This window comes from Ambystoma mexicanum, chromosome 8, assembly GCF_040938575.1.
Source record: "Ambystoma mexicanum isolate Mex_15411 chromosome 8, UKY_AmexF1_1, whole genome shotgun sequence".
Taxonomy (NCBI): Eukaryota; Metazoa; Chordata; class Amphibia; order Caudata; family Ambystomatidae; genus Ambystoma; species Ambystoma mexicanum.
Window position 1 is genome coordinate 783840697 of NC_090929.1, and position 288358 is coordinate 784129054.

A 288358-nucleotide genomic window follows, 5' to 3' on the forward strand; every position below is an offset into this window, starting at 1 on the left:
TTTTGTCAAGCTCTCAGTTCATTTAAAAGGCTAGCTTCGTCTTAAAACAAAACTGACATTCATACCTACTCCAGTGCTGCGCACATCTTTGCTTATCTCATTTTCACTGCGTAGGTCGGTAAACAGATTCATTCCTTAGCAGTCCGATGTCTTAGAATTTTGCCAAGTTATGCACTTCATAATCTAAACTCTTTCCCTGATCAAGAATCATTCTAAATCAAATACAATTTGATTCTCTGCCGTACGATGCCTAGCAGCTTCCTGTAGGGTCTGACCTCATTAAAATAAGTAATTTAATCATCTTTCTGCTTGCAATATTCTACTGCAGGGCTTTTTAGGCGACTACACATTTGTCAACAGTAAATCTCCTTTTGCTTTTACACAGGAGCTGTTTCGCATACTTGCAGCTCCCCATTTCATGGCTAAATAATCTTATCTCTAAATTTAAAAGAATATTCAATGCGGTTTTACACTGTTGGACACATTTCAAGCCCTGGAAGATGTTGACATCATAAGTATGAAGGATTTTAACCTTCTGTCCGCTGGTATTTCTCTATCGCAGAGCTTCAAAAGTGCCCATGCATTTGTCAACAGTACTTCAGAAAAGAGGGAGTTTTGTTTCCTACTTTTTCATATCAAGATGGCTGAAGTTTGTTACCGTATGTGGTCCGTAACATAAATCAATTCGCCTAGTTTCAACAAATGTAATAATTAACCTTTTATTTACTGGACTTTACTTTTTTACAGAGGCTCAAAGAGAAGCAGTTTCTTCCTTGTTTTTTCCATGTATTTCACTAAGTTTTGTTTTAATCAATATAAAACAACATGAATCTGTTTACTTTGACCTATAGTATCTATTTATCTCAGAATGTTTTATAAATTGATCACTTTTAATTCTTGGCTAAATGCCATTTTTTTTTAAATCAACTTAAAAATAAATGTTTCTTTCTCTTTAGTCATAAACAAATATACAGTGCACACATTTGGGACATAAAACACAACACATAAACAACACAGACAATAATCACACTCGGCCGGCCACATATATTTTCCTCTAACAGTCTTCTTCTAAGACCTATTTTTGCCTTTCTAAAAATTGCTCCGATTGGAACGTAAGTAAACCCCTTTGGACCCACCTTTAAGTGGGACTGTCTCATAGTATCCCGCTATGGGTTCAAACTTCTGCTAACACTCTCTAAAGCTTAGCAACAAGGTGTATTCTCTCTTTGTGGCCTCTCGCACAATGTCGCATACTTGCTCGGCAACACTCAAGTCAAGTTCTCAATAACTCCTTAACGCTCAATGTCTTGAGTTAATTCCCATTCTCTGTTACTTTTTCTAAACTATTTATATTACACTTAAAAAACATTACTCTTCAAAAACAAAATTCTTACGGAAGTTCCCTACAATTGGTTAATCTTGTGTCTGAAAAGACTATCAACAAATAATCTCAAAACATTTTTCTTAGAGGGGTTCCCCATGAGTGATTAAAGTTGTTTCTAAAAGCTGTTAAAACATTACCTAAAAAAATGTATTCTAAGAGATGTCGCTCAAGAGTGATTTTTTAATTATTTCTTGAAAAAAATTTTAAAAAATATTTTTCTATTTTGCTTCTCCCAACATGGATTTTTAAAATAATGAATTAAAACATTTTTGAAGACCCTCGGATTTTCACTCATTTTGAAATTTCTTGGAACTTTTCCAAAATGGACACTGAAATAATATTTCTTGGAAATTTACCAAAAAGAAATAGTCCCCCTTTCTGGCCTAGTGCCAAGGCCTTCTGCCATGCTATCATGCCTGCATGTCCCTTCTCTTCTTCCGGCTGGGGCAACTGCAGTCTGCCCTTCCCCCCAACTGTCCCCCTAATTCATTCTCACTCCCCCATCCAGGCGTGATAGCATGGCTTACCTTCATAGTTCAGTTAGTACTGGAGAGAATAGCTCAGGACAAGTGGCTGGCTCGCCAAATGTAAATGAGGGTCCCAACACCCCCATCTGCTGGGGCTTGGCATCTCTTAGGATCAGGAAGAGACACTGGAACAAGCAGGACACTCAGGCTTGGTTCATGAAGACATCAGGCTTTATTTCTTCAGCAGGCAATTACACATCATACATCTTGGACACCTCAGGAACTCTGCTCTAAAACACTGGGTTCACTCACCCTTATATACAGTCCTAGGGAGGTGAGCTAATGGTTTAGTCATAAAGACAACCCCTTCCTATCTCTGATTCGTTAACTCATATGGCATGATCAGTGAGCTGTTCCTCTTTTTACTTTGTGATTGGCTGACCTATCTGCCACTCGACTGACTCATCTGCTACTCAAGCCTAGTCTAAACTGGTTCTGGCCACTCCTAGCCACCTCCTTTGTCCTTTTCCTGAACTCTTATATAAAAAGGTCCCCACTGGTGTCATCAATACTCACAGCAATCCACCATTTTAGGGATCACCTGACTCTGCCTGACTTATCACAAAATGGCGGATTACCCTATTTCTGGTCATATCTTGACACCTGGTCCGTTTCAAGCCTAGTTTTCAAGTACAATATACTTATCATGTACTACTTAACAAGCCTTCCATTATTTAAAACATTTTGACCTTATAAACATAACTCGGTTTTTAAAGCGCTTTTGCTGTGAAGCACTATAATTCTATTTTTCTGCACATTTGAAGGTATAGATCATCCCACCAATGTATCTACCCTTGGTTTAAGGGTGAGGGGGTCTTTCAGTGTTAGGGCGAATTCTCAAGAATGTGCTAATTTCCCTTACATTTTGAGACCCCCAGCAACTTTGCTAGATTTCTAGGATTTTATTTTTTATCTGGGAAGAGTGCGAGCCTTTTTTCCCACTCTTCCATGTATTTTGATATGTGTTTTACTTTTGTGTTCTTTGGTTGTGGAGTTTTAAAACAACTCCATAGGCATCATCTTTTTCTGTGTGTCACACAGCACCTTCAGTGCAGTGGCACAGGGTTGTCTTTCAGACTTCCCAAGGTTTAAATACCTTCTCTGGGACTGACTACTGTCTCCCAGACCATGTAAAGTTAAATTGACTTTACTAGTCTCTTTAAATTTACAGACCCAGCACACACTATCTTCCCATAGAGTGCTGGAGGGATTGCCTAGCATCCCCTGAGTAAAAACACTCATGTAACAGTCAAATGTTACCCTTTCTTACTTGAAATGGCTGGTGGCAGTGGTTTAGATCAAACTACCATGATTTTTCCCGACCACGAACAACGGTAGCTAAAAATCGGGTCAGCCATGTTTTTCAATATGGCGCCCAAGACATATATGTAAAAACAGACACCGGTCAACTTTTTTCGCCATTTGTTTTTGGAAAGGTCCTTCTTGTATTTGTCTCTGCGCGCCAAACCAGGTTTGGTCCCTTTGTTCGTTGGCCTTTGGCGTCAGTGCTGAAGCCCTCCTCTGGCGCCTCAGTGTCTGGGGTGGACAGGATGTGAGGGAGGTGCCCAAAACTCCCTGTGCTTAATCTCATAGGAGACCTGAATGCACTCTGGCATAATTGGCCGGCTGGCTGTCCGGCAAGGACAGCCACCCTGCTGTCTGAGTGACAGCCAGGCTGGAATGAATGGGGGAAAACTGTTTAAAAGCAGGTCTCTGGGACTTGGAAAGCAGAGTTGACCACTGTAACGAAAGAACCGAAGACGAGCTGAAGGAAGAGGACTGCTGCAACTCCTGGACGACTGGTGAAGCCCTGCTGCAGGTCCGAATTGCCTGAAACTCCATCGACAGAGAAGCCCTTCAAGGTTAACTTCTTCCCTTGAGTTTTGTGGGAACAACCAGCTCGTAAGCCGCCTGGACACCATCCCCTCCTGGTTGAATTTTCTACCGAGTGCTGTGGAAAACCGGATAGCCAGTGGGAAGGATACCAGTTTGTGGTCTTTAAAGGCACTCACACCTTAAACAGACGTTTTGCCAAGCTTGTGGCCTCTTCCCTGGGCAGTGCAGGAACCTCCCGACGTCCTCCTTGTCGCCATGACTGAAGCTCAGGAGCAGTGAGATCTGCTTGAACTGCAAGGAACAACTGCCTCAGCTACAGCTCTTCTTCACTTCAAAGGTACTGTGCAAACGCGGTCCGGAAATCTTTTCGGCCACGGTGAAAGTTTGTGAAACTGTTCCAACTTCGAAGACTTGTCCTTCCGTAAACCAACATCTAACTTTTCGTCTGACCAAATTCTTCTAAGATCCATGGCAAAGACTTAACCATTTACTACCAGAACTGTGCTATCCTACCAAAGACTCTGAACCATTGACTTTGGCCCAGGCCTATGAACTGAATCGCTGGTTGTAGTTAACTGAAACCCTTTGCCCTGCCTACGAAAGTATGTGTGCTTAATTTCTTATAACCTTGTCTTCTTTTTACCCCTTTTTAAAGTAACTGAAGTGCCATTTTGCTCCCACTTCAGGGGAGCTGAACTTGTTCAGTAACTTATTGGTTGTGTATTTGTAGTATATTAGTATATGATATTGAGCTGCTCTTGCTAGTGTAATGTTTTCCAAATGACTGTGTAAATAAATGTATATTCTTTTACCAAGAAACCTTGCAAAAGTGTTTGTTTGAATCACTGTATTTGTTGGTCCTTTGTGTAACTTGTTCTACTGCTCACTTTACTCTTGAGAAGTCTGGCTGCTCAGCCACTCCTACCACATTACTGTGTAGTACAGGCTTGTAGCAAAGGTGAAATTGTACTGACACTTGTAGTCTTAATTGCAAGTTGTGTTGGCCAAGGGTACTGCATGCGATTCTGCCTAACAATCTCCACTGCGTTCAGTTTAAGGGGTAGGGGATAGTCATTCTTTTACAGTACAATTCAAACTTCATAAATATTTATGCTCAATTAGGTTAGACTTGTTCCATGTCGAACATTCAAGGTGTACTCCCTGAAAACAAAAATACTTTTTAAAAAAACAATAGAGGAAATTATGTGCAAGACATTTGTTTTATTTTCTCCAAAAAGCTGTATTCTTGAAAAATTAGAATAGTCCTTTTGCAACTGATTTAAAGGGGTAATGTTCACTTTAACTTTGGAAACTCCCTTACAAAGTGATCCATATTATTGGCAAATGAGAATAGTCCTTTGACAACTGCTTTAAAGGGGAACTTTTCTCTTTATCTTTGTAAACTCCCTTAAAAAGTCATCCATGCAAAGATTTTCCTCCAGTTTTTTCTCGTGTGCTAATATAGTCAGATTTGCTTTGCGATCATGATTCATTGAGCACAGAAAGGCTGTGACTATATGGGACATAGTAGAAAATGAGTTCTCACAGGACCAGTTGAAATGCCTATGACCAGTGTGGAGAAAAGTGTCTGCATAATTATATACCACTCCACAAATTGTGTCAATATTTGAACCTGCTGAAATTTTCTTTTGCAGCAATGGTTTTGCCACTGCCAGTTCTTCCTCCAAAGCAGATTTGCTGAACTGTTATAGCTCCAAAAGAGGTGAACAATATTTGCCGTTCTGAAGTTGAAGAATCATTGTCATTTCCAGATTGTCCAACTGTGGTACATATTACAGAATCTGCAAATCAGCAATTTAGGGTTCTTTGTCTTTTTTGGTCCATTGTCTAAAAGCGTGACATCACCTGAAATATTTTCAGCGGTAGAAGGAGAGAAATATTTTACATAAAACATTGGATCAGCGTGCATGCATTTTAGAGCCTCGAGTGTAGATTGCACAATCTCTACAGCAAATGAAAGATTTATTTGCGCCGTTTGGAATGCAGAGTTGGCTGGTTTCAGGATTAACAGCAAGTGTAATTAAAATGTACGAATAATATATACATTTTTTCTTCGTATGTGAGACAATATGCCACGTGACTCAGCACGCAATCCAGATGAAGCACTGTCATCATTATGGGCCCGATTCATGGAATAAATCTGGGCCAAAAACGGGGGGACATGCGTGCAAAATGCGGCAAGCGCCCGTTTAATGATTCATGGAACACATTGCGCATGGCTTACCTGAAACCTGCGTTGAATCCGTGCTGGTCCAACACGTCACTGCGACACCAGAAACACCTTGCGCGAGATGCCCAGTGAAGGCGCACACCGTCCAGCGCACACACCCAAAAAGGGGGCGGAACACGTGGAATGGGGAGCAATAAGCATAAATGTGGGAGTTACAGGGGGAGTACTACAGTAAAATACTCGCAACAACCACACGTGCGCCAACAACACGTATTCATAGAATCGAACAGGGCTCACTGGCGCGCGGCAAAAGACGCACAAACCGGGAAACACGCCGCCACGCGAAAGCTGGCGAAAGCTGGCGTAAGCGTCCCTAAGCACCTACACCAATGCATAAAAGTGTGCACGAAAAATAAACACGCATATACAGCTACGATGAATGTATCATTCCTTGCAGCAGTGATCGTGGGACACTGCAGGAAGAGGAGGAGGAGGATGATAGCCAGGCCCCACATTCTTTTAACAAGGACCAGCTTATTTGGGATGCCTGATGACCAGGTCTATGGCAGGTATATATTTCCACCTCATATAATGCTAGACCTGGTCACTGAGTGGGAGGATGACCTCACATCACCCACCCTGTGCTCCCAAGGACTGAGCACCTTGGCAAATGTGCTCAATGTTCTGCATTTTTTGGCCACTGGATCATTTCAGCGGACAACTGCCATAGTTGGGGGTGTTTCACAGCCCACGCAGTCACGCTGCCTACACCAGGTGTTGGCAATCATGACTGCACACCCCTCAGTCCGCAGGCACATATCCATGCCCAGAACACCTGCAGAAAGGCAGGCCATGGGCTAGGACTTTTATGGGGTTGCACACTTCCGAAAGGTGCTTGTTGCCAATGATCGCACCCATGTGGCCCTACGTCCACCTAGGGCCACAGAGTGCATCTATCGGAATCGCAAGCACTGGCATTCCATCAACGTGCACGTTTTATGTGATGCCAAGGGAATAATTACCTCTGTATATGCCAACTATCCAGGGTCCACCCATGATAGTTTCATATTCAGAATGTCACCCCTACACCGGGACCTGGAAGCTGGAAGGCATGGCAACACATGGCTCATTGGTGAGTATAAATGCCTGTGCACATGCATGCATGTTAGACACAGACAAATAGACAAAGCCAACTAATGACAACCATTCTCACCTCCGCAGGGGACAGTGCCTACCCTCTGAGCACCTATATGATAACGCCAATACGGAACCCCACCCCACCACCCCAGGTAAGATACAACGCAGACCATATTGCAACTAGGGCCATAGTGAAGCGCACATTCAGAGTGCTTGTGTCACGCTTCTGCTCCCTTTACCACTCCGGTGGACAGCTACCATATGCACCACCAGTAGTGTGCAGGATCATTGTGGCAGCATGTGTCCTGCACAACGTTGCAACACTGCGTGGTGTACTGGTGGATATGGTGGTGCCCCCACATCCCCAACCACATGCATGGCCGCTGTGCATGGGAGGGGAAAGGGCACGTGGCAAGGCATCCCGTACCCAGCTTGTGGCGCAATTTTCACCTAAAATCCCACCCCTGCGGAGTGCACACAGGCCTGGCACATTGCAGGTGACAATTGATGATGACAAAGGGACAATCAACTGTCCCAACCTTACCACCCTGAGAATGTGTCCTTGGAAGTGCTACATTGTGTGCATCCCTAGCTACTTAAACTAACCCAATCCCATGTGAACAAAAGGCACACATTTAAAATGCAGTATGCCACTAACCCCATGGAAAACAGCACATCTAAATCCTGGTATCTCACCCAAACTTCATGCCACCCGGTTGCCACACCATGCCATGGCATCCAATGTCAAAAGTGACAAATAAATGGCCAACACATAACACTACTGTCACAAAGTGCACTTCAACAAATTGAACTAGGTCAGAAATAACTCACTCTGACATATCAAAATGAAATCGTACACAAGAACATCCATCTTCCAGCATAACATATCATAAACACAGGTCCCAACAGTGACAATGTCAGACAGTGACCAATCACAATAGCACAAGTGCCTCAAAGTGACAAAGCTACCACATGGACCCCTTCTACCTTGAGTGTGTCTCTGCTAGCTAAAGGGGGACAGGGTAATGCATACAGCAGGAAGGGCCTCAATAATGGAGAAAGTCAAGTTAATACATGAAGATGTCACATGAAAAAATGCACATTTACCAATGTCCAAACAAAAAGGTATGCTAACCATGTACTGGACAAACAATCATGAATCCCCACTAGGGGTGTATACACAGGTTGGACTTCAGACTGACCACAGAAATTATGGAAGCCCAATGCCTCTGTGTAAGTTACTTTCACACACTGCCCTCCTTGCAAGCCCATGGAAAGGGGAAGCAGAAGTGGCATATGTGCCTGGACCCTAGGGCACAAACAAGGAGTGTACCAACACGAGAAAAGCCTGTATGGGCCCGGCCGGAATACATGATGGATGCCTTCGGATGCCACACAAAGCAACACATTGCCATATGAATGCACAATAGACAAAAACTAAAGTAAAAAAAAAAAAAAAATGGCCATGGTAGACCGGGGAGGGGGCCACCCAGGAGGGTGGAGGTTCAGGGTTCACCTCAACACCCACATGTATGGATGTTGAGAATAAACAAAGAAAAAACACCCCTCCATGGGTCCATGGCCTGCACAGCTAGCATAGAGTGGGAGAGCTGTCGATGCTGTTGTCACCCTCTGGTATAGCATTAGAAGGTGTGCATGGTAAGGGAGGCTGACTACGTATAGCCCTGGTGTGTTCCTCAATGGCAGCGATCATGCAGGCCTGAAAGGTTTCATTTGGCATCATGATGGTCCGGAGGTCCGCATGCAGCACCTCACGTGATGCAGAGTTCAGCCTGCAAGACTTCACGGGATGCACAGAGTTCGACAGAGAGGTTGTGCGTCACCTGCTCCATCTGCTGTTCTGCCTGTCTACTGCGGGCCAACTCGAGTGCAGCCAGAGTAGATCTGAGGGAGGTATTCTCTTCCCTCAGGGCATCCCTGTGGGCCTCAGCAGCTCTGGCTGTGCGCAGAGCCCCCAGTTCAGCCCGTCGGTCCCTGTAGCTGGCCGACATGTCCAGCCTGTGCGAGCGGCATGTGGACTGCAATGCCTGCTGCTGGAGTTCCATCTTTCTTTCAGGGGGGAGCATGGAATTGGCCACTCTATCCATTCCCTGTGCCAACATCTCGCATGATGCCCCCTGTTGCTGTGCAATAGCATACATGGATTGCTCCCACACAGTATTTCCGGGTGGCACACGGCCACCGCGTTGCCAGACCCCACACCTGCCAGACTCAAGGATACCTGGTCCTTGCTGCGCTGGCGCTGCCTGTGGCTGCTGGACTGCATTCCTCCCTTGATCAGCTGCCCCAGGAACAGGAGCCAATACTGTGGAGCGTGACCCTGCAGCAGTAACCACCACAGACAGACATACCAACACTGACTGGCCCCGTGAGGGGTCTACCCCCCTGCAGGTGTTTGGGACAGAACAGCATCCACAGTAGAATCACTCACCTGCGACAGCAATGAGGGTTCCATGTCCGATTCAGCACCAGAGGCATAGGCCTCCTCAGAGGTGTACTCAGAGACACCCCTGGCCAGGATGGTCTATAGCACCAATGGATTCTCATGGGCTACCACACCACGTCCTCCACTGGGGCTCAGAATACATTTCCTACTCAACCATCTGCTCCTCCTCCACTTCCTCCTCCACTGCATCCAGTGCCTCATCACCTGCACAATGAATACACATGTTAATAGCATAGGCCACACACATAGGCATTACAATATTGTAAGCCAGCACATGAACCTGCCATGTCACACATGACACAAACTCAGGCACGCACACAGTGTCAATGAAATGGAAGGGGAGCCTGAAAGCAGACATGGATGCGTGTCAAAGGGCAAAATAACACATGTACTGCATGGTGCATAGCACCTGGATCACACACAAGCATGTGACTGGCATAGTCCTTCCACAAACATGACTGATCCCAATACACAGATGGCACATAGCATAGCCATGCCAGAACTGTCAACCGGCCTCAGATGGAAGTTGAATATTACTGTCCATGAGCCATGTACAATGCATGTCAGATGACATTTCATGGAATTCACTATTATAAAACACACATGTATCAGAGGGTGCAACAACGTAGGGTGTTGTAATACAGTGAAGGCAGGCACACAGAATCAATAATGCTAGGTCACATTGACATCACACAAGTGAATAGGCATGCTGAAGGGAATAACAGGGTTTAGAAGTGTGTGGGTGCAGTGCAGTACATGTGTACGGCCTCAACTATAAATAAAAACACAGATCCAGTAATGTCAATGACGTGGCTTGATGGCAGTGTAAGGGTAAGTGCTGTCATCATTTGTAAAGTGTTGGAAGTGGGTTGCAGGGATACAGTAAACCCCACCTCCAAAGGCGGGGGGTAGCTGGGAGGCAGTGCATGGGTTAAAATGGTTGCTCAGAGGACTGTGTTGTAGCAGACAGTGTGGGCAGGTGGCAAGTGCATTCTCTCAGTCATCTGGGACTACAGCAGGGGAGAGGAAGACAGAAAGCACAACACATGAGGAAGCATCAGAAGTGCCTCCAAACCAGGAGAAGCCACACCTCCAGTTACATAGAGGCAGGGAGGCTGTACCAGAGAGAGGCCCCAGCTCAACACAGACGGGAACCACAAACAAATTTGCATGAGGCGCAACTGACCCTGAGGGAGCATGAAAGGGATGATCAAAGACCATGATAAGGAAGTAAATACTGGAGATGGAGTGGAAGGTATTGCTGGTCCAGGACCCATAGGGACTTGCTGAGAATGCACAGGGTTCTGGAATGAACACTCATAGCCACTGTGAGCCTGTGCCATCATCACAGTCCTAGGCAGATACCTTGCATCAAGCCTAAAGGACTTTCCACACAGTCCAGGTCTGGCAGAGTTGGTGAGAGAAGAGTGTAGAATCACAGAAATCCTGGTAAAGCCTGTTGCAGTAGTCCACCATAGGAATTACCAGTCCTCTGGAGACAGTGAGCTGCTGAGGGATGGAGAGGAAAGGAAGAATGCCTCTGAGGAGGAGCAGCTTGCAGGATGACCTCACAGAGACGTCAGTCATGTGACGATAGAAGGCAAGTGTTGAGTGGAAGATCATCACAGGCTATCCACGACCACAGGTTGGAGCAAGAATTGGGCCAAGAGAGGCTGGACAGAGAGTGTTGTGGAAGGAGGGAGCAGCTGTGGTGATGAGGATTGCCTCTGTGTGCAGCACATGTTTGCATGCAGTCTGCATGACAACAAGCACATATCAGTCCAACTTCACATGGGTCACACATGGCAGTCATGTCAATGTAGCCTGAACTGGCAGACAATCATAACACATCTCCAAGCAACATACACATGGCCTGGACACACATGCATCACCACTCACCGGACATTGGCTCATACATTGGCAGGTCTCCCACGCCTTGGACCTGCTCCACTGCAATGAAATCACTAGCAATCTCCTCATGTCCAGTGAGTTCATCGTCCTCTGGTGGTGACCCACCGCCAGTCACCAGAGTGGAGGCGAACTTGGCAGCCAGCTTGACTTTTGCTCAGTGTCAGAGCTCATTCCAACACTTCACGACATCACCAGCTGTGTGCATCTCATGGCCCAAGGTGCTAATACGGTCCGCAAGGCACTGCCAGTGGGCCATATGCTGAGCAGGCGTATGTGTGCTCCCTGCCTGCACCAGCATGTCATGGCCGTGTTCCAACAGGTAGTCCACGAGCGTGTCCAGTTCCTCATCACAGAAACTCCTCTTTCTCGACGTGTGGGAGTGCTGTGCCGTGCCTGGGGTCTCAGCCTGTACTGCTGGAGCACGCTTCTGCCTCTTGCAAGGTGGCGCAGAACCTGAGTGGCTTGTATCGCTCTGGTCAGTAGGGGTTGGAGTACAGGTGGACTGGCCTATGGAATCAGCCACTAATGTAACTACAGAAGGTCAGCTTGCAAGTATCCGTAGCTGGGTCCTGTTGCCAGGACCCTGCGCCGCACGTGTCTTGTCCTTCGGGAAATGGAAATAGGCCATTGATTCACCGTGTGCCTGGGCCAGGACCACTGCAGTCTGGGCTGGCTGACCCTCAGCCTGGGTGGTGGTAGCCACAGCTGCCCCTGCAGCTTCCACACCCTGGCTGCTGAGGACAGCAGATGGTACTGCTTGTCCAGGACCACAGGTGCTTGGGATGTCAGTGGCAGCTGCATCTCCCAGCCCCGGTTGGGTGGGGTGCATAGCTCTCCCTGCATGGGCCTGGACACCTTGCCCACGTGGACCACTTTAGCCACCCTGGCCACGTCACCCAGTTTGGCCACCCTGGCCACGTCGCCCTCCTTGGCCAGCATGGCAACCCTGGCTACGTCACTCACCTTGTCTATATTGGCCACCCTGGCCACGTCGCCCACGTTGGCCACGTCACCCACCCTGGCCACCTCTGGCAGGTCGGCCACCTTTGCCTCCCTTCCCACCTGTTGCCCTCCCAGTCATGATACTGATGGACCAGCGCGATGGGAGGTGCAGCCAACAAATGTCCTGGGCAATTGGAGTGAGGGGGCAGGGTACATGATGGAAAAAGTACCACTGTGCTCCAGCAAGGCTCTATGTGACCCCTCGTCACGCAACGCACCTCAAAAACAAAAAGCAACGTGTACACAACCCGTCGGTAGCCCTCGTGTGAGTAAAAAACATCCTGCAGTACGCTGTGGCCCACAGCAACACAAAAAATGCATACGCGAGGCACACGTAGGCTACTAGGACCTCGAAAATGGGGTACGCGACACACAGGGGCAACCACAGTGGGACAAATGCATGCACGACTCACCGTCTGCCTCGTACAATGAAAAAAATCACACGCACGTGTGCGCGTAGGAAACTCCCCTGCCAAAACAAGAAGTATGCACTGCCACAGTAGTGAACTATTCGCATGTGAACCCACAAAAATATGAAGTTCACATGTCCATCCCCACGAAAAGCACATACATTGCACTGTTGTCCTATGTACACCTTTAACCCATACTGAACGGCAATGCCCAACCTCCAGCGCGCATCACGCAACTTACGCGCCACGGGCCTCTCCTCTGATTGCACGCAAGCGTGCTGTTTCCGCATGTGCAGAGTCACTCTGTTTCCGGGTGGCCATGCGAAAGAACACGGAAGACCCACGCTCCTGCCTACAGGGCCATTTACCTGCCTCCAACTGTCCCGAGCTGCCTCCTATGAGCCATCTGCTGCTGCCAGCCCACTCTGTGTCTGCTGCCCATGTGCCCTGCATTTTGGTGCCTGCTCTGATGCCATTGCCAGTGATCCTGTCGTTGTGACCACCTCCGCTGATCCTGACGACTCCCGACTGCCATACCACCGCTCCACAGCCCAGCCCCAGGACCACCTTGCCCACCCACACCTGCCTCGGGGGTTGACATGTCTGACACCACACCATCTGAGGCAAGTGGCAACCCCCCAGCAGAGAGGCAAAAGGCTGTCAGCTTCTTTTCCACAGAAGTTGGCATCCTGGTGGAGCAAGTCCTGGGACATTATGATGCCCAATTCCCTGGACCATCGCAAGTCAGCAAAGAAGGACGGAGGAAGATCTGAATGAACATCGTGGGTGCAATCAATGCGGAGGGGTTGGCACCCCGCGACTACCGACATGTCCATAAGCGCTGGGAGGACTTGAGGTCCAGGACCCTCAACAAGGCCCAGCGCCTCCTCAAGCCTGGGGCTGGTTGACCACCGACGAAAAGAGGGTCCTGGAGCAGCTCTGTCCGGAGTCGACTGGTAAGTGTCCATGTGTTCTTGCTCACCATAGTGCATGTGCATGTAGATGTGTGGTTGGTGTGTGCAGCCTGCTCTTATGTTTGGCATGTCTACTGTACATTTGTCCGCGTGCATGTCCCAGGCACTGCTGCATGCAAGTTCATTGATGCATGTGCGACATCAATGGTGTCTGTGTGGAAATGCGTGATGCGTGCATGTATGTCACAACGTGTACATGTTTGCATCCCTGTGTGTGGATTGTGTCATACCAGAGGTGTGACATGTGTGCATTCGGCAACATCATGGACATGCATGGTGTACATGTGCATGTGTATGAGAAGTGAACGTGTGAGTAGCGAACACTCCAGGATGTCTGTGACTCTTCGCTTTTGCATGTGTGATTGCCTCATGCTGCCAATTTGACCTCAAGTGCTCTCTGATGTGATGGATCCATGGCGTGCTTCATGACTGTCAGGTGATGTGTGTGAGTGAGATGTGTATGTGCCATGATGGTGTGAGGTGCATGCACAATGTGGATGTGCTAGCAGTGCCTTGTCCAAGGATGTGAAATTCTGGTGTGAATGACGGACATGATTTTGCATGTGTGTGAATGGCACTTCCCTGTGTGTAGTGGATGGTGATGATGGTTGTGACCTTTGACAGTGGCAATTATGTACTTTTGCATTGTGACAAACACACATATGTCCAGTACCCTGATGTATGTGTTCTATGTTTCCCTATCCAGAGCGACGATGGAAGAAGAGGGCGGAGAAGGGGCTGTGGAGCCCAGCAGCAGGGATGCCTCCACCGGGCGTAGACGCAAGGCCCAGTCATCCTCCCAGGCACTGTCATCTTCTGGGAGCGAGGATACTGGTGCTGCATCTGAGTCAACGGCCACAGCTGCTGAGGGTAGTCCCAAGAGGGTGAAGTTGGCCGTGGGCTCCTCAGCAGTGGGAGGGACAGATGAGGCCACACAGGGGCAATCCGATGCAGAAGACAGTGTGGGAGTCATCCGGGTTGGTGGTGGTGAAGGAGGAGGCCACATCAGCCCAGCCCATGGGGCACAGCGGGGGTGATGATGTAGGTGTGACTGCTGCAGTCCAGGGTCAGGTTCTGGAAGCAGTGCAGGTTGCCGTGGAGGGGCCTGTGCCTAATCCTGTCCCTGGTACTGCGACTGCAGTAGTATGCACCTGCGGGCATGCCCCATGCTGTACCCGTCCACAGGTGGCGGATGTATCCACGGAAACGGATCTTCCACTACTTGCGGATGAAGCAATTCGTGACAGGGTGGAACCGGTGCTAGCCGGTATTGCAAGGCATACAGGCAGCATTTGTGATGATGTGCAGGCTTCCAATCGGGGGCTTACACATCATCACGATGAGGTCTGTCGCCTCATTAACTGGCTAGCTCAGTTCCTGGTCACAAATTTGCCACATGTGCTGGCCACTGCTGCGACCCCCTCCTCCTCTTCCTCCTCTGTGTGCCAGTCGCCTTCCCTGCCGTCTTCCGGCCCAGTTACCACCAGGGCCCGCTGTGCACCTGTCCTAACCCCGGTGGAGACCACATCCCTGCCAGGATCAGGGGTTGATGGAGGATCAGCAGAGGTGGTCACCACGAAGATCCATCCGGCAACAGGACATGTGGCAATGGTGGAGGAGCAGGCAACATGCAGCAGGGCACATGCATACAGGTTGTCATCATCTCACAGGCTGTCCCGGAGGCTCAGGCACCGGGCTTTTCGGCAGCGGAGGTGACAGGATTCGTGGCACTCACCATCAGAGGGGCAGGTATCGGCCATCATGCAGGAGGGAAATGGTGAGTTGAAGGACTAGCCTGCTGCCTTTGTATATAGTTATTTAGGAGTAGGTTTCATTTGTTTTTTTTCTATTTGGAGTTCATGGACTTTGCTCCACATCTTGTACATAGTTCTTTCTTCATGGAGTTCTTGAGGATGTTCATTAATGTTTGGCATCATGGACCCTGGATCTAGTCGGTTATTTTTTTTCTTAAACCTTTTTGTTCACCATGGAGGAATGGTTTTGTTATGATTTGTGTTTACAATTTGAGATGGATCAATTAATATGGACCACATTTTTGAGTTTTTCATCTTTTACATCCCATTGGTTTTTGCATGTTCATTAGTATATGTTTATACCTTGAAATCCAAGTGGTGTCGGCTCTCAATGGTTTGGTGTAAGTCTCACTCTTCCTTGGCTTTGTTACGTGTCCCTGCTGTTGAGTAATGTTGTTCATGTGTGTGCAAACATGCATGTGTGATTCCCATGCCATTGGGCATGTACTGGGAGCAGGACCAATGGATGGGTGTTGAGGTGCACCGTGGGGGTGCAGCGTGTGTTGGCATTTTAGTGTACATATGGTACATGATTGCATTTTGGGCCAATGTGTTGGGGGTGGAGGGACATGAGTTGGGGCCTGCCTGCAGGTTGCCGTCACTGCTAGGGGTGGGGGACATGAGTCGGGCCTGCCTGCAGGTTGCCGTCACTGGTGAGGGTGGGGGACATGAGTCGGAGCCTGCCTGCAGGTTGCTGTCACTGGTGAGGGACATGAGTTGGCACCTGCCTGCAGGTTGCTGTCAGAGGTGGGGATGGGGGACATGAGTTGGGGCCTGCCTGCGGGGTATGTTCACAGGTGATGGGGGGGCCATGTGATGTGGGCTGCCTGCGGGGTATGGTCACGGGTGATGGGGGGCTATGTGGTGTGGGCTGACTATGGGGTATGGTCAAGGGTGATGGGAGTGCCATGTGGTGTGGGCTGCCTGCGGGGTATGGTCACGGGTGATGGGGGGAGCCATATGGTGTGGGCTGCCTGCGGGGTATGTTCACGGGTGATGATGGGGATCCCATGTTGTGTGGGCTGCCTCCGGGGTATGGTCACGGAGCGATGGTGCGGCCATGTGGTGTGGGCTGCCTGCGGGGTATGGTCACAGGTGATGGTGGGGGTCCCATGTGGTGTGGGCTGCCTATAGAGTATGGTCACGGGTGATGGGGGCCATGTGCTGTGGGCTGCCTACGGGGAATGGTCACGAGTGATGGGGGCCATGTGGTGTGGGCGGCCTGCAGGGTATGTACACAGGTGATGGGGGGCCATGTGGTGTGGGCTGCCTGCGGGATATGGTCACGGGTGATGGGGGGCCATGTGGTGTGGGCTGCCTGAGGGGCATGTTCATGGGTGAAGGTGGGTGTCCCATGTGATGAGGGCTGCCTGCGGGGTATGGTCAAGGGTGATTGGGTGGCCATGTGGTGTGGGCTGCCTGCGGGGTATGGTCACGGGTGATGCAAGGGGCCATGTGGTGTGGTCTGCCGGCAGGGTATGGTCACAGGTAATGGGGGGGCCATATGGTGTGGGCTGCCTCTGGGGTATGGTCACGGGTGATGGGGAGACCATGTGGTGTGGGCTGCCTCTGGGGTATGGTCACGGGTGATGGTGTGGCCATGCAGTGTGGGCTACCTGTGGGGTATGGTCACGGGTGATGGGGGGGCCATGTGGTGTGGGCTGGCTGTGGGGTATGTTCACAGGTGATGGTGGGGGTCCCATGTGGTGTGGGCTGCCTGCGGGGTATGGTACACTGCTGGGGTCTGGCTGTCCCGTGAGGAGGCGTCTACTTCCAGGGGAGTTGTGTGTGTATTACGGGGTACGCGCAGGCCTTCCTACGCGATTTGGCTGGTGCGAGCAGGGTACGTGTGGGCCTTACCACGCGATTTCGCTGGTTCAGCCAGGGTACGCGATTTTGCTGGGGTGCAGACAGGGTACACATGGGCCTTCCCACATGATTTGGCTGTTGTGAGAAGGGTACGCGATTTCGCTCGGGTGCGAATGGGGTATGCACGGGCCTTCCCACACGATTTGGCTGATGCGAGCGGGGTATGCGATTTCGCTGGGGTGCGGACGGGGTCCCATGTGGTGTGGGCTGCTTGCGGGGTATGGTCTACTGCTGGGGTCTGGCTGTCCCGCGTGAGGAGGCCTCTACCTCCAAGGGAATTGTCCCTGTATCGCGGGGTATGCGCACGCCTTCCCACGCGATTTGGCTGGTGTGAGCGGGGTACGCGATTTCGCTGGGGTGTGGACAGGGTACGCGTGGGCCTTCCCACGCGATTTGGCTGGTGCGAGCGGGGTATGCGATTTCGCTAGGGTGCGGACGGGGTACGAGCGGGCCTTTGGATGCGGTTTGGCTGGTGCGAGCGGGGCACGCTCTGATTTTTCACGCAATTACGATGGGGGGGCTGTGTATTGGGCCACGGATGGTGCGGGGCATTGCGCCGTATGGGGCATTTCACTGGCTTTTTCCTGCCCACAGGGTGTGTTGGGGCGTTACTGGCGCTGCTTGGTGTTCATTGTGCCACGGTTACTGATGCCTCGGGAAATCCATGAATACGCGTGCCACGCAATTGCTGGTTTTGCGCCACGGCTGGCGCACGCGTGGCAAATGCTCCTTCTCGGCGCACGGCGCTTGCGCTGCTTCTGAGCTGGATTCTATTAATTGGGCCCTATATATTTCTGAAAAAAGATCAGAAATATTATCTGTGTTTTCATCTACACATTTGGTTACCTCACAATGACTAGTCCATCTGATTTCAAGCAATCTCTTGAGAGCTGGCCCATTATATCGTTGGTTTACGTAGTGGCGATGAAAGAAAGTATGCAAAAGATTACATAAATCAAATAAATGTTTTGAACTTGGTTCACTCTGAATTGCGTGTGTAACAACAAGATGGAGCTGATGATTATAGCAGTGAATATAGGGCATACTTCGATTTAACTGCCTTTGTATGAGAGCCTGAACTCCCCAGTTACAGTCACTCATCACTGACGCTCCATCACAGCACTGAGCTGTAATGTGCCCTGGTCTAAAATTACATTTTATCAGGTGGCTTAATATCTGTTCAGCAATGTGTTCTGCATCCAACTGTTCTAACTGTAAAAGGCTGATCAAATGCTCTTCTGGCTTGGCTTTACTTACAAACGTACTGTAAGTGAACAATTTTCAATGCTGCATTTGTCACGAGTACCAACACCTTTGATACAAAAACTCTTTGAATCAAAATTGTCATACCTTTGCTTCATTTCAGAGAGAAACATGCTATTACTTCAGTATAAGTATCTATTACTTCATTTTGGATATCCTTTGAGGTGTATCTGGCGTTTTTGCGAACAGATTGTGCAATATCAGCCAGCTTTTAATCTTTTTTCAAAGTGTATTGAAACAGCTTTAAAAACAAGCCACCCAAGAAATCCAGCAAATCTTCTGTGTCACCACGATGAGGAAGTTCATTAACAACAAGAACCTCAATCACTTCTCCAATGCTCTTTAAGCAATACCTATTGTTTTCAAGTACTTTTGTATCTAATAAAAAGGAAATTGTGTCTCCTTTTTCCATTCTTTTTACAATCTCTGCCAAAGCAAGAGCAGCATAGTGTGTGTTTGGCTTAAAACATGTTTTCGAAAAACCTTTCCCAGATTTCAAGGCATGTTTCCAATTGCGGAAACCAGTTACGGTAAAGACAATGGCCCTCATTACAAGTTTGGCAGTAGCCTTACTGGTAAAACCGGCAGGCTGCTCAAACTTTCACATTTTTCCGGCCCCTGGCAATGGGGAAATACAGGGCCATTACAACCCTGGCGGACCCTGTATTTCCCCATTGCCAGGGGCCGGAAACTTTTACTCCCTATTCCCTGGGGAGGCCGGTAGCACTGGCACCATTCAGAATGCTGCTGGTGCTACCGGCAGTGTCTGCTCGCGGGTGCCGGTACGCCCGCCAGGTCAGACCTGGCAGGCGGGTAGGCACCGTGAGCAGATCTCATAGTTTGCCGGTCCGGTAACAACAGTACCGGCAAGCTTACTGGTACCTTTGTTACCAGACCGGCAAACTTGTAATGAGGGCCAATGTCCTTGTCATTCTGCCCAGTGGTAAACACACAGCAAGAGAAACAAAAGTATCCTGGCTTACAGAATACTCCTGCCATTTTCGGGTTTTCAACCATTCTGAACTGAATGCTCTTTCACGGGTACCAAATTGACTTTTTGTATAGGACTGCAGTAAAGGCTTGGATGGTTTTTCCCTATTCAAATCATTAATATTGTCTGTGTTAGCACACACTAGATGCTGTGCTTGGTCAATGGTGCTTAGCTGATCAGGTCGTTTCATCTCTTTTGCATAGAAAGAGGGTGGTACGGACAGAGGACTTGATGAAAACTGATGCACTGTGGGTGGCTTCTACAGAACCTCTTCTAATGACATTTTTGTCCATGACACTCGGCTCAAGCTAGGGTAAAAAACTACAATACAAAACAAAGCAATAAATATGATTAGTTGTGAAATGAGCACAGTAAAATGAACTCCAGAGTGACCTGATTAGAAATTCTCTGCAGGCCACATTGCCTACCCTTTTATGGCAAGCACTGCATAAAGTATTGTTTTGTTCCTCAAAAGTAAACAACGCTTTGCCCGCTTGAGATCCTGAAAAGATCATTGAAAACGTTATGCAAAGAAAAGGTGCAACTAAAATAGAGCCATGCCTTACATGAACACCTTCCTCCTGCTTACCCAACTAAGAGGCTTGTGTTTTTTAAACTGATCCCCTCGTTGCATGAATGAAGCTTTGCATTGAATGATTAGACAATGGGGTCTGCAACCTGCAGCTCTCCAGATGTTTAGGAATACAACTCCCATGATTAGACTGAATCCAGGGCCTTACATGGACTGTGCCCCCAGCGGCAGCTTTGTGCATTGATATTGGGCCATGCTCTATGACCTGTTCACAGGCACCAGAAGATTTCCATCCTCCTCTCTGGCTCTTTGGAGTTTCTGCTGCCTTTGCTGCAGCAAGTATGTACCTTTAATACCTGGGACTTATTGAAACAATAAAAAAAAAACAATTGGGTGTGAACAGGCATTGGTAAAGCAGCAGTTTTAGCATTTGTGCAGGCAGGACATAGGCATTTTGCAGGCACTGTCATAATTGTACTGCCTGTTCGTAAGATGGCAACATCTAGGAGGTAAATTGTCTTAGTACATGAGCATAGTATGACATTGCCTGGAAAATGATTATCTAATGCCTATGCCAGGGCCAAAGTTGTTGGCTTTGCAAATGCTTGTTTTAACAGGAATCTAATGAAAGTAACAGATGCAAGGAAACTGTGACCACAGTGTATGGCAATATGTTAACTGGCAATTTGCGCCCAATGGTCAAAGTGTCCGAAAAGAAGTAGTGGAGCTATGTTCCGTGCTTACCTGCCCCGCCCCCTACAAACCCCATTACCACACCCCCTCCCCGTGCAATCCAAACCCCCAAACAAGCACTCCTGCTATTTAAGGGAACGTGCAGTTCAGTGCACTGAAGCGCAAGTTTCAACTTCTCCCCACACTTTTATTTTAAAACTAAACCGTTTCTTTTCAAAATAAAAGTAAAACGTAGGGATAAAAGTAGAAGAGCATCGCTCCCAAATACTACCGCCCACTTCGACCACTGATAACAGGTACCAATATGGCATAACAACATATGGCAAGTCTTAATGCGGTATTCAAGCACAACTGTGCATAGCATGGCACAGTTTGATAGAGTAATGCATGAAACAGGCTGACAATGAATACAAAGCATAAAAAAGCATGTAAAGTCATAGTAAGACATGAAACTGAAAATCAAAGCACAAAGCCTCCTTCCTAGACTCCTCACACAGGCCTCTGAGTGAATCAATGACAAACATGCAAACAGGATGTGATAACATTTCCCGTTTCTTTACTACAGTAAACTCTACCATACTATGGGCCTCATCACGAGTTGGGCGGTATCCCAACTGGGATACTGCCCAACTGTATTTGCGTTACCACCCACCCATCCAGTGGTATTACCGCTGGACCATGGGTTGAGCGGTAAATGTAATTCCCCATTGGGTCCATCAGACCCAATGGGGAATTTTCAGTGCAATTACTGCCAGCGATATTACCGCGCGGTAATTGCGCCGAAAATCATACTTTTTCTGGCGTGTTAACCCCCAGCTCTCTGCTGGGGATACACATGCCATACTCATGTTTGGACAGACCCTTAAATGTGGCGGTAATAGCATTACTGCTGCATATAAGGGCTACCGCCCAACGTGTGATGAGACCCTTTAAGTTCTCTGCCGATTGACTCTAACGCCCATGTCATGAACGAACCCAGGGACCCATAGGATGCGATGCTCATTCTTGCTCTGATCTCCTCTGACTCTGCAAAGATCGTACGGTTCAGGAAACAGAGACCCTATCTTTCCCTTCTACTACTAAGTTATGTTGGTTGCTTCTGTAGCACTCACACGACAGTAGAGTCGTCTCAGAGCATTCAAGAGGCAGCACAGAGATGGAGCAGAGAAACTTCAAGTGTAGCAAGGGGAGCAGCACAGTGTACCCAAATGTGTGCACTAATGGGCCCCAGCCTTTTCGGGCGCCTTCACCCTGAACCCCCTGTAAATCCAACTCTATGTGGGGGTATAAGGAGGACCCTGAAGACAATCTCTCGGCTAGGGGTTTGCGTAAGTAGTTTACATGCATGACATTGTGGAATGGTGTGAATACAAAAAAACAACACAGACTTTAAATATAATTTAAAGAAGCAACCCTCTTGCCGTTTTATTGTGTTTTGAAACAGTAGTCCCATTTGTTTGTCTGAGACTGCTTTATGTATCGACCGAAGCTGTGCGTGCCCAATGACAGAGGAGTTATCTTTAAACCGGCCTGCCTGCATGCAGATGCTATGATATGATGTGGCATTTATAAAGCGCCTGTACATAAGTGTTTCTATGCGTGACCAGACAAAGAGTGGGAAACAAAGGGAGAACAAAATAACAATCTTATTAGGCCTTACTAGGCAGTTGCACCGTTTAAATTACGTCTCACAAGCACAGAGGCACGTGCCCGGGGAAAGGAAGATGGACAGTGACAGCGGTTCATGTCCATCCCTGCTTTGCATTACTATTCAGTCGGAAAAAAAATGTTCCGTAAACACTGCCACTCATACATTTGTGATATTTAAGAGTGCAGCCTGTGCTTTCCTATCAAACATCTCAATCTTGTTACCAAACGTACACATATGCGATAACACACGCATAACAAGGTAATAATAGTTGGACAATTTGTTTTCTGTAAATGACCACCTCTCCCACCTTCGGGGACATAAAAAATATGTTTCTTTTTGAGACAGATGCAATTTTCCAGACGACGAAAATCGCCTATTGTGCCACTGATGAAAGGACCCGCATCCAACTGACAGTATTGAAGTCCACTGAACCGTTCCTCTCAGAAAGTACAGCACTTGCAACCTCAGGGAACGAGTCCAGCTGCACGTAGATGAACGCCTTGGTATATGGGATCTCTGAGTGCATGGGGAATTTTATTACATAGCAGTAGCACCTGGCCTCATGGGTAGGAAGCGTGGGGATGTGGAACCAAATATGGCTGCACATCAGAACTGTGAATAAATAGTACCTTTGAGTACATGAGACCGCTGAATAAAAAGGAGTTTGGTGCGTATGCCATCTCTGAGCACAAGGGGTGCGTGGGTGAATGCTTTGTGCATCCATGGCGTATTGTATGTAGTACACTAATCTGGTTATCTCCCAGTTTTCTGCCTCTCTCTTCTGCTTTCTTCCTGCCCCCTTCTTCCTGCTTTTCATGCACCATCTGCCACTTCCTAATTGTCCCATCCCTCTGTCCCTGTCTTCCTACCTGTTCCTTCTGATTTTCGACTGCCCATTTCCTCACATCCTTCTCTTCCTTCATATTCATTTCACTCTGCTCTAATCCTCACTTCCTGCCTATCCCTTCTGTTTCTCTGTCTGCCCTGTGCCTCCCCTTCCATCCTTCGCATCCTCATGTCTATTCATATGCTCTACCCCACCCCTCTGTTGCTGCTTGTTACTTCTGTTATCTTCCTGCCCCATTCATCCTTCTTTTCCTGGCTGTCGCTTTCTCGTTCTGCACCCTCATCCTTGTACTCACCATTGCCTTGCTCATCCTTGTACTTGCGCATCTCTCCCCCTCATGCCTCCCGCCTCCTTCCTGCTTATTCTCTTGGCCTCTTTGAAGATAGACTGTGACAGCCCCAATGCCCCACAATGCAGGAGCGCATGGGCCTAAGGGTGAGGGGAGGGCAGGAGTGGGCTTGGGGAACACTGAAGTGTGTTCCGATAATAGAAGGGATGCCCCTCAGCGCCCCTTGCATCTTAAGACCTCATGCCTCTTCTCCAACATTGTGCATCACATCTGCTGCCAACGTGACCCAGGGACCCCTGCCCCACCCCTGGTTATGCATGTACCCCGTTCCACCGACATGAATAAGGGGTGAAAGTGGCACAGGCCACAGCTATGTGGACATTAGCCACAGCACCGCTGACAAGTTACTTAAAGGTGTCCAAGTTCCAAAGTAAGTAAAACATCAAACTCCCATCTGACCACCCCGGGGGGCTAGGACCGACTGGCCTCCGCCTCCTCCACCTACCTGCAGCTCCTACTCTGACCTCCACCAACGTAAAAAAAAGTGTAGGCACTGCAGCTGGCAGCTCCGCGACTGCATCCAGTGCAATATTATGCCAGCAAGGGTGTTTAGGCTTGGCCGCTGCTGCTTGGCTCACGCCTTCGCATAGTGAGGGCACGTGCAGAAATTACAGAACTTCACTGCTCAATCAATGTGCAGGCGTGGACCAAGGCTGTGCGATCCAGCAGCCTTGCTGTATCTCAGTCAGAGCCTCAAAGAGCGCAGTACTGCTGATTCACTTCTCGTCCTCCTAATTAACTCTATACTTAAACTGGTGACCACTGTGCACCCTGTGTGCAGTGTGTGTACTGTTTTCTTTTCGTTCATTAACGGAACAAAAAGAAAACGGTAAACAAGCAACTCTTCGCCAGAGGCCTCCTTCCTAGGGGGGGCCAGAACAGTTTCATAGGGGGGCCTGGCCCTCCTGCTGGACCCGGACTGGCTAGAACCCCCCTTTGCTCCTCCAACCACTACCCTTCCCTGCCAAAATCATTCCCCACCTACCCTCCAGACACAAAAACAAAAACACGTACCTGCTCCCCATGCCTTTGGTACCACTCCCTTCGAAACCACAGACACCCCCTCCAATCCCCTCCCTTCCATGCTACATTCACACAAACTCACATACACACTTACCTGATATGCCAGGGTTTTCTGTCTTCCGGCCCCAGAATGCATGTGTGGTGAGGGACATGACTGGTCGATTTAGAGCCACCTCAGAACAGTCTTTCTTAAATCGACCTTTTTTAAAAAAGTATTAAAATATTTTCTCTCTGCATACCTAGGTATCTCCAGGGCAGGAGAATTTGCATGATGGATATCAACCTCTTTTCACTCCTCCAGTCAATTTGGGCTTCTTAGAAGTAGACCTTTTCGCATTTTGCATCACTGTAATATACCCAATTCCTGACAGCAAGCATCCCTAAATCTCCTGGGTCCCTTGTGACCATCAACGTTCTGATTCATGGCTATTCTGGAATGAGCAGCATACTTCCCCAGGCTCCCCTCTCCCTTTCACATATGCTCATAGAACAGGGAGCTATCCCCACAACCTAGTCCTCCAAAGACATCTCGTCTTCATGGCTTGGACGTTGTCAGCTCTTCCTAGAGCCTTCCCGGTGACACTTAAAGTCATCGGGGACTCTTGGGTCAATTCTATTTAATCAGGATATTCCTTTACAGGGGCTTGATGGGTACGCTGCTATGTGGAAAAACTCATTAAACCCTTCTCAGCTACTTTACTAGAAATGGTAAATTGTTTTATTGATCAACAAAGGAAAAGCTTAAAGGGTAATAAGTGGCTTCCGGTCAGCGATTGTCACATACCAGAGCGTATTTTCTACTTGTTTCAATAATGGTCATTGGGTTGCTTACACTTAAGTAGCTCTTTGCCAAGTTGACAATGTTAATAGGCCTAATTTCAATTATCTACACATGTTACTTCAGTTTTCATTTAAAAAAAAGGATTCCAATTGTATGACCTCGAATAGGTATAGTATACCATGAACATCCAACATGGTTAACCTGCTGAAGCTCAAGCTTGTTGGCTTTCAGGAGTGTTAGGGAGAATTCTCTGTTTAGGCTGAATTTCCCTACCTAGTGAGTCCCCCAGCAGCTTTGCTGGATTCCTGGGGTTTCTTTTTTTCTCCTGCCAAGAGTGGGACTCTTTTACCCCCACTCTTGGACATGTTGAAGTGTGTTTTCTTGGTTAAACCTTGTGTTGAATGGGCTATGGGGTCTTTTACTCCATAGGGCCTCATGTATTTTTGTGATGTGGGTTACACAGCACCCTCTGTGCCGTGACCCAGGGGTGTCCTAGGGACTCCCCAACATAGACTCCATACCCTGGGACTGACTACTGTCTCCCAGGGCATGTAAAGTCACCAAAGACTTTGCTAGTCTTGAATCCTGAACAGAACCAGTACAAACCATCATATTGTGGACGTACTGGCTGGGGCAATTCGATTGCCCCAGGGTCTGTTAGTCGAGGGGGCACGTCTCCGTCCCCCCTGATCGAGTTTTGGCTGGTGGCAGTGGAAACTACGTTTTATATTCAACCGCGAATATTTTCCTATGGGATTTCCCATTGTTTTAGGCTAACACATTTAATTATTTATTTACGGTAGCCTTAAACATACCGCCGGTTTATATATTTATTATTATGACTCCGGTTGGGACTTTTTGCCAAAACTTGATTCTAAAATGGCGTTGGCGTTCGCCTCTGTAACTCTGACCCAAAGTGGAGCCCTTTGTCCCACTTTTGGCGGGCTTCTCCACAGAAACCCTCCAAAGTGGTGCCACTCTGTCTGGGGTACTTAGGAGGGGTGGAGGGGGATTTAGGCACCCTGGACTGAGTTACCTTGGTAACTCAAGTCGCACTCCGTCCTGATTGGCCCAAGTGGTGAGCCGGCCGGCTCACCACTTAGCATGTTTGAGTGACAGCTAGGCTGGGTGAATGGGGGTTTGCTGCATAAAAGCAGGGCTTTGGGGACTGGAACTTTAGAAGTCGCCACAGGACCAAGAATCCGACGAGGGAAGAGCTGAGCCGACCTGCTTCGACGACACCACCCGGTGGAGCCCTGCTGAACCGTCTCACCACTTTTCCCGACGACCGAGGAGAACTCTTAACGGAGTGGCTCCTTCCCTTGACTGGTGGGGACAACCAGTTTTCGCCTTCTTTTCGTTTCTCGAGGTATCTCGTGGCCGCCTTGCCAGTGCCAAGCACCCCGGCAACCGGAACCCCACCACTTTTTACCCCAACCACGAAAGTCGGTACAACCCTTTGACCGGAGGACTCCGCGGCTGGTTTCTTCCCGGGCAGTGCAACGACCTCCTTCTTCTGCTCTTCTGCGAGAACTTCTTCTCCCCTGACCGACGTCGAGCCTTGCTGCCACTGCCTGGAACAACTGCCACCGCTGGAGGATCCTTTCCGCTTAAGGTACCGTGTTCCGCCTGGCCTCCCTTGCCACCGACTGTACGGGGTAGATTTAGCCCCCGGCTTTCGAACCTGGGAGTGCCTGGAATACCCTGGCTAAACTTCTAAGCCACTCTAAACTCTTTCTAACTCTTTGCAAGACTTTGAATCCCTAATAACAGTGTGATCTTGGGCACATTTTCGCTCCGGCTACTCTAAGAGTGGGCCCTGCCTAGTGACTTTTGCTCACCTGTGACTTTGTGCTTCTTTGAGCCTATTGCAAGTGTTCTGAACCTTAGAGTGGTGTGTTTAACCCATTTCTGTTTCTTTTTACCCCTTCCTTAAACCTACTAGAGTGTCATCTAACGTTAAGCGCTCACCTCTGTTTTAATTATGTGGAGTTAACTTAGAGTTGTCTAGATAGGAGTAAGGGTTGAAACTGCTTTCATTATAACTGTGTTTTAAGTGTTTTTACTATACTTTGCTAGAGTGTTTTCAACTTATGTGTTCTTAAAAAAATAAATAACTATATACTTTTGAAACCAAGCTCTGGTCAGTGTTTGCTTGTGCTATTGTGTCTGAGTACATACTGTGTATACTTTGCATACTGCCTAACTCTTCTTGAGGGAAGTCTGACTGCTCAGCCACAGCTACCAGGTAAATCTGGGTGGTACAGACTGCTACCAAGTGGGTTTACTGCTATACCTGTAGTCTTAAATCTTTTGCAGTGTTCCCCAAGGGAACTGCACAGGTTTCTGCCTAACAAGGAGGTACACATTTCAATTGTGTTCATATTTTGTTTGTTTGTATTGGGTTTTTGGTTATCAAGTAACCATAAACATAATTATTTCAAGAATACATAAAATACTTCATATCCATAATAATAAAGATAATATGAGCCCTGGATCTGGTGAAGCCAGAGACCACTTTCTGTGCTCAAAGACCTAGCGGAATGAACGAATAACAGGGCTCTGGCAATACGGCCTTAACTGGTCCAAAACCCGGAGTTCCTTTTGGCGGTTTGCCAATGCCAGTGCAGGACGAGGGGCTATTATGGAACCCATGTCTGGACAAGTTCCGCGCTCAGGGCTGTAATGCATGACGGATTGCAGACAGCTCACTGATCCCGGTTGGTGCCCCCTGTGACTGATGGATTGACGAGACAACGCACCTCTGCAGGTCACCGCTGTCGCTGCTGCCTGCAGGCTGGCATCGTGTACATGGATGACGAGGGCCTGGGAGACCGTGCATCACGGGTGCATGAACGCTGGCTTGGTCTGAAGAGATGAGGCCAAAAAATCCAAAGCCTGCAACAACATGCAATGTAGAATGGTGTGACTAACCCGGTGACGCTCCAAGCCGCTCAGAGGCGGGAAGACCAGGTGTGTGGCATCAGTGGCTATGACTCGCACATACACCGAGCCTACATCATGAAGGTGAGGGACTCTGTGCAGGAAACAAGGGACCCCCAGCTTTGGGACATACAGCATTGCTACAGGCGTTGTACTAGGCCCTTAGGAGAGCTGCAAACTGTCAGTGCACTAACTTCACAATGCAGAGCTGAAGACGTACCCTGTGCTGTTCCCTCGTCTCTCCGCTACACCTCTGGGCTCAAACCATACCACCTGAAGTGAGCCCACTGCTTGGGAGATCAGACCTCCATGTGCAAATACTAAGAGCGGGTCTTGCGGATGGATTGCACTGTGCCAACGTGACCCAGGGGTGACAGATGACCTGCGCCACCTGTGGGAGTTGTGTGGTTGTGGGCCAGCACTGTTCCATGAAGATGTGGGAGGTACTCATCTACAAAACGAGTGAGGCCCACAGGATCATGCAATCTGATCTGATGGGGGCAGCCAGACCTGATTGCACCTGAACGATGGTAGTCGCTCGTAGAGTTGCATACTCCAGATGTTGCTAGGGCCAACTATTAACACCTACATGGTGGCTTGAAAGCTGCACCAGGCTCAAGACCCATTTGGAATAGGAAAGGTGGTGACGTCCAACAGAAAGGAAACTCTTGGAGACAAAGCGATGCAACCCCCCCCTCCGCTCCCGATGAGCCATTACGCCGCTCCTCTCGGCAACAACCTAAAATGGAGATCCAGAATCAACTTCAGACCATACGTGCAGAGATAAATGTCATCAAACAAAGGACCCAAGAGACAAATAGCACAATCTAAACATCAAGCGAGATCTGCAAGATGTACATACCTGGCTAAATGCCCAAGCAGACTGCACCACATACAATGAACAATGCATTAGCTCAGTTGAAGACAATTACAAGGTGGCCCCTACAGATTTGGATGGGCTTATTAGGGAGGTACATTGCTTGGGTGCAAAGATGGAGGATCAAGAGAATAAGCCCTGCCACAATAACCTCTGTCTTGTGGGCCTACCCGAACAAGTGGAGGGATCAGACCTAGAGTCCTACATCTATAGCTTTCTTCAAGAGTAGCTGCACATCCAAGACCCAAGGACCTACGTGATCGAAAGATTGTACCGAGCCCCTGTCCCAGAACCCATGGCAGGCAAATGTCTGCGGGCCATCACCATGCACCTCCTCAATTTTCAGCATATGATGTCAATTTTAGGAGCATTTTGTGCAGCTGGGACTGTTCGAGCCGAGGGTGCAGATATCCGGTTATTCAACGGCTGCTCTGCTGAAGTATCCCGATGAAGAAAGAGGTTCAATCCCCTGTTTGACGCATTAAAGGGCACAAATCACATATTTTATCTAAAATTCCCAGCCATTTGGTGCATTCATCTGGACAAGCAGTGGCACTCTTTTGACGACCCAGAAGAAGCCTGGCGCTTTATAAGACAACATGAGATTTTCTCTGCCGACTTTCCCGCAGATACCGGTGAGGAGGCACAAGCTAGCCACGTAGTACCCCAGCATTGGGGCCAGCAACGGCCGAAAGATAGAAGGAAACAGGTGAATAGACGACCATCGGGCCGGGGCACAACAATGTGAGGCCTCCGACCTGATGAACATATGAAACGCAGGGCCAAAGCCCACCGGACCACCAATACATCTGCCCCACTAGGCGATTGACTTTCCCCGCTTTCACAATGCTCGCCGATGCTGCAGCTGATATGTTGCTGTAGCTATGTGGCGGGGAGCTCCTGCTCCATCCCTAACAACTTGATGACAACATCGGGTGGGCTAACCCGCGTCACAGCTCTCGCCACCCTGGGCCCTTCTAGGCCTCCCTTGATTTTGTTTGATTTGGTTTCATAATGTTTTTACAGAGTGAGACTGCCAACATCTCCCAGTGGAAACACTGGTATGTGTAGAATGTGGGGGATCCCCCCCCACCTTCGCTCATGCCTGGGTTTACTCAGCATGGTATTGGGATGCTGTTTATTTGTCCAAATATTCTTTACTGTTTCTAAAGTTGGGTTTACTGTTTATATTGTTGAGGTTTTGCTTTTTGCATATGTCTGCCGTTATTGCTGAACATGTGGGGTATCCGGTCAGGTACAGCATGCGACACTGCCATACACTTATTGAATCCCCTTTTGAAATATGATGTTTGATTTCAGACTGATGACCCTTAATGTTCAGGGGATAGGCCACCCTATAAAGAGAAGACGACTACTCAATTATATGCGAGGCATGCAGGGCGATATTGTGTTTTTGCAAGAGACCCTCCTCAATACTACGAATTGGGGAAACTGTGCCGTGGCTGGGTAGGAATGGCTGCACATTCTCTGTGTCAGGTTAAAAGAAGGGATTCAATCCTGATTCACAGGCATATTCCATTCCGCACTCTCCTCTTGGTAGCGGACAAAGAGGGGAGATGTGTCATGCTACATGGCCACATATAACATTAACCCATAACCCTTATCAACATATATGCACCTATGGCGGACACGCCATCTTTTTTCACACGCACATTTGTAGACTGCGCACATATCATGGGGACACTCACCCTGATTGGGTGTGATTGGAACACAGTCTTAGATCCCATACAAGACCAATAAGGGGCGCTGCTGGTGCAGGAATCCACCCCATGCAAGCAAGCTTCCCTTCAAGCCCTTATGAAAGATCTTAAACTAATAGGCACATGGGGACACAAACACAGGCTTAAACGGAACTACACCTTTTATTCTTGCCGGCACGGCTCCTACTCAAGATTAGACTTCTGGCTGATCCCTTCCACTGCTCTATCGCTGATCCACCAGTGTGAAATAATGGCTACAACAGTGTTAGATCATGTGCTGGTGCTCTTGCACATCGAACTACCCAGGATCTCAAGTAGCAAACCTTCGTGGCGCCTCAGTTTAAGGGCTCTGGGATACCCAGATTTCCCCAAGCACCTAGAAGTGGATATAGATCTATTTTGGCAAACTAATTTGGCCCTGGGCTACTCTACAGTTGACTGGTGGGAACCCTTGAAAGCCTTTCTCCAGGGGCAATGCATTTCCAGTTGGTCCTACAAACTTAAAACCTAGGGAGAACAGGAGACACAATTAAGGGCTGACATATTATCCAGTGAGAGGCAACAAAATTGCACTCATGACCCTCAAACACACAGGCAACATGTTCGGCTTTGCCGGAACTTAAACGCGTACCCACCCTGTATGTCCAAAAGTAATTTACCAGTTGGTCGCAAACTTATTATCGCAAGGGGGATAGACCCCTGCATCGGATGACGCTCGCCCTCCGTACTAGACAGGCGTCACAAAGCATAGACAATATCCGGGATCACGCTGGTGTTTCCCTCTACAGGGATGAAGATATAAATATACACAAAACCTGAACTGATACAAGCTCTCCGATCGATGATTTTCTTGCAAGCATTCACTTGCATAGGCTCAGAACAACCCAGATAGATGCTTTGAACACCCCAATTACTACCACTGAGGTGGCCCGAACTCTAGGCTCCCTTTCGGCGGGCAAAGCGTCCGGTCCAGACAGGTCGTGTAAGGAACTCATGGTGCCAACAGTAAAGACAGACGAGTGATCACAGTTCAAGGGTGTTTTTAAAACTGTATGCAGGTTGGAAAATCACCTAATCTAAACCTAAATCTAAGATGGGAGCAAGCGTCGACCATCAAATGAAAGTAAGGCAGTCCTAGTGGCAACTTCTCACATGAAAAGGGCCTATACTAAGAAACCGATTGCCAAACCTTACAACTAATACAAAAAGGGCGTGGGATAGTTTCAAGAAAAGAAATAAGTGTTCACAAATAATATGTCAGGATGTGGTAGCCTGGGTCTCCCTTCCCCATGTTTTGAGCATGGGGTAAGGTAGGATCCTGGTGCACAGTACACTCTCGAGCTTCCCCAGCATGAGACGACAGTTCCGCTTGTATCTGTCAGGGTTGTCGATGGCCAAGTCTCGTTTCTCTTGAAAGTTTCTTGCCTTCGAGGGCCTGACGTAGTCAACTAACAAAACAAAAGTTCCTTTGATAAACAAATGAAGTTCAGTTTCTAATATTTGCTGGGTGCTGGGTTCACCCCTGGTTCCCCCTCTTCCGGGCAGAGACCAGTTTTCCTTGTGTTGTTGGGCGATAGTTTTTTCACCCCCTGGATCTCACTCCACTGGGCTTAGATCCTCAAAACAGTTCCTCTCGATATCAGGGCCTTCAGTGGTTGTGTCTCTGGGTTCCGATGGCCTGATAGGTTTCCAAAACAACAACAAACACAAAGTTCTGTTCTACGTATTTCTCGGGTGATGGCCTCACCCCTGGGTCCCCCTCTTCCGGGCGCAGACCCCTCTTTGCTTTCAGCCTCCCCCCACCGGGTTCACAATGGCTTTTCGGGTGATAGCTTCACTCCAGGGTCCCCCTCTTCTGGGCGCAGATCCCTCTTTGCTTTCAGCCTACCTCCACCGGTTTCACTATGGCTTTCTTTTTACTTTAGCGGGATTAGCTTCCCTCTGGGTTTCAATGTCTTTTCAAACAGTTCCAGTGGACATCCCTTGGCCGGGTTCACCTTTGTCAACACAATGTTTATTGGGACTTTAGACTTTGCCCCTTCTTCGTTAGCATCCCTCTTCCAAGTTCACGCTTGCCAACTTCACATTCACTTTGCTTTCAATGATTGCAGGATTAATTTCCCTTGTTTTTTCAAGAGGCGGGATTCACTTCCCTTACTTTCTCTACAGTTCTTAGGTCAAAGGCATTTGACTGTACAGGGATTTAGTTTGACCTCCTGTATGAGTACTTTGACCTAACTTGATGGCTGTCCTACAGCTTTCTGGTATCTGTAGTTTCACTCAGACGGAGATCGGCCAGAGTCTCTCGGGTTAGCACCCACGTGGTGCCGGGATCCCTCTGCAGCTGGTCTCCCCTTAACACTTTTACAGTTCTTTGAACTTGGTTCAATTTGCCACTTTGCGACTTTCATTCACCACAGCCAGGCTCTTATCGGCTCTCCCCTTGACTCACCAGCTATGATGAACTGCTTGGCTTTCCTCATAACTGGAGTCAAGGTCAGTACCACGGTAGCAGGAGTTCCCCTTGCTCCTGCTTATCAGCGTCAACCTGCTCTGTGTACCATTGACATCTGTCGCAGCACACTTGGGCTATTATCCTCAGTCTTAGGATTCCCTCTGCAAAGGTTTTGTGGACCTGCATCGAAAAGGGCAAGGTCGTGTCGCTCCTTGTCAGCCTCTTGATATTCGCTGCCTTTCTCCTCCTCTTGAACTGCCGGGCCTGAATAGCTGTCTTGTTCTGCGGTCTGCCTTGCTTGTACTGTGCTCTCTGCTCTCTTGCTCCACCTTTTATCCCTATGAGGAAGGGAAAGGGCCATGAGGTGTGTGTGATTCTGGTCAATTGCCTGACTTTGCCTGACCCTTGTATTGGGACATGTCAGGTAAACGGCTTTGATGTTAGTCCGTTCTCTTGCATGTTGTGCAAAAGTGTTTCTGTCGGAAAAGGGGGCAGTGTTTTTTAATGTCCTATGTGGTAGGATGGGGAAAAGGTGTTAAAGAAAGGGAGATACTGCATCTCACCGGTCGGTGTCCCACTCCCACTCCCCGAGGACCCCCCATCCGGTTGATCCTTCCTCACTGGTCCACCCCCAGGAACTGGATCCAATCATGATGGCTGTGTCCTGGTCACCTGGATGACAGAACCCCGGGGAGGAGCTAGGGAGACACCTTCAGGTTTCTCACATGCCCTTCCTCCATGCGATGTAGCCACATTTGCTTCACAGGGGAAGCGGGAAAGAAAATCCACGTTGTATTGTATTGTTTATTTATAAAGTACCTACACACAGGCAAGTGTTTCAAAGTGCTGAAGGACAGTCAGCACATGGGGAAAAAACAACAGTCGCTCAGAGCCCTTGAAATGCTGAGACGATAATAGTCTGCACAGGCAGAGTAAGTGCGTAGAATACATTTAACAATTTGAGGTACAGAAAATAGGCCTGACGGCGATCCTGTAGTTTTACCAGTGCTATTAAGGGGTGAAGACAAGGGATAACCGACACACGATCTTCAGGCACGGTGTGTACGGATCGTGCAAGTGCACAGTAAGAGGGGGGGGGTCCAAGTGCACCCGGTCAGTGGATACTGGGGTAAGTGCAGAGAGAGCCACTCTCATGGGTTGTTTCTCAAGTGCAGTGAGTGTGGGTGGGGTGTAGGGACCTGAGGCAAGAGCGAAGGAGGACTGGCTGGGGTGCCAGGGACCTGTGAGATTCTGAGGTACACGAGGCAGCCAGTCAGCAAGCTGTAAGGAAAGAGGAGGGAGAGAGGGAAAGAGCAGAGAACTAGGTTAGCAGGGTAGATGGAGAGATAAGGAAAAGGAGAAGAGGAAGGTGTTAGGAGTTTCTGGAACTTAAGAAGATCAGGCTCAAGATGGAGGGAGGCACCTGCTGAGGATAAGGATCTCCCTCCAAATCTCTGCTTGGTGAACCGTCTCACTCGCAGAAGGTTGGAGGTTGATGAGCGGAGGGCTCATGAGGGACAGTATTTAGGTATGCAGCGTTGCAGGTATGTAGGTCCCAGGCCCCAGAAAGCCTTGTGAATGATGCAGAGGGTCTTGAACTTGATCCTTGCAGCCACGGGGAGTCAGTGAAGGGATTTCAGCTCCAGAGAGATGCGGTCCATGGCCTTGAGGCCAAGGATAAGTTTTGCAGTTATGTTCTGGATGAGTTGCAGAGGGAGAAGGGCAGAAGATGGGAGGTTGAGGAAGAGGCTGTTGCAATAGTCCAGCCTAGAAAGAACCAGGGCTCTGTAGACAGTGAGCTACTGTGGGAAAGTGAGAAAGGGTAGAGTACCTTTGAGGAGGTGTAGCTGGTAGACTTTTCAGAGATGTCTGGAATGTGAGAGGGGAAGGAGACAGTGGAGTCAGAAATTACCCCAATGTTTGTTGGCCAGCAGGTGGGTGCGAGTGCAGGGCCAAGGGAGGCCAACCAGAGTGAAAGTGGGAAAGCGGGAGCAGGGGTCCCAATGCGATTGATGTCAGTCTTACTGGCATTGAGGCAGAGGTCGTTTGCAGCACACCATGACTGAATAGCAGACAGTCAGATATGAGCCAGGAGAAGGGTGCGGTTGAGGGTAGCCTGAAAGATAGCTGTGTGCCATCCGCATAACACTGGAAGTTAGAGGTGAAAGTGGAACTCACATGTGCCAGGCCGGCCATATTGATGCTGAAGAACCAGGGGGATAGGTTAGATCCCTGGGGAACGCCACAGGTTGAGAGAGCTATAGTTCCACCTGGGATGAGCAGTCGGAGAGAAAGTAGGTTATTCACACCAGAGCCTGACCTGTGGTTCCCAGGGTGTCACGAACACGTGCAATCAGCATGTTGTAGTTAACCGTGTCAAAGGCAGAGGAGAGGTCAAGGAGAATGAGGACAGAGGGAGTGTTAGTGTCAAGATTTGAGAGCAGGTCTTCACAGGTGTTCAGAAGAGCAGAGGGTGCACAAGGGAGTGTTTAAGGGCAGTTGGGAAAACTCCATTGGAAAAGAAGAGATTGCAGAGATCAGTGAAGGCTGGGGTGAGGGAGTCAATGTTGTCCCTAATGGTTTTGGAGGGGCAGGGGTCCACCTGTTTGGATGAAGCCTTCATAGATCAGACTTGTCTGGTGACCTCATCAGGTGTGACAGGTGAGAGAGAAGAGAGGGTAAGTGGAGGGGGGGCTAAGGGAGGCTCTGATGTTGATGTATGCTGTGGTGTGGAAGAGAGGGTGGAAAGGATGTCTTGGGTTTTTGTGGTAAAGTGTGCAGCCAGGGCTGAGCAAAGGTCCTGGGTGGGTGTGACAGAAGAAGAGGCTACTGCAGGATTGGCCAGTCCTTGCAGACTTTGAAAAGTTTGGCTGTGTTGTTTTAAGCCGCAAAGATGCAGGCTTGAATAAAGACTCTTTTCTTGGAGTGGATGCAGAGTCGATATTGCCTTTGAAGGAGGCGGCAGGCCCCTTTTCCCTTACGGTGTTCTACTGTGAAACAATAGGGTTGTAGGTCTAGAAACCATGGCTTGACCCGAGGGTTGAACTCTTTGCGTTGGCTAATCCAAACTAAGGGTGAGTGGTCTGAAACCAGTGTGAACTTTCATCCCAATAGGTAGTACCTAAAATGGATAATGGCCCACTTGATGGCTTAGGGTCTCTAGTTCCACCACAGAGTAATATTTTTCACGTGGGAACAATTTGTGACTGGTGTATAGTATGGGGTGTTCTAGTCTGTCGCAAATTTGGGACAGAACGGCTCCTAGCCCGGTAACAGAGGCGTCCGATTGTAACAAAAACTCTTTTGAGAAGTCGACTACCTTTAGGATTGGGTTTTGGCATAACGTCTGCTTTAAGATGTTATAGCATATCTCATCGTCATCGTTCCAATGAAGTTTCTGGGGTTCGGCATTTTGAAGTTTATCTGTCAGTCGGGCTGTTTTGTCTGAAATGTTAGGGATAAACCTACGGTAATATCTTATTAGTCCAAGGAAAGCTCTAAGATCTCTTTTGGTCTTGGGAGTTGAAGTATCCAAGACAGGCTTTTACCTTTTTCATGTTGGGGTTCTACATTCCCTTTCCCTAACAAAAAAGCCAAGGTATTTTACGCCTTATTGGGCCAATCTGCATTTGGCTGGATTAGCACTTAGGCCAGCATTCCTGAGGACTTTCATGATGGTATAAAAATGGAAGAGATGGTCCTCTCAGGTTTTACTATAAATGATGATATCATCAATATAAGCTCCACAGAAATCAGAATAGGGTTGTAGGATGTTATCCATGAGGTGTTGGAACGTAGCGGGTTCACTGTGTAGGCCGAAAGGGAGGACTTTAAACTGGAATAATCCTAGGGGCATTGAACGCAGTTTTTTTCTTATCTGGCCCATATACAGGGACTTGCCAGTACCCCTTGGTTAAATCTAGGGTAGATAGAAAAGTGGCTGTTCTGAGTTTATTAATTAGGACATCGATGGTGGCATAAGATAGGCATTGAAGTCTGATATGGCATTAACTTGATGGAAGTCTGTGCAGAATCTCCATGAATGGTCAGGTTTAGTGACCAACACGGTAGGAGAGTACCAGGGACTTGTGGAGGGCTCAATAATATTCGCCTTCAACATTTTATTGACTTCCTCGATCACTATCTGTTTATGTGCCTCTGGTAGACGATAGGGTTTTAGATGAACTACCTTGCCGTTAGGTGTTCGAATATAATGGTATGTACCTTTTACTCTTCCTGGCTTTTCTGAGAATACATCAGGAAATGAGACCACTAAATATTTTAGATTTTCTCATTGTTGGATAGATAACTCAGAAGGAATTAAATCAAAGTTATCTATATCTTCGGAACCAGGCAGGCTAGCATTTTGGCATGGGTGGCCGAAGGTTCTCTTTTCACTCTTTTAAGTGGACTTTCTGTGGTCTGATTGGGCTATTTTATACATGCACGTTCCCGCTCGTTCTACCCTATAACTTTGCCCCCCCTGGACCAAACATCTCCAAACTTTGCAAAAAATTATAAGTTATAAGTTACAAGCCGCCCAAAAAGTGCTCTTCCTATGGAAACAGCAACTTAACCATAACTACACAGCCACTGCCGTGGCTGTGTAATTCCTCATTTTATATTCAGCCTTCTTTATTATTATTTTCTGTATTTTCCTTATTGTATATTAATGCACAGCAATGTAACCAAGCTGAGAATATTCTTTTTGCCTTTCTGCGCCCTGATACCCTTGGGTCTGGTGCGCCCTACAAATATTAAAGCAAACAAACAAAAGCAACAAACGATCCATACATGGAAGAAAAAAGAAATAACTGGCAAGGATACATGGCCTTGGCAATCCGGTCGTGTAGGGGCAACATGACATGGGCACCTTGATAGGTTCCTGTATGGGTGTGCCTGTCTGTGCATTGCTAGGGTCAGAAAAGATGGGGTTTGACATACTTACGATCAAATGCAAATATAAGGAGGTTGGCTGTGGGATACATGGCGGTTTGTCGTCTGATGAATGGAACATGGTGTGCATCATTACGAACCTATGAGGATATCCCCACTGAATCTTTTACCAGGCAGTAAAAGTTTCAGTGGGGACATCCTCATGGGTTCGTAATGATGCAGCACACGCTCTTGTTTCCACCTCACACCCGGTGTTAAAGTTGTGAAGCAATAGTTTAAATTGAGGGGCATTTGGGGACTTCCAGGATATGGCAATATGCATCTTATTGGGTATGCATGCCAGATTCACGAATTGAATAACGTGTTTGTGTTTGCTCTGTCTAGGATATGCAACTAGCAAACATTCCATCGGGGTCCATTTGTATCTAGTAATCTCAGCCCCCCTGCAAGCCTGCTCAACACGGTACCAAAACAACTGCAACTTTGCGTAGCGCCAAAACATGTGAATGCAATTCACATTCTCTCGGTGGCACCATGGACAGTCGGACAGTGTGTTTCTATTAAATGTGCCCTCTCTATCCGGGATCATGTACGTATGGTGGAGGACGTTTATCTGCAGCAGTCTGAACCAGGCATTTCGTGATACGTTCCTGGTGAAACCAAGCACACGTTCCCATTCCGCCTCGGTGATTACGATGCCTATGTCAGTTTCAAACCTAGATTTCAGGTCAGGATTCCTAACACTAGTGCCGCTCAGTAAGCAGCTGTATAGCCTAGCCACAGGCCTCCAACCATCCTCTAGCATATAAATCAGGGCGAACAACGTAGATTCCTCTCGCTCCTCAGGCCACTCGTTCCATTTGCGGCGTGCAGTTCCCCTCACTTTCATATACTTCAAAAAATGACCTTTGGATAGGCCTGAATGTTGGGTCAAGCTTTCCAGATCTCTAAATCTACCACCATCATACAGGTCCCCCCATGTATATATACCATACTCCTCCCAGTGTCTAAGGGCGCCCAGGTCATCACTGATTGCGCACGTATCCGCTACTATTGGCACATTAGGGGAGTAGGAGTGGCGCACTTTGAGCACCTTCAGAGTCCTATCCCAGATTTGTCTGCCAAGCCCCACCAGTAGTGGTAGGGAGTCCATGCAACATTTCATTAGCCACACTATTTCTTTAAGCCTAACCGGTGCTACTAGGTGTTGGAGCAGCATTGATTCCGATGTGGTACCATCAGATAGCCATTTTGAGACGTAACTCAATTGAATGGCTAAGTAATAGAGCTCGAGCCTAGGTATTTGCGCCCCACCATCTTTATAGGGTAAGCACAGCTAGGAACAGTTGTGGCGGCCCGAACCCCAAAGAAAATCCCTGATCCGGGAGTCAATATGTCGAACAAAACTGCCCCTATGTAATAGTGAACATTAGTAATATTTTAGAGGAACCTGGGGAAGATTATCATTTTGACAATGGCAATTCTGCCCATGGGTGATAGTGGTAATTGAGACCAAAAGGCCATAGACCTCTTAAGACCTCCCATCACTTGAAGCGTGTTGTATAATTTCTGGTGTGTGTGCCACCCAGATTCCCAAGTATCGAAAGGATGGTGTCTCCCAATGGAGGCCTAGTTCCGGTAAGTCAGCAGTTCCTTCACCACGGAGACCACTGAGGGGGAAGAGACAGGATTTACGCCTGCTGAAGAAGATCCCAGAAAACTCGGCAAATCTATCCAGTACCTCTAGGATCATGGGAAGATTGTGGTGAGGTTCACACAAATAAAGCAGAACATCGTCTGCATAAAGTGTAATCAGATGCCTGTACCTGTCGACTCTGATGCCCGCATCCAAATATTCCAGGGGTTCCATGACCAGTATATATAGCATGGATGAAAGTTGGCAGCCCGGCCAGGTCCTGCAACTTGTATTCCATGTTTCAGAAATCTGGCTACCAGACTTCACTCGGGCAGCTGCTGAGGTGTACAGTAATACTACCCAGCGGACAAAGCGTTCTCCCAGCCCAAAGCTACACAGCGAGGCGATCAACCATTCCCAGTACACTGAATTGAAAGCCTTAACTGCATCCAGTGACGCCACCACAAAGTGCTCACTCCGAGGGTTTGTTTGATCAATAATGTGTTGGAGTCTCTTTAAGTTTAGGGCTGTGTAGCGACCTGGTATGAAACCTGTTTGGTCTGAGTGTATCGTTGAGGATATAGCCCTGCGAAGTTGTGCTGCCAGAACAGTTGTAAGTATCTTCATGTCGTAATTTAGCATGGTAAGAGAGCAGTAGGAGTCACAAATATCCATTGGTTAACCGGGTTTGGAGATGGGTATCACCAAGGTCTCCCTAATGCAAGTTGGTAGTATACCTTTTTCATAAGCTTCCTCAAAAACCTTTAAAAGTATTGGGGCTAGAGTGGGGCTGTATGCCTTGTAGAACTCCGGAGGAAGCCCGTCGCTGCTCGGTGTCTTACAGGTAGCGAGGGAGGCGATTGCCTCACATATCTCTTCCAGAATAAGAGGCTGATCTAGGGAGGTTTGCTCAGCGTCAGTGAGGTTCGGGAGATGAATCAGCGATAGGGCTTCTGTTATGTCTGTTTGGGGACCAGGTTGTCATGGCTGTATAGCAGTGTGTAGGATCTAATAAAGGTGTCATTAATCACCTGTTGAGATCTGCAGGGGGCCCCACATTCATCAAGCAGTATTGTGGTTGGAGGTCTAGGATGTTTGCGTGTGCAAAGCCATGCCAGTATCCTCCCAGGTTTATCTCCCTCAGTATGTGGCCAAGCCTTCTGTGTGGTATCGTGAAATTTAGTCAGACGTCCCCATGCGTCATTGCATCAGGAGTGGATTTCAGTTAATTTGCTCTCATTCGCCTGACTATGTGGGCACAGGGCCTCAATCACTCTAATATCTTCTTCAGTGGCCTCCAGTCCTGCACGCAGTGTCCGGCGAATGCCGCAGGCCCTAGCTATGACTTCACCCCAGGTTACCACTTTCATTGTCTCCCAAATGGTGGCCCATCTGTCCATACTTCACACGTTATGTTCAAATAAGCGGGTCAGGGCATCTACGAGCTATCCAAAATACTTCATCAGTCAGCGCAATGGTGGGCATACGCCATATCGGAATGGGAGGTCTGGGAGTAGCGAGTTTCCATGCAACCATTAGGGGAGACTGGTACGACATTGTGCGGCCCATATATTCTGCGCTGCAGAGTTCAGCGAGGTGCCCAGACCCTACAAAGAGTGATCGATCCTGGTGTGTAGCTTGTGGGGAGAAGAGTAGTAAGAATATCCTCTCTCGGTTGGGTGCAGCTCCCTCAAAATGTCAACCAAGTCCAGGTCGATTAGGGTGGAATTCAGGGTCCTAGTGGCTGGGGTTGGGCCGTCACGCGATGGAAGGATCTGTCAAGCATTACATCTCTGACGCAGTTAATGTTGCCTTCCCATAGAGTGAAGCCCTCCCTCCTGGAAGCAATAAGGGTGCTGACCTTGTGTACGTGGGGCGGAATCGTGTGGTTCGGGAAGTAAGAATTGACTATGCAGATCTCTCTGTGATTGAGGTACCCTCATATGATTATATACCTCCCCATCTCTTTCCATCTCAAGTAATTGGAAGAGCAGAGATTTGCTAATCCAAGTCAGCACCCCTCTGGAAAATCTGGAGTATGTGGCTCCTTAGCCGGTTCCCCACCAATTTAGTAGCGCCTCCTGTTCTTCAGCTGTCAGGTGGGTCTCTTGGAGTAGGGCAATTGACATTTTTTTACGCTGCAAATAAGATTTCACCCGGTTCCTGCAGAGATAGAAACCCAGACCCTGCACATTCCAGTTCAATATTCTGACTGTAGCTATAGCACTGACATATACAGATTAGGTTCAATGGGCCAGGAGGATCCCAGCATTGTTCAAGGCACATTTCTTGCTCATTCGCAACCCACCACTCTAAAAGAGGATTTACATGTTGGTGTATGGTGCATAAAGCAGTGACCATAGACATTTCGGTACAGTGTCCATATCGACCCCCAGCTATACTCAAAGTACAACCTTGCAGGCCATGATGTATGGAGTGAACAAAAACATAATATTAACAACACAACCGTATAACATTTCCCAACAAATCCTCGCTATTTGGGGATTCGGGGATCATCTAGGCCTGGGTTGGCCATTGTATACCGGCTAGTGGGACCAGCAACAGGCCAGTACCAGTGTCAAGTTACGGGTGGGCGGAGAGGACTAGCAGTGGGTGATTAGGCCTAGCCCCCACTGAACAGAGAAAGGATATTGGTAGCAGCGACTGTGTGAAGAGCCAATGTCACTAGGTGGGGGCTTCCCACCCATCAAACCCGAGATTACAAGCTTGTTCTGTCACCTGATCAGGAGCAGCATGCAGATTCAGCTTCTGTGTCATTGTTAATGCATAGTGACTCACATCAAACCGGAAGGCGTAGCCGTCTTGGGGTAAGAAAGATCTATGAGGAAGCATTGTAGGCCTGGATTTCTTTCAGGCATCTGCGCCTTCCCCGCCGGTCAAATAGTTGTGCTCAATCCAAATGTGTGCAGCTTCGGGATTATTCAGGATATGTGACTTGCCAATATGGAGGATCTTCAGCCTGGCAGGGTACATTAGCATATATTTAAGCCCAAGTTGTCTGAGCCTTGCCTTAATAGGCACAAATGTATTTCTGTCTCTCTGCAATGCCAGAGTATAATCCGGGTAGATGGTGATTCTGTAATTGTCGTGTAATATCTCGCCCTCCTCGCTGAAGTATCGCAAAATCACCTCCCTCTCGCGAAAGTTAAGGATCCGGGCAATCATTGGTCTAGGGTGGGATCCTGGGGGTGGCCGCTTCTGAAGGGATTGATGGGCTCTTTCTACTGCAAACCCCTGTGACAATCCACCTGGGCCACTCTCTTGTGCCCTCCGGTACACCAAGCATGCGTACGTTGTTTCTGCGTGACCTGATTTGATATGTTAGTTTATTTATATAGCGCCTATACACAATGTGTTTCAAAGCGCTTCAAGGCAAGGGAGGGAACAAGGGAATATACAATGACATTCTTACAGGCCATGAACAGTAAGAATGTGAAATTAACTATTGTACTCGGCCTGACGACATTTCAGATAGTGCAAGAGCTAAGACATAGATAAGGAAGGGAGGGGGAGAGTGGGAAGGAAATGGAAACAGACAGGTGTCTACCGTACTAGGCCTGACAACATTTCTGGTAGAGCCGGAGAAAACCAAAAGTGAGGGAGATGGGTGCCGAAAGGAAGGGGAGAAACAAAACAAGCGACTATCGTACCAAATTGATGGGGATACATGGCAGAATCCTGGTTGGAGGTTAGGGGGTCGCATTAGTAGGCATCTGGAGGGCAGCCACATGGGACTCTCATTCGAACTTTGTGCACTGTTGTAAAGGTCGATTCCACATAATCATAAAGGAGTATGGATGCTTTTGTCCTAAATACTGTCAATTTAGGCAGGAGAGGCTTGTCCATATTGGGTGAGCAGGCTCCTGCCCCCAGAATCCTTGCACATCATGGAGGAGCTGCGCCAACCCAGTGAAAACACTGAGTGCTCCCTCAGCTTCTTCTTGTAGCTGAGGGAGCACTCCTGTACTGGCTAGAACTGTCAAAGGGAAACGTTGAACTGTCAAAGGGAAACGTTTCCCTTTGATTGTTTAGTTTCCCAGCATGTATGTCTAATAGACCATGCAAGGCGTCGGGTGTTTTGCTTCACCAGTCTTGCATGGCTCATTGGGGATGCAGGCTGCGGATCTGCGCATTTGAATGTGGGAGAGGGCGATACTGCACCTCCTTGCACATACAAACAGATTGGGTCAATGCATCAGAAGCACTCCTGCATTTGAGATACTTCCTTTTAATCTAGTTTTGCTGTAACCAGAAAACACCTATCTAGTTAAAAAGTAAACAAGGCAGGTTTTCCATGAGAGGGGTTTTCATAAAATGAATAGAAACGCAATGTACTAGATCATTAGGAAGCGCTCTTTGCGTCAGGGTTCCTGTTTGTGTTTGAGTCCAGACCGGGGGTGCATGCAGTTAAGAATTACTTTTTAAAAATGAATTATGATTATGTAATGTGTGTGTGAATGAGTGAGTGTATGATAAATGGGTGTGCATTTGAATGAGCATGTGAATGAGCCAATGAATGTTGTGTGAATGTGTGTGCATGTGTGTTTTTGCTGGACTGGGAGGTGATCTTGGCAGGTGGGCTCCAGCGCACATGCAGCAACAGCATAGTTCTTGAGTACAAAATGCCATTGATTGAAAGAGAAAAATGACATGTCTTTTTATAACTGAGCATCCATATATTATGTGGCTAAACTGGCATTTTGGGGGGGCAGCCAGTCTAGCCATATCGTACCGAGGCATAACATTTTCTGTTGGGCATCTACGATAAAGCAAGTATGTTAAATGTTATTACGTTACTAGACTGGCCCCTAGGTGCAGCCAGTCTAGCTACTTCTTGCTGTGGCATGGCATGTTTTTTACTGGGCATCAAGGGTAAAGCAAACATGGTGTTATTACATGTCTAGAGTGGCTTGCATTGTGCAGCCAGCTTGGACATATTTTCTTGTTGTGGCATAGCAAAACCAGCGTGAGTATGTCATTATGTGGGGATAGTGCCATATATTGGCAGAGCCAGGCTGGACATGTTTTCTTATAGTATCATTACTGGCACTATGTGCAAAGCAAACCTGCTTATGTTCTTCTATAGCAGGCTCTGCAGCCTGTGGCTCTCGATATTTTGGACTACAACTCCCATGATCCCATTGACTATGCTCTGGAAGCCTGATGGGAATTGGAGTACAAAATATCTGGTGAGCCAAAGATTGCAGACCCCTGTTCTATAGGAGTACTGGAATATATTTGTGTAGCCAGCATGGAAATGTATCTGCACAACGAGCATGACATTTTTTTTTTATACTGGCATACATTGTGGGCAAAGGCTTCATGAAAATGCATTGCGAAATGCTCCTGTGCACTGTTGGTGATTTGCATCTATTGCATTTCTTTATTTGAGTTACCCTACAAAACCAATTGCAAATTTTCTGGCTTCAAAAAAATCTGGCAGACCACCCCCCAACACCTTTTGGTTGGTTTGGGCTACCTAGCTACGCTCGGTCGCTCTGCCAAATTTGTGGGAAATATTTACAACCCTCTAATAAAAACACGCATTGGCTATGCCAACAGTTTTGGCCTTTGTTTAGGCATGGGAAATGCTTTTGTCAGGCAGTACCGTGGTGGTTTTAACTGTTAACTGCCTATCAATGGTAGCAGCTGTAAAATGGTGTAAGTACCTAAGCATACGACAAGTGCCTGGCAAATGCATAATACTTATACACAAGCCAAACTGTTAGCTTTGCCAGTGTTTGTTGTAAGACAGGAAGGACACAGTAATGCTTATGAATCGAGTAGCTGAAGGTAGACCTGGTTAAGACATTTGTTTTTATCACATCAGTAGTGCGTTTACAGCAGAAATTAAGTCTAACTCTCAGAAGACTTCTTTGAAAAAACACATTGTAGGTGCTTGGAGCACAACGTTTGATGGGGAGGCTTAATAAGGGTAGCTCAAAGAGATTCCAGGAGGATGTGTTTTGGTCGGGTAGGGGAAGGAAGTGGGTGGGAATGACCATAGGGATTAGCATTGCAGTGGCCGTCAATGGGTGGGTAAATAACCAAACAACACCTATAACCTTTGTGTGTCCCCTCATATGCCATTTCTCCCTAGCTGTACTGCAATGCAATAGTTTCGGCATTTATTTGGGGCTTTACCAGAGCCTAATAGTCAAAACTAAAAATCACCAGCCACCACTGAATTTGGGTAAACCTAGGGCACTATTTCACTGAATATAAAGGTAGCATGGTACTTCCCCGAGTTAAAGTATGTTTTTGCCTCGACTTGCTGGGCTGTTTTTCTGAGTCTTGTGCATTTCGTCGTGCTTTGCGGAAGATGATGAGCAAGGGCAGTTGCTTATGAGGATTACATATGTAATATGTGCATTACAGTTTTATAAATGAGATAATTCTCATGTCATTGGCAATTATTGTATCTCAAACTTTTCTTTGCACACAAACTTAGTGCAATAATGTACTTGTTCTAGCTTGCTAGTAATCACTAGGAGGTACCAAGTAGAAGATTACGGTGTTTATAATGCAGCATGGTGTCATGAACACAATTATGTTTTGGCGCACTGCATATTACTATTATTACGTTGAGTCGTGTTTCACTCCGGGCACAACCCTTCTTTCTTCAGGAAATAGTGACGCAGTTTGTGGGTTGGGCCGGAGCGATGTGGAAATACTTGTGAAGGAGGCCGACGGTGCAGGGTTATATTTTTTCTAATTGTACGACAGTTCCCAAGACTACTGGTGGAAGACGAATGCGGGTGAAAGCAGAAACCGTGTTCAGAATGAATAAGGGAATATTCATATTATCTGTGAGCCTCTTCATTGGAAATTTAGCACAAGGTAAAATCGATACTTATTTTTCACTTTTGCCATCCGACGTTTTCCATTTGACAAGTCTACATTTTGTAACATTGACATTTATTTAAAAGCAACCGAACTGGTATTGCTTTTACATAAAATGATAAATATACTTTATTTACAGTTTTACTACAAATCAGGATAACTCGCTGGTTTAATTACTCCCATTCAAAAAATGTGCGCGGATCTTGTGATTTTGATTTTACAGAGATAAACATGTACAAAGTTTGATCAAGTCTGATACGGTTTTATTTAAATGGAGATTTTCAGAAATTTTCAGAATAAGGATATTGTGCCGATGAGTTTCATTCACTAGTGTTCTAAATTAGCAGCGGGAGGAAGGGGCACTGCTGCACGCGCTTTTGAGACACTTCGTTTTTATCTAGTTTTGCTGTAACGAGAAATCACCCGTGCTGTTAAAAAGTAAACGAGCCAGTTTTTCCATGAGAGGTTTAGATAAAAAGAATGGAAACTTAATCCACTAGTCTAGATCATTACAAGTGTCCAACAGATAATTATACAGCCTAGAGTTAATATATATGTATATGCCGTGCATAAACAGTTGCAATAATTAACAATGGAATTAACTAAACTTGGAATCTAGCCTGCATGATATTTATGCCCGTTACCTCTTAAACCCCACGGATGCTGAATCTACAGTTTTATAAAGACCAAAGTCTGTACATTTTTTGTAAAAACATTCTGGCCATAAATTGAAAATTAAATGTTATCGTCCGTACTTCCTGTGAAATGACAACGCAGCAGTTTGTCGCAGTTGAAAGGGAAGCGTTGAATCATGATGACACATATCCACTTCCTGAATATCTACTTCTGAGGGGTGACTGCGAAAATGGTAGACTAATGATATGTTTTTCGTTATTCGAAACAGGGCCAACATAAAGTAGCGATAGATTAACTTGCATGTATCTTTGGACAGGTGCTCCACTGGAGAAGGCAAGATATAAATGGGTGAGATGCAGCCCAGATGCTGCTTCTGCTAACTGCATAGAAGAACAAGGACAAGAGTTTGCAATTACGCAATCAGAGGCCAAGGGGTTCCTGCCTCCTAGCGGTGGCCCAGTGATGTAAGTCAAATAACGTTCATTTTAAAATGAAACTTTCTGCAAGGCCAAGAGGCTGCCGCTCTATAATTATTTTCCATTTCGATTACATTTTGGATGCCTTCTGCTGTCGAACACAGAGTCACTGTGAGGTGAAGGATGCCAACACCAACTTAAATCCGGGTTCACAGTTGTTATCATGCTTGTGCTAGCCCTGGTCAAACTCACACCAATCCATTACGCTTTGAAACATATGGAAGTAATTATGAAGAACTATTTGTAGAACATTGCACAATCGCTGACACGTGTTTTGTACTTAATTCATGCCTTGTTAAGGCCGTGCAATGTGTGTTTGTTTTCATTGCAATGCCCTCTGTTTTTGGCCGTCGAAAGTGAGCTACCAGAATTCTTGACATACATGTTGACCGGCACCTAGCTACTGATAGATGCCGATCAGCTGCTCCATGATGCTGGGTAAGTGCATCTGTTGAAAGCTCTGTTATACCAGCAGCCATTTTGGAAGAAGCAGTGGTACTATATATGTTGGGGAGAGTGCTGTTGAATGATGTTTTCCAGTACATGTTTGTTTCACTTCTGCTTAGTCTGGTGATGGACTTTTAAGTTTGGATATTAGGTGGTGTTTACACTACCTATAATGCGAAACTATTGCATTAGAGTACAGCTAGAAATGGCATGTGAAGAGGGACACACAACTTGTAGATGTTGTTTGGTTATTTTCCCACCCATTGACTGCCCATGGCATGCTAATCCCTATGGCTATTCCCACCCAGTTCCTGACAACCCCCGCACCCCTACCCAAAACACCAATTTGTCATGTTCCTCCCTGCTGGTGCTGCCGCCGGAGAGAAGAAGCAGTGGGGCCTGCATCAGTGGCCAAGCTGGGGGAGTATGAGAGCAAACAAAGGACATGGGACTCCAGTGTTCGCTCATGCCCGGAACTGCCTGACTTGTGGCAGGGCGGGCCCTTTATTTACAGTGCGCATCATGTCCCTGCGCATGTGGGACGTGAGGCGGATCTAACACTACTCATGGGAACTCTTTCAGCTTGCTTTAATCAAGTCTTACCATCAAACGTTGCACTCAAAGTGCCTGCCAATGTTTCTTCAAAGCACTCTTCTGAGAGTTAATGACTTAATTGGAGCTGTAAACGCAATGCTGGTGGAATAAAAATGTGTTAACCAGGTCTGCCTACAGCCACTCGATTTATATCCACTATGGGCCAGATTCATGGAATCGGGTGCAGAAATGACAAAAGGGCTGCGCGCCGAGAAGGACCCTGTGCGAGCCGCGGTGCAGAAAAAATATATATTTTTTTTTTTTGTTTTTATAATCTAAAAGATTTTTTAACAAAGCTTTGAGGGTGATTGCGCTTAAAAAAAAGTTCCAGAGCGTCAAGGGCGTCTCGAGACAGAAAAGGGAGGTGTCCTGCGTGTTTGATGGTCTTGTTGATGGGACTTATCGTGAAGCCTGAAGCGGAAGGAGCACGTTGAAAATGTAAGACATGATATTTATTGTTGCAAGCTGCCATGACTGTTTGTCACCATCTATCAGTTTGTTCCAGCACGATTCTTCGTCTTGCAAGGTGAAGTTTGTGAAGATTTCTTTCAGGTAAGTACGGCGGATGACCGTCGTTATAGGGCAAGTCAGAAGAAGGTGTCGTATGGTTTCCTTTGCCGTGGTGGATTTACAAAGCCGGCAGCTGCTGGTAGAGGATAGGTGTCTGATCGCTAAAATTTCATTTGTTTCCAAAAGGTTGAGTCGGATTCTTAAATAGAAGTTTCTCGCAAGCCTATTTGGAAATAATTTCAGGTATGGTTGGAAGGAGTCAAGTTTCTTGCAAAAGGCTGGAAGATGGTTAGTGAGTTTGTATCGAGCTGCTGCATCGATGGTGGTAATCCAGTCCAGTTCCTTGATTTTTTTAGTTACTCTGACTGGATTGTAAATGAGGTCCTCCGTGCTGCAGGCAACTGCGTCCAAGATGGATAGGATTTTGGTTTCCCAGCGGGTGAGCATTTGGCAAGTTCCGAGGCGGAGTTCTTTACTTATCAGCTTATGGGCGTATAAGGCGTCTTTCTGGATGCACTTCTGATAGAGCAAGACACTGTTGCAGTCGATAATTGATTTTAATGATGAGAGGGTAAGTTCGCGTCTAATCAGTGTTATTGGCGTGGATTTAGGGAGACCTAAGACTGTTCTCCAAAAAGTTGCTTCCAGGTTTTGCCACAGATCTTGGGGGAGGCTCGGCATAGCATCTGCGCCGTATGTCAAGGATGGTATGACTTTCTTTTTGTAGAAATCTTGTGCTGGTATGATTGAGAATCTGCCAAATTTGATGTCAATGGCTTTCCCTTGTGTAGCTAGTTTTGTCGTTTTTCCGTATAGTGCCTCTTTCATCGCGTTGTCTCTTTGTGAACTATCTAGGATGACCCCTAGGTATTTGAAGCTCAAGACTTTCTCAATCGTTGTTGAGCCTAGTTTTAGAGGTAGAAAGGATTTCTTTTTTGCAGATTTCTCTATAACCATCATTTTGGTTTTTGCTTGGTTAATTTCCAGGTTGTTTATCCTCATATATTGTTGTAAGTTTGTGAGTTGGCGTTGTAGGCCTATTGGAGTGTTGTCCAAGAGAATTTAATCGTCAGCGTATAGGAGACGACTGATCTGGTCGCCTCCGAGTTTAGGAGGGAAAGCTCGGATCTCTTTTTCTGTATCTTGAAAGTCACCTAGGTAGGACCAGAACAGAGCTGGGGCCAGGGGGCAGCCCTGTTTAACCCCTCTGGCTGTTGTTATCTCGTCTGTTAACAGTCCTTGTTGGTTCAGGCGAACCCGCATTGAGGTGTTAGCGTACAGGTCTTTGATGGGGTTGAGTATATCTGGGGGGCATTTCCATTGAGCCAGTTTCTTCCATAGTCTTTCCCGATCAACCTTGTCGAAAGCCTGTGTTAGGTCGACAAAGGCAATGTATAGGCGTGGGCGTCCCTCCATGATTTTACTTTTCAAGGTACTCAGTATTAATATGTTGGCATTTGTACCCAGGTGCTTTTTAAAGCCGGTTTGTAAGTTGTCTAGACAGGGGGCTTCGTTCGCCCATGCTATGAAGTGGTTTAGCAGTAGGGACCCAAACAGCTTTCCTATTGGGTCGAGAAGAGCGATCGGCCGGTAGCTGGTAGGGTCTAACCTGTTGCCCTTCTTAAAGATAGGTACCACGTTGGCACGTTTCCACGTTGGGGGAATAGATTTTGTAATAGAACATTGTCTGAAGATTTGGCTCAACAAGGGCGCCCAGGTTTCCGGATGTACTTTCAAGTCAAAGTTCGTGATGCCGTCTGGGCCAGGAGCGCGCGATGGTTTTAATTTTTTGATTGACGTTATGATGTCTTCCATATTGTCTAGACAAATCCAAGGAATGTCGTTGTTTACCCTCTTAGAAGCTGTGGTCGAGGTGCTCTTGAAGAGGGTGCCAAAGTGCACTTCCCAGGCCGATTGGCCAATTCCGTTTAGCTGACATGGTCGCGCGCCTGGTGTTGTTGAGTGCAGGAGGGACCAAAAGTCTCTAGCGTGGTTTCCTGTTATGGCTTTCAGGATGTCTTCTGCGTCTTGCTGGTAGAGCTTGTGCCGGTGACCCTTTAGCCAGGATTTATATTTTGAAACAGCTTCTTTAATGGCGGACATAGCCAATGGAGAGGCAAGTTTTCGTGCAAGTCTTTTTGTTTTCCTTAACTCTCTTTTTTTTTCGGCGACCAGTTTGTCGTATTTGTGTTTTTGACCAGCTGCAGTTGACTTTTTGTTTCTCTGCGGAACTCTGCAAACGGACAGCAAAAGTGTGTAATCCACCACCATCGAGTGTGGGTGTTTAGTGCGGTCGTTGTAAAACTGTGTGATGGTTGTTATGTCCTTTTCCGTGATCCTAAGTCTTGTACCTTGAGCGTTGAGGTCGAGTTCTGCGCTCATTGTGTGATTTTTCGGCGGGTTAGTAGACCAAGTGGTCTCGAGGAGGTTGTGGTCACTTTCTCTAGTTTTGATCACTTTAAAAGAGGTGATGTGTAGTAATAGAGGACGTGATACCAGGATGTAGTCAATTGTAGAATTAGATTTCGCTCCTTCCCATGTAGGTAGTCTATTTGGGTCTGCAAAAACTTGGTCCAAGTTGTCAAAGGATCTAGATTTCATGAGGTTATGCCATTTAGTAGATCTCTGATCTGTTGGACGCTTTTTCGATTTTGGATCTTTTGTCTTTTCGCGATGCTGGCTAGGGATGTTTAGGTCACCAGATAGGACAACATAGTCTGGGTGGTGAGTTACTTGCACCCAGTCCAAGGCTTGTTCTATTGTTTTGATGAACTTTGCACAGTCGACAGTTGCAGGGTTCCAATAGATGGTGACAATTATTATTTTCTCTGTAGATGGTTTGTTTGCTTTTTCGTCCGTTGTAGTCCAGTTTAGTTTGACCATCATCATAAAGTGGTTTTCTTTTCTTTTTTGTGAATCTGTAAGGCCTCGTCCACTTCGGATTGCGATAAGCAAACCCGCTGTTGGACGACCTAATAGGCCCTTCTTGGCCTCCACTGTGTGGATCTCATAGCCGTCGAGGACAGGGGGTTGGAGCAGCCATGTCTCCTGGAGACAGATGATATCGTAGTCTGTTATATTAGTGGATCCTGGGGATGTGAGGTGGAGAAAACCTCGGGTGTTCCACAAGCACATGTTTATTTTGTCTTGGGCTTTTGAGTTCGGGTGGTTGTGGAAGTTGCTGCATGTCCTTCTCTTGGGTGGCTATTTTTGTAGGTTTTGTTTGAGAGCTTTCGGCAGCCAGGACCAAAAGGAATGAGAAGGCGAGGATTGTGGTGTAATTGCAGCTGTCTGATGTGACTCGTTTTGTACTGTCCTTTGGAGCTTTTGATGTTCCATCGAATGATGTGTTCTTCTGGGTGTCTTAGGGTTTTCGGTTTTCTTGGGCAATGGAGTTGAATTTTCCGAGGCTTTAGCGGGTCTAGTATGGTCGTGTTTTTGATTCACTTTTCTCATGGTTGGTTTTTGGGCCCGCCAGATGGTGTTAGGTGATTTGTTCCTAGATAGAGGGCAGGTTTGTCGTGGCGATCGATGGTGTTCAGTTTTTCTTTTGGGCTCTTGGGGATACTTGCTTTCTTGATAGTCACGTGAGTTTGTTTCTCTTGATGATTTAGTGAGGTCATAGCCCATGATTAGAAGATCTTCAAGGGCTGACTTGAAAGCGTTGTTTGTTGTTTGTGACGCTATGTATAGATGTGCAATAGCTTTATAGCCCTTGTGGCTTGGGTCTACAATCTGGAGATCGGCTGATTTTACTTGGCTCAGTGTCGGAATATAGCTGAACAGGTCCATAACTGCTCTTCTATTTAGAATGACTTCGTCAGTGTTGCCCGGGATCTGCTCTAATTTCCATATCCATCGTGTTTGAGGTTTTGAATGGTATTTAGCCGTTTTCGATTTGTAGGTTCTCCTCGTGGGTTCCTTAGCATGGGGTCTGGTTTGTGGTCTCTGTGTCTCGATTTTAAATCTGCAAGAGGAGGGACTGTTGGCCGATCTTCGGGTTGATCTTGGTGATTGTCGGTAAGGTTGTACTTCGTGCTTGTCCATTTCTGAATTGTGGCGATCGGAGTTTGGTTCAGTTACCAACTTTCTCAGTGTGCGGTCTTTTAGATTATGGTTGGGCACGGTCGACCGCTGTTTTCGTTCTTTGTGGGTGAAAGAAGGTAGTTCCACTAACTCATATTCTTTGTCAAGGATTTCCTGTGTGATTGGACGTATTGTAGGAGGGTCTGTTGTTCCTTGCTCCTCTTGAATTGAGGTTGAGGATTGATCTGAAAAGTGTTGGGTGATGTTCATCAAATCCTCTTCGATTGGGGGTGTTTCAACTGCTCTTGAACAAAGATTTTCCGTTTCAGGTTTGTCCTTATTTGCTTTCCGGGGCATGTTGGCTGTTCCTTTTTCTTTTAACTGGATTATTGAGCCTTTTTGAGTAAGTAAGGCATCTGAGTTAACTGAACCCCTTTTTTGGAAGATTGGTTCAAATGTCACAGTTCCGGTTTTTTTAGGGTTTACTTCTTTCCCTCCTTTTGGTAACTTGGTATTCGCTATCGTGATAGTAGGGGGTTCCGTTAGATCGATAAATGGTTGAGTTTGCGTACCTTTGGAAGTTTTTGGTGACGTCTCTTGTAAGGTGGGGCACATAGGTTGAGTCTGTTGTTGAGGTGAAACTATGGGGGTTTCTTGAGTTTGTTTTTTCTCTGTTGGCTGGATCTTTGCTTCTAGGGCCAAGATGTAACCTTCCAGGAAAGTTAGTTTGTGGAGCATTGACGATTGTATCGCCGTATGATCTTTCATCGTTGTTAGGGAGAATTCTCTGTTTAGGCTGAATTTCCCTACCTAGTGAGTCCCCCAGCAGCTTTGCTGGATTTCTGGGGTTTAATTTTTTTCTCCTGCCAAGAGTGAGACTCTTTTACCCTCACTCTTGGACATGTTGAAGTGTGTTTTCTTGGTTAAACCTTGTGTTGAATGGGCTATGGGGTCTTTTACTCCATAGGGCCTCATGTATTTTTGTGATGTGGGTCACACAGCACCCTCTGTGCCGTGACCCAGGGGTGTCCTAGGGACTCCCCAACATAGACTCCATACCCTGGGACTGACTACTGTCTCCCAGGGCATGTAAAGTCACCAAAGACTTTGCTAGTCTTGAATCCTGAACAGAACCAGTACAAACCATCATATTGTGGACGTACTGGCTGGGGCAATTCGATTGCCCCAGGGTCTGTTAGTCGAGGGGGCACGTCTCCGTCCCCCCTGATCGAGTTTTGGCTGGTGGCAGTGGAAACTACTTTTTATATTCGACCGCGAATATTTCCCTATGGGATTTCCCATTGTTTTAGGCTAACACATTTAATTATTTATTTACGGTAGCCTTAAACATACCGCCGGTTTATATATTTATTTTTATAACTCCGGTTGGGACTTTTTGCCAAAACTTGATTCTAAAATGGCGTTGGTGTTCGCCTCTGTAACTCTGACCCAAAGTGGAGCCCTTTGTTCCACTTTTGGCGGGCTTCTCCACAGAAGCCCTCCAAAGTGGTGCCACTCTGTCTGGGGTACTTAGGAGGGGTGGAGGGGGATTTAGGCACCCTGGACTGAGTTACCTTGGTAACTCAAGTCGCACTCCGTCCTGATTGGCCCAAGTGGTGAGCCGCCCGGCTCACCACTTAGCATGTTTGAGTGACAGCTAGGCTGGGTGAATGGGGGTTTGCTGCATAAAAGCAGGGCTTTGGGGACTGGGACTTCAGAAGTCGCCACAGGACCAAGAATCCGACGAGGGAAGAGCTGAGCCGACCTGCTTCGACGACACCACCCGGTGGAGCCCTGCTGAACCGTCTCACCACTTTTTCCCGACGACCGAGGAGAACTCTTAACGGAGTGGCTCCTTCCCTTGACTGGTGGGGACAACCAGTTTTCGCCTTCTTTCCGTCCTTTTGAGGTATCTCGTGGCCGCCTTGCCTGTGCCAAGCACCCCGGCATCCGGAATACCACACTTTACCCCCATACCGCGAAAGTCGGTACCAACCCTTTAACCGGAGGACTCCGCGGCTGGTTTCTTCCCGGGCAGTGCTACGACCTTTCTCTTCTGCTCTTCAGCGAGATATTCTTCTCCCCTGACCGACGTCGAGCCTTGCTGTCGCTGCCTGGAACAACTGCCCCCGCTGGAGGATCCTTTCCGCTTAAGGTACTGTGTTCCGCCTGGCTTCCCTTGCTACCGACTGTACGGGGTAGATTTAGTCCCCGGCTTTCGAACCTGGGAGTGCCTGGGACACTTTGGCTAAACCTTCTGAGCCACTCTAAACTCTTTTTGACTCTTTGCAAGACTTTGAATCTCTAACTAACAGTGTGATCTTGGGCACATTTTCGCTCCGGCTACTCTAAGAGTGGGCCCTGCCTAGTGACTTTTGCTCACCTGTGACTTTATTCTTCTTTAAGCCTATTGCAAGTGTTCTGGACCTTAGAGTGGTGTGTCTAACCTATTTCTGCTTTTTCTCTCCCTTTCTTGGAAACTACTAGAGTGTCATCTAACGTTAAGCACTCACCTCTGTTTTAATTAAGTGGTGTTAACCTAGAGTTGTCTAGATAGGAGAAAGGATTGAATTTACTTTCAGTATAACTGTGTTGAAGTGCTTTTACTATATTTTTGCTAGAGTGTTTTTAACTTATGTGTATTTTAAATAAATAACTATATACTTTTGAAACCAAGCTCTGGTCAGTGTTTGCTTGTGCTATTGTGTTTTGGTACATATTGTGTATACTTTACATACTGCCTAACTCTTCTTGAGAGAAGTCTGACTGCTCAGCCACAGCTACCAGGTAAATCTGGGTGGTACAGACTGCTACCAAAGGGGTTTACTGCTCTACCTGTAGTCTTAAATCTTTTGCAGTGTTCCCCAAGGGAACTGCACAGGTTTCTGCCTAACACTGGTGTACAGCGGTGGGATTTGTATTAAGTATACATTTTATTGTGCTTTAGATACCTTAGTGCAACTAACCACAAAGCTTAGCACTGTAAAAGTAAAACCTCTAACATGTCAGTTATAGAAAGCTATAGTCAAGAGTCCCTTGCAGCCAAAACTGCTGATTGTTTAAGAGTGCTCTGTAAACATAAGGATCTCCTGACTAAGGGCAAGAAAATGGAGCTGATTGAAAGATTGTTAGCTAACCAAAGTCTGGGTGATGGTTCAGAGGAACCTACCACTCCAGCGACTGTAGATGACAGTGTTGAAGTTAACATGGAGCAAAATGTTGATGTTTCTGAGGAAGAGTCAGAAGAGGAGGGTGAGGCTGTTGTAACTGTCCCCCCTAGGCCTCTGCCTGCTCTACCTGCTGTGCCTACTGGACCTTTACCAGGTCCCACATTTAGTCCTCAGTACTTTGAACTGGAGAAAATGAAGCTAGAATTGGAGTATAAGAAACTTAATGCTCAAACTGACAAAGAACTAAGGCTAAGGGAAATGGAGCTCAAGTATGACTTAGAAATGAAGAAATTATCTGTTGAGAATGTTTCTCTCTCTGGCTCCTCTAGAAGTTCCAGTCCTAAAAGACCCCGGATGCCTAAAGAATTGGTTGGTATGTATGAGCCTAAGTTGGATGTGTTGGATTGGTTGTCTCTGTTTGAATATAATCATGGGCTCCAGAACATCACAGGAAATGACTTACTCACCTGGTTGTTCTCTAGGCTTCCCCCTGTTGCAACTGATGTGGTAATGGAGATGGGGGAGGAGGATAGGAAGGACTATGAATGTGTGAAACTAGCTTTGATAGCTAGGTTTGGGAAGACCCCTTCCCAGTATCTTAAGAGGTTTAGGAACCTCAAAAAGCATGATGGTACCCCTTGGGCTACCTGGGTGAGTGAATGTTTGAAAAACTTAGAGGGATGGATTAAGGGTTACAAGGTGAACACTTATGAGGGGATGAGAAATCTCTTTATGTTGGAGTCAATTTATGATGCCTGCTCTCCTGAGCTCAGACAGCACTTGGCTGATTCACAGGAATTGGATCCTAGGAAGCTGGCTAGGGCTGCTGACTTGTGGGTTGCCAACAGGGCCACTCCCAAGGATTCTGGGGTAACTCAGAAGAAGGATGGGGAGAAACAGCCTAAAAAAGACTCCAAAGAGAATTCTAATAATTCCTATCCCAAAGAGGGCCCCAAACCACAAAATAACCAGGGTAAGCCACATGGGAAACCTAGTCAGGCTACTGTACCTTCTGGCCACAAGCCAGAAGGAGGTCAGAACAAGCCACCCTTCCAGAGAGCATTTGGACAATGCTATGTCTGTCAGGGTACTGACCATATCAAAGGAGATCCCAAGTGCAAGGGTAAACCTGCAGGGATCAGCACAGTCTCCTTAGCCTTCACTCCTGAGGATGAAGTACAGATGGCTAGTGCCCACTTTGAACTCCTTGCTGAAGAACCCTTGGGTCTTCAAGCAACTGTAAACTTAGAGCCTATGGGTCTGGTTAGTCCCCAGAATAGGGTTGTGTATAACTCCCTACCTGTTAACTCTAAGGTGTATTATGTGGACAGTGTTCTTGTCAATGGCCAGGATACTCCTGCCAGGAGAGACACTGGGGCCAGCAGAACAGTAGTGGATGAAAGCTTCTTTCAACCTGAGGATGTGGCCAAAGCACCCAAAGGTCCCACTAAGATGTCTGGAGGCCCTGTCCAAATGGTTCCTATCCTACCAGCCCTCATTCAGTGTAACAACATGACAGTGAGGATCCCTGTCAGTGTTCAGACTGAGGTACCTGGGAAGGTCCTGTTAGGGAATGACCTAAGAACTCTAGGAGTAGTGTCACATACCCCCAGGCCTCCCAGTATGGAGAAGCAGAACTTAACCAAATTGGCTAGACAGGCTACCTTGAAGGACCCTTCTAAGCCTGTGGGACCCTCTACTGAGAACCCCACTACAAGCCCTGGTGTTAGTAAGTTGACCTCTAACCCAGGCACATTTCAGGATAGTATGCTAGGAACATGGGCGCCCCAACCAAGCTCCATCATTGTTCCCCTAGTCTCAGAGTCTCTGACTCCCCCTGCTTCTGAGGAAGAGGTGGATAGACCAACTAGGCCCCTATCTGGACCTGAGAGAACTGGTAATTCTCAGTGCTGGTGGAAAACCAGAAAAGAAAAGTCTAAGGCCAAAAACCTTCAGACTGTTGGACCTTCTACTGAAGACCCCAACTCAAATCCTAATATTAGGGGGGAAACTCCTAAAATAGGTAAGGGTAGATCTAAGAGGAAGGGGAAGCAGGTACATTGCCTAACCCCAACCCCTCCAACCAAGAGGCCTAAGACCCAACCTGCTCCCACAAGAGAGGTGGTGAGGAACCTTGGAGGCCCCTCTAGATCTAAGGGAATCCTTTATAAGGACCCCTTGAAAAAGCCTAACATAGGTTCAGAAGTTGTACCAACTTCTGAGGGACTGGTCAACCAGATCCCCTATAACAAAAAGACTGATGTTCCTCAAAGGGTCTGTAGGTCCGTTAGCTTGCAAAAGAAAACCTTTGAGTTCTCCATTGAACATAGGTCAAGGTGTCACCATCAAAATGCTGATGGACTCTCTAGGATGTATATCATCGACTAGAGGTATGAGGTTCATCCAGGAGTGGATTAAATCCTCCTGTCCCTTAGTCTGGGGGGGGCGAGTGTTAGGGAGAATTCTCTGTTTAGGCTGAATTTCCCTACCTAGTGAGTCCCCCAGCAGCTTTGCTGGATTTCTGGGGTTTAATTTTTTTCTCCTGCCAAGAGTGAGACTCTTTTACCCTCACTCTTGGACATGTTGAAGTGTGTTTTCTTGGTTAAACCTTGTGTTGAATGGGCTATGGGGTCTTTTACTCCATAGGGCCTCATGTATTTTTGTGATGTGGGTCACACAGCACCCTCTGTGCCGTGACCCAGGGGTGTCCTAGGGACTCCCCAACATAGACTCCATACCCTGGGACTGACTACTGTCTCCCAGGGCATGTAAAGTCACCAAAGACTTTGCTAGTCTTGAATCCTGAACAGAACCAGTACAAACCATCATATTGTGGACGTACTGGCTGGGGCAATTCGATTGCCCCAGGGTCTGTTAGTCGAGGGGGCACGTCTCCGTCCCCCCTGATCGAGTTTTGGCTGGTGGCAGTGGAAACTACTTTTTATATTCGACCGCGAATATTTCCCTATGGGATTTCCCATTGTTTTAGGCTAACACATTTAATTATTTATTTACGGTAGCCTTAAACATACCGCCGGTTTATATATTTATTTTTATAACTCCGGTTGGGACTTTTTGCCAAAACTTGATTCTAAAATGGCGTTGGTGTTCGCCTCTGTAACTCTGACCCAAAGTGGAGCCCTTTGTTCCACTTTTGGCGGGCTTCTCCACAGAAGCCCTCCAAAGTGGTGCCACTCTGTCTGGGGTACTTAGGAGGGGTGGAGGGGGATTTAGGCACCCTGGACTGAGTTACCTTGGTAACTCAAGTCGCACTCCGTCCTGATTGGCCCAAGTGGTGAGCCGCCCGGCTCACCACTTAGCATGTTTGAGTGACAGCTAGGCTGGGTGAATGGGGGTTTGCTGCATAAAAGCAGGGCTTTGGGGACTGGGACTTCAGAAGTCGCCACAGGACCAAGAATCCGACGAGGGAAGAGCTGAGCCGACCTGCTTCGACGACACCACCCGGTGGAGCCCTGCTGAACCGTCTCACCACTTTTTCCCGACGACCGAGGAGAACTCTTAACGGAGTGGCTCCTTCCCTTGACTGGTGGGGACAACCAGTTTTCGCCTTCTTTCCGTCCTTTTGAGGTATCTCGTGGCCGCCTTGCCTGTGCCAAGCACCCCGGCATCCGGAATACCACACTTTACCCCCATACCGCGAAAGTCGGTACCAACCCTTTAACCGGAGGACTCCGCGGCTGGTTTCTTCCCGGGCAGTGCTACGACCTTTCTCTTCTGCTCTTCAGCGAGATATTCTTCTCCCCTGACCGACGTCGAGCCTTGCTGTCGCTGCCTGGAACAACTGCCCCCGCTGGAGGATCCTTTCCGCTTAAGGTACTGTGTTCCGCCTGGCTTCCCTTGCTACCGACTGTACGGGGTAGATTTAGTCCCCGGCTTTCGAACCTGGGAGTGCCTGGGACACTTTGGCTAAACCTTCTGAGCCACTCTAAACTCTTTTTGACTCTTTGCAAGACTTTGAATCTCTAACTAACAGTGTGATCTTGGGCACATTTTCGCTCCGGCTACTCTAAGAGTGGGCCCTGCCTAGTGACTTTTGCTCACCTGTGACTTTATTCTTCTTTAAGCCTATTGCAAGTGTTCTGGACCTTAGAGTGGTGTGTCTAACCTATTTCTGCTTTTTCTCTCCCTTTCTTGGAAACTACTAGAGTGTCATCTAACGTTAAGCACTCACCTCTGTTTTAATTAAGTGGTGTTAACCTAGAGTTGTCTAGATAGGAGAAAGGATTGAATTTACTTTCAGTATAACTGTGTTGAAGTGCTTTTACTATATTTTTGCTAGAGTGTTTTTAACTTATGTGTATTTTAAATAAATAACTATATACTTTTGAAACCAAGCTCTGGTCAGTGTTTGCTTGTGCTATTGTGTTTTGGTACATATTGTGTATACTTTACATACTGCCTAACTCTTCTTGAGAGAAGTCTGACTGCTCAGCCACAGCTACCAGGTAAATCTGGGTGGTACAGACTGCTACCAAAGGGGTTTACTGCTCTACCTGTAGTCTTAAATCTTTTGCAGTGTTCCCCAAGGGAACTGCACAGGTTTCTGCCTAACAATCGTCTCTCCGATTGTTTCGTACAATTTGATGAATGGGTTTAGAGCTATCGATAGGGCTGACATCAGGGTACAGGTGTCAAGTTTCTTGGACTGAGAGTCATTTGACGGTGTGTGCCTATTTGGAGACGGTCTACTTCTGAGGGGTGATGGTGGTCGTATGACTGGCGTTGTGGCAGCTGAAGTCCTTCTGGAGGGAAGGTCGAGAGAGTGTCTTCTTTGGTTGTTGTAGCTGTCCAGGTTTGTGTAGAAAGAGTCTAAAGTTTTCTCAAACTGAAGCCTGTTTTTTGCTCTGACGGGGTAGGTGCTTTCAGGGTCCCTTTCCTGGATCTGTTGCGTAGGTTTGAATGCCTCGCCTGAAGACGGTGGCAGAGTCTCTGGCAGTTGTTCTTTATTGATGTTGTTGTCGCTTTGTCTGGGTCTTAGAGCCTTGCCGAGAGCCGAATCTTGTGGAGTTGATACGGTGGTGCTCGTCGTGGGGGGGTCTGTTGGTTTAAAGAACGTCCGACTGTGAACCGGGAGTATAATCCCGTTCTCTTGATTTAGAGATTGGGGTTGGGTCAGGGTTTCTTGATTGGTGTTGCTTTGACTATGCAAAAGAGGTTGAATAAGAACTGAGATTGAGGCCGTTGTGTTGCTGGCTGTAGGCGCGACTGGTTTGTCGATGGATGCAGTTGGTGCAATTGCGATTTTAGCTTTTGTCCCCCCCTCGTTTTCAGACGTTATTTGTGGGATTGTTGGGGTGACTTGGCCTGAAAAGTGCATTTTTGTCGGTGTCCGGGCAGGTACTGCTCTGTTGTCTTCTTTTGCAAGGGGATGGGGTGTTTTTCTATTAGCTTGTATCAGCCTGCGGTGTTTACAGGGGGGAGTAATTGCATCAGCAGCCTCGAGGATTTCTGCGTCGGTCAGTTCTTTACATTTCTCTTGGATGGCTTTAGAATGTTTGTGGAAAAAGTCTGATAGTAGCTTCAAGGGGCGTTGGGGTTTTTTGAGGCCCTTTCTTGGGGCTTTTAATGGCACCCATGATGTTTTGGAGGCGGTCGCCTGTTTTGAAGCAGATTTGGCCGGATTCGAGGGTTTTCCTTGTTTTATAGATGGATCATGATTAGTGTTTTTTTTGTTGGAGACGTCCAGAAGCCGAGGTCTCTTTTTTTTGTTGTTTGAGGGTGAGGCCCTTGTTTCACTTGATGGAGGTGGGTCTAAGAGGATCCCCTCGTTTTTATCGGCGTTAGAATGGGCTGGTGCGGGGTTGAGATTGTCTGCATTGCGAATTGGTGGGGCTGTCAGGGCTTCAGCTGCAGGGGGTGCTGTTGTGGACTCGCCTCCACTCGTCAGTGCTATGAGTGCACCCTCCGCTCCCGGGCCGCTCGGGCGCTGTGGCTTATGGGCCTCGAGCCGGCACCCCCCAGGGAGGTCGAGAGCCAGAGCCCCCGACACCCCCCGTGGGTGGGAGGAGACGCCGCCTTCCGCGGCGGCGCCAACTGTTCTCGCCTGGCTCTGCAGGCTCTCCGGCGCCAACGCACCCGACGCCGTCTCCCCTTCGGGAGACCGTGGAACCGCCTCCGCGGCCGAAGTCCGCCCCTCCGACGGCTCCCGGCGCCCCACCGGTGTGGGATCGTCCACCGGAGCGGGCCCCTCTTCCGGGGGCTGCCGGCCGCCGACGATGGCCTGTCGAGCCGACACGGCCTCCCGCGGCAGGCCGGGCAACGCGGCCGGGGGACTCAACGCGGCCGCCCCTCCGGGCCGTCGCGGAGCTCCCGGCAGTGTCCCGCCAGTCAGCGAAGATGGAATGGAGGCCATGGGCGGCGTGGGCGATGGAGGTTCCGCGTCATAGGAGTCCAGGTTCGTGGCGTGTTCCACAGGTGAGTCCGCTTCGTTGAGGACTTGAAGTTGTTTGGAGTCATGAACACCTAGGGGCGAAACAGTTGCTTTTTTGCCAGGATTTTTTCCCAAGGTCGTGTGACCTTTGCCCAGGAGCGCTGGTGATTTAAGTTCGCGGCTCTGGGGTGGTGAATGGTCATCTAATGTTTCTCCCTGAGTTGCAGGGGAATGGTAAGAGTTGGCTAGGTGGGTTGCGAGTGTGTTCTTGAGCAACAATTTTGCGTTACTTCTTAGGAATCGATTTGTCGAATCATCTGTGTCCTGTGATTGTAGCGTGGATGGTTGGGTGGTGTTCTGGCCCGTCCTGCCTGACATGACTGCAGGACTGCCACTCTCCGCCACTCCGCGCCGCTCCGCGGTGTTTTATGCTGCAGGGTGTAGCAGGAAACACACCCTCAGTAGTAGAGCTGAAAGAAAGACTGGGTGCTCGAGAGAATACTGCAGGACTGCCACTCTCCGCCACTCCGCGCCGCTCTGCGGTGTATTAGGTGTTTTATGCTGCAGGGTGTAGCAGGAAACACACCCTCAGTAGTAGAGCTGAAAGAAAGACTGGGTGCTCGAGAGAATACTGCAGGACTGCCACTCTCCGCCACTCCGCGCCGCTCCGCGGTGTATTAGGTGTTTTATGCTGCAGGGTGTAGCAGGAAACACACCCTCAGTAGTAGAGCTGAAAGAAAGACTGGGTGCTCGAGAGAGTACTGCAGGATTGCACGCCCCGCGTATTCAAGGATTCAAAGGCGCATTACTAGCCATTGTGCAAGTAAAAACAAGCTGCGTGAGGAACGCCCACAACACGCCACCACGCACCACAAAAAGCAAGCTAAAGGACAAACCAGGCGCAAGCCTCCGCGTCCACCCCTGACCCACCACCCAGTACCCCACTGAGAAGGCGCGTCCTCCCAGGCTGCACCCCAGCTAAATCGTGCGCCTCACCTCGCAAGCCCAGGCGGCACCCCAGTAAAATTACGCGCATCACCTCGCAAGCCCAGGCTGCACCCCTGTGAAAACCCAGCCCCTCCCTCGCAAGGCCAGGCTGCACCCCTGCAAAAACGCACACCTCACCTCGCAAGCCCAGGCTGCACCCCTGCAAAAACGTGGGCCCTCCCTCGCAAGGCCACACTGCACCCCATCAAAATCATGTGTCACACCTCGCAAGCCCAAGCTGCACCCCTGTCAAAACACAGGCCCTCCCTCGCAAGGCCAGACTGCACCCCAGCAAAATTGCGCACCTCGCCTCACAAGCCCAGGCTGCACCATTGCAAAAATGCGGGCCCTCGCTCGCAAGGCCAGGCAGCACCCCTGCAAAAATGCATGCCTCACCACTCAAGCCTAGGCTGCACCCCCTGCGAAAATGCGGGCCCTCCCTCGCAAGGCCAGACTGCACCCCAGCAAAATCACATGCCTCAACTTGCAAGCCCAGGCAGCACCCCTGCGAAAACGCGGGCCCTCCCTCACAAGGCCAGACTGCACCTAGCCAAATTGTGCACCTCTCCTCTCAAGCCCAGTGTGAATCCCTGCAAAAACGCAGGCCCTCCCTCGCAAGCTCAGGCTGCACCCCTGCAAAAACGTGAGTCCACCTCCTACACCCTCGGCACCCATTCTGGCTGCATACCCCCCTACTGCACAACAACCATTATAGCCCAGACACCACCCACCAACCCCCTCTAGACTGGACACCACCCACCAGCCCCCCTCACCTCAGACAACCCCCAGGCAGCCCCCACCAGTCTGGACCACACCCACCAGCCCCCTCACCTGTGACACGCCTCCAGGCAGCCCCCTCCAGTCTGGACACCACCTACCAGCCCCCTCACCTGTGACACCCCCCAGAGGCAGCCCCCTCCAGTCTGGACACCACCCTCCAGCCCCCTCACCTGTGACACCCCCTCCAGGCAGCCCCCTCCAGACTGACACCACCCACCAGCTCCCCTCACCCGTGACACCACCCCCAGGCAGCCCCCTCCAGTCTGGACACCATCCACCAGCCCCCCCTCACCTGTGACTCCTCTTACCCCCCAGGTAGCCCCTTCCAGTCTGCACACCACCCACCAGCCCCCCTCACCTGCGTCCCCCACCCAGGCAGCCCCTCCAGTCTGGCTACCACCCACCAGCCTCCTCACCTGTGACACCCCCCACCCCCCAACCCCAGGCAGTCCCCTCCATTCTGGATACCACCCACCAGCCCCCCTCACCTGCGACCCCCACCCAGGCAGCCCCCCTCACCTGTGACACCCCCCCAGGCAGCCCCCTGACAGTCTCCCACAATACCAGTGCAATGCATGTCTGCAGCTCACCTGAACCTCTGTGGTCTGCCAGCACCATGAAGTGGAACACCAACATGTCCACAGCAAACACGATCAACAGGAAGCAACAGAGATCCATCCAGGGCTGGAACATCTGCTGACACACCCTTCCAGACCTTAATTATCTCACCCCCTACACATGTGACAAGTGAATGCAATGCCAAGTGGCATGTGCATGCTGGCCATGGCACATTGCCAAGGCATCAAAGCACACTAACTGAATGTGTGCCCACGACAGAAGTAAACCTACAAAAAATGTGCAATATTCACAAACAATGGCCAGGCACGTCACAGCGTGTGGCCTGGGTGGAATGGGTAGCAAAATACCTGTCAGTGAACAATAACATGACAGGTCCATGCATGGGTGATGGGAGGACAGTCAGAGAGTGCATGAGTCACAGAGACCGGAGACTTGTGCTGCTACTTCGAAAGAGCAAACATGGCTCACTACTGCATTTCAGTGTCCGAGGTGGAGCAGCACATGATAGAAGGCAATATGTGACTGCACATGCTAGTGGGCGTGTTTGCATGACATGGGTTTAACACAACAATGACAAACAAATGTGCCATTAATGTGACAAAGGAACACCTACACAGTCAGCACACCTCCCTCCACCCCAACCACACTGATGCCAAACACACAGTGATGCTGCACAGGTAAATGCAAATGAAAACATACAGTGCAGACGCAGTCATCTGATGGACCCACCTCCACATGTCAGGCACATGTGCATCCTTTCAGCCGCAACCATCACAGCAACAACAACACACATGCATGCACGCCACAAGACACATGACTTGCAATGAAGAGATGCACTGGCTGAAAAGTAAACTATAAAAGTTGCTGACACACAAATGAACTGCATGAAGCATGGAATATAACAAAATGAAAGATGTATTGAATATAAATATGTACAATTAAAATGGGAAATAAAGGTCAAAGCATTCCAGAGGAAAATAAAATATAATAAAAACCATACACCTAAATAACTATATGCTTGCAAAACTGGGAAGGAAAGTCTGCAATGTGTGGGGGAAATAGTAAATAAAAAAATGAAATCTACACCTAAATAACTACGTACAAAGGCAGCAGGCTAGTTCTCCTCTCCAATCTCACTCAGCCTTTCAACCAGGGCTGAGACCAACACCCCCCCACCCCACTCCCGCAGGCAGGTCTCCATTGTTGACTGGAGGGCTTGCAGGTTGTCCAGCATCTGTTTCTCTATCACTCATGCTTCCCTGCAAGTGGCCTCCAGGATGGCAGCCCGCCTCCTTGCTCGACGCAGCGCAATCTCAGCCCTGGCCATCAGTACTCTTGCTTCCCGTGCCCGCTGCCTCTCTGCCATGATCTGCCCTTCATATTGCTGGAACACAGAAGACATTCAGTGCCTCAAGTCCACGTGTAACTACTGCCTCACACTTTCCACTTGCCTCCTTTGGGTGGTGTGCCCTGCAACCAAACACCTCCTTGTTGCCACCTGCTGCCTCTGTGCACAGTGCCTGCTACATTGGTACACCCTCTGAGCTGATGACGATCCCCAGTGGTGTATAGCACCTGCACTGCTCATAGGTGCCTGCTGTCCCTCCATTGCCTGTGACCCTGTCGGTGCCTGGGTAGGCACAGTGACCACCTCAGCTGCTGTGCCTCAGACTCCCACCTAGGCAGGGATGTGAGCTCCACCAGACGGTGCGTTGTGGGTGGGACTGGTGCACAGGGGGCCCTGCTGGTATGTCGACTGGAAGGCACCCTGGAGGATGACTGGTGCATAGAGGAGGAAGACAAGGGGGTGGTTGCAGCAGTGAACAGCCCATAGAGTCCACCACGGAACAAGCATGCAGCAAGCTAGGACACAAGGTGGTATAGCTGACTGTGATGATGGGCAAACGGACTACGAGTAGCCTGCCCATCATCACGAATAACACCTGTTTGCCTCGTCAACCCGGCCAGCACATAATCCCGGATGGACACACCAAATGGCAAGGGGGTGTCAGTCTGGGTGGACACACCAGCCGACAAGGGGGTATGGGTCTGGGTGGAGGCATCTTGGCAGGCGCACACTGCTGCATTCAATGCCCCAAGGACTGGATTTTGCACAGGCACCTCCACGGTGGTCTGCACAGCATTATGTCCCTGGGGCAGGACTGCAGTAAGCACGCCCACCTTAACACCCCCACCTGACCCCATGGGCTGGCTTACAATGGCCACCTCCTCCACCTCTTCCTCCGTCAACGTGGATGACTCCTGGGCGTCTTCCGCCATGGATGGCCCCTGTGTGGCATCACCTGGACCGACCGCTGCTGAGGAGTCCCCTCCCACCTTCACCTTCTGGGGCTCACCCCCAGCAGCTATGCCCAATATCACTGGTGCTGCCACAGACACATCGCTCCCCGAAGATGAGCTGTAATGAATATGTCTTAGTTGCGTATTTATAACACGCTTAATACCCAGAGGTTTCTCAGCGCGGACCCGGGGATCGAACCTGTGTTGCTTCGTGTCATCTTGTTTCCAAGGCGAGCACGTTGCCACTGAGCTATATTCCCGGATTGCATCTCTGCATACATGCTCCACAGCACTGGTTCCGCTTTCTTCATCAGATGCAACTGGGGAAAAGGAGACACAGAACAGCAACATAAGTGTACTGCACCAAACCCAGCATGGTATCACCAACATTCACAGGAAGATGACTTGTCAAAGGATCAACCATCAACCTCCACACCCACATATGGACATGCAATCCACATCCATGCAGATACCTGCCTGGCCATCACTCCACACAATCACATCAAACTACATGCCACTGTTACAACCAATCAATTGCGTATGCTATACACATATGCACCAATTACACATGCACATGTGAGCATGCCATGGCACCAATCACATACACATGTCTTGCACACACATCAACTCAGAGGGCCCAAGCAGCACCATGACCAATCACATCAGAGTCCCGGGAGCTGCAAGGCCTCAACGTGACTAAGTCAGACATCTGAATGCACATGTTGCATCCAGGTGTTAGTGATGCCCAGTCACACATTCCCATTTTGGGCACATTCACATGAGCATAATGCATGCACTTGACATCAGCAACACTACCTCAACTGGCACACTTGCCATCCTGGCATGTCTTAGACAGAAGTAACATTGCATGTGCATGGTCTGCAAGCCAGCACTACAACACACAATGCAAGTATGAACACATTTAAAATCCAAAGATGTCTGAATGCACACATTTAGAGCAATGTATGGGGCATGCATGCAGACATCCATCTCAGAACCATACTTGCTGCAAGCCTAAGGGAGTCACTGCCAACATGCGGGTACATGCACAACACACATGCACCGTTGAGCAGTGGGCCACATGGCTACTCACCATTTGACTCTAGACGTTGGTGTAACACGCAGACCTGAGAATGCAGCACCGGGTAGACCCTCTCCAGGACCTGCCTGTTGTTACCCAACATCCTGCACCTGCGTGCATGGTGCCCCTCTGTGATAGCACCAGCCTGGATGTATCGCAGGGCCTTGCCTTGGGTCCTGGATTTCACATCCTCCCAGCGCTTGTGTACGGTCTTGAAGGTTCAGACTGCCACCCCCTCCGCGTTGATGGCATCCATGATCCCATCTCAAATCTGCTGATGTCCTTCCTTGCCGCGTTGCATCACAGGGTTGAAGAGGGCATAATAATGCTCCAGGACCTTCTCCACCAGGATTTCAACTTCCCTGGTGCTGAAGTTGACAGCCCTCTGCTTCGCTGCCATGGGGTTGCCACTCTGGTCCGAGGATGATGGTGCTGACATGCCAACCCCCGAGGCAGGTGTGGGTGGGCAAGGTGGTCCTGTAGCTGGGCTGTGGAGCGGTGGTGGTGGTATGGCACGTCGGAGTCCAATGAAGCAGCTGAGGTGGTCACAGGGCTGGAGACAGGAACATAGGCAATGGCTGGCCAGCAAGCACTCCAAACATAGTGCAGGTGGGCAGCAGGGACACACACTGTACAGGCAGCAGCAGATGGCAAAGTTGGTGGCAGCACAGGGCAGGAGGAGGCAGGTAAAATGGCACAGAGGCAGGAGCATGGGTCTTCCGTGTCTCGCAATAAAGTCAGCCAGAAACAGAGTGAAGGGAATTTGAATGTAAAAACAGAGAAAACCTCCCCATAATGTCATACTTAGTTCACCTGGATCAAAGCGGTTTTGTCCCCGGGTGATCCCCAGCCCTTAATATTCATTGGCTCTTCAATGTCATGTCCAGAATTGACCCCGCAGCCAATGCGGTTGCGGTCACCTTGGATGCTCAAAAGGCATTTAACATAGGGGGTGATTCTGACTTGGGCGGTAAGGGATACCGGGCACCGGTAAGGAGTCCGGTGGCGGTAATACCTTACCGCCCAATTCCGAGGTACCTTAGCGGCAGCCTCAAAGAACGTGTGATCTGACCACACGTACTTTACTTGTCCTGCTAATGGACCAGGGCGGTAATAACGGGCCTGCTATTCGCGGGCCCGTTATTAGCGCCTTCCCCATTCCCATTCAGCCCTATGGGGGCTCAAATGGGAATGGGGAATGGTTGGTTGAATGGGGACTTACCGGGTCCTCCAGGGTCGGAATGACCCCGTAAATCCCCATTGAACCAGACCGGACCTGGACCCGGTTAGGGAGGCAGCCATGGTGCTAGTAGCACCATGGCTACCGCCCCAACTCGGAATGACCCCCATGGTGTACTGGCAATATATGCGGGCTGTTTTGAGGAAGATGGAAATTGGCCCATGCATGATATCCAACATTAAGCTGCTATGCACAAACCCTACGGCTAAAGTTCTGGTCAACTCCGTAATGTCAGCCCCTTCTCGCTCCATAGGGGCACGCGCCATGGTTGTCCGTTTTCTTCGATTCTGTTCGTGCTAGCAATTGAGCCCATGGCTGATGGTGTCCGCGATAAACACACCCGCAAGGGTATTCGTTTGCGCGGAACACCGGAAATAATATCGCTATATGCGGATGCCGTTCTCCTCTATATTAGAGATACCTCTGTACACTTAGACCCAATCATTCGCGATATAACTAAGATCGGCACATTCTCGGGATTTACTATAAATTAGTCTAAATTTGAGATATTCCCCTCACCGGCGCAACCCACCAACCATCATGTGAATTTCCGCTACGATGGTCCCCGGAGGGCATCAGATACCTCGGGGTTCAGGTATCCCTGTCTCATTCCTCACTACTCGCTGACAATTATACTTCCACTGCGCAAATAGTGGAGACCAAAATGGCAAGGTGGCGCAATCTCCCGCTCTCTATGTCGGGCTGGCTGGCCCTCATTAAAATAATAATAGTCCCGAAGCTTCTCTATATCTTTGCGAATGTCCCGGTTTGGCCGGGGAAACAATACTTCATCAAGTTGCATGTTACATGCGCCCAGTTCATATGGCATTCCGGAGCGGTCCATAAGAAGTGGCTACACATGACCCTGCCTCATGAGAGGGGGGGGCTTTGGTGCTCCTGACCTCTCTCGCTACTGGACTGCTGCACAGGCCCAACATTCCACACACTGGTATAAACATTCTGATCCTCCCCCCACGTGAAACTTGAGAAACTTGCATGTGAGGAAGTAAATATCATGTCTCTAATCCTTTATCGGACATACCACACTGATGCCCCAGCGGATCCCGTGGCTACTACGGTTATGGCATGGAGGTGATTACTGCAATCTCAGCCTGAACGTCACCCATACTATAAGTGGTTACCCATCTGGTACTTTCCGGGCCTTGCTCCCACACACGACAGGCTCCTCGTGTGACACTGGGGCGCTCTTGGATACCTGGCATTGTCCGACTTATACCCTGATGGGAAATTCATCACCCCGCAGTCATGGCGTCCTGGCCACACCGGCTCAGCGCGGGAGCTATTACAATACTTTAGACTCAGAGCGGCGGTTCGAGCCATGTGGCCCTCGTACCCGGACGAACCTCCCGAATCACCTGAAATCCGTTACATATCTAACTGTTGATAGCAGGGGTATAACGTCCTCCCTATACGAAATGTTGCTCGCAAAGTCGACACTTGCACCTCAGAAGTCGCGCGACATATGGGGCTCCGAGCTGGGATTGGAAATCAAGGATGCCACATGGGGCAAAATGTGTTCACACACACGCAGGGTCTCCCTTAACTCTCGATTCACATGCATGCAATACAAGCTCCTTAACCGTCTCTACTACACACCTCACAGAGTGGGGAGGTTCGCACGGGCCCGAACCCACTCATGCCCAAGATGCCGTGACACTGAGGCGGATCACACCCACATGTTCTGGTCCTGCAGAGAGCTGGCCCCGTTCTGGGGAGCAGTGACTCAAGCTCTCTCAGAAATAGTGGGGCTACATATTGACCCTAACCCTCTTGCAATACTGTATGGGAGGGGGCGGGGACAAGAAAGGTCTCTAAGTTTCTGAATGTTGGAGCCATGGTGGCCAAAAAATGTATCCCACAGCATTGGAAGTGCCGCTCCTCCCCCTCCTTCGAGATGTGGTTAAAGGCCCTCACCTGGACTCAAAGATGTGAGGAAGATTACATCAACTCTCTTCTCATTAACTCGCGCCCGGAAAATGTTTGGTCAGACTTTTGTAGCTACCTTAACAATAAGAAAGACTTGGAATTGCTCTCCTCTCCGATACAGGATGTATAGACTGTTGTATGATCTTGACTGTGTTGGAACTGTATGCTACTACATTGTCCACCAGTGTTAAACTCCTGAATGCACTATTTAATCCGTTTCTGTAATGCCAGCTGCTGCCACGCTATATTGTCTGCCTGCTGCTATCTCTTGGCAATAAAGAAAGTTTAAAAAAAAAACAGAGAAAAGCGTGGGCATGTGAAAACAGAGGACCGGCCCTCTGGCGTGTAATTTACATGACAGGTGCTGCACACAGGCGTTGAGCACGCCATATTTGGAAATACATAAGTACATGTAAAAGCAACTCCAGACGTGCATCCGAAGGGAAGAAGACGGACGAGTGGAGTACACACGTATTTTTGGGTGCCACGCATTCCGTTCACTTCAGGGACCTTACGTATTTCTTATTTTGGTGGGGGCTTTGCCTCCGCGCATACGTGCATTTACTTTTGATTTTTACAAGGCTAACGGTGAGTCGGGTACGCCTTTGTTTCAACTCTGGGTGTCCCTGTGTATCGCGTACCACTATTCTTACTTATCTGGTAGCTTACTGGGGTTCGCATATGCATGGGTTGTGTTGCTGAGTGCCACTGTGTATCACGTACTGCTTTTTTGTTATTACAGAAGTTATCCTGGTATCACGTATGCATTTTTTGTTGTTTTTGGGTTGCCTGTGCATTACACGTACCATACTATCCACACCTGGGGTACATTTAAGCCTTGCTGGACTACAAAATTAAGTCTCTCATCATGTAGCCTGCCCCCTCGCTCATATTGCCCAGGACAAGAGCTTAGTGTGCCTTCCATATTTCCGTTACACCTGGGACATGAGTGGAAAGGGCTCAAGAGAGAATGTGGGCAGACAGGGCTGGGGTCAGGGGCGTGCTGTGGAAGCAGCTTCCCCAGCCCCAAGGGGTCATGTCATGCCTGAGGCCACTTGTTTTCCAGCATCTGGATCCCAAAGTGGTCCCAGCCACTCAGGGGTGACACCAACACCTTGTGGCACCCGTGGCAAGACGACAAAGCCTGCACAGCAGGAACACGTTCAACCCCATGACATGGCACAGGCCACTGGCACGTTGAGGAGGAAGAATTTCCATGATGAACTCCAGATCCTTATGGACTATGTGGCCAGTCGCCACCGTGACATGTGCCAGGATCCGGGGAGCACCAATACAACTGCTCAGCGTATAGTGAATTGGCAGTATGGAACAGACGAGGTCAACAATTTAGGGTTTGAGAAGTGCACTGCTGCACAGGAAGTGAAGCGCTGGAATGATCTCACCCATCGCACCAAGTGCAAGCTTGGTGCCAACCCGGCCTCTGCTCTGACAACTTGAGGGGGATCGGTCCCCTGCACACCATTCAAGCTGAATAAATCAGTCAAAGCAATGTAGATACATTCAACAGTATATATTTATATCTCTGCACCCAAAGATAAATACACAAACAGAATTAAGCAAAACATAATGTACATCATGTTGAAAAAAGGACACAAAATATCTTAAACAATGGCCGTCCTGAAAATAGCAAATTGAAGTATGATGGAGCAAAATTCCAAGCTCAACGCATTTCAGGGTCCCAACCCCTTCTTCAGGAGCAAAATGATCTGCAGAAACATATGTACAAGAAAGCCTATCAGCCTAAAGCCTTTTTTTTAAAGAAAGAAAAATTACACTGTGAAGATATAATTCTCAGATTTCTCAAGAAAAACATACAGATTCAATATATCGTAAATTGATCCATAAACAAGACCTGAACAGTTGACTCAAAGATCACGGTGGGTAATGCCCCTAATGTACAATCCGCATTGTCACAAAGAGCAAGAAAACGTAGACATTATACAAAAAACCCCATCCCTCTATATTGGCATCATATCCACAGTGTCAATGTTCTGTAATATGGAGATTCTCAAAGTGAGGCTCAAAAAATTGAACTGAGAGCGTACACATCAAAAGAGAATGTTCGAAATGTAACATACAAAATGTACCTGTACTTCAATGTAGTGAATAAACGGTAGATGTCTACTGGAAATGGCCAGGATCCACACTAATGTGGAGAACAGCAATCCTTGCAGGGAAACGTGTGTCGAACACCAACAAGTAGTGGTTCCAAATGATGTCTTAGGCATTGAACTGAGTCCATGTAAATTCTACAGATAAATATGACTATGTTAAATTAGCTGACTGTTTCATAAAAACTCTCGCTAGATATAGGTAAGATTAGTTGATTGTGCTTACCTCATGTCTCACATGGCAAATAAGTAGTCAAAACGACTTGTACTTTGCCTATAAAGTAAAGTAGTGCAAAGATTCCACATCCAAATAAGGACAGAAACTTAGCTGGGGACACATGTGTGGACTCTGTGGAAAATAAATAAAAATAAGGGACAAGCCCCGAAAGAGAATAGCAAAAACCTCTATCATTGTTCACGGTATGGATTTAGCCTAACCGACCATAAGGTGAAAACTCTAAATAATATCAAAATGACAGAGTAAAGGGAAATGAGGTAAACTAATAGGTAGCCGATTGTAAAGAGAAAGCTTACCTAGCTTGATAAAGATGCGGCTCGGTACAGATGCCAGGCAACTCAGGTATGGAGGGTAGAGACCCAAGAGTGTGTGTGTACCCCTCTTATATGCAAAGTACTCTCAATACTCAGCACAGGCCAGGAAGTGCTGAAAAATGAAAGGAAATTAGAGTCAATCCTGGTCTAGATCTCTAAAGGTTGCCGCTGTGAAACATATGCGACATAGATAATGTGGCGGGAGGAAATATGTACTCATGAATATAAGAATCTTACCTAGTCTCAGCGCAAGAGTCACAGTGAAATACCGGCTTCTGATAGAAGAGAAGATAATCAAGCTCTGCGTAAGTTAAAAAAAAAAACAAAGGCCAGCGTAGTGAGGAACTGATCTGTCGCAACTCTCTTGGTCTGGTCACATGAAAAAGTAATGTGATCGCCACGCTAAGTATGGCGTGTCTAGTGCGCAGAATGCGCCCCTAGTCCGTTACTCTATACTACTGAGGAAATGTAGGAAGTATTCACGGAAGCAACCCGTTAGACTAATAATCTCAAATGCTATTCAATGAACACAGGCTTTACTGCTCAGTTTATCAATTACTTATTTGGTGTGCACCTGTTAATGTTCATTTAACTTGAGGGGGATCACCAGAGGAGGAGGAGCTGACCCAACATGAATATGCTATGAGCCAATTCATACTACTGGAGCAGGTGCAAGGCGTGGGAGGCCTGGAAAGTTACAAGGACACGTCTGGTGAGTGACCACCAATGTGCATCATGAGTATGTGAAGTAATGCATCACCAAGATATACAATTGTGGTGCACATTTGGCTGCTTTGGAATGACTGCCCTGGGTGAACCATGTCATGTGGTGGACTGACTCCTGTTCAGTGGACACAATAGTGGATACAAACCATGTGGTGTACATCAGTGGAGCATTTCCATGTGACACTACTCATCCCCCACAAGCATCCCCCCAACATGACACCACTAGGTGCACAGTTGTTTAGTGCATCCTTCATGTGGGTGATCCTGCTCTGCTAGACATGTGCATGTGTCCCAAACCTAGTTGCACTTCATGCCATACAGGATATTGAATCTTTTTTCACACATGTACGTATGTGCTGCCATGCCACATAGACCATCCAAGCTGACACACAACATGCCTTATGACGTCCCCTGAGTGAGTGTGCATATAACTGTACACATCCCACTGCCCCAATGCAATGACTCCAGAGGTAAATCATTGTGACGCCTGCTCCCTGTTACCCTCCCACACTCAGCCCACACTCCATGTGCCCACACCCCTCTCCCTCTTGTGGGTCACTTTACATTGGTCCTATCTACAACTCCATTAACTTACTCTGTCCACTTCACAGACCTTGCCTAGGTGGTCCTCTTACAGCCATACATCACCTGGGACTATTTGCTGTTTCCCTAATTTACAGCATGCTCTCTTTGTCAACCGTCCATGTACCAAGACAACACTGGTGTAGCATGTGATGGATGCAGCCTTGTATGTGCATAATTGTGGCTAACTGTTGCCATCTAATGTAATTGCACATCACAGAGCCACATGTCCATGCCCTTTTCACTGGTATTAATCAACAGTGTGCAGTAACATGGACCCTAACATGCTTCTTAATTACCCTGTTGGTTGCAATGGGTCCACTGGCAGCATGGCCCTGGGCAGGGAATTTGTTGGCCAGTCTGCATATGCCATGCCCACATTGCTTGTTGGCCATAGTTTGTGGATTCTGTATTTCTTCAACATGCCCCGCATGTTGTTGCATGACAGATATGTGATAAACATGTTACTGTCTTTTTCTGTCCAGGTGCAGGTGAGGATGCAACAGATGCAGAGGAGGAGGAGGAGGAAGAAGAAGAGTCTGTGGTGCTTCAAACCACCAGTGCAGGACGTGGCATGGCAGGCTGTGAGAACCCACTTGTGCTCCAGACCATCCTCAGCCATGCTCCAGACTCTTTTCACTCTTTGGACTCAGCTGGCTCTGATGCTGAACCGGATGTGCAGTCCTCAGTGCTGGCGGAGGTGAGTGCACCAATGGGTGGAGCAGTTGTGGTCAGTGAGTCTGCAGGGGCTCAGGTACCTTCACAAGGCCAGCCAGTCAGTGGTGCCACACCCCAGTCTGTGAGGTTACGGCTGCAAGACCACCCTCCCATCTAGTGTCCCAGATGTCCAAGGGGGGGTTGCAGACCTGCAGCCATGGATAGGGGCATCACAGCAAGGGCTGTGCTCCCTTGCATCAGGCAGGTGCAGGCCCCACACACTTGGGGGATGTGTGTAGCCTGGGTTGACAGAGTGGGAGCAGCAGATGTTGCGTTTCACGCACTGATAGGGTGCTGCCTTTGAGAGTTTGGCTGAGGGCATGGATAGGGTGGCCACTTCCATGACCCCCCGGCAATACAGGTGGTGCAGCATCTGCAGGTCATGCGGTCCACATGCAGCTCCCACAGACTGCACATGGAGGCCAACATCAGCCGGGCAGATCTGCAGTGTCTGCAGGCATCCCTGCTTGCAGAGGGTCGTGCACACAGGGATGCCCTGGGGCGTGAGATGTTGGCCCACAGGACTGCAATTCATGAGGGGCATTCAGCCACCAGAATACCGTTCCACCAGGAGGTGTTAGCATTGAGGCAGACAATCACAGAGGATCTCCATGCAACTCGCGAGGTTGTGCATAGTGATCTCAGAGCCCTCAGTCTGCTGGTGCATTCATTATTGTCACGCATGGCGGCTGCCACTGAGAACCAGGCCAGGGCACTGCGTGGCCTGCCTCCAGCACCACTTCCACCTGCAGATTCAACACAGGAAGGGGGTGCCAGCACAGGCATGCCTCCTGGTCCATCATAGCCATGGGGTCCATGATCCCATGGAGGGGGTATTTTTTGTAAAACTTTTTTTTTAAACATTTATTTTTATTGGACGTTCACCCTGTGTGGACTTTGACATGCACCCTACCCCTCCCGCACCATCCCCTGTCCATGATGGACATTTTTTGTAGACCCCAGGCATGTTGGCATGCTATTTTTGAGTTGCCCTTTCCAGGTTTCTTTTTCTTTTGGTTTTTATTTTTTACTTGATTTGTGCAGTCGCCCTCTCACAGCCATTACGTATCCCATGGTGGACATTCAGGCATGCAGAGTGAGGTCAACTTGCATGTTTGCATGGTGGTGATCCAGATGGCATGTGCAGGTAACAATGGGTTCAGTGTATTCTGACACATGTGTGCTGTGTGAATGGTACTTAACTATGTCTGCTGTAATGTCTTGTCCCATGTTGTTTCAGTAATCCGTAATGGGGCGGTGACTGCTGTCCTGGGGGAGACACCGTGCACCCTTTGTCGTCCATACTCCCCATGACCTCCGCCAGGCACTAGCCCTCCTGTCACCATATGGAGGCACAGTTCCCGGTGAAGGTGATGCGGGATTCACATCATGCCAGCTCAGTCAACAGGTAAGCATGTGCACTGTCTTGTATGTTCAGCATGCGTCATTGTTCCCTGTGTTTGCTGCATGTGAAAGTTTCCTTATATGTGCTTTGCATGCTACCATGCCAGGTTTGTTTTTCGCGTGGTACTCATGTCACTTTCTTCCGCCCTCGGTCAACTCAGCTATGCCTGCACCTACTGTGGTGTAGTGCATGTCCATTGCCATCGCAAATCCAGACAGTGTACTCCTTGATGTCCTTTTCACTTGGCCTTCCATCTCACTATCACTCTCTCTCTATGTTGTGCTATGCTACACTCATGGACAGATCACAATCTATGTCCTGTCACCCTCTTGCAACCCGTAGTCCTTCTGCAGTGGGGGTTGTCAGCATATTTTCATCCTCCATTCATGTGTTGTCATGGATGTGTAGTTTCTTTCTGTTGTTACTATGCATGTCTTTGCATTTAGGGGATGTGTCTCCCGGTGGGTTTCATCGTATGCAAGGCAGGTGGGTACCCTGTGCAGGTAATTGAAGAGCATTTGCAGACACTTGTGTGGTGTTTAGCTGGGAGTCTTGCACTGTGTGTGATCACTTTGGATTGACTTGTCTTGTGGGGCACGGTACTACTTCATGGGTGCATGTGTCACATTGTGTGGTTCTGGTCATAGGTCTGGCCATGGTATGTTTTCTTTGGATTAATAGGGCCACAGGTTGCAGATTCCAAATTGTGGGAGTTCCAGCTGTGTGGGCCTTTCTTGGGTGGTTGGGAGTGGGTGGCAGGGGCAGCTGTTTTGGTCTGTGACAGGTATTGATGGTTGTGCTGGTGTGTGTTTCATTGCACTTTGCAAATGTAAACTAAGTGACACTTAGCATCCCATGCTATGTTTGTGGGGTGATGGTTAAACAGCACATTTGGCCTCTCTTGCTCAGGGTTCCGCATTAATGGTGTGCAGCCCCAGTTATGATCCAGAAACATGGAACCATTGATGCACATTTTTGGGATGCTATGTTGTGAAAAGGCATACTACGTTGTGCAGTATTGGTGTTTTCACATGCATGTCCCATGCATGCTGCACCATGGTGTTTGCAGCTTCAAGTTGACCACAGCTAGGTGCATGGTGCTGCTGCATTCAGTTGAATTGACAATTGAACCAATTATATGCTGTCACAATGAACACTGCACTGACCTTGCACTTTTCCTTCGCATCCTACCTTTTGCATGCATTTATTTTTGTTGGCAGTTTCACATTGCTTTGTCATTTCTGCTTATGTCTTCCATGGCAGTTGCCTTGGTGGCCAGCCTTCCAGTCTGGCATCAGCCTCTATGAAATGCTGCCTCCAACATGGTCCTGCATGGAGTGCAAGAGGTGAGTATTTGTGTACTGGCCTTGTTGTCCTTTGCATCATGGGCTCCCATGACTTTGTTCACTGCACTGCCCCACTACTATGCTGGTGATGGCATGCCCTGTCATGCCATTGCTTGTCTTCCAGGGGTCCCTGCTTTTTTGGGGGGTCGATTATCTGCATTTCTGATATCTTCTCATTTTCAAGCAGCATGTTGACTGATGCATGTGTTGTATATATGCCATCGGCTTGGAAATGAGGATATGTGACATGCACATTTGCTGCATGTCATTCTGGGGGTCAGGCAGTGTGGGGGTTGTGGTTGTTTGTCAGTGTGTGTGTTTTATGTGTTTGAATTGTGTGCAGGTGTTGCTGCATGTGTGCTGGGACACATGTTGATGGTTGTCTTATGAGTTGCTTACATGTGTTGCATGTCACTAAGGGGGGCACGTGGGTTTGTGCTTTTTGGCTGCATGGATGTGTTGGCTGCACTCAGTTTTATTGTGTCCATTGTCTGCAGATCTGTCCGTCAGGGAATGATGGCTATTTAATGGGATGTTTTTTGACTGTCGACTGCATGCCCAGGGGACCGGTAAAATGTGAATTTATCTTGATCCATATGGAATGGCTACATTAGTTGCTGCATGTGTGGATGTTGCCATTCTGGTGTGTCACCCTCTTTGTCATAATTGTCAATTACCTCTTGTTCAGTGGTGTATTTTGGATGGGGAGCATTGTGGTCATGTTGCCAGAATCTGTGTCACATGTGGATCCTTACTGAACTGCTTTTCCACACACACAACATTCTCTGACATGTGTGCAGCAATATGTCATTGTGCTTCTTATATTGTAGGGGCGAGGTAATTTTGGAGGCAGCTCGGATATGATGGTTGGTGAGTTTATGGAATTGTCAGTGGTTAGACATTTGATGGGTATGTTAGTCATATGGGATGTTTTAGTGCCTAGAGGGTGACTTAATACAATGGTTGCCATGGTGGTAGTGGTTTGCCCCCTCTTCTATGCGTTTCTTTTGGAAACATTGAATGCATGTCTTTTTATTTCTGATGGATGCACACAAATTTGCATTTCCAAGGGCACTTTCTCAGGGTGGTTTTGTGGGCAGAGTGGATTGGCCAATTGTCATCATTGAATGGCACCTGGGATTTGGCAGAATTGTGTGCACTCCACAGAGGAATGATTTTAGGTGAAAAAAGATTGCACAAGCTGGGTACGTGCAACCTCTCCATGTGCCCTTTACCCAGACATACACAAGCGGTGTGCCTGTGGGTGTGGATGGTGGGCCCCCACCATGTCCACTGGACGCCACGCATTGTTGCAACATTGTGCAGGACGCATGCTGCCACAATGATCCTGCAGTCTACTGGTGCTGCATATAGCAACACACCACCAGAGTGGTCAAGGGAGCAGAAATGTGACTTGAGCACTCTGAATGTGTGCTCCACTATGCCCCGAGTCGCAATGTGGGCAGTGTTGTACCTTACCTCAGCATATGTGATGGGGTTGCACATGGGCATCATCATGTATGTGCCCAGAGGGTGGGCACTGCCCCTGTAGATGTGAGAATGGTTGTCATTGGCATTTATTGACAGTGTTTATTGGTCTGTGTGCAACATGCATGCATGGGCATGGCCATTCATACTCACCAATGAGGCATATGTTGCCATGCTTCCCAGCTTCCAGGGCCCGGTGTAGCGGGGACATCCTGAAGATGTAACTATCATGTCTACTACCAGGATAGTTAGCATACACTTCAGTAATGATGCCCTTGGCATCACACACAACCTGAACATTGATGGAGTGCCAATATTTCCAGTTGCGGTAGATGTGCTCAGTTGCTCTAGGTGGACGTAGAGCAACATGGATGCAATCAATAGCACCTAGCACTTTTGGAAATTCGTCACCCCATAAAAATCCTGGACCACCGTTTGCTTTTCTGACGGTGTTCCGGGCATATAGATATGCCGGCAGACAGAACGTTGTGCAGTTATGATTGCCAACACCTGATGTAGGCAGCGAGACTGCCTGGTCTGGAAGATGTCACCTACTATGGCAGTAACCTGCTGGAATGACCCAGTGGTCAAAAAATGCATAGCAATGAGAGCACCTTTTGCAAGGGGCTCCGTGCTTAGGAGCACATGGTGGGTGATGTAAGGTCATCTTCCCGCACCAGGTCTAGGATGATATGGGGCAGAACCTATACCTGCCATAGACCTGGTCATCAGGCATCCCAAAAAGGCTGGTCCATGGGTGGAAGATCCCGGCCTTGGCCATCCTCCTCCTCCTGAGGTGCCCCTGGATGATTGCTGCAACAAATGGTTAATTCATCGTGGCTGTATCCATGCGTTTGTTGTGCTCCTGTGCTTTTTATGCATTTGAGAGGGTGTGCGTTGATGTTTACGCCTGCTATCGTGCGGCGTAGGTGTTCCGGGTGCGTGTTTTTTCACAACCCGATGTTCCCTGTTCAATTCCATGAATACGTTTATTTTGCGCGCATATCCCTGTTATTATTATTATTATTATTATTATTATTATTATTATTATTATTATTATTATTATTATTATTATTATATGTGCGGTGCGATTGTTTGATGGTGGAACGTCCCTCGTAATGCCCACATTTTCACTTGTTCTTCCTGATTCCGCATGTTCCTCCCCCTTTTTAGGTGGCTGCGCAAGCCCAGCCCACCCTCTTCTCGGAGTCTCACGCAAGGCGTTCCTCAAGTCGCAGTGACCTGGTGGACCGGCGCGGATACCTTGCAAGTCCCAGTTAAGCCCTGCGCATTGATTTTCATGAATTGACGAACAAGTCGCCGATTTTCCCCACAGAATATTCCATGAATCAGGCCCTACGGGTGTCCATTGTGGGATGTCTCAACCCACTGGTCCAGGCCCTGCAACATTACTGTGCATTGGTTGCAGCAGAAGCATCAGAATGGCCGCCGGAAAGCATGCTGCTCGCTAAAAATCACCAGAAAGTGCGCAGTAAAAATCTGAAAAATAGGCCGCCATCCACTTTTGCCTATGTCAGTGGTAACACATTAGACCACTGCCAAAACCCACTATTGGGCTACCCACAAAGTATCCTGAAATCACTTGAAAAAGCAATGCTGATTGCCAAAAAGAAACACAGAGCTGTTTGGAAATCCGTTTTCTTGATTGTCAAAAATGTGCAAAAATCATGGCTCACAAACCACCTAAAAGATCCAACCTCCTGGTTGGGTGCTGAACATCATTCTACTTCGAGAATCCACAAAAATACAATGTCCACAGAAGTATATATTATCTGAACAAAGTCCACTTTTGAGGATGATTGAGCTGGAAGAAATCTGTCAAAAATGGGTGTAGTACCGTTACTCACCTCTGTCAGAAGCCAGCGATTTAAAACTTACCATGTGTAAAGTTGAACATTGAACTCAAACTATGCCAAAGCAGAGATTTCCATCAAAATGCCATATGAGAGTGCCACACATTGATTTTCATTTTGAAAAAGGACTGGAAGATGGGTTTGCTTATTTTAAATTTATAAATGTATTTCTTTCACAAGGAACTATGTTACAATTGACCAGAAGGTAACCTGATTCAGTTAAAACTTCCAAGAGGCCTTCTTCCCCTGAGAATCTCACACCTTGTTCATTCCCACCAAAAGGAGAGCATTTCGCATTGGCATGTTAATCAGAAGGGGAGGAGATTTCCCCTACTGCCCAGACCAAGAAACAATGGATTCCTTGGGCTGAATACGAATGCTAATTCGGGTGTGACTGACAACAAACTGCTCTGGCAGGAAGGCAGGCCATGTGACCCTCTGACTCAGCCCAGCTCTGGAGGCGGGCCAGACTGAAATTGTTGATTGAAGTTGGTGTAAATGTATGTTTTAGAAAATTGCTTATAGCAAAGTGTACTGAACTGACAAAAATATGAAACTTAGAGATTGTTAAAATTAAAAATTCGCTCACAGTTTAAGACTAAGTTGGAATCTGTGCGATCTTCTGAGACTGAACCCTGGAAATTATTCATATTGTAGCCATGGTGTTTATGTTAGCAACATGAAAAATTATAGGAATGTGCCCAGAGGGGACGTGCATGCATGTATAAAAATTGGTGCAGAACTAACATTGAGAAACCCACCAAAAGCGCGAAAAAGTTGTCATTTATGAACCATAGCTCGTAGGAAAATGAGATTTGTTCAAGAATGTACCTTAGGCTATCTGTCATGAAAGTCAAGTGTCTTGGCGCGCAACAATCAGAGCGTAAGGCGCCCTGTTCTGGTGGTTGTCCCGTTGGGTATCTTGTACTTTCATAGCCTCTTAGTATAAGTCCATATTGGTTCCGAATCTTTAAAGCGCAATCTGTCATTTTGAAATCTTGACTCTGTTTCTGAAAAACCGACCTTCACAAAAAAGTCTGTAACTTTTGAACCGCACGTCCTAGAAACAGAATTTTAATTTCATTTTGAAGCTAAGATCCTCAGCTTTTCAAACAAACCCAAAACGACGTTGCAATTCCGTATACCGTTTTCCGCAATCGCATTTCCCGCACGCGGAAAAGTTGCCGCGATTTGCAATTTGGCTAAATTTCACTTCATGTAAAACAGTATTTCTTGCTTTCAACTTCTGAATTTCGTTTTCCATCTGCTCATCATTCTATAATCATTGCTAGTGTTGACCTGTACCAATCCAAAGCAACTCTCACTAGTTCTGAATCCATTTAGTGAATTAAAATCATTTTAGCATTTTCCCATTCAATTCAAACCACATTTAAAAGCATTTTGACCTGTTTAAAATCAGCCCCGTTTCTCTCTGCTTGCTAGGGGGAAGTGGGATTGAAACTGCAATTGTTGATTATTCCTGATACCTGTGTGCCCTCATTCCATCTCTTCATATTGCATAGTGGGGGGAGTGAGTAATGACAGGGGGAATTATATAGTTTTTGATTGAAGTCATATCAAGTTTTATTTCTGTGTTGCATTTCTTCCTATCATTGCATTCCTTGAATCCACAGAAAGTTATTCTCTGCTACACTATTCCTCCTATTTCTACTCCTAATTGATTAAAGAGATTGTCGATATTGTAATATTACCCATTGCTGATCATTGTTCATATTCATAAGTGTGATATTCAGATATTATTCATAGTCATAAAAGTGTAATCTATATATTGTTTAATTCTTGTTTAATTCTTCAAACAAATCTTTTAATTTGCAAAACAAACCTATTTCTTGGTTCAGTGAGACCGGGGGAATTCAAAGAGAGGGGCGTTATATAAGGGTACATCATCCAGAATTAAACAAACTTTGACATAAAAATATATCAATAAGGGTTTCCATTGGGAATCCCATACTAGGCATTGACTTGAAGCTACTACCATCAATGGCCAGTTAAGACCACTACGGTAGTGCCTGGAAAGTGCCTTTCCCATGCCTACACGCCCAAATTGTTCGCATTGCCAATGTTTGTTTTATCTGTACTGTCTATGGCTGCCACAATTTCTATGTTTGCATACACATTATTGCTAATAGGTGTACAAGTCCTTTTGCTGGGTTTCACTACTGCTGTGCCAGCAGAAGGTGCATGCTTGCGCGTGCACCCTAAGAGATCAGTAAGTGCTTCTGAGGTTATTGATAGCTAGTTTCTGTGCATGTAATTCCTAACAGCGCACACTGAATGTATTCTGAGGTCAAATATAGCATATCATTATGTTCCCAGCACTGCTTACCGATAAAGGGCGTCAGGAAAAAACGATATTCACGTGTTTCAGTGCCTGTGATGCTGTCACTGGCAGTGCACCATTAGAGAAGCCTGCTCGTTGGGAGCTATGTGTTCTGGGCTGCCATTTTACCAAATGAATACACCTGCGAGTTGTAGTCCATTTAAAGCAAATTATATCTGTAATTTGTCAAAGAAATAAAGCTAGGGATTTAGTCTTGATAAAATTAAAACGTTTGGTACTTGTATGCCTAGATCGGTAATCACAGGAAATCAAACCGACAGGTCAACATTGAATGCACACAATTAGGCGAGGTGGCCTACTAGGGCCTAACACGCAGATGCATATATTTCAGAGGTTTTGTGTATCCATAACTGAGGATGAGCCGGTGGCTTTGTGTCACTGTATTAGTCCTGGACTTCCAATTAAGCAACAATAGACAAAGCTAATAGGCCTGGCTTTGCAAATGTAGGGGGTAAGATGTACTGTGTTTGCAGAGATGGGCCTGTCGCTTTTGCCAATGCGTGTTTTTCTTTACAGTTTATAAACTACCATGAGAACAGGGATAACATGCTTGTTTTTCTTCAAGTTTCAGCCTGATGGCCGTACGCAGAAACGCACTGTGAGGCAAACCATGATCCCAGTTAACATGCTGCTCTGTGAACTGTAAAGATACATTAAAAGAAAAGAGGTAAATGAAATAAGCCAACACCTAAATAAAAAGAGCAAAAACTTTCCATACGCAAGGACAAATTACAAACCCTCATAGGGGGCAGAATTTTTCCCAATCTGCCATTACTTCTCCCTGTACAAAATTCTCAAATTTCATCCATTCCAATTCATAATGCACAGCGTTCAACATGTCCTAATACACGTGAAGCACGTGCTGGTGATTCTGCAATGTTCTTAACAAAACAGCTGCAATTATCTTCAATTTATTGTGTAATATTGTTTACTCTTTTTCTAAGTATTATTGATCGACGTGAGGTAGCGAGGGCCCACCACGAGAGGAATACGCATTCTGAAATAAATTGTAATTTTCGTATTTCTAGTAAATTGGGACACAGCTGCTGCAGGAACTATGGGCAATTATATTTTAAGCCATTAAGCAGTATGTATGGTCATTTTGCGTTGTAGGATGATTTATAAATCGCAGATCACATCTGAAATAACATTTGGTTTTCTCATTTCGATTTTTTTTTATTCCACATTGGTTTATTTCAAACCTTATACAAACTTCAATACAACATTTAATCACAATAGTCCATTTAATAAGTATAACACAATTGCAAATAATGAATAACACACAATTCAATTGCGTCGTTATCAAATACATTGCACAATTCTGCATCATTATTATCAAATACATTAATATTCATGTTATCCATTAAAAGGTATACAAAAATGTAAATTAATCGTTTAATTTCATGTTTTTTAAAAATGTTACCACCTTAATTAGCAGAGAAGAGGGACAACCCCCTAAAATATAATACCAAAGGGAGTACAAGTTTAAAAATGATGAACCATGTACATATACGCTAAAACATTCCTCTCTTCTCTTTTGTAACAAGGGACAAACAATCAATAATGCGTGAGTTTCAGTAGACTGATGGCAAAATCGACATATTGCATTCTTTTTTTTTTTAACTTTATTTTCGAATTTTTCAAACAATTACAAACAGAAAAAACAAAATGAAAACCACCTTCTAGGTGTCACATCAACTGCGCCTTAGAGTCCCATTGTCCCCTCCTCCCGCCCGCCCTCCCACAGCCAATTTTTCGGAAAGGTTCCCTGCTACGATCCACCCACATGAGAGTTAACTGGTGGGCTGTCATAGGTTCTAGGTTATGTGTTCACGTTGGAGAGGAAGAGTCGTCGGACATGGAGATTAAATATGTGACGTATGGTCCCCATACATCGGGGGTGGGGGCGTGCAGGGGCGATTTCCTGATAAACTCTGTTTCGACATCCTGACAATATAGTACATCTTGTAACCAATTTGCCAGAGTGGGGGCCGGTCCACGTCCCCAAGATATGGCTACTCTCCTGCGTGCGAGCACCACTAGGATGGCTGCGAGTTTCCTCGACGCAGATGGTTGGTGCCTTGTTAGCCCGAGGAGGGCCACAGTAGGAATGGGTGACGGGTCCTCTCCTATTGTTGCTGCCGTCGTTTTAAGAACCTGAGTCCAGAACCGGGCCACCGCTGGGCAGCTCCACGCAAGGTGAAGGAAGTCTGCTGCCTGGACACTGCACCTCTCGCAAGAGGCTGCCGATTCCGGTTTTTGTTTACATTTCTTTGCCGGAGTGTAGTACGTTTGATGAAGAAAGTTGATGTGAATTTGTTTGAAGCGTGTGTTCAATGCTACTTTTTGCATTTGGCGAAGGATGTATACCCAGTCCTCCTCTGCTATTGTGGTTTGTAGAGATTTTTCCCACATTGTTTTAGTGGGAGGGTTTGTGGGTATGGTGTCCGTTAAAAGGGATTTATACAGCAACAAGACTAGTCTGCCTTCTCCTTTGGTTTGAATCGTGTTATGTAAGAGGTGCCATGTGGGTGGTTGTTGCGGGAATGTTGGCATGAGTGTCTGGAGATAGTAGCAGAGTCTAAAATAGACAAAAGTGTCAAGAGATGTATTGCCTCCCATTTCTCCAGCCAGCTGGGGCGATATAAATACCCCTTCAGTGAACAGGTCTCCCAGGCTCTGTATGTGTAGCTTGTCTAGCCATTGGTGAAATACTTTTTCTGTGGTTAGGGGAATTCCTGGTATAAATTTGACTGGCAACAGGGGAAAGAATCTAGTTTGGATCCCATATTTCTGTGCCATCTTTTTCCAGACAGCATACGTGGCTAAGAGTACGTTCAGCGTGGTAAGGGGCACTGGGAGGTGGCCGATAATAACCGCTCTTAGCAAGTTGGGGGATACCAGTGCTCGTTCTATTTGAACATGGGGTCTAATAAAGTGTGTGGCATACCAGTAACTCAGAAACTGCGCCTGGGCAGCCCAGTAGTACCGCTCCAGGTCCGGGAGCACGAGACCTCCCTGGGAGGTTGACAATGTAAGTGTTGCATATGCTACCCTCGCTGGTTTTCCCGCCCACAGGAGACCGAGAATGAGACGCTTCATTATTTTTAAGAAGGATTGTGGCAGTAATAAGGGTATATTGGCAAACAAATAGAGGAGTTTGGGGAGAACCACCATCTTGACTAGCGAAGCTCTACCCCACAGGTTCAGCGTGAGAGCCCTCCTGGAGTGCCCCAAGTGTTTTTTCATAGTTATCTTTGTATATGTCGTGGTAATTTAGGGATAAAAAGATACCCATATAGCAGATGTGGGAGGTTTCCTATTTGAACCCGTGGTCGTCTGAAATTTTGTGGGTGCCCTGTGTCAGGGGATATACCACTGATTTGGAATGGTTTATCTTTAAGCCAGATATAGTGCGAAACGTAGTGACTTCGTGTATAATGGGGTTTAAGTTTTCATTTGGATCATGAACAAAGAGGACCACGTCATCGGCATAGAGATATATTACCAGTTTGTGGGGCCCAAGGGTAAGGCCTCTATGGAGCTGCCGAGAACGCATCCTGGACTCCAGAGGCTCCATTATTAATGCAAAAATTAGGGCAGACAATGGGCAACCCTGTCTTGTCCCGCGTTGTAGATCTATGCCTGTGGATCTCGAATTACCCAAGATGATGTAGGGTTGGGGACCATTGTACAAGAGGGAAATCAGTCTGAGAAAGTAGTCCCCCAGACACAGTTGCTTAAGCACTGCTTGACGGAGTCGAAGGCCTTCTCTGCGTCAAGCAGAACTGCGACCGCCTGGCAGGAGGGGTCAAGCGCTTCCATGACGCCAAACAGCCTCTTGATGCCGAATGTTGTATTTTGCCCAGGGACAAAGCCCGACTGGTCGCCTAGTACCAGTCCTGGCATGAGTGGGAACAGTCTGGCCGCTAGAATCTTTGCCCGTATTTTATTATCGAGATTAATCAATGAGATTGGCCTATATGAGGCGCAATCTTTGGGGGGTTTGCCTGCTTTGTGTAAAAGTATCACATTGGCCTTGCGCAGGGTTGGTGGTAGGATTCCTGCGATTCAGTGCCTCTTCATAAACGCGCAGGAGGAGAGGGGCCACCGTGTCAGCGAATGCTTTATAGAATTCACCAATAAGGCCATCAGGGCCCGGGGCTTTGGTGTTGGGGAGAGATTTTATAGCAAGCATAATTTCTTCTATAGCGATGGGCATGTTTAGGGGCTCTCAGAGATCGCGCTCCACCTAGTAAAGTTTGGTGTCATTCAGGAAGTTCTGCAGAGTTTCAGGGTGAGTGGTGTGTTGGGCGTGATACAGTTCCTGGTATAAAGATCGGAATGTATCAATTATCTCTTCCTCCGTGTGCACCAGTATGCCCTGTGCATTGCGTATTCTTTCCACCCGAGTGGGCTTCCTGTCGGTGGCTATCAGGCGGGCTAGGAGGGCTCTGGGTTTCTGGCCTTCGCCATATTGTCGAATCTGATGACCCCGTCCCAGGAATTTCAACTCACGTTCTGCAGTGGCCCTGAACTTCAGCAACTCCTCTTTAAGTTCTGCTTGGCTATGTGTGTCATTTGAGCTGGAGCGTTCAAGCTCAAGTTTTTTCAGTCGGTTCTCACTGGTGGTCATTTAACGTCTGATTAGTTTCAAGATTTCGTTCTCCTTCGCCATGCACAACCCTCTGATGTAGCATTTGAGTGTTTCCCAGAGCGAGTCTTGATTGACCTCCAGAAATGTTGTGATTTCTTGACAAAGCTCTGTTGCGAACACCTGGTCAGAGAGTGAGCCCGGTTTGAATCTCCACTGGGGCGGCCTCGTCTTGACGTCGGGCAGGTAGCCTTCGAGTGTCACCATGGAGTGGTTGGAAAAAGTCTTGGGAATAATCTAGCAAGTTCCCCACTTAAACAGGCTCTGGGAGGATACCAGGAGGTAGTCGATGCGTGAACTGGAGTTGAGGACAGCTGAGTGGAAAGTGTATTCTCTAGCTTCCCAGTTGGTATGTTTCCAGATATCCACCAGGTCAAACGCTTGACAAATCTCTTTAAGGTGGAGGCTTGCCTTGGATGGACGGGTGCTCGAGTTCTGTGTCTTATACTTTGTGGGATCTAGTGGTGTATTCAAGTCTCCTCCCCAAATGATCGTTGCGGAACCTGCCCCTTCCAAATGAGACATGACCCAATTGAAGTTGTTTGGTCCATCGACATTGGGAACATATGAGTTTACAATGAGCACTTCTTTCCCCGCGAGAATCCCTCTCACCAGGAGCGCTCTGCCTTCTGTGTCTTTCTCAGATTGCAACAGACCGCAATTGGCTTTCTTAGCTATGAGGATGGCTACCCCTCTGGCATAAAATGAGTGTGAGGAGAAATACCTGTGGCAGCCCCATTCGCGGGCCCAGCGCTGTTCAGATTCCGGAGGGAGGTGTGTCTCCTGTATCAAGGCCACGTCAACCTTGTGCCTCTTGATATATTGGAGGATTCTGCAAGTTTTTGCCAGAAGATTACCTCCCCTGATGTTCCACGTGGCTACTGTGAATTTGCCGGTAGGTGTTATGGTGACAATGAAGATTGAGTTTGGCACCAGTAATTGCCTCCCATTTCTCCAGCCAGCTGGGGCGATATAAATACCCCCTCAGTGAACAGGTCTCCCAGGGTCTGTATGTGTAGCTTGTCTAGCCATTGGTGAAATACTTTTTCTGTGGTTAGGGGAATTCCTGGTATAAATTTGACTGGCAACAGGGGAAAGAATCTAGTTTGGATCCCATATTTCTGTGCCATCTTTTTCCAGACAGCATACGTTGCTAAGACTACGTTCAGCGTGGTAAGGGGCACTGGGAGGTGGCCGATAATAATCGCTCTTAGCAAGTTGGGGGATACCAGTGCTCGTTCTATTTGAAGATGGGGTCTAATAAAGTGTGTGGCATACCAGTAACTCAGAAACTGCGCCTGGGCAGCCCAGTAGTACCGCTCCAGGAGCACGAGACCTCCCTGGGAGGTTGGCAATGTAAGTGTTGCATATGCTACCCTCGCTGGTTTTCCCGCCCACAGGAGACCGAGAATGAGACGCTTCATTATTTTTAAGAAGGATTGTGGCAGTAATAAGGGTATATTGGCAAACAAATAGAGGAGTTTGGGGAGAACCACCATCTTGACTAGCGAAGCTCTACCCCACAGGTTCAGCGTGAGAGCCCTCCTGGAGTGCCCCAAGTGTTTTTTCATAGTTATCTTTGTATATGTCGTGGTAATTTAGGGATAAAAAGATACCCATATAGCAGATGTGGGAGGTTTCCTATTTGAACCCGTGGTCGTCTGAAATTTTGTGGGTGCCCTCTGTCAGGGGATATACCACTGATTTGGAATGGTTTATCTTTAAGCCAGATATAGTGCCAAACGTAGTGACTTCGTGTATAATGGGGTTTAAGTTTTCATTTGGATCATGAACAAAGAGGACCACGTCATCGGCATAGAGATATATTACCAGTTTGTGGGGCCCAAGGGTAAGGCCTCTATGGAGCTGCCGAGAACGCATCCTGGACTCCAGAGGCTCCATTATTAATGCAAAAATTAGGGCAGACAATGGGCAACCCTGTCTTGTCCCGCGTTGTAGATCTATGCCTGTGGATCTCGAATTACCCAAGATGATGTAGGATTGGGGACCATTGTACAAGAGGGAAATCAGTCTGAGAAAGTAGTCCCCCAGACACAGTTGCTTAAGCACTGCAAAAAGATAAGGCCATTCGACGGAGTCGAAGGCCTTCTCTGCGTCAAGCAGAACTGCGACTGCCTGGCAGGAGGGGTCAAGCGCTTCCATGACGCCAAACAGCCTCTTGATGCCGAATGTTGTATTTTGCCCAGGGACAAAGCCCGACTGGTCGCCTAGTACCAGTCCTGGCATGAGTGGGAACAGTCTGGCCACTAGAATCTTTGCCAGTATTTTATTATCGAGATTAATCAATGAGATTGGCCTATATGAGGCGCAATCTTTGGGGGGTTTGCCTGCTTTGTGTAAAAGTATCACATTGGCCTTGCGCAGGGTTGGTGGTAGGATTCCTGCGATTCAGTGCCTCTTCATAAACGCGCAGGAGGAGAGGGGCCACCGTGTCAGCGAATGCTTTATAGAATTCGCCAATAAGGCCATCAGGGCCCGGGGCTTTGGTGTTGGGGAGAGACTTTATAGCAAGCATAATTTCTTCTATAGCAATGGGCATGTTTAGGGGCTCTCAGAGATCGCGCTCCACCCAGTAAAGTTTGGTGTCATTCAGGAAGTTCTGCAGAGTTTCAGGGTGAGTGGTGTGTTGGGCGCGATACAGTTCCTGGTATAAAGATCGGAATGTATTAATTATCTCTTCCTCCGTGTGCACCAGTATGCCCTGTGCATTGCGTATTCTTTCCACCCGAGTGGGCTTCCTGTCGGTGGCTATCAGGCGGGCTAGGAGGGCTCTGGGTTTCTGGCCTTCGCCATATTGTCGAATCTGATGACCCCGTCCCAGGAATTTCAACTCACGTTCCGCAGTGGCCCTGAACTTCAGCAACTCCTCTTTAAGTTCTGCTTGGCTATGTGTGTCATTTGAGCTGGAGCGTTCAAGCTCAAGTTTTTTCAGTTGGTTCTCACTGGTGGTCATTTAACGTCTGATTAGTTTCAAGATTTCGTTCTCCTTCGCCATGCACAACCCTCTGATGTAGCATTTGAGTGTTTCCCAGAGCGAGTCTTGATTGACCTCCAGAAATGTTGTGATTTCTTGACAAAGCTCTGTTGCGAACACCTGGTCAGAGAGTGAGCCCGGTTTGAATCTCCAGTGGGGCGGCCTCGTCTTGACGTCGGGCAGGTAGCCTTTGAGTGTCACCATGGAGTGGTTGGAAAAAGTCTTGGGAATAATCTAGCAAGTTCCCCACTTAAACAGGCTCTGGGAGGATACCAGGAGGTAGTCGATGCGTGAACTGGAGTTGAGGACAGCCGAGTGGAAAGTGTATTCTCTAGCTTCCCAGTTGGTATGTCTCCAGATATCCACCAGGTCAAACGCTTGACAAATCTCTTTAAGGTGGAGGCTTGCCTTGGATGGACGGGTGCTCGAGTTCTGTGTCTTATCCTTTGTGGGATCTAGTGGTGTATTCAAGTCTCCTCCCCAAATGATAGTTGCGGAACCTGCCCCTTCCAAATGAGACATGACCCAATTGAAGTTGTTTGGTCCATCGACATTGGGAACATATGAGTTTACAATGAGCACTTCTTTCCCCGCGAGAATCCCTCTCACCAGGAGCGCTCTGCCTTCTGTGTCTTTCTCAGATTGTAACAGACCGCAATTGGCTTTCTTAGCTATGAGGATGGCTACCCCTCTGGCATAAAATGAGTGTGAGGAGAAATACCTGTGGCAGCCCCATTCGCGGGCCCAGCGCTGTTCAGATTCCGGAGGGAGGTGTGTCTCCTGTATCAAGGCCACGTCAACCTTGTGCCTCTTGATATATTGGAGGATTCTGCAAGTTTTTGCCAGAAGATTACCTCCCCTGATGTTCCACGTGGCTACTGTGAATTTGCCGGTAGGTGTTATGGTGACAATGAAGATTGAGTTTGGCACCAGTAAGGAGTGGTACTAATGACGAGGCAGTGTGCAGGAAGTGTTAGATTCTTTCCTTGAAGTCTTTTCCTGCTTGATGATGCAGGGGGTCGAAGTTCTTAAAGGATAGGGGGGTGGGGCGGAGATGGACAGGGCCTCCACAGGCGCATTCCCAAAACAAGTCCTGTGTACAGTCCCTTCCACGGGCAACCCCCAACTGGCCCGTAATAACATCCCTCCCAGTGAATAAAAACATTATCAGTGCTGCGCTTGGGGGGCCGGAGACCTTCCAAGGTAGAAGGCTCCGTTGATATTATAAGTTGTGGTTCTCTAGTGGTGGCATCAAGTATGATCCTGGTCAGCCACTGACCTTAATGCAGCTTTCACTGTGGATTCCTTCGTGCTCGTTCCCTCTGCAAGGGCTGTGAGTGGTTATTGAGGGGTCTGCATCAGATTCTGTTGAGGAAGGAACACACCTTTTCGGGTGTATTAAAGAATTGCGTTTTCCCCTAGTGCTGGATACAAAGTTTCACAGGGAAGAGCATTGAATACGGCATCTGGTTGTCCTGAAGACGGGGTTGATGCCAGCAAAGGATCTTCTTTGTGCCTGGACAGCTGGGGAGAAATCCGGGTAGAAATTAATGTTGTCTCCATCAAACTGGAATTCACCCTTTTCTCTAGCGAGTCTCAGAATTGTATCCCTGTCTTTGTAATTAAGCAGCTTGGCAATAATTGGGCCCCTGGGATTGGTCTAGTAGCTGGGATTCTGTGGGCTCTTTCCACCACAAATAATTTAGACAGTGCATCGGTTCCAAAGAGTTCCGCGCAAATCTTTTCGATATGGTCCTCCATCTTCGTCCGCAGCTGTTGTTCTCTGACTCAGACTATTCAGATATTGTTTCCCCGGGAACGTGCTTCTAGGTCCTCGTTCTTTGCGCTGACCGACTTCATTTGCCCTTCCAGAGTCGACACTCTGGCCATCAGCGATGCCGATTTATCATCTAGGTCAGAGACTCTTTGTTCCACAGCATCCAGCCTGTCTGCGTGTTTGTCAAGGCGGTGTTGTAATTGGTCCCCCTTGGATGACAATACATCGATCTTGCAGTGGAGGCTGCCTATCCCGGCCTTCAGATCAAGGAGGATTTCTCTGATGTCAAGAGCTTGGGGGAGATCTTCCTCCTGGGTTTGCATCTTGTGTGGGTGACTCCGGCCTGCTGCTGAGTTTTGGCGTTTTGGTGGAGGTTCCGGGTTCGAAGTTAAGTTTGCGTTGGGACAGATCAGTTTTTCCCATGGTGGAGCTGAAAGCGCTGGGAGCCAGATTCTGTGCAGTCCGGACGATATGATGAAGTTGCTTGCGAGAGTAGTGGAAATGAGTCTGTCAGAGCTCCTGTTCGTAGGATGACTGAGATGAATGGAAAACGCGACTCAGTGAGAGCAGGCTTGGCCCGGGCGTTGGCGAGAGTCAAGTAAAGCGGGTGCCGCGGCTGAGCGCGAGCAAGTCCTGCGGGTGCCAGAGACGTGTCCATTTATTACAGAGTCGAGTGTTTATAATGTTCAGAGGCCCATGTTACGCGGTTAACTTACTGGTAGATCGATTCAACCGTGAGTCTTGTCCCTGTGCTCTGGAACTGATACCATGACCGTGATGTTGCTGGCGGGACTGGAGGATATTTATAGATTGCAGGCTGGTGCTCCACCCAGGCATTTATGGGACCTTCGACTGCGGAGTGCAAGAGGCCGCCACCCGCAAAGTGTAGTGGATGTTGCTCTATTCAGAAACTGTCAGTAGATCAGTGGTTAGCAAAAACATTTCAATCCGTGAGGTTGAGTTCAGGATCCCTGTTGCGGCGCCTGCAGCTGTTATTAGTGGCTGTGTATGGTGGAATATCAGGCTCTCGCATGGACACAGGATGTATGTCCACTCTGTGTCTCAATGTGCAATGCAGGTATTTTCCTGCCGGAGTCCCTGCAGTATTATCAGGAGTTTAGAGCTGTATACGGAGCATTATCAGGTTATCACGGGGACACAGGATGAATGTGCACACTGTTCCTCACTGTATGTCGCAAGCCTTTACCTGCCGGATTCACTGCAGGATTACAAAGGGGTCACAGTTCTGCGAGTGGGGGATCATGACATCTTGGCCAGTTCTGACGGCCTAGTGGAGAGCCCCCGGCACGGGGATTATTGTACGAACTGATCACAAGCTCCCTCCGCTCGCAGGGTGCGACTGCCTCCCGTACTGTAGGGGAGACATTAGTGCAGTTGTTTTGTGACAGGAGCGGCTGGTCGCCGTCGACACTTTTACGATATTCCGTCCCTTTTCGTTGCCTGTCAGGACCCGGGCCTCAACATGCGGGGGGAATGCACCTCCCACCAGGGCGTCGCTGGCTGTTTTTCTTGCCTGGCCGTTGTGGCCTTGGGGGTGCACCGAGGCACAGCCGCTGCCGGCTCCTTCACGGATTAACTTTAGAAAGGCGAGCGAGAGGTCCCCACCACGCGGTGCCCCTGTGCAACCATTCTTACCGCTGAGACTGGGCCCTGGTCTTCTGCGTGGTGGACGTTGTAGGGCTAGTTCCGCATGTCTGGACACAGATGGGCCAGGGTGAAGGAGCCGAAAGGGAGTGCGCCATCCCCACAGGGAGCGCTCGCGGTCTGCACCCGACCAGAAGTCACACAGGTCCGTAGCTCGACGTGCAGCCCGGCCACGCCACCTTCCGGCCGAGGGTGCCGATCGAGTCTCCCATGCTGGTAGTTCCTGGCTGTTATGAAATGTTAAGGTGCAGTGAGCCCTTCCCCGGCAGCGCCAGTATCGTCTCTTCGGAGGACAGCGCGGTCGGCCCCTGCCTTTGTCAGCATGTGTCCCATTCTCGGGGGTGCACAGGCTGTGGTGATGTGGCCTGGGCCACGCTCCTCTCAGCCAGTGCGAGATCACGGGTGGGGAGGCTCAATCCACAGCAATATTGGGCTCGTTATGAGCGTTAGCTTGTGGTGGTGCCTGCTGTTGGCGATTTGGGTCGGATGACCACTAGAGATGCATCGATTTATCAGGATCTATTCGGAGTTTCACAGAGCTCACTAGGAAACCGCCATCTTGGTCGGCCCTCTAGCGCCCTCTTGCGACATAGTGCATTCAAGCTCTGACCCCTAATAGACAGAATCTCTCAAGTGTGTATAAGAGTGAAGCACATTCTCCTAAAAGTGTTCTGCAATCTACTATCCAGACATTGCATATAATAACTTGGTAATATTCTTCTTTTTTTGTTCTCTAATTAATTTATTGGGTATTTACAATGCTCCTATACACAATGTGTTTAGCTAAGCTAAGATCACCATACGGGACCAGCTAAACATGTCTGAATGGGCCATATCAAGTCATGTCATGAAGCTATAATCAGCAACACTATAATTGTGTCTAGGGACTATATGTGATTTTGAGCATTGCACGCTGTTTAACTGGTCGGTTCAAGCAACCAAACAATCGAAACAGTCTATTCATGTTTTAAGATAAACAAGCATTTTCAGGCCAATAGGCTAGTCATATGTGTTGTGCAGTTTCTAAGTGCATATATTGGTGGCGTGTGCTTTGATGTGTGGTTTGAAATGTGTGTGTGTGTGTGTGTGTGCACATGTGTTTTGTTTCTATATGTGTTGTGTGTATTTATCTACGGTGAGAGTGCTGTATAAAGTGGTATATCAGTATTGCAGTTTGACAGTGTCACTGTATGCTTCAGTAGTGATGTTTTTTGGCTGTATTATGCTGCTGTGCCAGGTGACATGGCATGTGTTTCAAGTACTCACATCATATGCCATGTGTTGCCAGCATAGGACCAGATATCTTTTCTGTGTACTAAGATTGGGAATTGGTGATCCTACACCAGATATTGCATCATTGCAATCAAAATGTCAAGATGCGCAGATTCATAAATGGCTTAGTAATGTGAACATGCGGAGAAATGGGGAACAATGACTTTGCAGTTGCAGGGCATTTCTGCCCTTTATAGTTTTGGCTTTATGGTGATGCTTCAGCACCATCTCTAAGCCAAAGCTGTTGCATTGTAGCACGGATAGGAGGGAGATGGCATTAGAGGAGGGACACACAGCTTGTAGGTGTTGTTTGGCTTTTTACCCACCCATTGACTGCCAGTGGCCTTGCTAATTCTTATGGCCATTTCCGCCCAGTGCCTGCCACTCCCCTCCCCTCCCAAAACACATCCCCTAGGATCTCAATGTGCATAACGCACAGGGCAATCAGTGGACAAAGAGCAGAATACCTACAAAAGAAAATAATCTACAAGCCAACAAGGCTCCTCAGGTCAAGCAACGAAATCCGCCTCAAACCAAAACCATACCTCAAGAAAAAACTTGGAGGCACCTCCTTCTACCACTTAGGCACAAAAACCTGGAACAACATCCCAAAACAAATAAGAAACACCAAAAATCACCTGAAATTTAGGAAATTACTAAAAACCTGGCTTTTCAACACCACTGACTCAAACTGAAAACCAAAACAGAAAGGAAAAGGGATGACTAAACTGGAGCGGACACGGACAACCCCCAGTACCGACTGTGGACAACTCCTTAAGTGGGGAAGCTCCCATGGCTCCTGGATGAGGGACGCTGGGTAGAGTGGAACACAGGCGACGTATACGGAGTCAACAACCCACCCTAACCCCACTCAACACCCGCAATCACCCCTTAGTTGCCACCAGGTACCACAGTGTTGTGGTACTGTCGGGATATTGGCAATCGCCACACTAGCTGAGCTGTGGACATTGGCAGGTGCACTAGCAGTATGAGCGGGAAGGGAAGAGAGGTAGGGCTGCGAGGGAGGCTGGGGGAGGAGGGGGCCAGATGTGAAAGGGACCTTGAAGGCCGGAATTACCCAGATCAGGACAGAGGCGCAGGGGGTCTCCTGAACCCCACCTGGGAAATTACAGAAGCCCAGCACCTCAATTCAGGATAAAGATGCCAACTAACCAATTGCACTAACAATTTCCCCCTCTGCATACACCTCTCAAACTCCAAACCAAACACAACCACAAACCTACAGCACAACAAACCGCACAAACTTCACTACATTGCAACAACATAACAAAAAACACACATCGACTTGCACAACAGTACACGATGACTACTGGCCACAAACACCCCTGGCCCAGCCAACGGACCCACCGGGCTGAGGCCGCCAACAGCACATCACAGCTCTCTTGCACTTTTCCAGCTTCTTCCCACTAACCCCGCCCCCCACCCTCCCTCTTTCAGAGCCGCCAGAGCGCCAGGGGACCACTCCGGTGGTGATAGTGTGCGGTACAAATGTCCTTTAACATTGACATTAACATCTCCACTTTGCTCTGCTAATATGGGTTCTAAGCTGCCTGCAGAGAGTTAATGTGATTTCATTTGACTATTATATAAGGCACATTTCTCAACTTAAAAATGTACTTAGCCAGACATGTTTTCTGGGAACAAGAACATGTTTTGATTTATGAATCCTCATGAGTAACTTTGAACTGGCAGCGCCGATTGCACACCATCATTACATTTTATTAAGTGCGTTACATTTTTATTAAGTTAATGTTTTCTTTAATCTAGCCATTTATTAAGTGTCCATCACTTACTTTCTCAATAAATAATCTGTATAAAATAACATCTCCAAATGTCTTTTTCGTGCCAGAGCTTTGTTACCTGAATATCTTTGGGAATTGTTGCTCCAAGCCTTTTGTGGATGAAGGGTTTTCGAAAAGGAATTATTCATTAGTAACCAGTGTTGTTACTGTGCTGACTAGGACATGTACACAGTGGAAGCTTTCAAAAGGTAAATAGTCCCACGTCCTTGGTTAGTTCATAGTTTAATGAATATGTGTTTTCTGGGTGTTGTGTGCCCCATTCCTAGTTTCACAAAGCCTATGCACGCATTTCTCTGTGACTACTTTGCCATATTGTTGCGTTTCCCATAACTTTACCTGAAATATTTACAGCAACCCTTTTGATTTTCAGTTTGGAGGGCGAAAGAGGAAAATGGCTAGGGGCAAATCACAACATACCACCCTAACCATTGGTTTGCAAACAGCGGCAAATGAAAATGTTGTATTGAAGTATATTTGAGCTCCCTTACATTGCAGTTGAAGCTCAAATGTTTAACTCTCCTAAAGTGGCAGGGATGCTGGAATCACAGAGATCTCAAGCGAGAAGGCCATCCAGTATTGAATTTTCTTGGAATTCTGGGACATGAGGTTTTCCAAACTTTCAAATGGCATGCCCGCTTGAAACTTGAAAGCTATAGAATCAGAAGTTGAAAATTAAGGTGCGTTTTAAGAGCTGCCTATAAGACGCAACTATTGGCCTGGGAATTGAAGCTAGGATGGAGATGGGGTACGGGGAGAAAACATGCTGTGGGTATTGTTTGAATATTTATCCCCCCCATTGACTGCTCATGTCCATGCTATTCCCTAATTTGAAACTATAAACCAGCTCCTGGTGTGATAAAAATGTCTCAACCATGTGTGCTTTCAGTCACTAGATTTATAATCAATATGTGTGTCCTTGCATCTATTCCTCACAATGAATTACTGTTACTAACATGCATCGGCAAAGCCAATAGTTTTGGCTCTTGTGTAGGCACTGACATAATCTACCCAGGGGCTAACACCATTTGACAGCTGTTGTCATCTTACAGCCAGATGGTATCATCAAGGCAGTGCCTGGAAATTGCCCCCCCAAGCCTACATACAAGCTTTGCTAGTTACTATAGGTGCAGGCCCACCTTGCTTCCTGCCTTGGTGAGCATGCAAGTCAAAGCATTTTTTGCTGTGTTTGTCTGTTTGTACTGTACTGCTTTACATGTGGCTCGGTAGAGACAGCACAGCATTTTTGTGAAGCGTTCCTTAGTCCAGTCACTCTTATCAACTCTCATGCACATAACACCAATAGCCAATTTCTGACTTTGCCCCCACACAATAAACACTAACAAGCCATGGCACAGCCAATACTTTTGTTTTTGCAGTTGTTTATTGCATTTTATAGTTATAGGCAAGGACGCAATAAATACCCTGGCCAGAGATGCCCAACATTTCCACCCATGCTTTCAAGTTTATGTTTGCAGAAACATAACATCAATGACGGATATAGTAAAAAGATGTATGTTCACTTCAGTGTATGGAAGTCTTTTTACTGGGTCTATCACTAATGTTATGTCACTGCAAACTTAATGTTGCAGACATATTTGGTACTTTTAAAGGAATTCATTTGTATTTGAGTTTTGCTTAAGTGATAATGCCGACTTTAGGGGTGATCTTGGGCGGGGGGAGTTAGGGTGTGTAGGAATAAGCTGATGAAGATACATGGTGGCAGGCAGGTTTGAGCTAGTGTGGGTGGGTGAGGCTACGATGGGCGGGCACTGCTAGGTTGGATAGGTGCTGTTAGGTTGGGTGGGCAGAGCTAGGGTGAGTGTGTTGGGCAGGTAGGTAGGGAGTGGGATAGAGTGAGAGGGATTAGCAAGTGTTGGGTCAGGTGGATGGGGGCCGGTGAACCCGAAGTAGGGTGGGTAGGGTCAGGGTAGCCTGAGGCAGACGGGAATGTGGTTTGGTGGGTGATGGCAGGAGGTCCTGGGATAGGGTGGGGGGGCAGATGGGTCTAATGTAGGAGTGCCCGATTGGGCTGGGGTTGGTTGGGTGGGTTAAAGGCTGGGGGCAGGTAAGTCTGGGGTAGACCTACCTGCCCTTTCCCTGGGTTGGTGGCAGTAGGCCCTCATGGGGTAGGATGGGTGGGGCTAGAAAAGCCTAGGGTAGAGGGGGTGTGGGGGAGGCCAGGTCTCAGTCCGGGTTTGTGGGGGTTGACAGGTATGGAGTAGGGGGTGGGCTGATCTGGGGTTGAGTTGGAGGCAGCCAAGTATGGGTGAGGTTGTATTGGTTCAGGCAGGTCTGGGGTGGCGTATGGTGGGTGGGGAAAGGCTGGCCTTGCGTTGTGTACGGTTGGTGTAATAAGGAACACATTCCTGTGGTGGGGTTTGGTGGGTGGGGGCATGTTGGCCTGGATCAGGGTGTTTTGGCTGGCGGTCCTTGGGAAGTAGGGTGTGTGTGTGTGAAGGCAGGTGGGCCTGGAGTAGGGAGAGTGAGGTGATGGCAGGCGAGCCAGGGTGTCAGGAGGGGCTCAGCAGGTGTAACAACCTAAGGGATTAGTAAGTCCTACTTCCAGATGAACCATCTGGTAGATATGTACAAACCTTATAGCTAATTGATATGGGGAAAAGTGGGAAAGATGGGAGGAATAGCAGAAGCGTTCTCCCAGGCTGCAAAAGAACATAAGTTAGTTAGTGAAAATGATACAGTAAAATAATAACACCCAACCCCTTCCCAAACCCTAACATTATTTCTAGCTTAGAGAGAACAATGAGATGATGAAGAACATAAGTAGCACTCCTCCTCCTTACAGAATCCCTAAGTCCATATGTCAGAGCAGAACGCCCCACCAAAGGTTACCAATTGTAGCCAAAAACGTATAGTTTGGTGGTGCCTAAATCACGGGGAACGAGAGTACACAGCTAATGAATATCCAGGTAAGGACACTAATCCAAACATACACATAGTGGTCATTTTTTTGTAGTAGCACAGTAACAGCCCCGATGAGCACAGAAAAAGTACTGTAGAACAGCTGAACACTGAAGTAGGGAGAGACCCACCCAGTAGCCAACACGAATCCTTAGTTATTCAGTTAATTGAGCAGTCTACAACAGATGAACATCTGAAGAGTAAGCTAGGAGACCAGCTGAGTTGGTATCCGTAGAAATAACCCAATACAAAAAAACGAGGAAAAAATAATCGTATATTTTTTACTGATTTTTTTGTTTAAATGTTGGTACTTTTTAATTACAATATAGGTGCGGGCTAAGGGTATTAGCTAAGGGAGGTGGTAAGTGGGGGGGTGGGGTGCGTGGGTATCCCACGGCATTTTTAAAAAAAAGTGCAAAAAGTAAAAAAGTAATTTTAGTTTTTAGGTAAAAAAAAGATTAGGTAATTTCTCTATTCAGTTTTTTTCCCGTTTTTTTAATGAATATCCGATTAGTTTCAGAATCTGGAGGACCAGCATTAACTTTGCCCAATGAACGCAGAATAGGATACGCCACCTCATCAGGACAAGCCTCTTGGAGAAGAAGTGAGTCAGCATCTCCAGTCTGTTTTCTGATTCTGTGTTGGTCACGCGATTGCCTACACTTAATTCCTAGAGCTCACTGTTAGGGAGAATTCTCTAAATGTGCTAATTTCCCTTACCTTTTGAGACCCCCAGCAACTTTGCTGGATTTCTAGGATTTGATTTTTTACCTGGAAAGAGTGTGAGCCTTTTTCCCCACTCTTTCATGTATTTTGGATGTGTTTTACTTTTGTGTTCTTTGGTTATGGAGTTTTAAAACAACTCTAGTGGCATCATCTTTTTCTGTGTGTCACACAGCACCTTCAGTACAGTGGCACAGAGGTGTCTTTTTCAGACTCCCCAAAGGTTTACATACCTTCCCTGTGACTGACTACTGTCTCTTAGGGCAAGTAAAGTTAAGTTGACTTTACTAGTATCTTTAAATTTACCAACCCAGCACACCCTATCTTACTATAGAGTGCTGGACGGGTTGCTTAGCTTCCCCCGAGTCTAAAACACTCATGTAACAGTAAAATGTTACCTTTTCCTACTTTAAATGGCTGGTGGCAGTGGTTTAGATCAACTACTGTGATTTTTCGCCACCGCTAACAACGGTAGCTCAAAATCAGGGGTAGCCATGTTTTTTAATATGGCGCCCCAGACCTATCTGTTTAAAAAGACTCCAGTCATCTTTTTTTGCCATTTCTTTAAGAGAAAGTCCTTCTTGTGTTTGTCTCTGTGCGCCAAACCAGATTTGGTCCCTTTGTTCGTGCCCTTTGGCGGGCTTCTGTGCTGAAGCCCTCCTCTGGTGCCAGAGTGTCTGGGGTGGACAGGATGTGAGGGAGGTGCCAGAAACTCCATGGGCTTAGTCTCCTAGGAGACCTGAATGCACTCTGGTGTGATTGGCCGGCTGGCTGTCCGGCAACGACAGCCACCCTGCTAGTAATTGACAGTCAGGCTGAATGAATGGGGGAAAACTGTTTAAAATCAGGCTTCTGGGATTTGGAAAGCAGAGTCGACCACTGGAACGAAAGAACCGAAGAGGAGAGGAAGGAAGAGGACTGCTGCAACGCCTGGACGACCGGTGAAGCCCTGCTGCAGGTCCAAATTGCATGAAAATCTTGACGACAGAGAAGCCCTTCAAGGTTAACTTCTTCCCTTAAGTTTGGTGGGAACAACCAACTCGCAAGCCACCTGGACACAGTCCTATTCTGGTCGAATTTTCTTCACAGTGCTGTTGAAAACCAGAAAGCCAGAAGGAAGGAAACCAGGGGGACTTAAAGGCACTCAAACCTTAAAACCGACATCTTACTATAGCTTTTGACCTCTTTCCCTGGGCAGTGCAGGAACCCGCTGACGTCCTCCTACTTGTCACCATGACTGAAGCACAGGAACAGCGAGATCTGCTTGAACTGCGAGGAACAACTGCCTCAGCTACAGCTTTCTTCATTTAAAAAGGTACTGTGCAAACGCGGTTCGGAAATCTTTTCGGCCATCGAGAAAGCATGTGAAACTTTCCTCAACTACGAAGGCTTGTCCTTCCCTAAATTTTCGTCAAACTTTTTGCCTAGCCAAATTCTTAAAAAATCTGTGGCAAAGACTTAACCGTTATATACCAGAACTGTGCTATCCTATACAAAAGACTCTGAACCAATGACTTTGGCCCAGGCCTGTTGAGAAGAATTACTCGTTGTATATTACTGAAACCCTTTGCCCTGCCTATGATTGTATTTGTGCTGTCTATTCTTATAACCTTGTCTTTTCCCTCCTTTTCTAAGTATCTAAAGTGCCATTTTGCTCACACTTCATTTTTGAGCTATGCTTGTTTAGTTACTTGCCGGCTGGATTTTCGTGGTGTATTAGTGTGTGATATTGAGCTGCTTATGCTAGTGTAATGTTTATGTAACTGGAGGGTCAGCTCATAAACAAGTGAGAGGACTTAAGAGTTATGATACTTGAAACAAGAGGGATGACGTCCTGCCACTTACTTTAAGTCTCTTTATCTATATATTTTAGTAAAGGCTATGTTATTCAGCATGCATAATATGGCAAAAGCTATTTCATTAAGCTAACTGTCATACGTATTCAAAAAGATGAGCAATTGAGCCCTTCAAGGGTGCACTGTAGCTTTTTATTTAGCCAGTGTTAGTAAATGCACAGAGAATTTTCTGCATTTAGGTTTAACATGAAACTTTTTCTTTTTCTGGTGTACATGTGGATCAAATCACATTCATCTTATTAAACAGATGCAACAAAGAAAGAATGGCAAATGCTTAAGAAAAATTAACAAACAAAACAAGCAGATGCACAATCATTGGTGATTTGCCTAAATGTGCAATGAATGCAAAGAAACATAGTATATTATTTAAACACAAGGCAAACACCTATATGGGATGTGTGGAGTCAAAACCATGTGTCAGAGAAAAGGCATTATTTCTTTCTGAAACTGGGTTAATTTATTGCTGGCTCCTAGAGAAAAGGGACCTAGTCGTTGGTCTTTCTTCTTCTGTCGCTACCTCCAGTTTGATTTTGGTATGTATTCTTTGAGCCCTGGTGATGGTCAGGACCATGAGGTCTCGTGAACTTTTAGTAGATATCTGACTAAATCCAAGCATATATTCTTGGTCCTCCAAGAATAATGCTGGTTCATTGTGGATAATGAGACCCAATGGGAACGACTCTTAGGTACTCCCTAAGAAAATGTCCGTGGACCTCTGTCCGGAAACATTTCTTTTTTAGTTTCAGCAAGTCGTCCCCTGATACTGCAGAGGCAATGTGTTGTTGGGCACCGTCAAGATTAAACAGAGTAGGTCCCTGAATAATATCAGAGGTTTCTTCTACCGAGAAGCTTAAAATGTGTTCCATTGTGGGTGTGAAGTGTCCAGGGTAGCAAGTGGGTGCGGAGCAAGCTATGGTCAATAGATTGATAAAAAGAGGAACTGGAAAACTAGTTCAAAATTGCTGGTTTAGAAAACCCTAGTATAGCAGGTGCTATATCTAAAATCTATGTAACTGGAGGGTCAGCTCATAAACAAGTGGGAGGACTTAAGAGCTAATGATACTTGAAACAAGAGGGATGGCGTCCTGCCACTTACTGTAAGTCTCTTTACATATATATTTTAGTAAAGGCTATGTTATTCAGCATGCATAATATGGCAAAAGCTATTTCATTAAGCTAACTGTCATACGTATTCAAAAAGATGAGCAATTGAGCCCATCAAGGGTGCACTGTAGTTTTTTATTTAGCCAGTGTTAGTAAATGCAAAGAGAATTTTCTGCATTTAGGTTTAACATAAAACTTTTTCGTTTTGTGGTGTACATGTGGATCAAATCACATTCATCTTATTAAACAGATGCAACAAAGAAAGAATGGCAAATGCTTATGAAAAATGAACAAACAAAACAAACAGATGCACAATCATTGGTGGTTTGCCTAAGTGTGCAATGAATGCAAAGAAACATAGTATATTATTTAAACACAAGGCAAACACCTATATGGGATGTGTGGAGTCAAAACCATGTGTCAGAGAAAAGGCATTATTTCTTTCTGAAACTGGGTTAATTTATTGCAGGCTCCTAGAGAAAAGGGACCTAGTCGTTGGTCTTTCTTCTTCTGTCGCTACCTCCAGTTTGATTTTGGTATGTATTCTTTGAGCCGTGGTGATGGTCAAGACCATGAGGTCTCGTAAACATTTAGTAGATATCTGACTAAATCCAAGCATATATTCTTGGTCCTCCAAGAATAATGCTGGTTCATTGTGGATAATGAGATCCAATGGGACCGACTCTTAGGTACTCCCTAAGAAAATGTCCGTGGACCTCTGTCCGGAAACATTTCTTTTTTAGTTTCAGCAAGTCGTCCCCTGATGCTGCAGAGGCAATGTGTGGTTGGGCACCGTCAAGATTAAACAGAGTAGGTCCCTGAATAATATCAGAGGTTTCTTCTTCCGAGAAGCTTAAAATTTGTTCCATTGTGGGTATGAAGTGTCCAGGGTAGCAAGTGGGTGCGAAGCAAGCTATGGTCAATAGATTGATAAAAAGAGAAAATGGATGACTAGTTCAAAATTGCTGGTTAAGAAAACCCTAGTATAGCAGGTGCTATATCTAAAATCTATGTAACTGGAGGGTCAGCTCATAAACAAGTGGGAGGACTTAAGAGCTAATGATACTTGAAACAAGAGGGATGGCGTCCTGCCACTTACTTTAAGTCTCTTTACATATATATTTTAGTAAAGGCTATGTTATTCAGCATGCATAATATGGCAAAAGCTATTTCATTAAGCTAACTGTAATACGTATTCAAAAAGATGAGCAATTGAGCCCTTCAAGGGTGCACTGTAGCTTTTTATTAAGCCAGTGTTAGTAAATGCAGAGAGAATTTTCTGCATTTGGGTTTAACATGAAACATTTTCGTTTTCTGGTGTACATGTGGATCAAATCACATTCATCTTATTAAACAGATGCAACAAAGAAAAAATGGCAAATGCTTAAGAAAAATTAACAAACAAAGCAAACAGATGCACAATCATTGGTGGTTTGCCTAAGTGTGCAATGAATGCAAAGAAACATAGTATATTATTTAAACACAAGGCAAATACCTATATGGGATGTGTGGAGTCAAAACCATGTGTCAGAGAAAAGGCATTATTTCTTTCTGAAACTGGGTTAATTTCTTGCTGGCTCCTAGAGAAAAGGGACCTAGTCGTTGGTATTTCTTCTTCTGTCGCTACCTCCAGTTTGATTTTGGTATGTATTCTTTGAGCCGTGGTGATGGTCAGGACCATGAGGTCTTGTGAACATTTAGTAGATATCTGACTAAATCCAAGCATATATTCTTGGTCCTCCAAGAATAATGCTGGTTCATTGTGGATAATGAGACCCAATGGGACCATATTGACTCTTAGGTACTCCCTAAGAAAATGTCCGTGGACCTCTGTCCGTGAACATTTCTTTTTTAGTTTCAGCAAGTCATCCCCTGATCCTGCAGAGGCAATGTGTTGTTGGGCACCGTCAAGATTAAACAGAGTAGGTCCCTGAATAATATCAGAGGTTTCTTCTTCCGAGAAGCTTAAAATTTGTTCCATTTTGGGTATGAAGTGTCCAGGGTAGCAAGTGGGTGCGAAGCAAGCTATGGTCAATAGATTGATAAAAAGAGGAACTAGAAAACTAGTTCAAAATTGCTGGTTTAGAAAACCCTAGTATAGCAGGTGCTATATCTAAAATTTATGTAACTGGAGGGTCAGCTCATAAACAAGTGGGAGGACTTAAGAGCTAATGATACTTGAAACAAGAGGGATGGCGTCCTGCCACTTACTGTAAGTCTCTTTACATATATATTTTAGTAAAGGCTATGTTATTCAGCATGCATAATATGGAAAAAGCTATTTCATGAAGCTGTCATATGTATTCAAAAAGATGAGCAATTGAGCCCTTCAAGGGTGCACTGTAGCTTTTTTATTTAGCCAGTGTTAGTAAATGCAGAGAGACTTTTCTGCATTTAGGTTTAGCATGAAACTTTTTTGTTTTCTGGTGTACATGTGGATTAAATCACATTCATCTTATTAAACAGATGCAACAAAGAAAGAATGGCAAATGCTTAAGAAAAATTGACAAACAAAACAAACAGATGCACAATCATTGGTGGTTTGCCTAAGTGTGCAATGAATGCAAATAAACATAGTATATTATTTAAACACAAGGCAAACACCTATATGGGATGTGTGGAGTCAAAACCATGTGTCAGAGAAATGGCATTATTTCTTTCATAAACTGGGTTAATTTATTGCTGGCTCCTAGAGAAAAGGGACCTAGTCGTTGGTCTTTCTTCTTCTGTCGCTACCTCCAGTTTTATTTTGGTATGTATTCTTTGAGCCGTGGTGATGGTCAGGACCATGAGGTCTTGTCAACATTTAGTAGATATCTGACTAAATCCAAGCATATATTCTTGGTCCTCCAAGAATAATGCTGGTTCATTGTGGATAATGAGACCCAATGGGACCATATTGACTCTTAGGTACTCCCTAAGAAAATGTCCGTGGACCTCTGTCCGTGAACATTTCTTTTTTAGTTTCAGCAAGTCATCCCCTGATCCTGCAGAGGCAATGTGTTGTTGGGCACCGTCAAGATTAAACAGAGTAGGTCCCTGAATAATATCAGAGGTTTGTTCTTCCGAGAAGCTTAAAATTTGTTCCATTGTTAGTATGAAGTGTCCAGGGTAGCAAGTGGGTGCGAAGCAAGCTATGGTCAATAGATTGATAAAAAGAGGAACTGGAAACCTTGTTCAAAATTGCTGGTTTAGAAAACCCTAGTATAGCAGGGGCTATATCTAAAATCTATGTAACTGGAGGGTCAGCTCATAAACAAGTGGGAGGTCTTAAGAGCTAATGATACTTGAAACAAGAGGGATGGCGTCCTGCCACTTACTTTAAGTCTCTTTATATATATATTTTAGTAAAGGCTATGTTAATCAGCATGCATAATATGGAAAAAGCTATTTCATGAAGCTAACTGTCATACGTATTCAAAAAGATGAGCAATTGAGCCCTTCAAGGGTGCACTGTAGCTTTTTTATTTAGCCAGTGTTAGTAAATGCAGAGAGACTTTTCTGCATTTAGGTTTAACATGAAACTTTTTTGTTTTCTGGTGTACATGTGGATTAAATCACATTCATCTTATTAAACAGATGCAACAAAGAAAGAATGGCAAATGCTTAAGAAAAATTAACAAACAAAACAAACAGATGCACAATCATTGGTGGTTTGCCTAAGTGTGCAATGAATTCAAATAAACATAGTATATTATTTAAACACAAGGCAAACACCTATATGGGATGTGTGGAGTCAAAACCATGTGTCAGAGAAAAGGCATTATTTCTTTCATAAACTGGGTTAATTTATTGCTGGCTCCTAGAGAAAAGGGACCTAGTCGTTGGTCTTTCTTCTTCTGTCGCTACCTCCAGTTTTTTTTTGGTATGTATTCTTTGAGCCGTGGTGATGGTCAGGAACATGAGGTCTCGTGAACATTTAGCAGATATCTGACTAAATCCAAGCATATATTCTTGGTCCTCCAAGAATAAAGCTAGTTCATTGTGGATAATGAGACCCAATGGGACCTTATTGACTCTTAGGTACTCCCTAAGAAAATGTCTGTGGACCTAAGTCCGGAAACATTTCTTTTTTAGTTTCAGCAAGTTTTCCCCTGATGCTGCAGAGGCAGTGTGTTTTTGGGCACTTTCAAGATTAAACAGATTAGGTCCCTGAATAATATTAGAGATTTCTTCTTCCGAGAAGCTTAAAATTAGTTCCATTGTGGGTATGAAGTGTCCAGGGTAGCAAGTGGCTGCGAAACAAGCTATGGTCAATAGATTGATTAAAAGAGTAACTGGAAAACAAGTTCAAAATTGCTGGTTTAGAAAACCCTAGTATAGCAGGTGCTATATCTAAAATCTATGTAACTGGAGGGTCAGCTCATAAACAAGTGGGAGGACTTAAGAGCTAATGATACTTGAAACAAGAGGGATGGCGTCCTGCCACTTACTTTAAGTCTCTTTACATATATATTTTAGTAAAGGCTATGTTATTCAGCATGCATAATATGGCAAACGCTATTTCATTAAGCTAACTGTCATACGTATTCAAAAAGATGAGCAATTGAGCCCTTCAAGGGTGCACTGTAGCTTTTTATTTAGCCAGTGTTAGTAAATGCAGAGATAATTTTCTGCATTTAGGTTTAACATGAAACTTTTTCGTTTTCTGTTGTACATGTGGATCAAATCACATTCATCTTATTAAACAGATGCAACAAAGAAAGAATGGCAAATGCTTAAGAAAAATTGACAAACAAAACAAACAGATGCACAATCATTGGTGGTTTGCCTAAGTGTGCAATGAATGCAAAGAAACATAGTATATTATTTAAACACAAGGCAAAAACCTATATGGGATGTGTGGAGTCAAAACCATGTGTCATAGAAAAGGCATTATTTCTTTCTGACACTGGGTTAATTTATTGCTGGCTCCTAGAGAAATGGGACCTAGTCGTTGGTCTTTCTTCTTCTGTCGCTACCTCCAGTTTGATTTTGGTATGTATTCTTTGAGCCGTGGTGATGGTCAGGACCATGAGGTCTTGTGAACATTTAATAGATATCTGACTAAATCCAAGCATATATTCTTGGTCCTCCAAGAATGATGCTGGTTCATTGTGGATAATGAGACCCAATGGGACCATATTGACTCTTAGGTACTCCCTAAGGAAATGTCCGTGGACCTCTGTCCGGAAACATTTCTTTTTTAGTTTCAGCAAGTTTTCCCCTGATGCTGCAGAGGCAGTGTGTTTTTGGGCACTGTCAAGATTAAACAGATTAGGTCCCTGAATAATATTAGAGATTTCTTCTTCCGAGAAGCTTAAAATTAGTTCCATTGTGGGTATGAAGTGTCCAGGGTAGCAAGTGGCTGCGAAACAAGCTATGGTCAATAGATTGATTAAAAGAGTAACTGGAAAACAAGTTCAAAATTGCTGGTTTAGAAAACCCTAGTATAGCAGGTGCTATATCTAAAATCTATGTAACTGGAGGGTCAGCTCATAAACAAGTGGGAGGACTTAAGAGCTAATGATACTTGAAACAAGAGGGATGGCGTCCTGCCACTTACTTTAAGTCTCTTTACATATATATTTTAGTAAAGGCTATGTTATTCAGCATGCATAATATGGCAAAAGCTATTTCATTAAGCTAACTGTCATACGTATTAAAAAAGATGAGCAATTGAGCCCTTCAAGGGTGCACTGTAGCTTTTTATTTAGCCAGTGTTAGTAAATGCAGAGAGAATTTTCTGAATTTGGGTTTAACATGAAACTTTTTCGTTTTCTGTTGTACATGTGGATCAAATCACATTCATCTTATTAAACAGATGCAACAAAGAAAGAATGGCAAATGCTTAAGAAAAATTGACAAACAAAACAAACAGATGCACAATCATTGGTGGTTTGCCTAAGTGTGCAATTAATGCAAAGAAACATAGTATATTATTAAACACAAGGCAAAAACCTATATGGGATGTGTGGAGTCAAAACCATGTGTCATAGAAAAGGCATTATTTCTTTCTGACACTGGGTTAATTTATTGCTGGCTCCTAGAGAAAAGGGACCTAGTCGTTGGTCTTTCTTCTTCTGTCGCTACCTCCAGTTTGATTTTGGTATGTATTCTTTGAGCCGTGGTGATGGTCAGGACCATGAGGTCTCGTGAACATTTAATAGATATCTGACTAAATCCAAGCATATATTCTTGGTCCTCCAAGAATGATGCTGGTTCATTGTGGATAATGAGACCCAATGGGACCATATTGACTCTTAGGTACTCCCTAAGAAAATGTCCGTGGACCTCTGTCCGGAAACATTTCTTTTTTAGTTTCAGCAAGTCGTCCCCTGATGCTGCAGAGGCAGTGTGTTGTTGGGCACCGTCAAGATTAAACAGATTAGGTCCCTGAATAATATTAGAGATTTCTTCTTCCGAGAAGCTTAAAATTAGTTCCATTGTGGGTATGAAGTGTCCAGGGTAGCAAGTGGCTGCGAAACAAGCTATGGTCAATAGATTGAATAAAAGAGGAACTGGAAAACAAGTTCAAAATTACTGGTTTAGAAAACCCTAGTATAGCAGGTGCTATATCTAAAATCTATGTAACTGGAGGGTCAGCTCATAAACAAGTGGGAGGTCTTAAGAGCTAATGATACTTGAAACAAGAGGGATGGCGTCCTGCCACTTACTTTAAGTCTCTTTACATATATATTTTAGTAAAGGCTATGTTATTCAGCATGCATAATATGGCAAAAGCTATTTCATTAAGCTAACTGTCATACGTATTCAAAAATATGAGCAATTGAGCCCTTCAAGGGTGCACTGTAGCTTTTTATTCAGCCAGTTTTAGTAAATGCAGAGAGAATTTTCTGCATTTAGGTTTAACATGAAACTTTTTCGTTTTCTGGTGTATATGTGGATCAAATCACATTCATCTTATTAAATAGAAGCAACAAAGAAAGAATGGCAAATGCTTAAGAAAAATGAACAAACAAAACAAACAGATGCACAATCATTGGTGGTTTGCCTAAGTGTGCAATGAATGCAAAGAAACATAGTATATTATTTAAGCACAAGGCAAACATCTATATGGGATGTGTGGAGTCAAAACCATGTGTCAGAGAAAAGGCATTATTTCTTTCTGAAACTGGGTTAATTTATTGCTGGCTCCTAGAGAAAAGGGACCTAGTCGTTGGTCTTTCTTCTTCTGTCGCTACCTCCAGTTTGATTTTGGTATGTATTCTTTGACCCCTGGTGATGGTCAGGACCATGAGGTCTTGTGAACATTTAGTAGATATCTGACTAAATCCAAGCATATATTCTTGGTCCTCCAAGAATAATGCTGGTTCATTGTGGATAATGAGACCCAATGGGACCGTATTGACTCTTAGGTACTCCCTAAGAAAATGTCTGTGGACCTCTGTCCGGAAACATTTAATTTTTAGTTTCAGCAAGTCGTCCCCTGATGCTGCAGAGGCAATGTGTTGTTGGGCACCGTCAAGATTAAACAGAGTAGGTCCATGAATAATATCAGAGGTTTGTTCTTCCGAGAAGCTGAAAATGTGTTCCATTGTGGGTATGAAGTGTCCAGGGAAGCAAGTGGGTGCGAAACAAGCTATGGTCAATAGATTGATAAAAAGAGGAACTGGAAAACTAGTTCAAAATTGCTGGTTTAGAAAACCCTAGTATAGCAGGTGCTATATCTAAAATCTATGTAACTGGAGGGTCAGCTCATAAACAAGTGGGAGGACTTAAGAGCTAATGATACTTGAAACAAGAGGGATGGCGTCCTGCCACTTACTTTAAGTCTCTTTACATATATATTTTAGTAAAGGCTATGTTATTCAGCATGTATAATATGGCAAAAACTATTTCATTAAGCTAACTGTCATACGTATTCAAAAAGATGAGCAATTGAGCCCTTCAAGGGTGCACTGTAGCTTTTTTATTTAGCCAGTGTTAGTAAATGCAGAGAGACTTTTCTGCATTTGGGTTTAACATGAAACTTTTTCGTTTTCTGTTGTACATGTGGATCAAATCACATTCATCTTATTAAACAGATGCAACAAAGAAAGAATGGCAAATGCTTAAGAAAAATTGATAAACAAAACAAACAGATGCACAATCATTGGTGGTTTGCCTAAGTGTGCAATGAATGCAAATAAACATAGTATATTATTTAAACACAAGGCAAACACCTATATGGGATGTGTGGAGTCAAAACCATGTGTCATAGAAAAGGCATTATTTCTTTCTGACACTGGGTTAATTTATTGCTGGCTCCTAGAGAAAAGGGACCTAGTCGTTGGTCTTTCTTCTTCTGTCGCTACCTCCAGTTTGATTTTGGTATGTATTCTTTGAGCCGTGGTGATGGTCAGGAACATGAGGTCTCGTGAACATTTAATAGATATCTGACTAAATCCAATCATATATTCTTGGTCCTCCAAGAATGATGCTGGTTCATTGTGGATAATGAGACCCAATGGGACCATATTGACTCTTAGGTACTCCCTAAGAAAATGTCCGTGGACCTCTGTCCGGAAACATTTAATTTTTAGTTTCAGCAAGTCGTCCCCTGATGCTGCAGAGGCAATGTGTTGTTGGGCACCGTCAAGATTAAACAGAGTAGGTCCCTGAATAATATCAGAGGTTTCTTCTACCGAGAAGCTTAAAATTTGTTCCATTGTGGGTGTGAAGTGTCCAGGATAGCAAGTGGGGGCGAAGCAAGCTATGGTCAATGGATTGATAAAAAGAGGAACTGGAAAACTAGTTCAAAATTGCTGGTTTAGAAAACCCTAGTATAGCAGGTGCTATATCTAAAATCTATGTAACTGGAGGGTCAGCTCATAAACAAGTGGGAGGAATTAAGCGCTAATGATACTTGAAACAAGAGGGATGGCGTCCTGCCACTTACTTTAAGTCTCTTTACATATATATTTTAGTAAAGGCTATGTTATTCAGCATGCATAATATGGCAAAAGCTATTTCATTAAGCTAACTGTCATACGTATTCAAAAAGATGAGCAATTGAGCCCTTCAAGGGTGCACTGTAGCTTTTTATTTAGCCAGTGTTAGTAAATGCACAGAGAATGTTCTGCATTTAGGTTTAACATGAAAATTTTTCTTTTTCTGGTGTACATGTGGATCAAATCACATTCATCTTATTAAACAGATGCAACAAAGAAAGAATGGCAAATGCTTAAGAAAAATTAACAAACAAAACAAACAGATGCACAATCATTGGTGGTTTGCCTAAGTGTGCAATGAATGCAAAGAAACATAGTATATTATTTAAACACAAGGCAAACACCTATATGGGATGTGTCGAGTCAAAACCATGTGTTAGAGAAAAGGCATTATTTCTTTCTGAAACTGGGTTAATTTATTGCTGGCTCCTAGAGAAAAGGGACCTAGTCATTGGTCTTTCTACTTCTGTCGCTACCTCCAGTTTGATTTTGGTATGTATTCTTTGAGCCGTGGTGATGGTCAGGACCATGAGGTCTCGTGAACATTTAGTAGATATCTGACTAAATCCAAGCATATATTCTTGGTCCTCCAAGAATAATGCTGGTTCATTGTGGATAATGAGATCCAATGGGACCGACTCTTAGGTACTCCCTAAGAAAATGTCCGTGGACCTCTGTCCGGAAACATTTCATTTTAGTTTCAGCAAGTCGTCCCCTGATGCTGCAGAGGCAATGTGTTGTTGGGCACCGTCAAGATTAAACAGAGTAGGTCCCTGAATAATATCAGAGGTTTCTTCTACCGAGAAGCTTAAAATTTGTTCCTTTGTGGGTGTGAAGTGTCCAGGGTAGCAAGTGGGTGCGGAGCAAGCTATGGTCAATAGATTGATAAAAAGAGGAACTGGAAAACTAGTTCAAAATTGCTGGTTTAGAAAACCCTAGTATAGCAGGTGCTATATCTAAAATCTATGTAACTGGAGGGTCAGCTCATAAACAAGTGGGAAGACTTAAGAGCTAATGATACTTGAAACAAGAGGGATGGCGTCCTGCCACTTACTTTAAGCCTCTTTACATATATATTTTAGTAAAGGCTATGTTATTCAGCATGCATAATATGGCAAAAGCTATTTCATTAAGCTAACTGTCATACGTATTCAAAAAGATGTGCAATTGAGCCCATCAAGGGTGCACTGTAGTTTTTTATTTAGCCAGTGTTAGTAAATGCAAAGAGAATTTTCTGCATTTAGGTTTAACATAAAACTTTTTCGTTTTGTGGTGTACATGTGGATCAAATCACATTCATCTTATTAAACAGATGCAACAAAGAAAGAATGGCAAATGCTTATGAAAAATGAACAAACAAAACAAACAGATGCACAATCATTGGTGGTTTGCCTAAGTGTGCAATGAATGCAAAGAAACATAGTATATTATTTAAACACAAGGCAAACACCTATATGGGATGTGTGGAGTCAAAACCATGTGTCAGAGAAAAGGCATTATTTCTTTCTGAAACTGGGTTAATTTATTGCAGGCTCATAGAGAAAAGGGACCTAGTCGTTGGTCTTTCTTCTTCTGTCGCTACCTCCAGTTTGATTTTGGTATGTATTCTTTGAGCCGTGGTGATGGTCAAGACCATGAGGTCTCGTAAACATTTAGTAGATATCTGACTAAATCCAAGCATATATTCTTGGTCCTCCAAGAATAATGCTGGTTCATTGTGGATAATGAGATCCAATGGGACCGACTCTTAGGTACTCCCTAAGAAAATGTCCGTGGACCTCTGTCCGGAAACATTTCTTTTTTAGTTTCAGCAAGTCGTCCCCTGATGCTGCAGAGGCAATGTGTGGTTGGGCAACGTCAAGATTAAACAGAGTAGGTCCCTGAATAATATCAGAGGTTTCTTCTACCGAGAAGCTTAAAATTTGTTCCATTGTGGGTGTGAAGTGTCCAGGATAGCAAGTGGGTGCGAAGCAAGCTATGGTCAATGGATTGATAAAAAGAGGAACTGGAAAACTAGTTCAAAATTGCTGGTTTAGAAAACCCTAGTATAGCAGGTGCTATATCTAAAATCTATGTAACTGGAGGGTCAGCTCATAAACAAGTGGGAAGACTTAAGAGCTAATGATACTTGAAACAAGAGGGATGGCGTCCTGCCACTTACTTTAAGTCTCTTTACATATATATTTTAGTAAAGGCTGTTATTCAGCATGCATAATATGGCAAAAGCTATTTCATTAAGCTAACTGTCATACGTATTCAAAAAGATGAGCAATTGAGCCCTTCAAGGGTGCACTGTAGCTTTTTATTTAGCCAGTGTTAGTAAATGCACAGAGAATTTTCTGCATTTAGGTTTAACATGAAACTTTTTCTTTTTCTGGTGTACATGTGGATCAAATCACATTCATCTTATTAAACAGATGCAACAAAGAAAGAATGGCAAATGCTTAAGAAAAATTAACAAACAAAACAAACAGATGCACAATCATTGGTGGTTTGCCTAAGTGTGCAATGAATGCAAAGAAACATAGTATATTATTTAAACACAAGGCAAACACCTATATGGGATGTGTCGAGTCAAAACCATGTGTCAGAGAAAAGGCATTATTTCTTTCTGAAACTGGGTTAATTTATTGCTGGCTCCTAGAGAAAAGGGACCTAGTCATTGGTCTTTCTACTTCTGTCGCTACCTCCAGTTTGATTTTGGTATGTATTCTTTGAGCCGTGGTGATGGTCAGGACCTCAGGTCTCGTGAACATTTAGTAGATATCTGACTAAATCCAAGCATATATTCTTGGTCCTCCAAGAATAATGCTGGTTCATTGTGGATAATGAGATCCAATGGGACCGACTCTTAGGTACTCCCTAAGAAAATGTCCGTGGACCTCTGTCCGGAAACATTTCTTTTTTAGTTTCAGCAAGTCGTCCCCTGATGCTGCAGAGGCAATGTGTTGTTGGGCACCGTCAAGATTAAACAGAGTAGGTCCCTGAATAATATCAGAGGTTTCTTCTACCGAGAAGCTTAAAATTCGTTCCATTGTGGGTGTGAAGTGTCCAGGGTAGCAAGTTGGTGCGGAGCAAGCTATGGTCAATAGATTGATAAAAAGAGGAACTGGAAAACTAGTTCAAAATTGCTGGTTTAGAAAACCCTAGTATAGCAGGTACTATATCTAAAATCTATGTAACTGGAGAGTCAGCTCATAAACAAGTGGGAAGACTTAAGAACTAATGATACTTGAAACAAGAGGGATGGCGTCCTGCCACTTACTTTAAGCCTCTTTACATATATATTTTAGTAAAGGCTATGTTATTCAGCATGCATAATATGGCAAAAGCTATTTCATTAAGCTAACTGTCATACGTATTCAAAAAGATGAGCAATTGAGCCCATCAAGGGTGCACTGTAGTTTTTTATTTAGCCAGTGTTAGTAAATGCAAAGAGAATTTTCTGCATTTAGGTTTAACATGAAACTTTTTCGTTTTGTGGTGTACATGTGGATCAAATCACATTCATCTTATTAAACAGATGCAACAAAGAAAGAATGGCAAATGCTTATGAAAAATGAACAAACAAAACAAACAGATGCACAATCATTGGTGGCTTGCCTAAGTGTGCAATGAATGCAAAGAAACATAGTATATTATTTAAACACAAGGCAAACACCTATATGGGATGTGTGGAGTCAAAACCATGTGTCAGAGAAAAGGCATCATTTCTTTCTGAAACTGAGTTAATTTATTGCAGGCTCCTAGAGAAAAGGGACCTAGTCGGTGGTCTTTCTTCTTCTGTCGCTACCTCCAGTTTGATTTTGGTATGTATTCTTTGAGCCATGGTGATGGTCAGGACCATGAGGTCTCGTGAACATTTAGTAGATATCTGACTAAATCCAAGCATATATTCTTGGTCCTCCAAGAATAATGCTGGTTCATTGTGGATAAAGATACCCAATGGGACCATATTGACTCTTAAGTACTCCCTAAGAAAATGTCCGTGGACCTCTGTCCGGAAACATTTCTTTTTTAGTTTCAGCAAGTCATCCCCTGATGCTGCAGAGGCAATGTGTTGTTGGGCACTGTCAAGATTAAACAGAGTAGGTCCCTGAATAATATCACAGGTTTCTTCTTCTGAGAAGCTTAAAATGTGTTCCATTGTGGGTACAAAGTGTCCAGGGTAGCAAGTGGGTGCGAAGCAAGCTATGGTCAATAGATTGATAAAAAGAGGAACTGGAAAACTAGTTCAAAATTGCTGGTTTAGAAAACCCTAGTATAGCAGGTGCTATATCTAAAATCTATGTAACTGGAGGGTCAGCTCATAAACAAGTGGGAGGAATTAAGCGCTAATGATACTTGAAACAAGAGGGATGGCGTCCTGCCACTTACTTTAAGTCTCTTTACATATATATTTTAGTAAAGGCTATGTTATTCAGCATGCATAATATGGCAAAAGCTATTTCATTAAGCTAACTGTCATACTTATTCAAAAAGATGAGCAATTGAGCCCTTCAAGGGTGCACTGTAGCTTTTTATTTAGCCAGTGTTAGTAAATGCAGAGAGAATTTTCTGCATTTAGGTTTAACATGAAACCTTTTCGTTTTCTGGTGTACATGTGGATCAAATCACATTCATCTTATTAAACAAATGCAACAAAGAAAGAATGGCAAATGCTTAAGAAAAATTGACAAACAAAACAAACAGATGCACAATCATTGGTGGTATGCCTAAGTGTGCAATGAATGCAAAGAAACATAGTATATTATTTAAACACAAGGCAAACACCTATATGGGATGTGTGGAGTCAAAACCATGTGTCAGAGAAAAGGCATTATTTCTTTCTGAAACTGGGTTAATTTATTGCTGGCTCCTAGAGAAAAGGGACCTAGTCGTTGGTCTTTCTTCTTCTGTCGCTACCTCCAGTTTTATTTTGGTATGTATTCTTTGAGCCGTGGTGATGGTCAGGAACATGAGGTCTCGTGAACATTTAGCAGATATCTGATTACATCCAAGCATATATTCTTGGTTCTCCAAGAATAAAGCTGGTTCATTGTGGATAATGAGACCCAATGGGACCATATTGACTCTTAGGTACTCCCTAAGAAAATGTCTGTGGACCTAAGTCCGGAAACATTTCTTTTTTAGTTTCAGCAAGTTTTCCCCTGATGCTGCAGAGGCAGTGTGTTTTTGGGCACTGTCAAGATTAAACAGATTAGGTCCCTGAATAATATCAGTGGTTTCTTCTTCCGAGAAGCTTAAAATTTGTTCCATTGTGGGTATGAAGTGTCCAGGGTAGCAAGTGGGTGCGAAGCAAGCTATGGTCAATAGATTGATAAAAAGAGAAAATGGATGACTAGTTCAAAATTGCTGGTTAAGAAAACCCTAGTATAGCAGGTGCTATATCTAAAATCTATGTAACTGGAGGGTCAGCTCATAAACAAGTGGGAGGACTTAAGAGCTAATGATACTTGAAACAAGAGGGATGGCGTCCTGCCACTTACTTTAAGTCTCTTTACATATATATTTTAGTAAAGGCTATGTTATTCAGCATGCATAATATGGCAAAAGCTATTTCATTAAGCTAACTGTAATACGTATTCAAAAAGATGAGCAATTGAGCCCTTCAAGGGTGCACTGTAGCTTTTTATTAAGCCAGTGTTAGTAAATGCAGAGAGAATTTTCTGCATTTGGGTTTAACATGAAACATTTTCGTTTTCTGGTGTACATGTGGATCAAATCACATTCATCTTATTAAACAGATGCAACAAAGAAAAAATGGCAAATGCTTAAGAAAAATTAACAAACAAAGCAAACAGATGCACAATCATTGGTGGTTTGCCTAAGTGTGCAATGAATGCAAAGAAACATAGTATATTATTTAAACACAAGGCAAATACCTATATGGGATGTGTGGAGTCAAAACCATGTGTCAGAGAAAAGGCATTATTTCTTTCTGAAACTGGGTTAATTTCTTGCTGGCTCCTAGAGAAAAGGGACCTAGTCATTGGTATTTCTTCTTCTGTCGCTACCTCCAGTTTGATTTTGGTATGTATTCTTTGAGCCGTGGTGATGGTCAGGACCATGAGGTCTTGTGAACATTTAGTAGATATCTGACTAAATCCAAGCATATATTCTTGGTCCTCCAAGAATAATGCTGGTTCATTGTGGATAATGAGACCCAATGGGACCATATTGACTCTTAGGTACTCCCTAAGAAAATGTCTGTGGACCTCTGTCCGTGAACATTTCTTTTTTAGTTTCAGCAAGTCATCCCCTGATCCTGCAGAGGCAATGTGTTGTTGGGCACCGTCAAGATTAAACAGAGTAGGTCCCTGAATAATATCAGAGGTTTCTTCTTCCGAGAAGCTTAAAATTTGTTCCATTTTGGGTATGAAGTGTCCAGGGTAGCAAGTGGGTGCGAAGCAAGCTATGGTCAATAGATTGATAAAAAGAGGAACTGGAAAACTAGTTCAAAATTGCTGGTTTAGAAAACCCTAGTATAGCAGGTGCTATATCTAAAATTTATGTAACTGGAGGGTCAGCTCATAAACAAGTGGGAGGACTTAAGAGCTAATGATACTTGAAACAAGAGGGATGGCGTCCTGCCACTTACTGTAAGTCTCTTTACATATATATTTTAGTAAAGGCTATGTTATTCAGCATGCATAATATGGAAAAAGCTATTTCATGAAGCTGTCATATGTATTCAAAAAGATGAGCAATTGAGCCCTTCAAGGGTGCACTGTAGCTTTTTTATTTAGCCAGTGTTAGTAAATGCAGAGAGACTTTTCTGCATTTAGGTTTAGCATGAAACTTTTTTGTTTTCTGGTGTACATGTGGATTAAATCACATTCATCTTATTAAACAGATGCAACAAAGAAAGAATGGCAAATGCTTAAGAAAAATTGACAAACAAAACAAACAGATGCACAATCATTGGTGGTTTGCCTAAGTGTGCAATGAATGCAAATAAACATAGTATATTATTTAAACACAAGGCAAACACCTATATGGGATGTGTGGAGTCAAAACCATGTGTCAGAGAAATGGCATTATTTCTTTCATAAACTGGGTTAATTTATTGCTGGCTCCTAGAGAAAAGGGACCTAGTCGTTGGTCTTTCTGCTTCTGTCGCTACCTCCAGTTTTATTTTGGTATGTATTCTTTGAGCCGTGGTGATGGTCAGGACCATGAGGTCTTGTGAACATTTAGTAGATATCTGACTAAATCCAAGCATATATTCTTGGTCCTCCAAGAATAATGCTGGTTCATTGTGGATAATGAGACCCAATGGGACCATATTGACTCTTAGGTACTCCCTAAGAAAATGTCCGTGGACCTCTGTCCGTGAACATTTCTTTTTTAGTTTCAGCAAGTCATCCCCTGATCCTGCAGAGGCAATGTGTTGTTGGGCACCGTCAAGATTAAACAGAGTAGGTCCCTGAATAATATCAGAGGTTTGTTCTTCCGAGAAGCTTAAAATTTGTTCCATTGTTAGTATGAAGTGTCCAGGGTAGCAAGTGGGTGCGAAGCAAGCTATGGTCAATAGATTGATAAAAAGAGGAACTGGAAACCTTGTTCAAAATTGCTGGTTTAGAAAGCCCTAGTATAGCAGGGGCTATATCTAAAATCTATGTAACTGGAGGGTCAGCTCATAAACAAGTGGGAGGTCTTAAGAGCTAATGATACTTGAAACAAGAGGGATGGCGTCCTGCCACTTACTTTAAGTCTCTTTATATATATATTTTAGTAAAGGCTATGTTAATCAGCATGCATAATATGGAAAAAGCTATTTCATGAAGCTAACTGTCATACGTATTCAAAAAGATGAGCAATTGAGCCCTTCAAGGGTGCACTGTAGCTTTTTTATTTAGCCAGTGTTAGTAAATGCAGAGAGACTTTTCTGCATTTAGGTTTAACATGAAACTTTTTTGTTTTCTGGTGTACATGTGGATTAAATCACATTCATCTTATTAAACAGATGCAACAAAGAAAGAATGGCAAATGCTTAAGAAAAATTAACAAACAAAACAAACAGATGCACAATCATTGGTGGTTTGCCTAAGTGTGCAATGAATTCAAATAAACATAGTATATTATTTAAACACAAGGCAAACACCTATATGGGATGTGTGGAGTCAAAACCATGTGTCAGAGAAAAGGCATTATTTCTTTCATAAACTGGGTTAATTTATTGCTGGCTCCTAGAGAAAAGGGACCTAGTCGTTGGTCTTTCTTCTTCTGTCGCTACCTCCAGTTTTATTTTGGTATGTATTCTTTGAGCCGTGGTGATGGTCAGGAACATGAGGTCTCGTGAACATTTAGCAGATATCTGACTAAATCCAAGCATATATTCTTGGTCCTCCAAGAATAAAGCTAGTTGATTGTGGATAATGAGACCCAATGGGACCTTATTGACTCTTAGGTACTCCCTAAGAAAATGTCTGTGGACCTAAGTCCGGAAACATTTCTTTTTTAGTTTCAGCAAGTTTTCCCCTGATGCTGCAGAGGCAGTGTGTTTTTGGGCACTTTCAAGATTAAACAGATTAGGTCCCTGAATAATATTAGAGATTTCTTCTTCCGAGAAGCTTAAAATTAGTTCCATTGTGGGTATGAAGTGTCCAGGGTAGCAAGTGGCTGCGAAACAAGCTATGGTCAATAGATTGATTAAAAGAGTAACTGGAAAACAAGTTCAAAATTGCTGGTTTAGAAAACCCTAGTATAGCAGGTGCTATATCTAAAATCTATGTAACTGGAGGGTCAGCTCATAAACAAGTGGGAGGACTTAAGAGCTAATGATACTTGAAACAAGAGGGATGGCGTCCTGCCACTTACTTTAAGTCTCTTTACATATATATTTTAGTAAAGGCTATGTTATTCAGCATGCATAATATGGCAAACGCTATTTCATTAAACTAACTGTCATACGTATTCAAAAAGATGAGCAATTGAGCCCTTCAAGGGTGCACTGTAGCTTTTTATTTAGCCAGTGTTAGTAAATGCAGAGATAATTTTCTGCATTTAGGTTTAACATGAAACTTTTTCGTTTTCTGTTGTACATGTGGATCAAATCACATTCATCTTATTAAACAGATGCAACAAAGAAAGAATGGCAAATGCTTAAGAAAAATTGACAAACAAAACAAACAGATGCACAATCATTGGTGGTTTGCCTAAGTGTGCAATGAATGCAAAGAAACATAGTATATTATTTAAACACAAGGCAAAAACCTATATGGGATGTGTGGAGTCAAAACCATGTGTCATAGAAAAGGCATTATTTGTTTCTGACACTGGGTTAATTTATTGCTGGCTCCTAGAGAAAAGGGACCTAGTCGTTGGTCTTTCTTCTTCTGTCGCTACCTCCAGTTTGATTTTGGTATGTATTCTTTGAGCCGTGGTGATGGTCAGGACCATGAGGTCTCGTGAACATTTAATAGATATCTGACTAAATCCAAGCATATATTCTTGGTCCTCCAAGAATGATGCTGGTTCATTGTGGATAATGAGACCCAATGGGACCATATTGACTCTTAGGTACTCCCTAAGGAAATGTCCGTGGACCTCTGTCCGGAAACATTTCTTTTTTAGTTTCAGCAAGTTTTCCCCTGATGCTGCAGAGGCAGTGTGTTTTTGGGCACTGTCAAGATTAAACAGATTAGGTCCCTGAATAATATTAGAGATTTCTTCTTCCGAGAAGCTAAAAATTAGTTCCATTGTGGGTATGAAGTGTCCAGGGTAGCAAGTGGCTGCGAAACAAGCTATGGTCAATAGATTGATTAAAAGAGTAACTGGAAAACAAGTTCAAAATTGCTGGTTTAGAAAACCCTAGTATAGCAGGTGCTATATCTAAAATCTATGTAACTGGAGGGTCAGCTCATAAACAAGTGGGAGGACTTAAGAGCTAATGATACTTGAAACAAGAGGGATGGCGTCCTGCCACTTACTTTAAGTCTCTTTACATATATATTTTAGTAAAGGCTATGTTATTCAGCATGCATAATATGGCAAAGGCTATTTCATTAAGCTAACTGTCATACGTATTAAAAAAGATGAGCAATTGAGCCCTTCAAGGGTGCACTGTAGCTTTTTATTTAGCCAGTGTTAGTAAATGCAGAGAGAATTTTCTGCATTTGGGTTTAACATGAAACTTTTTCGTTTTCTGTTGTACATGTGAATCAAATCACATTCATCTTATTAAACAGATGCAACAAAGAAAGAATGGCAAATGCTTAAGAAAAATTGACAAACAAAACAAACAGATGCACAATCATTGGTGGTTTGCCTAAGTGTGCAATGAATGTAAAGAAACATAGTATATTATTTAAGCACAAGGCAAACATCTATATGGGATGTGTGGAGTCAAAACCATGTGTCAGAGAAAAGGCATTATTTCTTTCTGAAACTGGGTTAATTTATTGCTGGCTCCTAGAGAAAAGGGACCTAGTCGTTGGTCTTTCTTCTTCTGTCGCTACCTCCAGTTTGATTTTGGTATGTATTCTTTGAGCCCTGGTGATGGTCAGGACCATGAGGTCTTGTGAACATTTAGTAGATATCTGACTAAATCCAAGCATATATTCTTGGTCCTCCAAGAATAATGCTGGTTCATTGTGGATAATGAGACCCAATGGGACCGTATTGACTCTTAGGTACTCCCTAAGAAAATGTCCGTGGACCTCTGTCCGGAAACATTTAATTTTTAGTTTCAGCAAGTCGTCCCCTGATGCTGCAGAGGCAATGTGTTGTTGGGCACCGTCAAGATTAAACAGAGTAGGTCCATGAATAATATCAGAGGTTTGTTCTTCCGAGAAGCTGAAAATGTGTTCCATTGTGGGTATGAAGTGTCCAGGGAAGCAAGTGGGTGCGAAACAAGCTATGGTCAATAGATTGATAAAAAGAGGAACTGGAAAACTATTTCAAAATTGCTGGTTTAGAAAACCCTAGTATAGCAGGTGCTATATCTAAAATCTATGTAACTGGAGGGTCAGCTCATAAACAAGTGGGAGGACTTAAGAGCTAATGATACTTGAAACAAGAGGGATGGCGTCCTGCCACTTACTGTAAGTCTCTTTACATATATATTTTAGTAAAGGCTATGTTATTCAGCATGTATAATATGGCAAAAGCTATTTCATTAAGCTAACTGTCATACGTATTCAAAAAGATGAGCAATTGAGCCCTTCAAGGGTGCACTGTAGCTTTTTTATTTAGCCAGTGTTAGTAAATGCAGAGAGACTTTTCTGCATTTGGGTTTAACATGAAACTTTTTCGTTTTCTGTTGTACATGTGGATCAAATCACATTCATCTTATTAAACAGATGCAACAAAGAAAGAATGGCAAATGCTTAAGAAAAATTGACAAACAAAACAAACAGATGCACAATCATTGGTGGTTTGCCTAAGTGTGCAATGAATGCAAATAAACATAGTATATAATTTAAACACAAGGCAAACACCTATATGGGATGTGTGGAGTCAAAACCATGTGTCATAGAAAAGGCATTATTTCTTTCTGACACTGGGTTAATTTATTGCTGGCTCCTAGAGAAAAGGGACCTAGTCGTTGGTCTTTCTTCTTCTGTCGCTACCTCCAGTTTGATTTTGGTATGTATTCTTTGAGCCGTGGTGATGGTCAGGAACATGAGGTCTCGTGAACATTTAGTAGATATCTGACTAAATCCAAGCATATATTCTTGGTCCTCCAAGAATAATGCTGGTTCATTGTGGATAATGAGACCCAATGGGACCGTATTGACTCTTAGGTACTCCCTAAGAAAATGTCCGTGGACCTCTGTCCGGAAACATTTAATTTTTAGTTTCAGCAAGTCGTCCCCTGATGCTGCAGAGGCAATGTGTTGTTGGGCACCGTCAAGATTAAACAGAGTAGGTCCATGAATAATATCAGAGGTTTGTTCTTCCGAGAAGCTGAAAATGTGTTCCATTGTGGGTATGAAGTGTCCAGGGAAGCAAGTGGGTGCGAAACAAGCTATGGTCAATAGATTGATAAAAAGAGGAACTGGAAAACTAGTTCAAAATTGCTGGTTTAGAAAACCCTAGTATAGCAGGTGCTATATCTAAAATCTATGTAACTGGAGGGTCAGCTCATAAACAAGTGGGAGGACTTAAGAGCTAATGATACTTGAAACAAGAGGGATGGCGTCCTGCCACTTACTGTAAGTCTCTTTACATATATATTTTAGTAAAGGCTATGTTATTCAGCATGTATAATATGGCAAAAGCTATTTCATTAAGCTAACTGTCATACGTATTCAAAAAGATGAGCAATTGAGCCCTTCAAGGGTGCACTGTAGCTTTTTTATTTAGCCAGTGTTAGTAAATGCAGAGAGACTTTTCTGCATTTGGGTTTAACATGAAACTTTTTCGTTTTCTGTTGTACATGTGGATCAAATCACATTCATCTTATTAAACAGATGCAACAAAGAAAGAATGGCAAATGCTTAAGAAAAATTGACAAACAAAACAAACAGATGCACAATCATTGGTGGTTTGCCTAAGTGTGCAATGAATGCAAATAAACATAGTATATTATTTAAACACAAGGCAAACACCTATATGGGATGTGTGGAGTCAAAACCATGTGTCACAGAAAAGGCATTATTTCTTTCTGACACTGGGTTAATTTATTGCTGGCTCCTAGAGAAAAGGGACCTAGTCGTTGGTCTTTCTTCTTCTGTCGCTACCTCCAGTTTGATTTTGGTATGTATTCTTTGAGCCGTGGTGATGGTCAGGAACATGAGGTCTCGTGAACATTTAATAGATATCTGACTAAATCCAAGCATATATTCTTGGTCCTCCAAGAATGATGCTGGTTCATTGTGGATAATGAGACCCAATGGGACCATATTGACTCTTAGGTACTCCCTAAGAAAATGTCCGTGGACCTCTGTCCGGAAACATTTCTTTTTTAGTTTCAGCAAGTCGTCCCCTGATGCTGCAGAGGCAATGTGTTGTTGGGCACCGTCAAGATTAAACAGAGTAGGTCCCTGAATAATATCAGAGGTTTGTTCTTCCGAGAAGCTTAAAATTTGTTCCATTGTGGGTATGAAGTGTCCAGGGTAGCAAGTGGGTGCGAAGCAAGCTATGGTCAATAGATTGATAAAAAGAGGAACTGGAAACCTTGTTCAAAATTGCTGGTTTAGAAAACCCTAGTATAGCAGGTGCTATATCTAAAATCTATGTAACTGGAGGGTCAGCTCATAAACAAGTGGGAGGTCTTAAGAGCTAATGATACTTGAAACAAGAGGGATGGCGTCCTGCCACTTACTTTAAGTCTCTTTACATATATATTTTAGTAAAGGCTATGTTATTCAGCATGCATAATATGGCAAAAGCTATTTAATTAAGCTAACTGTCATACGTATTCAAAAAGATGAGCAATTGAGCCCTTCAAGGGTGCACTTTAGCTTTTTATTTAGCCAGTTTTAGTAAATGCAGAGAGAATTTTCTGCATTTAGGTTTAACATGAAACTTTTTCGTTTTCTGGTGTACATGTGGATCAAATCACATTCATCTTATTAAACAGATGCATCAAAGAAAGAATGGCAAATGCTTAAGAAAAATTAACAAACAAAACAAACAGATGCACAATCATTGGTGGTTTGCCTAAGTATGCAATGAATGCAAAGAGGGTCAGCTCATAAACAAGTGGGAGGACTGAAGAGCTAATGATACTTGAAACAAGCGGGAAGGCGGGTATATGGGTGGGTGGCACTGGCCATTTAATATCATTATATGCTGATGACATTTTGCTTTACCTCAGGTACCCACACCATAATCTGCCAATTGTTATGGAGGTATTAGACAACTTTGCTAAACTGTCGGGAATTTTTTTCAGCAAGGAGAAGTCTTGCCTGTTTCCACTGGCGGGTCCCCGGGGGGTTGACACTGGGGACCTACCAGAACTGGGGCTGTGTGTGGAATCCTTTAAATATCTAGGGGTACACATTATGCACACCCCTGAGGAAATGCATATACAAAATGCGGTAGCAGTGGTACAAAGCCTGAGGAGGTCGATGACATTCTGGTCTAGGCCCCCACTACCGCTGATGGGCAGGGTTACGATTACAAAAATGATTGGCTTACTCAGATTTTTGTATTTCTTTACTAATGTGCACTAAAATATTACACCAGTCCCACTCATACAGTCTGGTCATTAAAGCAGCTGGGTACATGTTAATATCATTATATGTACATTTTAAAAAGTCTAAAATCTTTCCACACTTATCCTTCAAAACATTCCTATGCAGGCCTACTCCTCTTTCGAATGCCTTGTCTGTAGGCTCTCTCTCTACTGGCCACTCTCTTAACGTGGCGACTATCGGCAACCTGGTCAGATCTCCTCCTTCCTCTCTGTGTGGGCGGACCTCTCCTCCTCCCTCCTGGCCTTGACCACTCAACTCCTCCTTCTTGGCGACTTTAACATCCACCTGGATACTTCCTGCCCCTCCTCTGGACTCGTTTGTGACCTCTGCGACTCTCTCTCTATCTTCCTATTCTGCCATCTGGCCTGCCTCACTCTGCAGGGCACACTCTGAATGTTCCGATCTCCTCAGACCTCCCCCTCACTATCCCCCCCAACACTCCTCTCTCCTGGAGTGATCACTTTCTCCTTTCCTCCCATCTCTCCCTCTCTAGCCCCCCGGCCAAGCCAACTCCAGCACTGCCACCTACCTTCTCGGTCATTTGACCCATGAAGCGTGTGTCATTTGAGGCTTCCGTCGCCACTTTCTCTCCCCCTCCTTCCTCCTCTGGCTGACTCACATCCTGAGACAGCCCTTTCCATGCTCCACTCTTCTATCTCTGATACTCTTGATGTTCTTGCCCCTGTCATGAGGATCCGCTTGAAGCCCAAAGCCAAGTGCAACTCCTGGTATGACTCTGACCTTATCATCTTTAAACGCAAGAGCAGAGTGGCTGAGAGGAAATGGCTAGCTTCTTGCACATTCTCTGACAAACTGGCCTGCCACTTATTCCAACAGCAATACCGGCTCTCTGTCCGCAATAAGAAGTAAGCCCACATCCAAGCCAGTGCCTCTGCGGCATCTAACAACTCGGCCAAACTCTTTAAAATCTGCAAGGAGCTGGCCAATCCTGCTGCAGTCTCTACCTCTCCTGTCCCCTACCAGGCCCTCTGCACATCTATAAAACCCAAGGCACCCTCTCGTCCTCTCCTCCTCCTCCTTCTATTCTCTCCTCTAACTCTGGCCCCCATGTGGTCACCTCTCCTCTCTCTTTCTCTTCCTTTCCTCTGTTCTCCCCTGATGAGGTTTCTAGACAAGTCCGATCTATGAAAGTCTTGTCAAAACAGGTTCTTACCTGTTCTTCCAAAACCTTCAAGGACCACATTGAACCCTCACTCCTGCCCTGGCTGACTTCTGCAACCACTCCTTTGCCACGGGAGCCTTCTCTCCCCCCTGAAGCACTCTCTTGTGCACCCTCTTCTCAAGAAAACCTCAGCCAACCCCTCCTGCCCGGCTAACTGTCGCTGGATCTCCATCACTCCTTTCCTGGACAAACTCCTGGAAAAGCTGGCCATCTCCCAGCTTAATCTTCACACTGAATCTGTTGGTTGTCTCCACGACCATCAGTCTGGCTTCAGAGCAGCACAGAAACTGCTCTCCTGAACATCCGTGAAGACCTGCTCTCTAACCTTGATTCTAATCTGTCATCATCTTACTCGATGTCTCTTCTGCCTTTGACACGGTCAACCATGCCATCATGCTCAATAGTTTCCATGATAACCTGGCTATCACTGATCAGGCCCTGGCCTGGCTGACCTCCTTCCTCTCTGATCGACCCTCCCGGGTGCAACTTGGGTCCTTCCTTTCCTCAATATCACTCTCTACCTGTGGTGTTCCCCAGGGGTCTAACCTCTCTCCCTGGCTATTCAACCAATAGGTGGTACCTCTCGCCCACCGCATCACCGCTCTCTGCTCCAACTTTCAGTGCTCTTCAGATGACACTCAGCTCATTTTTAGGCTCCCCTTTGCCACCTCTTCTCCTTCTCTCATCTCCAACTGTCTTGTCTGCTATCCAGGAGTGGTGTGCCTCCAAGGATTTCTGCCTTAATGCCAGTAAGACTGAGATTCTCCTCATCGGCACACCTGCACCCCTCCTTTCCTGTCACTCTCTGGCCTGCCTCCCTTGGCCCACTTCCTGCTTCTACCTGTGAGGCTAAGCACCTCAGGGTCATCTGCTACTCCACACTCCCCTTTTCTCCTCACATCTCTGACATCTCTAAAAAGTCAAACTACCAACTGCACCTCCTCAGAGGTATTCATCACTTCCTCACCTTCCCCCAGAAGCTCACTGTCTCTAGAGATCTGGTTCTCTCTAGGCTGGACTACTACAACCACCTCTTTCTAAATCTGCCTGCTTCTACTCTCCACCCTCTGCAACTCATCCAGAACAGGACTGCAAGACCTGTCCTTGGCCTCAAGCCCAGGGATCGTATCTCTCCAGCACTGAAATCTCTGCATTGGCTCCCAGTGGTTGCAAGGATTAAGTTCAAGACCCTCTTCATTGTCCACATGGCCTTCTGGGGCCTAGCTCCTCAATACCTCCAACTCTCTCTTCATAAATACCTTCCTACTGAAGCTCTTCGCTCTTCCACCTCCAACTCCCTCAGGGTCAGTCGCTTCTCCAAGCAAAGAGTTGGTGGTAGATCTCTTTCTTTGGCTGGGGCCTCTTGTAGTTGGCCCGGTCACATCCAGCACCCCTGTAAGCCACTTCCTCACACAAAGCCACACACGCCCGTGCTCGGTTCCGGCTCCCCAGTCCCTCTATTGTGGCCAAGAACGCCCCCTTTATTTATAGTGCACGTGTGGAGCGCAACGTCACTGCGCCGCATGTGTGCCCTTAAAGGGGCCACACCACACTCCTCCTTTTTCATAACAAACAAATAAAGAAGGTCAAATAAACACACAATATAACAGCAAGCTGCACACAAAATAACTGACCCCTTTAAACACAACCACCCCAGTCCCATCGGTCACTTCCAGTCCATGGGCTGGTCCCACCAGTTCAGGGGTCCAAAACAGTCACTCAGGTGGCCAGGTTTCCCCCTCCCGACCCTCTGGTGATACCTCCTGCTCACCTCCTGGATTGGGCCCTCCTCACCTGAGCTCCCCTGAGTCAGGGAGCTTGGCGGATGGGCCAGGCCACTGCCCTTATCCGGCACATCATTCACATCCCTTCTCTGCAACACCTCTGACCTGGCTTCTCCAACTTTCTTGAAGAAGCTGGCTTTGCGGTTGACAGACACAGTCCCATCCAATGCTGTTACCATGGAGCCGTGCACTGCCACCACGTCCAATGAAACAGGCTTGTATGTCAAGGACTGCTTCCCTTGAGGATGTCTGTTTTTTACAATCACTTTATCGCCAGGGACGAAATGCTAGGGGTGGAGTCCTCTTCTGATGTTTTCCTGCTCCATTCTAATACTCCTCCCCCTTTTCACCTGCTCGTTGTTGATGACCGCCGGTTCTCTCTCACCCACGTCTGGGATGAGGCCCCTAGGACACTGCCTGATCATTGCCTCCCCCGGGGCTACGCCTGTGGATGTGTGTGGGGTGGCCCGGTACTCCCGCAGGAACTGGTATAGCGCCCTCGACAGGCTGTTACCCTGCCCATGAGCGAGGCAGAAATCTTTGTTGCGTGTCCTCATAAACCACTTTGCGGTTCGACCGGGGCCACAGAGGAGTGACTTTGCGGTGATGGAAGGAGGAGTGACTCCTCGATCAGCTGGGCGAATCTATCCCCTTGGAAAGGCGGACCATTGTCTGAGCAGAGCACCTGGGGCAGGCCATGAGTGGCGAAGATCTTCCACATTCAGATGGCCACATTCTCGAAGGATACCGACTCATGAGCTTCACTTCCGGATATCTGGACCACTCATCCACGACCACCAGAAAATGTGTGTCCCGGCCTGTGGACCCAAAGTCAGTGTGAATGATCTCCCAGGGCTTGGTTCCTCTCGGCATGGTCTCGATGAAGGACTCCCTCTGAGCCGGGGCTGCCCTTGGAACCACACACAGGCTGCCACAAACTCCCCAACCCGCCTCTCCATATCTGGAAACCACACCTTCTGTCGCAGGCAGGCCTTGGTCTTGGCTGTTCCTGGATGCCCTTGTTGCGCCAACTCAATCACCTCGGTGACCTTGCACTGCGGAACCACGATCAGGTCACCTCGGAGCAACAGCCCTGACTCCACAAAAGCCAGCTAGTCCTTTACCCTCCACTGCTCCAGCACCAACTTCGCTTCTTGGGTCCTCAGAGCCAGTGTCTCCACTACAGACTTCCAGGAGCCCTGTTGAAGAGCTGCCATTAAGACGATAAAGCATTCATCCTCAGCTGCTGCCTGTTCCAGCTTCGGAATCGGCACCGAGTTGGGTGTGGCCGCTTCCACCACCAGCCTGACATGATCATCTGCCTCCTCCACACTGATGTTATTCCACCCTTCCGGATCACCTTGCGCATGTCTGGACAGATAGTCGGCCGCATTGTTGTTGCCAGGCCGATATACTAGTGTGACACCATATTCGAGCAGTGCGAGCATCCACCTTTCAAACCTTGCAGGCGGCTTAAACAACAATCCCGCCAGTATGGGCAGCAGGGGCTTGTGATCTGTGACCACCATCACCGGTCTTCCCAGCACATAGAGGCGGAAGTGATGACACCCCCACAGGACTGCCAGGGCCTCTCTCTCGATCTGTGAGTACCGTTGTTCAATCTCGGACAGCGCTTTGCTGGCATAAGCAAATGGCCGGACCTCACTGTTGGCATCTGACTGCGTAAGCACTGCACCCAGGCCGAACGGGCTGGCATCGACCACAATTTCAGATTGTAGGGACAGGTGGAAGAAGGCCATGGTGTCCTCCGATGTCAAAGCCCCCTTTACGTCTTCAAAGGCGGCTTGCTCCAGGGGCCCCCACTGCCAGGCGACATCTTTTTTAGTCAGAGCCCGTGGCGGCTCCGACCGGGATGCAAGGTTCTTGATGAACCAGCCACAATATGTGACCATTCCTAGAAAGCTCTGGACTTCCGACACGTTCTCATGGGGTTGTGCCTCCACGATGTCCTTTACTTTTCGAGGGTACGGTGACACACCCCATTCCTTGAACACAAAGCCAAACAACTCAATCTTTTTCTTCAGGAATTCACATTTGTCCCTGTGGAGTGTCAGCCCCAGTGACTGGCGCCGCTCGACTGTCCTGGCCAGTTTGCCCAGGTGCTCCGAACTGGACCGCGCAAACACCAGGATGTCTTTGCTTATGTTTAACACACCATCCAAGTCAGCGAGAGCCCCGCTGATAATGTTCTGGAATAATTCAGCTGCCGATGACACCCCAAAACTCAGCCACTTATAGGGGTAGAGATCGCAGTGGGTGGTAAACGTCGTTATGTACTGTGATTCGGGATGCAGCACCACTTGATGGTATCCGGCCCTTAAGTCAAGTTTGGAGAAGAACCGGGCTCCTTGTAGCTCCGCGATGATATCGTCTATCGTGGGGGTAATGTGCCGCTCCCTCGTGATGGCCTTGTTTGGGTGCCGCATGTGCACGCATATACGCACAGAGTCCGGTTGCTTAGGTTTTCTGGCGAGAACGATGGGAGACATCCAAGGTGTCGGGCCTTCCACCTTCTTAATGATGTCCAACTCAATGAGGCTGTCCAATTCTTTATCGGCCAGGTCCTGCATGTGGAATGGAACCTGGCTGTGCTTCAAGGCAATTGGTTGGATGGACTCATCAATGTGGAGCCTCACCGGCTCACCTGCCATGCGGCCGATGCCCTCAAACAGCCCACTGAACTTAGCTATGAGCTCCTGCACATCCTCCACGTAGACAGAGTAGGCAAAACTCACAATGCCCAGTGCCTCAGCAACTGCACAGCTCAGCAAGGTGTTGCTGCTGACCTTCGTAACATATAAACGAGCCCTGATGGAAGACCCTCCATGCTCTACATTTGCCACAAATGCCCCATCCAGCAGGATAGGCCGCTCACTGCCAAACATGAAGATACATGCTTTCGGTGTCTGTATCTGTGGCGGCGCGTCCATGGCATCATTGTGTCCCCATGCACAGACGTTGACATATGCCTCTGTGTCGACCAGTACTGGGACCGTGGACTTGTTCACCTTTACTAGACACCGTGGCTGTCTCCTGTTCTTGGGCCGCAGAGCGTTGCCACTCAAAATTAAGAAGATGTTCTCATCCTTTTCCTCATCATCGTCCTCCCGAGGTACCCCATCGTCACCTTGATCGACTTGGGCGACGTTGGGTGGGCGCTGTTGCCTGAAGAACCCCACCCTGACTGGCCCCCTCGGGACCACCACCGGCATCGGAGCTCTGCACATCCAGGCATAGTGACCTGCCACCCGCACCGGCCACAAAACTTCCCTTGTGCTGGACATTCGCGGGGTGCGGGAGTTCATACCCACATTTCATGCAGGAGTCCATCGCTCTTGTGCCCCGATCTCATTGATTTCCACTTGGACGTCTCGCCCCTCTGCCTCCTTGGCCACGGCCTACTATGTACACTTCTTCCACATTCCCCAGGTGTACAGCCACGTCCATTCTAGACGCCCTCACCTCAGATACCTACTGGCAGCGTCCAAGTTCTAGGATTCACTGTAGCATAATCCCGGGCTCACGCAGAACCTGCATGCGCAGCTTGCCGACGAGCACCCTTCAATCATTTGGTTGCAAATCATTGTGTCTACATTTTCCCAGGCACATGGCAGAGCCATTCGGCGTAACCTGCCGTAGAAATGATCTAATAACTCGACATCCTTCTGGCGGGCGGAGCACATAACGAACCGTTTATAGTCGGCATTGGCAAGTGACATAAAGCACTCTCGCAGTGCATCCTTGCCTGCACTATAGTGGCGTTGGCAGGCTGCAGAGACTGAAATACCTCATGGACTGCTGGACCTGCGGAATACAGGAGCGTCGCCACCTTGCTGTCATCATTGGTTTCTCCTGTGGCCCTGAAGTAAATGTCCATCCTGTCTATTCACATCCTCCATCAAGGACCTAGGCTGGATGGAGCACCCGAGATGTCAAATTCAGGCATAGGCATCAGCGCCCCTTGCTTTCTCGTCACCAGTGGTGCTTGGGGAGCAGGAGGCACTGCCGCACCCTGGTCGTTGGCCTGCATGGCAGCGAGCGCACAGGCACCCCACACAAAGTCAACTGGGGCCGCAACTCACTGGCCTGCACTGGTCCCCTCCTTTAGTGAAGTTGCACTCAGATAATGAGTGTGACAATGTTGGTCAGGCACTGCTCCTTTGAACCTTTGATGAATATCTCCACCACTAAGCAAACAGCTAAAAATGCCCTCCTAGGCACCTCTTGGAAATGATGAAAGTCGTGAAAAATCGGGCACCAGGCATACACCCGTGAAACCCCAGTCCAGTGATGTTCAGATCAGGGAGTCTCTTGCCACATCAATGGCTACAAAAACTGAGTTGGGTGGGCCCAGGGGATCAAACAAAGAGATTGTAGGCCTCCCCCAGCTCCTCACCTCACACTCAATGAGAAAAGTGTTTAAAACACATCCAACACGAAGAATGCACAGCATCAGCTGCTCCACCTGTTAGGGAATCCAAAAATGATGTTCGGATGGGCGCACAGGCACTCTGGATCAAAGCCGCGACCCTCCCGAACATGTGCGCAAAATGACGGCCAAACCACGCGGACACCTCCATCTCCACGGCATCCGGGATCGGAGATAATAATACAAAGAAATGATCCCCACCCCTCTCCACCTGTGCCCGGGTTGCTGGTGTCCCACCTCGTCGCCACTGTTGTAGTTGGCCCGGTGAGATCTTGCCCCCCCCCATGAGTCCCCTTCCTCACACAGAGCAACACACACGTCTGTGCTCGGTTTCGGCTTCCCGGTCGCTCTGCCGCGGCCGGGTACGCCCTCTTTATTTATACCGCACAGGCAGAGTGCAGCGTCACTCCACCGCATGCATGTGCCCTCAAAGGGGCAGCACCACAGGGTCTCCCTCTGGAACAGCCTCGCTGCCTCTCTGAAACTTGAGGAGAACCATCTCCAGTCCCGGAAGCACCTCAAGACCTTCCTCTTTGCTTCGGCCTTTTCTCTTCCTCTCCCCTGCTGTTTCCTGTTTGATACTGCACTGGTCACCTGGCTACCCTCTGATTTCGGGCCCAAGTCCCTGCCCACCCAGCTGCACACCCGCACTGCCTCCCTGCAAACCTTGCACTTGGGTCTGTATCTGTAACACTACAGCCCCCTTACTTGCACTTTTGGACACCTGCTAACTGCACTTACCCTTGCACCTGCCACCTGCTGGCCGCACTTCTTGTTATTATTTTGATCCTATGTACAGCACTGCCCCGGCCCCTTTTCCTTGGCAATTTTCCCTTCCCCCCACCCCTGCACTTGCGCGATCTTAATGTCACTTGGCCTAGTAAAATCATTTTCTCTGTCCTCCCTCTGTTCCCCCTTCCTTGCCTCGTCGCGCCTTGAAACACTTGTGTATATGTGCGTTACAAATGCCATATATCATATCACTACTACATCAAGGTCTCCTTCTTCCGCTTGTTAGACTCGCTGATCAGGGCATTCCTTTGGGGAATGTCTCGCCATATATTTGCTCTCGTGACACTTTGCCTACCCTAAAAGGAATTTTAATGTAAATATTAAGGACTCTACAGTCCTTTTCAGCCTCACACAACTCTTTGGCGAGCCTTTTGTAGTTACAATTTCCAATTGATTTGATGAATTGATATTGGTTAGGGCTGCACTTTGGTTTTCTTGTCTGAGACTGATCAGACAATTGCATTAGTCAATAGTTTTTCTTTATTAGAAAGATGAAAACCTGTTTGATTGCACCCTAAGATGTTCTCTTTGTTGCATTCAATGAAGAGAGGAACTCTGATTAGCTAAATAGATCAATATTTTTTATTTTTGTTTATTTTCAAAGCTATATCTGCTTTTCTTTGTTCACAACATAATTAGGACCCTCGGCACGTGTTTCACTGTCTTTTAAACATTTCAGACAGTTCTTCAGGGGGTAACCTTTTTGTAACATCAAGATATGTCTGTAAAAACAAAAAAGTAATACATAAAGCATTTTGTTCTTTGTGAGCTTATTTTTAGAAACACACTTACACATCCAATATCACTCACAAATACTAGCACTTGTTTTCAGTTATTGCATTTATATGAAAATTAGACAAAAAAATGTTTTTTATATATATTTCCCAAATTTTTGCATGAATACAAGGTATCTGTGTGCTTAGTTTTTTCGAGAGACACTGGAATATATGGATAGTTACATTAATTTGTTTAAAAGGGCACTCACTTTTTCTTTTTCACTTCTGGATTTGCTATTGTAGTTGTTTTGCAAGCAAGAAAGACGTGCCTTAATACGCGTGTCTCTCGCGCTCTTTCTTCAGAATTAGTAGTTTTGTAGCGCGGGCTGGAGAGAAGGAAAACCAAAGGGGTTTCAATTTAGAATCCGTTCTTAGTTTCTTGTCACATGCTAATTATTTACTTTAGATTTTGGATATTACTCGCTTTAGATCACATTGTTGGTGTTAACGCGGACTTGTATATAGCTGTGTTTGTATAGAACGTATTTTTTTCCTTACCTTCATTGTTCTTTACTGATCCTTTCGGCTACGGGATCTTGCGGCATGTTAACCTGCATTCGAAACCAAAAACCTCTGTATTTCTGTTTCTTCGAGATCGCTCTCACGTGAGAATTAGTGTCACGTGACCGCTACTCCTCCATTTTGGATTGGGGCAAGGTTCAATACTGATTCTTGTTTCTATTTTGTATTTAGATATAAATTCGACTACGGATCACATTAATAATGTCGTTGTGGCAGTGAATATATTTGTTGATCCACATATAGTGTCAAAATGATTCTGTAATTCTATTTTTTTGAAGTCTCGGTCACGCAAAAATTGGTGTCACGTGGCCGCTACTACTCCATTTTGGACTGGGACTACGTTCAATATTGATTCTTGGTTCTTATTTGCATTTAATTATAAATCCAACTACGGATCACATTAATTATGTCGTTTGCCAGTTAGTATGTTTATTGATCAACATGTAATGTCTAAAAAATTAATATAATTTGGATTTGACCTGTCAAATCAAAATTCTATTGGAGAGTGCTCCATTTTAAAATAGGGAACTCATCATGGTCCCTAATTTTTTCTCTAAATTGGTGTCTTTAATTAAACCGAAGCTTTTACCAATCGTAGATTGCTTGTGCTAGTATTACGGCTGTTTGTGTAGTGCATTACAAAATAAATTTCAACTAAACATTTTGTCACGCCTCTTCGAAAGGCGTTGGTCTTTGTGGCATCAATGGTCCCGGGGACGACGAGTTTCGGCCATGTTTACTTTCAAGATGGCCGCCGCAACTAATGATGCGGGTCTAGACAATACACGACTCAGTATCCAGGAAGTGTCGTCCTCCTACTCGAGAGAAGGTTTATCAGTTCCTGTGAACAACGCACGGGTGCGTTGCTACTCCTTTCTAACAACGCTACGTGAGTTTGTATCTAGGATCCTTCTAATACATTTTTCATGCTACTGAACTTTATCTAAAACTGTCCTTCGTCTTTCCTGACTTTAGTGCCTACCATACCACGCCTCCCTTTCGCGACTTAAAGGACTCCAACGCTTGCACACTCCAGACCGCTCACCGGTTCCTTTCCGGACCTCGGTAAGCTACAATCAGGGGTCTCCGGGATCAGTTACAGTGACTTACTGATCCTCCCACCCTCGACTCATATTCCATACTTAACATCCTTCTCCCATTCTTACATATCCAGGCATACACAATATGGTTTACGCACCTGCTCGTTCCAAACACAACATTGCGGAAATACCTTCAAGCTTCGCCCTTACCCCATTCCAGGTAAAGATCCCTCCTTGATCCAAGCCCGACTCATTTCAGTCTTCTTCCTATTGCTAATCTCACTATTTCCATGCTACCCTAGGGGTCTCTCAGAAGTCTCCGGGTTTCAACTTGACACGCCTCCTACTCCTCCATAAGGGTAATCTGAATAAAGACCTCTGTACAATATCTATTTCTCACTTACCTGTAGAATACTTACCATCTTCTTTCTCTTTCAAGACTGCCTTTCCCCGGACTTCACCTGAACCTTCGCTGCATTGAAGACAGCTATCCCGCAGCCGTCGACACAGGGTTTTCTTCCCCAGAGGGTTTCCCTGAGATCTCTTCTCCTCTCTAGTTTTCTAGTGGTGAGAAGGGGTATCGGGGAGGCGTTCATATTCATCCCCCCTGTTGGAAGCACGCGTATTCATCCTCCTGTTGGAAGGTGTCATCCACAAGGAGAGGAAAGAAAGTATCTGTGAGTCTTTGGGATAACCTGCCAGTATTCTAAGTGGTATTTTTCCCGTGAATTAATACACATTTGTACATTTTACCACCTTTAGTAAACACTCAAGTCTGATTACTGATATTTGCATATTTCCTCTCTGGCTGTACAAAATAGTAATAGTGTTTCCTTAAAGAAGATTTATAAGTTCAGTGTCCGAATTTAGGCCCGTATGGCAACTGTCCAGTGTATAGATCCAGTAGGCTTCTCTGGACCTAAGGATTTTCTCCAGATTGCCACCTCTCTGTGGCTTGATTATTTTCTCTATTCCAAAAAGCTTTATTTCCTTTTTCAGTTGATTAGCATGTTCTGTCATATGGTGGTAAACTAATGGGTATCTGATATCATTCTTGATGATGGCTCTTAGATGTTCTTGTATTCTTATTTTTAAATTCCTCATTGTGCTTCCCACATACATTTTGTTGCGCATACATGTGATAGCGTAGACTACTGTTTTGCTGTTGCAGTTTATGAAATCTTTGATTTTGTACTTCTTTCCTTTTGGCAGGTTGATATTTTTTTCCATTTTCCGAATGGGGACAGCTGATACATGTCCCACATTTATAATTTCCTTTGAGTGGCTTTCTGTTCCATGGTTGGGTTAGTCCTGTTTCTTGTTTTTTTAGTGTAAAATGCGAATGGCTCAATATGTCCTTTAAGCTTTTTGCTTTCTTGAAGGTAATGTGTACATCATCCTCAATGTATTCTGCTATGTCGTCGTCAAGTTTGAGGATGTGCCAGTTTTTCTTCAAAATATTTTGAATTTCCTTAGCATTTGCGCTATATGGAGTAATAAATCTAAGTTTCGATTGTTCATTTTTGTTGTTGCTTGCTTTTTTGTTAGAAGTTCTGTTCGTGATTTTATTTTGTTTTTTTCATAGGTTTTTGTCAAAAGTTTTTTCTTGTAACCTCATTCTTGAAATGTAGCTATTGCCTTTTTTCATGTTTTTCATATTCCAATGGTTCTGTACAGTTTCTTTTTATTCTTAGTATTTCGCCATAGGGTATGTTGTTTATGACATGATGTGGTTGATGATTTTCTGCATGCAACGCTGTGTTTCCAGCTGTTGATTTAACATATAGTGTAGTTAGTATCCTTCCGTTTTTGACATATATTTCCAGGTCCAGAAATTGAATGGAGTTGGGGCTTTGATTGGTTGTAAATTTGAGGTTGTATTGGTTTGTATTGAGGTAGTCAACATAGTTGTTTAGTGTTCATACATTTCCATTCCAAATCATAAGGATGTCGTCAATATACCGACCCCAGTATATAATGTTGTTTGATGTGGTGAAGGCTTCATGAGTCCAGGCATGTTCTAGTTCAAAATGGGCAACATTTAAGTTGGCGTAAGATGGTGCAAATTTGGCTCCCATGGCTGTCCCCTGTTTCTGTCTGTAAACTTGGTTGAATAAAAATATATTATTGTTTAATGTGAAGTTGAGCATTTCTAGTATCATCTCATTTTGTCTGTAATAGGAAACTGATCTTGTTTTCAGGAAGTAATTGGTGGTTTCCAGGCCTTTGTCATGTGGTATGCTTGTATAAAGAGAGGAGACGTCCAGTGTGACTAAGGTGAAATCTTGTTCCCAATTGATTTCTTCTATTTGTTGGATAACGTGTTAGTATCTCTTATGAATGAGGTTAAAGCAAGTACTAGAGGTTGCATGTGGGTGTCTATGTATTTGTGATCGAGCCTATACTGTTGATTATTGGTCTGAAAGAAGGTAACATTTGGTATGGCTTGTGTATTTTTGGAATGAAATATATTGTGCCCAATATGGGAAAATGGTTTCTGAGAAAATATTTTTCCGTATCTGACAGTAAACTTTGTTCCAACCAATTTGTTAGTATTGATGTCCATTTTGCAACAAGTTCTGTTGTCGGATTTGTCTGTAACTTTTCATAACACTGTTCCTGATTCAAGTGTTTCTCTGCTGCTGCAATATACTCTGTAGTATTCATCAATACTATGTTCCCTCCCTTATCTGCTGTTTTTATTGTTATTTCTTGGTTCATTCTTAGTTTATCAATTGCTGTTTTTTCTTTACATGTAAGGTTATGTTTTTGTTGTTGGATAGTTTGCCTGCAAAGTACTTTGATCTTAATTCACATAGAGTTGTTTGTGAAATAGGTCTATTACATTATCTTGTGATAAGGCCAGTAAAAATGTTGATGTTGGCCATAATTTGGTTTCTGCGCTTAGATCTATATCGATGTTCATTTCTTCTGTGATCTTTTCCAAGGTGTAAGGGTCATCCTCTTCTGCTAAATTTAGAAGGTTGGCTGTATTTTCCATATGTGAGATTGTTAATTCTGATGGAACTTCAATGTTTTGTTGTTTCTTAGTTGTTATTGTTTGAGAAAAATGTTTCTTCAATTTTATCCTTCTGCAGAATCTGTATAGGTCTGCATTAACCGTGAAGTAGTCTGATTTTGTCGAGGGGCAAAAAGACAGGCCTTTGTTCAATATATTAATTAGATCTGGTGTTAGCTCTAATTTTGAGTGATTTACCACTATGTTTTCTTGTGTGGTTGTTGATTTTTGGATCTTGTTTTCACTCCTTCGCTTATTGATGCTGTTATTTGTATTGGTGCCCCTGCCCCTCCTGCCCCCCCCCTGGTCTTTGTCCTGGTTTGCTCATTGTACCTTGGTTTTATTGGTTTCTGGAATACTGTTGGGTGGTCTTCCTATTTTTGTATTTGATATATTCCTCTAAAAAAGCTGAGGAGGTTGTTTCTACGTTGGCCTCTATTGTAGGTTGCAGAAGAGGTGGTTGTTCAATTTCTACATCACTAGAAGATTCCATAGCTGATGATGGTGGTGCAACAGATAAGGGCTGCAACGGTTTAGGTTTTAGATTTTGTTTTGGTATATATTTCCTTTGTCCTGTTGTTTTTTGAAAAGTATTTATTCTTTTGAACTTATAGTCCATTTCGTCTCTTTTAAACTTATTTTGTTTTTTGATTTTTAGTTCTTTGGTATACCACTGTATATGGTCATCAAGTATTTGGTAAATCTTGAATGTGGCTTCTGGTGCATTTGGTTGTTCTATGTCTTTTTTGATAATGTCTATTTCTTTGGTTAGTTTGTCATGGATTTTCCTGGTGTTATTTATCAATATCATCATCATTTCTCTTGAAGTGTGAGTCAATAGTTGTTCCCATTCTTGGAAGCCTTCTATGTTTTTCTCATCAAAGGAGGGGAAGATGCAGATGCGTAAGCCTCTCAGTATTCTGTTCACTTTAAGATACTGTTCCATAGTTTTAACTTCCCTACCCTACAAGGAAGTAGGTGTGCAACTCCCGGATCTAGAAAGGTACTATCTAATGGCACAACTTAGCTTTATAATCAAGTGGCTGTCTGCTGACGTGACATCTGAGTTGCTGTTATTACAGAAGCTAGTGGCCCCTGCAAATCTTAAGGAAGTACTATGGTTGCTGCTGAACTGCCTGGCCGCTACCCCTCTATTGATTACCCTGGGTAGCAAAGTGTGATGTAGGATGCTGAAATTGCTGAATCTAGATAGCCCTTACTCATCTGAGGTCCCATTGGTTGCAGAAGCATGTGGAAATGGGGAAGAACTTGCGGCAGCACAGTGCTGGGAGGGCTGGGGTGTCTCTACATGAGGCGACATGTACGAGAATGGGAAATCTAAAGAAATGAATGCCATAACAGAACAAACAGGGTTGCCCAGGGGTCAATTCTTGCGGTACCTGCTAGTGGTGGGGGTGGCCAAACGAAAGTGGTCAGGGTGGCCTGAGGAGCCGGAGGCAACACCACTACTAACTTTGATGTACTCCTTGGATGACGGGTGGCGACCAATATCCAGACTATATAGTGGCTTGTCCAACAGACCCTTTCCTCAGCGCTCTGAGCTGAAGGCACGCTGGGAGGCAGATCTTGGGGTGGACATAGAAAAGAGGGAGTGGGAACGCATACTGGGTTTTCCGCAGGACGTGCCTAGGAACCCCTGTTTCAAACTGGTTCAAATGTATGTGCTGTATTGCACCTACATGACAACTAGCAGGGTGGCTATAGTTAATAGCAGTAAGCAGCCAATATGTTCCTGGTGTGCAAGTGCTGGGTCTGACTTGATCCATATGTTTTGGGGCTGCACAAATCTACAGAGCTTCTGGGCCAGAATTGAGCAGGCGTGCAGAAAAGCGAGGGTCACAAGATATACCTGGAATCCGAAAAATGCTTGCTGGGAGCATATCCGAGAAACAGCAAACATAAACACGTCATTAAGTTTATGGATATGGTGTGCATTCTTTCTTAGACCGCTAAGAAAGAATTGCCATGGTGTGGAAATTACCTGGGGCCCACAGTATACACGATGGCACAGGGATTTTGAGATCTGGGCTGAGGCGGAGTCCAGGGTGTGGGTTAAATCAGCAAGCAACCTGGTAGCGACCACTGGTGGAACCTATGAGTCTTGGAAACTATTGATCTGGGACATGTTTCACCCCTCAGATGACAAGCCACTGTGAATGTTACACCATTGTAAATAATGCTGTGCAGACATACTGACACCCTGAGCCTTGTGCTCTTCCAGGTACTCCTCTTGCCCCCCAAGTTACACACATTGACAAATAACATGTTCTCAGCATTAATGAAGATGGCTCAAAGAGGGTCTCCACACACCTGGCCTAAGAATGAAACCAAAATTCTCAATACCTAGTTTGCATGCGTGAAGAATGTTGTTTTTGTTGTTATTGTGTTTAATTGTTTCTCAGGACTGCAACTAGCGTTGTAAATATGCTTGCTACATTTGTGATATAGAATGAAGACAAAGGCTGGGCAAATGTATGTTTATAAATGCCAATAAAAAGAATTTAAAATAAATTAATAATGGCATCAATAATTGACCAGCGGCCAGCAGGATCATGTTGTTCATTAATTAATTGGGAAGAGGTTATTTTGTGGATGAGAATACAAACTCCCCCTTTCTTACCAACAGCTGGTGTAAGAAATGCATGTTTAGCCCAGAATCAAGACAACTTATTATTTTCTTCAGTATATTCTAAATGAGTCTCTTGGATGCAGGCAATGTCAATCTTACTTCTCCCAATATGACTTAAAACGTTTTGTCTCTTAATAGGGTTGTTCAAACCTTTAACATTCCATGACATAACTTTTATACTCATTAGAATATAAATTGAAAGGTATGATAAAATCATGCCTAGATATAAATATTCTGTTCAGCAGTAAGTAAAATAGTACAGCAATTAGTATTGAATATGAAACATCAGAATTAAGCAATATATCTGGAGCATGACAAACCAAGTTGGAAGGAACGGCACTCACAAAAGGAAGGGGGATAACATAGATAATAAAATAACAGTAAGAGCTATTGATATAAGCAGATGTATAGAATAAATGTGCATAGCATTACATGAACAGCAACAAAAGTATGACACAATTAGGAGGTGTCATAAGTAAGATCAAGACAGACCAGCATCAATCGACGGGCCCATGCATCCGGGTGAGCAGAAATGTAGAGTTAAAAAAGTACATAAGGAATAAATAATGAGCTAATAACCAATTGATGATGAGGCAAAGAAGCATTAAATATTTGGAGTTAGCCTCATCAGAAAGCATTTGTTTTATAGGGGATATGTATTTGTCTCTATGCATGTCAGAACCTTCAGTGGTATTTAGAGGGGGTTGTGATCAGATCTATTTCTAGAATGGTGTGTTTTATCAGATTTCAATTTGTTGCGACTGGATACGTTATAAACATGTAAAGTTTGTTGCGCATTAGGATATGTCACAGATGAAGAAGCAGTGCCACAAGAGGTGTCCATCTCCAAAGATTGAAGAGATTTGATGAGAGCATATAATTCATCAGGATCCAAGTTTTCTTTGGTGACACCGAGAGGCAATGTGATAAGCATTGTTGCTGGCTCAAATAAACCGTGCTTAATATCTAAACTCAAGGCAGGCCACATGGCCAAGAATCTGTTCCTTTTATCCTGTGTTGCTTTTGTAAAATCTGGTGATATGATTATTTTACTGCCTTGAAAGTTCAAAGGAGATAGTTTTTTGGCAATCAGCAAAATTTGTCGTGCTTGATGATGATGTACCAAACACGCATTGAGGGGTCTTGGTATTGAACTGTTTGAAGAAAAGCCAGGTCTAATTTTAAGTGCCCTTTGAAACTACAGGGCAGGAGAGAAGGAGATATTCAAAATTTGGGGAGGCAATATGTTAAGAATTGTATGGGACTCCATAAACCCTGTCATTGTCTCTCCTGTTTCTGTCTTCTAAGTTGGATACTTCTGTCTCCAAATGAAGAAGTTCATGTTGCATTTGTTCTAGCCCCTCTAGTCTATCTTCAGAGAATCATGACCGCTCTTCCACCTCAGCAAGCCTTACATTTATAGTTTTAATATCATTTTATAAGGTACGAACATCGTCTTGTAGAGACAAGGATCTTGAATCTAGAACAGGAATAGAGGACTGGATGGTGGGTGGAGAGTTCCATCAAAATGTTCTCCATACTCTTATTGATAGAGGAGAGTTCATTTGATGAACCCAGTGTGCCCTGTTCAGCCATGGCCATAGAAAAAAGGACTAGACAGAAAGAAAACTCTCAAAATAAGTCACATATATTTATTTATTGGGTTTTTATAATGCGCCTATACACAATGCGTGTTTGAGGCGCAACAAGACAAGAGGGTGGGGGAGCAGGGAGGACAAACCAAAAACGAGCCTTCTAGGCCTTCTGACATTCTGATCGTGCAAGTGAAATGTCTATAACAAGGTACAATTATACCAATGCAGTACCTAAAGAGGACACTGGGGGGGTAATTCATAGAATTTAGCGCACAAGTGGCACACGCGGCTGGCGCACAGTGTGCGCGTGCGAATGTCTGCGCCAGCCGCGTGCGCTAAAATCCATTTCCACGCACAGTGTATTCATGGATTTTCGCCTCCAAAACCAGCCGTGGTGCAGAGTGGCGCGGCGATCCTGCAGCAGCGCCAGTTACGCCCCCAAGAATGCCCTAAGTGCAGGGAAAAGCCATCAAAATCCCCAATCCAGTGCAAAGGGCTGCGCTAACCCTGGACCAGTTTACAGGGCTGCCAAACAGCAAACGCCAAGCGGGGAACGTGTATTACTGGGGTTCGCGTGAAGTTTCACACGCGAAAGGGCCTGTGCGAGTGGGGTACGTGTATAACTGGTGTTCGCGGGAAGTTTCACACGCGAAAGGGCCTGTGCGAGTGGGGTACCTGTATAACTGGGGTTCGCGGGAAGTTTCACACACGATGTCAGCATGGTACGTGTATTACGGGGGTTCGCGGGAAGTTTCACACGCGAAAAGGCCTGTGCGAGTGGGGTACGTGTATAACTGGGGTTCGCGGGAAGTTTCACACGCGGTTTCAGCAGCGTACGTGTATTACGGGGGTTCGCGGGAAGTTTCACACGCGAAAGGGCCTGTCCGAGTGGGGTACGTGTATAACTGGGGTTTGCGGGAAGTTTCACAAGCGATTTCAGCATGGTATGTGTATTACGGGGGTTCGCGGGAAGTTTCACACGCGAAAGGGCCTGTGCGAGTGGGGTACGTGTATAACTGGGGTTCGCGGGAAGTTTCACACGCAATTTCAGCAGGGTACGTGTATTACGGGGGTTTGCGGGAAGTTTCACACGCAAAAGTGCCTGTGCGAGTGGGGTACGTGTATAACTGGGGTTCGCGGGAAGTTTCACACGCGATTTCAGCAGGGTACGTGTATTACGGGGGTTCGCAGGAAGTTTCACACGCGAAAGGGCCTGTGCGAGTGGGGTACGTGTATAACTGGGGTTCGCGGGAAGTTTCGCACGCGATTCTGCTGTCAGAGCGGGGTACGTGAATTTCAGGGGTGCGCGGTGAGTCCTACACGTGAATTGGCAGTGTGGGTCCTCCCAGGTGTTCCCTCTACACCCCCCACGGCACCTGCAGGCAGCCCACACCACAGGGGACTACTCCCCACCCCTGGTCATGTCCCGCAGGCAGCCCATCCACCATGAGCATGCCCCCCAGCCAAGCCACATGTCAGCTTGCACCCCCACCCCTTAGCAGTCAAGGGCACCTGCCAGCAGGTCCCCCCACATGTCCCCCTGCACCCCCACCCCCCAGCAGTCAGGGGCATCTGCCAGCAGGCCCCCACTCATGTCCCACACATGTCCCCCTGCACCCCCACCCCCCAGCAGTCAGAGGCACCTGCCAGAAGGCCCCAACTCATGTCCCACTCATGACCCCCTGAACCCCCACCCCCCAGCAGTCAGGGGCACCTGCCAGCAGGCCCCAACTCATGTCCCACTCATGACCCCCTGCACCCCCACCCCCCAGCAGTCAGGGGCACCTGCCAGCAGGCCTCCACTCATGTCCCCCTGCACCCCCACCCCCCAGCAGTCAGGGGCACCTGCCAGCAGGCCCCCACACATGTCCCCTGCACTCCCACCCCGCAGCAGTCAGGGGCACCTGCCAGCAGGCCCCCACTCATGTCCCACACATGACCCCCTGCACCCCCACCCCCCAGCAGTCAGAGGCACCTGCCAGAAGGCCCCAACTCATGTCCCACTCATGACCCCCTGAACCCCCACCCCCCAGCAGTCAGGGGCACCTGCCAGCAGGCCCCCACTCATGTCCCCCTGCACCCCCACCCCCCAGCAGTCAGGAGCACCTGCCAGCAGGCCCCCACACATGTCCCCCTGCACCCCCACCCCCCAGCAGTCAGGGGCACCTGCCAGCAGGCCCCCACTCATGTCCCACTCATGACCCCCTGCACCCCCACCCCCAGCAGTCAGGGGCACCTGCCAGCAGGCACCCACTCATGTCCCCCAGCACCTCCACCCCCCAGCAGTCAGGAGCACCTGCCAGCAGGCCCCCACTCATGTCCCCTTGCACCCCCACCCCCAGCAGTCAGGGGCACCTGCCAGCAGGCCCCCACTCATGTCCCCCAGCAACCCACCCCCCAGCAGTCAGGGGCACCTGCCAGCAGGCCCCCACTCATATCCCACTCATGTCTCCCTTAACCCCCACCCCCAGCAGTCAGGGGCACCTGCCAGCAGGCCCCCACCCATGTCCCACACATGTCCCCCTGAACCCCCACCCCCCAGCAGTCAGGGGCACCTGCCAGCAGGCCTCCACACATGTCCCTCTGTACCCCCACTCCTCAGCAGTGCAGGGCACCTGCCAGCATGCCCCCACTCATGTCCCACTCATGTCCCCCAGCCCCCCCACCCCCTCATCATTGACAGGCACCTGCCAACAGGCCCAGACACATGTCCCCCAGCCAACACGTCATCACAATCCAGATCCCTGGCTCTTATGGCCACACAAATCCCACCCCACAGCACCCCAGTCCAAACACCCAACAAAGCTTTACATCCACTCTAAATTGAAATCCCCCTTACATGATAGATCACAAATAAGCAGTATGCACATGAGTACAAGTCTGTCCGACCCACACAATGGCAACACATGACTGAGAAAACCCACATTGTGACATGCATGAAACCAATGAGAGAAGACCACACATTGAAGTAAGAAACAAAAATGTATTCAAGTCAAAATGAAGGGAATGAAATAAAAACACACAATAATGCCAATAATAATGAAAATGCAGCATGTCCCAAAAATGATAAATAAAAAAAATGAGAATCCAAATTAATCCAAATGAAAATGTGTCCAAAGTCACCGTCCAACAAAGCAAATCCAAAGGGAAAGAAAAGCGTAATATCCATTGCTCCATGGTGAAGAAAAATAAAGATGAAGGCGAAAAATCCACTGTAAAACTATGTACAAATAGCAAATCCAGGGTCCATGAGCCCAACAACATAAATGAAACCTACAATGAAACCTACCTAATTACTAACTATATACAAAAATGTGGGGCATAGTCCATGCGCCCCAAATGAAAGAAAAAAGAAATGAAACTTATACACTAATGAACTATATACAATGGCGTCAGGCAAATCCAACGGCTCACTTGTTGATGTCATGGGCCAGGGCATCATCGAACTCCTGTTCAATGTCTTGGAGGCGGGCCTGTTCTCTGGCGTCGAGGTCTCGCAGGGATAACGCCATGTCCATCTCCAACTCCCTGCAAATTCCCTCGAGGCACTCAGCCCGCCTCAGCGCCCTGCGCATGGAGTTCTCCGCCCTGACCATCGTGAGCCGTGCCTCCTCCGCCCGCCGCCACTCCGCACCTATCTGCTGGCCCAACCGCTGCCACACGGAAGACACTCCCATTCCAGGGTCCTCCTGCCCTCCGGCCGATGCCTGCCCCTCTGATGTAGATTGCCCCGAGCCATGATGCCTCCCACGTTGAGCCTGCCGCTGCCTCCGACGCAACTGCCTCTGCCAGCACCACGGCATCCAGGCTGATGGAATCCATCGACGCCGTCGTGCACGTGCCCTGCTCGATGATGCCGGCACATCCTCCATCTGCTGGGGTCCAGTTGCTGTGGTGTCCACCCCTGCTGGACCTCCGACTCCTGACTGTGGCAGGGATGGGATCCCCACCGAGCTGGCTGTGTTGGTCAGGGCAGGTCCACAGGGGGCCCTGGTGGCATCTGGGCTGGAAGACGGCATGGAGAACGACTGGCGCATAGTCTCCACAGAGGAGGAGAGGGCTGCCAGAGTGGCCGACACATGGACAAAACCCCCGACCATGGACACTCCCAACTGGGCCACGTTGGCACGCTGCTCTTGGTGATGACGTGCGTGCTGCCCAAGGGAAGCACGCATGTCATCACGAATGTCACGCGTGCGCAACGCAACACCAATCAGGACCTTCTCCATACGGTCAGGGGTCCCCTCGTCCGCAGGTAGAGGAGTGTCAGATGACATGGACATCCCCCCTACCTGCGGACGGGCCTGGGATGGGACATCCCTGCTGGTGCATGGTGGTGCAGTCACAGGGTCAGGGACATTGACATGCACAGGCCCCTCCGCAGCAACCTGTGCTGCCTCCTGCCTCCTGCCCCTGCTCCTGGACTGCACCACTTGCACCAGTGGTACCACCCCCACCAGGCCCCATGTGCGACTCAGTAGCGGCCTCCTCCTCCTCTGTGGAAACCACCAACCTGGATGGCTCCACACCGTCTTCCGCCATTGCAAGCCCCTGTGGGGGCTCACCCACCCCTTCCGCTGCAGCCGTAGTGGGTGATGCAGCACCAGTCCCCTCACTCCCGGACGATGGTAAATTCTAGGAGGGTGACTGGGCCTTGCGTCGCCGGCCGGTGGGGGCATCCCCGCCGCTTTGCTCCACAGCGCCGTCTCCGCCCTCTTCATCACTTGCCGCTGTGTAGAGGGAGACATAGAACACAAGCATCAGGGTACTGTACAATGGTCCCCTAGACAGGAACCAATAGCAGATGAGTGGCACTGTCAAACATCACTTCCATCATGTCCCTCCACAACACATGGGCCAGTGCAGGCAAAACACATGCAGTAACAGGCATGGCGCATGCTATGAACATTAGCATACATGTCCACGGGACTCTTGAAACATACATGCTGGTTTGAAACTCACATGCATCATGGGTCATGCCTATCACATGCACACACTGCACCGTTGTTTCATCCATCTGGCCTCGTACACCCCAGACACAGTGGATACAAGGATGAGTAGGCTGCATCAGTGAATCTGAACATTGTCACAGACATGTGTCATGCATCCATGGCATTTACAAGTCACAGACACGCAAGTCAGACACACAGACATGGACAACATACATGTACATGACCGCAGCACCCATCTCTCACACCCCATTCATGTCCAATAACAGAGACAGGCATGCATTAATGTGTGCATTCCGCATGCTGCTCCACATGTTGCATTGTAACACATGTACCTACCATGTGGTTCACACATTACCGGTCTCACATGCATGACCATGATGTCCCTGCACACACACATACATACATGGCCTATGTCAGACATACAGGCAAGTATCAGACAACCAGCACCCTGCAACATGCCCTGTCTCCCACAGGAATGTTTGGCCACTTACCGCTCAACTCCGGACGGATCTGCCTCTGAAGGATCTGGCCGTGGAGTGCTGGGGCTACGCGTTCCAAGACCCTCCTCTGGATGGTACTCATGCTGCCCCGGCCCCCCTCTACGAGGCGCCGGGCCTTTACGAGGGTCCTGGACCTCAAGTCCTCCCAGCGCTTCTTGACTTGCTTGATGTTGCGGGTTGCCACCCCCTCCGCGTTGATGGCAACCACAAAGTCGTCCCAGATCCTATCCCGTTCTTCCTTGTTGGCGCGTGATGTTCCGAAGATGGCATTATAATGCCCCAGGACATGCTCCACCAGGACACCAACTTCCTTCTGACTGAAGCTGGTGGCCCTCTGCCCCTCTGGCTGGGGGTCACCAGTGGTCTCAGATGGTGTTTGCCCCGACATGGCGACCCCCGAGGCAGGCGTGGGTGGGCAACTGCGTCCTGGGGCTGGGCTGTGGAGCGATGGTATACCAGTCGGGAGTCTTCTGTTCCAGCAGGGGTGGACACAGCAACTGGACCCCTGCAGCTGGCTGATGTGCAGGCACCAAATAGCAGGGCACGTGGGCAGCAGGCAGTCAGGCAGCAGCAGATGGCAGGTGGGAGCGTGCTTGGAGCTCTAGGGGGCAGGAAAATGGCCTTCAGGGCAGGAGCGTGGTCTTCCATGTGTTTTCGTGTGGCCAGCTTGATACGGAGTGATTTGGCACGTGAAAAAATTGCACGTCAGCGTGTAATTCGAGGAAAGGCCCTTAGCGCGTGAGCACGTCAGCGATTTCATTGGACCAAAGGCCCTTCGTGCGTAAGCGCTTCTGTGATGTGACGCGCGGGGGCGTGCGCGGGCATTTCTCCCGTGACGTGGACAGAGTGGATTAGCACGCGCGTGAAAAAAATGTACGTCCCCGTGTGAATGCGTGAAATCTGAGGAAAGGGCCTACGCTCGTAAGTGACGTGACACGCGCAGGTGTTTCCCTCAGCATGGGTTAAAGGTGAGCGAGGCCAGCAGTTCGCTGAACGTGCCTTTCGTGGAGACCGACGTGTGTTGCTGCTTCGTGTTGTTTCGCGCGCCATCACAACTTCACAGCTATCAAGGACGTATCTCTTCTTTTGGCGGGGGTATTGGCTACGTGTGTTTTTCTGCATCGCGCTAGTCAGACGGTGAGTCGCGCACGCTATTTTTCCCACTGCGGGTGCCCCTGTGTATCGCACCGTTTTTGATGTCATAGTAGCCTGCGTGTCCCACGCGTACATGTTTTTCGTGTTACTGGGTGCCACCGCGTACTGCGGGAGGTTGATTCCACGCACGTAGGTTGCAGGGTTGCGTGCACAGTTTTCCAGCAGTTTTGGGGTGCCTGAGCGTTGCGTGACCCGTCACTAGATCACCGGGGTCACATACAGCCTTGCAGGTGCAGGGGGGATGTTAACATCTTGCTTCCCACCCCATTCACCCCAATTGCCCAGGTCAATTGTGGTGTACACCTCCCATTGACACTACTCCATCTGTGCCGGCACTACTACATTTGTGCCATGGTTGGGAGGACACCAAAGGTGAGGGGCGCCTCAGCTGGGTGTCCTCCTCATGGCGGGCATGGTCAGGGACGTGGCCGGGGTGACCAGGGAGTAGGGGGACTCCAGGGTGTCCAGGGCAGGCGCAGAGGGGGAAGAGGCAGGGGTGCATCACTTGAGCACAATGTCGTGCCATGTGTCGGTGCAGTTATGCCACCACCCCCTGTGGTTCCGGGAGATGCAGCTTCTGCATCTGGCACTGGCGCCCGTGTGACCCGGCAGTCCGTTCCATCGACTGCCACGGGCCCAAGGGTAGTGGTAGCTGCAGGTGCAGCTGTGGACACCGCCACCCAGGCTCAGGGTCTGCCAGCGCAGCCCGCGTTGGCACTTGAGGAGCCCTTGGAAGATTTCCAACAGGCCAGGAGGGAAACCGTAGGGGCACGCAGGGCTGCCCTGACCAAGACACGTATCCCTGGGGCAGTTATGTCATCTGCTGCCCCAAACAGCCAGGTGTTGGCAAGTGCAGGGGCAGATGCACCCAACAACACCCCGGTTGTGAGTCTGCCAACCAGGACAGTTGCGGTCAATGACCCTGCCACAGCGGATGTTGCTGGGCAGGGTCCATTAGAGGGCACCCAGTTGCCACTGACAGAAGTCATGCCTTTGGTCATCCCTCCACCTGCCACTCCCTTGGCTCAATCCACCAAACCCACTGGCCATACTGGTCAGGGCGGCATTAGCCAGCCAGGGTCTGAGCCACAATCCAAGAGGAGGAAGGATGCACCTGCAGCACAGGCTGGGACCTCACACAGAACCACGACCTCCTGCACGTCGAGGAAGAAGCCTTTTTGCAACCAGGAACTGGACTTCCTAGTGGGCTACGTGTGGGGCCACAGCTGTGACATGCTAGTGGGTGCCAATAGTCAGACTACGGCTGCCCAACGTGATACCCACTGGAAGCATGCTGCGGAACATTTCAGTGCATTCGGCCATGAGGTGCGCACGGCGCAAGAGTGCAAAAAGCGTTGGAATGACATCAAACGCAGCGCTGAGGCTAAGCGTGCCTCAAATTACAACTTGACTTTGGTAACTGGCGGTGGGCCTGCACCAGAGGAGGAAGTCCTCACTCCGCATGAGTCACTCGTTGCGGAGTTCATACCATCTGAATCGGTCGAAGGAGTGGGAGAGATGCCGGACTTCGATGCCCAGTCCAGTGAGTGTTGATGCGTGTTTGTTGAGGACGTGTGTGTTTTACTTGTGTGATGTGTTGTGCATGATTGCCACTACATGTGACGTGTACATGTTTCGGATGTGCAAGTAATGCAATGCTTCCGTGATGCATGTCTGCTCTGCTGGATGGTGGACATGTGGAGCAGACGGGGACTGTCGCCATCAACACTATTGCACCCTACTCACATGCTGGTTACCAGTATGCCCCTCCGGTCCATGTCCCAGCTCACTGGCCCTTCTGCATGTAGCGTGGGGTGGCCTTCCTCTCAGCCCAGGCACGATGTCATAGCATGACTGACGTGCATGTGTCCTCTGCCTGCATGCGGGTACTCCATGTAGGCATGCTCCCTTGCCCCTCCACCCTCCGCTCTGCACCCCAATTCCACCTTTGCACTGGTCTGCTTCAATATTGCCATTGGGTACTTCCCTGTTAATGCGTCCTGTGTACATGCTAACTTCCTGCAACCAATCTGCCAGACATATGCTGTGTGGTACAGCCTTAGTTCTTGATGCAGGGTATCTCACTTGTACTGTGCAGAGGTCAGATGCCCCGCAGGGACATGAGTGCCCATTCATGCTCCATGTGCATTGTACGCATGCCCCCATGTGTCCTTGACTGGATGATCACTGTAATACAAGTCCTGGGTGACATACATTGCATGGCATTTCATCAGCCTTCCCATGTCTACTGTGGCTCAGTACTGCGTTGCACACATGTTTAGGGTCTGACAATCTGGGTGGGTCACAGGCCTCAGCCTGTTTAATGGCCAATGACTATGTCCAACTGGTGTAGTGTCCTCTTTACATGTGGGTGGCCTCCAGACGTTTCATCATGTGTCCTGCTTACTGTCCCATCATCATTTGCAGTGTTGTCACTTGACTCACATGAAGCTGTTGATGCTAGTTAACACTGCCTGTCAATGCACAGGTCTATGGTCAGCCTTTTGATAACATGCTAGGCATCCATGCTTTTGCACTTGGGTGGAGGGGTGCTTTGCTTGTAGATATGCTACCCATTGAATGCACATTGCACGTGATGCCTGAAGTTGACCTTGCACTGCCTTCACATTTTCTGACACACACCACAAAGTACTTGTACATGTAGGTAGTGAGTAATATACACATTGGCTGCACTGCATAGACCCACTTCAATGCAAATTGCCACCTTTCAACAGGTCTGATCACAGAAGCAATTCCAAGTTGACCCAGCATGCATGCCAGGTTCTATTTTGTGTGTCACATGTCTGCCTGATGTTGTCGGTGTGTGTGTGTGTGTGTTGTGTGCTTCTGACATGTGTAGTGACCTTTTTTCTCTCTATTTTTCAGATGATGACACAATGGAGCCGGAGGATGGTGTCATGCCAGGCACAGGGTTGGTATCACTACATCAACCCGGCACAAGTGGGGGTCGTGGCGTGGCAGGCCACGAAAACCCCCAAGTGCCTCAGGCCATCTTGTCTCTGGCTACCTATGAGTCCAACCCTGATGACGGCTCTGACGTCCATGTCGAGTTGGATGAGCATCAGGTCCATGTGTCAGGGGTGAGTGATTCTGATGTGGACACTTCTCTGTCCGCGACACCTGCACTGAGGGGTCAGACAGTCTTGGAATCTCCACCCGTGGTGGATCGGGATGCAGGGTCACCCTCCACACCAGTCACTGATGTGCCTGGGACATCACGTCGACGGGGCATGTGGTCGTGCAGCCTCGGGCGGTGCCAACACGACGAGGACAACCGGTCCTTGGGTCCCACAGGGGTCAAGCCCAGCAATGCGGTTGCCGCGCGCAACCGCTGTATACTGAGTGGGAGCAAGACATGACTGCCAATTCAGAACGGCAGGGGGCAGCAATGGAGAACATCGCTGAGAGCATGGAGCGTGTGGCCCGATCGGCGGCACGGTCCACGGCCTGCTCGCTCAGGCTGGGCATGGCGGCCTCAGACAGGGCACGCCAGGCTGAAATGTTGTCTCTGCGTCAAGCAATTGCTGCTCACGCAGAGGCACACATGGAGGCCCTGAGGGAGGAGTTTGCTTCCCTCAGATCCACTCTGGGTGTCCTTCTGATGTCCCAGAGGGAGCGGTCAGAGGAGAGGTTTACACAGCTTGAGCGTACCATCTTGGCTGAGCTACAGGCTTGCCGGGAGGTGCAGCAGTTGTCCAGCCAGGCCTTGCAGGAGGAACTCTGTGTTACACGTGCTACCTTGCAAGAGGAAGCACGTGTATCACGAGCGGTTCTGCATGCAGACTTACAAGTCATCGCCACACAGAACCAGGCTCACCCGTCCAGCAGACTTGCTGCTGACGAGGGGAAAGCTGCAGCTAGGTGTGGCCAGGCTACTGTGCCACGTCCTCCTTTCCAGGATGAGCCAGACTCGGACGACCATCTATCTCCCACATAGGTCGGGCTGTGCAGGCGTTGAGCCCATGGAGGTTTTTTTTTTGGCTCAGCATCATCGCATGTGGGTGTTGAGCAGCACCCTGTACCTCCCCCCTCCTGGGTGCCCCCCTCCCTGGGTCGTATGTGGCCATTTTTGATTTTTTGATTTTTCTTTTAGTTTAGTTAGTTAAGTTTCTGTTAGATAGTTACTTTAATTAGGTAAAGTAGGTTTTTCGTAGTTAGTGTAATTAGTTAATATAGTTTAAAATTGCTTGTCTATTGTGCTTTCATGTGACAGTGTGGTGCTTTGTGGCTTTTGAAAGCATCCACTGTCTGTTCCAGCTGGGCCCTTCAAGCTTGTCTTGTGTATGTGTTTGCTGCTTGAGGTCCTTGACTCACATATGCTACTCCTGCTTCCCTTATCCATGGGCTTGCAAGGATGGTTCGGTGTAACAGCTTATTACACAAGGGCTTTGGACTGTCATATCTGTGGCATGTCTGCTGCTGTGGAACTTGTGTTAACACCCCTAGTGGGGATGATTGGGGTGTTATTGACCACTGTTCTGCTTTTGCCAGATGGGGTGTTTCATGATTCATGTGTACATTCATTGCTATGCATTGTGTAGTATGTTTCTTATCTTTACTGTACATGTGCTTGTTGCAATTCATGCCGTAGATAGTGTGTTCCACACTTTGGCTGTGAAAGACGGACTGTGGTGGGATTTCTGATGTACGTCTCTGACATGGTCCAGTGATGTGATGCCTGAAGAGAGACACACAGATGAATCTAATGCATTAATCATGTGTTTCATGCCCTTTCTGCAGGGGGATGAGCCTCCAGACCACCTTTGCCAGCAGACATGGGCCGTTGGACGTCTGGAATCTGGACACGTTTGGTGGTGCCCACATGCACATGTGTGCGCAAGCAGAGGCACAGGGATTGCAATCATACATCCGAAAACTGCTGACGTGTTTCAAGGGACTCCAGGAAAGGTGAGCAGCACAGGGGGGCCACAACACAGCAAACCTTCCACCAGGCCAGTTGCACATGCATGCTTAGTAGCAGCACTGAGGGTGGGCTTGGACGAATATTGGTGTTGAAAAGCACAATACAGCTCAGATGTGTTGGTGGACTCATGGCTAGTTGATTGTAAGGTTGTCTGGGGCACCTGCAGGGGCAGTGGCACATTCCCTCCGGTCCATCATGGTCCATTGAGGCACTTGTATCACCCATGCAGTGTTCCGAGACATGGAAAGAAGCAGCTCACAGGGACAGATGGCAAGGGACAGACTCAGGTGCAGTGCATTTCATTTCCATGTAGAATTTGAAACATGCACTGCCTACTTTATTTGGGTCATGGTGGAACACGACTTGTTTGGAAGTCATACCTTGCTATGTGTGTCTGTCTGCTTCCCCAGGGAACATTGCATGTTGTGTGATTCGTGACACATTGGTGTTCCATTTGCCACGCACCCACCGGCGCCTGACTTACTGCATTGACTGTGTATGAACCATCACAGGGGTAATGTTACGTATGGGTACGAAGAATCCACACCAGATTGTCTGTTTGTAGAGTAGTTTGTTACTTTGGGGCATATTTGGTGGTGTGTTTGTGTGTTATGGGCACGCACAGATTTTTAACTGTGGCTCTCTTTGCAGCATTGAAGTGCTCCTGTTACCGGACCTGAGAGTGCGCAGGCAGGAGGCCAGCACTCACCACAGAGATAAGTTTCTCTTTGACTTCCATTTCAGTGTATTGCTGCTATGTTTATGATGAACAAGTTTGGTATGATTGTGTATGTGTTAATGTGAGTACTACATTCTTGGCCATTCCCTACTTTCCCGTGTCAATCCTACTCCCCTCTCCTGCCCCTCATTCCGGTTACCCAGTATGCCAACGCCTGTCCCGACTCCATATACCTGACCCTCCTTCCCCACCAGGGTCTCAGAGGCCTGTGTAGGTTTGACCTTGCAGCCACCCAGACCACGCTGGGGGTTTGTTCGTGCGACTCCTGCACCTGTACACGGGAGGAGTGACAGTACACATCCGTTTGTGGTGCTTCATTCTATGTTATGTACCATACATGGTACACATCCTGTTGTGACATTGTTTTACTGTGCTACCTTGGTTGTTACGTCATTGTGGTAGTACTTGGCCTTTGTGAGGTACTGCTACTTCAAGTCATCTACTGGAGGCTGTTCTGGTTAGTTTTTCTGCCTGCAGGCGTTTTGCTTGGCTTCATTGTTGGCCTGCTTTGAGTTCTCTTGGATGTAGTGTTTTTGCAAAGCAAGGTGGACTCTGAGGGTGCAGGCAACTTTTTACACACAAGGTGGGAGATGGTGACAAAGGGGAAGGGTGATCCTGTGGCCAGGTGAAATTCAAGGATGAAGGCTCCATAACCCCGGTGCAGTTGTTCAGTGGGTCATGGTGATTTGTGAGGGAGGGGTGGTGCTTGGTTGGTGATAGTTGCCTTGCCCTGCAGTGTGATGGGCACCCTGACATTGTAATTGTGGTATCCTATGTACATGATGTGTTCTGCTGATCAATGCCTGTTCATGTGTTTTGTTTACCTTTCAGGTGTGAGGGGATAGTTGTGGTTTGACATGCTGGGGTGTACACATGGTGAATGTTCACATGTGATGTGTATAGGAAACTGATGGTCACTTGATTGCACATGCATATGTTGAGTGTATGTCCCTACTGACACACATACTCGCACTATAATGCACTACATGTACAACCACCCTTCCATGTCCACGTGTACACTCTGTTTTCCTTCTGGTGCCCACTGTGTCCCTGCAGCACATGTCCTATGACCAATTGTGGATCCTGTACATGCCTAATTTGCTTTTTGATGTGGTTTGTCGCTTAGATGTGATGCTCAGGGTGTGCATCACACGCAATGGCTGTTAACTGTGCTGTGCACTGAGCAGTGTGTTGCAGGAGGTGGACACGGCACTCAGAAGCTGCAGTGTTGATTTTTCAATGCACAATGTGCATGTAGACAGACATTCATTGTTATGTTACAACTTCGACTTTTGGAATGCATTTGGGTATGACTTATTTTGGGTGGGAGGTTGTTGGTTAGTCATTTCATCTGATTCCATGTCAGGCATCATTGTCTGATGCCAATTTACATTTTTCACATGGCAATGTGTACCTTATTGGTACTGTGTTGGTGTATGGCTATTGCTTGCCATGTCATGTTGTGTTGTGCTTTGGGAGGGTGTTAGGCAGAAACCTGTGCAGTTCCCTTGGGGACCACTGCAAAAGATTTAAGACTACAGGTATAGCAGTAAACCCACTTGGTAGCAGTCTGCACCACCCAGATTTACCTGGTAGCTGTGGCTGAGCAGTCAGACTTCCCTCAAGAAGAGTTAGGCAGTATGTAAAGTATACACAATAGGTACTCAAATACAATAGCACAAGCAAACACTGACCAGAGCTTGGTTTCAAAAGTATATAGTTTTTTTATTTATTAAACACACATAAGTTGAAATCACTCTAGCAAGATATAGTAAAAACACTTCAAACACAGTTATAATGAAAGCAGTTTCAACCCTTACTCCTATCTAACGTTAGATGACACTCTAGTAGGTTCAAGAAAGGGATAAAAAGAAACAGAAATGGGTTAAACACACCACTCTAAGGTCCAGAACACTTGCAATAGGCTCAAAGGAGCACCAAATCACAGGTGAGCAAAAGTCACTAGGCAGGGCCCACTCTTAGAGTAGCCGGAGCGAAAATGTGCCCAAGATCACACTGTTATTAGGGATTCAAAGTCTTGCAAAGAGTTAGAAAGAGTTTAGAGTGGCTTAGAAAGTTTAGCCAGGGTGTCCCAGGCACTCCCAGGGTCGAAAGCCGGGGGCTAAATCTACCCCGTACAGTCGGTGGCAAGGGAAGCCAGGCGGAACACGGTACCTTAAGCGGAAAGGATCCTCCAGCGGTGGCAGTTGTTCCAGGCAGTGGCAGCAAGGCTCGACGTCGGTCAGGGGAGAAGAAGTTCTCGCTGAAGAGCAGAAGAAGAAGGTCGTTGCACTGCCCGGGAAGAAACCAGCCGCGGAGTCCTCCGGTTAAAGGGTTGTACCGACTTTCGCGGTTAGGGGTAAAAGTGTGGTATTCCGGTTGCCGGGGTGCTTGGCACGGGCAAGGCGGCCACGAGATACCTCGAGAAGCGAAAAGAAGGTGAAAACTGGTTGTCCCCACCAGTCAAGGGAAGGAGCCACTCCGTTAAGAGTTCTCCTCGGTCGTCGGGAAAAGTGGTGAGACGGTTCAGCAGGGCTCCACCGGGTGGTGTCGTCGAAGCAGGTCGGCTCATCTCTTCCCTCGTCGGATTCTTGGTCCTGTGGCGACTTCTGAAGTTCCAGTCCCCAAAGCCCTGCTTTTATGCAGCAAACCCCCATTCACCCAGCCTAGCTGTCACTCAAACATGCTAAGTGGTGAGCCGGCCGGCTCACCACTTGGGCCAATCAGGACGGAGTGCGACTTGAGTTACCAAGGTAACTCAGTCCAGGGTGCCTAAATCCCCCTCCACCCCTCCTAAGTACCCCAGACAGAGTGGCACCACTTTGGAGGGCTTCTGTGGAGAAGCCCGCAAAAAGTGGAACAAAGGGCTCCACTTTGGGTCAGAGTTACAGAGGCGAACGCCAACGCCATTTTAGAATCAAGTTTTGGCAAAAAGTCCCAACCGGAGTTATAATAATAAATATATAAACCGGCGGTATGTTTAAGGCTACCGTAAATAAATAATTAAATGTGTTAGCCTAAAACAATGGGAAATCCCATAGGGAAATATTTGCGGTCGAATATAAAAAGTAGTTTCCACTGCCACCAGCCAAAACTCGATCAGGGGGGACGGAGACGTGCCCCCTCGACTAACAGACCCTGGGGCAATCGAATTGCCCCAGCCAGTACGTCCACAATATGATGGTTTGTACTGGTTCTGTTCAGGATTCAAGACTAGCAAAGTCTTTGGTGACTTTACATGCCCTGGGAGACAGTAGTCAGTCCCAGGGTATGGAGTCTATGTTGGGGAGTCCCTAGGACACCCCTGGGTCACGGCACAGAGGGTGTTGTGTAACCCATATCACAAAAATACATGAGGCCCTATTGAGTAAAAGACCCCATAGCCCATTCAACACAAGGTTTAACCAAGAAAACACACTTCAACATGTCCAAGAGTGAGGGTAAAAGAGTCTCACTCTTGGCAGGAGAAAAAAAGAAACCCCAGAAATCCAGCAAAGCTGCTGGGGGACTCACTAGGTAGGGAAATTCAGCCCAAACAGAGAATTCTCCCTAACAGAGGGTTTGAGTAACATACTAGTGATAGTCATGGCCTGTTTTGCAGGTGTGTGTGATTCACACCTTGCATGTGTGCCTTTTGGTCACACAGGATTGCTTGTGTTTAAGTAGCTAGGGATGCACACAATGTGGCACTTCCATGGCAACAATCTCAGGATGGTAAGGTTGTGACAGTTGACTGTCTCTTTGTCATCATTGATTGTCACCTGGTATGTGCCAGGCCTGTGTGCACTCCGCAGGGGTGGGAGTTTAGGTGAAAAATGTGTCCACAAGCTGGGTCTGGGCATCCTCGCCACGTGACCTATCCCCACCCATGGGCAGCACCTGTGCCTGTGGTTGGGGATGTGGGGGCACCACCATGTCCACCGGTACGCCCTGCCGTGTTGCAACATTGTGCAGGACACATGCTGCCACAATGATCCTGCACACTACTGGGGGTGCATAGAGTAGCTGCCCACAAGACCGGTCAAGGGAGCGGAAGCGTGACTTGAGCACTCCGAATGTGCGCTCCACTATGGCCCTGGTTTCAATATGGGCCGCCTTGTATCTTACCTGGGGTGGTGTGGTGGGGTTCCGGATTGGCGTCATCATGTGGTTGCTCAGAGGGTAGGCACTGTCCCCTGGAGGTGTGATAATGGTTGTGATTATTGGGGTTTGTGTATTTGTGTGTGTGTGTGACATGCATGCATGTGCAAGGGCATTTGTACTCACCTAGGAGCCATGTGTCGCCATGCTGCCCAGCTTCCAGGGCCCGGCTAGGGGCAGACATTCTGTATATGAAACTGTCATGGGTGGCGCCAGGGTAGTTTGCATAGACAGAGGTGATGATTCCCTTTGCATCGCATACCACCTGTACATTGATGGAATGCCAGTGCTTGTGGTTTCGGTAGATGTGCTCAGTGGCCCTAGGTGGACGTAGGGCCACATGGGTGCAATCTATGGCACCGAGCACTTTGGGGAAGTGTGCCACCCTGTAAATGTCCAGGACAACGGCCTGCCTTTCTGCGGGTGTTCTGGGCATGTATGTGTGACTGCGGACTGAGGGGTGCGCTGTCATGATTGCCAAGACCTGGTGTAGGCAGCGTGACTGCGTGGCCTGTGAGACCCCCCCCACTATGGCAGTAGTCTGCTGAAATGACCCAGTGGGCAAAAAATGCAGGACATTGAGCACCTTCTCCAAGGGGCTCAATGCTTGGGAGCAAAGGGTGGGGGATCTAAGGTCATCTTCCCCCTCCCTGACCAGGTCTAGGATGATACGGGGTGGAAACCTATACCTGCCGTAGACCTGGTCTTCAGGCATCCCAAAAAGGCTTGTCCGTGGTGAAAAAATGCGTGCCCTGGCTATTCTCCTCCTTCTGCGGTGTCCCACGATCAGTGCTGCGACAAATGGGGCATTCATCGATTTGGCGCACAACCAGTGGGAAACAAGCGCAGCGCCTTCCTTGAATCGCAAGCGTGCGCGTGCGCTTGCTTTCTCACGCTTGCTCCACCTTGCGCCTGCTTGCGCTGGTATTTTCGGCGCACGTTTGTTCCATGAATCGGCCCCTGGATGTCAGCAACATGTAGGCCGCAAGGCAAGAGAGAGACCACGCTCTCTGGTAACATGTTATACCATGGGTTACCTCACATGAAGCTGTGACTCGGCAACGTTGATGCAAGCAGAAGAGGAAGTGGTTGTTTAGACAGGGAGCCAGGCAGAACAAGAATGGGTCACCCGCAGGTCTGCAACCCACACAACAGCATATGCAGGCTTCAAGGGGCTCCGACTCCAGATGGGGAAACTGTTGTTTCCGACTGACATTTCAGCTCCGGTTGTGACTTGTGAGGCCTCACAGCCGGCAAGTCACAGGTAAACCGTGCTGGATGTAGAGCTCTCACAAAAGATAACAACAAAGGTAGGTAATAACCACAGCTGTGGATGGCCGACCATTAAATATAAACGTACTGAGGTATTTAAAATGACTTTATAATCTTATGGGCATTGTGGGCGATATAGTTCGGAGAGCCGAAAGATCAGGTAGCCATCTCGATTGAATGCAGGCCATGTCTCCTGCTCATGCTTTCTTACTTGCAGTTTTGAGCCTGAGCAGCAGTGGCAGAAGCAAATTTTGCCGCCGGGGCAAAGAATCCGGGGAGGAGACTTCCATGTAAATTGACAGCAGTGTTATGACTGGAACTGCGGTCACGCAGGCCAGTCCAACCATCGCTGGGGGCACCCAGCACACACGTTGACCTGAACAGTTGCGGGCTGGCTCACGGGCACACAGGCCAGCCTGAGGACTTGCTGGGCACACCCAGCCGACATCCAGGGACAGGGAACACCCTGTCTGCCCATGATCACACAGTCACTTCAATGGCCTGGAGGCAACCAGGCCATCACGGTCACACAGCCGGTTGTGATGTCGGGCAGGGGCAGGTGTTAGAGCCCGACAATCGAAGTAGGCCTGGCAAGGCCGTATGGTGCAGCGAGGCGCTGCATATAAATAAAAACCACTGCTCGTGAGATTGCATAAACCCGGACTGGCGTTATTACGCCAGTTCCGGTGATACCTTTATTTCTGCTTCCCTGACACGTGACCGGCCACTCTCCGGCACGTGACACCATATTCCTCCCCAACTTGGAATGTTTTTCACAATACTTAACAACAACACATCACAACAGGTGCAGTCTGGTCTAGTCTCTCGCATTTCATCTGGGCAGGCTCACATGCTGGTAGATTCCATCCACCACGTATCCTTGGAGGCAGGATGAAGGTTTTGGCCTTTCCCTCAGGCGGTATCGAGGATGGCTTCTCTCCGGATCATCCGCCAGAGTGCTCTCGGGTCGGACTTCATCTTCTTGCCGGTTGGGTGTCCTTGGTTCTCGGTGCACTTCGTAGGGTCCGGCAGTCATTTGGCATAGCGGTCGACAGTGCGATCCGGTTCCTTCTCTTGCGGCTCTCGGGCTTTCTTCCCATAGCTCAGGCGGTACTTTTCAGAAGTGTGAAATGTTCCTCGTCACTGTCTCACTTCCCCTGGTGGCAGTGACCATGCTGTGATTCGCGGCACTGACTGTCCAGGGCTGGAATTCGAAGTTGAGGCACATCTTCTTGGGGGTGGCTCGGTTTTTGACGATGACTGTGTCTCCGGTTGCTAGCTCCCGGTGGCTGGCCCGTCGAGTGATACTCTCCTGTTCATTTCATTTCGCCCTCTTGGCATTAATGGTTGGGAGGTATGGCTCAGGCGCTACCCACCTGGGGTGTATGGGGAGCTCCGCCTGTATGGGCACCCCGAACATGAGGGCCGATTCCTGTCGAGGAGTGCAGGGTCTGCCTGTGGGTCCTCAGGAAACGATACACTGCTTTCAGCCAGGAATGTCCCCGTTCCTTTGCAATGCGGATGACTTCGTTGAGTGACCCCATGAATCGTTCAGCATTGCCGTTTGCCTGTGGCCATCCTGGGGTGATCCGCTTGTGTCGTACGTTGAGATCCTGGAAGAATTGGCATAGTTCTTGGCTGGTGAAGGGTGGCCCGTTGTCGCTCTTGATTTTTGATGGAATTCCGTGTATTGCAAATATTTTCTCCAATGCAAGAGTCAAGGTCTCGGCATTGGTGGATGCCACATGTTCTACTTCGGGATATCTGCTGAATTCGTCGACTAGGACGAGTAGGTAGCCTTCTCCAGCAATGGTGCAGTAATCAATGCTGACGGTTTCCCACCGTTTGCTGCTTCTCGGGGCATTGATGATGGGTTCTCGGCTCTCCGGGCGGCTTGGCAGGCTGCGCAGAACCCCACAAGTTCCATCACTCACTGTTGTATGTTGGGCATCCACATCCTGGATTTTAGGTATGCTGTGTTTTCACAATGCCTTGATGCCCGCTGTGGGCTAGTTTGAGAGCCCTTTCTTCTAGTGATGCGGGCAACACAATACGGTGGCCTTTGAGTATTACCCCTTCGGGGGCTACTGTAAGTTTGTGGCGGATTCCGAACAATGTTTGAAATTTCACTTGGGCAGATGCAGTGTGCTGAGCCATGGAGGTAAGGAAGGTCTTCCAATTCCCTGATTGGATGGCGGTGGTGGTGTGGGTTAAGATGATGTCAGCCTCGGTCTCGTTGGCTATCTCTTGCAGGGTGAGGGCACGTGGTCGGACGCAGGCTACCACGTGGCACACATGTTCATCCGTCTCTGTCGCGTGGCGTTCTTCCTGATCTGTGGCAGGCCGCGGGTGGCGAGACAGGTAGTCGGCTGGGTTATCCGTCCCCGGTCGGTATTCCACCTCTATGTTGTAGGGCTGGAGTTGTAGCATCCATTTCTCGATGCGTGCTGGGGGATGGGGTGCTGATCCTCTGAAGATTGGAATAAGTGGTTTGTGGTCAGAGAACACTTTTGCTTGTTTGCCCAGCAGGTAGACTTTGAAGTGTCTGCATCCCCACAGGATTGCGAGAGCCTCCTTCTCTATGTGCGTGTTATTTTGTTCCGTTTTAGTTAGCGCACGGCTGGCAAAAGCGATTGGGTGGATATTTCCGTTGTTGTCAGTTTGGGTAAGCACAGCTCCTAGGCCGACTGGCTGGCATCGACTAGGAGTTCTGTGTGTCTCTCAATGTCGAAAAATGCCATTGTGGTGGATGCCGATAGAGTGTCTTTGATTCGCTGGAAAGCCTGTTGGTGGCTAGGGGACCATTCCCACTTTTGGTCCTTTTTTGTTAGTTCGCGGAGGGGACTGGCAATGGTGGAGAGGTCTGGAATGAATCTCGCCCAGTACGTTGTCATTCCCATGAAACTCCTGACTTTTGTGGCTGATTGCGGGGCCCTGGTGCTTTTGATGTCCTTGACTTTAGCAGGATCCGGCGACACCCCTCTTGCAGTGAAGATGTATCCAAAGAAGCATAGTTCTTACTTGACAAATTCGCACTTTTCGGCGTTTAGGGTCAGTCAGGCTTCCTCTAGCCTGCGTAGGACCGCTGCGAGGTGCTTGAGGTGTTCATCTTCGTTGGATGCATATACGATGATGTCATCGCTAATGTTCGTTGTCCCTTCTAGGCCGGTGAGGACCTTCCGGATTTCGTGCTGGAATACTTCGGCGGCTGATGATATTCTGAAGTTTAGCCGCTTGTAACGTCTCAGTCCGAGGTGGGAGGAGAACGTGGTGGTGCATCTCGAATCCTTGGCTAGTTTGAGTTGATGGTAGCCAGACCTAAGGTCAAATTTGTTGAATATTGTTGCCTCTGTTAGGTCGACAATGAGTTCGTCTATGGTTGGTGTAATGTGGCGTTCCTTCCCGATGGCTGCGTTGGGGAGCCTCATGTCAATTCAGATTCGTACTGCGTTGGGTTGTTTGGGTTTTTTCGTGACTACCATGGGGGATGCCCACGGGGTTGGCCCTGAGGTCTTCTCTATTATGCCAGCTTTTTCCAGCTTGTTAAGTTCCTTTTCCATGGCTTCTCTCATGTGGAATGGTACTCAACGATGGCGAACAGCTTTTGGTTCAATGGTGGGGTTGATGTGGAGTTTGATGGATCTACCCCTCAGGCACCCGATGCCTTGGAATACCTTATGATGTTGTTCTAGCAGGTCGTCAATCTCCTTGCGTTGGATGCTGAAGGCAAAATGAATTAGTTTCAGCTTCTCAGCAGTTCTACAACTTAGTAGTGTTTCGCAGCCAGCGTTGACGACGTAGACTCGTGCTCGGCACTTGGTGTTGTGGTGGGAGAAGTCCGATTTGAATGACCCTTGTACCGTCAGGGATTTCTTGCAGCCGTATGCATATAGTCTAACTTTCCTTTCTTGGAGTTTGGGCCTTGGGTGGAGTTTGTTGAACGCTGATACTGGCATTACATTGACAGTTGCGCCTGTGTCTATGACCACGCAAGTGGTTCTCCATCGGAAATGACCGTGCATGATGGCCCTTTCATTGTCTGGACCATTGCAGTTCTACGGCCGAGATGAGGTGTACGCGGTGTATCCTGTGCTGGTTTTTCTCCGTTTGTGTTTATCCCTTCTGTCGGGGGTTGCGCTGTCTTCACTGTCCTCGCTTTCGGGATGGCGTTGAACAGGCGTAACGCTGCTGCTCCGATGTTGAGCAGGAGGAATGTGCGTTTCTTTTTCGCTATTGTGATCTCCCTTGCGTCGAGGTGCATTTCAAACTGCTCCAGCCAGATATCCCAGCGAATGGCTGCTCCTGTGGTGAAGGGGTCAAAAGGCGGTATGAGGGTGGTTAGCGCTTGGTCGGGGTGATCTGGGTTGGCACTCCTCCCTGCTGACGGGCTCGCGCTAGCTCTCGAGGGGCTTGTCTCGGCAATGGGCATAGTTGGCGCTGTGGTGTTTCCTCTCGTGAGAAGTGGGATATTGGGCACGGCTGCGGGTGGTAATGGGGCTGCACCCTCCCTTGGGTGAGAGGAGCTCTATATGGTCCTAGGATTATTTCTGCCCTTGTGATTTCACTCACCAATGTCCTGGGCTGATGCTTTGGGTGCTTGACATGTCACTTGCTATCTGCAGCACTGTCTCCCTGGCCTGTGGTGCTTGGGGATCCTTGTTACTTGCCGTGGCTTGTGTCTGCCAGTGTGTCCATGCTTCATATGGAACGTTAGTGCGTGAAAATGAGATTCCGTTCCTTCTTTCGTTCAGCGTGACAGCTTTAGAACGTTGGGGGTGTGGAAACGAGGCTCTGCTTCCTTGTATGTTGATCGGCCGTGTTCTGGAACGTTGGGGTGTGAAACTGAGGTTCTGCTTCCGCTCATATTGATACGCGGCTATTAGGCAGAATCCTGTGCAGTGCCCTTAGGGACCACTACACACAATTAAGACCACAGGTGGCAATACAAGTTTTACCTTTGGTACAAGCCTGTACTACTATGTCAGAGTGGTAGCAGTGGTGGAGCAGCCAGGCTTATCTTAAGAGTAGATGAGCAGTAGCAGAGGTTACACAAAGGGACCACAATTACTGTGACTCAAGCAAACACTAACTCAAGGTTTCAGGTAGAAAAATATAAGTGCATTTATTTTTTAAACCATTCGTTATAAACACAACACTTCTATTAAACTTAAACAAAAACCACACGTTAAATATACTACAACTAACCAATTCACTTTGTACAGTATGTCTCAAGGTAAGTACCCTGTGTTTGAATGAACCGGTGTTAGGCACAAAACATGTTACCGCGAATACGATTGTAATCACTTTTTGACAGTTCGGTCTACTAACTAAATGCGTATCCGTTACATGAAATGATACCGGGGCAAAAACACACTTAGCACCTGAGATACTCAGAGGGAGTTGGAGGCAAAAAATCACAGGCAATATTTTGGTTAGGCAGACAGAATCGAGAAACACTTGTAGACAAGAGTTCAAAAGTCAAAGGGCCGGAGCCAGGGTCAAGTGACACAGGAGCCTGTTGCCGAAGATCACACAGTCAGATAGTTCACGCTTCAATGTAGCCAAGAGTACTTCGATATTGTCAATGTTCGGAAGCAAAAGTTATAAGAAGGAGGGAAGACAAGGGCAAGCCTTGGAAATTAAGAAAAGGAGTTCACCCAGTTTCCTCAAGCAGAACACAGTACCTTATTCCAATGATGCAGCTGGTGCCCTGGCTGTTGTTCCTGTTGGTTTCCCGCAGACCCACGATTCCTGGAGCTTCGTTTTGAAGGAGGACGTCTGAAGGGGGTCTGCACCACACAGGGATGAAGCCGGCAGCAGCAACAACGAATAAAAGGTGCGCTCCTTAAAAACACAGGAGAGGCTCTTCGAATGGCTATCCGGACCACTACAGCTATGTGCAGCGATTTTGACCAAGGAAGAGGATTCTCTGGCTGTGGAAGGTGAGCTGGTTATCCCCACCAGGCTCAAGGGATTAAGACTTCGGACTGGATCTCCTCTTAGTCGTTGAAGGGCAGATAGCTCAGGACTACAGCAGGGCTTCACCGGGACGGGGTAGTTGCAGCAGCAGTTGTTCTCTCCGCTTCGCTTTGGTTCCTTGTAGTTCCAGTGGCAACTCTCTGACTTCTAGCCCAAGAGACCTGCCTTTTATGCAAAAAACACCCATTCAAACAGTCTGGCTGTCAATCCCCCAGAAGGGGGGTTGTCCAGCCCGGACAACTACCATGGCCAATCATGACAAAGTGCGTCTTGGGTTTCCTAGGATACCCTGTGCAGGGGGTGACTACAACCCTCCCTCACATTCAGCCCACCTCGACACCCAGGCGCCTTGAGGAGGGCTTCTAGGTAGAAGCCCGCCAAAAGACAGTGAACAAAGAAGGCAAACCTAGTTTGCCACGCAAAGTAAAACACAAGAAGGAGTTTAACAAAAAGAAATGGCGAATAAACCGCACCGGAGCCAAATGAAAAAGGATTTAGTCAAGCGGGTTTAAGGTTGAGGCTAACACAATAGCTTTCAATGTTACCACGGTTATATAAGATAACCGCGGTAGAAATTTAGGGTAGATACCACTGCCACCAGCCATGTCTAAGTGTTAAAAGAGCTAAACAATGCTCTACGAGGTACAGGTGAAAAGAGTGAAGAGTTAACCCTTCTAGTACTCCATGTAAAATGGGGTGTACTGGATCTGTGGTTAGTTTTGACTAAGTAAAGTTAATGGTAACTTTACCCTTTTCTGGGGGACAGTAGTCGCCTCAGAAATGGAGTCGGTGGGAAGTCTAAACGACAACCCTGTGCCACTGCACAGAAGGTGCGGTGTGACACACACAAAGAAGGGGGCTACTGAAGTGGTGTACTCCAGAGCCCACAATCCCAAAAACAGGTAAAAACACATAGCAAAATACAAGTAATAGTGGCGAAAAGCTCACACTCTTACGAAGTGGAAAAGAAACAACTCCACAGATCCAGCAAAGCTGCTGAGAGACTCATTAGGTAAGGAAAATTAGCCATGAAATGAGAATTCTCCCTAACACTCGCCCCCCCGACTAAGGGACAGGAGGATTTAATCCACATACCTCTAGTCGGTTACAAACATCCTAGAGAGACCATCAGCATTTTGGTGGCGACTCCCTGCTCTGTGCTCAATGGAAAAATCAAATCCCTGGAGGTAGATTGACCATCTGAGTAACTTTGGGTTTTCCCCTTTCATTTGCATCAGCCATCTCAAGGGTTGGTGGTCAGTCTGAATGATGAAGGAAGATCCATACAAGTACGGTCTAAATCTCTTCAGTGACCACACAATAGCAAAGCATTCTCTTTCTATTGTTGCCCACCTTGTTTCAGGATCCTTTAACTTCCTGCTGATGAAACAAATGGGGTGTTCCCTACCTTTCTCATCCAGTTGCTAAGTACTGCACCTATATCTACATTTGAAGCATCAGTTTGTACAATGAAGGGTTGGTGATAGTCAGGATCTCTTAGGTCTGGAGCTTGACAAAGGGCTTTCTTTAGACCTTCAAAGGCTTGATTGCACTCCTCATACCACCTGACCTTTTTAGGAAATTTGGGAGAGCATATGACATTCAAGGGAGAAGCTATGGTCCCATAGTTCTCTAGGAAGTTCCTGTAGTACCCAGTGAGACCTAAGAATGCTCTCACTTGGGTTTGAGTAGTAGGAGTGGCCCAGTTTTGTACAGCTGGTACTTTGCTAGGCAATGGCCTTATTTCACCTCCTCCTACCTCATGTCCAAGGTAGACCACTGAACTCTGATCAATTTGACATTTGCTTGCCTTTATAGTCAGATGGGCCTGTTCCAGAGCCTGCAAAACATAGCCTAGGTGTTGAATATGTTTTTTCCACGTAGGGCTGAACACTGCAATGTCATCCAAGTATGCCATGCAGAAGTCCTCCATCCCATTCAGAACTTGATTGACCAACCTCTGAAATGTAGCAGGTGCATTCTTTAATCCAAGAGGCATCACCTTGAATTGATAGAGGCCAGCTGGGGTAGAAAATGCAGTTTTCTCCTTGGCATGGTCTGTCAGAGCTATTTGCCAATAGCCTGACGTTAAGTCAAATGTGCTGAGGTACCTGGCTGCATCAAATTTGTCCACCAGCTCATCTGTCCTAGGTAAAGGATGGGCATCAGTCGTGGTGGCTGCATTCAGAGCTCTATAGTACACGCAGAATCTCAACTTCTTGGATCTTGCCTTTGGTACAAGCACAACTGGGCTAGAAAATGGGCTAGTAGAGGGCTCTATAACCCAGAGATCAAGCATCTTGGTGACCTCATTCCTTATGTGGGATCTGATATTGTCTGAAATTCTGTACCCCCTGCTTTTGACAGGCAAACAGTCACCAGTGTGTAAGTCATGCTGGCCCCAATGGGTCAAGCCTGGTGAAAGTGAGAACAGGGTGGCAAACTGATTTAACAGTAACTTGCACTCATCCTGTTGGTGAGATGTGAGACTGGAAGAGAGATTAACTCCTTCCACTTGCTCATCTAAAGGTAAGCCTCTGAGGAGGTCAGGCAGAGGTTCACTCTCCTCCTCCTGAGCTGAAGCTAGAAGCAGAGCTCCTATGTCAGGGCTAGAGACATATGCCTTTAAACGGTTGGTGTGAAAGACTCTGGGAACCTCCTTAGGATTGCCTAAGTCCACCAGATAGTTCACTTGTCCAAGTTTACCCACAACCTTGAAGGGTCCTATCCATTTGTCCTGCAAGGCCCTCTGCCTTGTTGGGACCGTAACAAGAACAAGCTGGTCTTGAGTAAACTCAACCATGTTAGCCTTCTGGTCATGCCATGTTTGACCAGAGCTTGACCAGCCCTCAAGTTATCACTTGCCTCTGCCATCATGTGTGACATTCTCCTCTGGAGACCTATCACATAGTCGATCACTGTGACTGACTTGGGAGAAGGAGCACTCTCCAACTCCTCCTTAATCACGGCAAATGGACCTCTGACTGGATGGCTATAGAGAAGTTTGAAGGGACTGAATCCTACTCCCTCCTGAGGGACTTTTCTATAAGCAAAGAGAAGGCATGGCAGTAGAAGGTCCCACTTTCTTCTAAGGGGTTCTTCTAAAGCACCTATCATGCTCTTCATAGTTCTGTTAAACCTCTCTACCAGCCCATTGGTTTGGAGGTGGTAGGCAGTTGAGAACTTGTAGATGACTCCACAGGTTTTCCACATGGTTTGCATGTAGTGGGACATAAAATTTGATCCCCTGTCAGATATCACCTCCTTAGGAAAACCTACTCTGGTAAAAATACCAAGTAGGGCCTTAGCCACAGCCGGAGCCGTAACAGTCCTCATAGGTATGGCTTCAGGAAATCTAGTGGCATGGTCCACTACAACCAGGATGAACCTGTTGCCTGAAGATGTGGGAGGGTCAAGAGGACCAACAATGTCAATCCCGACCCTCTCAAAAGGAATTCCCACTAATGGGGGAGGCACTAAAGGTGCCACATTCTTGGACCCACTCCTGTCAGAGGTTTGGCAAGTGTGACAGCTTCTGCGAATGTGTCTACTTCGGTACCCATTTTAGGCCAGTAGAAGTGCAGAGATAACATCTCTCTTTGGTCTCCTTAAAACTTAAGTGACCAGCCAGAGTTACCTCATGGGCTTGACTGCAGAAACTGGAGTCGGTTCACTAGAGGTACTACAAGTCTTTTGTAGTCCCCAGGGTTGACTCAGTTGGTTCACTGTAGAAGAGGCCATCTTCCCAGTGTAACCTATGCTTCCCAGGCTCAGTCCCATGGAGCTGAGAAGTGGCCTGTTGGTGAAGACCCTCCAAGGTAGGACACTCTCTTTGTCCCTTACTGAAATCTTCCCTGTTGGGTCCACCTTCTGCCAGTAAAGACTGCAATTCAGGATGGTCAACTGGGTCAAGATCTCCTACCAAGGTAAGATCCTCTTCTAGATCTGATTTCTTAGTATCTAGTTTGACCATACAGGGTTGAACCTCACACTCAGCTTCAGCTGGTGTGGGAGTCACAGATGTGACTTTGGACAGTCTCGGAGATGCCCTTCTGGGCACAGGAGTGCTTGCTGGTTTCTTGCTGGCAGACGTAGGTTTCCCCTTTGTCTGGTCTTGTTTTGCAATGGCAGTAAGTAAGTCCTGTGGACTTGGGATGATAGTTTCCTCTATCATGTCCCCAGGAGAGCCTCTCAAGGTTCTCTCCCTTGCAGACCTTGTGAGCTCCTGCTTCCTTCTGCTGGAGGGCCTGGGGGTACTAGACACAACTCCAAGAGTTTTAAGGTCATTACCCAGCAGGACCCTCCCAGGTACGTTATTTTGCACACTTACAGGTATCCTGACAGTCATGCAATTACACTGGATGAGAGCTGTTAACTGGGGAACCATTTGCACAGGGCCTCCAGCTAACTTGGTTAAGTGTTTGGGTGCCTTAGCAACATCCTCCACTTTGAAAAAAACATTCATCAACCACAGTTATGCTGGCTCCAGTGTCTCAGGTGGCAGGGGTCTCCTGACCATTCACAAGAACACTATCTTTGTAAAACTCTTTAGTATTATCTGGGATTGAGTTATAGACATCTAAGTTCTGTTGTTCCCAAAGACCCAAGGACACTAAAGAAACACTAGCTGAGACTCTCATGGGCTCATCAGCTAGTAGCTGAAAGTTTCCACAGGTCATAGGTACTTCATCCACCTGGGAGAAGGTTAAGGAAACAGTGTTGATCCCTGAAGGTTTACCCTTACACTTGGGATCTCCTTTCACATGGCCAGGCAACCCACAAACAAAGCATTTTCCAAATGCTCTCTGGAATGGGGTTTTTTTCTGACTTCCATCCGGCGTGGAACCAGATGGTACACTAGCCTGATTTGGTTTACCTTGTGGCTTACCCTGGTTATGTTTGGGGCCCTCTTTTGGATTGGAGTTATTGGAATTCTCTTTGTCTTTCTTTGGCTGCTTTCCCTCATTCTTTTTCTGAGTTGCCCCAGAATCCTTGTGAGTGGCCCTGTTGGCAACCCACAAGTCAGCAGCCTTAGCTAGTTTCTTAGGATCTATCTCCTTTGAATCAGCCAAGTGCTGTCTAAACTCAGGGGAACAGACATCAAAAATAGACTCCAACATTACAAGATTCCTCAAACGTTCATAAGTGTTCACTTTGTAACCCTTAACCTAACCATCTAAGTTTTTCAAACATTCACACACCCAGGTAGCCCAAGGGGTACCATCATGCTTTTTGAGGGTTCTAGACCTCTTAAAATACTGGGAAGGGGTCTTCCCAAATCTAGCTATTAATGCTCGTTTCACACACTCATAATCCTGTTTATCCACCTCCCCCAACTCCATTACAGCATCACTTGCAACAGGGGGAAGCCTAGAAAAAAGCCAAGGAATCAACTGATTCCCTAAAATACCTTGAATCCCATGATTGTACTCAAACATTGCTAACCAATCCAAAACATCAAGTTTAGTCTCATACATACCAATAATCTCCTTTGGCATACAGGGTCTCTTAGGGCTTGAAGACCTAGAGGACTCTGTGAGAGAAGCATTTTCTAGAGACAGTTTCTTCATTTCTAGTGCATGGTTCAGCTCCATTTCTCTGAGCCTTAACTCTTGATGTTTCATGGCAGTTTGTGTATCAATACGTTTCACTTCCAATTCAAGTCTCATTTTTTCAAGCAAAATAAATTCAGGAGTAAGTGTAGGACCTGTGGGGGTCCCAGTGGACAGAGGTTGTGCTTTCTGAGCAGGCAAAGGAGTTGTAGGGTTTCCTAGCAAGGACTCATCTACTTCTTCTAAAGTAACACTCTCAGAATCAGAAACATCAAAATCCACATTTGCTGGAGTGACAGGCCCTTCTGATCCACTCTCCAGACTTTTCCCCATTAACTTTGCAACCAGTTCAGATTTCTTTCCTTTACCAGAGAGATTCTTATCCCTACACATGGTTCTCAGAACCTCAGCAGTATAGAGTAAAAGACTCTCTTCAGTGTAGCTTTCCATATTTGACATGATTTCTTAGTTAAATAGAATTAGTGGTGTTAGCCTTGTGGTTAGTTCAACCCAAGCAACAGTAGCACTCTAAGTGTAATCACTCTACTTCCAAATATTCACCGCTGTACACCAGTGTTAGGCAGAATCCTGTGCAGTGCCCTTAGGGACCACTTCACACAATTAAGACCACAGGTGGCAATACAAGTTTTACCTTTGGTACAAGCCTGTACTACTATGTCAGAGTGGTAGCAGTGGTGGAGCAGCCAGGCTTATCTTAAGAGTAGATGAGCAGTAGCAGAGGTTACACAAAGGGACCACAATTACTGTGACTCAAGCAAACACTAACTCAAAGTTTCAGGTAGAAAAATATAAGTGCATTTATTTTTTAAACCATTCGTTATAAACACAACACTTCTATTAAACTTAAACAAAAACCACACATTAAATATACTACAACTAACCAATTCACTTTGTACAGTATGTCTCAAGGTAAGTACCCTGTGTTTGAATGAACCGGTGTTAAGCACAAAACATGTTACCGAGAATACGATTGCGATCACTTTTTGACAATTCGGTCTACTAACTAAACGCGTATCCGTTACATGAAATGATACTGGGGCAAAAAACACACTTAGCACCTGAGATACTCAGAGGGAGTTGGAGTCAAAAATCACAGGCAATATTTTGGTTAGGCAGACAGAATCGAGAAACACTCGTAGACAAGAGTTCAAAAGTCAAAGGGCCGGAGCCAGGGTCAAGTGACACCAGGGCCTGTTGCTGAAGATCACACAGTCAGATAGTTCACGATTCAACATAGCCAAGAGTACTTCGATATTGTCAATGTTCGGAAGCAAAAGTTATAAGAAGGAGGGAAGACAAGGGCAAGCCTTGGAAATGAAGAAAAGCGGTTCACCCAGTTTCCTCCAGCAGTACCTTATTCCAACAATGCAGCTTTTACCCTGGCAGTTGTTCCTGTTGGTTTCCCGCAGACCCACGATTCCTGAAGCTCCGTTGTGAAGGAGGACGTCTGAAGGGGATCTGCACCACACAGGGATAAAGTCGGCAGCAGCGACAACAAATAAAAGGTGTGCTCCTTAAAAACACTGGAGAGGCTCTTCAAATGGCTATCCGGACCACTACAGCTGTGTGCAGCGATTTCGACCAAGGAAGAGGATCCTCTGGCTGTGGAAGATGAGCTTGTTATCCCCACCAGGCTCAAGGGAAGAAGACTCCGGACTGGATCTCCTTTTAGTAGTTGAAGGGCAGATAGCTCAGGACTGCAGCAGGGCTTCACCGGGACGGGGTAGATGCAGCAGCCATCGTTCTCTCTGCTTCGCTTCGGTTCCTTGTAGTTCCAGTGGCGACTCTCTGACTTCTAGCCCAAGAGACTTGCCTTTTATGCGAAAAACCCCCATTCACACAGCCTGGCTGTGAATCACCCAGCAGGGGGGTTGTCCAGCCCGGACAACTACCCTGGCCAATCATGAGAAAGTGCAACTTGGGTTTCCTAGTATACCCTGTGCAGGGGGTGACTACACCCCTCCCTCATATTCAGCCCACGTAAACACCCAGGTGCCTTGAGGAGGGTTTCTAGGTAGAAGCCCACAAAAAGACAGTGAACAAAGAAGGCAAACCTAGTTTGCTGTGCAAAGTAAAACACAAGAAGGAGTTTAACAAAAATAAATGGCGAATAAACCTCAACGGAGCCAAACGAAAAAGGATTTGGTCGAGCTGGTTTAAGGTTGAGGCTAACACAATAGCCTTCAATGTTACCACGGTTATATAAGATAACCGCGGTAGAAATTTAGGGTAGATACCACTGCCACCAGCCATGTCTAGATGTTAAAAGAGCGAAACAATGCTATACGAGGTACAGATGAAAAGAGTTAAGAGTTAACCCTTCCAGTACTCCATGTAAGATGGAGTGTACTGGATCTGTGGTTAGTTTTGACTAAGTAAAGTTAATGGTAACTTTACCCTTTTCTGGGGGACAGTAGTCGCCTCAGAAATGGAGTCGGTGGGAAGTCTAAACGACAACCCTGTGCCACTGCACAGAAGGTGCGGTGTGACACACACAAAGAAGGGGGCTACTGAAGTAGTGTACTCCAGAGCCCACAATCCCAAAAACAGGTAAAAACACATAGCAAAATACAAGTAATAGTGGTGAAAAGCTCACACTCTTACTAAGAGGAAAAGAAACAACTCCAGACATCCAGCAAAGTTGCTGATGGACTCACTAGGTAAGGGAAATTATCCAAGAAATGAGAATTCTCCCTAACAGCGGCTACGCGGGATGTTAGTAGGCCTCACTCCCCTTTTGCCGGCAGGATGTGGCTTGCGTTGAGAGCGATCGGGGCTCTTTTGCTGCTCCTTGTCGCCAGTCTGATATCGGGCAGCGGCAGGTGTTAGAGCCCGACATTCGAAGTAGGCCTGGCAAGGCCGTATTGCGCAGCGCAGCGCTGCGCATAAATAAACACGACTGCTCGTGAGATTGCATAAACCCAGACTGGCCAGTTCCGGTGATACCTTTATTTCCGCTTCGCCACCCCTGGCACGTGACCGGCCACTCTCCAGCACGTGACACCACACCGGTGTTGCCCAGCAGGGCCACCGGCACACACTTGCAGAGTTGCCCTCCAAGGGCTCTGCTGCTGCAGAGGGTTACAAAAAATACCTTCCATTAAACCCCCAAAGCGACAACATTGTACGCCCTTTTGAACAACAATAAAAAAAAGTTTGTATCCAACCATTAATGGTTTGTCGGCCATGTTTACTGAAGAAAAACAATGTCAAAGTCCCTCACAGTAAAGCCATACTTAAATTGTCTAAACAGGTGGGTGTGAGCTCGAGTGTTCCATGAAAGTAGCTTGATAGAATGAGGTTCAGCTCACAGATGCTTGTTTGAATGAACGATAGTTTGTTGTAAGGTAATGGAGAGTCATGGCCAATCTGTGCCCTCCCCAGGAAGAGTCACCAGTTTAGGGCTAATGCTCTGATGACTTAACAGTAATCTTCATTACTCCTAGTCCTACTCTTCCTCATCACAGTGCTTACATCATGAGGCCCCTTCCTCCGACACAGGACCTTCTTCTATTTCTTTTGTTTGTTATAACTCCACCCCTCGACCCACATAATCCAGTTTAATATATCCAAGCCAGAGCATAGGACCCTCCCACCCCCAAGGGAGGGAGAGGAGGGTCGTCAGTACTGTGATGAGGAAGAGTAGGCCTAGGAGTAATGCAGATTACCAGTAAGTAATCAGAGCATTACTTCCACGTCCACTCTTCCTTGTCCCAGTACTTACATCATGAGGCATACCATAGCAGCAACGGGGAGAGGTCTCAAAGAGACACAGAGACAAAAAGTGCAGAACAAAAACTTACACCTTTAATCACTCTGAAATCACATCCCAACAGACAAAACTCCAACCCAGAAGGAACCATCCCCAGAGTGGGAGAAATTCATTCAACTGATATTGGTTGACAAAGGTGCTCTGATCAGCCCAGGTGGCCGCCCTACAAATCTCCTGTAGAGAAAGCCTCTAGCATCGTCCGAGGAAGCAGCCAAACCCCTGGTAAAGCGCCCCTGAAGGTGGGCAGGCACCGGCAGGCCAGAAGCCACATAAGCCATAGAGACAACAGCATGGATCCACCAGCTAATGGAAATCACAGAGACCTTCTGTGCCGCACCAGCAGGCCGAAAGTAATCAAGAGACAATCAGACTGCCGGAAAGGGGCAGTCTGAGACAAATACTCCAGAACCGCCCGCCGCACATCAATGGCATGCCAAGCCACCTTGTCCCGCGTCTGTGGATCCTGGAAAAATGCAGGGAGAACCAGATCCTGAGAGGTGTGAAACCGAGACATCACCTTAGGCAGGAACTTCGGATCACACCGCAAAACCACAGTGTCCGGCAGAACCCTCAAGAAAGCGGGTGACACAACAAAGCCCCAATCTCCCCCAGCCTACGGGCAGACGTGATAGCGATCGGGAAAGCAGTCTTATGTGTAAGGTGCTTGATGTCAATTTCTGACAGGGGCTCAAAGGGAGGTCCCTGAAGGAACCTCAAGACAAGAGGGAGATCCCAAGGGGGAAGGTCCTTATAAGTACAAGGACGGGAAAAATAGAAACCCTGCAACAACTTCCCCACCAAGACCTCCCCATCCAGGTGGCCATCAAAGTCCCCCAAGAGGAATTTAATGGAGGCCCATTGGGAGTGAAGCGTGGAGATTGCCAGGCCCTTGAGAAAACCCATCCTGGAGGAATTGGAGAATAGCGGGCAGACCGTAACTCGGGGTGGGGGAGAACCCAGACTACCCACACCAATCCCGAAAGTGACCCCAGTGCCTGTCATATGCCTTCAGAGGAGAAGGTCCTATTAGTCATGGATGTCCTTCCTCGGGACACCACTGACTCTAATCTGGGGGTAGATGCTGGAGCAACATGATGAATGCTTGGGGCTTTCAGATGTTAAGTGGGATTCTTCATAACAACATTACATCCTGCTCCACTTGGAGGAGAGGTTCACTTTTCTTGTCTCTGCACTACATGTTTTAACTCCAGAGCCATTTTTGAAAAATGTCATTCAACATCGTAGAGACTCCGTTTAGTGACCATGCAGCTCTACAGCTCACCTTTTAATTAGATATAAGCAAAAAGAATACTTCTGAAATCTCAAGACCGAAGGCGAGCATTATGCTTCAACTTCTAGTTATTCCTCTCTTCAGCAGTTTCAACAAAAAGGTAAACTTTCTTTCAAACATTTTTTTTAAACTACATTTCCCTCTTAAACACAGTCTCTTATGTATCCCATATCCTGTAATATGCTCCTAGTCCTTCCTGCCTCCTGCTCTTCAGCAAGATAAGTACCCCTTTTTCTAAGCTGAGAGAGAGAATGATTGTAGACTTGTTGGTAGTCATGTACTAAGACCATAACAGCATAGCACAAGGAGCTCTAGTGCGCTAGCAGGTTAGAGAGACAACCTTAGTGATAAGGGAGAGAGACCAAATTGCCCACGTGAGGCCGCAGACACAAGCAAGCAATAGCACGAGGGAAAGAGTGCGGATGAGGCGCGGTCCCGTGCCGCACTAAGGCACTATCGGGGATCCAGCCGCCGACCGCGAAAGCAGAGGAGCAGCAGCCCACTGCCATGGCGTGGCAGGGCCTCAGGGGTGCTGGTCAGCGCATCAACACCAAAGAAGCACGACGAGCGGCACGCGAGAGTATAACGAGCAAACTGCACCAGGCTGCAGCTCACACCTCATTAAAAGTTTATCAGCGTGATCCGCGCTCCAACCTCCCGACACGGGGAGAGGTTGCATATATATTAACTGATACAAGTCAGATACCGACAAGGATAAACACACAGCGCGGATCGCGCAACAGCCTCCCGACAAAAGAAAGGGCTGCATTAATTCCCTCGGAACTCAAGGGACAAGCTCAAATAGAAACAGAGCTAAACAGGTGCTGGCCACACAGAATAACAACACAGCGCAGCAGTGGACGTGCCACACAACCTGAATGTATAGGAAAATGTAACCAGACAGAAACAATGTCAGAATTTGAGTGGAGTGAGGAGGAGCAGGCAGAAAACCTGTCTCACAGCTTCAGAGAGCTGCTGGGGAACTCGCTGGTGGATGCAGTGGCCCAATGGCTAAGACCCCTACAGGACAGACTGGCTACAATAGAGACTTACTGAGCCAAAAGCAAAAGAGCATCTAAAGAAACGGGAGCATGTCCACTAGGGGCTCACAAGGGTGTACTGAGACCCGGAAGAGGAAGGCCTCTTCTGACCCATGGGTCAACCTTATGGGGCAGACAGAGGGCCCAGAGGCTACAGACACTGTCAATAAGCTAAGGGATGTATTCCTATGTAGGTCAGTGGTGCCAAGCCTCACAACCCACAACCATGGGGAGAACAATATGGGAAATGAAGGAATAGACTTGGAGGAAGAGTCACCACCAAAGACCCCACGCTCTTCACGAGAAGAGGAAAAGAGACCAGAGGAGGGAGACTTTGAACCCTCCAGAAGTAAGAGATTAAGGAAAGAGAAACACCTAGAAGATAGTGAAGAGATCTGAGATATGTTTGAACTCGAAAAGATTAGAAATCCAAGATCTTTGCATGAGAGCGGAATGCCTGAGGCCATAATTACGGGGAAAGGTAGCAGAGGCACTTGAGCATGACACGAAGATGCTATCTTTCATATCTAAGATATCTAGAGACCCCCGAAAAAGAATAGACAGATCAAGAAGGAGCTGTCAAGAAAATGTGCTGTAGCTAGTATGGCCATTAGCCAAGATCATGGACCTAGCAGAGCAGTCCAGAGACACTGGGGAAGAGGTTGACCCAGAAATTCTAGCAAATTGGGCACAGAGAGTGGAATACCTACTGGGGAACGCAAATTGCGCTATTTCCTCAGAAAGGAGGCCAGGGCTCTTGTTAAAGATAGATTCCAAACTTAGAGACCTAGCAGAGACCTAGCCTCATATGAAGCAGGTGAAGCAGCCTATGGCCTCCTCTTCAGAGAAACCTTCGGAAAGGAAATGGGGAGATTCGTAGGGACATACACCTCCTTGGAAAATGCCCAAGCCTTGATTAGAAAGATATTTCCTAGCAAGGATTTTGCCGGGGCTGGTCGTTATCGAGGTCGAGCGACTGGTAGCTATCAAGGCACAAGGAGGCCTCAGAATAACAGAGCCCATTATTGGGAAAATAAACAACAAGATGCCTTCTTTCCCGCCAGGGTCCGATTCCCAAAAGGTTGCTGAGGGAGGGGATCAGGAAGAAGACAGAACTTCCCCACAGTTGAGACACACTACATACCCACCAGTGCGGGGGAGGACATGTCAATTTCGGCGTAACAGGCACATGCTTTCCAGCGACGCCTCAGTGTTACAGACAGCCAAGTGACTGCAATTATAATTCACACAAGAGCCACACCAGAGCTACCCCAATACACATGGCCCAATCAGAGAGGGAGAGCTTGCACAGTGAGCTACAACACCTAGCGCAGAAGAAAGCCATCGAGCCATGTGCAGCCCCTCCAAAGTTCGTAAGCAACATGTTCCTATTACACTGGAAGGAGAAAGTGAGTCCAGTGATGCATCTAAAAGAACTTAACAGCTGGGTGGAAGGGATTCACCAGCTGTGAGACACGCTAAGACAAGGAGACAGGCTCTCAAAGATCAATCTAAAAGACGCGTACCTCACAGTACCCGTCCAAGAACAGTACCGACCCTTCCTAGCATTCGGCTGCGATGAGCAGTACTGGCAATTCACGAGGATGCCCTTCGGTTTAGCATCGGCACCGTGGGCCTTCACAAAACTCATGAGGCCAATAGCAGCAGCGATCAGGGAGAAAGGGATCCGTATGATCATCTACCTGGAAGACATCCTGCTGCTAGCAGACGGCAAGGAAACCCTCCGATACCAGACAGATTGGGTAAAAGACCTACTCTCGTCACTGGGATTCCTAAAGAATCAGGAGAAATCTGACACTACCCCTACGAAGAGGATAGACTTCCTCAGGTTCATAGTAGACACCAAGACAGCAACACTAGAGTTACCAGCCAGTAAGGCAAGAGACATCAAGAGAGAGATCAGAGGATGTCTCAACAAGAGTGTAGTATCCTTCAGAACATTAGCGATGATAGTGAGACTGTTAGCATTGTCTACTCAGGCCATATTTACAGTGCCCTTACATTATTGGGCCCTGCAGAGGCTAAAAATAAGACACCTACAGCAAGGTCTGAAGTACCACCAAGCAGTGCCTCTAGACCTCGAATCGAGGACAGAACTGGAATGGTGGCTACAGAATATGGGTGCTGGCAATGGGAAAGCCAAATTTGGGGACCGCCCGACCTAGTTATAGAGTCAGATTCCAGTAGAGCGGGCTGGGGAGCTCATGCAGGACGTTAGAAACAGGAGGAAAATGGAGCTTGGAGGAAATCCGACCGCACATAAATTGCCTAGAACTGTTAGCGGGATCCTTTGCGATCAAGGATTTCATGAAGAACAAAGTGAACTCATGTATTCTGTTAAAAATGGACAACATCTCGGCAGTCAAGTATATCAATCACCTAGGAGGAAAAAAGTCCAGGATCCTAGCGGAACTAACCAAAGACTTCTGGGACTACTGCGTACAATCAGAGTAAGAGCAGAGTACCTCCCGGGAAGGTTCAACGTACTAGCAGACTGGAACTCCCGACACTTGTCGGATACCAGTGACTGGAAACTGAATGTGGAAATATTTCAGTGGATAGATTAACTGTGGAGCCCAGTCTACAGAGACCTATTCGCTTCCAGGTTGAACGTGCAGAAGAGCTGCTACTTCTGCTGGAGGTTAGATCAGACAGCAAGAGGAGCAAACACTTTTCTGCAAGATTGGAGCAAAAACCTACACAATGCCTTTCCGCCATTTATGATGCTGAGCAGAGTCTGAGCGAAGACACGCAGAGAAGAGGTGAATCTGATTGTAGTAGAACAAAGGGGGGTCTGGGAATCTCTATACCAGCACAAACACAGCCCAATGACCTGTTCTTGGGTAAATAAACCCTGGGAGAGACTCTACCAAGTCTTTAGCTCACTGTCCCTTTCACAGAGAAGAGATTTCCCCACATATCAGTTTGTCCTGCACAGGGGCAGTCCAGCACCAAAATGCCAGGCAATTCTCCTCTGAACAAGAGTACCAACAGCAACCCCATACATGTGTTTCACCCTTGTTGGGCATCATCGGTGAGGTAAAGCTGTGCCTCTCTAAGAACAGTGAGCAAGGGGTCCATGTTTGGATTGCCCTGTTAACTTAGGGTGAGGCCCAAAGTGAATTTATGCAAAACAAAGGGGAGTCTGTGTCATGATGCATACCCCCGGGCATCCAGACCAGGTCCATCAGCCCCGGGAGCAGGCATCATGTTGCCTTGAAAAAAACCCAGCAACCCCTGCTAGGGGCTGTCTGGGTTCAGTCCTGGCGCCAATGGCGCCAGGCTCATATGGGACATCAGTCCTGGCGCCATAGGCGCCAGGCTCATAAGTGCACACTTACCTGATGCAGACCATGCTGCAAGAAGATCCAAGCCCATGTGAGGCCTGGAAGGGACTACTTTACCTTAGGGACTATTTTGTTACTCGGGTGTGGTCGGGGAGGAATACCTACCTGGGACTACTTTGGAGGCTATTTAAACCACGGCCGAAGAGCAGCACACGCTTCGCGTTATTCTGCATCCAGCAGCGTAACGTTCACTGTGCCAGCAGCAGCATCCAGCCTTCTGCCACGCCCGCCTCGAACCTGGAGCACCTAGAAAGAAGGAAAGAAGCAAAGGTTAGAACAAGAGTATTGCCTGATTTCTTACCTGATCCCGGATTCATCGCATCTTCAAACCTGAGGAAAGACTTTGTTTTAAACGCATCGCATCGCCAGCAGCAGCGCCGCGCCATACTCACCGTTCTACGCAGCATCTCTTCGATCCGGCCCTGTCTCCATCTTTACATCGCCGAATTCCGGCATCTAAGGGGGACAAGAAACAACAAGGTGAGCAGAGAGAACAGAGACAATCTCTTTAGCCGCCATATGCTTACCTGATTTTACCGCCAGAGGTATTATTCATCACCACGCCACATCTTATGCCGCACCTGTGAGAAAAGGAGAAAGCAGCAAGTTTAACCCTTGGCATTATTTACCGGACAGCGTTGGGTAACACAGACTTTTACCGGAGCGCTTTTCAGCTGTCAATCTTCTTATTGGGTCAAAGCTGCAAGATAAAAGAGGAATTGGACAGGAGTGAATTCCAGACATTTTGAACTCTTACGAACTATATACTTACGGCTATTCGCCAGGACCTTTTGGAGTCAGGATTCCTCTACAACTCTTCCAATATCTTCAGGCCAGTGAAGTAACTGGTCATCAACGCGCCCCTGCGTACTTCGCAGGATGGAGGGCTCATCCTTCAAGAATATAAGGTGAGATTGCTGAGAGGGCACTTCAGAGGTGATTAGAGGGGAGGACAGTGGGGGTGCTATCACTTAAATCCACAAGTGGCTAAATCCATCTCTCCACTTGTAGGAGAATATTTCTATGGGTCAAGCAGACAAGAATTGGAGGGCAGATCCAGTCAGTCATCGCTGCACTATGCATCACGTGGGTGGAGGCTGCAGCAGTCCGGGTGTCATGATGCCTACCCCCGGAGCACCAGGCCAGGCCCAGCACCCCCGGGAGCAGGCATCATGCCCCCAGGTAAAAGCCCAGCGGCCCCTTATAGGGGCTCTTTGGACTCTGTCCTGGCGCCTTTGGCACCAGGCTCATGTTGGACATCAGTCCTGGCGCCATAGGCGCCAGGCTCATAAAGGAAGGTGTTTTGTGCACTTACCTGATGCAGACCATGCTGCAAGATTCAGGCCTCCCTGAGACCTGAAAGGGACTATTTTTTCATTGGGACTATTTTGCCACTCGGGCGTGGCCAGGGAAGGATACTTACCTGGAACTACTTTGGGGTCTATTTAAGCCACGCCCAGACAGTAGCTCACGCTTCGCGTTGTTCTGCATCCAAGCAGCTGAACGCTCACCGTGTCTGCTCCTGCATCTGGTCTCCAGCCACGCCCGCCTCGATCCTGGAACACCTGTAAGGAAAGAAGAGAAGAGAAAGGTGAAAACCAAGAATTTAATCAAACTTCTTACCTGCATCCGGAACCTTCGCGCCTGCGTTCCTGAGAAAAGACTTTCATTTAAAAGCACTGCGTTGCTCGCTGCAGCGCCGCGCTTCACTCACCTGTCCTCGGGAGTTCTTCTGACTCCACCGCGACTGTCTGCACCGGTCGCCACATCTCTGCGCCTAGGGGAGAGAAGAAGAGAAAAAAGGTGAGCAGAAGGAACATATGAGGAAAGCCTAATTTTCCGCCATAACACTTACCGGTCTTCTGTTGGTGGACCATTCCTCATTTCGGGTCGGCGCCGCTTCGTTGGCAGGTACCGCACCCCGGCCCCTATGGGGAAAGGACAAAAGACATTACTGGAGGAATATAAAGACATTAAGAGGGATCGCCCCCATCGCTAACTCACCTGAGTTTACCATCGGCAATTCAATCCCTCAACCTATCGCCTTCATTCTGCACCTGAAATAAAGGACAGATCACAGGTTAGGAAGGCAACAGAAAAGGAGGCTCAACACTTGAACTTTTGTAATCTTCATACTTACGGCGTTCTGCTCGGAAAAGTCAAGTGGATTTTGCCAGCGCCATTCTGAAAACCAGTGAAGTAACTGGACAAACACGCGCCCCTGCACCAGAAGCCGGATGGAGAGTTCATCCTTTGAAACCATAAGGTGAGCTTCAACCGGGGATTTCGGAGGAAGTTAGAGAAGAACGAAGGGGGGAAGGGGAGAGCAAGCACACTATTCTGCAGACTGTTAATCCCCTTTCTCATCTGCAGAAGGATATTCCTACGGGCCAGACAAGCAAGATTTGAGGGTCCTGTTCAGTCGGTGTTCCGAGTTCTGTGCATCACGCTCGAAGAGGCCACAGCAACCCAGACTAGACCAGCGCCTCCGTGGAAGTCAGGTGAGCGTTACACCGGGTCCGACCGACGCCCCTGTGGGAGCCAGGTGAGCTTAACAGTCTGGGAATCTCTACCAGCACAAACACAGCCTAATGACGTGTTCTTTGGTGAATAACCCCTGGGAGAGACTCTACCAAGTCTTTAGCTGACTGTCCCTTTCACAGAGAAGAAATTTCCCCACATATCAGTCTTTGTCCTGCACAGGGGCAGACCAGCACCGAAATGCTAGGCAATTCTCCTCTGAACAAGAGTACCAACAGTAACCCGATACACGTGTTTCAGCCTTGTTGGGCATCATCAGTGAGGTGAAGCTGTGCCTCTCTGATTGTAGTAACTCTGATTTGGAAGTCACAAGTATGGTTTCCGGCGCTCAAAGAACTACTAACAGACTGCCTGAGAATCCTACCTGCAGGAGAACACCTGCTCACGGACCCAGTTGGGTCATTTCATCCTCTGAGAGTGAAAGGGTCTCTCCTTTTAACGGCGTACAGGATATCCGTAAACGCTGGGCCCTGCCAGGCATTTCGGATCAAGCTGCACAGCTCATTGCAGAATCGTGGGTGCCATCCACACAGCGGAGCTACCATGAAGCTTGGAGTAAATGGTGGCGGTGGTGCAGAAGGAGACATATTCATCCCGTTTCTGCCCATATACTAGCAATCCTAAACTTCCTAGCAGACCTGTTGCAGGATGGGAAAGCATTTAGGACAATAGGGGTGTATAGCTCCACGATTTCAGTGGGGCACCTACCTATCAACGGAGTGCCCATAGGGGACAACAAAGTGGTAGTGACGCTTATAAACGGAGCTCAGTTTAGAAAACCACCAGAATCAAAATAGGTACATTTATGGGTGGTGACAGTCGTGCTGAGGCTTCTCGCTAGTTGGCCAGCAAACAGATATCTGTCTTTGGAACAATTATCAGGCAAACTAGCCATGCTTCTATGCCTGGTGTCATGCAGGAGAGTAGCTCAGGTGAAGTCCCTAAACATAGACAGGAAAGCTTACGGACCAGAAGGGCTCACCTTCACCCTCGTCAGGAGGACAAAGACGGATCCACGTCTATTTCATACCCCTATTTACACAACCATCCGAAGTGGTGCGTGGCAGCATGCATAAGAGAATATGAAAGCAGAACAGCAGGGATGCGTCCGGCAGGGACTACTCAATCATTTATAGCACAGAGAAAACCATACAAGGCAGTGGGGACAGCCACCATAGCCAGATGGGTGTGCAAGGTTATGCAACTAGCGGGAGTAGACTTGTCTATTTTTGGGGTGCATTCAGTGAGAGGAGCAATGGCTTCTAAAGCATTAGTGAAGGAAGCAACGCTACAAGATATCTTGCAGGCAGCTGGCTGGGCCAGCGATAGCACATTTAGGACTTTCTACTGTAAGCCTATCCAGTCAGTAGCATCAGCAGTAATGGGAAGCTTTGAACAAGCATAATGCTCGCCTCCGGTCTTGACATAGAATGAAGATTACCCCTGCTAATAGCGCTGGGAGTCTTGATTGTATTAAAGACAAGGAGGCGAGCATTACTTTCCCACCCAAGGCAGGCATTGCAATATTACGTGTTGGCATGTATAATAAGTAATTGGGCCTCATAACAGGGTTGCCGGTCCGGTAACAACGGTACCAGTAAGCTTGCCGGTACCGTTGTTAGCGGACCGGCAAACTACGATGTCTGCTCGCTACCGCCAACCCTACAATGACGCCAATTGTGTTCTGTGTGAGCTAGGACAGTGCATTCTACACCCTAAACATGTCCTTTCTATCTTGATAGTTGATGACCAGAAGAACAGTTGAGCCAAGACGACTCAAGAGGCAGGCATAAAGAGGTCGGCAGGAGCAGCCGGATCCGAGAGAGGAACAGTCGCAGAGCAACCTAGAAGTTCATTGACGAAACTCTGATTCTTTAAGAGTTGGAATTTTCCAATTACAAAGTTCGGAGTGCAGTTCAGAGCCTTGAAAGAAGAGGTGGAGTAAGGAGGCAGGAAGGACTAGGAGCACATGACAGGATATGGGATGGACTACATATCAGACCGTGTTTAAGAGGGAAATGTAGTTTTTAAAAAAAATTAAAAAGGTGTTAAAGAAAGTTGACCTTTTTGTTGAAACTGCTGAAGAGAGGAATACATAAAAGTTGAAGCATAATGCTCGCCTCCTTGTCTTTAATAGAATCAAGACTCCCTGCGCTATTATCAGGGATAATCTTCATTGTACCTTCATCTCTTGGTAAATAAGTGGGCTACGGGACTAGTGTGGAGACCCAATATGGTTGGCAAGTGGCGAGATAGACTATCTGAAATAGTAAACATTTCAGTAAACGATAAAAATTGGGAGTACACAGCCCCATTTCACTAAGCCTATTTCCTTGAAAAATGTTCTGCGGGCTTGGTGAAAGATTTATATCTACATAATCTACAATTTTTCTCACCTAAACCTTATTCTTATGATGAAAATGTGCAGTGGAAAAAAAGAATTGTGCATAATGTACGTATCGTACATCAAAAAAAGACTCTGAGGGCCTGATTCATGGAATTTTTTGCGCACTGAAAAGTGACTTTGTGCACTTTTCAGCACGCAAAACTCCTTTTCCCGATTCATGTGTGTATTTCTGGCACTGTGTGCGAATCCGTCACGTCTTTATGACACTCCACGCAAAGTGTAAGACGGGCCTACGCAAAGAAATACATAGGGGGTGGAACATGCATATTCCCCATTCTGCTGCCAAAATGAGGAATAATGTGGGAAGGACCACGCAGTGAAATTGCACGCCCAGTCAAGTGAAACCTAACCGAATTCATGCAATCCAACGCTCAACTTCATGTTGGGAAAAGTTACACGCAAACCTTGTGGACTCACCGCTAGATGATAGGAGGCGCAGAGCACTGTGCGCATAGGATCCAACGCTCAAAGGTACGGTTTACATAGCAATTTAGGGGTGACGGCAAATAGTTGAGGTGTGGCTTAAAGTTAGGGGTGATTGTATGCAGATTAGCGGGGTGCAGCCTTGAATTACAGGGGTTCGCACACAGGTTAACCGGCCACTGCCTTGAGTTAGGTGAAATGGTACGCAGATTATCGGGTGCAGTTTTAGAGTTATGGGGGTGAGTACGCTGTGTCGCCGCAGTGCTGCCTTGTTTGCAGTGGGATAGCCCGCAGTATTGTCAGGGTGCCTCATGGTGGGAATAAGGTAGGCACAAAGGTTGGTATATGTCGTTGGTTTTGGCTTGTGTCAGGGGTATTCCGGGTGCTACTTGCGCCTCTGGGAACTTTGCAGTTATTTTTCCATGGATACGCAGAGCGCACAAGAAACATAGGTGCAAACAGAGGCATAGAGAGAGTAGGGCCTGACCGGGCAAGGCCCAACCTAAATATGTAAATGCCCGCTCAGCAGCACTCTGGGGGCATTTACAGATGTTAATGTCACTGTGATGGGCCCAACAACATTTGCTTCAGGCCCCACTTGTTAGACAATCCTGGCTGCGCCTCTGGGTGGAAAAATGATTTACGCGCACAATACTTTGCAGGGTCTTGGCGCTTTTTCTGTGAATTGGGCCCTGAGCATCTTAACACGCAAAGCAAACTAAAGTAAACATACAAACATTGGATGAAACCTCATAAAATTCTTATCTTGCAGAATGACGATGAACTCATGTTACGAGGGCTGGGTAACAATCAAGATCATAGTTTCTGGTATTTGATTAATAACATGGACTCCTTTCAAATTTAGATTCAAACCGATCCTATTCCAGAAACTATTTGGAAGGTGTAACTCTCCAGGCTATATGCTAAGACAGATTACCAGCCCAAAATACCTAAAATTACAGAGAGGTTCTACTTGGTATTTCAAATAAGGGCCAATGATATCTTCCAGCTGATTAAAAAGGCCAAATCCTCCAGAGCTCCAGGGCCAAATGGCCTTGCAAATCTCACACTTAAGGGAGAACCAGAGTTTTGGACCTTAATCCTGAACAGACTATTTAGGAATATAATGTCATCACCCTCTTTTCCTCCTTAGTGGAAAAAACCATATGTAGGGCCTCATTACAAGGTTGCCGGTCCGGTAGAATCGATGCCGGTATTACTGTACCGGCATCGTGTACTGGACCAGAGTATAAGGAGCCACGATGCTGTGTCACCGGCATTGGCAGGGACCCACCGTGACCGGCCTCACCCTTGCCAGTATGAGCACTGACACACGGCAGCCGTGCCAGTGACACCGGCATGCTGCAGTTAAGTGCACATTAAGAGGTGCATGGACATGCAAATACCGGCATGGACATACCGGTATTAACAGATACAATGATGCTGTTAACACCGGCATTGCGGTGCAGGTGTTAATAGAAATGTGGTGTGTAGAAACCTGCCACAGGTGCACACAATCAGCACAGGTGGAGGCAACAGAGTCTGGCACAGCACAAAAGGAGCACTCCCACACACCATACCCCTCCCAAATCCACAATGCTACCATTAGCACTATTAGCACTTGCAGTACTGGAGCTGGAGGACATGTATGCACTGCTACTCTTTGAGGAGGCAGTGAGCCAAAGAATGCAGCGGAGGCGCAGGAGGAGGAGGGCGAGATTGGGACAGCACATACCCATTGTGCAGGCAGTTGTTCCCCGCAGGCAGCTGTTAGGGAGAATTCTCTGTTTAGGCTGAATTTCCCTACCTAGGGAGTCCCCCAGCAGCTTTGCTGGATTTCTGGGGTTTCTTTTTTTCTCCTGCCAAGAGTGGGACTCTTTTACCCTCACTCTTGGACATGTTGAAGTGTGTTTTCTTGGTTAAACCTTGTGTTGAATGGGCTATGGGGTCTTTTACTCCATAGGGCCTCATGTATTTTTGTGATATGGGTTACACAGCACCCTCTGTGCCGTGACCCAGGGGTGTCCTAGGAACTCCCCAACATAGACTCCATACCCTGGGACTGACTACTGTCTCCCAGGGCATGTAAAGTCACCAAAGACTTTGCTAGTCTTGAATCCTGAACAGAACCAGTACAAACCATCATATTGTGGACGTACTGGCTGGGGCAATTCGATTGCCCCAGGGTCTGTTAGTCGAGGGGGCACGTCTCCGTCCCCCCTGATCGAGTTTTGGCTGGTGGCAGTGGAAACTACGTTTTATATTCAACCGCGAATATTTTCCTATGGGATTTCCCATTGTTTTAGGCTAACACATTTAATTATTTATTTACGGTAGCCTTAAACATACCGCCGGTTTATATATTTATTATTATGACTCCGGTTGGGACTTTTTGCCAAAACTTGATTCTAAAATGGCGTTGGCGTTCGCCTCTGTAACTCTGACCCAAAGTGGAGCCCTTTGTTCCACTTTTGGCGGGCTTCTCCACAGAAGCCCTCCAAAGTGGTGCCACTCTGTCTGAGGTACTTAGGAGGGGTGGAGGGGGATTTAGGCACCCTGGACTGAGTTACCTTGGTAACTCAAGTCGCACTCCGTCCTGATTGGCCCAAGTGGTGAGCCGGCCGGCTCACCACTTAGCATGTTTGAGTGACAGCTAGGCTGGGTGAATGGGGGTTTGCTGCATAAAAGCAGGGCTTTGGGGACTGGAACTTTAGAAGTCGCCACAGGACCAAGAATCCGACGAGGGAAGAGCTGAGCCGACCTGCTTCGACGACACCACCCGGTGGAGCCCTGCTGAACCGTCTCACCACTTTTCCCGACGACCGAGGAGAACTCTTAACGGAGTGGCTCCTTCCCTTGACTGGTGGGGACAACCAGTTTTCGCCTTCTTTTCGCTTCTCGAGGTATCTCGTGGCCGCCTTGCCAGTGCCAAGCACCCCGGCAACCGGAACCCCACCACTTTTACCCCAACCACGAAAGTCGGTACAACCCTTTGACCGGAGGACTCCGCGGCTGGTTTCTTCCCGGGCAGTGCAACAACCTTCTTCTTCTGCTCTTCTGCGAGAACTTCTTCTCCCCTGACCGACGTCGAGCCTTGCTGCCACTGCCTGGAACAACTGCCACCGCTGGAGGATCCTTTCCGCTTAAGGTACCGTGTTCCGCCTGGCTTCCCTTGCCACCGACTGTACGGGGTAGATTTAGCCCCCGGCTTTCGAACCTGGGAGTGCCTGGAATACCCTGGCTAAACTTCTAAGCCACTCTAAACTCTTTCTAACTCTTTGCAAGACTTTGAATCCCTAATAACAGTGTGATCTTGGGCACATTTTCGCTCCGGCTACTCTAAGAGTGGGCCCTGCCTAGTGACTTTTGCTCACCTGTGACTTTGTGCTTCTTTGAGCCTATTGCAAGTGTTCTGGACCTTAGAGTGGTGTGTTTAACCCATTTCTGTTTCTTTTTATCCCTTCCTTAAACCTACTAGAGTGTCATCTAACGTTAAGCGCTCACCTCTGTTTTAATTATGTGGAGTTAACTTAGAGTTGTCTAGATAGGAGTAAGGGTTGAAACTGCTTTCATTATAACTGTGTTTTAAGTGTTTTTACTATACTTTGCTAGAGTGTTTTCAACTTATGTGTTCTTAAAAAAATAAATAACTAGATACTTTTGAAACCAAGCTCTGGTCAGTGTTTGCTTGTGCTATTGTGTCTGAGTACATATTGTGTATACTTTGCATACTGCCTAACTCTTCTTGAGGGAAGTCTGACTGCTCAGCCACAGCTACCAGGTAAATCTGGGTGGTGCGGACTGCTACCAAGTGGGTTTACTGCTATACCTGTAGTCTTAAATCTTTTGCAGTGTTCCCCAAGGGAACTGCACAGGTTTCTGCCTAACACTGGTGGCAGCGGTGGGATTTGTATTGAGTATACATTTTATTGTGCTTTAGATACCTTAGTGCAAACTAACCACAAAGCTTAGCACTGTAAAAGTAATCCTCTAACATGTCAGTTATAGAAAGCTATAGTCAAGAGTCCCTTGCAGCCAAAACTGCTGATTGTTTAAGAGTGCTCTGTAAACATAAGGATCTCCTGACTAAGGGCAAGAAAATGGAGCTGATTGAAAGATTGTTAGCTAACCAAAGCCTGGGTGATGGTTCAGAGGAACCTACCACTCCAGTAACTGTAGATGACAGTATTGAAATTAACATGGAGCAAAATGTTGATGATTCTGAGGAAGAGTCAGAAGAGGAGGGTGAGGCTGTTGTGACTGTCCCCCCTAGGCCTCTGCCTGCTCTACCTGCTGTACCTACTGGACCTTTACCAGGTCCCACATTTAGTCCTCAATACTTTGAACTGGAGAAAATGAAACTAGAATTGGAGTATAAGAAACTTAATGCTCAAACTGACAAAGAACTAAGGCTAAGGGAAATGGAGCTCAAGTATGACTTAGAAATGAAGAAATTATCTGTTGAGAATGCTTCTCTCTCTGGCTCCTCTAGAAGTTCCAGTCCTAAAAGACCCCGGATGCCTAAAGAATTGGTTGGTATGTATGAGCCTAAGTTGGATGTGTTGGATTGGTTGTCTCTGTTTGAATATAATCATGGGCTCCAGAACATCACAGGAAATGACTTACTCACCTGGTTGTTCTCTAGGCTTCCCCCTGTTGCAACTGATGTGGTAATGGAGATGGGGGAGGAGGATAGGAAGGACTATGAATGTGTGAAACTAGCTTTGATAGCTAGGTTTGGGAAGACCCCTTCCCAGTATCTTAAGAGGTTTAGGAGCCTCAAAAAGCATGATGGTACCCCTTGGGCTACCTGGGTGAATGAATGTTTGAAAAACTTAGAGGGATGGATTAAGGGTTACAAGGTGAACACTTATGAAGGTATGAAGAATTTGTTTATGTTGGAGACTATTTATGATGCCTGCTCTCCTGAGCTCAGACAACACTTGGCTGATTCCAGGGAATTGGATTCCCGGAAACTAGCTAAGGCTGCTGACTTGTGGGTTGCCAACAGGGCCACTCACAAGGATTCTGGGGCCACTCAGAAGAAGGATGGGGAGAAACAGTCTAAAAAGGACTCTAAAGAGAATTCTAATACTACAAATTCCAAAGAGGGCCCCAAACAAAACTATAAGGGTAAGCCACCAGGGAAACCAAATCAGGCTAGTGTACCTCCTGGTCCCAGACCAGAAGGAGGTCAGAACAAGCCTCCATTCCAGCGAGCCTTTGGCTCATGCTTTGTTTGTAAGGCTACTGACCATGTGAAAGGAGATCCCAGATGTAAGGGTAAACCTTCAGGGGTCCAGCTTGCCTCCTTAGCCTTCGCTCCAGAAGAGGAAGTACATATGGCAAGTGGAAACTTTCTATTACTAGCTGATGAACCCACTGGAGTCTCAGCTAGTGTTTCTTTAGTCTCTCTGGGGTTGTGGGAACAACAGAATTTAGATGTCTATAACTCTATCCCAGATAATACTAAAGAGTATTATAAGGACAGTGTCCAGGTGAATGGTCAGGAGACTCCTGCCATTAGGGACACTGGAGCCAGCATAACTGTGGTGGATGAATCATTTTTCAAGGCAGAGGATGTTGCTAAGGCACCCAAATGCCTCACCAAGTTAGCTGGTGGGCCTGTGCAGATGTGTCCCCAGTTACCAGTTCTCATCCAATGTAATGATATGGCTGTAAAAATACCTGTCAGTGTACAATGTGAAGTGCCAGGTAGGGTTCTGTTGGGTAATGACCTCAAAGCTCTTGGAGTTGTATCTCATACCCCCAGACCCCCTAGCAAAAGGTTACAGGAACTCACAAAACCTGCAAGAGAGAAAACCCTGAGAGGGTTATCTCAGGAGATGATGACAGAAATCACTCCTCTCCCACTGGAGCAACTTACTGCAGTAACTACCAGATCAGGAGCAAAGGGGCAACCCAAGACTCCTAGGAAAAAGCCAGCAGCAAGCACCCCAGTGCTTCCAACAAGGACTTCCCCTAGGTTGTCCAAAGTTACACCTGTAACTCCACCTCCAGCTGAGGCTGAGAGGGAGGTACCACCCTGTGTGGTTGAGCTAGACTCTGAGGAAGAGCTAGAAGGAGGCCCCAACCTTATTGGAGATTTGGACCCTGAGGACCATCCTGAGCTGCAGTCTTTACTGGCAGAAGGTGGGCCTAGCAGGGCAGCTTTTCGTAAGGGGCAAAGAGAATGTCCAACTCTGGAGGGTCTCCGCCACCAGGCAGCTTCTCAAGCTGATGGGCAAGAGCCTGGGAAGTATAGATTACACTGGGAAGATGGCCTCTTCTACAGTGAACCCACTGAGTCTGAACCTGGAGACTACAAACGCCTTGTAGTCCCACAAGAGAACAGACAACAGTTCTTACAACTAGCCCATGAGATACCTTTGGCTGGTCACTTGAGTTTCAAGAAGACCAAGGAAAGGCTCTCACTCTACTTTTATTGGCCAAAGATGGGGGCTGAAGTAGATAGATATTGTAAGAGCTGCCATACCTGCCAGACTTCTGGTAAGGTTGGTTCCAAGAATGTGGCACCTTTAGTGCCTCTCCCAGTTGTGGGAGTCCCATTTGAGAGGGTAGGGATTGATATTGTTGGTCCCCTTGATCCTCCAACCTCCTCAGGCAACAGGTTTATCCTTGTTGTAGTAGACCATGCTACTAGGTACCCTGAGGCAATTCCTATGAGGACTGTTACAGCTCCGGCTGTGGCTAAGGCCCTCCTCGGTATTTTTACCAGGGTTGGGTTTCCTAAGGAGGTAATCTCTGACAGAGGGTCAAACTTTATGTCCCACTACATGAAAGCCATGTGGAAAACCTGTGGAGTTACCTACAAGTTCTCAACCGCTTACCACCCTCAGACAAACGGGTTGGTTGAAAGGTTTAACAGAACCATGAAGAGCATGATAGGTGCTTTAGAAGAACCCCTTAAGAAAAAGTGGGACCTTCTACTGCCATGCCTTCTCTTTGCTTATAGAGAAGTCCCTCAGGAGGGAGTAGGTTATTCTCCCTTTGAGCTTCTCTATGGCCATCCAGTCAGAGGTCCATTGGCCCTGATTAAGGAGGGATTGGAAGGTGCTCCTCCCCTCAAGCCAGTCAGAGTGACTGACTATGTGATAGGTCTCCGGAGGAGAATGTCACACATGATGGCAGAAGCAAGTGACAACTTGAAAGCTGGTCAAGCTCTGGTCAAACATTGGCACGACCAGAAGGCTAACATGGTTGAGTTTACTCAAGACCAGCTAGTTCTAGTTATGCTCCCAACAAGGCAGAGGGCCTTGCAAGACAAATGGATGGGACCCTTCAAGATTGTGGGAAAACTTGGAGAGGTCAACTATCTGGTGGATCTGGGCAGACCCAGGGAAGCTCCTAGCGTCTTCCACACCAACCGACTAAAAGCATACATCTCCAGACCTGATGTAGGAGCCTTGCTTCTAGCTTCAGCTGCAGAGGAAGAAGAGAGTGAATCTCTCCCTGATCTCCTCAGAGGTGTGCCTTTAGACGAAAAAGTTGAAGGAGTCAATCTCTCTTCAGACCTGACACCTGAGCAACAAGAGGAGTGCAAATCTATGTTAAATCAGTTTGCCTCCCTGTTCTCACTGTCACCAGGCTTGACCCCTTGGGGTCAGCATGAGATACTCACTGGTGACTGTCTGCCAGTCAAAAGCAGAGGATACAGAATGTCAGAACATGTCAGAACCCACATCAAAGGAGAGGTCAAGAAGATGCTTGATCTCGGGGTAATAGAGCCCTCTACTAGTCCATGGTCTAGCCCAGTTGTGTTAGTACCAAAGGCAGGATCCAAAGACTTGAGATTCTGTGTGGACTATAGAGCTCTAAATGCAGTCACCAAGACTGATGCCCACCCTTTGCCCAGGACAGATGAGTTGGTGGATAAACTTGGTGCAGCCAAGTACCTCAGCACATTTGACCTGACGTCAGGCTATTGGCAAATAGCCCTGACAGACCATGCCAAGGAGAAAACTGCATTTTCAACCCCAGTTGGCTTGTACCAGTTTAAGGTCATGCCTTTTGGACTAAAAAATGCACCTGCCACATTCCAAAGGATGGTGAACCAGGTTCTGGCTGGGATGGAAGACTTCTGCATGGCATACTTGGATGACATTGCAGTCTTCAGCCACTCCTGGGAAGAACATGTGACCCACCTAGGACATGTGTTGCAGGCTCTGGAACAGGCCCATTTGACAATCAAAGCCAGTAAGTGCCAGATTGGCAAAGTAAAGTGGTCTACCTTGGACATGAGGTAGGAGGTGGAGAAATAAGGCCTTTGCCCAGCAAGATTGAAGCTGTGCAAAATTGGACAACACCAACTACTCAAACCCAAGTGAGAGCTTTTCTAGGCCTCACTGGATATTACAGGAATTTCATTGAGAACTATGGGACCATAGCTTCTCCACTGAATGTAATCTCCTCTCCCAAATTCCCTAAAAAGGTAAAATGGAATGAGGAGTGCAATCAGGCCTTTGAAAAACTGAAGAGAGCTCTTTGCCAAGCTCCAGTCTTGAGAGCTCCTGACTACCACCAACCTTTCATTGTACAAACTGATGCTTCCAATGTAGGTATAGGTGCAGTTCTAAGCCAACTGGATGAGAAGGGTAGGGAGCACCCCATTTGCTTCATCAGTAGAAAACTGAAGGATCCTGAGACAAGGTGGGCAACTATCGAAAGAGAATGCTTTGCTATTGTGTGGGCACTGAAGAAGTTTAGGCCATACTTGTATGGTTCTACTTTTGTTATTCAGACTGACCACCAACCCTTGAGATGGTTAATGCAAATGAAAGGGGAAAATCCAAAACTATTGAGATGGTCAATCTGCCTGCAAGGGTTTGATTTCACCATTGAGCACAGGTCAGGGTGTCACCATCAAAATGCTGATGGACTCTCTAGGATGTATATCATCGACTAGAGGTATGAGGTTCATCCAGGAGTGGATTAAATCCTCCTGTCCCTTAGTCTGGGGGGGGGCGAGTGTTAGGGAGAATTCTCTGTTTAGGCTGAATTTCCCTACCTAGTGAGTCCCCCAGCAGCTTTGCTGGATTTCTGGGGTTTCTTTTTTTCTCCTGCCAAGAGTGGGACTCTTTTACCCTCACTCTTGGACATGTTGAAGTGTGTTTTCTTGGTTAAACCTTGTGTTGAATGGGCTATGGGGTCTTTTACTCCATAGGGCCTCATGTATTTTTGTGATATGGGTTACACAGCACCCTCTGTGCCGTGACCCAGGGGTGTCCTAGGAACTCCCCAACATAGACTCCATACCCTGGGACTGACTACTGTCTCCCAGGGCATGTAAAGTCACCAAAGACTTTGCTAGTCTTGAATCCTGAACAGAACCAGTACAAACCATCATATTGTGGACGTACTGGCTGGGGCAATTCGATTGCCCCAGGGTCTGTTAGTCGAGGGGGCACGTCTCCGTCCCCCCTGATCGAGTTTTGGCTGGTGGCAGTGGAAACTACGTTTTATATTCAACCGCGAATATTTTCCTATGGGATTTCCCATTGTTTTAGGCTAACACATTTAATTATTTATTTACGGTAGCCTTAAACATACCGCCGGTTTATATATTTATTATTATGACTCCGGTTGGGACTTTTTGCCAAAACTTGATTCTAAAATGGCGTTGGCGTTCGCCTCTGTAACTCTGACCCAAAGTGGAGCCCTTTGTTCCACTTTTGGCGGGCTTCTCCACAGAAGCCCTCCAAAGTGGTGGCACTCTGTCTGGGGTACTTAGGAGGGGTGGAGGGGGATTTAGGCACCCTGGACTGAGTTACCTTGGTAACTCAAGTCGCACTCCGTCCTGATTGGCCCAAGTGGTGAGCCGGCCGGCTCACCACTTAGCATGTTTGAGTGACAGCTAGGCTGGGTGAATGGGGGTTTGCTGCATAAAAGCAGGGCTTTGGGGACTGGAACTTTAGAAGTCGCCACAGGACCAAGAATCCGACGAGGGAAGAGCTGAGCCGACCTGCTTCGACGACACCACCCGGTGGAGCCCTGCTGAACCGTCTCACCACTTTTCCCGACGACCGAGGAGAACTCTTAACGGAGTGGCTCCTTCCCTTGACTGGTGGGGACAACCAGTTTTCGCCTTCTTTTCGCTTCTCGAGGTATCTCGTGGCCGCCTTGCCAGTGCCAAGCACCCCGGCAACCGGAACCCCACCACTTTTACCCCAACCACGAAAGTCGGTACAACCCTTTGACCGGAGGACTCCGCGGCTGGTTTCTTCCCGGGCAGTGCAACGACCTTCTTCTTCTGCTCTTCTGCGAGAACTTCTTCTCCCCTGACCGACGTCGAGCCTTGCTGCCACTGCCTGGAACAACTGCCACCGCTGGAGGATCCTTTCCGCTTAAGGTACCGTGTTCCGCCTGGCTTCCCTTGCCACCGACTGTACGGGGTAGATTTAGCCCCCGGCTTTCGAACCTGGGAGTGCCTGGAATACCCTGGCTAAACTTCTAAGCCACTCTAAACTCTTTCTAACTCTTTGCAAGACTTTGAATCCCTAATAACAGTGTGATCTTGGGCACATTTTCGCTCCGGCTACTCTAAGAGTGGGCCCTGCCTAGTGACTTTTGCTCACCTGTGACTTTGTGCTTCTTTGAGCCTATTGCAAGTGTTCTGGACCTTAGAGTGGTGTGTTTAACCCATTTCTGTTTCTTTTTATCCCTTCCTTAAACCTACTAGAGTGTCATCTAACGTTAAGCGCTCACCTCTGTTTTAATTATGTGGAGTTAACTTAGAGTTGTCTAGATAGGAGTAAGGGTTGAAACTGCTTTCATTATAACTGTGTTATAAGTGTTTTTACTATACTTTGCTAGAGTGTTTTCAACTTATGTGTTCTTAAAAAAATAAATAACTAGATACTTTTGAAACCAAGCTCTGGTCAGTGTTTGCTTGTGCTATTGTGTCTGAGTACATATTGTGTATACTTTGCATACTGCCTAACTCTTCTTGAGGGAAGTCTGACTGCTCAGCCACAGCTACCAGGTAAATCTGGGTGGTGCGGACTGCTACCAAGTGGGTTTACTGCTATACCTGTAGTCTTAAATCTTTTGCAGTGTTCCCCAAGGGAACTGCACAGGTTTCTGCCTAACAGCAGCCACCAATCCCTTGCCTAAGGGCCAGCCCATTCAACCTAACCCCTGTTCAGATCCACACCCTGTACCGGCTGGATAGGGACACCATCACCACAATATTGGACCTCAATCATGATGACCTGGTGAGTCTGATCAATATACGGAAAGCCACCCCCCCCCCCCTTGCTGAAGGTAGTGTCTGTGCTACATTTGTTTGCCACAGGCACTTATCAGCACACAGTGGGGCAGCTGCATGGAATTTCACAACCTTGTTCTCCTGTGTGCTCAACCAGGTGCTAGATGCACTCCTGAAACAGGCAAGTTACCACGGACTGCAGAGGAGGTGAATGCAACCAAAATAGTATTCTGTGCAATGGCAGGCATGCCAAATATAATCGGTGCCTTCGACTGCACATATGTGGAGCTGGTTGTCCAGCATGCTGTGGACGTAGTGTACCGCAACAGGAAGCTGTACCATTCCCTGAATGTACAGATGGTGTGCGATGCACGCAAAATCATCACGCATTGCTGTGCAAGATTCCCTGTCGCCACACATGACATCATGCTGCTGCGCAACTCCACGCTTCCCCGCTACATGGCACGACACGCTGCACAACGTACCTGGCTGCTGCGTGAGTATAACCACAGGGCCATAAGGAGTGTTGATTTGGGGGCATCACAAGCATAGGCAACATGTCTGCTGGCTGGGCCATGCGGAGTGCTGATTGGGGGGGGAATCACAAGCATAGACAACGTGTCTGCTGGCTGGGCCATGCAGGGTGTTGATTGGGGAAATCACAAGCATAGGCAACGTGTCTGCTGGCTGGGCCATGCTGGGTGTTGATTGGGGGTGGGGGGAATCACAAGCATAGGCAACGTGTCTGCTGGTTGGGCCATGCAGGGTGTTGGTTAGGGGGGAAACACAAGCATAGGCAATGCGTCTGCTGGCTGGGCCATGCAGGGTGTTAATTTGGGGGGGGGGTAAACAAGCATAGGCAACATGTCTGCTGGCTAGGCCATGCGGGGTGTTCATTGGGGGGGCAATCACAAGCATAGGCAACATGTCTGCTGGCTGAGCGATGAGGGGTGTCGGAACATTGCGTAGGATTGCATGCATGAGGAGCACAAGTGCACACTGCATGCATTAAACCATCATCACTCCTGCAAATAGGCGTGAACATTACCAGGTATGCAATGAAGTGTAGAGAGACTGGGTCAGGCAATAGAAGGCAAAGTTGAATGAGGAATCAGACCTAGCAACCTCTACATTCCCAACCTGCACAATATTAAACCACACACATAAAATGGAAGAAGACCACACACAGCGTCCTGGGTGCCTTCAACTGTGGCCTTAGTGAATTAAACAGGATGTGCAACACTCCCAATGCTTGCTGATGTGCAAGGCCTACACAGCTGTGTGTACATGCAATCAACAGACACAGTGCACACACCAGCACATGTACCAGGAACATAAGAAAACATGAACCGCATGTACCACAATGCACCACCCTGTAGTGACAATGCATATAATACATGATCTTAGCTAAGGTAATCACGAGTCATGCTGCCCTGCCTGAGAGAAACCCATCTGCCACACTGAAAAATATCAGTCACTGTACTCAGTCCACAGGTACACCGCAGATCAGTATGCCTGTCATGTCACCTTAAGGGACACCTCCAAGTACAATGGGTCAAGTATGAAAAAGATTAAAATCTTCAATCATTGACTACCACCAAGATATGATTGAGAGGAGCAGGACTCATCCAAAGTACCTTAGTTCCACCATGCCAAACCCCACCTAGCCGTATCACAGAAATGTAACCCTTCACACATGGGCCATACCGCCAATGTAAATCTAACCTATTCATATGGGGGATGGTGTCGATGGACATGTACATGGAGACATGAATAAGTAGAATGCCTACTGGGGATACCACTGTGTTACATGAAGCCAATTAGGCATATGTGTGATTATCCACTGTACATGCACAGTCCATTTCCATTGGTAACACATCAATGAAATATGAGGCCATCATAGACATTTGGACTTGGTATTTGAGAGTGCAGGTTCACATTGAATGGTCCTTGGGACGGCAACTGCACCCATCCCACCCCACCCATGGATCAGCCCTAAGTACACTTGCCCGGGTCATTGAAAATTGAACATGTCATGTGCAGTTATGAATCTTTAGTTGCTTTTAATCATGAACACAGTGCAGGCAGGGCTAACATGGAATTACCAAATTAATCACAAGTACCCTTTCTCTTGCTCCCACGCAGTTGATGCCGGGTATCCCCTGAAGAGCTGGCTCATGACCCCCATCAGGCAACCAGTCAACAGCCACGCAGAGAACTACAACCATGCATATGCACGCACTCGTGTCACCATTGAGCAGACATTTGGCCTGTTGAAGGCCCGGTTCCGCTGCCTCAGCAGGTCGGAGGTTAGGGGGGCACTCATTTACGGGCCGTAGAAGTTGAGAAAAATTGTGTTAGTATGTGCCATGCTACACAACATGTGCATCCGTCGCAATGTCCCCCTGCCCCCTGACATGGATATGATGCCACCTGAGGATGAGGATGGATGATGAGGAAGATGGTGGAATTCCTCAGCGGCACAATGAAAATGAAGGACGTGTGATACGGCAAGATTGAATTGCCCACTACTTGTGATGGACTGGAAAAGACAAGGCACTGGGCATGGGTCCCAGACACACACTCAAGAAGCAATGTCCAGTCATGTGTTTTTCTTTTACAGACCAGCTGTATTGAATAATTAATAACTATGTACAAATTTGCATTACTTAACTACCACTACTGTCCCATTAAATCTACCCTAACACCCCCTCCCCACTACCCTCACACCCAATACCCCAACACCCCCTCCCCCATTACCCCCACAACACCTTCCCAACAACTCTCTCCCCACATGCACTTGTGAGTTGTCCTATTCACGCCCCCTTTTTGAAGGAGGGGGGTGAGCTTCTGGGCGGCAAACGAGTTGCTGTGACCGACGCACAGGGCTTGTTTGAGTTGAACTGGCCGGAGTGGTGCTGGAGGATGGGCCGGGTTGGGGGGTTGTGGCGATGTTCTGTTGTTCCGCTATGGCAGTTGCCAACTGGGCGATGGATTGGGCCATGGCAGACATGACAGCATTTCCTTCCCGCACTCGCCTGGCCACGCGGTACACGGCTCTGCTCACCATTCTTGCAGTGTCTTGCAGGGCATACTGCATGGTCTGCCACGTGTGTTCTGCCTCTGTCACGTACTGTTTAACCAAGGCCTGCATTGCCTGCTGCCGCCCTTCCATGCCTAAGAGTCACCCCTCGATGTGCCTGATGTGGTGGAGACCTGGTACTGGCAGGGGAGGTGGGCTCCAAGGGCTTGCGGGACTGAACACCGCGTTGTTGCTATGGGTGTCAGGGCCACTGGCCTCCACTGCGCAGTGTGCATGTGAGACATCAACAGGTGTGCCATGTGTGCTTGCCTGCTTGCGTGGCGTTGATTCTGCCTCCTCCTGCTGGCTGTGGCCTGGGGAGTCCGCCTCCTCCTGCTGGCTGTGGCCTAGGGAGTCTGCCTCCTCCTGCTCACTGTGCACAGCAGATTGTGCCACCTCACCCTGCTCGCTGTGCACTGCAGATAGTGCCTCCTCCAGCTAGCTGGTCATGGGGGATTCCGGCTCTTCCAGCTGAAGTGCCTGCAGTGCCCCAGATGATACCGGGGGGCGTTGCTGGCAGAAGTTGATGTTTGCGGGGGGCCTTGCTGGCGACTGATGGTGGCTGCTTGGGCTGCTGGCCAGCCTGTGTTTCCTGGTGGGGGGGATGTGCCGTGGATGGTGTGGCACGCTTGTGTCTTGCTGTGGAGGTAGATGGCTCCTGGCTGGAGGCAGTGTCTTTGCTGCGGCACCGACGTGCATCGACTGTCTGGGGTGTTGTAGCATGTTCGCCCTCGCTGTCAGATCCTGTGCCTGTGGGGTACAATGAGGCAGGGCATTAGTTATGGGTGTGCATCCATCTGACATACATAGATGCTAGTCTATTCCGAGTCATGCGCATTGTCATGGACATGTTGGAGGGCCTGGCATGGTGGACATAAGAATGTTGGGGGGGGGTGCAGTGTCGGAGCATCCTTCTGGTGCGGCCATGTTGTGCGCAGTGACTGTTGGGTCGGGTACCGGTGTCCAGTGGTTTGGGTGTTGTGGCAATGGCACAGGGGCTGTGTGCCATGTGGTGTTTCATTGTGGAACTGATGTGCTCCCATTTTGTACGTGGATGCATTGATGTTTACTCTGCATGTATGGACATGGTGGGTGTGACAAGTGTGCAACTGGTGCTGGTGATGTGTGCATCTTGCCATGAGGTGACACGGTGGTGACGGCTGCAGTTGTACAGTGATGTGTGTGTGTGTGTGCACATGCAGATGGTACTTGTGTCGTCAATGCAGGGGACATGTGGGTATGTCAGTGGGGTTTGTTGATTTTGTTTGTGGCAGGTACATTGTAGTTGTGTGGGAGGTGGCTTTCGGTGGGTGCAAATGCAGCAGGAATCTGGTGCAACCTACTTGGCATATGGACTTCACCATTGGCATTGGGGATGAAGGTGTGTGGTGTGACTTTGGTATTACGGTAAGAGACACTCACGGTGTTGCTGCTCCCATCTCCGCATTTCTGACCCCCTCAATACCCTCCATGTGGATAATAGTGCTGCAGGTCTCCTCCCAGGATGTCAGCTTGAGGGGTGATGGCGGTCCACCTCCTGCGGCCAGCCTCTGGCTGCGCTCTGCAGGAAGGAGGTTGCGGACCCGGAGACGTAGAATGTCCCAACACTTACCGCAATCTCGGACCGTCGGGGGTGTTGCCCCCACTGCCGATACCTTCGGGCCACTTCCTCCCATATGGCCTTTTTGCTGAGTTGGGCCAGCCGCCGCAGGTCAGCGCAGAAAACAACGTCGGCATGTTCCACAAGAGTGTCTGCCAACATGTTTAGCTCCTGCTCACTAAAACGTGATTTTCGACAACGGACAGTGCCTTGCCTAGATGTCATGATGGTCTGCTTTGTTGCTGTCTACTCAGTTTTCATGTTGGACTGCTGTAGACTTAGGATTGCAATGGATTGTGTTTTTAATGATGGCCGCTGGTGCATTTCCAGTTCCGGTGCAATGACGTTTCCGGCGCCGGTATTGCCGGCATCGGGGTACCGGTAATTACGGCATCGTCAGTGCAGGAGTTGGTGCCTGCGGCATCGAGTATGCCGGTATTGGGGGTTTGGGGGCCATGACTGGCATGCCGGTACTACCGTTTCCGGCATGCCGGAATGCGCATGCACGCTGACTCAGAATCTACCGTAGATTCTGGCAGCAGTGCCACACGGACACGGTAGCACTGGCATGCCGGTAATTTGCTTTTTTTTTACTGGCAAACTCGTAATGAGGCCCATAGTGTCTATATATAAGAAGGGAGATAGTTTCAACCCGATAAATTATCGTCCTATCGCCCTCATCGATGCATCAAGTAAAATCATTGCTGCTATTGTGCTGAAGAAAACTGAAGGTTGGTCTCTGCATTCATGGGTTACGGATATGAACTAATCTGGTTTCAGAAAGTGGCTGGGTACCTTACTAAATGGATTGATCTTTAACTTTCTTCAACACCAAGCCTTTCAACAGCCAATATATATAATCTTATGTAAATTCACTTTGACCATTGAAAAGGAGAATCAATTTAAACTTTGTGAAAAAATTGTTAAAATTGGGTTATTCCACCACTCTATTAAACATATTTAGACACTTACATTGAAAGACACAGGTACAGGTGAGACTTGACCCTGTCTTTACCCTTTGTGGTTTATAAGAGGGTGGCAGACTTGGGGAAATTCCAGGATATGTGTAAAGCATTTCCTCTGCGTTTGGGCACATCTCCATTACAGCATTTGACCTATGCCGATGATTTGCTAGTACTAGATCAGACGCCGATAGGATTACAGCGATCAAGTGAATTCTGAGCGTGAAGGGGTCTAGATCTGGAAAGTAATCCTTCCAAGTCTAAGATCTTGATCTTTAATCCCTCTAAAAAGCAAACACTAAAGTTCCAATGGCATGTGCAGAGCGTATGTTTGGAGACCATAAGTAGCTTGAAATATTTGTGATTTACAATAAGGGAGAGGACCAACAGCTCCTCAGCGCTTAAAGAAATATGTCCCTAAATTGTGGCCCTCATGGCCCAAAAGAAACAATTAGATCACAAATATGTCTGTTACTCTATGAAGCCAATTATAAAGTTCTGTAAAGTAAATGTTACTCCACATCTGCTATATGTAGAGGAACTTAAATGTGTAAAATTGGCGTGACATAAAGTTGAAGGTTAACTATAGAGACAGTGCCTGAATCTCCCAAATGGGGTCCCAATTGCCATAGTTCGATATGAATTGGGTCTTCTATCCGGTATTGCATGAAAATATCGAACACAAATACTGTAAAGCAGAACACAACAAGTTTTTTTTTTAAATCTAATTTACACACATGTCCTCGAAAAAATAGAGGGTGGGGGTTGGGGTACTATTTAAAGTGCAGGGATATGAGTGGAAAGGAATCGATGTTTACAAATTCATTGTTAAAAATACATTATTATAACATAGATTATTGTTATCCCTGCGGTCTATTGTGAATTTGAAGATGCGATCACTCTATGGTAAATTAATGGACCTGCATTTTAACTTACTTTTTATTGATTTGAGCAAGTTGGCAAGTTAAGGTTCATGTTTAGTCCTTAATAATTGGTTCAGCCACTGTGAGGGTTAACTAGATAAATTAAGCATGAGCACAGAGGACTTGATCATGAACCCGAGCTTTGGTAAAAACAAAACCAAAAAACGATGGATACATGATTGGGTTCACACAAGAGGACAGATAGCAAAGTACAAACTATTCACCTACTCGGTCTTCTCTTGAAGAAACAATATTAGGCCAATTACCAAATTACTTTGTTAGATTTCCGAATATGAGATGGAGATCGTTATTTATGAGAATGAGATTCAATGTGTTATCTAATCTGGAAGTTTTGGGTGCTAGACAAAGCTTAGACAAAGCGCAACGGAAGTATAGACTTTGACTAGAGATTAATAAAATAGAGACCCTTAAGCACCTATTTATTGAAAATCCCAAATTACAATCTTTGAAGAACTCACACTTTGCGCTATTCGGCCATGACAAACCTAGCCTACTAACTTTACATTTTTGGAAGTGTATTTAAGTGGGAGACAAACTTTGCTATCAATTGCAGCTATAAAATATGCACAAAAATGTTCTTGTGATATATAGGAGAAATCGTTTTAATAAGGATGAATTGCCAGGTATTATGAGATCGTTTTATTGTTCATTTATAGGCTTAAGGATTCGAACCTATACTGGCATTGGTTTGCTTCCAAGACAAACACGTTGGCCCGAGCTATCCTATTATTAACTGCTTTGTTTGTGTCACTTCTATAACTGTGCCATTGTAAAAGGTGTTTCACTGTTTTTCTTTAAACCACGTCACAATAAATAAAATAAATAAAAGATTAGCACAATTGATGAACAAATACTAAAACAAAAGGCTTTTATTTTTAAGGGATCTTTGGATGGGTGCTGTGGCTTTTTCATTGGTTTCAATGCCACAGGATACTATAGTAATGCACTATTATAAATATCAATTAACCGATGCTATTAGCAAACCATTCTGGCTAGGCCAAACACAAAAATGTCAACATGCCCCATTATTAAGACTTGTATCCGGTCACAGTGTTTCACTTTGCAGTATGGATCCTAAATGTCCCCTTTTTCTATTTTGTTTCTCGGATTGAAAGCAAAAACCAATACTTTATGAACAGCACCCAAAAGAAATACGCCATTTTGGCCTGGCTGGAAAACATTGTAGCTGTGGTGCTTCTTCCGTGTGTGCACAATATACATGTGTCCTCTACGACTTCTTATAAAAGCTATCTGGGGGGACACCACATGATCGCGGAAGTGCAGTCTCGCGAGATCTTGGCATAACGAGATCTCGCGGACCCGCGCTCCGTGAGAGAACATTGCCGCCAGAAGTTGGCGGCGCGCCAGACTAGAGGTCTGGTGACAGCGCTGCTCCTGATAAGGCCCGTTGAGGCCCAGAAGAGCCTATGCAGCCCAGCTTCCAGGGCGTAATTCCAATGCCACAGGAGGCCTCATGGGGGCCCTGGAAGCTTACAGTGACACCCTGCCTCCAGTGAAGCAACTGGAAGGCCCAGACTGAACTGTGAGTAGTTGCCCCTGCCCTGCACATGGACAATTGACGCCCACCTTTATGTCTTGCAAATAAAGACAGTTAGAATCAATTTAAGCGTCCTGTCGTCCTTAGGGGCCACTACATAATTGGCGAGGAGGATTCCAAAAGACCCACAGGCCCACCATGCAAGGCGCCACACCATCCACTGCGTTCCTCCCCTCACCTAGGACCCCGGCTATTCCGTGGATGCAGTGGGAGGACCTTTTCTCCACGTATCTGGAGGCTGTGGGCGGCACGGGATATGCCCCTGCCAGGAAGAAGGCAATGTTGCTGAACGCAATGGGGGCTGAAGGACAACACATTTTTGCCAGCTTAACGGCCATACCAGTGGAGGATGATGACGACGAAGTCTACAAGGAGGCAACCCGTCGCATTGTGAAGAGGTTCACCAATAAGGAGAACGTGGTGCTACACAGGCTGAGGTTCTACACCCGTAAACAATAAGGGAGCAAACCCGTGGACGACTACATCACCAGGATGAGGGAGCTGGCATCCCTTTGTGCTTTTGGCGAAAATGCAGAACAAGTCATCTGCGACATGCTGGTTGTGCACACTAACTCCAGGAAAGTGCAGGACAAGTTCATCCAGGAAAAGGAAGTGACCCTCGACAAGGCCATCCAAATTGCCAGGGCGGAGGAAGAGACTTCCAGCAGGCGCAAAGAGGCGGGAAGTCATCTGCCAGTACCCGAATTCACGGCGCTACAATGGAGAGGGCACAGAGACAAGCAGTCCTGTGACAGCCCCAGAGACAAAGTCCCCAGGCAAAGGGATGTGCCGAAATGCTACAGATGTGCCAGCACCAAACACATGGTGAATGATTGTGACTGCCCTGCCAGGAATAAGGAGTGCTCCAAATGTGGGCGCCTCGGTCACGTGGCCCCGGCATGCGCGTGGTGGGAAAAAACCATCTCCCGCGTCGATGGCGACCGCGCTTCATGTGAAGATGACGAGCTACAGGACAGACCCATGGTCATCATGGTCAACGCCCTCCACGCCAGGAGAGAAAAGCCCCACTGCACCATTAAAGTGGACGGCATGAAAAAACGGGTCCTGGCAGACTCAGGATCAGACCTCATAATCCTTCCCATCGACACGTACAAGGAGATGATGGGACAAGCACAAGTGGAAACCCGAACGACCAGGCAAAAACCGATGGTCTTCGGTGATGCAACCGTCAACCTACTGGGCTACGTCAGAGCCCAAATTGAATTCAAAGGGAGGTCTACCTCCAGCAAGGTGTACTTCTCACCCAAAGGCCCAGCCGTGCTCGGGTGGGACGACCAACACAGACTGAGTATTAAACTGGACCCCAGCACTCCGGAACAGGTACTCATGGTCTCCTCAGGAGCAGCGCAAAATTTCAAGGAGATTTTCCCAAGCCTGTTTTGCGAGAAACCGGGGAAGGTCAGAAACTTTGTCCACAAGATTAGTTTGAAACCCAATGCAGTGCCGGTGAAACATAAAGTTGGACCAGTACCGTCCACGGCGAAACCTGCTTTAGATGCCCACCTTCGGAAGATGGTCGAAGAAGGAACCATTGAGACAGTGGAATCCTCTGAGTGGCTGAGTCCAGTGGTTTTAGTCAAGAAGAAATCCAGTAACGACCTCAGAATATGCATCGACCTGAGAAGTCTTAATCTAGAAGTTGTTAACGATAGCGTTCCGCTCCCCAGCATCAGCGAGATTGTCCTCATGATGAAAGAAGCGGCAATCTTCTCGAAGCTGGACATGCGTGACACCTATTACCAGATTCCTCTACACAAATCTTCGCGCCCCCTCACAGCGTTATCACTCCTTTCGGCACTTTTCAATACACCCGCATGCCGTTTGGGCTATTTTCGGCAGCGTCCGCATTCCACAGGATGATGAATTCACTACTCAAAGGACTCACAAATGTTTCATTCTTTGAGGATGACATCCTCGTGTATGCCAAGGACAACGAGACCCATGACAAAGCACTCAGGGCAGTCCTGAGCAAGCTTCAAGAGGCAGGCATTCATCTACGCCACGAGAAATGTGTCTTTGGAGTGAGCAAGGTAGAATACCTTGGGTACTGCATCTCAAGCGAAGGGGTGAGCCCCAAGTAGAACCTTATGGATGCCATAATAGATGTCCCGGCCCAATGTCCAGAGAAGAACTACGCTCGATCCTGGGCCTAGCGGAGTACTACGCTAAATTCGTCCCAAGGTTCTCCAAAACCACGTCCCCCATGAGAGAACTTCTGAAGAAGGGGGCAACCTACTCCTGGGGGCAAGAGAAAAATGAAGCCTTCCCTGAAATCAAAAGAAGGATCCTGCATGCACCATGCCTCAAACCGTTCAACCCTGAATGGGACACCTGTATCACAACTGACGCCAGCGCGTACGGACTAGGGGCCACTCTGACCCAGAAGAAGGGTGACACTGAAAATATTGTGGCATATGCATCAAAAGCCCTATCATCAGCGGAGAAGAATAACTCCACCGTAGAGAAAGAAATGTTGGCATGTGCCTGGGCCGTCGACTACTTCAGATCTTACGTTTGGGGCATGAAATTTAGATTGGTCACTGACCACAAACCCCTCATTCACATGTTGAGCCCGGGTGGCACCAAGACTTCCACCCCGAGACTGGCCAGGATCGCTGCCAAACTTCAAGAGTACACATACGAGATAGCCCACATTGCCGGCTGGAAAAACGCGCAAGCGGACTGCATGTCCAGGCTCCTGAACCAAAACGCCCGGGGACCACATTTTTGGAAGATGAATGTGTCGTAGCCTCTATAAGTGACTTGAGCAACGGCGAGTACATGGACCTGAGCGAGCGCCACTGGCAGGAGAAGTTCGAGCAGGACGATGCTCTACGGCGCGTAGCAGCCTGGGTCCGCGATGGGTGGCCTGACGAAAGAGCAATCCTTGAAAGCCTACGTCCTTACTGAAAAGTGGACGAAATCACTGCCATGAACGGTCTCATTCTGAGAGGCGACCAAGTGATCCCGCCCAGCGGAATTCGCAAAGTGATACTGTGCAGAGCACACTCAGGCCATCTGGGGTGCAATATGACCAGACGCAGGATACGCGATGCCTACTGGTGGCCATGCATGGACCTGGACATACAACAAATGGTCAAGAGGTGCCTTGAGTGCACAAACAGTGACAAGTGCCTGGCTGTGAGACAAGCCCCCATGATACCCACCAAAGTCCCCAAAGGGGTGTGGTGCAAACTAGGGCTGGACTTCATCGGGTCTCTGGACAACATGCCCCAGAACATAAATATGGGATAGTCACAGTCCACTATTTCTCCAAGTGGGTCGAAGTTGACTTCACCTCGGACATCCCCACAAACACAGTCATCGAAGCACTCACCGCCATATTCCAGCGCGAAGGCCTCCCCGAGGAAATTGTGACGGACAATGGAGTCCAGTTGGTCTCTCGAGAATTGGAGAAATTCCTTAAACTCAACAACATTCGACAGCAGAGAGCAAGTCTCTACCACCCACAGGCCAATGGCCTGGTCGAGCGGGCGAACCGCTTCATCAAAGGGGCGCTGCAACTAGTGCATGCCTCGGGCCTAAACCCGTACAAGATGGTCAAGGAGGCTGTCGCAGCCCACCGCATCACTCCCAACGCTGTCACTGTCGTCTCACCATTCCATCTGCTAAGGGGGAGAAGGGCAGCATCCACACTGGTACCACCTTGGCTTCATCAGGAGAGGGCTGACGAAGATGTGGACATGGAAGACATAGTCTTTCGCATGCAGCGTAACAAAGAAGCCATGAAGGCTCAAGGGGACACGCGTTGGGCCACTCGCCACACAGCAATCAACAAAGGCGACCAGGTAAAGATACGTCTTCCCCACAAAGACACTTCGACCGGCTCCAGATACAGCAGCCAAATTTAAGTAATTGCGAAAGGGTTGATCCACATTTGCACCAGCGACGGAAGGAAATGGAATTTAGAAAGGGTGGCCATGTACCGCAGAAAAGAATCTATTGAACAGCCACGCTGGGAAACCGGAGAAGATCAAGACCAACAAGAGACATCCGAAAACCCTCGCCAGTCAGAAAGAGATGCCTCGGAGTCACACTACGGCAACAAGTTCTCAAGCACCAACTCCCCAACCCCACTCAGGGAGTCACAGCGAAGGGCAAGACAAGGAGAACTCGAATCACCCGCACCTCCCCAAGAGTGCTCCCGCAACCCTGCCCCGCTTCTAGATCAAGGCAGACCACAGAGAGAGAAAAGGAAACCCAGCAAGTTTGCAGACTTTGTCATGGAATGACCATCTATCCTTTTCCCAGCAAAGGAGTTGTGTGGGAACGTCACGTGATCGCGGGAGCGTGGTCTCACGAGATCTCGGAATAACGAGATCTCGTGGACCCACGCTCCACGAGAGAACGTTGCCGCCAGAAGTTGGCGGCGCGCCAGACTAGGGGTCTGGTGACAGCGCTGCTCCTGATGAGGAGCCACCGTAATTGAGGCCCAGAAGAGCCTATGCAGCCCATCTTCCAGGGTGTAAATCCAATGCCAGAGGAGGCCTCATGGGGGCCCTGGAAGCTTGCAGCGTGCCATCCATGTGCACACCCTGCCTCCAGTGAAGCAACTGGGAGGCCCAGACTGAACTGTGAGTAGTTGCCCCTGCACATGGACAATTGACGCCCAGCTTTATGTCTTGCAAATAAAGGCAGTTAGAATCAATTTAAGCGTCCTGTCGTCCTTAGGGGCCACTACACTATCCTCCACTTCTTATAAAATCTATCCTCGCTGGAAACCTTTTTTAATGTTCTCGCCATTCAGGAGCTAGACTCCCTGCAGAGGCTATTTGGTGGAATTTGGAAAGCAAGTGCTCATGCCAAAATACCCCATTCCATTAAGGAGATGCTTATCTTTTTGTGGAGTGTGCTTTGCCTACTGGGGCCACGTGGATTGGCTTTACAATCGGAAATATGAAACGGGTCCCAAGACCCAAATTAAAAAAAGCAGCACATGATTAGCCTCCACGAAACGGGACACATTGGCCTATATGGAGAGATCTATAACAGACACTCATTCAAAAGCAAGCGTTTTTAAAATAACGATTTTGACGGAAGTCAGCAGCACGCGTTTAGTGTTTCCGAAGTGCTTCCGGTGACTTCGTAATCGAAAGAAAACAGGCGCTGTAGTGCAGTTCCCCAAACCCGAAGAATGGGAGATAGAATCCGAACATCAGAGGTTGAAGTGAGCTAGAACTAAAGTGTACTGCTTTCCACTACTTGTATTATTTACTGTCATCAATTCCACTCATTTTTTAAACCGTTTTCACAAATCTGGAACTCATCTTTTTGCTGTAAAAGCATGACTCTTGCTTAAAGGGACGCATAGAGAAGCACACATTCATGACACAAGCAAGTATGTTGCTCTAGTTGAAAGTCAAAGAGCTGGCGAAACATATAGCCATGGATGTATTCCCTTGCAATTAATGTTCAACACAGTGTAACATGTTTTTGATTCAAAATACTTGACAAAATATTTGTGTTCAATTAAAAAGTCTTAATTTTACAACCTTGTCTTGGGTTTAGTTTCCTGGAAAACTTTTAGGTTTCTGTTCCGCTCATTTTTGTATTACATGTGAGCCATTATTAATTTTAAAATATTTTAGAACTTTTGTACAACGATGTAAAAAGCCAAATTAGATTTGTACCAGACAAGGTATATCTAAATGGCCATTTCCCTCATGCTTTTTCTACAATTTGCACGAGGACGCCTCATAGCTGTTAGTTCTAACATTAAATCGGTTTGATAGAAAAAAAACTTAACAGATTCAGGGTAGAGGTAAATGGTCAAAGGCCATTCACAATCATGATAAATTGAAGTCTTTTAACAAGCAGCGTGACGTTTCCTTTTCTGTTTTTACCGTCTTCATTGAAATTATTAGAACACATTTGACACCAAAAATGTTAGTCTCATCGATAAACCATAGCATTTTGGGAGGACAAATAAGAAGGGTCAAGCACGAGAAAATTGCAAAGAATGTAGTGGCTCAGTCACGGCAACCTTAGTAGAGCACTGAGTGAATTTGTTAATCATAGACTGGACGAATGGAAGGCAAAAGGCTCATACATAGATGCCCAGAAACGATGGTCATATTTTATCCATTTTATGGAGGGGCGTTTCTTCACTCAATTAAAATCTTCTCATGACAGCAAGTATGCATGTATGGGGGAGACAATCTTCTATTTTCAGGTTTTCTGGGGATTTCCAGAGTCTTTCTTCATGTTGAAGATCCTTCAAGTCTTTCAAGTCTAATCAGTCACATTCACCAATGTGCACCTCACCAAAGGGGCTCAGGCGGATTCGTTTTCAGGCTTTTTTAAAAATATACTTTGCTCCTTTGTTTCTGTTTCCTTATTCTTATTCATGTTTGTGTATGTTTTCAACTTAGTGCTACATCGATAGCAGAGTTTATGTGAATATTTTGTTGTACTCATTTAATCAATTTATGTTGTTTTAGGGTGAAAACAATTCTGGAAAAAGCCAACATTGTTCTTTTCTCAGGAGAAGGTTCTGGATCTGGTGTTGATGTTGCTTCAGGAAGTGAGCCAGATGTCGGATCAGGAATGGATTACAGCCCTCATCACTTGGACATACGCTCTGAATCTGCCCAGGAGCATCCAGATCACCACTTTAAGCTGAATCTCAGAGATGAGGATTTCATTTTGTGAGAAAAGAAAAGTTGAAAAGTGGTTTCTGCTATGAGGGTTTCCTGTTAACTACCTGAAAATCCTCAGAGCAATATATTTTTCAGTCACTGCTTCCTAAAAGATTCCTTTTAATGGCGTATTTAGGAGATGTGCTTCCTTGTATGTTGCTTTTGGTGTTAAAGTTCAACAATCGGTAACAAAACATGTCATATTCGGCTGTTACAGTACATTTCTAGGAGGACATCATTTTATTTTGCAGAAATATGTTACCTTACCCTCTCCCAATGAAAATATAGTAATTTGCTTATAGACACATATTTAGTGTATGTGTGATATTCCTTATGATCCTTAAAGGAATGCATTTCACAACAAACAATTTGCATTTTGTAATGACTTCCTATGCACACATTAGTCGATCACGCTTTGAGATAGGTTCAATACCACTGGCGGAGGTGACTTAAATTTCAAACATAGTTTGCAGAGAAGACCTGTTTCCCACGCTGAGAATATTGCAGCAGACTGTTTCCATTCAGTTACAGAAAGTAATGTGTGCCAATCAAATCATGTAATTCTTATTAATGCCTATTCCGAGAGTCCTCAAATGTACCTGCCTACAAAACGCTATCATTATTAAATAATTCATTTTTAAAATTAAAAAATATTGCCTTCCCAATCTATTCACAATGCACATTTTAATTCGACTTAATGTTGATGTACCTAAAAGTGCCTATGCTAATATGCAGTGCTCTACGTACAGAAGGGCAAACATTTACACTGTTTAGACAGTATCTGATGAGGCAAGTTATGGAGTTGAGTTCATACTATTCTTTTTTGAGGGGACGAAGGGGTGTCTGCCGTCTTACATGTCTTTTTAACCATACAAGGAGGAAGAAACTCTGGTTACAGCCTGCATACAAGAAACACTCAGATTGCATTGGGGGCCATTTTCTAAAACAAAAAAATACTCCGTTAAAAAATGCACATCGAAACTACGCCCTTTACCTCCACCTTTTCCATGGTTTCAATGAGGAAGTGTGCATCTCGTTATCCTTCCCTTTGCAAGTAAATGCAACAGGGTGCCATTACCTGTGCAGTATAGAAAAACACTTTAAAGCAAAAAGGGAAATTCATAACTGGTTCAAGCCTCTTCCTTTTACATGCATTACAAGAGGAGTTCCTTATCTTCCTAACATCATAAAAGAAGGGGAGTGTGGCCAAAGGTTACAAGTGAGTTTCATAGCCTCTTTTAAACCAAGACATGTTTTTTCTGGTTATAAAAAACGCTCGGCAATTTGGTTTGGGTGGTTGTATTATTAGAAAAGTGCAAGTTAAGGACGCCTGCTATCTCCACTCAAGGAGCTAAAAACAAAATGCAACGTTACAGATGCCCTAGGTGGCATGTCCTTTTCAGATGACTGTCCCTTCAGCAGCAAGCGGCTAAATGAGGCATGAAGAGAAGGAGCCATCAGAGTGTCCCTTGCTCTTGAGTGTTTCTTCAGTCTGCTTCAGTCCTGGGTGTCGTGATACTGAAACAAACACAAACACCTGTCAGTCTGTAATCGTCGCCTGGGAAGTTGAGCTACCTTATGAATGAAAAGACATTTTCATTAGTGCATGTCAGCCAGCAATTTCTTGATTTTCATATCTCCTTTCGTATCAAACCATTTAAACATCTGTAAAACAGCTGTAAAATAGAAACCTCGCAGAATCAAACATCATTGTAAAACATTACTGTGTTCATTCCATTGCCAGCAACTTCACATATTGTCAATTAAATGTATCACCTTTTAGCAAAATGGCTTTGACAACAACAGAAGTTAGTGGGCCTGATTTACAAAAGCTTTAACAATGCCGCAATCCCATTGAAAAACGTTATGAAAATCACGCCCAATGTATTATATTCAGATGAGCTGATATTGGATAAACAATTAAACATGGGATTCTTATTAGAATGCAACAACCGAATTGCACAACCTGCAATACACCTCGGAGTAGAGCAGCCAGAACCTTGATTGTCCTGCCAAACCGCACCATACCAAGTACCAGACGAGGCCAAACCGCACCATACCAAGTGCCAGACGAGGCCAATGTATGACCTACTTTGGACTTGTAATGGATGATAAGTAACAATAAAAGCTATAGGAAATACTTAGAGAAATATCGGAATGGCTTCTAACGCAGTGGATAACTACTTACACATACATGTATGGTAATGCAGGAACTCTGGAAACTATTAGGGTCTGGGTAATCCCACATTCGTTGTAAACGTTGTTTGCTTTCCCGAGATGTTTTGTGGATCTCGATATAGTCTTATGTAAGGACACAGGCATAGTTAGAGGAGCCACCATTTTCCGCTACGCCTCCTCCTCCTCACAGTGCTTCTTGAAAACTATTCAAAAGCACTGTCATTGTGGAAATAGGGGCAACGGATCAATGCAGCCAGATTTCATGATTCAGCAGCTGCGAGTATGGAGCGCCTCACCCTGCAGGGCCTTCATGTGTCTAGTACAAGGGGGCATGAGTGACGACAATAACATAGTGACCTTTTGCTAGCTCCAGCGGAATGGGAAATTGACTCAAATCATGAAGGAGGTCGGAGGGCCTGCCACGAGAATGGATTCAGCTACCAATTTAATCTGAGAGTGGGTTTTGATTTTGCCCTATGCCGCCCAATCCATGTTCAGGTTTGCCTCGATCGCTTTATGATGCCTTACAGGAAGGGACGGAGTGTTCCCAGTTTCTTGAAACTATTACGGCTCAAGCTTCATTTTATGTCAGACCTAATCCTACAGAATTCGCAGGAGAACGGCTTTGCTGAAAGTTCTACTGCTGCCACATGCAATCATCTCTGCACCACTGGCAAGCAGAAGCACCCTGCAAACGTCCCTTTTCTTTTGCTACATTCATAGTTTGTCTAGCTCTTAGCTGGACACATTCCGGATGAAATTATAAGGATTGTAAACACTGGTGTTTTAGGAGCAAGTGAAGACCTTTTAGATCCAAAGGTTGCTTATGCTCCACAACGCCTCAGGGATTTAATCCAGTAAATCAATTCTAGAGCTCTTGCCAGAAGCATTCGAGCAAAATGTCATTTGGACTCCGTCCTCCTCTTTTAGGATCAAGATATTCTATAAAAGATGCCAGAAAGATATTATGAACGTTTATTTCCGATATTTGGCTCAGAAAACGGCTATTTAGGTGAGTTGTTTCCCATTCTCCTTCCATGTGCTATTCTCCAAACCGCAGAACCCAAATGCTCTCTAAAAATGAATGATCTTCTGTGTGGAGAGTCAGGGTAAAACCGTATGCCAGTGCGCGTAGGCCACTAATTACTCCCAGTGTGGCGTGCTGCAGAGCTAGTGTGTCGAGCTTCAACCCATAACCTCAAATATGAAACAATTAGCAAATTAGACTAGTAACCCGCGGTTGCCACTAAAATTAATATTGAATGTGCACATGATCAACAAGAATATCAATACAATAGTTAGGTATTCATAATTGCTGGGTTTATTGTGTTCCTCTTTTCTTCTGATCTCTGAGGTCTCCACCTGACCCCCACACAGAAGATTAACCTTTTTCTGATCTCTGAGATGAGAAGAAAAGAGCAACACAATAAACCTGGCAATTTTGAATCCCTAACTATTGTATTGATATTCTTGTTGATCATGTGCGCAATAAATATTAATCTTCTGTGTGGAGGTCAGGTCCTGTTCTGGAAGAAGGCAAGTGTCCTGGTCCTGAATCTGTGGATCATGAAAGGATACTTTTTATGTTTACGAAGCAGCCTAGAGACTTCCAACCACGGATGTACCCAAAACAAATACATTGATTTGTCATGTACTGGCCTTTTCACATGCATTCTTCCAGTGCATTATTAAACTGATCTAGGCCAGGGATTGGTCAAAGTCAAAATAAAGCATGTTTAGTCTAGTTTCAACCTCCACATCTGTACCTGACATTTGCCATCAAACAAGACCTTCACCAGTTGCAGCAGTTGCCTTTTTGCATGCATTTATTTCTCTGTGATTCTGAGGAGGACAGTAGGCCTTTTTACACTTAAAGAGTCACAGAGGACACCTATGTTTGACTGGCTGATGCAACTGAATTCATCATTCATAGTGTTTAGGCAGTATTCTACAATCATTTGATCATCTGTTCTGTCTAAGTTCATCTCCACGTCTGTTATCTGGGGGTTTCTGTATCCAGATCACGGCAGGACATTTTTATTGCATTTCAAACTCTAACACTTTTTCATCATCTGTGGAATCTTCTCTGTCTGTGTTCCTTCAGACAATCGGCAAGTGTGCAATCCAGGCTCTAACCACAGTAGAAACCCAAATCCTTGCATTTCCTCGGTCTTCTCACAGCTTCCAGTTCTCTAGCCCATTAGCAAGTTTGGAAGGGAGGCTCTAACTGCCTGTAAAGGCTGCATTCTAAGCTTCCCCTTGTGAAGGAGACATGGACAAGCTGTGACATGGGAAGCACCAATTGAGTCTGTCCACTTTTCCCACTGCATGAGCTCTATTACCATTAGTGCTCTTACAATGGGGTTCTGTTGTGTGCTAGGGGAACCTCGCCCTCATAGAAGCCATTGCATATGGGCCAGGATCACTAACTGGGCTGGCCGTCACCTACCTCACTATAGAGCCCTCTGGTACATTCTCAAATTATTACATTCATTCTCCTTATGGCTCGAGTGTTACGCAAAGAAGCCTTAAGGTATGTTTACAATACCTTGGTTGAATCTGCATGTCAAGCCTTTAGTTTGTCATTAGCTGGGCCGCTGGTCTCCTGATTTCTGAAATTATTATAGCTGATTCCTGAGACAGACAGAATTCCAGGAGAAGTTAGTTATTAGATGTGTCCTGGTGAACTGGTGCGAGGAATCAAGTGAAAGGTATAAGATATCTATATCCAGGGATGTCATTTAGGGGTCGCCAGAGGTCGCAACTGCCAGCTCTGAGGTTTCCCTTGTGACCTCTGTGGTCTCCCTTGCGACCTCTGCAAAAAATCATTTTGTTTTTTTTTTTAATACAAGCTCCTGGGCTTTGGCCAGCACCATGTGGCTCTTTACTTCTGGAGTGGCTTGCTTTTTTGTCCAGGCCCCTTAAAAAAAGAAGAAAAATAAGACCAGGAGTACCACAAGTCTAACACTTTCTACACTGACCCTAAATAAGAAAGAATAGGAATACCAAATAACGTGCCTTTCTGGAATTCTATACAATAATTGCTAGACTCATTAAAGGTTTATTTCAGGCACACTTCAGGGGGTGAGTCACTGATTTAGTCTGTTCTTAAACGCCTCAACCCAGCCTTTCATCCTTCTGAGGTCGATAAATGAGTAGCAACACAGGTTGGGTGATATTGGGTGTATATTTTTTCTATATGAAGCGCTTAAGCATAAGTGCTATAATAATAATAATAATAATAATAATTTAGCATTAGAAACCCTCAGGTATCTGAGTGCTGCTTATTATTTATCCACAGTGTGTGGTGCTCATTTATTGACCTCGGAAAGATGAAAGGTTGAGTTTGGCCCTGCCGGGATTCAAACCTGCATCAGCAGGTTCTGCACGGATACCAAAGCAAGCGCTCTACGATGCATATGGTGATCCATTCTTGTATGAAATGTACATCACATTATAGTGATATTGTAACCAGATTTTTCGTAGTGTACAATGCTATGTGATGCCACTTTTTGTTTTGTCAAGGGGGAAAGGTTGTGTTCCATCGCTACACGCAATATCACTTACTTCGGGGTGGGGTCAAATGACATCACTTCCTGTGATGTCATCAGGGGTCAAGGGTCGTGTGATGTCACTTCCGCTACCCCTGGCATTTTGGTGAAATGACGTCCCTGTCTATATCTCCTACGTCTTTGGTATGCTCATCTCCATGCTTAAGGGAGGATGCGAGCAGACTGCCTCAGAATGATCATCCAGCCGTCCATACAGTATTGACTATTTTTCCAGGTAATTCAAAGATTGTTTGCTTGGTTATGTTCCCTTTGGGTAGACTTATTTGCTTTGCAGACGCTGTGCATTCTGGCCTAGCGTTGCTCCCCATTTCTGGGGTTGAATGTCTTGATGATAGATGCTCTGTAATCCTGATTCTCATGTATGCATGTTTTCTTCCTTTTCAATTTCAGCATGAGTATTGCTGAGAGTTCAGTCGGTGAAGTCCTAAATGCTAAATGCTGAATCTTGGAAAATTATACCATGTATGCTTTGGCAACTACACCTTGTTCCAGTCCGATTGCCAAAAACTCTATATCCTCTAAGGAACCATCCCATTCTCCAGCAGTGATTTCTCCTCTCCATCTAACACCATACAAACTGAACTAAGAGGTCTTCTAAGGACACAGGTGTCCAGGGACAAATCATGTATGCATGTTTTCTTCCTTTTCAATTTCAGCATGAGTATTGCTGACAGTTCAGTCGGTGAAGTCCTAAATGCTAAATGCTGAATCTTGGAAAATTATACCATGTATGCTTTGGCAACTACACCTTGTTCCAGTCCGATTGCCAAAAACTCTATATCCTCTAAGAAACCATCCCATTCTCCAGCAGTGATTTCTCCTCTCCATCTAACACCATACAAACTGAACTAAGAGGTCTTCTAAGGACACAGGTGTCCAGGGACAAATCCCTGGCAGTTTACACTCCATCGCTCTTCGACTTCATCCCCTTAAACATCAGCATTGGACCTCCTCTTTCTCATTGTGCTGTAAATTAGGCGGGTATCATCCTTCTTCTATTGATTCTTGGAATTTACTGTATTTCATTCAGGTTGATTTTTGGTTGGCTTTAGTTACCTCCTCAATATGGATCCAGTGACTGGCATTCATGATTTTCGTTAATGTCTGTCCTTTATGGCATAGATAAAGCCCTAGATCACGAGGTTATCACAGAGATTTGAAATGCAATATCTGCTTTATCTGCCCTCGGTTTCAACCTGAAAAAATGATTCTTCATTGCCATCCGTTCAGCAAGGGGGACACATTATTTGGGTGTCTTAGTGCTCATTCACATATATCAGAATCTTATACGTGGCATGCTGTGGTAACATTTTTGTGGGCTATGTTGGCTGAACCTTGCAGAGTATCCTTGGGAAATGGTTGTTTGCTTACCAGTGATCTCTATTAATCTTAGTCCTTCCCGACTTCTTTCAGTCCTTGCGTGCCACCTTCTAAGAACAATCTGGCGGCATCGTTTTTTATTTTGCCGGTGCAAGAAAATATGCAAGAGGAGGTTGACCCTTTATACATGTGGTGGGTAGAAGAGTTGGCATACTGGTGAAGCATCCTCCTATTGTGGTTGATTCTGTCTCTTGGAGCAGTTCACCTCAATTAGTAAAGATTGTTACAGGTCATCAGGAACAGTAATGCATATATCGGTCAGTAATCCCCCATTGCAGTACAATCAAACTATTGCATTACTGGTATTTACCCATTGTACAATTTGCATCTTGAGCAGTTGAATACATGTGTTGTCCCAGTATCTTGGTTCTGCTGATAGGGCATTGCAGAAACAACTCAGAGTACTTGATAAATCATTGTAAACTTTAGGTGGGTTCCTCAATGTGCTATTCAGTCCCAAAGCCATTCTTTTAGTAAATCCATAAACACAAATGTCTTCGGCATTCCCTATCCAGTTTACATCTCTATTGCACCCACTGACTGTTCACTTATCAGTTCGACTATAATGTACTCTCCGTGTCGAGAATAGTCTTGCATATACGTGTGTGTTTGACCGTGAATTACGAATATTCTTTCGAGCAATACCTGCACTCCAAGCTTTTATTTTCAAATGTAGTCAATTTGTTTCTTAATTGCATTTTGTGGCGTTTAAAAGTGAAAACGATTCAGAAAATATCTGCAATAAGTAACTATTAAACAGTTTTAAAAACATCAATAGACTTTAGCATCACTATAGTGTATTATAATAGTAACACGCAATGTACTGCTGTAGTGGTAATAATAACTCAAGTTAATATGTATAAGCCTAATTAATGTACAAGAAACCATGCTACACAATTTCCAAGTGTTACAGAACCAGTGTTCCTTCTTTTTCCCATTACACAGATTTGTTATGTGCAAAGTCTTTGTGCTTTTCGTGATTAAGTTCACGTGTGCTAACATGTGATGCTTTAGAAGGCTTGATGGTATTTTCACTGGTGTAATGATTTTCATATTAAAGAAGCATTTTTCCCAACTTTGATGATTTAGAAGTTATGGATTCTGTTTTAAGTAACTTTACTATTATTTGTTCATTTAAACATTATTTATTATCTGAAGCCTACTGAAGTCTTACAATGCTAATTGGATAATGCAAAATTGACCAAATATGTTTAAAAGTGACATACTAATTAAGGCACATGCTTGCAGTCACATGATGAATCACGTCTGCAAACTGGCACCTGAATAAAGCATTTTATGTCTGCCTGAAACTACGGATATCCTGATGGATTTGCATCAACTTTTTCATAAAGGTCAGTGGTGTAACAAACAAAATGATTTCCTTTAAAGAAAACACTCAACCTTCTTCATCAATGTAACACTCACATACACCATTTCTCATCTAGAGTTCACTAAAGACATAGAATTCCTAAAAAATAGGCCATGTTATGCCTAATTGAAAAACAGATTACCATAATACACTTTCCCTTAGGGGGCCCTTAAATCAGTAACACTTCATACTCAGGATGCAATGCAGAATAACTCTTACACCAAATAACAAGACCGACTCAGGAAGTTGGCAAAAAGACTACCCCGGCTATTTTATTTTCAATTGTCTAAAAGATGGAGTTACAACAGACATCAACAGATGTCACACAGCATAATTCTCTATGCATTTCATAAAAAGAACAATTATTTTACAGCAAAAACTCATCATATGTGACGTCATACTACGTGGCAAACTAAGAAAACCTATGGGGAGTTGTGGATGGCTTATGGGGAACATCTAAGTATACTTTCTATAAGGGGTATGGTTGTGTTTGGGTCTCTTTGGTCAGGTGGACAACGTATGCCCACCCCTAGTGTAAGTCATCGTCATCAGTTATTAAGTACATGGTATATCATTGGCTCTCAGACTATAAGGTCCTTCGTTATATGGCCTTCTACAATTGGTTGGCATGCTCGTGCCCTTCTGGAACAATTGGCTCACTAGCAGCACGTAAACTGGTACCCCAGGTGCCAGTGGGCAGAGTTGACTGTGTCTCCCCACCCAATTAGCCCCATATCTCTCATCACTCATGCCGTCTGCCATTCAGATTGTCGTTGAACTTGGCCTTGCAAAGTATCATTGCCCTGAGAAATAAAAGGGAGTATAGGCACACTCTTATCGCAGTTCATGTCTGCACGCCCAACTCCTATTTCCATCCTTAGCTCACGTGATCGGAGACCGTATTTCGGCCTGTTATGCAGCATTTAATTGTCTTGATTTAATAAACTTGGCACTCGTGGTATTCTTTCCTTGTACCTTAACAAGGGCTGATTCAGCTTCTCACGTTCACTGTTCTTTAAGGATAGATAACCGGTTTTTGGCTGCTTGACCCTTTGACATCAGGCCAGACAGCTATTCCAGGCCTTTCCTCAATCTTCAGCTGTTTTCTTGCTGCGACACATCTTTCCGATCCTTCCTTCTCCACAGGCCTGAGCTTACTAAATGTGTGACACCGATGTCCAGAATTCGATATAATGGCAGCACTGCCTGCAGTCTATTCACTACGTATAGCCAACCTTTAAGATTACTTTGTCTACTTGCGTGGCTGCATCTGTACAATTATAAAACGGCTTACATTTTCTTCAGTGCTTTTCACACATGCAATCTTCATTCTGCACATGAAAGTTTACTCGATTCTTTACTACGACATCAGATTCCATAAGGTCTATACATTCTCTTCTTTGACCGTTCTTCTCAGTGCATCACGCTTATTTCTTGTGATGTCACCAGCCTCTCTTTCTCTTATCTTCATATTCCTTCGGGGATCTACTCCAAGAGATTGTCATTTCTTCGGAATGCATCATATAGGGTCTTCTCAATGTATACCTTTTCTCAAAGACTCTCTGTGGAATAGGCACCATCACTGGCGTTGTGCATGTCGCAATTTCCGACTTCCAACATATAGGAAGAATGGGGGCAGGACTTCCTGCAGAGGTATTCAGCTGCTCCTCTACACACTCATCTCCCTTCTCGGAAAAAACATGGAGACCTTTGTGGTCAAAGTATAACAACTCACAGGGGTGGGGATTAGGTAGAGTGAGCCAAACTGCTTTCTTTCAGGTACCAGCACCGCTCCACTCTTGGTGCTATCTAGTAGTTGTCTCACTGCCCCCTTGCCATCATATCTTAAGGGTTGGGAAGCTCCCATGGCACCAATGGATGTTGCATTTAGCTCCAAGTGTGCATTTATGCCAGTGAGGCAACAAATTCCACATTTGATCTGCCATAGGTGGGCAGTTGCGGGCAAAGACCTGTGTTGGTATGGTCAGGAAAGGTCCACATGATTACGAGGGGTTCATGGTGAGCTCACTGTATGCCTAACTGGAGGTGGCAGTGAACTGGGTGCCATGTTACAATTTCATAGGTATCAAAGTGTAGTTAATTATGGATTGGATATGTTACTTTAGTGTTCCTGTTGGTAAAGAAATTGATACATATTAGCTAGCGTGCGCACAGAAAGATAAACTGGTCGATTCATGGAAATAATGTGCGCTGAGATTTTCGGCGCGAGCGTGTGAATCGCAGTGCCAGTGCGAAAATCGAAGCAAAACCCACGCACAGCGATTCATGGAAGTCCGTGTGAGAGGAAATTCCAGGATGTGCGCCAAAATACTGCGTGGTGCACGCTGGCGCACACGTCTTCCAACCGCGTGTGCTAAGCGCACAGCAAAAGCGCACATAGCGCGGTGCACACGGGCGTAACACGGGGCGTGACACGCAGAATGGGGAACACCGCGTGAAAATGAGGGCGTCACGGGGGAAGTACAGGAGGCAAGTGCGCGGAATGCCCACACGCTCGCCTACAACACGTATTCACGGAATCGAATAGGGCAAACCAGCGCACGGGCAAAGATGCGCACAGGCCTAAACACGTCTGCCACACGAAGGCAGGCGGTAGCGTCCCTGCGCATGAAAGAAATGTGCGCCAAAATGTGCGCTAACAAAAAGGACGTATATACAGCCATGATGAATGTCCCATACTGTGGCCCTCTAGGACAAATGACATGCAAAGGGGTACACGACAAACACTGACACCTGCTGTGTGAAAAATAGCGTGTGCGTGTATTTGGGGGGTGCGCGGGAAGTTTCACACACGATAGGCCTTGGGCGAGCGGGGTACGTGTATTTCAGAAGTTTGCGTGAAGTTTCACACGCGATAAGCCTTGGGCGAGCGGGGTACATGTATTTCAGGGGTTCGCATGAAGTTTCACACGTGATTGGCCTTGGGCGAGCGGGGTACGTGTAAATCTGGGGTGCGTGGGAAGTTTCACACGCGATTGGCCTGGGTACGTGTATTTCGGGGGTGCGCGGGGAGTCCTACACGTGAATTGGCAGTGTGGGTCCCCCCAGGTGTCCCCTCTTCCCCCTCCACGACCCCTGCAGGCAGCCCACACCACAGGGGACTACCCTGCACCCCTGGTCATGTCCCGCAGGTAGCCCATCCACCACGCGCATGCCCCCCAGCCAAGGCACATGTCACCTTGCAATATGATCAACAACTCATATCCCCCTGCACCCCCACACCCCAGCAGTCAGGGGCCCCTGCCAGCAGGCCCCCACTCATGTCCCCCTGCACCCCCCAGCAGTCAGGGGCACCTGCCAGCAGGCCCCCACTCATGTCCCATTCATGTCATGTCCCCCTGCACCCCCACCCCCCACCAGTCAGGGGCACCTGCCAGCAGGCCCCCACTCATGTCCCCCTCCACCCCCACCCCCAGCAGTGCAGGGCACCTGCAAGCAGGCCCCCACTCATGTCCCCCAGCACCCCCATCTCACAGCAGTCAGGGGCACCTGCCAGCAGGCCCCACTCATGTCCCTTTGCACCCCCACCCCCCAGCAGTCAGGGGCACCTGTCAGCAGGCCCCCACTCATGTCCCACTCATGTCCCCCTGCACCCCACCCCCCAGCAGTCAGGGGCACCTGTCAGCAGGCCCCCACTCATGTCCCCTTGCACCCCCACCCCCCAGCAGTCAGGGGCACCTGCCAGCAGGCCCCCACTCATGTCCCCCTGCACCCCCACCCCCCAGCAGTCAGGGGTACCTGCCAGCAGGCCCTCACTCATGTCCCCTTGCACCCCCACCCCCCAGCAGTCAGGGGCCCCTGGCAGCAGGCCCCCACTCATGTCCCACTCATGTCCCCCTGTACCCCACCCCCCAGCAGTCAGGGGCACCTGTCAGCAGGCCCCCACTCATGTCCCCTTGCACCCCCACCCCCCAGCAGTTAGGGGCACCTGCCAGCAGGCCCCCACTCATGTCCCACTCATGTACCCCTGCACCCCCACCCCCCCACAAGTAAGGGGCACCTGCCAGCAGGCCCCCATTCATGTCCCACTCATGTCCCCCTGCACCCCCAACTCCCAGCAGTCAGGGGCCCCTGGCAGCAGGCCCCACTCATGTCCCACTCATGTTCCCCTGCACGCCCACCCCCCAGCAGTCAGGGGCACCTGCCAGCAGGCCCCCACTCATGTCCCACTCATGTCCCCCTGCACCCCCACCCCCAGCAGGCCCCCACTCATGTCCCACTCATGTCCCCCTGCACCCCCACCCCCAGCAGTCAGGGGTACCTGCCAGCAGGCCCCCACTCATGTCCCCCTGCACCCCCATCCTCCAGCAGTCAGGGGCACCTGCCAGCAGGCCCCCACTCATGTCCCCTTGCACACCCACTCCCCAGCAGTCAGGGGCCCCTGGCAGCAGGCCCCCACTCATGTCCCCTTGCACCCCCACCCCCAGCAGTCAGGGGCCACTGGCAGCATGCCCCCACTCATGTCCCACTCATGTCCCCCTGCACCCCCTCCCCCCAGCAGTCAGGGGCCCCTGGCAGCAGGCCCCACTCATGTCCCACTCATGTTCCCCTGCACCCCCACCCCCCAGCAGTCAGGGGCACCTGCCAGCAGGCCCCCACTCATGTCCCACACATGTCCCCCTGCACCCCCACCCCCCAGCAGTCAGGGGCACCTGCCAGCAGCCCCCCACTCATGTCCCCTTGCACCCCCACCCCCCAGCAGTGCAGGGCACCTGCCAGCAGGCCCCCACTCATGTCCCCTTCCACCCCCACCCCAGCAGTCAGGGGCCCCTGGCAGCATGCCCCCACCCATGTCCCACTCATGTCCCCCTGCACCCCCACCCCCCAGCAGTCAGGGGCACCTGCCAGCAGGCCCCCACTCATGTCCCACTCATGTCCCCCTGCACCCCCACCCCCCAGCAGTCAGGGGCACCTGCCAGCAGGCCCCCACTCATGTCCCCTTGCACCCCCACCCCCCAGCAGTCAGGGGCACCTGCCAGCAGGTCCCCACTCATGTCCCCTTGCACCCCCACCCCCCAGCAGTCAGGGGCACCTGCCAGCAGGCCCCCACTCATGTTCCACTCATGTCCCCCTGCACCCCCACCCCCCAGCAGTCAGCGCCCCTGCCAGCAGGCCCCCACTCATGTCCCACTCATGTCCCCCTGCACCCCCACCCCCCAGCAGTCAGGGGCACCTGCCAGCAGGCCCCCTCTCATGTCCCCTTGCACACCCACCCCCCAGCAGTCAGGGGCCCCTGGCAGCAGGCCCCCACTCATGTCCCCTTGCACCCCCACCCCCAGCAGTCAGGGGCACCTGCCAGCAGGCCCCCACTCATGTCCCCTTGCACACCCACCCCCCAGCAGTCAGGGGCCCCTGGCAGCAGGCCCCCACTCATGTCCCCTTGCACCCCCACCCCCAGCAGTCAGGGGCACCTGCCAGCAGGCCCCCACTCATGTCCCCCAGCACCCCCACCCCCCAGCAGTTAGGGGCACCTGCCAGCAGGCCCCCACTCATGTCCCACTCATGTACCCCTGCACCCCCACCCCCCAGCAGTCAGGGGCACCTGCCAGCAGGCCCCCATTCATGTCCCACTCATGTCCCCCTGCACCCCCAACTCCCAGCAGTCAGGGGCCCCTGGCAGCAGGCCCCACTCATGTCCCACTCATGTTCCCCTGCACGCCCACCCCCCAGCAGTCAGGGGCACCTGCCAGCAGGCCCCCACTCATGTCCCCCTGCACCCCCACCCCCAGCAGGCCCCCACTCATGTCCCACTCATGTCCCCCTGCACCCCCACCCCCAGCAGTCAGGGGTACCTGCCAGCAGGCCCCCACTCATGTCCCCCTGCACCCCCATCCTCCAGCAGTCAGGGGCACCTGCCAGCAGGCCCCCACTCATGTCCCCTTGCACACCCACCCCCCAGCAGTCAGGGGCCCCTGGCAGCAGGCCCCCACTCATGTCCCCTTGCACCCCCACCCCCAGCAGTCAGGGGCCACTGGCAGCATGCCCCCACTCATGTCCCACTCATGTCCCCCTGCACCCCCTCCCCCCAGCAGTCAGGGGCCCCTGGCAGCAGGCCCCACTCATGTCCCACTCATGTTCCCCTGCACCCCCACCCCCCAGCAGTCAGGGGCACCTGCCAGCAGGCCCCCACTCATGTCCCACTCATGTCCCCCTGCACCCCCACCCCCCAGCAGTCAGGGGCACCTGCCAGCAGCCCCCCACTCATGTCCCCTTGCACCCCCACCCCCCAGCAGTGCAGGGCACCTGCCAGCAGGCCCCCACTCATGTCCCCTTCCACCCCCACCCCAGCAGTCAGGGGCCCCTGGCAGCATGCCCCCACCCATGTCCCACTCATGTCCCCCTGCACCCCCACCCCCCAGCAGTCAGGGGCACCTGCCAGCAGGCCCCCACTCATGTCCCACTCATGTCCCCCTGCACCCCTACCCCCCAGCAGTCAGGGGCACCTGCCAGCAGGTCCCCACTCATGTCCCCTTGCACCCCCACCCCCCAGCAGTCAGGGGCACCTGCCAGCAGGCCCCCACTCATGTTCCACTCATGTCCCCCTGCACCCCCACCCCCCAGCAGTCAGCGCCCCTGCCAGCAGGCCACCACTCATGTCCCACTCATGTCCCCCTGCACCCCCACCCCCCAGCAGTCAGGGGCACCTGCCAGCAGGCCCCCTCTCATGTCCCCTTGCACACCCACCCCCCAGCAGTCAGGGGCCCCTGGCAGCAGGCCCCCACTCATGTCCCCTTGCACACCCACCCCCCAGCAGTCAGGGGCCCCTGGCAGCAGGCCCCCACTCATGTCCCCTTGCACCCCCACCCCCAGCAGTCAGGGGCACCTGCCAGCAGGCCCCCACTCATGTCCCCCAGCACCCCCACCCCCCAGCAGTCCGGGGAACCTGCCAGCAGTCCCCCACTCATGTCCCACTCATGTCCCCCTGCACCCCCACCCCCCAGCAATCAGGGGCACCTGCCAGCAGGCCCCCACTCATGTCCCCCTGCACCCCCAACCCCCAGCAGTCAGGGGCACCTGCCAGCAGGCCCCCACTCATGTCCCCTTGCACCCCTACCCCCAGCAGTGCAGGGCACCTGCCAGCAGGCCCCCACTCATGTCCCCTTGCACCCCCACCCCAGCAGTCAGGGGCCCCTGGCAGCATGCCCCCACCCATGTCCCACTCATGTACCCCTGCACCCCCACCCCCCAGCAGTCAGGGGCACCTGCCAGCAGGCCCCCACTCATGTCCCACTCATGTCCCCCTGCACCCCCACCCCCCAGCAGTCAGGGGCACCTGCCAGCAGGCCCCCGCTCATGTCCCCTTGCACCCCCACCCCCCAGCAGTCAGGGGTACCTGCCAGCAGGTCCCCACTCATGTCCCCTTGCACCCCCACCCCCCAGCAGTCAGGGGCACCTGCCAGCAGGCCCCCACTCATGTTCCACTCATGTCCCCCTGCACCCCCACCCCCCAGCAGTCAGCGCCCCTGCCAGCAGGCCCCCACTCATGTCCCACTCATGTCCCCCTGCACCCCCACCCCCAGCAGTCAGGGGCACCTGCCAGCAGGCCCCCTCTCATGTCCCCTTGCACACCCACCCCCCAGCAGTCAGGGGCCCCTGGCAGCAGGCCCCCACTCATGTCCCCTTGCACCCCCACCCCCAGCAGTCAGGGGCACCTGCCAGCAGGCCCCCACTCATGTCCCCTTGCACACCCACCCCCCAGCAGTCAGGGGCCCCTGGCAGCAGGCCCCCACTCATGTCCCCTTGCACCCCCACCCCCAGCAGTCAGGGGCACCTGCCAGCAGGCCCCCACTCATGTCCCCCAGCACCCCCACCCCCCAGCAGTCAGGGGCCCCTGCCAGCAGGCCCCTACTCATGTCCCACTCATGTCCCTCTGCACCCCCACCCCCCAGCAGTCAGGGGCACCTTCCAGCACGCCCCCACTCATGTCCCCTTGCACTCCCACCCCCCAGCAGTGAAATGGCGATTCCATGACACAAACCAAAATTCAACTACGTACATCAACACATGTCCGCCACACGAAGGCAGGCGGTAGCGTCCCTGCGCATTAAAAAATGTGCGCTATCAGAAAGCACCTATATACAGCTCTGATTAATTTCCCATACTGTGGCCCTCTAGGACAAATGACGTGCAGAGGGGTACGCGACAAACAAGGACACCTGCTGTGTCAACAATAGCGTGTATTTCGTGGGTGCGCGGGAAGTTTCACACGCGATTGTGCCTGGGCGAGCGGGAAACGTGTACTTCAGGGGCTCACGGGAATTTGGGCTCGCGTGAAGTTTTACACATGATTGGGCCTGTGCGAGCGGGGTACGTGTAAATCTGGGGTGGGCGGGGAAGTACAGGAGGCAAATGCATGGAACATCCACACGCACGTGCCAAAAAAGACGCGCTAATCCGGAAACACGTACGCCAGCAGGAAGCAGGCGTACGTGGACCCGCGCAGCATAAAAGTGCGCGCAAACAACAAGCAAGCTCAGATGCCAGGATGAACATACCGTTCCTAGCAGCAGTGGTCGTGGGATACCGCAGGAGGAGGAGGAGGAGGATAGTCAGGCCCAGAATTTTCACACCCAGAACCAGCCTTTTTGGCATGCCTGATGACCAGTTGTATGGGAGGTACAGGTTTCCACCTCACATAATACTCGACCTGGTCAGTGAGTGGGAGGATGACCTCACATCACCCACCCTCTGCTCCCAAGCACTCAGCCCCCTGGAGAAGGTCCTCAATGTACTGCACTTTTTGGCCACCGGATCATTTCAGCGGACAAGTGCCATAGTGGGGGGGGTGTCACAGGCCACACAGTCACGCTACCTACACCAGGTCTTGGCCATCATGACTGCACGCCCATCAGTGCGCAGGCACATATACCTGCCCAGAAAACCTGCAGAAAGGCAGGCTGTCGTACAGGATTTCTACGGAGTGGCACAATTTCCCAAAGTCCTAGGTGCCATTGATTGCACCCATGTGGCCCTACGTCCCCCCAGGGCATCAGAGCACATCTATAGAAACCGCAAGCACTGGCATTCCATCAACGTGCAGGTAGTTTGTGATGCCAAGGGAATCATTACCTCAGTATATGCCAACTATCCAGGGTCCACCCACGACAGTTTCATTTACAGAATGTCAACCCTAAACCAGGACCTAGAAGCTGGGCGGCATGGCGATACATAGTTGCTTGGTGAGTATAAATGCCACAGCACATGCATGCATGCCAGATACTGAGTAATGTCACAACCCCACTAATGATACCCATCACCACCTCCCCAGGGGACAGTGCCTACCGTCTGAGCACCCACATGATGACGCCAATTTGGAACCCCACCACGCCACCCGAGGTAAGATACGACACAGCCCATATTGCAACCCGGGGCATAGTGGAGCGCACATTCGGAGTGCTCAAGTCACGCTTTCGCTCCCTTGATCGTTCTGGTGGGCAGCTGTTATACGCTCCCCCAGTAGTGTGCAGGATCATAGTGGCAGCATGTGTCCTGCACAACGTTGCAACACGCCGGGGCCTGCCGGCGGACATGGTGGTGCCCCCACATCCCCAACCACATGCAAGCCCGCTGCACATGGGAGGGGAAATGGCACGGGGTGAGGAAGCCCGAACACAGCTGGTGGCTAATTACTTCACTTAGAATGACACCCCTGTGGAGTGTGCACAGCCCTGCCACATACCAGCTGACAATCAATGATGATGACATCAGGGACAGTCAACTGTCACAACCATACCATCCTGAGATTGGTCACCCGGAAGTGTCACAATGTGTGCATTCCTACCTACAGAAACACCACCAATGCTGTGTCAAAAGACACATATGCTGCTAAATGCATGACCCCCTTGCAAAATACAACATGAGAACAGTGCCATGTCACCCAACCCCTCCCCAGCACCGCCACCCAACACACCATGGCATGTCATGCTATGTGAGAGCAAACAAAGCAATCCCAAAAACCTGACACCAGTGTCACAAAGTACAGTGTCCCTAATGGAAACTGGCCACACACAATGCTCCTAGTAATGTTGAACTAACAACACACATGACCAAATACTTACCAACTAAACAATGCATCTAGACAAGTTCAAACATTTCTAAAACATGACAGTACTAAGTTAAAGTAGTCGTAGTCATACAACCTGAATATGCCACCACATCGCCCCCTTCAAACTGTAGTCTTGCAGCCTTCAAAACTTGTCTGTGTACTGCATACAACATGAACTCCATCTCCAAAGTAGACGGCCTTGTGAAGACATGAGGAATGAACCTGCAAATTCAGAGGGATACATGGAAGCAAAATCATACATTAATACACCATACAGTGTACAATACAACAACAATATACACAAGGAATGTCTACACAGTATTGACTACAGACTGCCCACACAGCTCATGGGAGCCCAACGTCACTGTGTACATCACTGTCACTTGGTCACACCCTTTGCAAGCCCATGGAAACGGGAAGCAGGAGGGGTGTGTGTCTCATGAACCCAAGCATCTAACCCAAACTCAGGACAAGCCTGCATGTGCCCAGCCGGAATACAGTGGATTCCCACGGGAGCCATACAAGGCAACACACTGTCAAATTATTTTTTTTAAAAATCAAAATTCAAAATTCAAAAATCAAAAATCAAAAATGGCCATGTGGGGGCCGGGGGGGGAGGCCACCCAGGTGGTCCAAGGACAGGGTGCGCATCAACAGCCACCTGTGTGGATTTGGGAAAAAAAACACCTCCATGGGCTCATGGCCTGCACGGCTATGCCAATGTGGGAGAACTGCTGCCGTCGCTCTCATGACCCTCTGCTGCTGCATCATGAGGTGGTGGTGCTATGGGAGGCAGCCCACGCAAAGCCCTGGTATGGTCCTCCATGGCAGCAAGCATGCGGGTGTGGAAGGTCTCGTTCTGGAGGATTATAGTGCGGAGATCCCCATGCAACACCTGATGTGATGCCCGGATCTCCTCCCGAGTTGCCCGCATCTCAGCTGAGAGCGTACTTGTGAGGTGCTCCAGCCGCTGTTCAGCACTAAAATTAGCGGAAGTCTCAAGCTCAAGAAGAGTCTGCCTGAGGTTATGGAGTTCTTCACTCAGGGCTTCCCTCTGGGCCTGGGACTCTATTGAGATGGATTGGCGCAGAGTCTCCAGTGCCGCCCGTCGGTCCCTGTTGGACGCCAACATGTCTTCCCTGTGTGATTGGCAAATGGAGTCTGTTGCCTGCTGTAGTTGCTCAATCTGCCTTTCAGGGGGGATAATGGAAGTGGCCACCCTCTCCATTGCCTGAGCCATCATTACAACTGATGCTGACCTTTGGGTTCCCATAGCGTACATGGAGTTCTCCCATACGCTATTGCCTGGTGGCGTACGGCCACCGCGTCGACGGGCACCACACCTGTTTGGGGCAAGGCGATGTGCACCTTGCTGTGCTGGCACCGCCTGAGGCTGCAGGACTGCATTCCCCCTCTGATCTGCTGGCCCAGGAACAGGATCAGATGCCGTGGAGTGTGACCCTGCATCCGTAACCGCCAAAGGCGCCTCTACCAACACTGACATCCCCATAGAGGGATCTACCCCTGGTGCAGGTGGGTTGGACAGAACAGAATGCCTGCCAGAAACACTTACCTGTGACGGCACATAGGTCTCATCATCCGAATCAGCACCTGAATAGAGGTCTGGGGAGGTGCACCCAGAGACACCCCTGGAAAGTATGGTCTGCAGGAGGATTGGGTTCTCACCCACCACCACACCACGTCCCCCGCTGGTGCCCGGTCGTGCCTGGGATTCCTCCTGGGTCTGCACCATCTCCTTAACCTCAACAGCATCATTGCGTCATCCCCTGCAAAAACATGAAAGAGAAAAAATGGAAACAGGCATTAGCACCATAGCACACAAATAGGCCTGTCAAGCTACAGAACCAGTACATGATTCACACACGTCCCACATGACTATAACCCTCCCATGCCTGCACTGTCACTGAGTAGTAAGGGGAGGCAAAAGGCAGACACTGATGACACCAACATGGGAGAGCAACACATTTGCTGCATGCTGGGTAGCACTGCCATCACACATTGGCCTGTGAGTGGCATGTCCAATACACATACATGACACATGGCAGCACACAGATGGCATTTAGCATAGCCATGGTACATTTGACAAGTACAGCCACATGTCAGTGATTGAGTACTGTCACCCATCCATGTGAGATGGACATGATGACATGAAAAATGCCGCATACTGGGACTAAGTACACATGTGCCACTCACTGCAACACATGCAAGGTACAAGAATACAGTAATAGTTGGCTGATCTATTTTTCGTCAAATTGACATCGCAGGAAACATCGGTCATTTTCCACATGCAAACAGGCACTCATCTAAACATTTGTGCTGGCCAATACCCCATCAGCCTGAATGGTCTCATTGTGTACATAACCAGGTAAAGCATTGCCCCAGTGTGGCCAGTAAACAATGACCGAAGCATATCACATATGTCACAATATGGTTGATAAATGTCTAGCAAAAAAGGGGAGAGTGGAAAATATTATCCTGAAGGCACACTTACAAATTCTGACCAATGTAGTTGCAAGATGGCAGTACAAGGTCAACTGCACAATTGTGGACATAATAGGATACTGTGGGAAGAAGGGATGCAGTCATAGCCAAATACAAGGCACGTGATCCCATGTGAGAAAGGAAATGGGTGACCCATAACACTCTGGAGTACACACCCTCACCTGGCACTCAATCAGAACCCGTCACCTAAAATACAAACACATGCACTACACACACACGCATGGGCACTCACCGGACAATGCTTCGTAATCAGGTAGTTCTCCCACACCTCGGATCTGTTCCTCTGTGACGAAGGTCCCAGCAACAGACTCATGTTCAGTGAGTTTGTTGTCCTCTTGTGGAGATGCACCGCCAGTCACCAGAGTAGCAGCATGATTTGAGGCCAGCTTGTCCTTTGCTCTGCGTTTCAGGTCGTTCCACCGCTTGTAGCAATCATCAGCTGAGCGCCTCACAAATCCAAGGGCACTTATGTGGTTGGCGATGGTCTGCCAGTGTGCCTTACGTTGACCAGGTGTGGTCTTGGACCCTGCAGTCACCACCATTTCGTGGCTATGTTGCGACACATAGCTCACAAGTGCATTAAGCTCCGCGTCATTAAAGCAAGGCTTCCTTGACGTGCCGGAGTGTGTAGCCGTGCCTGGGGTCTCAGCCTGTCGTGCCAGAGCACCCTTCTTCCTCTTTTTAGAAGGTGGAGCGGAGCCAGAGAGGCTAACGCCGCTCTGGTCAGTAGGGGCAGAATCACCGGTGGACTGGGTTGTTGGAGTGTGCGAATGCACATTGACCATAGGACTTGGTGCAGGCATTGTCTGAAGTGTGATGTTGGCAGGTGGAACATCAGTATGATGGACCAGGACCGACACTGTCCTGGCTGGGAGAGTCAGAGCTGGGGGCGGATGGAGCTGCAGCTGCCCCTGCAGACTCACCACCCTGCATACTTGGGGCAGCAGATGACATAGCTGCCCCAGATCCACATGCCTTGGTGACAACTTGCACCGCCACACGTGGTATAGACTTGCTGACCTGGAAGTCAGCCAGGGAGTCATCCTGTGCCAGGTCAGGTGCCACAATGGGCTGGTCCAACAGGGGCTGAGCTGGGATGGTCTCAGCCACGTTTCCCTCAACCATGGGGGGGAGCATGGGTGTCCCTGATTGGTCCTCCACACATGGGGGTCTAGGGGCAGCCTGCAAATCCTGACCATGTCCCCTACCGCGCCCACCACATCCACCTTTTGAAGGTCGGCCACCTTTGCCTCGCTTACCACTTGGTCGCCTCCCAACTATGGCACTGATGTTGTTGTGCATATGGGAGGAGCAGTAAACTATTGTCCTGGGCAATTGGGGGCCAAAGGGGTAGGTTACTAGATGGAATTCGTACCCTAGTGCTCTAACAAGGCTGTCTGTGACCCCTGGGGGAAGATGACGGGTCACGCAACGCACAGGCAGCCCAAAAACAAAAATAAATGTGCATGCAACCCCTCGTAGACCACGTGCGTGGAAAAATGAACCAGCACTACGCTGTGGCACCCAGAAACACAAAAATAAGCGTACGCGTAATACACGCAACCTACAATGACCTCTGAAGGGGAGTGTGACACACGGGGCAAGCACAGTTGCTAAGTACGTGCGGAACTCACGGTCTGCCTGGAATAAGAATGTGAAAAATACGTGCGTGTGCGCGTTGGCAACACCCCCGCCAAAAGAAGAATTGTACGCTGTCTGAGGAGACAGGACAAAAGGAGAAGTGAACACTGTTTGAGGAAACAGGCCCAAAAAAAGTTGAAAAATGAAAGCTGTCAGAGGTAACAGGGAGTACAAACTTGAAACGCTGTGAAGTAATCGCGTGTGAACCGACAAGAAGTACAGAATTCACCCACTCACTCTCCACGAAAAGTACGTACAAGAAAATGGCGTTCTACACGTACCTTTTAAACCGGCCCACATGTACACGTCATTTACGCGTGTATGCATCCTTTCCTCCAATTACACGCGCTGACACTCAGACGTGCAGCTTTTCCACGTGTGCTCTGTCATCACGTGCTATGAGGGAAAAACCCACGCGTGTCACGTCACAAACACGCTTACGCGCTAAGGGCCTTTGGTCCAATGATATCGCGTATGTGCGCTGATGCGCTTACGCGCTAAGGGCCTTTCCTCGAATTACACGCTGACGTGCAAAATTTTCACGTGCCAAGCCACTCCGTATCAAGCTGGCCACGCGTTCACACACGGAAGACCACGCTCCAGCCCAGAAGGCCGAATTACTGCCCCCCAGAAAACGAGCATGCTCCCACCTGCCATCTGCTGCTGCCTGATTGCTTGTTGCCCACATGCCCTGCCATTTGCTGCCTGCCCGTCAGCCAGGGGTGCTGTTGCTGTGACCACCCCTGCTGGAACCGAAGACTCCTGACTGCTATTCCATCGCTCCACAGCCCAGCCCCAGGACCCAGTTGCCCACCCACACCTGCCTCTGGGGTTGCCATGTCGGGCACTACACCATCTGGCACCACTAGCAACCCCCAGCCAGAGATGCAGAGGGCCACCAGCTTCACTGCCACCGAAGTTGGTGTCCTGGTGGAGCAAGTCCTGGGGCAGTATGATGCCCTCTTCGGAAGTTCGGCCGCCGACAAGGAAGGACGGACTCGGATCTGGACGGACATCGTGGCTGCCATCAACGCGTAGGGGTGGCAGTCCGCGACTTCCAACATGTCAAGAAGCGCTGGGAGGACTTCAGGTTCAGGACCCTCAACAAGGCCTGGCGCCTCTTGAAGGCAGCAGATGCTAAGGGGCGCCGGGGCCACCTGTCAGAGCACTAGGTGAGATTCCTGGAACGCATATGCCCAGCGCTCCACATCCAGGTTCTTGAGAGGCAGACCCGTCTGGAGTCAAGCGGTAAGTGTACATGCATACTGATTGGAAGCTGTGCGTGTGGTGGTGTGCCAGTAGTGTGCAGGTTGTACATGTGGTTATGTAGGGCCATATATGGATGTGTATGTACAGGGCTGTGAGGCTGACACATGCAAATCCTTTCATGTGTGAGACACATGGATGGTGTATGTGTGGGTAAGCATGCAGGCCAAATGCAGATGTGTGAGCACACATGTTTGGATTACTGTGTATGTAAGTTGGCATGGTTGTGGTGTCACACATGGATGTTGGTTCCAGCTGCATGTATCTGCACCGTGCACATGTGCATGTGTGTGTATTTGACATGGGTGCAACAGTGATGCAACATGGATGCATGTGAGACTGATATGTAGAAGACTGATTGCCAGATGTGACATGGATGCCAATCTCATCACTGCGACAGTTGGCTGAGGTGTACACATGCATGTAAGTGTGGTGGCGTGTGTGCATGTCTAGTGCACTCCCTGTGTTTCATGTGATGTCTGGCTCACCTTTGCCTGCTCATGCTGTTGTATGTGTATGGATGGTGCTGGCTGTTGCAATATGGCTCTGGAATAGCTCATGTGTGTGAGTTGCAATGACATGTGTGTTGGGGATTGTGATGCCATGTCTGAAGTTTGACAATGCCACTCATGTACAACTGTCATGTGTGTATGAGTCAATTGTACAGTGCCCTGATGCCTGTCTCCTATCTCTCCCTGTCTGCAGCGTCAACTGATGAAGAGGGCGGAGAAGGTGCTGTGGAGCACAGCGGCAGGGATCGCACCGCGAGCCGGAGACGCAAGGCCCGGCTCCCCTCCCAGGTTGTCATCTCGTCGGGGAGTGAGGAGTCCGGTGCCGCGTCCCAGGTCGCAGCTGCCGAGGGGAGGTGAAAGAGGCGGAGGTTGGAGTTGGACTCCTCGGCAGCCAAAGGGGCAGCTGAGACCCCACAGGGCCCGACGGAGGAAGATGGCATGGAGTCATCCAGGTTGGTGGGGGGTTTGGTGGAGGAGGAGGCCATGCAAGGGACAGAGACGGGGTCTGGAGGTGGAGATTCCACTGGTGCTAGTGGTGCAGTGCAGGGGCAGCGACAGGATATGATATGATATGATATAATATGGTATTTGTAACGCGCCTATACACAGGTGTTTCAAGGCGCGACGAGGCAGGGAGGGGAGGAACAAGGGGAGACAGACAACGATCCTACTAGGCCAGGTGTCATTCAGATCGCGCAAGTGCAGAGGTGGGGGAGGGGGAAAAGTGCAAGGGGAAGGGGAGGGGGGGAAGTGCAGTACAAGGTAAGTGGCGTAAAGTAGTAAATAAATAGGGCCAGCTGGTGGCAAGTGCAAGATAAGTGCAGAACAAGTGCTGGGGAAGGGGGGGGGGCTGTAGGGATACAGAGACAGTCCCGCAGTGCAGAGGGGTTCCAGGGCATCAGTGCAAGTGGAGAGTGGCTGGGCCCAGGACCGAGGCCGTTTAGAGTGGTCCAATTGCAGGATCAGTGCAGTTTCAGTGAAGAATTAATTAGCTGTTCAGCAGGGGAGAGGGAGAGAGAAAGCAGAAGCAAAGAGGAAGGTTTTGAGGTGCTTCCGGAACCGGAGATGGTTCTCCTCAAGTTTCAGGGAGGCAGGAAGGCTGTTCCAGAGGGAGGCCCCTGCCGCGGAGAGAGATCTACCCCCAGCTCGTTGCTTCGAGAAGCGGCTAACCCTGAGGGAGTTGGAGGCGGATGAGCGAAGGGCTCGGGAAGGAAGATATTTGGGAAGAGAGAGTTGAAGGTATTTAGGACCCAGGCCCCAGAAGGCCTTGTGGACAATGCAGAGTGTTTTGAACTTTATCCTCGCAGCCACTGGGAGCCAGTGTAGAGATTTCAGTCCTGGAGAGATACGGTCCCTGGGCTTGAGGCCAAGGACAAGTCTCGCAGTTCTGTTCTGGATGAGTTGCAGAGGGCGGAGAGTGGAGGCAGGCAGATTAAGATAGAGGCTGTTACAGTAGTCCAGCTTCGAGAGAACCAGGGCTCGGGAGACGGTGAGCTTCTGGGAGGAGGCAGCACAGGCCGCGGCGGAGGTGCCTGTGTGTAATCCTGTCCCCGATCCTGTGACTGCATCATCTTGCACCAGCAGGGATACCTACGTCCAGACCCGTTCTCAGGGAGGGGATTGGCTTACACCAACTGGCCTTCCTCTCCCTGCGGATGTGGCTATCCGGCACCGGGTTGAGCCTGTCCTGGGTGGTGGCGTTGCGTCAACGTGCCATGCGAGCTGACCTGCAGTCTTTTCATGAGGGGACTGCACGTCTTCGCGCATGGCTTGTTGACCGCGTTGACCCACTGGGACAGCTCACCAGGCCGGATTCCTCCGTTTCCTGGACCTTGTTCCGACCCCCTCCTCAACTGAACCCCCTATGCGCCAGTCGTCCTCCGTGCCATCTTCCCACCCATGTGTCAGCTGGGTGCCCTGTGGAGCTGCCTCTGACCCTGTGGCCAGGCTGGTGGAGGACACATCCCTGCCACAGTCGGGAGTCGGACGTCCAGCAGGGGTGGCCACCTCAACAACTGCACCCCAGCTGGAGGAGGATGTGCAGGCAGCAGGAGCCAGGGCACAGGCAGCGGCACAGCAGCAGCAGCAACAAGGTGGGAGCCATGATGGCTCGGTGCCGTCATCATCGGAGGGGCAGGCATCGGCCGGAGGGCAGGAGGACCCTGGACAGGAAGTGTCTTCCGTGTGGCAGTGGTTGGGCCATGTGATAGATGCGGAGCGGCAGCGTGCGGAAGAGGCACGGCTCACGATGGTCAGGGCGGAGAACTCCATGCGTAGGGCCCTGAGGCGGGCCGAGTGCCTCGAGGCCATTCGCAGGGACCTGGAGTTCCAGATTTCATCGTCCCTGCGAAGCCTCGGGCCATGGAAGAGGACCACCTCCGGGACATCGAACAGGAGTTCGATGATGCCCTGGCCCGGGACATCAACATGTGAGTCGTTGGACTTGCCCGCTGCCCTTGTAAATAGTTAGTTAGTATTAGGTTTCCTTTCGTTTTTTGTTTATTTTGGACCGCTTGGACAATGGACCACATTTTTGTATATAGTTTTTTTTATTAGGTAGTGGTTTTTGGTAGGTTTCATTTCTTAAGTTGGGCTCATGGACCCTGGATTCTTCAATTGTACATAGTTCTACATTGGATTCATCTTTTAAAATATTTTTTTTGTGTTCACCATGGAGCAATGGTTTTTACTTTTTATTTTCCCTTAGATTTGATTTTTTGAACTGTGACTTTGGACAACATTTCATTTTGGATTTCTTTTGCTTATGTTTTCTGGATTTCATAATTTATCGGACATGGACCATTTCTTTTGTTATTCCCATTGTTGTGTGTTTAATTTGATTTACGTTCATGTTATCTTTAATATATATATTTTTATACTTCCATTTGTGGTATCATCTCATTGGTTTCATGCATGTCATGATATGGGTTTTGACATTCACTTGCACCCATTGTGTGTGTGTGACGGACATGTGATAATTTACATACTTGCCATTGGGGTTGTATCATGTAATTGGCATTTCTATGTGGGTGGATGCTATACTTGGGTGGGTCTTTGGCATGTGGAGGCTGGCCATAAGGGCCAGGGATCTACTTTGTGATGACGTGTTGGCTGGGGGACATGTGTCGGGGCCTGCTGGCAGGTGCCCTGCACTGCTGTGGGGTGGGTGTGCAGGGGACATGTGTGGGGGCCTGCTGGCAGGTGCCCCGCACTGCTGGGGTGTGGGGGTGCAGGGGACATGTGTGGGGGCCTGCTGGCAGGTGCCCCTCAGTGCTGGGGGGTGGGGGTGCAAGGGAACATGAGTGGGACATGAGTGGGGGCCTGCTGGCAGGTGCCCGGCACTGCTTGGTGGGTGGGTGTGCAAGGGGACATGAGTGGGGGCCTGCTGGCAGGTGCCCTGCACTGCTGGGGGGTGGGGGTGCAAAGGGACATGGGTGGGACATGAGTGGGGGCCTGCTGTCAGGTGCCCTGCACTGCTGGGGGTGGGGGTGCAAGGGGACATGAGTGGGGGCCTGCTGGCAGGAGCCCCTCAGTGCTGGGGGGTGGGGGTGCAAGGGGACATGAGTGGGACATGAGTGGGTGTTAGGGAGAATTCTCTGTTTAGGCTGAATTTCCCTACCTAGTGAGTCCCCCAGCAGCTTTGCTGGATTTCTGGGGTTTCATTTTTTCTCCTGCCAAGAGTGAGACTCTTTTTACCCTCACTCTTGGACATGTTGAAGTGTGTTTTCTTGGTTAAACCTTGTGTTGAATGGGCTATGGGGTCTTTTACTCCATAGGGCCTCATGTAATTTTTGTGATGTGGGTTACACAGCACCCTCTGTGCCGTGACCCAGGGGTGTCCTAGGGACTCCCCAACATAGACTCCATACCCTGGGACTGACTACTGTCTCCCAGGGCATGTAAAGTCACCAAAGACTTTGCTAGTCTTGAATCCTGAACAGAACCAGTACAAACCATCATATTGTGGACATACTGGCTGGGGCAATTCGATTGCCCCAGGGTCTGTTAGTCGAGGGGGCACGTCTCCGTCCCCCCTGATCGAGTTTTGGCTGGTGGCAGTGGAAACTACTTTTTATATTCGACCGCGAATATTTCCGTATGGGATTTCCCATTGTTTTAGGCTAACACATTTAATTATTTATTTACGGTAGCCTTAAACATACCACCGGTTTATATATTTATTTTTATAACTCCGGTTGGGACTTTTTGCCAAAACTTGATTCAAAAATGGCGTTGGTGTTCGCCTCTGTAACTCTGACCCAAAGTGGAGCCCTTTGTTCCACTTTTGGCGGGCTTCTCCACAGAAGCCCTCCAAAGTGGTGCCACTCTGTCTGGGGTACTTAGGAGGGGTGGAGGGGGATTTAGGCACCCTGGACTGAGTTACCTTGGTAACTCAAGTCGCACTCCGTCCTGATTGGCCCAAGTGGTGAGCCGCCCGGCTCACCACTTAGCATGTTTGAGTGACAGCTAGGCTGGGTGAATGGGGGTTTGCTGCATAAAAGCAGGGCTTTGGGGACTGGAACTTGAGAAGTCGCCACAGGATCAAGAATCCGACGAGGGAAGAGCTGAGCCGACCTGCTTCGACGACACCACCCGGTGGAGCCCTGCTGAACCGTCTCACCACTTTTCCCGACGACCGAGGAGAACTCCTAACAGAGTGGCTCCTTCCCTTGACTGGTGGGGACAACCAGTTTTCGCCTTCTTTTCGCTTCTCGAGGTATCTCGTGGCCGCCTTGCCAGTGCCAAGCACCCCGGCAACCGGAACCCCACCACTTTTACCCCAACCACGAAAGTCGGTACAACCCTTTAACCGGAGGACTCCGCGGCTGGTTTCTTCCCGGGCAGTGCAACGACCTTCTTCTTCTGCTCTTCAGCGAGAACTTCTTCTCCCCTGACCGACGTCGAGCCTTGCTGCCACTGCCTGGAACAACTGCCCCCGCTGGAGGATCCTTTCCGCTTAAGGTACCGTGTTCCGCCTGGCTTCCCTTGCTACCGACTGTACGGGGTAGATTTAGCCCCCGGCTTTCGACCCTGGGAGTGCCTGGGACACCCTGGCTAAACTTTCTAAGCCACTCTAAACTCTTTCTAACCCTTTGCAAGACTTTGAATCCCTAATAACAGTGTGATCTTGGGCACATTTTCGCTCCGGCTACTCTAAGAGTGGGCCCTGCCTAGTGACTTTTGCTCACCTGTGACTTTGTGTTTCTTTGAGCCTATTGCAAGTGTTCTGGACCTTAGAGTGGTGTGTTTAACCCATTTCTGTTTCTTTTTATCCCTTCCTTAAACCTACTAGAGTGTCATCTAACGTTAAGCGCTCACCTCTGTTTTAATTATGTGGAGTTAACTTAGAGTTGTCTAGATAGGAGTAAGGGTTGAAACTGCTTTCATTATAACTGTGTTTTAAGTGTTTTTACTATACTTTGCTAGAGTGTTTTCAACTTATGTGTGTTTTATAAATAAATAACTATATACTTTTGAAACCAAGCTCTGGTCAGTGTTTGCTTGTACTATTGTGTCTGAGGACATATTGTGTATACTTTGCATACTGCCTAACTCTTCTTGAGGGGAGTCTGACTGCTCAGCCACAGCTACCAGGTAAATCTGGGTGGTGCGGACTGCTACCAAGTGGGTTTACTGCTATACCTGTAGTCTTAAATCTTTTGCAGTGTTCCCCAAGGGAACTGCACAGGTTTCTGCCTAACACTGGTGTACAGCGGTGGGATTTGTATTGAGTATACATTTTATTGTGCTTTAGATACCTTAGTGCAACTAACCACAAAGCTTAGCACTGAAAAAGTAAAACCTCTAACATGTCAGTTATAGAAAGCTATAGTCAAGAGTCCCTTGCAGCCAAAACTGCTGATTGTTTAAGAGTGCTCTGTAAACATAAGGATCTCCTGACTAAGGGCAAGAAAATGGAGCTGATTGAAAGATTGTTAGCTAACCAAAGTCTGGGTGAGGGTTCAGAGGAACCTACCACTCCAGCAACTGTAGATGACAGTATTGAAGTTAACATGGAGCAAAATGTTGATGATTCTGAGGAAGAGTCAGAAGAGGAGGGTGAGGCTGTTGTAACTGTCCCCCCTAGGCCTCTGCCTGCTCTACCTGCTGTACCTACTGGACCTTTACCAGGTCCCACATTTAGTCCTCAGTACTTTGAACTGGAGAAAATGAAGCTAGAATTGGAGTATAAGAAACTTAATGCTCAAACTGACAAAGAACTAAGGCTAAGGGAAATGGAGCTCAAGTATGACTTAGAAATGAAGAAATTATCTGTTGAGAATGTTTCTCTCTCTGGCTCCTCTAGAAGTTCCAGTCCTAAAAGACCCCGGATGCCTAAAGAATTGATTGGTATGTATGAGCCTAAGTTGGATGTGTTGGATTGGTTGTCTCTGTTTGAATATAATCATGGGCTCCAGAACATCACAGGGAATGACTTACTCACCTGGTTGTTCTCTAGGCTTCCCCCTGTTGCAACTGATGTGGTAATGGAGATGGGGGAGGAGGATAGGAAGGACTATGAATGTGTGAAACTAGCTTTGATAGCTAGGTTTGGGAAGACCCCTTCCCAGTATCTTAAGAGGTTTAGGAACCTCAAAAAGCATGATGGTACCCCTTGGGCTACCTGGGTGAGTGAATGTTTGAAAAACTTAGAGGGATGGATTAAGGGTTACAAGGTGAACACTTATGAAGGTATGAAGAATTTGTTTATGTTGGAGACTATTTATGATGCCTGCTCTCCTGAGCTCAGACAACACTTGGCTGATTCCAGGGAATTGGATTCCAGGAAACTAGCTAAGGCTGCTGACTTGTGGGTTGCCAACAGGGCCACTCACAAGGATTCTGGGGTAACTCAGAAGAAGGATGGGGAGAAACAGTCTAAAAAGGACTCCAAAGAGAATTCTAATAATTCCTATCCCAAAGAGGGCCCCAAACCACAAAATAACCAGGGTAAGCCACATGGGAAACCTAGTCAGGCTACTGTACCTTCTGGCCACAAGCCAGAAGGAGGTCAGAACAAGCCACCCTTCCAGAGAGCATTTGGACAATGCTATGTCTGTCAGGGTACTGACCATATCAAAGGAGATCCCAAGTGCAAGGGTAAACCTGCAGGGATCAGCACAGTCTCCTTAGCCTTCACTCCTGAGGATGAAGTACAGATGGCTAGTGCCCACTTTGAACTCTTTGCTGAAGAACCCTTGGGTCTTCAAGCAACTGTAAACTTAGAGCCTATGGGTCTGGTTAGTCCCCAGAATAGGGTTGTGTATAACTCCCTACCTGTTAACTCTAAGGTGTATTATGTGGACAGTGTTCTTGTCAATGGCCAGGATACTCCTGCCAGGAGAGACACTGGGGCCAGCAGAACAGTAGTGGATGAAAGCTTCTTTCAACCTGAGGATGTGGCCAAAGCACCCAAAGGTCCCACTAAGATGTCTGGAGGCCCTGTCCAAATGGTTCCTATTCTACCAGCCCTCATTCAGTGTAACAACATGACAGTGAGGATCCCTGTCAGTGTTCAGACTGAGGTACCTGGGAAGGTCCTGTTGGGGAATGACCTAAGAACTCTAGGAGTAGTGTCACATACCCCCAGGCCTCCCAGTATGGAGAAGCAGAACTTAACCAAATTGGCTAGAAAGGCTACCTTGAAGGACCCTTCTAAGCCTGTGGGACCCTCTACTGAGAACCCCACTACAAGCCCTGGTGTTAGTAAGTTGACCTCTAACCCAGGCACATTTCAGGATAGTATGCTAGGAACATGGGCGCCCCAACCAAGCTCCATCATTGTTCCCCTAGTCTCAGAGTCTCTGCCTCCCCCTGCTTCTGAGGAAGAGGTGGCTAGACCAACTAGGCCCCTATCTGGACCTGAGAGAACTGGTAATTCTCAGTGCTGGTGGAAAACCAGAAAGGAAAAGTCTAAGGCCAAAAACCTTCAGACTGTTGGACCTTCTACTGAAGACCCCAACTCAACTCCTAATATTAGGGGGGAAACTCCTAAAATAGGTAAGGGTAGATCTAAGAGGAAGGGGAAGCAGGTGAATTGCCTAACCCCAACCCCTCCAACCAAGAGGCCTAAGACCCAACCTGCTCCCACAAGAGAGGTGGTGAGGAACCTTGGAGGCCCCTCTAGATCTAAGGGAATCCTTTATAAGGACCCCTTCAAAAAGCCTAACATAGGTTCAGAAGTTGTACCAACTTCTGAGGGACTGGTCAACCAGATCCCCTATAACAAAAAGACTGATGTTCCTCAAAGGGTTTGTAGGTCCTTTAGCTTGCAAAAGAAAACCTTTGAGTTCTCCCTTAAGCAAAGGTCAAGGTGTCACCATCAAAATGCTGATGGACTCTCTAGGATGTATATCATCGACTAGAGGTATGAGGTTCATCCAGGAGTGGATTAAATCCTCCTGTCCCTTAGTCTGGGGGGGGCGAGTGTTAGGGAGAATTCTCTGTTTAGGCTGAATTTCCCTACCTAGTGAGTCCCCCAGCAGCTTTGCTGGATTTCTGGGGTTTCATTTTTTCTCCTGCCAAGAGTGAGACTCTTTTTACCCTCACTCTTGGACATGTTGAAGTGTGTTTTCTTGGTTAAACCTTGTGTTGAATGGGCTATGGGGTCTTTTACTCCATAGGGCCTCATGTACTTTTTGTGATGTGGGTTACACAGCACCCTCTGTGCCGTGACCCAGGGGTGTCCTAGGGACTCCCCAACATAGACTCCATACCCTGGGACTGACTACTGTCTCCCAGGGCATGTAAAGTCACCAAAGACTTTGCTAGTCTTGAATCCTGAACAGAACCAGTACAAACCATCATATTGTGGACATACTGGCTGGGGCAATTCGATTGCCCCAGGGTCTGTTAGTCGAGGGGGCACGTCTCCGTCCCCCCTGATCGAGTTTTGGCTGGTGGCAGTGGAAACTACTTTTTATATTCGACCGCGAATATTTCCCTATGGGATTTCCCATTGTTTTAGGCTAACACATTTAATTATTTATTTACGGTAGCCTTAAACATACCACCGGTTTATATATTTATTTTTATAACTCCGGTTGGGACTTTTTGCCAAAACTTGATTCAAAAATGGCGTTGGTGTTCGCCTCTGTAACTCTGACCCAAAGTGGAGCCCTTTGTTCCACTTTTGGCGGGCTTCTCCACAGAAGCCCTCCAAAGTGGTGCCACTCTGTCTGGGGTACTTAGGAGGGGTGGAGGGGGATTTAGGCACCCTGGACTGAGTTACCTTGGTAACTCAAGTCGCACTCCGTCCTGATTGGCCCAAGTGGTGAGCCGCCCGGCTCACCACTTAGCATGTTTGAGTGACAGCTAGGCTGGGTGAATGGGGGTTTGCTGCATAAAAGCAGGGCTTTGGGGACTGGAACTTGAGAAGTCGCCACAGGATCAAGAATCCGACGAGGGAAGAGCTGAGCCGACCTGCTTCGACGACACCACCCGGTGGAGCCCTGCTGAACCGTCTCACCACTTTTCCCGACGACCGAGGAGAACTCCTAACAGAGTGGCTCCTTCCCTTGACTGGTGGGGACAACCAGTTTTCGCCTTCTTTTCGCTTCTCGAGGTATCTCGTGGCCGCCTTGCCAGTGCCAAGCACCCCGGCAACCGGAACCCCACCACTTTTACCCCAACCACGAAAGTCGGTACAACCCTTTAACCGGAGGACTCCGCGGCTGGTTTCTTCCCGGGCAGTGCAACGACCTTCTTCTTCTGCTCTTCAGCGAGAACTTCTTCTCCCCTGACCGACGTCGAGCCTTGCTGCCACTGCCTGGAACAACTGCCCCCGCTGGAGGATCCTTTCCGCTTAAGGTACCGTGTTCCGCCTGGCTTCCCTTGCTACCGACTGTACGGGGTAGATTTAGCCCCCGGCTTTCGACCCTGGGAGTGCCTGGGACACCCTGGCTAAACTTTCTAAGCCACTCTAAACTCTTTCTAACCCTTTGCAAGACTTTGAATCCCTAATAACAGTGTGATCTTGGGCACATTTTCGCTCCGGCTACTCTAAGAGTGGGCCCTGCCTAGTGACTTTTGCTCACCTGTGACTTTGTGTTTCTTTGAGCCTATTGCAAGTGTTCTGGACCTTAGAGTGGTGTGTTTAACCCATTTCTGTTTCTTTTTATCCCTTCCTTAAACCTACTAGAGTGTCATCTAACGTTAAGCGCTCACCTCTGTTTTAATTATGTGGAGTTAACTTAGAGTTGTCTAGATAGGAGTAAGGGTTGAAACTGCTTTCATTATAACTGTGTTTTAAGTGTTTTTACTATACTTTGCTAGAGTGTTTTCAACTTATGTGTGTTTTATAAATAAATAACTATATACTTTTGAAACCAAGCTCTGGTCAGTGTTTGCTTGTACTATTGTGTCTGAGGACATATTGTGTATACTTTGCATACTGCCTAACTCTTCTTGAGGGGAGTCTGACTGCTCAGCCACAGCTACCAGGTAAATCTGGGTGGTGCGGACTGCTACCAAGTGGGTTTACTGCTATACCTGTAGTCTTTTGCAGTGTTCCCAAAGGGAACTGCACAGGTTTCTGCCTAACAGTGGGGGCCTGCTGGCAGTTGCCCTGCACTACTTGAGGGGTGGGTGTGCAAGGGGACATGAGTGGGGGCCTGCTGGCAGGTGCCCCTGACTGCTGGGGGGTGGGGGTGCTGGGGGACATGAGTGGGGGCCTGCAGGCAGGTGCCCTGCACTGCTGGGGGGTGGGCGTGCTGGGGGACATGAGTGGAGGCCTGCTGGCAGGTGCCCTGCACTGTTTGGGGTGGTGCTGGGGGACATGAGTGTGTGCCTGCTGGCAGGTGCCCTGCACTGCTGGGGGGTCGGGGTGCAAGGGGGTAATGCATTGGTGATCACTAGTGCAAGGTGACATGTGGCTTGGCTGGGGGGGGCATGCCCATGGTGGATGGGCTGCCTGAGGGACATGACCAGGGGTGCAGGGTTGTCCCCTGTGGTGTGGTCTGCCTGCAGGGGCCGTGGAGGGTGTAGAGGGAACACGTGGGAGGACCCACACTGCCAATTCACGTGTAGGTCTCCCCTGCACCCCCAAAATACACGTACCCCAATCGCGCAGGGCCTATCGCGTGTGAAACTTGCCCGCACCCCAGAAATACACGTACCCTGATGAAATTGCGTGTGGAACTTCCCGCGCACCCCAGTAATACACGTACCCTGCTGAAATCACGTGTTAAACTTCCCCGCACCCCAGAAAAACACGTACCCTGCAGAAATCGCGTGTGGAACTTCCCACGCACCCCTGTAATACACGTACCCTGCTGTAATCGCGTGTTAAACTTCCCTGCACCCCAGAAATACACGTACCCTGCTGAAATTGCATGTGGAACTTCCCGCGCACCCCAGTAATACACGTACCCTGCTGAAATCGCGTGTTAAACTTCCCCGTACCCCAGAAATACACGTACCCTGCTGAAATCGCGTGCAGAACTTCCCGTGCACCACAGTAATACACGTACCCTGCTGTAATCACGTGTTAAACTTCCCCGCACCCCAGAAATACACGTAGCCTGCTGAAATTGCGTGTGGAACTTCCCGCGCACCCCTGTAATACACGTACCCTGCTGTAATCGGCTGTTAAACTTCCCTGCACCCCAGAAATACATGTACCCTGCTGAAATCATGTGTGGAACAACCCGCGCAACCCTGTAATACATGTACCCTGCTGTAATCGCGTGTTAAACTTCCCCGCACCCCAGAAATACACGTACCCTGCTGAAATCGCGTGTGGAACTTCCTGCGCACCCCTGTAATATACGTATCCTTCTGTAATCACGTGTTAAACTTCCCCGCACCCCAGAAATACACATACCCTGCTGAAATCGCTTGTCAAACTTCCCCGCACCCCAGAAATACACGTACCCTGCTGAAATCGCGTGTGGAACTTCCCGCGCACCCCAGTAATACACGTACCCTGCTGAAATCGCATGTTTAACTTCCCCGCACCCCAGAAATACACGTACCCTGCTGAAATGACGTGTGGAACTTCCTGCGCACCCCTGTAATACACGTACCCTGCTGTAATCACGTGTTAAACTTCCCCGCACCCCAGTAATACACGTACCCTGCTGAAATCGCTTGTCAAACTTCCCCGCACCCCAGAAATACACGTACCCTGCTGAAATCACGTGTGGAACTTCCCGCGCACCCCTGTAATACAGGTACCCTGCTGTAATCGCGTGTTAAACTTCCCTGCACCCCAGAAATACACGTACCCTGCTGAAATCGCGTGTGGAACTTCCCGCGCACCCCAGTAATACACGTACCCTGCTGAAATTGTGTGTTAAACCTCCCCGCACCCCAGAAATACACGTACCCTGCTGAAATCGTGTGTGGAACTTCCCGTGCACCCCAGTAATACACCTACCCTGCTGTAATCGCGTGTTAAACTTCCCCGCACCCCAGAAATACACGTACCCTGCTGAAATCGCGTGTGGAACTTCCCCGCACCCCAGAAATACATGTACACTGCTGAAATCGCATGTGGAACTTCCTGCGCACCCAAGTAATACATGTACCCTGCTGAAATCGCGTGTTAAACTTCCCCGCACCCCAGAAATACACGTACCCTGCTGAAATCTCGTGTGTAACTTCCCGCGCACCCCAGTAATACATGTACCCTGCTGAAATCGCGTGTTTAACTTCCCCGCACCCCAAAAATACACGTACCCTGCTGAAATCACGTGTGGAACTTCCCGCGCACCCCAGTAATACACGCACCCTGCTGAAATCGCGTGTTAAACTTCCCCGCACCCCAGAAATACACGTACCCTGCTGAAATCGCGTGTGGAACTTCCTGCGCACCCCTGAAATATACGTACCCTTCTGTAATCACGTGTTAAACTTCCCCGCACCCCAGAAATACACGTACCCTGCTGAAATCGCTTGTCAAACTTCCCCGCACCCCAGAAATACACGTACCCTGCAGAAATCGCGTGTGGAACTTCCCGCGCACCCCAGTAATACACGTACCCTGCTGAAATCGCTTGTCAAACTTCCCCGCACCCCAGAAATACACGTACCCTGCTGAAATCACGTGTGGAACTTCCTGCGCACCCCTGTAATACACGTACCCTGCTGTAATCACGTGTTAAACTTCCCCGCACCCCAGTAATACACGTACCCTGCTGAAATCGCTTGTCAAACTTCCCCGCACCCCAGAAATACACGTACCCTGCTGAAATCGCGTGTGGAACTTCCCGCGCACCCCTGTAATACAGGTACCCTGCTGTAATCGCGTGTTAAACTTCCCTGCACCCCAGAAATACACGTACCCTGCTGAAATCGCGTGTGGAACTTCCCGCGCACCCCTGTAATACACGTACCCTGCTGAAATTGCATGTTAAACCTCCCCGCATCCCAAAAATACACGTACCCTGCTGAAATCGTGTGTGGAACTTCCCGTGCACCCCAGTAATACACGTACCCTGCTGAAATTGCGTGTTAAACTTCCCCACAACCCAGAAATACACGTACCCTGCTGAAATCGCGTGTGGAACTTCCTGCGCACCCCTGTAATACACGTACCCTGCTGTAATCACGTGTTAAACTTCCCCGCACCCCAGTAATACACGTACCCTGCTGAAATCGCGTGTGGAACTTCTCGCGCACCCCAGTAATACACGTACCCTGCTGAAATTGCGTGTTAAACTTCCCCACAACCCTGAAATACACGTACCCTGCTCAAATCGCGTGTGGAACTTCCCGCGCACCCCAGTAATACACGTACCCTGCTGAAATTGCATGTTAAACTTCCCTGCACCCCAGAAATACATGTACCCTGCTGAAATCGCGTGTGGAACTTCCTGCGCACACCAGTAATACATGTACCCTGGTGTAATCGCGTGTTAAACTTCCCTGCACCCCAGAAATACACGTACCCTGCTGAAATCGCGTGTGGAACTTCCCGCGCACCCCAGTAATACACGTACCCTGCTGAAATTGCGTGTTAAACCTCCCCGCACCCCAGAAATACACGTAACCTGCTGAAATCGCATGTGGAACTTCCGGCGCACCCAAGTAATACACGTACCCTGCTGAAATCACGTATTAAACTTCCCCGCACCCCAGAAATACACGTATGCTGCTGAAATCACGTGTGGAACTTCCCGCGCACCCCAGTAATACATGTACCCTGCTGAAATCGCGTGTTAAACTTCCCCGCACCCCAGAAATACACGTACCCTGCTGAAATCACGTGTGGAACTTCCCTCGCACCCCTGTAATACACATACCCTGCTGTAATCGCGTGTTAAACTTCCCCGCACCCCAGAAATACACGTACCCTGCTGAAATCGCGTGTGGAACTTCCTGGGCACCACAGTAATACACGTACCCTGCTGAAATCGCGTGTTAAACTTCCCCGCACCCCAGAAATACACGTACCCTGCTGAAATCGCGTGTGTAACTTCCCGCGCACCCCAGCAATACACATAACCTGCTGAAATTGAGTGTGGAACTTCCCGTGCACCCCTGTAATACACGTACCCTACTGTAATTGCGTGTTAAACTTCCCCGCACCCCAGAAATACACGTACCCTGCTGAAATCGCGTGTGGAACTTCCCGCACACCCCAGTAATACACGTACCCTGCTGAAATCGCGTGTTACACTTCCCCGCACCCCAGAAATACATGTAACCTGCTGAAATCATGTGTGGAACAACCCGCACACCCCTGTAATATATGTACCCTGCTGTAATCGCGTGTTAAACTTCCCCGCGTCCCAGAAATACACGTACCCTGCTGAAATCGCTTGTCAAACTTCCCCGCACCCCAGAAATACAAGTACCCTGCTGAAATCGCGTGTGGAACTTCCCGCGCACCCTAGTGATACACGTACCCTGCTGTAATCACATGTTAAACTTCCCCGCACCCCAGTAATACACGTACCCTGCTGAAAACGCTTGTCAAACTTCCCCGCACCCCAGAAATACACGTACCCTGCTGAAATTGTGTGTGGAACTTCCCGCGCACCCCAGTAATACACGTACCCTGCTGAAATCGCATGTTAAACTTCCCCGCACCCCAGAAATACACGTACCCTGCTGAAATTGCGTGTGGAACTTCCCGCGCACCCCTGTAATACACGTACCCTGCTGTAATCGGCTGTTAAACTTCCCTGCACCCCAGAAATACATGTACCCTGCTGAAATCATGTGTGGAACAACCCGCGCAACCCTGTAATACATGTACCCTGCTGTAATCGCGTTTTAAACTTCCCCGCACCCCAGAAATACACATACCCTGCTGAAATCGCTTGTCAAACTTCCCCGCACCCCAGAAATACACGTACCCTGCTGAAATCGCGTGTGGAACTTCCCGCGCACCCCAGTAATACACGTACCCTGCTGAAATCGCATGTTTAACTTCCCCGCACCACAGAAATACACGTACCCTGCTGAAATCACGTGTGGAACTTCCTGCGCACCCCTGTAATACACGTACCCTGCTGTAATCGCGTGTTAAACTTCCCTGCACCCCAGAAATACACGTACCCTGCTGAAATCGCGTGTGGAACTTCCCGCGCACCCCAGTAATACACATACCCTGCTGAAATTGCGTGTTAAACCTCCCCGCACCCCAGAAATACACGTACCCTGCTGAAATCGTGTGTGGAACTTCCCGTGCACCCCAGTAATACACGTACCCTGCTGTAATCGCGTGTTAAACTTCCCCGCACCCCAGAAATACACGTACCCTGCTGAAATCGCGTGTGGAACTTCCCCGCACCCCAGAAATACATGTACACTGCTGAAATCGCATGTGGAACTTCCTGCGCACCCCAGTAATACATGTACCCTGCTGAAATCGCGTGTTAAACTTCCCCGCACCCCAGAAATAAACGTACCCGGCTGAAATCTCGTGTGGAACTTCCCGCGCACCCCAGTAATACATGTACCCTGCTGAAATTGCGTGTTTAACTTCCCCGCACCCCAGAAATACACGTACCCTGCTGAAATCACGTGTGGAACTTCCCGCGCACCCCTGTAATACACATACCCTGCTGTAATCGCGTGTTAAACTTCCCCACACCCCAGAAATACACGTACCCTGCTGAAATCGCGTGTGGAACTTCCCGCGCACCCCAGTAATACACGCACCCTGCTGAAATCGCGTGTTAAACTTCCCCGCACCCCAGAAATACACGTACCCTGCTGAAATCGCGTGTGGAACTTCCCGCGCACCCCAGTAATACACATACCCTGCTGAAATTGAATGTTAAACTTCCCCGCACCCCAGAAATACACGTACCCTGCTGAAATCGTGTGTGGAACTTCCCGCGCACCCCAGTAATACACGTACCCTGCTGAAATCGCATGTTAAACTTCCCCGCACCCCAGAAATACACGCACCCTGCTGAAATCGCGTGTGGAACTTCCCGCGCACCCCTGTAATACACATACCCTGCTGTAATCGCGTGTTAAACTTCCCTGCACCCCAGAAATACATGTACCCTGCTGAAATCATGTGTGGAACAACCCGCGCACCCCTGTAATACATGTACCCTGCTGTAATCGCGTGTTAAACTTCCCTGCACCCCAGAAATACACGTACCCTGCTGAAATCGCGTGTGGAACTTCCTGCGCACCCCTGTAATATACGTACCCTTCTGTAATCACGTGTTAAACTTCCCCGCACCCCAGAAATACACGTACCCTGCTGAAATCGCTTGTCAAACTTCCCCGCACCCCAGAAATACACGTACCCTGCAGAAATCGCGTGTGGAACTTCCCGCGCACCCCAGTAATACACGTACCCTGCTGAAATCGCATGTTAAACTTCCCCGCACCCCAGAAATACACGTACCCTGCTCAAATCACGTGTGGAACTTCCTGCGCACCCCTGTAATACACGTACCCTGCTGTAATCACGTGTTAAACTTACCCACACCCCAGTAATACACGTACCCTGCTGAAATCGCTTGTCAAACTTCCCCGCACCCCAGAAATACACGTACCCTGCTGAAATCGCGTGTGGAACTTCCCGCGCACCCCTGTAATACAGGTACCCTGCTGTAATCACGTGTTAAACTTCCCTGCACCCCAGAAATACACGTACCCTGCTGAAATCGCGTGTGGAACTTCCCGCGCACCCCTGTAATACACGTACCCTGCTGAAATTGCGTGTTAAACCTCCCCGCACCCCAAAAATACATGTACCCTGCTGAAATCGTGTGTGGAACTTCCCGTGCACCCCAGTAATACACGTACCCTGCTGTAATCGCGTGTTAAACTTCCCCGCACCCCAGAAATACACGTACCCTGCTGAAATCGCGTGTGGAACTTCCCGCGCACCCCAGTAATACACGTACCCTGCTGAAATTGCGTGTTAAACTTCCCCACAACCCAGAAATACACGTACCCTGCTGAAATCTCGTGTGGAACTTCCCGCGCACCCCAGTAATACACGTACACTGCTGAAGTTGCGTGTTAAACTTCCCCGCACCCCAGAAATACATGTACCCTGCTGAAATCGCGTGTGGAACTTCCAGCGCACCCCTGTAATACAGGTACCCTGCTGTAATCGCGTGTTAAACTTCCCTGCACCCCAGAAATACACGTACCCTGCTGAAATCGCGTGTGGAACTTCCAGCGCACCCCAGTAATACACGTACCCTGCTGAAATTGCGTGTTAAACCTCCCCGCACCCCAGAAATACACGTAACCTGCTGAAATCGCATGTGGAACTTCCGGCGCACCCAAGTAATACACGTACCCTGCTGAAATCACGTATTAAACTTCCCCGCACCCCAGAAATGCACGTATGCTGCTGAAATCGCGTGTGGAACTTCCCGCGCACCCCAGTAATACATGTACCCTGCTGAAATCGCTTGTTAAACTTCCCCGCACCCCAGAAATACACGTACCCTGCTGAAATCACGTGTGGAACTTCCCTCGCACCCCTGTAATACACATACCCTGCTGTAATCGCGTGTTAAACTTCCCCGCACCCCAGAAATACACGTACCCTGCTGAAATCGCGTGTGGAACTTCCTGGGCACCACAGTAATACACGTACCCTGCTGAAATCGCGTGTTAAACTTCCCCGCACCCCAGAAATACACGTACCCTGCTGAAATCGCGTATGTAACTTCCCGCGCACCCCAGCAATACACATAACCTGCTGAAATTGAGTGTGGAACTTCCCGCGCACCCCAGTAATACACGTACCCTGCTGAAATTGCGTGTTAAACTTCCCCGCACCCCAGAAATACATGTACCCTGCTGAAATCGCGTGTGGAACTTCCTGCGCACCCCAGTAATACATGTACCCTGGTGTAATCGCGTGTTAAACTTCCCTGCACCCCAGAAATACACGTACCCTGCTGTAATCACGTGTTAAACTTCCCCGCACCCCAGTAATACACGTACCCTGCTGAATTCGCTTGTCAAACTTCCCCGCACCCCAGAAATACACGTACCCTGCTGAAATCGCGTGTGGACCTTCCCGCACACCCCAGTAATACACGTACCCTGCTGAAATCGCGTGTTACACTTCCCCGCACCCCAGAAATACATGTACCCTGCTGAAATCATGTGTGGAACAACCCGCACACCCCTGTAATACATGTACCCTGCTGTAATCGCGTGTTAAACTTCCCCGCACCCCAGAAATACACGTACCCTGCTGAAATCGCTTGTCAAACTTCCCCGCACCCCAGAAATACAAGTACCCTGCTGAAATCGCGTGTGGAACTTCCCGCGCACCCTAGTAATACACGTACCCTGCTGTAATCACGTGTTAAACTTCCCCGCACCCCAGTAATACACGTACCCTGCTGAAATCGCTTGTCAAACTTCCCCGCACCCCAGAAATACACGTACCCTGCTGAAATCGTGTGTGGAACTTCCCGCGCACCCCAGTAATACACGTACCCTGCTGAAATCGCATGTTAAACTTCCCCGCACCCCAGAAATACACGTACCCTGCTGAAATTGCGTGTGGAACTTCCCACGCACCCCTGTAATACACGTACCCTGCTGTAATCGGCTGTTAAACTTCCCTGCACCCCAGAAATACATGTACCCTGCTGAAATCATGTGTGGAAGAACCCGCGCAACCCTGTAATACATGTACCCTGCTGTAATCGCGTGTTAAACTTCCCCGCACCCCAGAAATACACGTACCCTGCTGAAATCGCGTGTGGAACTTCCTGCGCACCCCTGTAATATACGTACCCTTCTGTAATCACGTGTTAAACTTCCCCGCACCCCAGAAATACACATACCCTGCTGAAATCGCTTGTCAAACTTCCCCGCACCCCAGAAATACACGTACCCTGCTGAAATCGCGTGTGGAACTTCCCGCGCACCCCAGTAATACACGTACCCTGCTGAAATCGCATGTTTAACTTCCCCGCACCCCAGAAATACACGTACCCTGCTGAAATGACGTGTGGAACTTCGTGCGCACCCCTGTAATACACGTACCCTGCTGTAATCACGTGTTAAACTTCCCCGCACCCCAGTAATACACGTACCCTGCTGAAATCACGTATTAAACTTCCCCGCACCCCAGAAATGCACGTATGCTGCTGAAATCGCGTGTGGAACTTCCCGCGCACCCCAGTAATACATGTACCCTGCTGAAATCGCTTGTTAAACTTCCCCGCACCCCAGAAATACACGTACCCTGCTGAAATCACGTGTGGAACTTCCCTCGCACCCCTGTAATACACATACCCTGCTGTAATCGCGTGTTAAACTTCCCCGCACCCCAGAAATACACGTACCCTGCTGAAATCGCGTGTGGAACTTCCTGGGCACCACAGTAATACACGTACCCTGCTGAAATCGCGTGTTAAACTTCCCCGCACCCCAGAAATACACGTACCCTGCTGAAATCGCGTATGTAACTTCCCGCGCACCCCAGCAATACACATAACCTGCTGAAATTGAGTGTGGAACTTCCCGCGCACCCCAGTAATACACGTACCCTGCTGAAATTGCGTGTTAAACTTCCCCGCACCCCAGAAATACATGTACCCTGCTGAAATCGCGTGTGGAACTTCCTGCGCACCCCAGTAATACATGTACCCTGGTGTAATCGCGTGTTAAACTTCCCTGCACCCCAGAAATACACGTACCCTGCTGAAATCGCGTGTGGAACTTCCCCGCACCCCAGAAATACACGTACCCTGCAGAAATCGCGTGTGGAACTTCCCGCGCACCCCAGTAATACACGTACCCTGCTGAAATCGCATGTTAAACTTCCCCGCACCCCAGAAATACACGTACCCTGCTGAAATCACGTGTGGAACTTCCTGCGCACCCCTGTAATACACGTACCCTGCTGTAATCACGTGTTAAACTTCCCCGCACCCCAGTAATACACGTACCCTGCTGAATTCGCTTGTCAAACTTCCCCGTACCCCAGAAATACACGTACCCTGCTGAAATCGCGTGTGGACCTTCCCGCACACCCCAGTAATACACGTACCCTGCTGAAATCGCGTGTTACACTTCCCCGCACCCCAGAAATACATGTACCCTGCTGAAATCATGTGTGGAACAACCCGCACACCCCTGTAATACATGTACCCTGCTGTAATCGCGTGTTAAACTTCCCCGCACCCCAGAAATACACGTACCCTGCTGAAATCGCTTGTCAAACTTCCCCGCACCCCAGAAATACAAGTACCCTGCTGAAATCGCGTGTGGAACTTCCCGCGCACCCTAGTAATACACGTACCCTGCTGTAATCACGTGTTAAACTTCCCCGCACCCCAGTAATACACGTACCCTGCTGAAATCGCTTGTCAAACTTCCCCGCACCCCAGAAATACACGTACCCTGCTGAAATCGTGTGTGGAACTTCCCGCGCACCCCAGTAATACACGTACCCTGCTGAAATCGCATGTTAAACTTCCCCGCACCCCAGAAATACACGTACCCTGCTGAAATTGCGTGTGGAACTTCCCGCGCACCCCTGTAATACACGTACCCTGCTGTAATCGGCTGTTAAACTTCCCTGCACCCCAGAAATACATGTACCCTGCTGAAATCATGTGTGGAAGAACCCGCGCAACCCTGTAATACATGTACCCTGCTGTAATCGCGTGTTAAACTTCCCCGCACCCCAGAAATACACGTACCCTGCTGAAATCGCGTGTGGAACTTCCTGCGCACCCCTGTAATATACGTACCCTTCTGTAATCACGTGTTAAACTTCCCCGCACCCCAGAAATACACATACCCTGCTGAAATCGCTTGTCAAACTTCCCCGCACCCCAGAAATACACGTACCCTGCTGAAATCGCGTGTGGAACTTCCCGCGCACCCCAGTAATACACGTACCCTGCTGAAATCGCATGTTTAACTTCCCCGCACCCCAGAAATACACGTACCCTGCTGAAATGACGTGTGGAACTTCGTGCGCACCCCTGTAATACACGTACCCTGCTGTAATCACGTGTTAAACTTCCCCGCACCCCAGTAATACACGTACCCTGCTGAAATCGCTTGTCAAACTTCCCCGCACCCCAGAAATACACGTACCCTGCTGAAATCACGTGTGGAACTTCCAGCGCACCCCTGTAATACAGGTACCCTGCTGTAATCGCGTGTTAAACTTCCCTGCACCCCAGAAATACACGTACCCTGCTGAAATCGCGTGTGGAACTTCCCGCGCACCCCAGTAATACACGTACCCTGCTGAAATTGTGTGTTAAACCTCCCCGCACCCCAGAAATACACGTACCCTGCTGAAATCGTGTGTGGAACTTCCCGTGCACCCCAGTAATACACGTACCCTGCTGTAATCGCGTGTTAAACTTCCCCGCACCCCAGAAATACACGTACCCTGCTGAAATCGCGTGTGGAACTTCCCGCGCATCCCAGTAATACACGTACCCTGCTGAAATTGCGTGTTAAACTTCCCCACAACCCAGAAATACACGTACCCTGCTGAAATCTCGTGTGGAACTTCCCGCGCACCCCAGTAATACACGTACACAGCTGAAGTTGCGTGTTAAACTTCCCCGCACCCCAGAAATACATGTACCCTGCTGAAATCGCGTGTGGAACTTCCTGCGCACCCCAGTAATACATGTACCCTGGTGTAATCGCGTGTTAAACTTCCCTGCACCCCAGAAATACACGTACCCTGCTGAAATCGCGTGTGGAACTTCCCGCGCACCCCAGTAATACACGTACCCTGCTGAAATTGCGTGTTAAACCTCCCCGCACCCCAGAAATACACGTAACCTGCTGAAATCGCATGTGGAACTTCCAGCGCACCCAAGTAATACACGTACCCTGCTGAAATCACGTATTAAACTTCCCCGCACCCCAGAAATGCACGTATGCTGCTGAAATCGCGTGTGGAACTTCCCCGCACCCCAGAAATACACGTACCCTGCTGAAATCGCGTATGTAACTTCCCGCGCACCCCAGCAATACACATAACCTGCTGAAATTGAGTGTGGAACTTCCCGCGCACCCCAGTAATACACGTACCCTGCTGAAATTGCGTGTTAAACTTCCCCGCACCCCAGAAATACATGTACCCTGCTGAAATCGCGTGTGGAACTTCCTGCGCACCCCAGTAATACATGTACCCTGGTGTAATCGCGTGTTAAACTTCCCTGCACCCCAGAAATACACGTACCCTGCTGAAATCGCGTGTGGAACTTCCCCGCACCCCAGAAATACACGTACCCTTCAGAAATCGCGTGTGGAACTTCCCGCGCACCCCAGTAATACACGTACCCTGCTGAAATCGCATGTTAAACTTCCCCGCACCCCAGAAATACACGTACCCTGCTGAAATCACGTGTGGAACTTCCTGCGCACCCCTGTAATACACGTACCCTGCTGTAATCACGTGTTAAACTTCCCCGCACTCCAGTAATACACGTACCCTGCTGAAATCGCTTGTCAAACTTCCCCGCACCCCAGAAATACACGTACCCTGCTGAAATCGCGTGTGGACCTTCCCGCACACCCCAGTAATACACGTACCCTGCTGAAATCGCGTGTTACACTTCCCCGCACCCCAGAAATACATGTACCCTGCTGAAATCATGTGTGGAACAACCCGCACACCCCTGTAATACATGTACCCTGCTGTAATCGCGTGTTAAACTTCCCCGCACCCCAGAAATACACGTACCCTGCTGAAATCGCTTGTCAAACTTCCCCGCACCCCAGAAATACAAGTACCCTGCTGAAATCGCGTGTGGAACTTCCTGCGCACCCTAGTAATACACGTACCCTGCTGTAATCACGTGTTAAACTTCCCCGCACCCCAGTAATACACGTACCCTGCTGAAATCGCTTGTCAAACTTCCCCGCACCCCAGAAATACACGTACCCTGCTGAAATCGTGTGTGGAACTTCCCGCGCACCCCAGTAATACACGTACCCTGCTGAAATCGCATGTTAAACTTCCCCGCACCCCAGAAATACACGTACCCTGCTGAAATTGCGTGTGGAACTTCCCGCGCACCCCTGTAATACACGTACCCTGCTGTAATCGGCTGTTAAACTTCCCTGCACCCCAGAAATACATGTACCCTGCTGAAATCATGTGTGGAAGAACCCGCGCAACCCTGTAATACATGTACCCTCCTGTAATCGCGTGTTAAACTTCCCCGCACCCCAGAAATACACATACCCTCCTGAAATCGCTTGTCAAACTTCCCCGCACCCCAGAAATACACGTACCCTTCTGAAATCGCGTGTGGAACTTCCCGCGCACCCCAGTAATACACGTACCCTGCTGAAATCGCATGTTTAACTTCCCCGCACCCCAGAAATACACGTACCCTGCTGAAATGACGTGTGGAACTTCGTGCGCACCCCTGTAATACACGTACCCTGCTGTAATCACGAGTTAAACTTCCCCGCACCCCAGTAATACACGTACCCTGCTGAAATCGCTTGTCAAACTTCCCCGCACCCCAGAAATACACGTACCCTGCTGAAATCACGTGTGGAACTTCCAGCGCACCCCTGTAATACAGGTACCCTGCTGTAATCGCGTGTTAAACTTCCCTGCACCCCAGAAATACACGTACCCTGCTGAAATCGCGTGTGGAACTTCCTGCGCACCCCAGTAATACACGTACCCTGCTGAAATTGTGTGTTAAACCTCCCCGCACCCCAGAAATACACGTACCCTGCTGAAATCGTGTGTGGAACTTCCCGTGCACCCCAGTAATACACGTACCCTGCTGTAATCGCGTGTGGAACTTCCCCGCACCCCAGAAATACATGTACACTGCTGAAAGCGCATGTGGAACTTCCTGCGCACCCCAGTAATACATGTACCCTGCTGAAATTGCGTGTTAAACTTCCCCGCACCCCAGAAATACACGTACCCTGCTGAAATCTCGTGTGGAACTTCCCGCGCACCCCAGTAATACATGTACCCTGCTGAAATTGCGTGTTTTACTTCCCCGCACCCCAGAAATACACGTACCCTGCTGAAATCACGTGTGGAACTTCCCGCGCACCCCTGCAATACACGTACCCTGCTGTAATCGCGTGTTAAACTTCCCCACACCCCAGAAATACACGTACCCTGCTGAAATCGCGTGTGGAACTTCCCGCGCACCCCAGTAGTACACGCACCCTGCTGAAATCGCGTGTTGAACTTCCCCGCACCCCAGAAATACACGTACCCTGCTGAAATCGCGTGTGGAACTTCCCGCGCACCCCAGCAATACACATACCCTGCTGAAATTGAATGTTAAACTTCCCCGCACCCCAGAAATACACGTACCCTGCTGAAATCGTGTGTGGAACTTCCCGCGCACCCCAGTAATACACGTACCCTGCTGAAATCGCATGTTAACCTTCCCCGCACCCCAGAAATACACGCACCCTGCTGAAATCGCGTGTGGAACTTCCCGCGCACCCCTGTAATACACATACCCTGCTGTAATCGCGTGTTAAACTTCCCTGCACCCCAGAAATACATGTACCCTGCTGAAATCATGTGTGGAACAACCCGCGCACCCCTGTAATACATGTACCTTGCTGTAATCGCGTGTTAAACTTCCCTGCACCCCAGAAATACACGTACCCTGCTGAAATCGCGTGTGGAACTTCCTGCGCACCCCTGTAATATACGTACCCTTCTGTAATCACGTGTTAAACTTCCCCGCACCCCAGAAATACACGTACAGTGCTGAAATCGCTTGTCAAACTTCCCCGCACCCCAGAAATACACGTACCCTGCAGAAATCGCGTGTGGAACTTCCCGCGCACCCCAGTAATACACGTACCCTGCTGAAATCGCATGTTAAACTTCCCCGCACCCCAGAAATACACGTACCCTGCTGAAATCACGTGTGGAACTTCCTGCGCACCCCTGTAATACACGTACCCTGCTGTAATCACGTGTTAAACTTCCCCGCACCCCAGTAATACACGTAACCTGCTGAAATCGCTTGTCAAACTTCCCCGCACCCCAGAAATACACGTACCCTGCTGAAATCGCGTGTGGAACTTCCCGCGCACCCCTGTAATACAGGTACCCTGCTGTAATCGCGTGTTAAACTTCCCTGCACCCCAGAAATACACGTACCCTGCTGAAATCGCGTGTGGAACTTCCCGCGCACCCCTGTAATACACGTACCCTGCTGAAATTGCCTGTTAAACCTCCCCGCACCCCAAAAATACACGTACCCTGCTGAAATCGTGTGTGGAACTTCCCGTGCACCCCAGTAATACACGTACCCTGCTGTAATCGCGTGTTAAACTTCCCCGCACCCCAGAAATACACGTACCCTGCTGAAATCGCGTGTGGAACTTCCCGCGCACCCCAGTAATACAGGTACCCTGCTGAAATTGCGTGTTAAACTTCCCCACAACCCAGAAATACACGTACCCTGCTGAAATCTCGTGTGGAACTTCCCGCGCACCCCAGTAATACACGTACCCTGCTGAAATTGCGTGTTAAACTTCCCCGCACCCTAGAAATACATGTACCCTGCTGAAATCGCGTGTGGAACTTCCTGCGCACCCCAGTAATACATGTACCCTGGTGTAATCGCGTGTTAAACTTCCCTGCACCCCAGAAATACACGTACCCTGCTGAAATCGCGTGTGGAACTTCCCGCGCACCCCAGTAATACACGTACCCTGCTGAAATTGCGTGTTAAACCTCCCCGCACCCCAGAAATACACGTAACCTGCTGAAATCGCATGTGGAACTTCCGGCGCACCCAAGTAATACACGTACCCTGCTGAAATCACGTATTAAACTTCCCCGCACCCCAGAAATGCACGTATGCTGCTGAAATCGCGTGTGGAACTTCCCGCGCACCCCAGTAATACATGTACCCTGCTGAAATCGCGTGTTAAACTTCCCCGCACCCCAGAAATACACGTACCCTGCTGAAATCACGTGTGGAACTTCCCTCGCACCCCTGTAATACACATACCCTGCTGTAATCGCGTGTTAAACTTCCCCGCACCCCAGAAATACACGTACCCTGCTGAAATCGCGTGTGGAACTTCCTGGGCACCACAGTAATACACGTACCCTGCTGAAATCGCGTGTTAAACTTCCCCGCACCCCAGAAATACACGTACCCTGCTGAAATCGCGTGTGGAACTTCCCCGCACCCCAGAAATACATGTACACTGCTGAAATCGCGTGTTTTACTTCCCCGCACCCCAGAAATACACGTACCCTGCTGAAATCACGTGTGGAACTTCCCGCGCACCCCTGCAATACACGTACCCTGCTGTAATCGCGTGTTAAACTTCCCCACACCCCAGAAATACACGTACCCTGCTGAAATCGCGTGTGGAACTTCCCGCGCACCCCAGTAATACACGCACCCTGCTGAAATCGCGTGTTGAACTTCCCCGCACCCCAGAAATACACGTACCCTGCTGAAATCGCGTGTGGAACTTCCCGCGCACCCCAGTAATACACATACCCTGCTGAAATTGAATGTTAAACTTCCCCGCACCCCAGAAATACACGTACCCTGCTGAAATCGCGTGTGGAACTTCCCGCGCACCCCAGTAATACACGTACCCTGCTGAAATCGCATGTTAACCTTCCCCGCACCCCAGAAATACACGCACCCTGCTGAAATCGCGTGTGGAACTTCCCGCGCACCCCTGTAATACACATACCCTGCTGTAATCGCGTGTTAAACTTCCCTGCACCCCAGAAATACATGTACCCTGCTGAAATCATGTGTGGAACAACCCGCGCACCCCTGTAATACATGTACCTTGCTGTAATCGCGTGTTAAACTTCCCTGCACCCCAGAAATACACGTACCCTGCTGAAATCGCGTGTGGAACTTCCTGCGCACCCCTGTAATATACGTACCCTTCTGTAATCACGTGTTAAACTTCCCCGCACCCCAGAAATACACGTACCCTGCTGAAATCGCTTGTCAAACTTCCCCGCACCCCAGAAATACACGTACCCTGCAGAAATCGCGTGTGGAACTTCCCGCGCACCCCAGTAATACACGTACCCTGCTGAAATCGCATGTTAAACTTCCCCGCACCCCAGAAATACACGTACCCTGCTGAAATCACGTGTGGAACTTCCTGCGCACCCCTGTAATACACGTACCCTGCTGTAATCACGTGTTAAACTTCCCCGCACCCCAGTAATACACGTACCCTGCTGAAATCGCTTGTCAAACTTCCCTGCACCCCAGAAATACACGTACCCTGCTGAAATCGCGTGTGGAACTTCCCGCGCACCCCTGTAATACAGGTACCCTGCTGTAATCGCGTGTTAAACTTCCCTGCACCCCAGAAATACACGTACCCTGCTGAAATCGCGTGTGGAACTTCCCGCGCACCCCTGTAATACACGTACCCTGCTGAAATTGCGTGTTAAACCTCCCCGCACCCCAAAAATACACGTACCCTGCTGAAATCGTGTGTGGAACTTCCCGTGCACCCCAGTAATACACGTACCCTGCTGTAATCGCGTGTTAAACTTCCCCGCACCCCAGAAATACACGTACCCTGCTGAAATCGCGTGTGGAACTTCCCGCGCACCCCAGTAATACAGGTACCCTGCTGAAATTGCGTGTTAAACTTCCCCACAACCCAGAAATACACGTACCCTGCTGAAATCTCGTGTGGAACTTCCCGCGCACCCCAGTAATACATGTACCCTGCTGAAATTGCGTGTTTAACTTCCCCGCACCCCAGAAATACACGTACCCTGCTGAAATCACGTGTGGAACTTCCCGCGCACCCCTGTAATACACGTACCCTGCTGTAATCGCGTGTTAAACTTCCCCACACCCCAGAAATACATGTACCCTGCTGAAATCATGTGTGGAACAACCCGTGCACCCCTGTAATACACGTACCCTACTGTAATTGCGTGTTAAACTTCCCCGCACCCCAGAAATACACGTACCCTGCTGAAATCGCGTGTGGAACTTCCCGCACACACCAGTAATACACGTACCCTGCTGAAATCGCGTGTTACACTTCCCCGCACCCCAGAAATACATGTACCCTGCTGAAATCATGTGTGGAACAACCCGCACACCCCTGTAATACATGTACCCTGCTGTAATCGCGTGTTAAACTTCCCCGCACCCCAGAAATACACGTACCCTGCTGAAATCGTGTGTGGAACTTCCCGCGCACCCCAGTAATACACGTACCCTGCTGAAATCGCATGTTAAACTTCCCCGCACCCCAGAAATACACGTACCCTGCTGAAATCGCTTGTCAAACTTCCCCGCACCCCAGAAATACACGTACCCTGCTGAAATCGTGTGTGGAACTTCCCGCGCACCCCAGTAATACACGTACCCTGCTGAAATCGCATGTTAAACTTCCCCGCACCCCAGAAATACACGTACCCTGCTGAAATCATGTGTGGAACAACCCGCGCAACCCTGTAATACATGTACCCTGCTGTAATCGCGTGTTAAACTTCCCCGCACCCCAGAAATACACGTAACCTGCTGAAATCGCGTGTGGAACTTCCTGCGCACCCCTGTAATATACGTACCCTTCTGTAATCACGTGTTAAACTTCCCCGCACCCCAGAAATACACATACCCTGCTGAAATCGCTTGTCAAACTTCCCCGCACCCCAGAAATACACGTACCCTGCTGAAATCGCGTGTGGAACTTCCCGCGCACCCCAGTAATACACGTACCCTGCTGAAATAGCATGTTTAACTTCCCCGCACCCCAGAAATACACGTACCCTGCTGAAATCGCGTGTGGAACTTCCCGCGCACCCCTGTAATACAGGTACCCTGCTGTAATCGCGTGTTAAACTTCCCTGCACCCCAGAAATACACGTACCCTGCTGAAATCGCGTGTGGAACTTCCCGCGCACCCCAGTAATACACGTACCCTGCTGAAATTGCGTGTTAAACCTCCCCGCACCCCAGAAATACACGTACCCTGCTGAAATCGTGTGTGGAACTTCCCGTGCACCCCAGTAATACACGTACCCTGCTGTAATCGCGTGTTAAACTTCCCCGCACCCCAGAAATACACGTACCCTGCTGAAATCGCGTGTGGAACTTCCCCGCACCCCAGAAATACATGTACACTGCTGAAATCGCATGTGGAACTTGATGCGCACCCCAGTAATACATGTACCCTGCTGAAATCGCGTGTTAAACTTCCCCGCACCCCAGAAATACACGTACCCTGCTGAAATCTCGTGTGGAACTTCCCGCGCACCCCAGTAATACATGTACCCTGCTGAAATCGCGTGTTTAACTTCCCCGCACCCCAGAAATACACGTACCCTGCTGAAATTGAGTGTGGAACTTCCCGCGCACCCCTGTAATACACGTACCCTGCTGTAATCGCGTGTTAAACTTCCCCACACCCCAGAAATACACGTACCCAGCTGAAATCGCGTGTGGAACTTCCCGCGCACCCCAGTAATACACGCACCCTGCTGAAATCGCGTGTTAAACTTCCCCGCACCCCAGAAATACACATACACTGCTGAAATCGCGTGTGGAACTTCCTGGGCACCCCAGCAATACACATAACCTGCTGAAATTGAGTGTGGAACTTCCCGTGCACCCCTGTAATACACGTACCCTACTGTAATTGCGTGTTAAACTTCCCCGCACCCCAGAAATACACTTACCCTGCTGAAATCGCGTGTTAAACTTCCCCGCACCCCAGAAATACACGTACCCTGCTGAAATCGCGTATGTAACTTCCCGCGCACCCCAGCAATACACATAACCTGCTGAAATTGAGTGTGGAACTTCCCGTGCACCCCTGTAATACACGTACCCTACTGTAATTGCGTGTTAAACTTCCCCGCACCCCAGAAATACACGTACCCTGCTGAAATCGCGTGTGGAACTTCCCGCACACCCCAGTAATACACGTACCCTGCTGAAATCGTGTGTTACACTTCCCCGCACCCCAGAAATACATGTACCCTGCTGAAATCATGTGTGGAACAACCCGCACACCCCTGTAATACATGTACCCTGCTGTAATCGCGTGTTAAACTTCCCCGCACCCCAGAAATACACGTACCCTGCTGAAATCGCTTGTCAAACTTCCCCGCACCCCAGAAATACAAGTACCCTGCTGAAATCGCGTGTGGAACTTCCCGCGCACCCTAGTAATACACGTACCCTGCTGTAATCACGTGTTAAACTTCCCCGCACCCCAGTAATACACGTACCCTGCTGAAATCGCTTATCAAACTTCCCCGCATCCCAGAAATACACGTACCCTGCTGAAATCGTGTGTGGAACTTCCCGCGCACCCCAGTAATACACATACCCTGCTGAAATCGCATGTTAAACTTCCCCGCACCCCAGAAATACACGTACCCTGCTGAAATTGCGTGTGGAACTTCCCGCGCACCCCTGTAATACACGTACCCTGCTGTAATCGGCTGTTAAACTTCCCTGCACCCCAGAAATACATGTACCCTGCTAAAATCATGTGTGGAACAACCCGCACAACCCTGTAATACATGTACCCTGCTGTAATCGCGTGTTAAACTTCCCCGCACCCCAGAAATACACGTACCCTGCTGAAATCGTGTGTGGAACTTCCCGTGCACCCCAGTAATACACGTACCCTGCTGTAATCGCGTGTTAAACTTCCCCGCACCCCAGAAATACACATACCCTGCTGAAATCGCTTGTCAAACTTCCCCGCACCCCAGAAATACACGTACCCTGCTGAAATCGCGTGTGGAACTTCCCGCGCACCCCAGTAATACACGTACCCTGCTGAAATCGCATGTTTAACTTCCCTGCACCCCAGAAATACACGTACCCTGCTGAAATGACGTGTGGAACTTCCTGCGCACCCCTGTAATACACGTACCCTGCTGTAATCACGTGTTAAACTTCCCCGCACCCCAGTAATACACGTACCCTGCTGAAATCGCTTGTCAAACTTCCCCGCACCCCAGAAATACACGTACCCTGCTGAAATCGCGTGTGGAACTTCCCGCGTTCCCCGCACCCCTGTAATACAGGTACCCTGCTGTAATCGCGTGTTAAACTTCCCTGCACCCCAGAAATACACGTACCCTGCTGAAATCGCATGTGGAACTTCCCGCGCACCCCAGTAATACACGTACCCTGCTGAAATTGCGTGTTAAACCTCCCCGCACCCCAGAAATACACGTACCCTGCTAAAATCGTGTGTGGAACTTCCCGTGCACCCCAGTAATACACGTACCCTGCTGAAATCGTGTGTTACACTTCCCCGCACCCCAGAAATACATGTACCCTGCTGAAATCATGTGTGGAACAACCCGCACACCCCTGTAATACATGTACCCTGCTGTAATCGCGTGTTAAACTTCCCCGCACCCCAGAAATACACGTACCCTGCTGAAATCGCTTGTCAAACTTCCCCGCACCCCAGAAATACAAGTACCCTGCTGAAATCGCGTGTGGAACTTCCCGCGCACCCTAGTAATACACGTACCCTGCTGTAATCACGTGTTAAACTTCCCCGCACCCCAGTAATACACGTACCCTGCTGAAATCGCTTATCAAACTTCCCCGCATCCCAGAAATACACGTACCCTGCTGAAATCGTGTGTGGAACTTCCCGCGCACCCCAGTAATACACATACCCTGCTGAAATCGCATGTTAAACTTCCCCGCACCCCAGAAATACACGTACCCTGCTGAAATTGCGTGTGGAACGTCCCGCGCACCCCTGTAATACACGTACCCTGCTGTAATCGGCTGTTAAACTTCCCTGCACCCCAGAAATACATGTACCCTGCTAAAATCATGTGTGGAACAACCCGCACAACCCTGTAATACATGTACCCTGCTGTAATCGCGTGTTAAACTTCCCCGCACCCCAGAAATACACGTACCCTGCTGAAATCGCGTGTGGAACTTCCTGCGCACCCCTGTAATATACCTACCCTTCTGTAATCACGTGTTAAACTTCCCCGCACCCCAGAAATACACATACCCTGCTGAAATCGCTTGTCAAACTTCCCCGCACCCCAGAAATACACGTACCCTGCTGAAATCGCGTGTGGAACTTCCCGCGCACCCCTGTAATACAGGTACCCTGCTGTAATCGCGTGTTAAACTTCCCTGCACCCCAGAAATACACGTACCCTGCTGAAATCGCGTGTGGAACTTCCCGCGCACCCCTGTAATACACGTACCCTGCTGAAATTGCGTGTTAAACCTCCCCGCATCCCAAAAATACACGTACCCTGCTGAAATCATGTGTGGAACTTCCCGTGCACCCCAGTAATACACGTACCCTGCTGTAATCGCGTGTTAAACTTCCCCGCACCCCAGAAATACATGTACCCTGCTGAAATCGCGTGTGGAACTTCCCGCGCACCCCAGTAATACACGTACCCTGCTGAAATTGCGTGTTAAACTTCCCCACAACCCAGAAATACACGTACCCTGCTGAAATCGCGTGTGGAACTTCCCGCGCACCCCAGTAATACACGTACCCTGCTGAAATTGCGTGTTAAACTTCCCCGCACCCCAGAAATACATGTACCCTGCTGAAATCGCGTGTGGAACTTCCTGCGCACCCCAGTAATACATGTACCCTGGTGTAATCGCGTATTAAACTTCCCTGCACCCCAGAAATACACGTACCCTGCTGAAATCGCGTGTGGAACTTCCCGCGCACCCCAGTAATACACGTACCCTGCTGAAATTGCGTGTTAAACCTCCCCGCACCCCAGAAATACACGTAACCTGCTGAAATCGCATGTGGAACTTCCGGCGCACCAGAGTAATACACGTACCCTGCTGAAATCACGTATTAAACTTCCCCGCACCCCAGAAATACACGTATGCTGCTGAAATCGCGTGTGGAACTTCCCGCGCACCCCAGTAATACATGTACCCTGCTGAAATCACGTGTGGAACTTCCCTCGCACCCCTGTAATACACATACCCTGCTGTAATCGCGTGTTAAACTTCCCCGCACCCCAGAAATACACGTACCCTGCTGAAATCGTGTGTGGAACTTCCTGGGCACCACAGTAATACACGTACCCTGCTGAAATCGCGTGTTAAACTTCCCCGCACCCCAGAAATACACGTACCCTGCTGAAATTGCGTGTGGAACTTCCCGCGCACCCCTGTAATACACGTACCCTGCTGTAATCGGCTGTTAAACTTCCCTGCACCCCAGAAATACATGTACCCTGCTAAAATCATGTGTGGAACAACCCGCACAACCCTGTAATACATGTACCCTGCTGTAATCGCGTTTTAAACTTCCCCGCACCCCAGAAATACACGTACCCTGCTGAAATCGCGTGTGGAACTTCCTGCGCACCCCTGTAATATACGTACCCTTCTGTAATCACGTGTTAAACTTCCCCGCACCCCAGAAATACACATACCCTGCTGAAATCGCTTGTCAAACTTCCCCGCACCCCAGAAATACACGTACCCTGCTGAAATCGTGTGTGGAACTTCCCGCGCACCCCAGTAATACACGTACCCTGCTGAAATCGCATGTTTAACTTCCCCGCACCCCAGAAATACACGTACCCTGCTGAAATGACGTGTGGAACTTCCTGCGCACCCCTGTAATACACGTACCCTGCTGTAATCACGTGTTAAACTTCCCCGCACCCCAGTAATACACGTACCCTGCTGAAATCGCTTGTCAAACTTCCCCGCACCCCAGAAATACACGTACCCTGCTGAAATCGCGTGTGGAACTTCCCGCGCACCCCTGTAATACAGGTACCCTGCTGTAATCGCGTGTTAAACTTCCCTGCACCCCAGAAATACACGTACCCTGCTGAAATCGCATGTGGAACTTCCCGCGCACCCCAGTAATACACGTACCCTGCTGTAATCGCGTGTTAAACTTCCCCGCACCCCAGAAATACACATACCTTGCTGAAATCGCTTGTCAAACTTCCCCGCACCCCAGAAATACACGTACCCTGCTGAAATCGCGTGTGGAACTTCCCGCGCACCCCAGAAATACACGTACCCTGCTGAAATGACGTGTGGAACTTCCTGCGCACCCCTGTAATACAAGTACCCTGCTGTAATCACGTGTTAAACTTCCCCGCACCCCAGTAATACACGTACCCTGCTGAAATCGCTTGTCAAACTTCCCCGCACCCCAGAAATACACGTACCCTGCTGAAATCGCGTGTGGAACTTCCCGCGCACCCCTGTAATACAGGTACCCTGCTGTAATCGCGTGTTAAACTTCCCTGCACCCCAGAAATACACGTACCCTGCTGAAATCGCATGTGGAACTTCCCGCGCACCCCAGTAATACACGTACCCTGCTGAAATTGCGTGTTAAACCTCCCCGCACCCCAGAAATACACGTACCCTGCTGAAATCGTGTGTGGAACTTCCCGTGCACCGCAGTAATACACGTACCCTGCTGAAATCGTGTGTTACACTTCCCCGCACCCCAGAAATACATGTACCCTGCTGAAATCATGTGTGGAACAACCCGCACACCCCTGTAGTACATGTACCCTGCTGTAATCGCGTGTTAAACTTCCCCGCACCCCAGAAATACACGTACCCTGCTGAAATCGCTTGTCAAACTTCCCCGCACCCCAGAAATACAAGTACCCTGCTGAAATCGCGTGTGGAACTTCCCGCGCACCCTAGTAATACACGTACCCTGCTGTAATCACGTGTTAAACTTCCCCGCACCCCAGTAATACACGTACCCTGCTGAAATCGCTTATCAAACTTCCCCGCATCCCAGAAATACACGTACCCTGCTGAAATCGTGTGTGGAACTTCCCGCGCACCCCAGTAATACACATACCCTGCTGAAATCGCATGTTAAACTTCCCCGCACCCCAGAAATACACGTACCCTGCTGAAATTGCGTGTGGAACGTCCCGCGCACCCCTGTAATACACGTACCCTGCTGTAATCGGCTGTTAAACTTCCCTGCACCCCAGAAAAACCATGTACCCTGCTAAAATCATGTGTGGAACAACCCGCACAACCCTGTAATACATGTACCCTGCTGTAATCGCGTGTTAAACTTCCCCGCACCCCAGAAATACACGTACCCTGCTGAAATCGCGTGTGGAACTTCCTGCGCACCCCTGTAATATACGTACCCTTCTGTAATCACGTGTTAAACTTCCCCGCACCCCAGAAATACACATACCCTGCTGAAATCGCTTGTCAAACTTCCCCGCACCCCAGAAATACACGTACCCTGCTGAAATCGCGTGTGGAACTTCCCGCGCACCCCTGTAATACAGGTACCCTGCTGTAATCGCGTGTTAAACTTCCCTGCACCCCAGAAATACACGTACCCTGCTGAAATCGCGTGTGGAACTTCCCGCGCACCCCTGTAATACACGTACCCTGCTGAAATTGCGTGTTAAACCTCCCCGCATCCCAAAAATACACGTACCCTGCTGAAATCATGTGTGGAACTTCCCGTGCACCCCAGTAATACACGTACCCTGCTGTAATCGCGTGTTAAACTTCCCCGCACCCCAGAAATACATGTACCCTGCTGAAATTGCGTGTGGAACTTCCCGCGCACCCCAGTAATACACGTACCCTGCTGAAATTGCGTGTTAAACTTCCCCACAACCCAGAAATACACGTACCCTGCTGAAATCGCGTGTGGAACTTCCCGCGCACCCCAGTAATACACGTACCCTGCTGAAATTGCGTGTTAAACTTCCCCGCACCCCAGAAATACATGTACCCTGCTGAAATCGTGTGTGGAACTTCCCGCGCACCCCAGTAATACACGTACCCTGCTGAAATCGCATGTTAAACTTCCCCGCACCCCAGAAATACACGTACCCTGCTGAAATTGCGTGTGGAACTTCCCGCGCACCCCTGTAATACACGTACCCTGCTGTAATCGGCTGTTAAACTTCCCTGCACCCCAGAAATACATGTACCCTGCTGAAATTGCGTGTGGAACTTCCCGCGCACCCCTGTAATACAGGTACCCTGCTGTAATCGCGTGTTAAACTTCCCTGCACCCCAGAAATACACGTACCCTGCTGAAATCGCATGTGGAACTTCCCGCGCACCCCAGTAATACACGTACCCTGCTGAAATTGCGTGTTAAACCTCCCCGCACCCCAGAAATACACGTACCCTGCTGAAATCGTGTGTGGAACTTCCCGTGCACCCCAGTAATACACGTACCCTGCTGTAATCGCGTGTGGAACTTCCCCGCACCCCAGAAATACATGTACACTGCTGAAATCGCATGTGGAACTTCCTGCGCACCCCAGTAATACATGTACCCTGCTGAAATCGCGTGTTAAACTTCCCTGCACCCCAGAAATACACGTACCCTGCTGAAATCTCATGTGGAAGTTCCCGCGCACCCCAGTAATACACGTACCCTGCTGTAATCGCGTGTTAAACTTCCCCACACCCCAGAAATACACGTACCCTGCTGAAATCGCGTGTGGAACTTCCCGCGCACCCCAGTAATACACGCACCCTGCTGAAATTGCGTGTTAAACTTCCCCGCACCCCAGAAATACACGTACCCTGCTGAAATCGCGTGTGGAACATCTTGCGCACCCCTGTAATACACATACCCTGCTGAAATCGCGTGTTAAACTTCCCCGCACCCCAGTAATACACGTACACTGCTGAAATCGCTTGTCAAACTTCCCCGCACCCCAGTAATACACGTACACTGCTGAAATCGCTTGTCAAACTTCTCCGCACCCCAGAAATACACGTACCCTGCTGAAATCGCATGTGGAACTTCCCGCGCACCCCAGTAATACACGTACCCTGCTGAAATCGCATGTTAAACTTCCCCGCACCCCAGAAATACACGTACCATGCTGAAATCGCGTGTGGAACATCTCGCGCACCCCTGTAATACACGTACCCTGCTGTAATTGCGTGTTAAACTTCCCTGCACCCAAGAAATACACGTACCCTGCTGAAATCGCGTGTGGAACTTCCCGTGCACCCCAGTAATACACGTACCCTGCTGAAATTGCGTGTTAAACCTCCCCGCACCCCAGAAATACACCTACCCTGCTGAAATCGCGTGTGGAACTTCCCGCACACCCCAGAAATACACGTACCCTGCTGAAATCTCGTGTGGAACTTCCCGTGCACCCCTGTAATACAAGTACCCTACTGTAATCGCGTGTTAAACTTCCCTGCACCCCAGTAATACACGTACCCTGCTGTAATCGCGTGTTAAACTTCCCCGCACTCCAGAAATACACGTACCCTGCTGAAATCGCGTGTGGAACTTCCTGCGCACCCCTGTAATACACGTACCCTGCTGTAATCACGTGTTAAACTTCCCCTCACCCCAGAAATACACGTACCCTGCTGAAATCGCTTGTCAAACTTCCCGCGCACCCCAGTAATACACGTACCCTGCTGAAATCGCATATTAAACTTCCCCGCACCCCAGAAATACACGTACCCTGCTGAAATCGCGTGTGGAACTTCCTGCGCACCCCTGTAATACACGTACCCTGCTGTAATCACATGTTAAACTTCCCTGCACCCCAGTAATACACGTACACTGCTGAAATCGGTTGTCAAACTTCCCCGCACCCCAGAAATACACGTACCTTGCTGAAATCGCGTGTGGAACTTCCCGCGCACCCCAGTAATACACATACCCTGCTGAAATCGCATGTTAAACTTCCCCGCACCCCAGAAATACACGTACCCTGCTGAAATCGCGTGTGGAACATCTTGCGCACCCCTGTAATACACGTACCCTGCTGTAATTGCGTGTTAAACTTTCCTGCACCCAAGAAATACACGTACCCTGCTGAAATCGCGTGTGGAACTTCCCGCGCACCGCAGTAATACACGTACCATGCTGAAATCGTGTGTGGAACTTCCTGTGCACCCCAGTAATACACGTACCCTGCTGAAATTGCGTGTGGAACTTCCCGCGCACCCCTGTAATACACGTACCCTGCTGTAATCGGCTGTTAAACTTCCCTGCACCCCAGAAATACATGTACCCTGCTAAAATCATGTGTGGAACAACCCGCACAACCCTGTAATACATGTACCCTGCTGTAATCGCGTGTTAAACTTCCCCGCACCCCAGAAATACATGTACCCTGCTGAAATCACGTGTGGAACTTCCTGCGCACCCCAGTAATACATGTACCCTGGTGTAATCGCGTATTAAACTTCCCTGCACCCCAGAAATACATGTACCCTGCTGAAATCGCGTGTGGAACTTCCCGCGCACCCCAGTAATACACGTACCCTGCTGAAATTGCGTGTTAAACCTCCCCGCACCCCAGAAATACACGTAACCTGCTGAAATCGCATGTGGAACTTCCGGCGCACCAGAGTAATACACGTACCCTGCTGAAATCACGTATTAAACTTCCCTGCACCCCAGAAATACACGTATGCTGCTGAAATCGCGTGTGGAACTTCCCGCGCACCCCAGTAATACATGTACCCTGCTGAAATCACGTGTGGAACTTCCCTCGCACCCCTGTAATACACATACCCTGCTGTAATCGCGTGTTAAACTTCCCCGCACCCCAGAAATACACGTACCCTGCTGAAATCGTGTGTGGAACTTCCTGGGCACCCCAGAAATACACGTACCCTGCTGAAATTGCGTGTGGAACTTCCCGCGCACCCCTGTAATACACGTACCCTGCTGTAATCGGCTGTTAAACTTCCCTGCACCCCAGAAATACATGTACCCTGCTAAAATCATGTGTGGAACAACCCGCACAACCCTGTAATACATGTACCCTGCTGTAATCGCGTGTTAAACTTCCCTGCACCCCAGAAATACACGTACCCTGCTGAAATCGCGTGTGGAACTTCCTGCGCACCCCTGTAATATACGTACCCTTCTGTAATCACGTGTTAAACTTCCCCGCACCCCAGAAATACACATACCCTGCTGAAATCGCTTGTCAAACTTCCCCGCACCCCAGAAATACACGTACCCTGCTGAAATCGCGTGTGGAACTTCCCGCGCACCCCAGTAATACACGTACCCTGCTGAAATCGCATGTTTAACTTCCCCGCACCCCAGAAATACACGTACCCTGCTGAAATGACGTGTGGAACTTCCTGCGCACCCCTGTAATACACGTACCCTGCTGTAATCACGTGTTAAACTTCCCCGCACCCCAGTAATACACGTACCCTGCTGAAATCGCTTGTCAAACTTCCCTGCACCCCAGAAATACACGTACCCTGCTGAAATCGCATGTGGAACTTCCCGCGCACCCCAGTAATACACGTACCCTGCTGTAATCGCGTGTTAAACTTCCCCGCACCCCAGAAATACACATACCCTGCTGAAATCGCTTGTCAAACTTCCCCGCACCCCAGAAATACACGTACCCTGCTGAAATCGCGTGTGGAACTTCCCGCGCACCCCAGAAATACACGTACCCTGCTGAAATGACGTGTGGAACTTCCTGCGCACCCCTGTAATACACGTACCCTGCTGTAATCACGTGTTAAACTTCCCCGCACCCCAGTAATACACGTACCCTGCTGAAATCGCTTGTCAAACTTCCCCGCACCCCAGAAATACACGTACCCTACTGAAATCGCGTGTGGAACTTCCCGCGCACCCCTGTAATACAGGTACCCTGCTGTAATCGCATGTTAAACTTCCCTGCACCCCAGAAATACACGTACCCTGCTGAAATCGCATGTGGAACTTCCCGCGCACCCCAGTAATACACGTACCCTGCTGAAATTGCGTGTTAAACCTCCCCGCACCCCAGAAATACACGTACCCTGCTGAAATCGTGTGTGGAACTTCCCGTGCACCCCAGTAATACACGTACCCTGCTGAAATCGTGTGTTACACTTCCCCGCACCCCAGAAATACATGTACCCTGCTGAAATCATGTGTGGAACAACCCGCACACCCCTGTAATACATGTACCCTGCTGTAATCGCGTGTTAAACTTCCCCGCACCCCAGAAATACACGTACCCTGCTGAAATCGCTTGTCAAACTTCCCCGCACCCCAGAAATACAAGTACCCTGCTGAAATCGCGTGTGGAACTTCCCGCGCACCCTAGTAATACACGTACCCTGCTGTAATCACGTGTTAAACTTCCCCGCACCCCAGTAATACACGTACCCTGCTGAAATCGCTTATCAAACTTCCCCGCATCCCAGAAATACACGTACCCTGCTGAAATCGTGTGTGGAACTTCCCGCGCACCCCAGTAATACACATACCCTGCTGAAATCGCATGTTAAACTTCCCCGCACCCCAGAAATACACGTACCCTGCTGAAATTGCGTGTGGAACGTCCCGCGCACCCCTGTAATACACGTACCCTGCTGTAATCGGCTGTTAAACTTCCCTGCACCCCAGAAATACATGTACCCTGCTAAAATCATGTGTGGAACAACCCGCACAACCCTGTAATACATGTACCCTGCTGTAATCGCGTGTTAAACTTCCCCGCACCCCAGAAATACACGTACCCTGCTGAAATCGCGTGTGGAACTTCCTGCGCACCCCTGTAATATACGTACCCTTCTGTAATCACGTGTTAAACTTCCCCGCACCCCAGAAATACACATACCCTGCTGAAATCGCTTGTCAAACTTCCCCGCACCCCAGAAATACACGTACCCTGCTGAAATCGCGTGTGGAACTTCCCGCGCACCCCTGTAATACAGGTACCCTGCTGTAATCGCGTGTTAAACTTCCCTGCACCCCAGAAATACACGTACCCTGCTGAAATCGCGTGTGGAACTTCCCGCGCACCCCTGTAATACACGTACCCTGCTGAAATTGCGTGTTAAACCTCCCCGCATCCCAAAAATACACGTACCCTGCTGAAATCATGTGTGGAACTTCCCGTGCACCCCAGTAATACACGTACCCTGCTGTAATCGCGTGTTAAACTTCCCCGCACCCCAGAAATACATGTACCCTGCTGAAATTGCGTGTGGAACTTCCCGCGCACCCCAGTAATACACGTACCCTGCTGAAATTGCGTGTTAAACTTCCCCACAACCCAGAAATACACGTACCCTGCTGAAATCGCGTGTGGAACTTCCCGCGCACCCCAGTAATACACGTACCCTGCTGAAATTGCGTGTTAAACTTCCCCGCACCCCAGAAATACATGTACCCTGCTGAAATCGTGTGTGGAACTTCCCGCGCACCCCAGTAATACACGTACCCTGCTGAAATCGCATGTTAAACTTCCCCGCACCCCAGAAATACACGTACCCTGCTGAAATTGCGTGTGGAACTTCCCGCGCACCCCTGTAATACACGTACCCTGCTGTAATCGGCTGTTAAACTTCCCTGCACCCCAGAAATACATGTACCCTGCTGAAATTGCGTGTGGAACTTCCCGCGCACCCCTGTAATACAGGTACCCTGCTGTAATCGCGTGTTAAACTTCCCTGCACCCCAGAAATACACGTACCCTGCTGAAATCGCATGTGGAACTTCCCGCGCACCCCAGTAATACACGTACCCTGCTGAAATTGCGTGTTAAACCTCCCCGCACCCCAGAAATACACGTACCCTGCTGAAATCGTGTGTGGAACTTCCCGTGCACCCCAGTAATACACGTACCCTGCTGTAATCGCGTGTGGAACTTCCCCGCACCCCAGAAATACATGTACACTGCTGAAATCGCATGTGGAACTTCCTGCGCACCCCAGTAATACATGTACCCTGCTGAAATCGCGTGTTAAACTTCCCTGCACCCCAGAAATACACGTACCCTGCTGAAATCTCGTGTGGAATTTCCCGCGCACCCCAGTAATACACGTACCCTGCTGAAATCGCTTGTCAAACTTCTCCGCACCCCAGAAATACACGTACCCTGCTGAAATCGCATGTGGAACTTCCCGCGCACCCCAGTAATACATGTACCCTGCTGAAATCGCATGTTAAACTTCCCCGCACCCCAGAAATACACGTACCATGCTGAAATCGCGTGTGGAACATCTCGCGCACCCCTGTAATACACGTACCCTGCTGTAATTGCGTGTTAAACTTCCCTGCACCCAAGAAATACACGTACCCTGCTGAAATCGCGTGTGGAACTTCCCGTGCACCCCAGTAATACACGTACCCTGCTGAAATTGCGTGTTAAACCTCCCCGCACCCCAGAAATACACCTACCCTGCTGAAATCGCGTGTGGAACTTCCCGCACACCCCAGAAATACACGTACCCTGCTGAAATCTCGTGTGGAACTTCCCGTGCACCCCTGTAATACACGTACCCTACTGTAATCGCGTGTTAAACTTCCCTGCACCCCAGTAATACACGTACCCTGCTGTAATCGCGTGTTAAACTTCCCCGCACTCCAGAAATACACGTACCCTGCTGAAATCGCGTGTGGAACTTCCTGCACACCCCTGTAATACACGTACCCTGCTGTAATCACGTGTTAAACTTCCCCTCACCCCAGAAATACACGTACCCTGCTGAAATCGCTTGTCAAACTTCCCGCGCACCCCAGTAATACACGTACCCTGCTGAAATCGCATATTAAACTTCCCCGCACCCCAGAAATACACGTACCCTGCTGAAATCGCGTGTGGAACTTCCTGCGCACCCCTGTAATACACGTACCCTGCTGTAATCACATGTTAAACTTCCCTGCACCCCAGTAATACACGTACACTGCTGAAATCGGTTGTCAAACTTCCCCGCACCCCAGAAATACACGTACCTTGCTGAAATCGCGTGTGGAACTTCCCGCGCACCCCAGTAATACACATACCCTGCTGAAATCGCATGTTAAACTTCCCCGCACCCCAGAAATACACGTACCCTGCTGAAATCGCGTGTGGAACATCTTGCGCACCCCTGTAATACACGTACCCTGCTGTAATTGCGTGTTAAACTTTCCTGCACCCAAGAAATACACGTACCCTGCTGAAATCGCGTGTGGAACTTCCCGCGCACCGCAGTAATACACGTACCATGCTGAAATCGTGTGTGGAACTTCCTGTGCACCCCAGTAATACACGTACCCTGCTGAAATCGCGTGTGGATCTTCCTGGGCACCCCAGTAATACACGTACACTGCTGAAATCGCATGTTAAACTTCCCCGCACCCCAGAAATACACGTACCCTGCTGAAATCGCTTGTGGAACTTCCCGCGCACCCCAGTAATACACGTACACTGCTGAAATCGCGTGTTAAACTTCCCTGCACCCCAGAAATACACGTACCCTGTGGAAATCGCGTGTGGAACTTCCCGCGCACCCCAGTAATACACGTACCCTGCTGAAATCGCGTGTTACACTTCCCGCACCCCAGAAATACATGTACCCTGCTGAAAACATGTGTGGAACAACCCAATGACCCCTGTAATACATGTTCCCTGCTGTAATCGCGTGTTAAACTTCCCCGCACCCCAGAAATACACGTACCCTGCTGAAATCGCGTGTGGAACTTCCTGCGCACCCCTGTAATACACGTACCCTGCTGTAATCACGTGTTGAACTTCCCTGCACCCCAGTAATACACGTACCCTGCTGAAATCGCTTGTCAAACTTCCCCGCACCCCAGAAATACACGTACCTTGCTGAAATCGCATGTGGAACTTCCTGCGCACCCCTGCAATACACGTACCCTGCTGTAATCGCGTGTTAAACTTCCCTGCACCCCAGAAATACACGTACCCTGCTGAAATCGCGTGTGGAACTTCCCACGCACCCCAGTAATACACGTACCCTGCTGAAATCACGTGTTAAACCTCCCCGCACCCCAGAAATACACGTACCCTGCTGAAATCGCGTCTGGAACTTCCCGCGCACCCCAGTAATACACGTACCCTGCTGAAATCGCGTGTTAAACTTCCCCGCACCCCAGAAATACACGTACCATGCTGAAATCACGAGTGGAACTTCCCGCGCATCCCTGTTAAGCACCTACCCTGCTGTAATCACGTGTTAAACTTCCCCGCACCCCAGAAATACACGTATGCTGCTGAAATCGCGTGTGGAACTTCTCGCGCACCCCAGTAATACACGTACCCTGCTGAAATTGCGTGTTAAACTTCCCGCGCACCCCAGAAATACACGTACCCTGCTGAAATCGCATGTGGAACTTCCCGCGCACCCCTGTAATACAGGTACCCTGCTGTAATCGCGTGTTAAACTTCCCTGCACCCCAGAAATACACGTACCCTGCTGAAATCGCATGTGGAACTTCCCGCGCACCCCAGTAATACACGTACCCTGCTGAAATTGCGTGTTAAACCTCCCCGCACCCCAGAAATACACGTACCCTGCTGAAATCGTGTGTGGAACTTCCCGTGCACCCCAGTAATACACGTACCCTGCTGTAATCGCGTGTGGAACTTCCCCGCACCCCAGAAATACATGTACACTGCTGAAATCGCATGTGGAACTTCCTGCGCACCCCAGTAATACATGTACCCTGCTGAAATCGCGTGTTAAACTTCCCTGCACCCCAGAAATACACGTACCCTGCTGAAATCTCGTGTGGAATTTCCCGCGCACCCCAGTAATACACGTACCCTGCTGAAATCGCTTGTCAAACTTCTCCGCACCCCAGAAATACACGTACCCTGCTGAAATCGCATGTGGAACTTCCCGCGCACCCCAGTAATACATGTACCCTGCTGAAATCGCATGTTAAACTTCCCCGCACCCCAGAAATACACGTACCATGCTGAAATCGCGTGTGGAACATCTCGCGCACCCCTGTAATACACGTACCCTGCTGTAATTGCGTGTTAAACTTCCCTGCACCCAAGAAATACACGTACCCTGCTGAAATCGCGTGTGGAACTTCCCGTGCACCCCAGTAATACACGTACCCTGCTGAAATTGCGTGTTAAACCTCCCCGCACCCCAGAAATACACCTACCCTGCTGAAATCGCGTGTGGAACTTCCCGCACACCCCAGAAATACACGTACCCTGCTGAAATCTCGTGTGGAACTTCCCGTGCACCCCTGTAATACACGTACCCTACTGTAATCGCGTGTTAAACTTACCTGCACCCCAGTAATACACGTACCCTGCTGTAATCGCGTGTTAAACTTCCCCGCACTCCAGAAATACACGTACCCTGCTGAAATCGCGTGTGGAACTTCCTGCACACCCCTGTAATACACGTACCCTGCTGTAATCACGTGTTAAACTTCCCCTCACCCCAGAAATACACGTACCCTGCTGAAATCGCTTGTCAAACTTCCCGCGCACCCCAGTAATACACGTACCCTGCTGAAATCGCATATTAAACTTCCCCGCACCCCAGAAATACACGTACCCTGCTGAAATCGCGTGTGGAACTTCCTGCGCACCCCTGTAATACACGTACCCTGCTGTAATCACATGTTAAACTTCCCTGCACCCCAGTAATACACGTACACTGCTGAAATCGGTTGTCAAACTTCCCCGCACCCCAGAAATACACGTACCTTGCTGAAATCGCGTGTGGAACTTCCCGCGCACCCCAGTAATACACATACCCTGCTGAAATCGCATGTTAAACTTCCCCGCACCCCAGAAATACACGTACCCTGCTGAAATCGCGTGTGGAACATCTTGCGCACCCCTGTAATACACGTACCCTGCTGTAATTGCGTGTTAAACTTTCCTGCACCCAAGAAATACACGTACCCTGCTGAAATCGCGTGTGGAACTTCCCGCGCACCGCAGTAATACACGTACCATGCTGAAATCGTGTGTGGAACTTCCTGTGCACCCCAGTAATACACGTACCCTGCTGAAATCGCGTGTGGATCTTCCTGGGCACCCCAGTAATACACGTACACTGCTGAAATCGCATGTTAAACTTCCCCGCACCCCAGAAATACACGTACCCTGCTGAAATCGCTTGTGGAACTTCCCGCGCACCCCAGTAATACACGTACACTGCTGAAATCGCGTGTTAAACTTCCCTGCACCCCAGAAATACACGTACCCTGTGGAAATCGCGTGTGGAACTTCCCGCGCACCCCAGTAATACACGTACCCTGCTGAAATCGCGTGTTACACTTCCCGCACCCCAGAAATACATGTACCCTGCTGAAAACATGTGTGGAACAACCCAATGACCCCTGTAATACATGTTCCCTGCTGTAATCGCGTGTTAAACTTCCCCGCACCCCAGAAATACACGTACCCTGCTGAAATCGCGTGTGGAACTTCCTGCGCACCCCTGTAATACACGTACCCTGCTGTAATCACGTGTTGAACTT

General features: G+C 48.2%; 1 protein-coding gene and 1 long non-coding RNA gene across 2 annotated transcripts; both read left to right on the forward strand.

Moving 5' to 3' along the window:
* The first annotated feature begins 46875 nt into the window (after positions 1-46875).
* SRGN (serglycin) lies at positions 46876-225430 on the forward strand. Its single transcript, XM_069610611.1, has 3 exons — positions 46876-47041; positions 47997-48144; positions 217028-225430. Exons 1-3 carry the CDS (start codon positions 46954-46956, stop codon positions 217236-217238), a joined length of 447 nt encoding a protein of 148 aa, XP_069466712.1. The 5' UTR covers positions 46876-46953; the 3' UTR covers positions 217239-225430.
* Positions 79489-84753, forward strand: LOC138472444 (uncharacterized). Its single transcript, XR_011268603.1, has 3 exons — positions 79489-79669; positions 80500-80539; positions 82331-84753. It is a non-coding gene; the product is annotated as an uncharacterized lncRNA (long non-coding RNA).
* Positions 225431-288358: the final 62928 nt, after the last annotated feature.

Excerpts from the sequence above, each read along its gene's own strand:
- SRGN (XM_069610611.1), top strand. The coding sequence starts at position 46,954 with ATGCGGGTGAAAGCAGAAACCGTGTTCAGAATGAATAAGGGAATATTC. Across the intron at positions 47,042-47,996 it reads CATTGGAAATTTAGCACAAG|GTGCTCCACTGGAGAAGGCA; the intron begins GTAAAATCGATA and ends ATCTTTGGACAG. Across the intron at positions 48,145-217,027 it reads CCTAGCGGTGGCCCAGTGAT|GGTGAAAACAATTCTGGAAA; the intron begins GTAAGTCAAATA and ends ATGTTGTTTTAG.